Below are 288,358 nucleotides of genomic sequence, written 5' to 3'. Positions count from 1 at the left end.
TAGTGATTAGGACAAGATGGACAGTGCACTGACCTATCCAGAGTATTTATCCCTTTAAATTTGTATGCTAAAATTCCATATGAAATATTCAGTTAAATAACTCTCAGTGCTTCTACACAGACCCATTTTAAAATAAATTAATTTGTACTACCATTGCTAAGACTTCCATTTTTTCCCATCACAATACAGAGGAAGAATGGTGAGTGTTGGCAGTATGGCGATCTGGGTTCTTTTCCCCATCTCTGCAACAAACTTGCTGTGTGACCTTGGACAAGTCACTTAATGCCTGTCCATGCTTTAGTTTCCCCACCTGTAAAATACGTGGATGTTGTGAGTCTAAATTCATTGTTTGTAAAGTGCTTTGAAATTTTCCAGTGGAAGCAAAAGGTGCTACGGAAGTGCGCATTTGTATTTTGAAATTTAAGGCTAAATTATTCTTTTTCTGATTTATTTAAAAAAAGGATTTTATTACGTTTTTACAAAATATGGAAAGCTCACTCCTAGAAGAAGCTGTTGAGTGCTGCGTGGCACCCCTTCCTCATCTTAGGCCTGGTCTACACTACACCTTTAATTCGGATTTAGTGGCTTTAATTCGAATTAACTCTGGAACCGTCCACACAACGAAGCCATTTAATTCGAATTAAAGGGCCCTTTAATTCGATTTCTGTACTCCACCCCGACGAGCGGAGTAGCGCCAAAATCGAATTTGTCAATTCGAATTAGCGTTAGTGTGGCCGCAATTCGATGTTATTGGCCTCCAGGAGCTATCCCACAGTGCACCATTGTGACCGCTCTGGCCAGCAATCTGAACTCGCATGCACTGGCCAGGTGGACAGGAAAAGCCCCGGGAACATTTGAATTTCATTTCCTGTTTGCACAGCGTGGAGAGCACAGGTGACCACAGAGAGCTCATCAGCACAGGTAACCATGCAGGCTGATAATCGAAAAAGAGCACCAGCATGGACCGTACAGGAGGTACTGGATTTGATCTCTATATGGGGAGAGGATTCAGTGCTAGCTGAACTGCGTTCGAAAAGACGAAATGCCAAAACTTATGAAAAAATTTCCAAGGGCATGATGGAGAGAGGCCACAATAGGGACACAGATCAGTGCCGCGTGAAAGTCAAGGAGCTCAGACAAGCCTATCAAAAAGCAAAGGAGGCAAACGGTCGCTCCGGGTCAGAGCCGCGGACATGCCGCTTCTACGCTGAGCTAAATGCATTTCTAGGGGGGGCCGCCACCACTACCCCACCTCTGACTGTGGATTCCGAGCTGGGGATAATCTCATCAGGGACACCTGATGATTCCGCGGAAGGGGAAGAGGAGGAGGAGGAGGAGGACGAGCTGGCAGAGAGCACCCAGCTCTCCGTTCTCCCCAACAGCCAGGAACTGTTTCTCACCCTGACTGAAGTACCCTCCCAAGCCTCCCAAGCCAGCACCCAAGACCATGACCCCATGGAAGGGACCTCAGGTGAGTTTACCTTTTAAAATATAAAACATGGTTTAAAAGCAAGCATTTTTAATGATTAATTTGCCCTGAGCACTTGGGATGCATTCGCAGCCAGTACAGCTACTGGAAAAGTCTGTTAACATGTCTGGGGATGGAGCGGAAATCCTCCAGGGACATCTCCATGAAGCTCTCCTGGAGGTACTCCAAAAGCCTTGCCACAAGGTTTCTGGGCAGTGCAGCCTTATTCCGTCCTCCATGGTAGGACACTTGACCACGCCATGCTAGTAGCAAGTAATCTGGTATCATTGCCTGACAGAGCCTGGCAGCGTATGGTCCCGGTGTTTGCTGGCATTCAAGCAACATCCGTTCTTTATCTTGCTGTGTAATCCTCAGGAGAGTGATATCGCTTAGGGTAACCTGGTTGAAATAAGGGAATTTAATTAAGGGGACTGAGGTGGCCGTTCCTACTGGGCTGTTTGCCTGTGGCTGAAAAGAAATCCTTCCCTGCATTTAGCCAAGTGCAAGGGGGGGGGGAGGATTGGCCCAGAGCTTTTCGCGTTTTGCTAGCAGGGATCTTCCCTGATACCAGCCAGGCGGTGGGGGGAGGGATAAAGCACTCATCCCAGAGAATTCATGGCGGGTGGGGGGGGGGTGTTAGTTTGGTTCCTGCAGGGATCTTCCCTGATACCAGCCACGCGGTGGGGGGAGGGATAAAGCACTCATCCCAGAGAATTCATGGCGGGTGGGGTGGTGGTGTTAGTTTGGTTCCTGCAGGGATCTTCCCTGATACCAGCCACGCGGTGGGGGGAGGGATAAAGCACTCATCCCAGAGAATTCATGGCGGGTGGGGGGGGGGTGTTAACCTTCAGCAGCAGAAAACAAGCTAACAGGAAAACTGCAGCACAACGGGCTTTGCTTGGTATGTGGGAAAGCAGGGCGCAGAAGCCTAAAGACAGTGGCTTACCATGGCAGCATGCAAGGTGAATTCTGTTTCCCCGACCTGCGTCTGTGATCTCTAGCAGCAAAGCCACAGGCACTCAATATTAAGAGGCAAAATGCGACCTTGCACAGAAATCACATGTGCTATGTAATGTGAATAGTATACACCGTGAAAGAGTATAAGCATTGTTCTGAAAAATGTATCTTTTAAAAAAATTCTCTCCTTTTTTCACTCCCTCCAGCAGGTGCAAATGTTTCAAGCCTCCCTCCTCCTTCCCGAAGGCTATCCCAGATAAGGCGTCGTAAAAAAAAAACGAGAGAAGAGATGTTTTCCGAAATCATGCAATCCACCAGGAATGAAAGAGCTCATCTGAATGAGTGGAAGGAGACGGTTTGCAAGTATAGGAAAGAAGCCAGTGACCGTGAGGACAGGAGGGACCAACGTGAGGACATGAGGGACCAACGTGAGGACAGGAGGGACCAACGTGAGGAGAGGAGAGACGCTCGAGATGAGAGGTGGCGGCAGGAAGATCAGAGGAGTCGGGAAGCAACGCTGGGGCTGCTGCGTGAGCAAACAGACATGCTCCGGCGTCTGGTGGAGCTTCAGGAACGGCTGCTGGAGAACCGAGTGCCGCTACAGCCCCTGTATAACCCCCCTACCTCCTCACCATGTTCCATAGCCTCCACACCCAGACGTGTAAGAACACGGGGGGGGAGGCTCCGTACACCCTCCCATTCCACCCCAGTGGACAGCCCAAGCAAAAGGCTGCCATTTTTTTAACCTTTTTTTACTGGGCTTTTCCTTCCCGCAGATCCTCCTCCCAAACCCCACTCAGGTTCTGTGCCGCTACAGCCCCTGTATAACCCCCCTACCTCCTCACCATTTTCCATAGCCTCCACACCCAGATGTGTAAGAACACGGGGGGGGGGAGGCTCCGTACACCCTCCCATTCCACCCCAGTGGACAGCCCAAGCAAAAGGCTGCCATTTTCTTAACCTTTTTTTACTGGGCTTTTCCTTCCCGCTGATCCTCCTCCCAAACCCCACTCAGGTTCTCTCCCTCTTTTTATAATCAATTCATAAAGAATAAATGATTTTTAAACAATGGTGACTTTATTTCCTTTGAAAGCAAGCTGGGGGAAGGGGGAGGGTGGGTTCCTTACAGAGAATGAGTCAATAAAGGGGGCGGGTTTTCAGGAAGGATAAACAAACATAAATTTCACACTGTAGCCTGGCCAGTCATGAAACTGGTTTTCAAAGCTTCCCTAATGCGCAGCGCTTCATCGTGTGCTCTTCTAATCGCCCTGGTGTCTGGCTGCGAGTAATCAGCAGCCAGGCGATTTGCCTCAGCCTCCCACCCTGCCATAAAGGTCTCCCCCTTGCTCTCACAGAGATTGTGAAGCACACAGCAAGCAGTAATAACAATGGGGATATTGGTTTGGCTGAGGTCTGAGCGAGTCAATAAGGATCGCCAGCGACCTTTTAAACGGCCAAATGCACATTCTACCACCATTCTGCACTTGCTCAGCCTGTAGTTGAACAACTCCTGACTCCTGTCCAGGCTGCCTGTGTATGGCTTCATGAGCCATGGCATTAAGGGGTAGGCTGGGTCCCCAAGAATAACAATTGGCATTTCAACATCCCCCACGGTTATTTTCTGGTCCGGAAAGTAAGTCCCTTGCTGCAGCCGTTTAAACAGATTGGTGTTCCTGAAGACGCGAGCGTCATGAACCCTTCCCGGCCAGCCCACATGGATGTTGGTGAAACGTCCCTTGTGATCCACAAGTGCTTGCAGCACCATTGAGAAGTACCCCTTGCGGTTTATGTACTGGGTACCCTGGTGCTCCGGTGCCAAGATAGGAATATGGGTTCCATCTATTGCCCCACCACAGTTAGGGAATCCCATTGCAGCAAAGCCATCCACTATGACCTGCACATTTCCCAGAGTCACTACCTTTCGTAGCAGCACCTCCGTGATTGCTTTGGCTACTTGCATCACAGCAGCCCCCACAGTAGATTTGCCCACTCCAAATTGATTCCCGACTGACCGGTAGCTGTCTGGCGTTGCAAGCTTCCACAGGGCTATCGCCACTCGCTTCTCAACTGTGAGGGCTGCTCTCATCTTGGTATTCTGGCGCTTCAGGGCAGGGGAAAGCAAGTCACAAAGTTCCATGAAAGTGCCCTTACGCATGCGAAAGTTTCTCAGCCACTGGGAATCGTCCCACACCTGCAACACTATGCGGTCCCACCAGTCTGTGCTTGTTTCCCGGGCCCAGAATCGGCGTTCAAAGCCTATAACCTGGCCCATTAACATCATAATCTCCAAAGCACCGGGGCCCGCGGTCTCAGAGAATTCTGTGTCCGTGTCCATGTCCTCATCACGCTGGTCGCTGCGCTGCAATCGCCGCCTCCTCCTCCTCCTCGCCTCTTGTTTCTGGTCCTGTGTAAGCATAAACTCCACGAGAAAGCGCGAGGTGTTTATAATGTTCAAGACTGCGTTCTGGAGCACAACGGGATCCATGCTTGATGCAGAATGGAGTCTGCAGAGTTCACTCAGGAAAAAAGGCGCGAAATGGTTGTCTGCCGTTGCTTTCAGGGAGGGAGGGGGAGGCTGTACCCAGAACTACCTGCGACAATGTTTTTTGCCCCATCATGCACTGGGGTCTCAACCCAGAATTCCAAGGGGGGTGGAGACTGCGGGAACTATGGGATAGCTATGTAAAAGCTACCCACAATGCAACGCTCTGGAAATCGATGCTACTATGGTAGCTTGGACGCAAACCACCGAATTAATGGTGCCTAGTGTGGCCGAATACATTCGAATTTACAAAATCGGTTTCCTAAATTCGAATTATATAAATTCGAATTAATCCTGTAGTGTAGACATACCCCAAGTATGCAGTCTGTGCAATAGTCTTAACTCCTGTTGGCTGTGAGAATAATAGAATGGGATCAAGAATTGAACTGGATCTACCATGTGTCAGTATACTCTATGGGGCACCAAGCCAGTCCTGGAGTTATTTTAATGCAAGTTTATAAATCTTGTTAAATAAGGTGTTTAACAGTAATGCTGAAAGACCCTTAATTTATAAATCATTAAAAAAGATAAACATATATTTTGAAATGAGGGTAAAACTGATGTCTCAGATTTCTGGGCTTAAACTTCCACTCCTATAAATAAATTATCTGTGAATACAAACTACTCATTAGACTCTGATAGCATTCTCTTATAAGGCTGCTTCACCTGAGTACACTGCTTCCAACAGTACATCATATTCTGGCAGTCCTTGCTGTAACAATAATTCTTTAACACATTCAAAATGTTTAGCTCTCCAGCATAGTGTTCAGGGGTAAACTATATAAAGCAAAGCTCAGATCAAACTAAGTGCCAGATGATTGATAATTGAATACCAAAAAATGAATCTATCTACTGATCCATGCTAATTGCTCTTAGTTTTTTCATCCAGTATTTTGGATTCCTCATAATTCAGACAGATGTTTTATAGGATATTCCGATAGTGCTTAAATGCATTTCTCTTTTTCTTTCAGACCCCTTAAGATTTGGATATGTCCTTCATATTTGATTGGATTTACAGTGGTTTCAGTAGTGTACTGCAGTTTTTAGGTAAGTTTTTATGCTGCTCTGTTATAGTGTTTTTCATTTACATTTGCATCCTTAAAACATAGTACTAGTTAAACAGCAGCATTTATTTTGGTGTAAATGAAATGACATTCAGATTAAAGATGTAAAATATTAAGCAGAGTTATTCTCTTAACAGCACTGAGTCCTTACTGTACTCTTCATCCATCCCTCTGTTTATCTCATTCACTTCCTTTAAGTCTAGAGAAAATACGTTTTTTTTTGTTTTTCTGAGAGTGGGGCCTGCATAGGCTTAGAGGGGAGTGGTTGTGCTGCCTTTGGCTGGTGGAGTCAGGGAGCTGACCCCTGGCAGGCACAGACATGGCTTCCTCACACTAAGTGCAGGTGCCTCACAACCCTGTGTACCTCGGGAAGCATTACTGTAGTATGAACACAATGGGCTTGATTTTCCACTCACACTAGATTTATACTGGTGTAGCTCCATTCACTTCTGTGGAGTTACTCCTGATTCTCACTAGTGCAAGAGGGGAGAACGGGGCCCAGTGACTTGACTTTATACCTCAATTATCACTTATTTGTATTATGGTATTACCTGGAGGCCTCTTTCAGGATCAAAGAGCTCAATTGTGGCCCTGTATAATGACAGAGAGCTGGATTCTGACACCCTTACTCATGTTGAACAGTACTTTACTTTACTCCATGAGCAGTACCAGTGAAGTCAGTGGTACCATACTAAGTTAGGTGTTACTAAAATCAGATGAAGGGCATTGGAAGGGCCCGTAATATGAAAACAGTGCCTACCCAAAAGTGTTTCAAGCCAGGTTGATACAGGATGCAATATGTGAGCTTAACTCTCAACAGATAGGGCAAGGAAAGGGATATGAGGATAACAGTAAGGGGACACAGGGTTACATAGACCAGTAATGTGTATGATTTACATGTTTTATGTATTTTATGAAATAAATAATAGAAGATTAATGAATCACGCCAAGTCACCCGCCTAGCCATTATCAGTTAGATGTTTAAACTTCCTCACTGTATGTTAGACCCTTGGCCAGCTATCTGAGTGTTAGCCAGTGAAATGTCAACTAAGTGGAATAACCTCTTATCGCTCCTACTTTATTTAATCAAGCAGTGATTGCTGCACTTTTGAAAACTTCGCCACTTCCACCCCACCCCCACATTCCTCCAAGGATATTTCTAGTGAGAAAGATACTATAGACCAAAGTGCCAGGGAAAATGTTTCTTGACGTGTCCTTATATGTACCCTAAGAGCAACTTGCTTCCTCTATTCCTACTCTTGCTCAAAGATTTTTTTCTAAATTAAAAAATGGGACTATATTGTTATGATTAAACAGACTTACCTAATAAATTAGGAGCCCTTGATTTTACTGTTGCTGATATATTATTATCCTGAAGGGATTATAACATTTTGTAAATCATAAAAGAAAAATGCCCATGAAGAGATTTCTGGGAAGGAATTTTTTCTGTATATTGTGATTTTGCTGTACTTTATAGTTGCAGTATTACCAATTGAGCACTTTGTATTCTTATGAAAAACCCAACAAAAATTGTATTATAGTACTGAGAAGCAGGGGCAACATTTGCTGTTTCATTCTGTCCATAATGTACCTATCTATACTTAGAAATGTATAGCTCTGCGGTACAAATGTGCTCTTGTTTGGAATAGGTAAATAATGTCTTGGCCCAGGAATGAGGTATTATTTGTTCTTCTCAGAAAATTTGAAGGGAATACATTTAGCTATTTTTCCAGAGAAAGAGATGCCAAAAAAACTAGAGCCATCCTATGCAGTTATCTTCCACATAATGAATTCACTTGTTCCCAAACTTCCTGAAGGGAGGACATGCACCTCTTCTGTGGTGTATATTGAACAATGTAAGAACTTGTTAGATGACCTTTTCTTGTTTTGTAGATGGTGATGTCTTGCTACTTTACTCAGTAACTTACAAATTATCCTGGTTATCCGTTATGTTCCAAGAGCTGAATTTGAGAAGTCAGATGTGCTGTATCTGAAGAAGAAACCAATGTTTTTTAAATGGTCTTTATATACACATTATGTTTTTAACTCACATACTACTAGTATTTATGATCTTGGCACAAGAGAACACACATTCAGGCATCAGATAACAAATAACATACCTGTAGTATTAGAAGAGTACCAGATTCATTCTCCTCATCTGATTCTGTTAGAGAATTACAGCCTTCTCTGCCAAGGTTATAAATGTTCCCTGTTCGAATGTGATCCTAGAGATTACAGTTTAAAAGCAGAGAAGGTAAGTAAATAATACCAGGATAAAGGTTAACAGGGTAGATGTTTGTATGTATGTGGAATGCTGCAGTGTCTCAGAAGTTGTCTAATTCAGAATCCAAATGAAAGATTCATTTTAAAAAGTCTTCACTAAACAAAAACAAAGATCAGAAAAAGTCTGATCACCAATTCAGCCTTCATCAGGTATGGTGTGAGCAGGATCTCTTCTTTATCAAAAGCCTTCATCAGTAACCTAAGACACAAGCAGTGCTCTGTCTGGCCCATTTTTAGAAGAATTGTGACCACAAATACATAGACTTTTTTTCTCTTTTCTCGAACCTAGCAATTGGAAATATAAATAATACACAACTTTTGACAGTTGCATTATAATACACAGTTAAGCATAATGAATGCAGAGAAACTAAGCTGGTGAACTTTAATAGCACAATATTAATTGTATAATCCAATAATTTACTACATTAGCTATTTCTATATCTTCATAAAGTTTGTAAAATAAATATTTCCTTAATTGTATATCACATTGCCAAGTACGATGGCATCATATAATGAAAGACCCAGTCATACAGTGGGCACCATTAGATAACCAAACATTTACTTCACTACAGTAGTTGCCTTGCTTATTCCTTATACACAGAATAAGTAATAGAAATGCAGTGGTAAATTTAGCTATCGCAAGTAATGCTGATTTGTTTTTCTTAATGGCACCCACTTTAACACTGAATTTTCGGTACTTGTGTGTGATTTTCAAACTTTAGGAACATGTAACAGCCTAATTTTATCTTTTTTTTAAAAAAGGTTTCTCTTGCTGAAATTAATACTTCACTCTTCCTTCTTATACCATTTTTATTATCATTAAACCTTGTTCTACACTAACGGAAAACTAACAGCTGTGTGGCTGGCAGTGGCAATTAACAGAATGTATTGAACACACTGGCCAGGTCACATTTCTTTGAAGGGGGTAAGGGGACTCCCTTAAAGCAGATTCTATGTTCTACAGGTCTTCAAAGCAGGCGGTGACTTTCAACCTGACATTAGTTTTAAGATTACTGCATTCTTAGCATTGAACAGTTTGCAGAAGCAGAGAATAGCTCTGATCCAGGATACAGTGTTGAGGGAGGTAGTGTTATAAATTAAGAGAATCACCCTTTGATGATCTCAATTTAAAAATTATTAGTTTAAAATGTCTTACTTTTTAACCCTTCCCTCCTCCCCTCAAGTTATTGTTTATACTGGAGGCATAAACACGGTGAAATTAAAAGGGAAGTTTTGTTCTTATAAAGATTAATGAAATGTAAAACTTCTAATCCATATTATTAGAGCGTTATCACATGACAGGAAACATTTCATCTATGCATTATACACTGTTGATGGCACAAGCTTGTAACTCTCCTGAGGCATCGATGCGTGTCTTAGTCAGGCAAGGCTTGTCATGTCTTCAAGCTCTATTGATCAAACTACTAAATGCATCTTAGTATGTGTAAGATCACCAAACAGTAATAGAATATGTGTAGAATTAAAAACAGCAAATTATATTTAAAACCAGTTTTCCCCTTTACTTATCTGCCAAGACAATTTCCTTTGCAACAGTTATAGACAGAGAAGAAAATGGAGGAAAACATCCCCTGTTCAGTCTGAGGGTGATATCTTGGGCTTCCAGCATAGGCGAGGTCCCACAGGATATGGAAGAGTCCTCTGCTTAAGAATAGCTGAAAATACTATTGTTAATCTTCTGTTACATGTCATAATTTAAATTTATAGTCCTTTGGTCGTACTGCATTTTATCGTTATAATATTACACTATAAAATCAATGTATTCAGTAAACACTTTTTTTTTTTTTTTTTTAAACAGGACTGTATAAGAAATCTGGTAAACTAGTATTTCTTGGATTGGACAATGCTGGAAAAACTACACTGCTGCACATGCTCAAAGATGACAGACTGGGACAACATGTCCCTACATTACATCCCAGTAAGACATCACCACCAGTTCTTTAACACTAGAAACAGTGCCTTAAATCTCTCATATGTGCCACATCCTGCGTAGTGTGTTCACTAATATTACAAAAACTACATTTGTTGTAATATAGTTCAATATGGGCTACTTAAAAATCTTAGACATGGAGTAAGCACGTTAGCAGGGGCTGAGAGTGCAGATCATGAGAGATGGAGTGCCTTGCTTTGTTCAACAGCTGCCTCTCCAGCTAGTTGCAAACATGGCATTAACAGCCTCTACAGGAATGCTGTTTGGTTCTCTTTGGCTGAAAGGATGTTGACTATGACTTACCAGGGTGGCTTTGTAAGAGGGGACTTCAACCCCAGATGAAAAATGGACTAATAGGTCCATGAGGACCCAAAGGACTCCTGGGAGGAAGAGGGGAAGGAGACAGAGTGAACAATATTTTAGATATTTTGCTTATGTGGGCTACATAGTGTTACACACTCAAGATCCCTGCAATGTGTTATTAGTGAAGTAAGAAAACTGATTATTGGGCCTAGCCCCGTACCACTTATTCAGGAAATATTCCCATTGAAGACAGTAAGAGAACATACCATTTTTGTGTATTTTTAGCCTCAGAAGAGCTGACAATTGCTGGTATGACTTTTACCACTTTTGATCTGGGTGGACATACTCAAGGTAAGATAGTGGCTCAACTGGCTCATTTTGTTCTTGTAACTATATTGACTTCAGTGCCAATAATTGTAACCTTTATTTGTTTCATATCAAACAAATGATCATGCTACAAATATTATTCTTTCAGGCTTTTTTTTGCCAATATAGAAAACATTTCCTGATCTGCTTTCTCTTTCTACCGTTCGTTGCACCCTAATATAAAATTGGGTGGGAGCAACATAGAGCTGAAGTAGAGGGTAAAGCCATTGATTGATGTGACCATTAGAAAAACCAAATAAAAAAGATCAAAACAAAAACCCCTACCCTGATATTTACCATCAGCCTTTATGGTTTAAACTTACATTTGCTGATGTAAGTTTATAGAAAAGGTAAACTGCAGTATATCTATGCACATGTGGAATTGATCTATCGGGGCACTAATAACACTTCCACCTCTTCTACTGCTAACTTGGACTGAAAGTCCAATACAGTTTATCAAAAATTTCAAATTCTTCAGATCGTCATAAGCCATTTGACTGCTAAATAATACACTAAGTCACAGACTTTTAGAGCTGTACTTATGGATATGAACAGTTTTTCTCCTGGTTCAAATAGTAACGGGTTCCTTTTTTGCTTCTTTATTTCAAGCTATGTCAAGCAGGGTAGGTTGTCCTAAAGATTTTAAACTTTTTAAAATAGAACTGGCTGCCCTTTTAAAGATTCTGCTATTTAATGAAATCCTGTGCATTACTCTGAATTTTGCTGTTAATTTATAACATTCTTTGTTAGCTCGCAGAGTGTGGAAAAATTATCTGCCTGCCATCAATGGCATTGTGTTTCTGGTGGACTGTGCTGATCATGAAAGATTGACTGAATCAAAAGAAGAACTTGATGTAAGTAAATAAATTGGATTTTTTTTTAAAAATTGAACGAATGTTCTCAGTACCTGAAAATGGACACGTCTGCCACCCAACCAGGGGGTTCAGCAATGTGTTCTTTTTCCTCCCTCCGCTCTCTCCATCCCTCACCCCAAGTACTGTTTGCTGCTGGTTCCCTCTCCTTGCATACAAGGATACATATTCTCACTGAACTCCTCTTCCTTTTTTCTCCCCGTCATAGTCGCTAATGACAGATGAAACTGTTGCAAATGTGCCTATCCTAATTCTTGGTAACAAGATTGACAGACCTGAAGCCATCAGTGAAGAGAGGTTACGAGAGATGTTTGGTTTGTATGGCCAAACAACAGGAAAGGTAATGCTTGTTTTCTTGTTAGAATTTGCTTTCCCTGTACTCCAGAGCGAGCATTCGTTTGCATCACTTCTTTCCAGCTACACACACAAACTGTCTACTTTAGTATTCATAGATTAAAAAATGTAATATCTACAAAATAAAGTCTAAAACTTCTGGATTAGATATAGTTCTACTAATAATTTATTAATTGTTTTCAGGGTCATCTTTGTTCAGAGAAAGAGAATCACACTTAAACTATCCTGGTACAGTGCTTATAGCTTCCTGTAAAATACTTTGAGTGAGCAAGTCTTTAAACGTAGTTCTTCAGATTAGAACTCTGTTAGGAGATTTGATAAAGTTTGGTAGGCACTGATCTTTCTGATTTATAGTGCAGGTTCATAGAGCGATACAATATGAAAATATTAGTCCAAGGATTAGAAATGAGATACTAAACTCCACTACACTACTGTGGAAATCTTGACTGGTAGTTTATAAAAAAAGTTCTTACTAATACCTGTAGCAATAAAGTAGGTTTTACATCTGAATCATTGTGCTATTTGAACTCTCTACTTTTAATAGCACACTCAGTGTGTAACAGATATTCAGTTGTAGGGGATTAAAAACAAGTTTCTCCAATATTCCTCATGCTTGTAATGTAGATTTTTCTAGACCAGCCATGTGAAATTCAATATATTTTTCTGGAGAAGAACAAGACCCACCTTTGGCTCGTAACACAGCATTTGGGTTATAATGGCCATTATCAAGTATGTGGGGAAAAAAGGTGGAGAGAGTTACAATTATACAGCTGTATTTGCAACTTCTCAACAGTGTGTATCATGAGGTTATGTTTTAGTGCCAGTGTAGCCTATGCATGGGCACAGGTAGGGTTAAGTGCTAGACAGATTTCTCCACACTGAGCAGTAGTAAATATCAAGTCCCTTGTGCATTCAATCCCTCATTCAGAAGTGCACAGGGTAAAAGAGTGTGTCTGTGATGGGGGATCCTTATTGTAGAATCATGGAAATGTAGAACTGGAAGGGACCTTGAGAGGTCATCAAGTCCAGTTCCCTCCGCTTAGGCCGGACCAAGTAAACCTAGACCATCCCTGACAGGTGTTTGTCCAACCTTTCTTAAAAAACCTCCAACCATGGGGATTCCACCTTCCTTTGGAAGCCTATTCCAGAGCTTAATTACTCTTCTTGTTAAAAAGTTTTCCCTAATATCTAACCTAAATCTCCTTTGCTGCAGATAAAGCCCATTACTTCTTGTTCTACTGTCAGTGGACATGGAGAACAGTGGTGGTTGGATTCTCCCGTTTTCTCTGCCCTCCTCCTTATCACCTTTTTATCTTGCTCTTATTTTCATAACACTCGCACCTATGTTGTGCAAGTTCAAACCCAAAATGCAGTACAGGCAAAAGTGTCTTCAAATTAGTAGTAACGGTTTTTGTTATTGCTATTCCTTGGCCTTGGACTACAGTCAGCATGACTGAGGTCAGTCTTACCATTAGTGGCAAATGCCCTTCTTATCTAATTGCAAAATGAATAATGCCCATCCATAGAGAAACTCCTAATGTGAGTTTTCAAAAATCATCTTGGTTTAAAAACCGCCTTTTTGACCATGCTTGCTCTTGCATTCCTGTTGCATGTACTTCATCTCCTCTGAATATAACAGATAGAAATGATAGAATGCACAGTATATTTCAGAAAGGGACTTTATTCTTGGTAACTTCAGGTTAATTTTTCAAATTTCTAGTATTTAAAACAAATTAGGTAATAACATTACATTAAAAAATGTTTGTTTTTGTAGAAAGAACCCATTTTTTCATACTATTGAGATTTGATATACTTTTGATCTCTTACTTCCAGGGCAATGTATCTCTGAAAGAATTGAATGCCAGACCACTGGAAGTCTTTATGTGCAGCGTGCTAAAGAGACAAGGCTATGGAGAAGGATTCCGTTGGATGGCACAATACATTGATTAACACCAAATTCACATCAGTACATTCTGTCCTATGTCTGAATATGAAGTCTGCTCATTATTTGATCACTCAGTGTACATAACTTAAACTCAGTAGACTTTGTTTGGTTACAAAAGCAAATGTTTTTTAGATTATTAAATCAACTATGCTAAACTGCAAGTGTGAGGATTGAAAACTGATTTTAAGCAAGTTTGTAAGACTGAATATCACCACATGTTAGCTTTCAAATCCCATAACACAACATTCTTTTGAAATTTATAACTTGACAATAGTCTCCTGCACCATTTTTTGACAGAGTGACTTTCCAGGACAGTACGTTTGAACGCACTTTTTAACAGCTAAAAACTAGAGCCATGTGAACGACATTTAATGCTCATCATGTTAAATATTTTATGTACTTTTTTGAAACTGGTTTTATAAATTTAGATTATATAACCACCTCTCAAGGAACAATAAATAATTAGCTTATTGATAATTGCATGATGCCTTACAGCTTTCAATAATACACTTTCTTATGCAACGTCATGCAATAAAACTAAATCCAGTTTTTGGCATCTTTGATGGGAAATGTTTCATTTTAATGTGTCTTAACTAGTGAAGATGTCTGAAGATCTGAATATGTGGAATATCTTCCTGAAACATAGGAGGCCACAAGGTAGTTTCAGTGAACTTTAGATTATTCCGCTGTTAATGCAAAATCCTAACAAATGCAATCAGGTAGTTTTGAAAAGCTTATAATTCTCTAATCAGATGCCCCATAACCACTAATCTGTAATTAAAAAAAAAAAAAAGAATCGCATTAAATTAATCAATTAGTGCCTACACAATTCTTGCACTAAAAGCAAAAGTTAGCCTATTTTATTGGTCTCGTGACTTAAAATGAACTTGTAAACTGGCACAGGAAGTTCAGATTTCCTTGAAGAAATGAAAAAAAAAATTGCATGAAATAATATACTCCCAGTTAAATTGACTTTAGTTGTGCCAGAGGAGTTGATTCTGAATAACTGTTAATTCCCAGAAAGGCGTTTGCCCATGTTACCTTTGGAAACTCATGCTATCCCTCGCCCAACTGGATGTGAGTTTAGCCTCTATTTCTTTTTTTCAAGGATTCTTTGGACAGTTTTGCCATGTTGGAAAACTGTATGTTATGTCTTGGAATCTGAGGTGGCTTATTACTGGGATAAAGTTTTAATATCACAAAGACTTGTGTGCTGACATTTGACTGTTCCTTTTCCCATTCCTCTGCATGCATTACTTCTTTGGGAAGGAATGAAGATTATCTTCTAAGATGGAAAGTGTTGGAGCACATGTCAACTTGTTGTTGTTAGTTGGTACTTACTTTTGAATTGTGGTTTGTGTGGTGTAGGATGTCACATTCTGTAGCCTTTATCTGAGCCTATTTACAGCAGGTGGGCTGTTGTTTTACATATATCTGAAAAAAGGGATGGAAGTTGAATAATAGATTTCAAACTGGGAGTCCTCTTTTTGTGATGTTGTTCAGTGGAGGTTTTGCCTAAGAGACGAAGGACAGATATATACAGTTCTTAGTGTTTAAGGTTGATTTCAAGGAAAGGTTGGGCCTGCTTCCCTCCTGGCTATATAAGCTCTGTCTTCGGGAATATATGTAGATCCTGGTGTCTAATATTCATGGTATATTGATAATGTATGTCTGGAATTGATTGTTTTCTTCTTGTCTCATTGGGTTTGACTTCCAGATGCAGGGTATACAAGATCACAGTGGGTAGATGTGAGCTACCCTTTTCCCTGATCTGAACTTGAATGACAGAGTATTGATAAACATATCTCCACAGTCCTGAATTGTGCATCTGAATAAGAGGAATAATTCAGAACCTTGAAGTTAATGTTTATAACTCACGTTTGCTATTCTGCAGATCCTGTCTTCATATTAAGCCTTTTTCTAAGTCAAAGTCGTTTGTGGGTGGTGAGGTCTTAGCAGTAAGTGAAGGCAACAGATAGCTTAAATGCAACCTAAAAGTGACTCAGATGTTGGTGATCCCCCCAAAAATTATCTTTCTACTATAGAATACTGTGTCTGGGTTGCATAAACCAAACTTTTTAGGTAAGAAATGGCATCATGCAGGTCCTACCATGGATATTTTTTGAAGACATGCTTTTCTTCAGTTATTTCTGACGATCATTATAATGCTGAGAATAACTAAATCAACTGATAGTGTAAATATTTAAAATAATTCTTGCAGCTAGGTGGCACAATGCTGATATGGGAGACTTGGGATTCTTGTTGCCTGTGCTTATGGAGATGACCCATTTACCCCTCTTCGGAATAGGCCATGCTTGCAGTTCACTTCTGCTGGCTAATCCATTATGGTGGGCATTGAAACAGATGTTGTGTGCTCTTCAGCTGATATTTCAAGCAACCTGTGACAGTGGCAGCAAGGAAAGTGGTGGTAGTGTTGAGAATAAAAATGGAGATGATAATCTTTAAAAGTGTATATTAAGAGTAATTTTTAGTGTTTTGGAAATTTGCAGATTTCATGCTTGATACTGTAAGATGCTGGTTTAAAATGTGGTCATAACAAGGGCATGCAAGAAATTGTATCTATACATCTTGGTACTTTCATGGCCCCTATCATGGTAGTATCTGAGCATCTCTCAAGTATTTAAATAAAGAAATAACAATTTCTCTCTCACTTCCTTTCCAGCCTGTAAGAGAAATACCTTGATTAATTTATAGGGTTTATTTGGTTGTGTATGTGAATGGGTATATTGTGTGTCTGTGTGAAGAAATTATTGAGGGAAAGTTAAGTTACTGAAATGAGTTTGGCATTTCTGGAGGTGACTAGTTTCTAAAGTGGTTCGTCTGTGGTCATTTGTATTTTTGTGGGAGTGGGTTTCATTGTCTAGGTCCAGCTCCTGTGAAAGTTTTTTGCTCTCCTGAGTATCCAGCTACACAGCCTTCAGTTTAAACATTACAGTGACTTAAAGAATATGTGCTGAAAAAACAAAGCTCGTCATTAGTAAAGGTGTATTTATGAAGTGTCTCCAACCTATTTTTATACCACAACAGTTTCTTAGGGTATGTGGACACAGACTCCATATATTTCAGTAACTGCTGCTGAGATTGTGACCTGTGCATTGCAGTCACTTAATATTTCCTCTTGTGAATTGTTTGACATTGATTTTGCCTGGGTAGCGCTTACGCTTTCATTCTAGGATACACTGTATAACCTCAAGATTTGAGGTGTAATCGTATCTCTATCCTGGCCTGCTAAATTATTTTTTAGCACAAATAAATAATAGAATCATAAAAGTTAGAGATGGCAAAAGTCTATTAAGTCATCTAGTTCATTCTCCTTCCAGTGCAGGATTGTTCCCTAAAATATATTGTCTAGTGCTATACTCAGTGTTCAGGTATTGTCCGTGATGTGCCAAAGATGACATATGGCATCCATTGGAATAGAATACCTGCATGTTTGTGAGTTTTAATAATATATATTTGCCATATTGTATTTTAATAATCAGAGAGTAACATAAGATATTTTACACTTACTTATTTATGTCTTGAGCCAGGTCAGCAAAACATAAGGTGCTGCGTATCTTTAACCCAAGTGAATTTGCAGATCTGCATGTAGTGGGAAATACTCCAACCTCTTCTCTTGTTACTGTACATTCACAAAGGATTCGGTTGGTACTCTCTAAAGTCCAATATTTCCACACAGTACTACTTCCTTAGATTTAGTGTAAATATAAGTCCCCAATTATGGGCTTATAGAGCTGCATAAAAATGAGAAGTCCAGTGGCTCACTGTGGGAAGACTTAACTTCTTACTAACTTATTTGCACTTAGATAAACCACTTTTTGCACTAGTATCTCAGTGTGGAATTAACCTTTTCTGTTATGGAATGTGAGTGCTGTAAATGTTTAAAAATATAATTTATATAATGAACTTTCAGTTTATGTATTTCTGCAGAAGGATAGTTATAGATTAAAATGTTCTTAAATGGTTAATGTGCTGTTTTTTTAATCACTGTTATGTTATCCCATCACGTGCTTTAAATTTAAATGTCAGGATAGCAAAATAAAATTCTGACCTGAACTTTGAAGAAATGTAGTTTTAAAATGTCACATTTCTTGTTGAATGATTACGTAATCAAAGAATGAAAAAATAACCTGCTCGCTTTATAAACATTCTGGTAATGAGTTTGGATCTCTTCATTAAGTGTAGAAGATACTGATTACGCTAAAATTCAGCTACCCTGTGGAATTTAAGGTATATAAAATGCCAGACTTAGAGAACTTTCAAGTACTTACAAATTGTCTTTATCCCTACCCTCCTATTCTCGAAATTTCAAAATGTTCACATGAATCTTAGGCATTGCCAAAGTGGGGAAATGTTAACTGGATGTTTGCATCATGCAAGCAGACACTTATCAGTACTTTTTTTCATATAGTTTTGCTGATTCACTGCAGCTGACTTTTGTCACACTGATATTGTGTCTATATTGAGTCAGGACTGCCAGCAATTCAGAATTCTGTGTTTTAAATGCAGACAAACTTATAGACTGAGAGCATTGAACTCATTTCACTTATGGACATAAATTCTCTCCTGGTGAAAGTAGCTTAACCCACTGTGCCATGTAACAACTTGCAAACCTTGACTATGTTCTCAGATTAAAATTACCAATTTAATTCTTAACTCTCAATCTTTTCTCAGGAGTTCCACTGGTTGTCAATGAATGAATCGAAATAGCCAACGTGAAGAATTTATACATGGGCTTATTTAAGACACCACTTATTATGGTTGGTGTCCTCTTATATTAAGTGTGTCATTTATTACAATAATACTTTGCGCCCCTTAATGCTTTTCATTCCAGGATCTCAAAACACTCTGCAGTTTAATAAATTAAGCGCTCAACATCCCGGTGAGTCAGAGAGGTATTATTGTCCCTATTTTACACATGCAGAACCTGAGGCCCAGAGAGATTGTCTTGCTCAAAGTTACTCAACAAATCAGTGACAGAAAGAGTAGAACCCAGAACTCCTTAAACTCTGACTCTTGCATCTTTTCTGTGCACTAGCCATTAGTCCCATTTATCAGAGTTTTGGGAAGAACTTTGCAGCATGTACAAGCTGCAAAATGTATTTGACAAGTTTTAAAGGAACTATTTCTGAGCTGCTTCCTATCTCTAAGGCACCTATCACCATACCATCCCTAGCACTCTAAACTTGCATGCCCACTTGCAACTGTTATGACAAATGAACTATGACAAAACGTAAGGGATAGAAAACAGGCCAAAAGCATACCACAAAAATTGGCCAGGGGAGTTTGGGATAGGTGTAACTATCTGAAACTTCTACTGAATTTTTTAAAACACTAGATTTCAAGTTAATGGTATCAATTTACAGTCAGAACTTTACTTGCAGTCGCTTTAAACAAAACAAAAAGTGAAGGGATATTGTCAGGGCTCTTGGATGCAAATACCTGTTGTTGATACAGTCTGATGCCTATCATCCTGTTTGTAGTTAAGTAGGATTTTTTTTCCCCAAAAGTCTTCATTTAATTGCAGAATGATTTAATGAAATAATAGGAGCAGTACTTATGCTAGTCAAAGAGTAAATAAACCTTTGTCAATAGTTTGGAACACGTGTGCACATGTGAACTATCAGGAACTTCAGAGCCACTTCGGGTTTACAGTTTCTCTTCATTAAGACTTAATCTTACCATTCTCACGTAATCACCATATTAACAAAACCAGCACAGTGACACGCAACTGGTTTGGGAAAGGAACAGATGGGAGCTTGCCAAGGATTTTCAGACCAAACAGGGAAGGGATGTGGTTGGGGGGAACCTAATCTTAAAAACAAAAACCCACCATCACACTCTTTGAATGTGAAATCATGTCAATAGGATGGGAAATAGTTTACATTCTGTAGCATGGAGGGTTACCCTTGCAAATGAGGTCACACTTCAGCAAGATTATGGGATGCATGAGGAGACTCGGACTGGGCTCCTAATTATGTTTTAAAATTGGGGCTTGTTAAAACCTTCACAAGAAAGAATAGATCAGTCAGTGCCCTTTCAAGGTGGCATAGTCCTCAAGTAGTGAATAGGCTAGATGGGAGGTCATGCCTCAGTAACTTGGATTCCTTTCAAATATTACTCCCTGGGCTGACAAAGGAGAGGCACTTGATTGTTATATGATCTTCAGAAAGCATTCAGCAAAGTTGCACATCAGAAGTTAAGTGGCTGGGAGCGTTATAGAATAAAAGTAGGGGGGGGAATTGGTTGGATTGAAAAATGCCTTATTGTCAATGGAGAAGGGAATAGTACCTGTGAATAGAACTCCTCAAGGTGCGCTGACCCAGTCTGCTTGTAGGATATTCGCAGAGTCAGTGTTCTGAAATGTCGGTGCTTATGAAACAAAAAGGGGGATAGAATTGGCTAGAGACAGTAACTGAGCAACAAACCACCACATGCATGCACACACACAGGGGTGCCCAATGTGTTTTCAGCATTACATTGAAATTCTAGGAATAACCTTCTTAGTAAGGCTAAAATACTGAATTTTGCTAATTTTGCAGTGTTTTGGTTATGGGGGCCAGTGTTCTCCAAGGACAAAACTGAGGACACAAATCAACTGGTGGGTCATTAGACATGAGCATGGACTGCAAAATTTAAAATCGGATTTTGATCCCTCAGAAGTCTGTGGTTGTTCAGATGTGGGTTTACCCCACTATGCATGTAAACATCAGCCACAGAATTTGGATCTGGATTTGGATTCTGAACATCCTCTCCCCATCAGTTTTAGTTGTTGGGCCCACACTGGATTTGAACCTGAATGATACCTGCACTAACTATGTTCTACTTATCTCCCCAACTCTTCTAATTAAAATGACACTGATCTATTTGAAAAAGATTTTTAGAGGAGAATAAATACTGAGAAGTAATGTTATCAAAGTACAGAGGCTGTCCCCTAGTGAAAGCCCTGGGCTCATGGTGAAGTAAGGGCCTTGAGGCTAAAAATCAGGGAATTTGCCGTACAGAAAATACAGAGTTTTGGTCTGGCCAATAAATAACTGTGGAAGTTATCGTAGGAAAAACTCTCATATGCAGTTACAGCAAAGAATGCAACTTGAGACTAAGGTGCTGGTAGGGAAACACCAATTAGGCAGAACAGCAGCAAATGTGCAAATAATTCGGTTTGTTTTCTCACAAGCACTTTTTTTGTTATCAGCATCAGATATAAGCTCGTCATTAGAGCTGGTCAAAAACATTCCAAATATTTCTATAAAAATGGATAAATTATGCAAGAAAAAAATGGCAAAAATATGTCCTTTTATCATCTCCCCTCGTCATCCCCTACCTAAGGTCCTACATGGCCCTAACTTTGTAGCTGCTGGTCCTCTGACAACGAGGCCTGAGAGGCTTCAAATTGGACACCCCAAAATGGAGGCACACAGAATCAGTGGCCAAATCTGAAAATTTGCTTGTAGAGGAAATTTCCTCTTTGAGTTATGTTCAGTTTTTGTTTTCCTCTCAACCCAATCCTACACATCTTTCTGTCTAGCCTTCATTTCCTAAACCTTAGCTGGAGGGCACTTGGGTCACTTAATTCCCAGTCCTCCAGTGATGTGATTATGAGGCTATTTCGGCGAGATTTTTTCTTCATAATGAGTCTAACATTTAAAGTCATGGTGGCGAAGTACTTGTGACAGGTAGTTTTGTCAAACCGAATGCCCTGCCTAGGCTTTGACAGAATCAATACAGGATAAAGCAAAGGGTTTACACATGCTGATTGCTACTACTTTGGGGAAAAATAACGTATAGTCAACTTGGTCAATTAAAGTTCCCTGGGCTGCCATAAGTTGTTTGGCTACTTCTATTATGCTAAGAATGTGTAACAGATCCTTATCCATGTGACCACAGCACCATTTCTATTTATGTCACGGTAAACATGAAATCATGAGATAAGCTCCATGGAGATGTTATTGAAGTCCTTGCATGACCTGTGTCATCTACTAGATTGTCTTACAAATCTCAATGGGTAAAAGGAGTTCATTTGAATGTGTTATTGGCCTCTACAGCTGTTGAAAACAGTTGTTTACTGGGAAGGAAATAGACTCACAATGTTCGCCAAAATTTAGGATAAAGCAATTGAGCATCTCACCACATAAGAGGGCAATTGAGTTCCTTTATGTAGTTCTTAATGCTTGGATTTAAATATTGCATCTTTTGTATGAATTACTATATTGAACCTTGGAAAAATAATTTTGAAACAATGGTTTTTATTATACCATTTACCAATTAAGAGTGAGTGTGTGTAAAATTCACTAGCTGTTTTGACTAGAGATGCTCGTTTTTACGGATGAAAAATGATGCTAAAAGAGAAACATAAGCACTGTCCACTATACACAATGGCCAGGTCTGGCCATTGTTAGGGCCTCTCACTTTCAGCACTAAATTCACTCTCACTTTATAATAAAAAGAAAAAAATGCACTAATGACCCATTCTAAAACCACATCCATATTTACACCCATCAGCCCTCACAGTGCATCCTTCTAAAATGGCTGTAAAAGAAATTTCCCTAGAACCCATAATGGCAAGAAATGTATTTCAATGTACTTAATAAAAGACCATTTGAGTGACCGTAAAGGTTTGTGTCTTGGAAGTAGATCTTGACACAGACATGGTTAAGTACACGACTACAGTATTTCCTACAAGAACAATGTCTTGGAGTACTGATTAGACATTTATTTTTTCAGGTGATTTTAACAACTGGATTGTCTTTGTATCATTAAAATTAATCACAATAACGCTCTGCCTCTGACACCTTGGAGCCTTTTGCAAAACAACCTGCAAAACAACTTTCCCGCATCATGGGAATTTTGGTTTGTTTTTTAATTTGGAAGAAATAAAAACTAGTGCCATGAATGTGGCTCTCTTTTTTAATTAATTAGACCAAATTCACCACTGACTTAAGCGAAGCCAACTCTGTTGACTTCAGGGCAGTTATGCGCACTTTCACCATCCGTGAAACACTTTTGCCAGGGCACGTCAAGGCAGAATCTCTGACATACAGATCCTGTTGCCAAAGGGTGCCTGTAAGTAGCTGCAAGTGAGAGTCAAAGAAATAGGCTGTGGTGTAGCATGGAGCTGAACTGTACCAGCCAGCAGCCTGCTGGGGCAAGCAGACAGTCTGGCTTCACTTGGCAAGAAGATCAAGGACTTCAGGGTAGGAGGAATACAGAAGACTATCATGGGAACAGGGAGGGAAGTTCGCCCAAGAAGAGAGGCAGAGGGGAAAAATCTGAAGGGAAAGTTTGGGAGTTCCTGGACCATCTCAAGCATTAATTAATCATTAACTGCCTGTCTGAAATGAGAACTAGGCATAAATCATGATCCAGCTCAGTCTCATAGCTGAAAACTAGTAAATACAAAATTATTTTACAAGCTTTGTCATGAAGCAGGTAGTGTTGCTACATACACAGCACACCTGACACAAACCCACAAAAGTGAGGCAATGAAAAGTTCAGCCATCTACCAGTACACACCTTCTACTCCTCCATGCACCAGCCTATCCCTAACCATTACACCATGGCTATAACCCACAGACCATGCACTGCAACCTTAACTCTCTCCCCTTCTGCATCCCTCTCGTTCCCAAACTACCCATGCCAAACACTATTACCTGTGGATATTTGGTGTCATAGTGTGTTGTGTTGGGAAGAAGTAGTTTGATAAAAGGGGTGTCCTCATATGGGCAGAGTTAAGGTTATGGTGTGCGATCTGTGAGTTATGGTCTTTGTAGTAATGGTAAATAATGTGTCTGTGTGGAGAAGAGGGCATGCAGTATTAGGTGGCTTAACTTATCATTTCCTCACTTTTGTGGGTTTGCATCAGGTAGGTTGTGTGTAGCAAACCCCCTAACTACTTTTACAATGGGTTATTTTGTGTATATTTTCTATTTTTCTTTAAGTTCAAGAGTGGAGGTGAAAAGTTAGGTTGGGAGCAGCTGTACATAAAACTTCTACAGTGTAGTATACAATTGGACAAACTGTAGCTGATGATGAGACGATTGTATTCATCGGCAACTGTTGGCACATCAACTTTCAGCCAAGAATAACAACAGCTAAAAAAATGACCCAAAATCCAGTCTGATTTTTTTAAAGGATAAGTTGCACAAGAGCTATTCAGGATTGCTCCTGTCTACCAAATACTGTGTAAATAGACAAATATCAATGAACAATGAAATGTTGGAGCCTGCCAAGGACAAATTTCAGCCAGAGCATAATTTCAAAGGCTTTCCTATTAATTTTATAAAGAGAAACCAAATAAAAAGTACATAGAAAAGTCAAAAGGCACAAAAGTTATCCCTGTGTGACATTTTACCCCAATAGGCTGCCTACTGTTAGAGAAAATCTAAACGTTATGCCCCACTTTAAGCCCATGTTTGAATACAGCCCAGCTTATGGCATAGCTATCAAGAGCCACCATAATTAATAATATTTCTAATGTCTCTTCTTCCCCCACCACCTCCATTTCCATGTACTGTCTTCCTCAGACATAGTAACTATGTTAAGGGCTCAAGTGGTTCACAGGGCCTCTTGTGGTCTCTCTGCACAAGGGTTGAATCTCAAAGTAACTGAATATTGGAAAGCATGTGTCAGTTATTTGCGGTCCCAGGTACATTGCCTGATCTTGCAGCAAGCTCTGTGCCTGCAGAGCTCCCATTGACTTCATCAGGTGTTCTGCAAAAGGAGGACTTGAGGACTGGGCTTGTAGTTTAGTCTGTACCAATGGGAAACTGCAGAATTGTGTGTTATGCGTTTACGGAGTGATCTTGCGCATCCCAGGGACATTGAGGGAGTTGGGGGTGCTCAGCGTCTCGCAATTTAGGCCCTTAATTCTGCAGAATCACTCCTTTGATAGCTTTGTTGGTCATATTAATGTTCGTTCAATAATACAGGTGTGCAAGGCAATTTACTGAGTTTTGGGCACACAAGGGCTGCAGGACAAGGCCTTTCATTTTCATCCTGGAACTCTGAGACATTTATCTAATATGTGATAAAGGCATTGAAGTCCCAGGACAGTAGGTGATATATCCCTGGTTCCTTTCCTTAGCACCTTTCATCCACGTTGCGGAGGGAAGCCCAGCTGCAAAAGGGAGTCCAGATCAAAGAGCTTCTAGAGCATTTGATGTCAATGAGGATCTGAAATATAAGATGGTCTAAATAAGCTAGACAGTTTTACTTGAAAAAACATAAATGCCAAGAAATTGGGCATTTTTATCATTTTGATTCTTGTGCCCAGCAGAAGCCTCATATCTGGTAATTGGATAATTCCAGATATTTCAGTGGTAATAGTTTGCTACCTGTCTCTCCCTATAGATGCTGTGTTCATAGTTAAAAGAGAGATTTTCATTCATATCGTTTTCATGTGAATGCCATTTGTAAAAGGAAGATTTTTGTGTAAACAGAGTGATCAATACAGGTCAATCACTGTGGAATTTGAATGAAAAGAAGCTTAAATGTCATATGAAGTAATATTAGTAACAAGTCATACAAAGTAATAAAGTGCACACATATTGGCAAGTAACGGTTGGCCACTGCTGGCTACTTCTGAGCCTACATTCAGCCAAAGGGCTTAGAAACTGTCGATACAAACTGACTGACTATTAGCATTTTAGAACAATATAGTTTCTTCCTGGGAAATGACTCAGGGTAAAAGATAAACAGGTTTTTCAATAAGCCAAAGCCTGTGAAATAACAGGATGAGAGAAAATAAAATCATCGCCTGAAATTTTGTGTCTCCCCCCCCCCAAACCTTTTCCTTTATTGCAGCAGCATTCACATCAAGCCACTTGATCAGACCATACATGCCCCCAACTAATTTTGAGCCTTCAGATTCTCTGTGGGTGTGTGTAATATATTAACATACTAGACTGTACCCATGTCTAGAACTCACATGATGCATGTAGCAAAGTGTCTCTCATGATCTCGGATTATTGTAGTGCTTTATCCTTCCCAGATAGCCCACCCCCTTTTGTTTGTCCTCCCTGTGTCATAGCTAATGTAAAAACTTACAATTCTGAACACCCTCAATTCCCCCAGGAGGTTCTTGACACCTCGTAGGCTCCGTGGAGCAGGGAGCTGGCTCTTTGTCTATAGGGCACCCTGCATGCCTGGGCACTAGCATGATAAATGTGTGATGAGTTGCACTGTGGTTCCACAGTAAATACTACCTGACTTCTTCTTTTTCTCTGTTACATTCAGAAATACCCAGGGGCCCTAATAGCCCCAACCATAAACCAACCCCCTTACTAATAGGATATTGTAAAAAATGAGGTAGCCTGTCAATGATGTAGGCCTGTTCTATCCTGCTCCAAGGTCCATACGGAGCCAGAGCCTATGCCAGCTTAGTGGCACTTGTAGCCCGTATGGACCTGTGGGTATAGTCCACTGAATTTTACAGCACATTGATCACCCTTGTGGCATCCTGACTGCAAACCAGGAGCTAGCTCTCAAGAGGTTAATAAAATCAAAAATAGCTAGTTAAGGAGAGGGAGCAGCTATGACTTGTCAATAAGAATTAGTGGCCCAAAAGAGCCTGCAGATTAGGCAATCAAATTAATCCAAAAGTCTCAACCATTCCAAAGAAAAATGTGTTTTGGCAACAGATGGCCTATGACCAGGCTGCACTGTGATGCTGTTTCTTTTTCAAAGTATTTTTTTTCTCTTTGACTTCTTCTTTCATAAATGTTGACATTTTAACCATCACAAACCTCAACCGCATTGCGTGTGCAGGATATTCTAAAAGGACTATAGAAATAAAGAGAAACAGGAGGCCTCTAAAGCAAGACACCTTATATCCCAGTAAGTGTCAACAGTCCTTCAGGCTGGAAGCTCAGATCTAATGTCAGAAATTTACTTAACGTTCAACTTCCAAGACCCCAAATGGTCAGGTCTCTAGAACCTAAAAGGTGCAGTAGCAAATATCCCTCCTGTGGCAGTCTAGGGTTTTCTCCAGGAATAGGACCAAACCTAGAAGAGAGTCATTAAGCATTAATCAAAGAAAATACAGAAAAGGTTTAATTTCAGCCTTTTGGAATATGCCCACGCTTTAAAAAAAAAAATCCACCTATTATAGTATACTGAAATAGACGCATTGTTAGAAGACAGGTCAGAACCAGCGTAGGTTTTGAAAACAAACCCAACAACAATAGGCTTTATCGTAATAGAATCTCCCCCGCACTTCCCCCCCAGTGCTCCAGGAAAGAGAGAGAATTGAAACCATGTTCCACAGTAAGAAAAGCTACACAAACAGCCTTGCGAGACCATGCAGGTTTTCTTCCCTGGAATCTCAGCTGAATGAAGGCTTTTCGCCTGATTCTGTCTCAGACTTGCCCTGTCCTGTGCAAAAAGTTTGGACAACATCTGTCTTGACAGAATCCCAGAAAAGAAATATCTTTCCATTGTATCTGAGAGAATCAAGTTCTATGAGTCCTCACTGAACTCTCTCTTTATAATGGGCTGAACCAAAATCCCAGCTTCAAATTGCCCTGAAGCAATGGAAAATTTGGATGTGAACTCTGCAGCTCGGGCATTTCTTCATAGGATTTTTTAAGGCAGAAGGTCTTACATTTAAATCTCTGGTACCTCACCTACCTACCTAGAGTGTTCTATGGGGTATTCCTATTACTTCTCATCTCTAGATGGCAGCAGTCTTTAAAAACTAACACGCTCCTCATGTTTTTCGCTAAGTGCTGATCTAATGAGGTACTTTCCCCTGACTCTGGCTGACCTTTACTTCAGCTAACAATCAAAGCACTGAAAATAATTTTAAATGGTTTTCAAGGGTATTTTTTGTGAACAAAACCCTTGCTGCTCATGTACACAACCCTTTTCACAAGACATTAACGAAAAGTCAGAGCACATGGATTAAAAGGCAAGAGATCAACACCCCTTTAGATCCAAGGCTGCCTTTAGAAACGCTAAGAGCTTGTTTTGCAAAAATCATCCAAGCAAACTTGCTCATCCGGAACATTTTTTTGGATTATTATGACTTTAATGTTTCCTCAGCAAAAGCATTTGGACACAAAAGCTCATGTTAATTATGCAAATTTTAGTTGCTATACTCAAATCTTCTTTGCATTTTGTCTGTGTCCCTGGCAGACTTTGGGGAGCCCCCTCTTTCCCTCCGTATTAATCTCCATCTCCTATCCAGGGTTGACTCAGATGGTGCTGTCAAACCTACAGCTGCAGGAGACTTCAGAGTCATGGGGACAGGTTGAAATACCAGTGTGATGTTGCCTGCTTATATTGCAGCACCATGTGGAGTATGAACTGCTTCATGCTGACAGAGCTTTGTTGAGATAAATACTTGAGCCTTTTGGGGAAGCAGGATGTCTCTCCTGCCTCCTCTGCCTCTAGCAGGGGCACATTACAGCTTCCCTCCCTGTCCTGTGTTATAGGAAGCTTTGGTTTACTGCTCTCCGCAGTCCAAGCTCTCTCCATAAAAGCACACACCAGCTCTGCCCTGGCAGAGAAGTTTGGAGCAAGCTTGGGGCAAAAGGTCGCACACTGAACCTTTTGAGGGGAACCCTAGTGAATAGCCTCAGAAAAGCCCCTATCTTTGCTTCACCCAGGCCTTCCTTGACCCATGCCTGTCAATCTTGTTCTTTAACATGTCAGAAAGTCATCATGGAATAGTCCTGCAGAGATGCTAGGCTCCGGGGTGAGAAATCAAGTCTAGGAAACCGGAGCTCAACCCAAGGCTGCAGTCCAGCAAAGCAGAGTTTCACCGCTAGGCCATTCAGCCATCAGCCTGACTCGACCTCGGTCCTGACGTGGTTGGCACGCTATAAGCACCAAACACTGGACTGAAAGACAGGAGGTCATATCAAGCTGTATTTTATTGACAACCGAGCTAGTTGCAATGTTATTCTTTTTCTGTGGCTGGAGGCGAGGAGGAGTCTAAGGCTTCGTCTACACTACGAGGCTTTTAGCGACACAGCTGTGCCGCCACAGCCGTGCCGCTAAAAGGTGCGCAGTGTGGCTGCTGTTTGTCGGCAGGAGAGAGCTCTCCTGCGGACAAAAAACTTCCACCCCCCAGAAGTGGCCGCTCCTGAGAGCGCTCCTCCCAACAAAGCGCTGTTCACACTGATGCTTTTCGTTGGTAAAACTTTTGTCATTCTGTGGTGTGGGTTTTTTAACACCCCTGAACGACAAAAGTTTTGCTGACAAAGTGCCAGTGTAGACAAAGCCTAAGCCTCTTTACTTCACTGCCCGCTCAAGGATTCCATGTTGTGCTGCTGACAAGCTTTCTAGCTGAGGGTGCCAGATCACCCCCTCCCGTGGAAGCAGCCACAAGAGGGGACGAGGAGAAAGAAAACAGGGAGGTTCACCTTATGGATCTTATCCCAGATTTTCCCATTAAGGAGTGGGCTTTGAGCCCTCTGGAATGGCCAGGGAATTTTCTCTCTAGAACACGCATATCCCCAAGATCAGCTGGAGGTGCAGGACCATCTGCTTAGAGGCCTTGTGCCTCCCACACCTGCTCCCAGGCCCCTGGTAGTGCAGTTCCAGTGATGCCACGTGGCTGTAGCTTCTGCTGTCTGCTGGTACCCACAAAACCCCTGAGGAATCAGCCTCAGGCTGTGGTAGTTTTTTTGTAGATTCCCCCGGTGTTGGTGGGGGCACAACAAACATCTGGTCCTACACCCAGCCTTCTCCTTCCCTATACGCTGATCCCCAGACTCCCCAAGGGCTTTTTGCAGTTCAGGAGATGGGGGATAGTACCATTAAAGTGGCTGACCATCCCCCCACCCAACCTCTACTTCTACTGGAGTCCTTCAAGGCTGATCATGAGCTGGCCAGAGTAGACCTTGCATGGTGATGTACAGTGCTCCCCACCCCAGCACCAAGAGAGCTGACAGCAAGATTCTAGTTCTTGGGGCTGCTGCTGCTGCTGTATGTGTGGCGGGGAGGGTTTATCAGAATCACCCAAACAATTTGGACTGTGTTGACATGAAACAGCTAAAAGCTCTGTAAGCTGCAGATGAGCCTGAAAGGACAACATCACTCCTTGCAACAAACCCAGATGAAATTGTCTAAGGAGAGAAACAGCCCTTTGTCCTGAGACTGAAATAAGTCACTGGATGACTCAGAGTGACTGAATCAGAAACGTGTTAAAGAATTGCTGAGCCATTAGTAAGGAAAGCTCTTTAAAATGTGGAGACTCAGGTTAATGGATCACGCCATTGCTGGCTGCCCAGAGGTCACCTATAGCACCAGAAAAGAGAGAGAAAAGACCCTTTAAAAGCCATCAGCTGTCAGTGCATTTACACACTGCCTAGAATTCTCTTTGTTTTTACTCATGTGATGAATGTGCCCTTTCCCACCATTCTCAATCAGGCAGCTTTATAGTAAGATTCTTTCCTTATATTTTATTAGCTGTCATAAGCTCAGAAGGTTTGGACTTGGTTATCACCAGCAGAAGTGACCTCCAAGAAGTAACCCACATTACTGCAGAAAGTGGAGTTGGAGGGAGCACTTTATACTGGACCAGTGTCTCATCATGGGTTACAGGCACTTTGCTATTGTCAGTGCCATGTCTAAGGCATAATATAGTGAATCATAAAGGTCCTGACCACTTTGGGTCATTAAAGATCCCACAGCACTTTTCACAAGTGCCTTGGCCAAATTCCCACATGGCTGATGACATTTCACCTGCTTCGAGAAAAAGAAGAAGATATTTGCCCATCACTTTAATTGGATAAAGTATTCTTCACTTCCTGGCAATAAACTGGCGTAGTGTTGCTGGGGCCGTTATAATGGTATCCGCATTTTACCACAGAGGTGGCTGGATTTCAGTAGTGAGTGAAATGAACCCTAAATGGATAGAACCTCTGTAAAGTGCTTAGAGGTTTGTGAAAGGTGATAAATAAAGCAACAATAATAATAATAATAATTAATAAATAATTAATAATAAATCACCGTAATGTATATATGGATGATGAGTGTCATCCCTATAAGAATCAGGCATGATGATGGAGCCAAACAGGAAAAAGAAAGCTTTGATTTATTATAGACAAGGCTAGTAGCACTGTCTATTATTAAGGTAACCTGACATTTTCCATTGTAAGAACCAGTTTTCAGTTGCTTATAACTTTGCCAGATTTTAACCATTTGGGCTCAAATTTTCCATGCTGGTGTCTGTTTCTGCCTGAAATTTTTTTGTAAAGTTTTAGTGGTTCAGCCATTTCTCAGAATGAGTCTAGGGAAAATGTTATTTTACAGTTTAAAAAAATCTGGCAACCTTTTAAAAAAATGCTCTAGCACCCACATGCTTTGGCATAGGGACTTGAAATTGGGCATCTCGGTAGTCTTTTGTGTCAAAGATTAGCCTTTTGCGGTGCCTGTAAAAATCCACCCATATTTGGCTAAGTTGTAAGTATTTGACAAATTGCAACATTCTTAGATTTTAGCAGCTAGATTTTGGCCCACTAGACAACATGCTCCTCCAGCTAGGAACAGAACTCAGGTTTCCTGAGTCTCATCATTCCTCTGCTGTCAGCAAGTATCTCTGAAACCCACTGGTGAAGTGTATGTTACCTCCCCCTATAGTGTTGGTCCACATAGAGGACATTAGCCTACTACCGCTATCAGTTACTCTATAGATGAAGTGGCAGAGGGTTGTGTGGTGGATCTAAAGGTTCCAACACTGCTGCTGACACATGTAGGTGCAAAATGATGCCACATGATGGAATTTATGGTTTTTCAGTTTGCTTTTTTAAAATCTTCGGAAATTATACACAACAAACTCTGTTAAAATAACATTATTAATGTTGCGAAGTCAGGCGCTCAAATATTCGGAGATGCTGGAATTAAGGTTGCTGTTGATTTCAGTGGGAGTTAGGCACCTAAATAACTTTGAGGACCTGGGTGTTAGGAACCTACATCTCTAGGATTTGGGTTCCTAAGTGCCTAAGGCTACATCTACACTACAGGGAGGGGTCGATTTAAGATACGCAAATTCAGCTACGCGAATAGCGTAGCTGAATTCGACGTATCAGATCCGACTTACCCTCTTGTGAGGACGGCGGCAAAATCGACTGCCGCGGCTCCCAGTCGACGGCGCTTACTCCCACCTCCGCTGGTGGAGTAAGCGCGTCGATTCGGGGATCGATTGTCGCGTCCTGACGAGACGCGATAAGTCGATCCCCAAGAGATCGATTTCTACCCGCCGATTCAGGCGGGTAGTGTAGACCAGGCCTAAGTCACTTTTGAAAATGGGACTTAGCTGCCTAAGTTACTTAGGCAGGAAATATTAAGTGGACCAATGCCTAAATGCCTTTAAAAATCTGGGCCTTATATACTATAATGATAAGCACCATAGAAAAGGCAGTGAGGAAATTAATCATTCTGTATTTAGAGTGGGGTTTGAATAGTGACTGGTAAGAAAAGCCGAGGATCACACATTTAACAATGAGGAGAAAACAAAGTACTGAATAGCTGCTTATTAACTTATCATTGACCAGTCTATGCAGTGAGTGAGGCAGGGATCCATGGGGAAAAAACAGTCTGTGTACAAGAAACCTTCATTCTGGCATGTCTTACTTTTCAGTGCTTGACTTTGTAATCTTTGTGTTTCTTTAATGTAGTTATTTTGTGTGTAATACACAAATATACTCTGGTAATCAGCAATGCTGGAAAATGGGCTACAGCACAACACATTCAGTACAGCTGAGCCAAGATATCTGAAACTCAGGTGTTCCATGAGATGGAGAACACTGGAAGTCAGTATTAATGAAAGTTACCCTAGGGCTGAGAGGAGGACATCAAAGTCAGGCATCAGTTTGGAGTGTGATATGGTGGCAAAAGAAGAGCAAATGCAATACTGGGCAGCATACACCAACTCATTGCATTATGAAGTAGCTGGGGTACTCTCACTCTGTATGACTGTGGGGAGTGGAAAACTACTCCCCTGTTTCTTCCCCCTCCCCCCCCAGTTCTAGTTATCTCACTACCAAAAGATTTAACAAACTGCAAGATTTGGAGAAGAGCAACAAAGGTTATCAAGGAGCCAGGAAATAGGGTTAAAAATTATGTGCTTGATCTTGCGCCAGAGAAGTGAGGGAGAGTTAAACCATTTACTTCAAAATGGGAGTTGAATTAGATTCTGCTTTCAATTATATGCGTTTACATTTGGTGTAAATCAATTGACAGCAGTGTAATAGAGAGCAGATCTGAACCAATAGTTACAGCCTGGCTAAGTGATGACTAAGGGGAGACAAGGCAACAATTTCCTAAGAGGAGGATGAAAAATGTCATGGTGCAGTGATCTCCCGAGACAAGAGATGGATGCTCCAGCTATTGGGACATTTAAAGCTAGACAGGCTAAAGCACTTTCAAATATACTTTAGGAACTATCCTCCTCTGGCCAAAGGGTGGCTTAAATGCAACCAAATATGTTTATTTTCCCAGCTTTAATTTCTATGATTCTGTGAGGAAAGTACATGACATTTTGGAGTATTAGAATTTTTAAAGTAACAATCTTAAAATATATATGTAGTAAAGTTGGTTGAGTGACACCGTGATGCGATATCTTCATGTCATATAGAGGTAAGATAAGCATAATTGTGTGACTGTGAATGAACGGGAACCTTGAATTCACCAAGCCCACCATAGACTTATGAATTCTAGGCTTTTCCTGTTATTTTAGTCTTCGGTAAGTATTTAAACATATTTTATTGAGAAGTTAGTTACATGCAGGCTTCTATACAAGGAGTTGTTCCATGGTAGTGCTCTAAAGTAATATGCATGTTAACAGTGGTTAGCGTTACAGTCAGAACTGCCCATATTTTGACCCATGTGAGACTAGCAGTGATCTCACCTGGCTGTGCTGGGCCTGTAACAGCAGCGAAATCACAGCACACAAGGTTGTATGGCTACATTTTTGCTCTATACCATGGTCATTTTATTCAGTCAGCTGAGGAAAATCTTTTCTTTAATAAACTGGTCTACTCCTTACCCTTTCATACATGCATAACCCCCATTTGCACAGTAGGACTAATGCCCATGCATCGAGGCTAGGTAACAGGTACCGTACCCCAATAATTGTGCAATGCTTCTGTTTACAGCGTATCAGAAAAGTTTATAAATTTCAAACTTTCGATGAAAAGCAAGACATTGTTCACTTTTTGGTTTCCATTTTCCAGCCAGCTTTACTCATACTGTATACGTGCCTATATACGTTCAGCCCTAGCTAGTCATTGAGGGCTTGCCCCGCGCCCTTGGAAGACAATAGAAATATTCTTTTTTATTTCAATGGGGTCAGACCGTGATAAAGCAGTTTGATTTCTGGTTCATTAGTTCAAGGTAAGTCAGTCCCTGATACCACCCTACGGAAACCTAATATTGTGTGGAATATACACAGGATTCTCATATACAGTTAACCATTATTTTACTGTTCTTCTGTTTACGTCCCACCTGTTTACATGGGGGCATGCTACTAATAATGCAGGGCTCTACTGATGTTGGGCAGACCCTCAGCTAGATGGTGTCAATCAATGGAGCTGATCGAATCGATTTATATCAAATGAGGACCTAGCCCAATGTCTACAAGGACTCTGTGAATTCTGTGGTATATGTACTATGTAAAGTGATATGCTGTCTGGATTTTCTTTCCCTTTCAATAGCATGAAGTTAAAAATCCCATTAACTTAGTCTTCCTACCCAGCAGGCAGATCCTGTAGTGTAATCTGTCTCTGTAAAAGATACCACTTTATATTTGTTTGCATGATTTCACTTCATAAATCACATTTTATAAGTAACTCCCATGCAGCCAAATTGCATTTGCAAGCAACAAGAACCCACAAATTTAAATGACACCCTTCTCAAATGGCTTGGTGCACAGCTTGTTGCAATAATGGTTAATGGCAGTGTGCATAAAAACCTGGGTGAAATGTGGCCATCAATAAAATTCACAAAGTCTAAAATTGTCACAAAGTGGCACCTCCACATACCTATTATAAACAGTACATGGGTGGCTAGGGCTGTATTATATTTCAGTGCTCTGATGATGTGAAGGAAAGAAAAGTGTTTTTGACAAAGAAACGACTATTAAGGGGGATTTCATTGAGATGCTGTATCAACAAAACTGAAATGCAAAAGGTGACATATAAATTAAAACTAAGCCAGCTGTTGATTTTTCAGTCATGTTACAAAAAGGTAAGGTTGGGAAATATGAACATGATAAGGAATAGTTTTATACCCTGTGTCCTGTAAAATGCATGATCAGAGAGACGAATGCATTTCAAGAGGAGACATACTACCTATCTTAGGGTTTTGTACTGCCACGTATCACCATAGCACCTGAGATCCTCCCATGTTAATTAGATTGCAGTAGGAAAATTCTTAGTAGCCTTCAAGAAGTCTGTTGTTCTCCTTTTCTGGGTTATAGAAATGCCAGTTTGCAGGCATTTTGGGGTGATGGAGGGGAGGTGGATGTTGTGATGCCATTCTGGCTATGGTGGGAAAGTTGTATCAAAGTGGAAGGCTTTGCAGTATTTCCTGAAGGTGGTCACAGACTCCAGACTGGTCCAATTTCCTCTGTAAGTTTGTTTCCGTAGTCAGATCATCTCGATTATATCCAGTTTGCAGATTTTTTGTTCATCCTCCTGTGGTGAGATCGTAGCTGAGACTAGTTATTCATTTGCAACTGTCAGCTTCCAGAAGATGGCATCTTAGTACACAAGTTGTACACTGCAGTCAAAGTGGAGTGAAACATTGCATGGATTAAAAGATACATCCCCCTGGCTTCCAGGGTGAATTCAAAGTTCCTGGTTCAAGAACAACAATGACAAGACATGTAGAAGAGCTAAGTCACATGAGACCAATGACTTGACAAGCATTCCCTACTCCTTAGTTGATCTAGAAGAAAGGCCAAAATGATATTTCTTTAGATACTCAGCTAACCACATGGTTAATGTAATAAATGGGAGGAAGCTGGTCAACAGGGTACTCAGTACTTAAATTCCCATAACGCCAAGAAAACAGCTCAGTAAGTATTACACTGAAGTATTAAAAACAGCTCTGAAATCTGTACTTACAGGGCTAAGGCGTCACAGTATTGTCCTTGCATAGCACTGTGCCCTGACCTGGACATCAATGATCATTGATCCTCCCTAGCTGCTTTCTTTCATTTCCTTGAGATTATTATAATTTTTTTAATAGACGCTGACTAAGGAGTCTATAAATGATGAATGTTTAACTTGTACAAATTCTGCTCTTTGTAGATTAAGGTGGGAAAGTTACAATGTACGGCTGTGCTGTCAGTCTTCAAAGTAACAATCGATAACGTTAGTATGTCTTTATCCTCCCACACTCTCAGGTGCGTAGGCCATCCACTAGTTTCCACCGGTTTTTTTGGTCTTGTTCTGGTCTGTTCAGACTTTTGAGTGTCATGCTGATGGATTTTGCTTCTTTCTCTATTGTTCTGTGTAGTTTCTCTAGGTCATCCTCTTTTTCTCTTCCCAAATAATGTACGTATTATCACTTGACATGGAAGACGAGTTGGTGACATCCTTAAAGCATATCCTAAATATGTCCATAAGAACATAAGAATGGCCATATTCAGTCAGACCAATGGTCCATCTAGCCCATCTCTTCCAACAGTGCCCAGTGCCAGATATTTCAGAGGGAATGAACAGAACAGGGCAACTTATCAAGTGATCCAATATTGTCCAGCCCCAGGTTCTAGCAGTCAGAGGTTTAGGGGTGGTGTCCCTGGCCATCTTGATTAATAACCATCGATGGATCTATCCTCCATGAATTTGTCTAATTCTTTTTTGAACCAAGTTCTACTTTTGGACTTCACAACATCCCCTGGCAACAAATTCCACAAGTTGAATGTGCATTGCGTGCAGTAGTACTTTCTTATGTTTGTTTTAAATTTGCTGACTATTAATTTCATTGGGTGACCCCTAGTTAGTGTGTTATGTGACTGGGTAAATAACTACTATGATTCTGCTCCATAAAGGAGGACCGACATGATGCTAGTGCTAAAAATTCATATTATTGTATCAGTGCCATTCATACTACTTTTCCAGATCTTTTCAAGGTTATGAAAGTTGTTTGCTGCTTTTGATAGTCATTGCTTGACATCTAGCATGGTGTCAAGATCACTTCACATCTTACTCCTTAGATAAATTCATAGATTCACAGATTCCAAGGCCAGATGCAACCATTGTGATCATCTAGCCTGAACTTCTGCATAACACAGGCCATAGAACTTCCCCAAAATAATTCCTAGAGCAGATCCGGGTAAAATGACTTACTTCTAGAGTTTCTCCATCTACTCTGATACTTGCTTTTGGGAAATCGATTGCCATATATTTTTATCTTCTCCTTGTTGTTGATAAACAAACCAATTTGTTTTGCTGTATCTGACAGAGACTGTGACTTCTATTATGCAATGTGTTGAACTAAATAGGACAATGTCATCAGCAAAAATTAGGTCATCCAATTGTGCTATATCATTTGTCCATAAAATTCCTGGTTGCCTTCTGCTGTTACTTTCCTCACGACATAGTCAATAACCAGTGCAAACAACAGTGGGAACATAATTCACCCTTGCCTTACTCAAGCTGTCACTGCAAACCATTGGCTGATGTTATCACCATCTTTGACTGCCCATTCAGCATTATCATATAGATCCTGGACTACTCTAATTATTTTTGCTGGTATTCCATAATATGCCATAATTTTCCAAAGAATGTCTCTATGTGCACTATCAAAAGCCTTCTGGAAATCTATAAAATTTATCACAAGAGGTGCTTGCCGCTCCACATTTGTTCTATAATATGTCTGAAAACAACAATTAGGTCTCACCACGTGATCTTAATGGTCTAAAACCTGCTGTACCTCTCTAAATTAGAGATTTATTTGTTTTTTGATCTGTTCCAGGATGATGTTGTATATGATTTTCCCAGGCACTGAAAGTAATGTAATTCCTTTCCACTTATTGTAGTTGGTAAGGTCACTTTTCCTTGGCAATTGTATTATAAGCCCTCTCTTCCACTGAGTTGGGTTCTTGTCTTCATTCCATATTTTATCCAAAAACACCAGGAAAGTCTGGAGAGCTGTTTCATCACTTGCTTGAAGCATTTTTCCAGTAATGTTATCTTCTCCAGCTGCTTTCCCATTTTTGAGTTTACCAATGGCTTTTCTAACTTCTTCCATTGTGATATCTCCTAAATCAATATCAAGCTATGGTGGTAGATCTTAATCACATATTTCAAGTCGTTTGCCTGGGCTTGATCTATTTAAACACAAATTTTTCTGCCCATCTTTTCCTTTGTGGTTCTCCTGTATTAAGAGTCTTTCCATTTGAGTCTTTAATAGGGCCCCTAGTACTGCTAAAGGTTCCAGTTAACTGTTTGATTGTCTGATACAAGGTTGTAAGGTCACCTCTTTGGCTAGCATCTTCAGCCCCCTCAATATTTGTTATCAATCTGTGCCCTTCTAGCATGTCTTTTTACCTCTCTACCTAGAACTCTGTATTTTTCTTGCCACTTCCTTGCCTCTTCACCTCTTAGCATTCAGGTGGTTTTGCTTTTCCACTGCTGCCCAAGTAGCATCACTAATCCATTCTTCCTGTCTAGATGTTGTTATTAGGATTGTGTTTGCACTTTCTAGATAGCACTCTCTGAGGTTCCCCACAGAATATCATTGACCTGATTTTCTTTAGTTGACTGCATTGGAACACCAAACCTGTTTTTCAGTTCAAGATTAAAAGCATTTTTTGTGTCTGGATGTTTTAATCATGGGTTGCTGATGTGTTGTCTTCTTTCAACCTTCTTCATCCACTTTAACTTGATCTTCAATTTAGCAATACAAAGACTATGGGCACTACTCACATCTGCTCCCCTGTAGGCACATACATCAATCAATGAGCTGCAAACTTCTGTGAAATGCAGAAGTCATTTCTCTGATTCTTTGTGGTACCATCTGAGGAATTCCATGACACTTTATGGATTTCTTGATGAGGAAATATTGTTCCACCTATCACGATTCACGCTGCAGATTTCTACTAATCATTCATGATTTTGGTTTATATCCAAACCCCTGTCACACTTGCTCATAACTTTATCCAGCCCATCATTGTTGCTTCCAACCTTTGCATTAAAATCAAGCATAGTCACTATGATACCATGTTTTGGGACCTTGGTTAACACATCTGTAACAAATCACAAAAAGCACCTTTTTCCGCATCTGGCTTTTCCTTGGTTGGTGAATATCATTGTATGACTGTTTAAGAATCTACTCTGAAAACTAGCTCTAATAATTCTTTCATTGAATGATTCCCACTCAGTGCGTGTTCTGGTTCATTTGACATTAGAATTGCTACACCAGCATCATGTCTATCATCCACTTTCCCAGAGTAGATGATGGTCTTATTTGTTTCTCTAAAGTGTAGTTTCTTCAAACTTGTCCATCTACTTTCACTGATTCCAAGGACATCAAGTTGGTATCTATCAATTTCTTTAATTATTTGAGCAGTTTTAATAGTTCTCACATTCCAAAATCCAGTTTTCATGACTGATCTGGCCTTGAGCAAGGGACTTTTCAGGAAATGGCTTCCTTATGAGTGTAACCAGTGCCTGTCATACTATTCACATAAAGCTGATCTCTTGTTTGAGCCTGCTACATACTGATACAGCACCTGGTGTTCATTATCCAAGCAGTCCAAAGTGCTTTAAAAAAGGAGGGTAAGCAGAGACGCCAACTCTGTAGGTGCTCCAAGGTTCAAGCACCCATGGAAAAAAATAGGGGGTGCTCAGCACCCACTGGCCACCACTGTTTGGCGGGGCCACCAATCAGCTGTTCGGCAGAGCCCCATAGCAGTTATTTGGCGGCTGGCTGGAGGCACTCGGGAGGGGTTGGAGAGCAGAGACTGGTGGGCAGGCAGGGGCTTCGGAGGAGGGGGGCAGAGTAGAGGGGTGGGAAGAGGCGGAGAGAGGACATGGCCTGGGGGGAAGGGGCAGAGTCGGGGAGGGGCCTTGGGGGGCAGAGCGGGGGTGGAGCACCCATGGGAAAAATATAAGTCAGCGTCTGTGAGGATATCATAATTCCTAATTGCTGATGGAGAAACTGAAGCTCGGAGAGATTAAATGACTTGCCCAAAGCCACATGGTGAGTCAATGGTAGAACAATTCATGATTGTGACTCAAGTGCTTTATCCCATGGACCAGACTGCCCCTAATTCTGAGCTGTATCACCACAAGCAGAGGGGCTGTAGCCACTGTCTCCCTCTTAAGGGATATGGAAGAGGTGGTCCGAGCCCACCAAACTCTTTTTTGCAACTAGCCATCTGTATTAGCCTGTGCTGGATTTGAACTGGTGCCATAAAGGTTTATGTGGGTGGGGTGGGGTAGGGTGGGGGGGTCAAAGCCCATTTTCTGTGGCTTCCTTTGATGAATGCCCAGCTATCTGTGGATCTTGATAGACAGTTACCAGAATGTATGTTTGGAAGCTCCACTTGTAAATCGGCACATGCTTTTCCTTTTAAAAACTGGACTCTGGTGTAACATTGTATTTACTGTGTCATGCGCAACAGCAATTTCACACATTTCCCAATTACATTATCTGAAAATTCCACGTATGTGCTTTGTAAGTTTCCTAGAAATTAAGCTCATGTGAAGCAATTGCTCCAGTCACCCAGTGCTGCTATCCAAGCGGATTGCCTATGCTTCTAGTGTTTCCTCTAGAGCCAATTGAAATGATCATTAAAAAAATAAAGGATCTTCCACTGGGTATTAAATAGACCTCTGTGCACCTGGCGTCCCAGCAAATGATCTACAACGATGTGATACTAAGGTATAATAAGGCTGAGGCTAATCACCTAAAGCCTCCACTGATCTCAGGGGAGCTTCGCTGGAAGCTGGATCAGGACCTAACATTTTAAAGGAGGGAGCTATTCTCAAGAGTTACTGCAGTGAAAACAGCTCTCCGATGAACAGCATGAATGACTTTTTGTTGTTACTAATTGAAGTGTCTATAGTACAGCCCATGTGAGGTCACATGCTCCCTGGAGAGAGGGCATGGATGGCAGGTGTTCCCTGTGATACCTGGTGGTGGTGGTGGTGTCTTCTTCTGTGATAACTGGAGAGAGGGGGAGAGGGAGTGGAGTTCCCTCTTTGATAGTTGGGCAGGGGTGGCCTTCCTCTAGGATAGCTGGGGAGAAGAGGTGGAGCTTGTAGCTTTCCCATGTAATGCCTGGGAAGAGGAGGCAGGAGCGCCACCATGTGGTGGCTGGGGAGAGGGGGCAGGAGTTTTGCCATGTGATGGCTGAAGAGAGCAGGCAGGGTCTCTCCATGTGATGGCTGGGGAGAGGGGGCAGAGTCTCCCCCATATGGTGGCTGGGGAAGAGGGGGTGGGGTCTGCCCATGTGAGAGGTGGCATACCCACTCTGAGTTTTGAGATGTCAGGCTGGTTGTTCTGGGAGAAGCGGCACTCTGTGCATAGACGGGTTACCATGACATTATCAGGGACGGTGGCTCCCATGGCACTAAGTGTGAGACGGAGCTTAGGGTGGGTTAAACATATTTTGCTAAACTGCTTAAAACAAAATAGAGATGAACTTGTAATGCTTCACGTACCTGGCCAAGAGCAAACAGATGTGTGTGAATGTGTGTACACGACATAGCTTACTGTTATAGAGCATCTTTTATACGTACTGCAGCATGTCACCAAATGAGTCTCAAGGAGCCATAAATCATTTCAGAGTAACATGGTATTGCAATATTTGCAATCGTACAACACACGATCATCACACGTTGGTGCAAGGCCAGCACTCAAAAGTTGCAGGTTCTTGTGTTACAATGATTTTGTAGGTCTCCGAGATATCATTACATTCTTTGTCCAGCTCTCCTTCTCTGTCCTGGCTGTCTGGGGGAGGGAGGGGATCCGATAGTTCCACACTTTTAGCTCAGAGCATGCATCAGGCAGCATGGGGAGTGTTTCTGTGATCACAGCACCTCTCAGACGAGGCAGTGCTGGGAACTCCAGTCATACCCAACGCGGCCTCCCATAAGGGCCACTTGGAAGACCAGATGAATATCACCGTTTTGTAGCATCCAATAGTAACCAGTAGCAGAGAGGAGAGACTTTCAGAGGAACCCAGAAGCGAGAGCAGAGAGATTTTCAGATGAGGTATAAAAAAGAACAGTTAGCCAAGGCCACGATGCATAGAAAGCTGCACAGAACATGGATCTCTCACCAACAGCAGCCAGGATCACATAGAGGGACAAGAAGGAGGTGGTTCTATATGGACACACAGAACTTTCTCGCTCCACTCCTGAGTAAGCTCACCCTGCAAAGTGCTGAAAAGTGTGAGGTTACACTGCTCTACAGCCAAAATGCTTCTGAAATAAATCTAGTCAAACTTTACTAATTTTGGGTCACTGAGAACGAAAATGATGCTTAAAATTGTTGATTGGCTCTAGTTTTCAAGATATGCTATTGGGTCAGTATATACGACCCTTGACTTGGGAATGGCGGAGGAAAAGTGAGTTATAAAGGGAAGGGATCTCAATTTAAACCAGAAATTACTAAAATACATCTTTGACTGGATCTATGAATAAATCTATGACTGGGTTTGGACAGTACTTGCTTTTTAGGCAAAACAATGAATGAAGCTGGTATTGTGTCATACATGATATGAATTGCATCATGTTATTCCTAGAAGTCATGGATGATGCAATCATAACAAAGCTTACATCACTCTGCTGAACAAATTGCGCTATATCATCTCTAGAAATCATACAGTGTCGTGCTCTCTTATTTGTCAGTGTTTGATTTTGCAAAGGGACACATTTCTGTTTAGCCAAAGTGAGCAGAGATGCCTCGTACTTGTGTGAACAATGCAGATAACTTCTGCTATGTTTGTGGTGAAGTGACTTTTGCATCACAAAAGCGCAGTATAACCACTATGGTTAAGAAAGCCTATCACCTTTCTTTTGGCTGCAAAATTGGAGATCAGGACAAGAGGTGGGCCCCACACATATGCTGCAACACTTGTGCAACAAATCTTCGCCAGTAGTTGAACAGGAAAAGGAAATCTATGCCTTTTGCAGTGCCAATGATTTGGAGAGAGCCAACAGATCATTACAGAATTGTTACTTCTGCATGGTGCCTCCAGTTGGGAAAGGTGTGTCAAAGAAGAAAAAGTGGACTGTGCATTATCCAAACATTCCATCAGCTATACGCCCAGTACCCCACGGAGAAGGACTGCCGGTTCCTGATGCACCAGAATCATTCTCACTTGAGTCAGACGAGGAAGAGGAAGAGGATGAAACTTCTGGTCCTGAACCATCAATGTCACAAGACCCACATTTTCTCCCATCCTCCTCCTCTGAACCACACCTCATAACACAAGGTGAACTGAATGACCTTGTCAGGGATTTGGAACTACCCAAGAGTAAGGCAGAGCTGTTGGGCTCCAGTCTACAGCAGTGGAATCTCCTGGCAGGTGATGTTAGGGTTTCCATGTTCCGTGACCGTCAAAAGGATCTTGTCCCATTCTTCTTCATGGAAGGTGATCTTGTAGCCTGCAACAACATCGATGGTGTGATGGCAGCCCTCAACATCGTTCACGATCCAGATGAGTGGAGACTGTTCATTGATTCATCGAAGACGAGTCTTAAAGCTGTTTTACTGCATAATGGCAATGTTTTGCCATCAATTCCAGTTGGTCATGCAGTCCATAGGAAGGAAACCTATGACAACATGAAACAACTTTTGAGGTGCATAAACTATGACCAACATCAGTGGCAGCTTTGTGGCGATTTGAAGGTTGTTGCTCTCTTGCTTGGTCTGCAGACTGGATACACAAAGTACTGCTGTTTTCTCTGCAAATGGAATAGTCGTGCAAGAGATTCCCACTACATCAAGAAAGATTGGCCACTCCGACAGCCATTGGAGCCTGGGAGGAAAAGTGTTCAGCATCCACCACTTGTTGAATCAAGGAAGATTTTGTTACCACCCTTACACATCAAGCTGGGTCTGATGAAGAACTTTGTCAAGGCCATTGACAAAACACAAGCAGCTTTCAAGTACCTCCGTGGAAAATTTCCAAGGTTAAGTGAAGCTAAGATAAAGGAAGGTGTCTTTGTTGGTCCTCAGATTCGTGAACTTCTTCGAGATGATGCATTTGACCATGCACTGCGTGGCAAGGAAAAGACAGCATGGAAAGCCTTCCAGTTAGTGGCAATAAATTTTCTCGGAAACAACAAGGCAGACAACTACAGGTTGTTGGTGGAAAACCTCCTCAAGGCATACAAAAGCCTTGGTTGCAACATGTCACTAAAGTTACATTTTTTGCACTCTCATCTAGATTTTTTTCCACCGAACTGCGGAGCAGTGAGCGACGAGCACGGTGAGCGATTTCACCAGGACATTGCAACAATGGAGAAACGCTATCAGGGCAAATGGAGCCCATCAATGCTTGCAGACTATTGCTGGACAGTGACAAGAGATGCTCCATTTAATGAATACAAGAGACAAGCCAAGAAGCGCCGAGTAGACACTGAATAGGACTAAACTATGTACATAATAGTTTTTTGCCTTTTGTTTCATAATACATTTTATTTATATAACCCTTTTGCTGATTTTTAAAGTGTTACATAAACAGGACAGGTGAAATATTATCATGTAAAGCAACCATAAACACATGAAAAGACCTAGGTTTACAATTTATGATTAAAACTCTACTATCTACACAATATACATAGACATAAAATGTAAAAACTTAAATATCTTAGAAACAATAGCCAATCAGTTGTTTCAATTGTCATATTTGAATTCAGTACATCAAAATACATAATAAATAGCACATTTTATCTCTGAAGCAGACGACTTCTCAAAAATTGTAGACCAGTGTTATCATCAGCTCCTCATTAAACATGGCATTTCCTGTTTGGGTCTGAACAGTCTGCCCGATGTTGCCTCCCACAGGGGAATCAGCCCTGTGTGCGCCCGTTTATGGGTGGTTTGCTGTACTGCCTCCCACTGCAAGTGTCATGTTGGTGCAGGAAGTGACAAGCCACAGCTGCTGGTGCTGCCTGGCATAGGCTGGAGTGGCCGATTTGGCCCTTTTGGGGCCAGCCATCATTTGGTGACTTATTTTCTGGCTCAGCCACGTGGGGCCAGCTTGAACGTCTCATGCCAAGGCAAATGCTTTCAGCTTGACTCTCCTGCCTGGCAGTGCAAAAATTAGCAACTGTCCATTGCCCCTGGCTTTGCAGACTTCACCAGCTGCTCAATGAAAACTGTCGTTGAGACAGTTCTATTTCCCTTTAGCATGCTGCTGACTCATCCTCCCAGGTCTGCCTGCGTGTGGGTGACTGAATGCAGGGGTGGGGTGGGGTGTTTCACTGGAAAATGATTCACGTCCCCGCGCTTCAGGAACATAATATCCTTTAGCCCCATCTTTGCAAAGCAGTCAATACAGCACAAAGATTGGTGCATATGCAGTAAACACTTCGGTGTGTCCCCCTCCGCTCCAACCTCCCTCCCCCTTTTGTGTTACAAAACAAGCCAGGGTTTGTCCTGTGTGTTGTCCTTTCTGGTAGATGACTGGTGCAGTGGCGGCAACTCACAGTCACAAAATGCACAGGCGAACTCGTCTCAAACCAGCCAGCCCAGAGCAAATGCCAAAGTGTTATGCAAAATCCTATGTTTGCAAGCAAAGCTGCTGGTCACAAAAATAAGTGTTAGAAGGCAGGGTGGGAGGGATAGGCCATGCTGGGGAGTGGACTGTAAATTAAACATGCCCATTTTGGCTGGCTCCTGTAGGCACAGAAATGGGATCCTGTGTTTCATGCTGACATCGGCTGAGCGCAGAGATGAGTCATTCTGTTCACAGGGAAGATGATGCTATCTGCTCCGGGGAGAGATAAGCTCCCCCTCCTTCTCCTCCTCCTTTCCCCCTCCCCTCCCCCAGGTGAACTTGCCATAAGCACTGCCTGCAGCAGGAGTGAGCAGAGAGAGAGAGAGAGAGAGAGGGTGGGGGTTGGAGGAAGAGTACTGAGCACATGGTTAAAGCAGGGAGCTCTAATTGCTGTTAATCTTGGTTAAGAAGGAAATGTAGTGCTCTCTGTGTTGCTAATTCAGAGGGCTGGGTTTGGAAAATTACTTGGGCTTCTGGGCCCTGGGCCAACGTGAGTAGAATGCGTGTCAAAGAGGTAATGAGCTAAGAGTAGGGACGTGTGCCAGTATAACCCCACTCTACCTGCTTCTCCAACAGATTTAGCAAGAAGCTATCCGCCTGCAGCGCCAGTGATTCTGAGCTTCCTCCAAAACTGTGCCTGATGCACCAGCCGGACTAAAACGTTCCCCTTTTAAAATGCAGCTCTCAAAAACCTCTGCCCTCTACTGATCGTTTTGCTGCAGGTCCCCCTGAGAATTGCGAGGCTAGAGGAGTTAGAATCTATCCCCAGACCGGGCTGCATTGCTCTGATGTAGGTTGCATTATCAGGGATGGTGAGTGCACCTTGCTGAGTGCTTATCATGGAGAGCCGTCAAGTTCAGAAGGGTGTCCCTCCCCTCTCTCCTCTGACCCCTGCTGAAATCCAGAGCTGTACCATGATTACCATGGTACCATGTACCAGGATTAAAGGAGAGATCGGCCCAAGTCCATACCTGCATGGTAATATATAGGGGAGCCCCAAATCAAGAGGCTATGAGAGAGGGGATCAGAGGCTTTGGGACCAGCTTATTATAGAAGTGGGGCCACCTGTGAAATTTGGAGATGGATTCAAGTTCAGATTCTGGACCAACCCCAAATTTGGGTCTGTTTCAATCTTGGGTTTTCCTTTAGTTTAAACTCAGCTGAGTCACAGAAAGTTGCTGACCAGGCCAAAAATCAGAGACCTCTGAGGTGGATCTAAGGCCATCAGTCCTGTTACTGCAGCTCAGGTCAGCGCACACATTACCAGAGAGATGTTGACATTTGCACTCGCACTTGGAGAGAGGGCCTGTAAACATCACAAAATCATAGGATTAGGAGATGCAAATTCCTAATTAATCTGCAGGAAAGTGGGTCACAGTCAGAGCCATGCAGTGCTCAGTGGCTTCCATCTCCAAAGGGCTTGGGCAAAACTTCCCCCCAGGTTTCCCTGTGCCTGGGGTTTGCGCCCTCTGAGTTTCAGTTTGGAATAACCCAAAATCTCAAAGCAAAGCTCAGCTAAAACCATGGCATTGCACGGTTTCTGCTAGAGATGGGTCAGATATCACCTTCCAGAGCTGAGTGCCTACAATTTGCATCTTTATTAATATTTATTATTTGTTTATGTAGTGACAGCCATGTACTAGGCTGTGCACAAACACATAGGAAGACATGGTCCCTGCCCCGAGAGCTTAGGCCTGGATCCACAAAGGGACCTCCAGGATGGATGTACGAATCTTTTAGTCCTCTGGAGGGATCTCCCAGCTGTCTCTCAGTCTAAAGCGATGTACTGAAACACTACGTGGGAAGGTGGGGAAGAAGTTGGATCTCTAGCCCAGCAGGGGCCCTTTTTAAAGGTCTGAGCCTAACTAGGCTCAGTTGTGTCTGATTATTTTCTAGCTGGGGGTGCCTCCCTGAGCTGGGGTTTAGGTGCCTCAGTCCCTTTGTGGCTAAAGTGGTCAAGGGGTTGGTTGGCCACATCTTGATAATACAGTTGCTTTTACACTACATTGGATATATAACCTAGCCCCCAAAGTCCCTCCTTCTTGCCTTTATTAGCCATTTAATTTTGTGTAGGCATCAGAGTAGGTATCTTCAATAGTGATTTCAATATGAAGAGGGTAGGAACCTGTATGCAAACTTCATGTCTCTCTATGGGTTCAGACAGCACTCCACAACCAAACACTGCCAGAGGTTTGGGGAAGTTCAGATGCTGATCCGCACTTAGCCAGTATCTCCAAATCCCTAGATCCCAACCAAAACTCCAGATCAAAACACATCCAAGCTTTAGGCCCTGCTCTCGTGGACTTTGTCCATTGGTTTCCACTTGAAATCAATTGCTTTCATAATGAAAGTTGGCCGAGGTGTCTTGAAAGATTTGCACACCTCAGGGAACCCAAAGTAGCCTATTGACTACCTAGCTCACCGACAGAGAGACTGATGACACCAATCTGAATAGCACGACTGTTGGAAATACAGTCATTTCCCAAACAGTGTTTTCAGCCATAGAATCCAATCTTAAATCCTTATGAGAGCAAAAGCCCCTATTCACTGCAGTGGGAGTTTGGCTTGTGCCAAGCCTGCCAGAGGCAGTACTGTTGAGTGTGACAAAATCTAATTTCTGTTGGGTATCTAACGGTCATATCCAGGGAGGGAATGTGGTCTAGTGGTTAGCGCTGGGAGCTTTGGATTTGGCTCACTATGCAACCTTGGGCAATTATCGTAATGGGACCAATAATCCATAACCACCTTTCGCAGGGCTGTTGCAAGACTCAATTTATGAGTGTTTGTAAAGGGCTCGAAGGTCTTCAGATGAAAGGTGTGACATACATAGTAGTTTATGTATTAATACTCATAGAGGGCAGCTCAAGAAGCAGACAGAGGATTCGATAACCAGTCACTTTTTATATTATTCACCCCGGGGACCTGGTGGTCAAACTTGGGACACCAAGACTATGGCTTCCATCCTTACTTGGGGGCTCAGAGCACCACCTACGCACTCAGAAACCTTCCAGGGCACCACCTAACCAAACACAAATTTTAAAACAGCTTTGGGCATGAAAGAGAAAGAGGGAGCCCTGTGTGGGGAGCTATAAACCTCTGGGAAAGAGGGTGTGGAGGTGACTCAGCCTCGGGCTCTGCAGCAGCGGTTCCCACTCCCTGGGTGAGCCAGCAACCAGGGGCTGATTGAATGTTGTTTCTGTTGTTGGTGTCCAACGTGGGCTCGTGCGTCTGTTACAAAAACAAACTGTTGATTAGCTCCCGTCTGTCAGGCAGACTGCACAGCCTTCAGAACTCCCGGGGATGAGACTCTGCGGGCGGAAGGAAAGACAGCTGATATTGGCCCAGCACTATTGTCAATAAACTAACAGGAGAGGAAACAAATAGTCACGGCAGTGTGAACAGGACGCTGAGTACTACACTGAATGTTGCAGCTCTTCCTTATTCTGAAGACTCTTGGCTGCACTGGGGATGGGCTCGACTGGTGCTCTAGTAACATTTTCTTCAAAGAAACGACATTTAAAAAAAAAACCCACCCCAGCAGAGGAGGCGGTATTACCCCATGATCTACGCAAACCTGAGCCCTGATCCAGCCTGTCTGTGCAGTAGCCTGGCACAAAGTAGCCCTAAATCTGCTGGATTTGGCCCTTGGAAGATCTCCCCTGTGTAGGGGGATCTGCGGGTGGGCAGAGGCTCCTTTGCCAATATGGCCTAGGCACAGGAGAGAAGAGGATGTGACTTCATGTGCCTGTGTCCCAGGGATGCTCAGGCCTTTAGCTACAAGCACAGATTTGAGCTGCCTTTAGCTTATAGTCTGCAGCTGTCTGCAAGGAGCAGAGATGGGCCTGCAAGGCTATATTCACACCCTAATATGTATCTAATTTCCCAACCATTCTAGAGAAGGGTTCAGACAGGGGTATTAGCTTGGCTCATTGCAGATGTAAGCAGCTGCAGTGTTCACCTCTAGCACGAGATTCAGATCCAAAGTTCCCCAAGTTCAGATCTCGGGTGTTGGTTCATGCCCTTAGCTGATGAGTAAAATGTCTACATTTATATTCCGAGTAATTGTACTGCAATTCTAATGCTAGGCCTGAATCACTAGTCCTACACGTGGAGCAGACAGATGGGCTGATGCCCACATTTGCAAGAGTGCACATATTTCTGATTCAGTCAGCTGGACAAAGGGACGCTTTTTCAGGTTCTACTTGAGACTGGGCAGAAAGGATTTCAGAAGCCAAAGGACGGTGACTCACCTGACCAATGCTATGACTCCTTTGTGCTGCCCTAATGGCAGGGAGAGAGACTGTACAGTAACCCCAGCTAGGCAGCTGAAGATTCTCCTAGCACGGGGGAAATCCCTGGCTAGCGTAAAGCTGGCTAGACTGGCTTTATGCCACCACCTTATAGCCCCTGGTACAGGGGCATGTGAGAGGTATGCCTGGGGGGGGGTGCAGCATAGCTGAACTCCCGTGATTCCTGGCTGGTACAATAATCCTTTGGGGGCCATTACTAGCTGGTACAACTTAGAGCAGTATATATAGGGACTCATTTCAGAGAATGGTTTCTCAGAGGGTGTCTTGTGTCCATCTATGGTTGCATGACTCTGTTGCTTGCCAGAATATTTCATAGATGAAATACCAGCCAGAAGTTTTCCGAGGCTGTAAGGAGGCCAATTCTTTGCCTTCTCCTAAATGAGGTCTGTTGTACACTTACTGTCCAGTTGTATTTGATTAAAGACAAGTAATTGACCGTCTTTCACCAATAAAGTCATCTCATTACACTCGCTAAGCCCTAGACAATGCAATGCACTGTTGCCAACACTCAGTGTAGTTGCACCAGTGCAGAAAAGTACTTATGAAATTTCCCTGGGTAGAGGCTCCCCAAGAGTAGGGTTGCCAGATGTCCAGTTTTCAACTGGAACGGCGGATGAAAAGGGACCCTGATGGCTCCGGTTAGCAGTGGTAACCGGGCCATTAAAAGTCCAGTCAGTGGCACGACAGGGCTAAGGCAGGCTCCCTGCCTGCCATGGCTCCATGCGGCTCCTGGAAGCAGCGGCATGTCCCCCCTCTGGCTCCTAGGCATAGGACATGGAGCTGCTTGAGGTAAGCGCCTCCCAGAGCCTGCACCCCTGACCCCCTCCTGCACCCCAACCGCTTAGCCCCAGCCCTGATCCGCCTCCTGCCCTCTGAACCCCTCGATCCCAGCCCAGAGCACCCTCTTGCACCCCAAAACCCTCATCCCCAGCCCCACCCCAGAGCTCACACCCCCAGCCGGAGCCCTCACCCTCTCCTGCACCCCAACCCCCTGACCCAGACTTGATCCCCCTCCCACCTCCAAGCACCTTGGTCACAGCCCGGACCACCCTCCTACATCCCAAACCTCTCATCTCCAGTCCCACCCCAGAGTCTGCACCCCCAGCCAGAACCCTCACACACACCCCGCATGCCAACCCCCTGCCTTAGCCCAGAGCCCCCTCCTATACTCAGAAACCCTTGGTTCCACCCCCACACCCGGCGCCTCCTCCTGCACCCCAAACCCCTCATCCCTGGCCCCACTCCAGAGCCCACCTCCCTACCCCCTGAGCCACCTTGGTGAAAATGAGCGTGTGAGTGAGGGTGTGGAGAGTGAGCGATGGGGAGGGAGGGGAGGGAGAATGGAGTGAGTGGGGGGTGGGGCCTTGGAGAAAGGGCTGATCGGGGTGGGGCAGGAGGCGGGGCAAGGGTGTTCCTTCAGTTTTGTCAAGGAGAAAGTTGGCAACCCTAAAGTTCTGTTCCTTTGGCAGTTTGCTGAGACAGGGCGTAATTCTGCCATGCAGCCCATTTGCACAGATGCATTCAGCAAGAATGGGAAGTATCTTGGACAGGAAATAGATACCATCCTCACTGCATTTCAAGGAATTATTCTCTCACTGTGACAGAACCGAGGGCAAGGAAGATGTAGATGGGAATGGGGGAGGGGAACACCAGGGCATTTTTTCCATACTCTGATTAACTAAAGATTTTAGCTCACAGGCACTTTAGTTGTTATTAGCCATAGACCAGGGCTACTCACAGCAACTGCACTAGTTTAATTAAAATCAACTTAAAACACGGAAAATTAAGCTAGTTCAAACCCCAGTGTGGACATGTTTATATCAGTTGACAACCAGCTAATATTGGTTTTGCTTGCATCAGTTTACTGGCTGCAACTTGTGTATAAGAACCAGCCCTTTCATTGTGGTAGCACCCAGTTGCCAACCAGGCGGGGGGAGGGGGCGGAGAGACACTGTTGTAGGGCAATAGAGGTAAATAGCAGATGATAAGAACTGTGTTGGGACTGGGAATTGGGCAGATCAATCAGTTCCAAGTGAGAATGTAACATTACTGGGGCAGACCTATTCTGTGGGAAGGATACTTCAGCATCTGCTGCTCGTCCTTCTGTCCTTGTTCGGAATGCAGTTAGCTTAAACCTCCTGGAGACTGGGAGTGGCTGGTTTTGGTCTCACACCATGACAAGGTGAATGAGACCACACCTTTCCCTTTTCTCTGAGGTGATGACACTCCCTAAAATGAGATGCAATGAAGTAATTGCTGGGGTTAGCATTCTGAAACTAATGGGCAAAGGCAGGAATTCTGCTGCCGATTTTCAAGTGTTGCTGTTAACACAGTCTGTAAGCTACACCATAGCTCCATGTTATCAAGTTACAGGTTTTAACAGTAGCCACTGGAGTCACTGGATACTGGCCCCTGCCAAGGGAAGAATCTTTGTAATACTGACACATGCCATGTGACTGGGGCCAGGAAACAAAAAGGTGTCTCTTAGCAGCACTCCTGTGTGTCACACCCTTATTACACAGGTCCTGCACTGCGTAGGAACATCTCATACACAAGAACATAAGAATGGCCGTATTGGGTCAGACCAAAGGTCCATCTAGCCCACTATCCTCAAATCTCAAATAACTAAAGCTGTGTTGTGTTCAGAAGGATCATAAAGCACCCACTCGGAGTTCCTTAACAAAATATTGACCCTTATTTATTAAATGCACAAAAGGTTTTCAAGGAGAGACCCTGGTCAACGCAGTAGTTTCAATCCAGATAAAACATCTTTCATTTTAGAGAATGACAGACTTTGACTAATTGGAGACAAGTGCAATCTAGAAAATTAGGTGCAAGAACATATAATAGAATATCAGGGTTAGAAGGGACCTCAGGAGATCACCTAGTCCAACCCTCTGCTCAAAGCAGGACAAATCCCCAGACAGTTTTTTTTTAAACCCTAGTTCCCTAAATGGTCCCCTTAAGCATTGAACTCACAACCCTGGGTTTAGCAGGCCAATGCTCAAACCACTGAGCTATTAATATATGAATGTTCTTTAGCATCTCTAGCCATTGGGGATGCAGCAGACAGCTCATGTGTATACACGAAGGATAACAATTAAGGATTTAAACTCTCATGCTTCAGGGCATAACCAACCAATAACTGATGAGGGTTAGGAAGAAACATCCCCTTTCAGGAAGTTATTTCATAATTGTCTGCTATTGGGTTTCTTGTGCCTGTCTTTGAAGTAGCTGGCACTAGCTACTTTCAGAGAAGGGATAATAGACCAGATATGATCCAAATGGCAATTTCTATCTATAGTCGTACTCAGCTCAGAACCAAACTCTGAAAACATGAACAGGACACTGGGAACTTGTGTGTGGAACTGAACCCGATAGCAGTCCACTGTGCAAGGGTATCAATTTGTTTCCCTGGCAAAAAATGTTTTGCATTTAAACCTGAGCTCTTACAGTCTGTAACAAAACCACCAAGCACCTGGAGCTAGTGGAGAGAGAAATCCAAGACTGAGCATGTGGATGTGGACGTGTTTGATGAGACTTTGTTTTTCAGCAATAAAATCAGAACAAGAAAGTATGACCATATGGTCACTGAAGGCTTGTTTTTACATCCCATTAACAGTGCCTTGAAAGGATCCAAAGGACTCTTGAAAAACTGCCCTTGGGGCCTTTTTGGGTTCTTTATAAGTACAAAGAAGGATTTTCTGTTTGTTTAAACAAGTGTTTTTTTCTGCCTGTTTTTCACCTTAGAGAATCAGGGACCATGATTCTGATCTTCCCTGGTTTTGCTGGAGAATCTATCAGATGTTATTGTGCGCTCCAACACCTTCGTCAAACAGGAGGGGCTCTTTAATCATCAGCAAACACATGATTTCTTCAGAATGTTCATTAATCATAGAAGTCAAATGGGTTTTTACCAAAACCAAACACAATCTTTTAAACAGCCTGACTAAAAGTCTCTTCCCTGCTCTAAAAGTCCTTTCTCAGCTCTCATTCTCCTAGCTTCTGTGGTGTAATAGTTTCACCCATTCTCCAGCCACCATGGAATTTTGTGGGCTAGACAGGTCCTAAATTTCTAATGTAAAAACAAGTGGGAAAATATATTTTTGAAAGAAAAGTTTAGGCCTTCCTAATTCATCATAAAGAAATCCAAAAGGGCATTAACCCATTATTTACCCCCATTGCAGGTCATCTTTAAAACTTGAACATCCCAGTGGAAAGACATCAGTAATGCCCTGTCACTTCTTCCTCTGCATCTTTAAGTTCTAACTCATAGGATTTCCATTGTTTAGTTAGAAAAATAGTATCTCGACAGTTTAACACAGTCTGAGGAAAATCAGCCTTACACAAAATGCCTTTTAATTTGAGGGGAAGCCCATTTGCTGGTGCTACCACTTGGATTTGATAGTGGCTACCTACCTTCCTAGTGCTAGACGACTTGGGGCAAGTTAGGCAGAAGAGGAGACTGTCCCAGGTTTGCTGAATGACAATGTTTTGTTGCTGCCCAGGAATCGTGTCTGTGCATTAGCCTTCTTGGCAGTGGTGAGGAGCGCCTGGAGCTGCCAGGGAGAAAGAGTATTAGAGAAGTAGCACTGTTTATACAGCCATTTGCTGCTGACTCATGGACAGGAACTGACAGACAGCAGCTGTGAGAAACTTGTTTTCAAGTCCAATTTTCTCTCAGCAGGTTACTTATAAAATTTTAGCTTTTAAGGTAGCAGCGTCAAAAGATTGAAGGGCCCAGAGGAAAAGCAAGAGGGAAATTGGTAAAAATATGTTCCATAGCAACCTAATTCCATTTAAACTTAGATAAATATAAACATCTAGATGGACTGTCCCCCCACAATCTACAGTTCTATGTTGTGTACTAATAGAGATGCATCAATGCCACTAGGCTTCTCTCAGGGTAATTCAATTTCCTAGGAAACTATGAAGAAAAATGTAAGTGAAATATGAGGGCCCATTTTAAAAGGACAGTCATGGCTGTTAATTATAATTTAGGTCAAGATGGCAAATTGGAAAGGAAGTGCTGTGCACGATCATGATATTAAATTGTTTGTGCTTTCAGTGTGGTTATTAGTTTAACATATATTAGGACACTTAGTTATCAATGTTAATATTACTACTGAGCTATGAAACAGTTCATTCTCACTTATGTGCACAGTGACAACTTTATGTCAGTGGGATGTTTTAACAATGACTAAGAATTTTTCCTCAGTTCCCTTCTTTCTTCCTTCCTTCCTTCTTAGTCTTAGTAAAATAAGGCCCTGAATCCCTATTCACTTACCCCAATTTTACACCCATTTAAATCCATTGATTTCAATGAAGTTATTCCTGCTTTAAACCTGTTTAAGTGATCTCAAAATCAGGTGACAAGTACTACTTTCCCCATGCATGGGTTCTCTGATTTCTAAGGATCCTCTTTGTATTGCCATAGACAGAAGATTGGCATGGATGGTGTGTATACACAGACCACTTAAAGAAAGTATATAGCCAGAGACTGTATAGCGCATAGACAGCATACCCCACCTAAGTACAGATGATGAACAGAGATTCCCAGCATTGATACAAAAGGCTCTGGACCAGGTTCTGATCTCAGCTCTACTGGTGAAAATCTGGAATATCTCTACTGAAATCACTGCAATTATTCTGGTCTAGAACACTGTAAATTAAAACAGAATCTGTGTCCCAGCTGCTCTCCCTGCAACAGAAAAGGGCTGAAGGTATCTCCAATGTATGTCTACATTGCAAGTGCTACCGCAATATAGCTGCAGCTACCCTGCTGTAGCGCTGTAGTGTAGATACTTGCCACAGCAGTGGAAGAAGTTTTCCATCGCTGTAATAAATCCAGCCCCTCGAGAAGCGGTAGGTAGGTTGACGGAATAATTTTTCTATCGATCTAGCTAGGTCTATACCGGGGCTTATATCAGCTTACCCACATCTCTCAGGAGTGTGAATTTTTCACACCTCTGAACAGCATAGCTAGGCTGAGCAAAGTTTTAGGTATAGGCCCAAACCATTAAACCACGGTGACCATTAGAGGAAACAATATCTCAGACCTCCTCTCTCCAGGGGCTGGCCTCAGGCCTGCTCTGCTCTCAGTCGCGGTTGGCCTAGGAGTGCAGTACCCAGCATAGGGCTAGAGCACACCAAATTGTCACTAGATCGCCACATAGCCCAGCACAAATCTTTTCTTTCTAAAATGGAAGTGACACCTGAAGCTGGAGAAGCCTGGATCTTATGCTGAGATGGTTTTTCAAATCCCATACATGTAAATGCTGCCACTATCCTCCTGAAAGCCTTCCCCATGCACTTTCATTGGCTGAAGTGACATTTCTCCTAGAAGATTGTCATGGCCCATTTGGCTGTTCTGCTGAAGCCTTCTGCTTTAGGACCGAGCACACATCTGCTCATCTCTGTTTAGTATGTTAACATTGTCTTGGTCGCCTTTTACTATATTCAGAACCTGCGGACATCCCTTCTTGATGCTTCCAATAGCCAGTGGTTTAGCAAGTCTGATATCACTCACAGCCAACGGAGATTTGCCTTTAGCTCTAAGTGGTTGTTGCGGTGACAGTTCTGGGTGGGAGGGATCCCGGTGCCAAGCCCAGCAGTGAGCAGGTCAGATATTTCAGTACCTAGCAACGTCTACATGAAACCAAGTTTGAATTGCAGTCACTCTCCAGTCCAGGGCTAAACTCAGCCTGGCGGCAGGTAAAACTTTGTAGACTCAGTGGAGTTCAGCCCGGACTGACTTACAGGTGCTGTAAGAACTAATCTTCTGCACTGCGAGTACTTTTAAACTCCAACCCAGCCTGTATTTCCTTTTGGTCCAAGTAAGGAAAAGAGGATTTTTTCCTGCACTCTGCAGTAAAACTTAAACCCGACGTTAAAAGAGTCAATAAAGGACAGTGAATAGCATTAAAACAAGCAATGAATGGCAGAATAGGGCCTACTGGGTTAATTGTCTGGGACATTACAGCTTAGATTACGTGCCTGTAGCAATCCAATGGATACGTGAAAATGAAAAGGCAATGAAGAGACAACACCATGGGCTGTTCCGTAACTAGCCAAGTTATAGTGTAAGAAATGAGTGTCGAATGACACAATGGCATTGTACAAGGCAAAGCAGTACCAAGAAGGAAAGAAATGACCCTCCACCAAAGCCCACAGCCTCTGTATTGAAAGGATAAAGTGGCAGAAAGAAAGGTCAGGTTTCGAGACTGGGAAGACATGATGGGCACTGAGTTAAAGTGCTTCTGTCACAGCTCACATGCTGTGCATGGGAGCAGCATACACGGCTGGGAGGAATCAATAGCTTGGTTTGTTCACACACAGAAAGCTGGGGGAGTTGTTTTTAATTTTTCATGTGAATTTAGTGCTGGTGAAAGGAGCTGACTCACAGCCCTCGAGGCTGGAGCCCTCTGTTTATCTACAGAACAGGGGTCATCAGCAGGGCCAGTGGCAGTGTCTGCTGCCCACAGTGCCCTGAGCTCTGACTTGCAGAGAGTACCCATAGGGAAAGCAGCCCTGCCCGCCTGCACTGTAGTTTGGCTGTTGGCAAACAGCTATGCATTGATCTGTCTCTGCCTCTTACTTTACACCTCTCCCTCTGCCTCATGATCTCTTCAAGGTCCCCACTGAGTGTGAGGCTCCTGCTTTAATCAGCCCTTGTTGTGAGGGAGAACAGGAGTGCACTTGCCAGGAGCGAAAAGCTACTTTGCCTAGCTCAGCTATAGGCTTTTCCCCATTCCCAGATTCCATTGTTGGAGACAAGACTTGGGGTCAAATCCTTGGCTGGTGTAAATTGGTGTAGCTCCATTGCTGCACCAAGTTATGCTAACTGACGGTCAGGCCCTCCATCTTTGTTGATAAAAATTACACATGGTTTTGGAGAAAACAAATTGGATTTATACAGAGATTGAACTGTAGATTGTCGGCCTGGCTTCCCTTGGACAACAAAGTCTTCACTGTCTTTCCATCACACACTGCCTATACTGCCTTGGGGGATGGAAAGGAGGAAAACGAGGTCATTCCTGAGCTCTGGTCAGCCAGAGCAGGCGAAACTAAACAACGCAAAAGGCTGACTCAGTTTCCCTTTGTATTGGGCATCTTCATTCTACATTCAGAAATAAAACAACAGCTTTGCTTACAAATGCCCCAGAAACAGAGATCTGTTAGCTCAGTCACTCCATCTTCCTGTAAATGCAGAATGGTGCCATTTTAAGTTTTTTGTCCAGTCCTCTTTTTAAATAAGCCAAATAATCGATCATTTGCCACTCCCCTTGAGAGACAGTTCCACAGGTGGCTGTCCTGGCATTGGGACGTTTTCCCACTACTCCATGTACTGTACCACTGTAAAGAATTCCTCTTCATCATGGTGTTTACGCCTTTCAACTCTCTGCATGCTCATATCATGCTTCCCTCAGTCATCTCTTAGCCAAACTGTATATTTAGCTCTTTTCATATTTTGTCCTGAGTCTGCCCCGATCTTTCATGCTGTTTTTCTCTGAAACTCTTTCCAATTTGCCAATAACTTTCTTGTAATACCCAGAACCAAATGCAGCCTTCCAGGTGCAGGTGTACTAGAAACATGTAGAGAGGGACCTTGCTCCTAATTTTATGCCTTTGTGTATACAGGCCAATATTTAATTGGGCTTTTTTTTAGCTATATTGCAAATTCACAGTTTTTTGCTGCCTACTGTCACCTCTAGGTCTCATTCAGCATTTCTCCTTCCCAGTAATATACATGTATTTCAATCCCGAGGTATATTAATATACGGTGTTTTCCAAGTTGAATTTCACTGTGTTATTTTCTGCCTATGGTTCTAACCCCTACAGGTGTGTTTGTGTTATTTCTCTATCCTACAGAGGCCAACCTACATGAACCCCAGAGCAATAAAAAACAGAGACAACCTTTTTTCTCCTTGCAGAGATTAGATATGCTCTTCAGATGGGAGTCAACCCATTATCTTTCTTCTTTTCTTAAAACAATGCTGAGTACTCAGTGCATATTTGCCTTGGGTGAATCCCATTCTCATGTTGACATCTTTCATCCTTCTGTTACAGATGCTTCAAAGGCAGTAATCCTGCCATGTCACATCTGTAGAGTTGTATCACAAAGATAAGCTAGTGTGATTAAATAAGGAATTATTCAACATATAAATATTCGGTAAGAGACGATAAAATGTGCAAGCAGAAATGTGTCTCCTACTTAAAACACAGAAGAGAAAATTTGCATGTCACATCTCCATTAGCTTTGCACAACTTTAAACTACGTGAACTACATAAAAAAATTGTAAGCTTATTTTAAACAAAAAATGTATCGTGTTTAATCTTATCAAATTATAAAAGCACATTTGAGCCACAGCCCCATGTGAAAGGTTTAAAGGCCAGCTAGAAAGTACAAAAAGGAAACTGCCCTGTAGAAAGTTTGAAACTGAAACCTCTTTCCTCCCCAATCTGTTTTCATCAGAGATGGAAAGTGGTTTGTTATTATAGAGTTAGAATAATAGAATATCAGGGTTAGAAAGGACCTCAGGAGGTCATCTAGTCCAAACCCCTGTTCAAAGCAGGACCAATCCCGAGACAGATTTTTGCCCTAAATGCACCCCTCAAAGATTGAACTCACAACCATAAGTTTAGCTGGCCAATACTCAAACCACTGAGCTATCCCCCCACATAGCCTGGACCATGCAATGTAGTTAATTGTCAGATTACTCATGAAATTTAGGCCATGCACATTGGTTTGTTATTGTAGAGCTGACCATTAGGATTATTTGTGCACAAAGGTTAATAGTTGTTGGGCTTTGCATAGTATGTGTGTGAGGGGGATTTTCAAAAGCCCTCAGAGCTGCCCTAACTCTGCTGCCATTGAAGTCAATGGTGAAACTCCCATGGGAGCAGAATGGCCAGCACAGCACCTCACTGTTCAGCTGTGGTCACTGATTTGTTATTGCAGGGTTGATCATAAGAGTGAGTGTGCGCACATTTGGTTAGAAGTTACAGGGCTGCTCATCAATATTTAGCTGTGCACATTGGGTTGATCAATTAATGAGCTCTGCTCACTGGTTTGCTATTGTAGGGTTGCACACCGTATAATGATTTTATCTCACTCCCCTATCACTTAGGGATATATATTTTTGGAGAGCTTTATATGATTGTAATGACACCAAGTCCTACAGTCCTCACTCACGGAAATCCCTTTTTCCAGGGCTCAATTGGAAGTGCAACTGAAATACAGCTGTAGCATTGAATACAGTTGAAGCTGCAAGGAAAATTTGTATTAGGGAGAAAATAAATAACGGCATAGGAATTTTGTTAGAACATTGAGGCTAACAACTCTACTCTTAAGAAAAGTGCCATCTAATGCATCTTTAATAACCACAATTGGGCAGGATCTCAGTTTAGTGTGGGAGATTTCTACATAGATGCTTCATCATATAAACTAATACACATCATCTTTGGAAACCTCCAACAAAATAGCAGATATTGTTCCTTGAGGTTCATTTGTGTTCCAAGAAAAAAGGACCTATTTGTAGTTTTGTTCTGGTTTTCATTTATTGCCAAAGAGCTGGCAGAGCTATAATTAATCTTCCAAGGGGAAGAGAAGATTTGTGTTAGGAAGAGGCCAGTGGAGTTCAGCAGGAATGGAGACTGTCATGCTGAATTCCAAGTATCACAAATAATGCGTGCAGGACATCAGCCAAACTGAAACAAATGCTGGTTTAGTCCCCAAGGTAGGAAGAAGAATAACACTATCATCACTCATCCAGGTGAAAACAGCATGTCACCAGAGGTATTTTCTGCTTCAAAACTTTTAGCATAGACACCAGGTGCTCTCCTTAGCTTACTTTCAATATGAGATGCCTTAAATCACAATTGTATTAGAATTCTAAAATTAGTGGCAAGATGGGGCCAAGCTGCCATGTTTGGATCTAGAATTGTATGTGGGTTGTTTAGACGGGGGGGAGACACCTTCATTCAGCCCATTATAGGAATGAGCTATGAAGGTTGGATCTGCACTTTCCTAAGGACTGGCAATGTTCTGATCAGAAGTTTCAGTTTGGCCCATTACAGAGATTGTTGAGAAATTCTGTTCTGGATTTGGATACAAACTTCCCCAAAGTTTGGGAGTATTCAGATCAGAGGTTTTGGTTTTGGCCCAACTGTATAAATGACCAATAAAACACCACAAATCTGTAATAAACTAAAATAATCCTGGATGCCATTCTGCCCTGTAACGATGGGATTTTACAATTCTTGTCCAGATTTGGTGAGCAAGTATTATTAATGAGACATTAAACAATGACCCAGTATTAAAGATACAGATCAGAAGCATTCTACACTGTGGTGAACTGAAGCCAAGAAGGGACAACAGTGACTAACACATGCATGTTGCCATGTGAGTAAATGTGATCTCAGTATGACAAAAACAAACAGGCAGACACAAAAGGATACACTACATCACAGAGAAGTCCAGCTTCATTCTGCATTCTCAGAGGAACCACAGATAAAAGATACAAGAGAGAGCCCCACCCCTAATCTAGTAATTGTTTGGAGTCTGGCATTAGTCAGTCTATAGAAAATATTAATCAAGCGTTAACTAGCCTCCTGGAAAGCATGCAGAGTAGGATTATGATATTCTTTAATCATGAGTGGCCAAACTTTTTTGGCATGTGGGTTGCACACTCATTCCAGACTGAGGCTGTGGGATACAAGTGACCCAGGACTGCTGCTCTCTATCGCAAACACATCATGCTGCCTAGAGTCATGGGCTAACTCTTTGCATGCCTTCCCCCTGCAGTTCAGATCCAACGCGCCTTACAAAAAGCTATTTGTTATTATCTACTTCATCCCACCCTGCCTCTGTTCCTCCTGACTCATGGCAGCAGGGAAAGGAATGGAAACAAGTGACTGCTGGATCAGCTGCTGCGGAGTTGAATAGCTGCCATGCACAGACGCCTCTGTGGGACTGGGATGCTGAGCATTGTGCTGGGGCAGATTAGGAGGGCAGGAGCCAGAGCACAATTTTGTCACCTCTTGTTTCAAATGATTAATTTTATTCCATTCTCAGGTGGATTACAAGAGGGGCTTGAATGTGCAAATTTAAAACCCAGCCATTCTGTGTTTGGTATAACGGGTATGTGTGTATGTGGGAGAGAGAGAAATTTGTACATGCATTGAATGACTCAGTCTGTATATTCTGCTTTGATGTATTGTAAATAAAGTGAAGCTTAACCAGTACTTTTGAAACTGCTGCTAGTGCTTGAGAATATTATATAAATAGACTTGCAGGGCCAATTTTTCAGACAGCCTTAAACCACTCCCCACTTTGTATGTGCAACTGACTGCTTGAATAGGTGCTGCTGCTGGAAAAGAGTTTAGCTTCAAATGGAAGTTCATTTTTAGACTAGCTGAACGCATTGCCCAAGATTTTCAAAGGTGACTAGTGAATCTGGCTGCCCAACGTACTACACCATAAAGATGCCTGCAGATTTTCCACACTTTCTGAAAGTCAGGCCCATTCAAGTTGGGCTTCCAAAAATCACTAGTCATCTTTGAAAATCTTGGCTTCTGTCTGTTATTCACGGTATTTCAAATTTCTGTTAAGGATGGGAGAACTGATTTTGCCAAATTTTAAAACCAAAATTGCGTGTTCTAGATTTAGAAAATAACTCTGTAAAATTGGCATAATAATATTTCCCCACTTCATAGGGAGCAGGGGATGTTAATTAATGTTTGTAAAGCATTTTCAGACGTTTGGGTGAAAGACTTTACATATTCATGTAAGGTCTGATGTTATTATGGTTTACTGTATGCTGATGCTGACAAGGCATTTACTGTTTATCTGGGTGTACACGTGCCCCTGCTTTCTGTCATTCTCTGCTTCATTTATAATAGTTCCCTCCACTGCCTGAGCTAGTCATGGAGTTCCTTTCTCTTATTTGTTATAGGCTTGTGTTTTTTGAGCTCATCTATTCCCAGTGCTACCCCTTGATGGTGTATTTATATAAGCAGGGTTCACAGTTGTAGTCAAACAAACGGACACACAGAGGGTTGGTAAAAGCCATATTAGATCAAACTCAGAGGAGTAACAGAACTCTTTAAAGCTCAGCAAATTTCAGCTACTTCCTTGCTGCGCTGATAAACACAGACACAAGGATACAAGAAAATTCCACTGACCCTTATTTGACCTCCTTACCTCAGCATCCCAGGGTCTTAAAGGAACACCATCAGCTCACAGATCATTACTGTTTGTTGGTGGTGAAATGTAAGTGTGTAGCGGGTATGAGGCACTCCCTCAGATCCATGCCCGTAAAGAACTAGATGCTAAACTGAAGGCATTAAAACCAAAGTGACAGACAATACAAACTAAACTTCTCTTTCATCCATACCTCTGCTCTAGTACTCTTGAGGGAGTAGGTTAGTGTACATGGCCCATTCAGCCATCTGCATTCCTGCTCAGACTCTCCGCGAGGGCACTAGTTAGCACTGCACCAGTTCTGATGGTGTTTTCTGCCAAGTGAAGCCCTAGCAAGAGGACTGAGATCACCAACTCCTTTCACATAGGCCACAAGACACCTTCTGGGGGAGTAACAACCAGGGACCGCTCTAGCTGTAGGAGAAGGGGGCAGATGCCTAGGGCGGCAGACATTTGAGTGGTGTTGTCACTCCTTGCCCCAGGTTGCAACGCCACTGTGACGCTTTTTTGGGTCACCCAGAACTATGGGTGACTTTGTTAACCCTTTGCCTTAGCAAAAGAGAGACTTGTTGGAGCTAAGCTGGGTGACAGCTCCCTGTCTGTTAGCCAACCAATCTCCTCTAAAGCTCTGCCAGGCTTTTACTTTGCCTTGCAGGTAACATTTGATGTACCCAAGTCCTTGAGCCCCCAGACGAGCATTCCTGTGCAGTATCCAGCCCCCGTCACTGGACACTCTCAAAAATGACCAAGGCCGCTGTCTCCAAATAGACAGTATGCATTCCAGCCTGCTACCTTGGTGAGGACTTGCACTTTAATATTACAACACGGGGAAGAAATTATAGCAAAACCAAGAATACGTTTATTAATAAAGAACAGAGATTTAAGGGATACTAAGCAAAGACAATAGCAACAGAAAATGATTACAAACACAGAAAGATACCACGTTTCTACAAGGCTAGAACTTAACTCTGGAAAGTTAATCTTATCTAAAATAGTCTCTTACCTAAAACGTTTCCTGTAGATCTCGCTGGTATTTAGTCATACTGGGTCCTGATTTTCATGATTCCCCTATGCCCTGCAAGGGGTTTCCTCAATGAATGGATACCAAAATGTCTTTTTTCTTCACCTTATATTTCCCTAAAACTCATTGTTTTGACCCCAGAGACAAGACAACCCCTGAGGCCTTGGTCTCTCATGCTGATTTCACATCCCCCAGTCAATCTGGCTTTTCCTGTTGACTTACATGCAAATGGGGCTTCCTTTGTGTTGATTTCAAACACGTAATTTACATTAGAGGCATGAAGCTAACTACCTTCCCTTTTGTCTGGCAGAAAACCTGTTTCTCCCTTTGTTTGGAGATAGATTTTAAAGCATAATATCAGTAAATATCCATAATTCCTCATATAGTGCCAATAGCTACATTTCAGAATGATATTAATGACCAGCTTCTCGGCTCTCTGTGAGCTGAGGGGTGAAAACATTACCAACTTTCATTTGATACCTTGCATGATTTTCTCTATAGATAAACATTATGACAACAATGTGTTAAGAGTCTGCCAGGCCTGACAAGAGTTGCTGACACAGAGGCCTGGTCCACACTACCCCCCCACTTCGGACTAAGGTACGCAAATTCAGCTACGTTAATAACGTAGCTGAATTCGAAGTACCTTAGTCCGAACTTACCGCGGGTCCAGACGCTGCAGGCAGGCTCCCCCGTCGATGCCGCGTACTCCTCTCGCTGAGCTGGAGTACCGGCGTCGACGGCGAGCACTTCCGGGGTCGATCCGGGATCGATTTATCGCGTCTAGACAAGACGCGATAAATCGATCCCAGAACATCGATTGCCTGCCGTCGGACCCGGAGGTAAGTGTAGACGTACCCAGAGTAGTGAATCCCCAATAGGCCTCTGTGTCACAGCCTCTCACTCAAATTTGGCCTGGCTGCCCCTCCTTTATGACAGAGGGGCCGCTGGGCCAAATCTGCTGCCTCAGGCCTATGTGAAGAGGGGCAGCACTGAAGTTTTGCCTAGGGCAGCAGATTATCATGGATGGCCTCTGGTAACAACCATTAATCTCCACTGAACTGGACTGGATTTGAATCACTGAGCGCTATGTGTACTGGATGGCTCATTTGTTCAGTCATAGCTTCCAGACCATTACCTGGATTGAAATGAGCTGCAGGCAACTTTTAGTGGAAAGGATTTGTATCTCTGCTGTTCCGTTTTATCCTCTGAACTTTGCTGTGTTCCCTCAGGTATAGAGGCTAGGAGCTGCAAAAATTACGGATTTCTGTCCTTTGGAATTGCATTATTAGTCCTGCTGGGTTCATAAGGTTAGGTATTTATACCCTTCTCTGCCATTCCCTTTGTGCAGTAGCTAGCATTATTTGTGGTATCTGAGAAAGCAAATGCCTTTTTAAGGACTTTTTTGGACATTTTTAATGCACTGTTTGCAACTTCGTAAGCTTCTTGCCTTGCAGGTAGCCCTGAGCCATTGGTGCCCCCTTCCACATAAGTGCATGAAGACGGGTTCAGCCTTCAGAATGTGAACACTTATGTGGATCCAGAGTTTGAGCAGATTCTGTTGCTTTCCAGGTGTGGCGTTTTGGTTTGACCCCATCTCTAACTCCAAAGCTTCACATCCAACCATCTTCTTGGCCGTCACATGCTCCTCAGCCTCTACTGAGCAGAAAGGCGCATGCAGTATATCGCAATGAAGAGGAGAAGTGGAAAGCTATGGAGTCAGAAGTTGAGAACACCAGGAAATGGAGGAGAATAAAGGAGAGGAAAAATAAATAAATACAGAGGAGACTGAAAAGTGAATTGGAAACATGAACAAGGTTTACACATAGTAGCATGGAAAAGCCTTAAACTCTTCCTATGGCAGCATCAGCTTCTTCTAGGAGTTTTAGAGGCTGCGCTTTCAGTTTAACTAAGACTGGCAGTAGAAAATACCTGTGTAATTAGCCAGAGGGTCAGCCTCTTTTGTCAAGCTATTGCCCATTTATCTGCATCCTCTGCCTGTCCTGTGTCTGATCTCAGCAGGGGGAGAAGCGGAGCAGCTGCAGAACCCACATGCGAGGACACCACTGTCCTCAATGTGTTGTTGCTACTCAGTGCAGTCCTAGTTGTTCCAAAGATTAATAGAAAACGGTAGATTAGTTAAGCACATTTCACGTCTAAATTACCCTGTCTCAAAGCCCTTGTAGGTAAACATTTTCTAATCACAAATTGAGGTGCAGGGATGGGTACCATGCCAAATTTCTTGAAGGAACCATGTACAATAAGCCTCACCATTTTTAGCACACCACATTCAGTGACGCATCCCAAAATTCTGTGTAGATGGGTGAGAAAATTTTGCTACATGCACAGTGGAATGCTATCAGTTACCATGTGGCATGTCAGGATACTTAATGGTATCTGATTTGAAAGCCTACTTTTATCACCACTGTAACAGTTTTTGAGACACCACAAGAATTTGGTAGAAACATAAAACCTATACTACACTGGGCAAACGAATCGGATGCATCTGACCATGGTTCCTGGCTCTACATCCTGCTCTAAGACAGCTGATCACTGCATGTGTTGCACTAGCCACTGCAAGCACTGCAAGCACTGCAAGGTGGATAATCCTTAATGAGTAGTAACGAATTGCTTGGGTACTCTTGGCTCAACCTCTCACTTGTTTCCAGTTGGATTTCCTCAAGGAGGCTTTGAGAGCAGTTATCTTGTATATCATCTTTTGGCAAAAGTCACAACTGTATGAATATGTGCTATTTTTTTACTTGACTTGCAAGGAAAATTCCATCTTATTGATCAGACAACTTCAATCTAGTGGCAAGGCTGCTAATGGCTGATTCACAACAGCAATATTTTAACCGTCGCCCTTTTTATAATGTCTGTTTCCTCTGTAGTTGGTAATAGTATTATAATTTATTGCTGAAAAGACAAGCACATCTGGTTAATGATTACATCTTCATTAAATCTAAATATTTATCACTCATTGCCCTTTTAAAAAAAGTGTGCATTTTGTATTAAGCAGAGATGGTCCTAGGGTGACCAGGCGTCCCGATAAAATCGGGACCGTCCCGATATTTAGATGTTTGTCCCGATATTTCGCTCCGCCGGCAGCACTCAGTTTTTGTTTTTGTTTTTTGTTGCTCTGCCAGCAGATCCCCCCCCCCCCCATGTGTCCCAATATTTTCTTCCTCTCATCTGGTCACCCTAGATGGTCCTGAGTTGAAATACCCACCAGGGGCCCAACCTTACAGCCCTTATTCACATACTTAGACCTTATTTATGCAAATAGTTCCCCTAGACAGGATGATTCACATGAGCAAGAGCTGCAGCCTAAGGTTCTATATCCTGACTGCTAGTGGGTAATTATATGGCACATGCTTCCATATACAAACCTGTTCTTTCAGTCTAAACTGATTTACATTTCTTCTTGTTGGTTTCCTTTTTTTTAATTTTAGACCAAGGAAATTAACAAGAACGAACAAAGGTAAAGTCTCCATGAGAGAGCATAGTGTGTGTGTCTTCTATGTAAAAAGTGAGAAGCAACCTTGAGAATTAAATGGCTCCTGAACTCTGCACTCAGAGACTTCTTCAAAATATAAAGGAAGAGGAATAAGTATCAATTTCATAGCTATATACTGCACCACAGTGACCTAGTCCCCAAATATGGAGGTTAACTGTTTGGTACCTGAAAGAATATTTCTCCTCCATTGAAAAAGCGGTTGGGTGCAGTTGGCTTGTGTGTGTTTGGTCTAGGGGAACCAGTCATCTGGTCCAGCTACCCATTTACACACCAGACATCACTGCAGAGAGCATGCCACTGCTATGATATCTGCCAGAGAGTAGGCTAAGAATCCAGAAGTGCTTTGATCTATGTGTTTGGAAGTGAAAGTCAGAGAGAGTTGTTCCTTGTTATTTGCTCAGGACTGTGCATGAGGAAATATGGTATAGCATTTTTGCTTTTTAATTTGAGCAACCGTTTCGTAGTAGCATTTCTTTCCCAAGTACTCATCCAAGATACTGTTACCCCAGCATCATTTTATGTTGTGAAGTCAGCGGAGTTACTCCTGAATTGCATCAGTGTAACTGAGACCAGAATCCGCCTCTATGTGTCTCTTTCTGATGATGCTCCCTATTTCTCTACAATATTTGGGCCATACACGACTGTTAATTCATCCAACAAGGCAAAGGTGGTGTGAGGCTGCTAAATGTACTGGGCCCATTCTATGACCTCCTTTTCCTCCTGATTGGATGGCAATCATAGAACCCAGCTGCCAAGGTAGAGAAGTTATTTTTCCAATAGAGGCATCTGGAGCCTTGGCACTTTCAACAGTCAGTTGTGTTGGCTTCTTTGCAAATGCCTCTAGCTCTGTCAAGTAATTAAACTGTTGATGGGATGTCTTGTACTCCTGGATGCCATTTTCTTTTAATCCATCTTTAATTGTTTGCCATTTACATGTTTCCTCTCGCCACTTTATGAATAAAGTCCAAGGCTAATTCCTCCTGAGAGATCGCTGCAGGCCTTCTTGCAGGTGATCAGCACAACTGACAAGAGTGAATTTGCTGAATCGCTTTGCACAAATAGCAGTGAAAAGCAAAGGGTGCTGTTTTCCAGCTGAAGATGATTACATTTCCAAACATAGGCACTGGCAGGTTTCCCTGACACACAGGTCTCCAGGTCTGTGGATAACCCATGTTATAAGGAGGTGTTGGTATGGAGTGAAAGGCATTGCCTGCAAAGAATGTGAGCTGCTTCCAAAATTCATTCCTGTGTCCTCCTTATTTTTTCCTAGTAAACTCCCGATGTGTGTAATTTAAATTGTCCCCATCCGACACTGAGTTCTATATTTAACCTCTGCATTCCAGTGATAGAGAACAAGTTTGGTGAGAGGAGATGAAAAGCCTTGGCAAGAGGTTACATTCAGAGGTACCATTAAACCCTACTATGTATTCATAACAATATTTCTTCCAGTAGCTACTGGCAGAATTGAAACACATCTGCTTCAGTCAGGGTCTTCTCTTTGGCTGGAAAGGGATTTTTCCCTTGTTTGGAGGTTTGTTTGTTTGTTTGTTTTACATTTATCTGTTGCAATCACAGCAGATGCATACATAATTTCACAACCCTACATGGAAATCTGGAGGAAGAAACTATTTTTAGTAGACAAAATAGCTCCTCTAAATGTATTATCCTTGGACGACTAAATATTAAATACATGCTCATCAAATTAGAGGCATTTATGCAGAAGTACTGTACCAACGGTTTTTAATAGAGAAAATTAAGTTATGCCATTAGTATTTAATCAAACACAACAGAAAGAGATCTTACTGCACTTCTTCAAGATAAGTCAAGGCTAAATTAATTCATCTTCATATCCTTCACTGATGATTTACTGACACACGGCCGTATTTGCTCCATTAGTATTTATGCCAGCACTAACAATTCTTATGTAAAACATATAGGGACAGTCTAACATTTATTTTACAATTGCGTTGAAGTACTGAACTAAAATGACTCTTTCCTGTTCACTCCTGATTAGAGGAATCAGCACAGTGTTTTACAAAACCTACTGGGCTACTATCCACAGACGAATTCCCAGGTATCGAACAATGTGGCAATGCTATCTGCTTTGTGTTTTGGGTTTTTTTGCAGAAGAATAGCGTCTCCATAACATTACTTGACAAGTAAAACATTTTTAATTATAATGGTATGCATTAGGAAACCCTCATCCAAACTCTAGAGATGATGACATGAATGATGTTGGGGCGACAAGGGTGGAGAATGATCTTCCAGAATGGCCGCCTGGCCTTTGTCTTTTAAGTGAGTCATCATCATGCGTTTGTCCTTCAAACCACTGTGAAAGCCTCTTTTCATGTGTTTGTCCCCTGACTCTCACTTCCTTTGTCACGAACTGTCAGTAGACTGGCCTTCCTGGGGGGGATGAGGAGTAAAATGGCCGCTCTCACTGAGCTGTGTCAGCCTGATTTGCCATTATGAAATGAGTGAAAACAGGACAGGCTTTGAAGATTTTTGAGGATACAGTCATGTTTGTCTTTGATTCTTCCTCAGTAAATATATTAAACAGCAATTGGAGTGGCCATTTGGTTTACTGAAGGTGCATTAAGGCTGGCTGTGTTTCTACAGACATAACTATCTAAATCACTGGGGTTTCCTTGAGCTATTTTTAATGGGGCGCTGACCTTATGTGAGCTGAGGATAATGGCAAGTGGGATTTTTTCCTAGATAACCACAGGCCTCACACTCCGCTAATCTTCCTGAGATCTGATTGAACACTATATAGTAAATGGACGGGCTGGCTGATTAGCTTTTGCATGTGTGAGGTTGGCTTCTTGCTGCTAGTGGCACCATATAACTGCTGCTAGATGGTCATTTATCACTTAACAAAAAACAACGTTCAAGTAGCATGGCAGTTGTCCTATGACCATTATTCATGTTTACAGCAGGAATGCCCAATATTTCATCCCAGTCTGGCAAAATGCAGTTTTATTGTTATTTCCTTTGGCCCCTGACCAACTCAAATTATGTTGATAGACTCTTCAGCTGTTTGATTTGCATGTGAATATTAAAAACAGCAGAACGTTTATTTTAGAAGGTGTCTTTTTCTTTGTTTACTGGTATATGGCTTTAGTGAAGGGATCCAGAAATAAAGAGCAGAGCCATTTCTGCTTGGTTATGCTTTCTGTTGCCTCAGGTATAGGCTCTCTCTCAAATGTTCTCACTGAATTGGGGTGTAGTCTGATTATCCACCCTTTATTCCCTCCCTTCCTCATTTACTGTTGAACAGCCACACCATGGTGCCCACCCCACATATCTCTTCCTAAAAAAACGTTCATGACATTCCATCTCTCATTCAAGGTTTTAATAGAATATCAGGTTGACAAGTAACTAGGATAAATCCTAAATCCTCCCATACATTTTGGATGGGCTTTCCTTCAAAAGGGCTTTCACAAGACTTTAAGAGTTGGGAATCAAGAGCCCTGCCAACTTGAAAAAGCCTTGGCAAGAGGTTACACATGCTTCAATATCAGATCTTGTTTCACCTGACTTTGAGGGCAGGATGTAATGTGCATATTCAGCATTGTCCTTCGATAAATGGACTCAGACCTGCTCAAATGTTTTGATGCTATTACCCTCTGATCTAGTGGCTAAGAAGATATATAAGTCCTATTATTTACCCCAAAGGACAACTTTCTCTAATCAAAATGCTAGAACCCTGTATTTTTAGAGGTGAAAGTCAGGAGTTCCCTTCTTCAGTACTTATGAGGCTAATGTAAAGACTATGAGCAGAGAGTGTGAGCAATATTTCTGTCTCATATTTAATGCATTTGTATACAACTGATTATTGATTCTATTGGCTGTTGCGTGTGAAAGGGGGCAGTGGAAGAGGTTTTTGAGTTGCAATCTTACATTCATGATTTTTCTGATTTACATATCATTCTTTTCTTTGTGTTGATCTCGCCTGTGAATGTTTAACCTAACTGTGCTTTGCCATCTCATTTTAGTTTGTTTCCCTTTCCAGTGTGATTGGGATGGTATCTCATGAAGCAAACTGGTTTCCTTGTATTCTTATTTAGTGACTTCCACAAAGGGAGGCTGGAATTTTACTATTTTCCACCATAAGGAAGACAATTCCTAGGGCTAAAACCAAAGACATGCCTTCTCAATGTCTCTACAAATGGAAATATTTTTGGCTGAGACTTGTCTACAAGCACTGGACCTTATCTAAAAGATGACACGTCTAGCATTGTGTATGTTGATACATCCCAACATCATTATTCACTCTTCCGTGTCTTGTCAAAAGTTAACCGTTGAATGGAAGAAGATATGGCTATATCGGATTGTAGTACCAAATCCAATCAGCACAGCACTCATGCAGGAAAGTAAAGATCATACAGGTGTATGAGTTTTCTGGATATTTTTCTCAATGTTCAGTTTTCTAAATATAATAATATTAATTGGTAATGAATATTTTCAAAGTGCCATTAAAAACATGAACTGAGTACCACAGTCCCCTGTGAAGTAGGTGAGAAATGCTATCTCTATTTCAGTGATGAGACATTTAGTATGGTGTGCCCCAGCACTGAAAAACTGGTAACAATTAAAGTTATTTTAAGGAAAGGAAAACATGAGTGATTTTAGTAAAGCATTTGACACAGTCCCAAATGATATTCTCATAAACACACTAAGGAAATGTGGTTGAGTTGAAATTACATGAAGCTGAGAACAAAACTGGTTGAAAGACCACACAAAGAGTAGCTATCAATAGTTTGCTGTCAAACTGGGGGGACATAGATAGTGGGTTCCTGCAGGGTTCTGTCCTGGGTCCAGCTCTATTCAATATTTTCATCAAGGACTTAGACAATGGAGTGGAGGGAATGCTTATACTGGCACTTTGGAGGAGAAGATTAGAATTCAAAATGATCTTGACAAATTGATGACTTAGTCAGAATTCAACAAGATGACATTCAATAAAGACAAGTGAAAAGTACTTCACTTAGGAAGGAAAAAGAACAGTTACCTACCTTTTTGTAACTGTTGTTCTTCGAGATGTGTTGCTCACGTCCATTCCATTCTAGGTGTGTGAGCGCCCACGTGAGTGGTTGTTGGAGATTTTTGCCTTAGCGGTATCCGTAGGGTCGGCTGTAGCACCCCCTTGAGTGCCGCGCTCGTGCGTTGGTATATTCGGCATTGCCGGCCCTAGGCCCTCTCAGTTCCTTCTGGACGGCAATTGCGACATGAATGACATAAATTGTCCATTCCATTACACATCTCGAAGAACAACAGTTACAAACGAACTGCAGGGCTTGTTGAGGCTATTACTTCGAGCACCCAAAGGTTCGAGGTCAGCTGAGACCAGGCCAACTGGAAGGGGCGGAGGCGGTCGAGGAAAGAGTGGGAGGGTGGATTCTGGGAGGTGACTGGGGCGTCGTCCTTGAGCGCAACCTCAAAATGACTGCTTCTGGCCTCCTTGGAAGGGCCAAGCCGAGCAGATGAATGGGAAGGTGATGGATGTTGCTTAGACCCCCTTGTCTCTATCTTTTCTTCTGTAGGTGCCCAGATGGGGAGTCCCCCAGAACCTAGACTGTGGAGATGGAGGGCGGAATGGCTTCCTGGCCTGCTGAGGAGGATGGAGGCCCAAGGAGTGGGTGGTGGCCTGGGAGTCTTTAAGGCTATGGAGTCTTGAGTACGTGAGCTTGGAGAAGAGCCCTGCCCCCTCAAATGGGAGGTCCTGTATAGTGGCCTGCATTTCCTGGCATAGCCTGGATAAGACCGCAGCCAGGAGTTGCGCCTCATGGCCACCATGGAGGTGACCACCTGGCCACTGAGTCAGTAGTGTCCAAGACCATTTGAAGGGCCCCCCTGTGCCTTCGTCCACTAAAGCAGTGAACTCCTGGGCTCGGTCCTGCGGGAGGGCCTCCTTGAATTTGTTAAGGGAGACCCACGGATTAAAATTGTACCTGCCTAACAGGTCCTGGGGGTTAGATACCCAAAATTGCAGGCTTGCCGTCGAATACATCTTTCTGCCAAATAAGTCCAGTCTCTTGGACTCTTTGTTTTTCGGCGTGCCACTGACTTGGCCCTGCCTGTCCCTTTCATTAACAGCGGACACTACCAGTGACGGTGCTGGCGGGTGTGTGTACAGACATTCAAACCCTTTGCCGGGACGTGATACTTCTCTTCCGCCTTCTTAGAAGTAGGCAGAATGGAAGAGGGGGTCTGCCACAGCAATTTGACAATCTTAAGGACCCCATGGTGGACAAGCAGCACGGCTACGGGCCGGGGTGAAGGAGGGTATAACATTAGGTTGTCGGACTCCTCTGTGACCTCCTCAATTTTTAAGTTCAAGTTGGTAGCCAGCCCCTTAAGGAGGGCCTGGTGCTCCTTGAAGTTGTCGGGGGAAGAGGGGGCTGTCCGTTTGGGAGGGACCCGTCACCACTTTGTCCGGAGACCACGATGACAAGTGCACCGCCGGGGGAGGGGCGGGTTCCCCTTCCTTCTGTGGGGACGGCTCCTTAGGTGCTGGAGTCCGATGCACTGCCCTGGTGTCGGATTCGGTACTGTGTTCCCACTCCAGCGCTGGCAGTGCCGGGGCAGTTTGTCTGAGGCAGCCAGGGAGGACTGGTGGGAATATGGGACCAGCATCACGGGCATGCCCCATGGGTTCCAGTATTGAGCAGGTCCCTGTCCTTGCTGCCATGTCATCACTGCAGGTCCTGCCCCGGCTTCATGGGTTGGCAGTGAATCACCTCTCCTTGGTGAGGGACTGAACTCCCGGTCTGACTCTGCCCTTCCAGCGTCCAGAGCGGAGCCTGTCACGGAGTGTGGGGGAGACCAGGCCCTGCACCCCCGGCTTCCTGCGATTCACCATGACTCTCAGCCAGCCAGTAAAACAGAAGGTTTATTTAGACGACAGGAACACAGTCCAAAGCCGGTCTTGCCGGTACAGACAACAGGACCCCCTTTAGTTAGGTCCATCTGGGGGCCCCAGGGAGGCCACAGCCCCGTTGGGAAGCCCAAGCCCCATCAGGGCACCCCTCTCCATTTTCCAGCCTGCTCCAAACTGAAACTCCCTCCAGCCGTCTCCTTTCTGGCCTTCCCCCAGCTCCTCCCCCAGCCTTTGTGTCCTTTGTCCAGTTTCCCAGGCAGAGGTGTTACCTGGCCTCCAACCCCCCTCCTGAATTCTCATGTTACATGCTCAGGTATCCTCCCTTCCCCAATGCAGGTAGTCCCAGCAAAACTCCCCTGCAACCTTCCCCGGTCAATACTCCCCCCTCAGTATTCAAATAACACATCAAGAACATTCCCACTTCGTCACAGAGCTGTCGAGGCCTGAGTCTGCCGACTGACCCTGGCGTGTGCACACCCCTAGAATGGACTCAACATGAGCAAGCACTCGAAGAAGAATCAAATGCACAGCTACAAAATGGGGAATAACTGGCTAGGTGGTGGTACTGCTGAAAAGGTGCTGGGGGTAATAGTGGATCTCAAATTGAATATGAGTCAAAAGTGTGATGCTGTTGCAAAAAAGGCTAATATTAACAGGAGTATCATATGTAAGACATCAGAGGTAATTGTCCCACTCTATTCAGAATGGGACTACTGTGCCCATTTATGGGCACCACATTTTAGGAAAGATGTGGACAAATTGGAGAGCCTCCAGAGAAGAGCAACAAAAATGCTAGAAGGCTTAGAAAAGCTGAGTAAGCAGTGATAGGCGGGATGAGATGGGTAGTGAGCTGACTGTGCACTTTGCACTTAATAGACTCGTCCCCTGGTGCTTTTGCGTTCAGAAATGTTCTTGCAATTGCATCAGTTGAGACTGCAGGGTTTCGATGTTTCATTCGGCTTTCAGCCCCAAGCTGACGCAATAATACCTAAGCTTTATGGCTACAGTGAATAAAGTCCAAAGCTTCAACTGTCTTGATCCATCTTTGATGGCATGCTAAACTCAATGACTCTAGTAGAGTGGTTGCAGTGTTTGGGTCAATCGCCTGTAATCGTCTTTCTGTTTCTTTCCAGTGTGGTGGGGTGTATCCTTTTCAGTAGCCACCAGAGATGGTTTTTCTTGTGGCCATTTAGATGAGGCAGGTGAAACTATCAAAATGTTCAGTGGAATCACATCAGTGATGGCCTTAGTTGTCACAGTGAATCCTGGCAAAGCTATTTCCAGTTCCCAGGAAATGGGTTAGAACCAGCAGATGATTTGGATCCATTTATTGGCAGCTGGTAGCGATTTTTGCAGTTGGAGGATAGTGTAGATAGGGAAACCTGCACTGTACATTTAGGAGCAAGATATAGTTTATCTGGCCAAATTGAATTCTTCTGGACAGTGGGAAGATTATCTCCACTGAATTTTTCCAGAATGTGATTTGAACAAACAATTGATTTGCACGTACTGGTGCCAGGTGAGAGGCTTCTCCATACAACTGGCAATATTTCCTTACATGCTTTCAGGGACAATGATCAGCAAACACTGCTGCTGCCCAAACCAGAACATCAATTCCAAGGAATTATTGTGTCATTATTCAGAGTCTTGCTAGCAGAAAGAAAGAAAGCAGTTAAAATTGGCTACCCAGCATTTGGAACTTTATGGTCTATCCTTGAACTTTTTGTTATGAAATCTAATTCTTTAATATTCCCCTGTATAGGACAGGTGACGAACTTATTAAAGAAAAATAATTCTAAAAGGATTCTAGACAAAGGGGTTGGTGCTAGATGCTAACAGAGTGTATCACAATGGCACGCCAAGTGGCTTGTTGTAAAGTCAATTGAGTTTGAAAGTTCATAACAGAGCTGCCTCAGGCAATGGTGAGCAATAAAATAGTAAAGTAATAAAATCCTTAGTTTGCAATAACCTGATCTTTTGCTTTTAACAAAAAAACAATAATGTGATATTTTAGAGTCGGACTCCTGTCTCCCACGCTTTACCCTCCCCTACATTTTCATAACAAACAAAAAAGGCCCAAATTTGGGTCTACAATTTCATGCATTAGAGCCTTCTTCTGTCTTCGTGATCAAATATATTAGCTAAAGACAGCACAGGAAAAAAACATACTGGCATTTGCTTAACTAATCACTTTAACAATAAATTGAGCAAAACAAATCTATTAACTCGGCTTTAAGGTCTTTCTGGTAACACAGAGACAGTTCCTTTTTCAAATGCAGAAAGGTAAACAAAATTAACACAGGGTGAAAAAAAAGCTGTGATGAATAATTGACAGATAATATTCAATGGGCAGAAGAAAACAGAGTCTAGACTTCTCCCAGGGAGGGTCCTGGCACCTAGCCGCATCAACTTACAATATTTAGATCCTTTACTCAGACACAAATAAAGCCATTATCCCAGTTCAAAACCCACCATTTCTTCCCAGTGACATATTTTCAGTTAAGTGGTAAAGTTAATTTTTAAAATGTTTAAGTAAATACTGCCTCCTCCTACAAGAAATAGCTTGTTAAATACAATGTAGAATAAAAAGGTAGTGGTTTATACATGGTGTGCATTCAACATGTGACAAAGTTACCAGTTACCCATGCACTAATAGAGTGCACTCCCATTGGGTTGGAACAAACTCCCAAAGGATCATACAAATCAGGGATGGAGAAGACCTACTAAATGAAGTGTCCTTCCTATGCTCAGTGCATGACTGTGCCCTACAGGATATTCTTGAAGGTTATGTTGAATTTAATTTTCAGTGGCCCAAGTGACAGAGCTTCCATCACTTCCCTTGGAAGACTATTTGGCAATTGAACAGCTCTTACCGTTCGGACATTTTGCTCACAATCAGTCTATATTTTGCTTTGCTGCACTTGTGTCTTCTGTTCTTTACACTACATAGGGTAATATGAAAGAACCACACAAGCGCAGAAGGGTGCAAATAACTGTAGTGTTTACTAAACATCTATAACATGCAAGGCCTAGCTACATGTATACACTGCTGCTCTGGCAGGATTCAGGTGGCTTATGAAACAGAACTCGTGAGGGGCCACAAGAGGGCTCACAAACTATTTAGTAGGATGCTAGTCAAATTCCTATACACCACACAGCTTTGTCCTATTACTGCTTATGGCCTCTCCCACCTCCACCTCCCCTTTTCCATCTGGTACAATTCTTTGCGGCTCGTTGATGTTTACACCTTTCAAATCAGTGTCTCAGAACTGAACTCTTGCATCCCAGTGGTATGTAGAAACACATGCAGGCATTTTTCAAGTCCATGCTGGGATGCAAATTTTTATGCTGACTAATGGCCACTTTGTAATACTGTTATATCATAACTGCATTTATATCACTCTGTAATCCCAGTTGAGTAATATGAATCCATGCTGGTGCTCTATGGGACCACTGTACAAAGCTGTTTGTCTGTTTTTTAAAATTGCTTTTGCCTATGAGAGCTGACGTGTTCCTCACCTCTGACTGGCGCAGTGCGTCGAAGAACTTTCTTGAAACAAATGAAACTGGTTCTATGTCATTAGTCTGACCAGGTTGAGTTCAGACTTGTCTATAGGATAGTGGTTTACAGCCAGTGGGTCTCTCCAATGCTGGCTGGCAGAACATTACAATCATTTTTTGTCCTCAGTATGGTAGTTTCTAAATATCATCTCCCTAAACAACAGCCTTACAAGCCATCACTGTGAGCTGAGTCTGACCGGCAGCGGTGTCTGCCTCTCTGCTGATGGAGATTTGCCCATCCGAGGGTCAATATTTTGCACTATGGAGATACTCCTAGGTCCCAGGTGTTGGCAAGGCGTGTCTTTATCCACCTGTATTTGATGGGTAGGTTATATTTCCTCTTAGAGAATGCCATCAGGTCAGTTATCCATGTCTTCGTGGGCTGTAGACTAGATGATTGCAATTCCATGTGGAAGCTATAGCTGGCCAGAGCATGGCTGTGCACACACATAGCATTAATAGATATATGGAGTATATTGCACCTGTTCTTCATAGCTTACCTGGGTGTCCAGTTACAGGTCTTGATTTTGCTCAAAGCCATACCTGGTTTGGGGGGGGTCTAGATTTCTGAGACCGCTTTGCGTAGGTACTATACTGATAATTGAGATCAGCTGGAATGTGGTAAGATTTGAACTCACTAGGGGCATGGTGAGGCTTTTAGCTCTAGACTACTGGTCTCCCAGAACTCAAACCTGTTGCCGTCATGGCAGCACATCCATTTGGAATGACCAACATTTTAAGCGTTCACTAATTTTGGATGCCTCAGTTTGGGAATGCCCAGCAGAAGACAGGTGGGGCCTAATTTTTAGAGGTGCTCAGCTACCACAGCCCAGCAGAAGCCAATGGGCATTGTGAGTGTTCGCGCGTTTACTCACTGTGCTGAGAAGCACGGCTCATATAATAGCATGAGCTGAGTGCGGGCCATGATTAACGGAGATCCATTTTAGACATTAGTCAATTTGTTTCCAATGATTGTTTGTATGTGCCTCATGATAGATGCAGGTTTTTTTTAGAAATGAAAAAAATATATTTTAAAAATATATGTAAAATAATTCTTGCACTAGTCACTTTCCTCACCCTCACTAAAGCAATTTCTTTATAAGCTCAATTGAGGCTCATTTGTTTGAAGATGAATACGTCCCATAAATCCAAATCCTATATGTAATTTTAGCATTTTTTTCTTGTTGGAAATTGTCATATTACTATTATTTGAAACCCAAATAGAATGCAAGGGAAAATCATCATTTTATAAATTTAGTTTTATGCCTTGGTTTCTATAGCTATAGCTATAAATAGCAAATGGAGGATTATATTGTTCCATGAGAGTGACATTATCCTTGGTTTGAGAACCTTCTTCTCTGCAACTCCTGTTGGTCAGAACTATTTACTCATATACCCCCATCTCACTATTCTCTGTCTCTTCTCAAATCTCATCTGACATCTCTTTTCCACTGCCTCTTAAATACTGTCTCCTGCTTCTGTTACTATAATATCCCAAAATGCTTTGCAGACGTTTGTATGCAAGACACTATAGTAAATAAAGTATTTTACTGTTGTCAATCGGAAAAAAAATCACAAAAGGGGATAGAATGTCAGCACTCAGAATGTAACCTCCCCCCCCCCCCCCCCCGGAAAAGCAGCGACCTTGAATACCCTTGTAACGAGGCGGTGGGATACCCCACAACCCCGCTGAGGGCCGAACCTCCCCTAACACCAACGTGGGCGGAGCCACTGGGTCCGGCGCCCGCCCCTCAGAGGGCACGGTGCCGACCCGGAAGTATAAAAGCCCGCCTACAGAGCTCAGTGGAGAACAAGCCGCCGGAGAGAGCAGACGTCTGTGGACGAGCTCCCGCTTGGGAGACAGCAGCAGACTGCGACCGGCCTGAGGACTCACCAGGCCAGCCGAGCCTACCCCTCGCCCGTTACCCCGAGGACTGGCCGAGCTTGCCCCTTCCCAGCTACCCAGAGGAGGAGCCGAGCCTGCCCCTTTCCAGCTATCCCGAGGAGGAGCCAAACATACCCTTCGCTACCTACCCGGAGGAACTGATGCTGGTGGAGACCACCGAGGGCACTAGTACGGCCCAGGTACCATACAAGGGGGGGTGTGGAAGTAGCCCGGGGGCAGCCAACCCCAGTCTGGCTGCTGCACTGCCAGAGCCTATGTCAGTGTGTTGCGGCCAGGATCCCCACTGACAGCAGCGAGTTTCCGCCACTGCTAGGGCCCCAGGCTGGGATGCAGTGGAGTGGGAGGGCCTGCGTCCCCCCTGCCACCCACCCCTTGGGTGGCAGACTCCCCCTTTCCCTGGCCAAGAGAGGCTGGGACCTCTCGCCCATTGACTCAGCCCCTGCTTAAGGGCCTGGGTCCCTGACTATTTGATTGCTGCCCCGCCCTGACCTAGGGCCTGGGCTGCTACAACCCCATTGACTCAGCCCCTGCTTAAGGGCCTGGGTTCCTGACTATTTGATTGCTGCCCCGCCCTGACCCAGGGCCTGGGCTGCTACAAACTCACTGACTCAGCCCCTGCTTAAGGGTCTGGGATCCTGAACTATTGGCTCAGCCCCTGCTTCAGGGCCTGAGCCCCTAACTGTGTGTTTGCTGCCCCACACTACCGCCGGACTGGGACTGACGGCAGACCAGAGCGAGGCAGTGGGATACCCCACAGCCCCGCTGAGGGCCGAACCTCGGCCGAGACTTCTACAACCCTGTTCATTCACAATGAATACAAACAGATCCCACACTACCTTAAAACATTGATAAAGCCTTTTTCAACTCCTCCCCCAGAGCAATAAATCACAGAGCTGACAAGTAAGCCATTCCTGTTGAGCTCTGTAATGGTTAACTTATGTTGGGTGATGGAAATCTATTGCTCATTGAAAGTGACGGGCAGTTACATAGTTCCCTAATAGTATATTAACAGTTTACTAACCTTAACAGAAACAAATGAATGTCACAAATGTAGTACAAATCAAATCCTTCTCTTTACTAAGGTAGGGGGACACTTGGAAGACATGAGTCCTTCGATACCAAGGTGAATTTGCTACACTGGAACCTGTTGACTACATAATACTCAAACAAAAATGTACACATAAAACACTGCTTTATTGACTGCATTTGCCAACACATTGAGGAATGCAAAGTTTTGTCCATAAGCAATGGGCCATGGTCCCAATGTGTATTAAAGCATACACTAAATCTAAACGTGATGAAAAGAATGGCAGACAGAGCTATTGCAAGGCAACACAAACAGCATGCATAATACAGTCTCACACGGAACAAGTTTGATACATTATATTGCTTTAAGGATTAACTAACATGGAAAATGTACAAAAAGGAGAAATAGGTTTTTGCATTAATGAAAAATACATTTTTTTCTCTACAAAGGAATTTCTAATACAAGAAAATAAATATTGCAACATAAGCCAAAAATAATTTAAAATTGCTCTTTTCAATATATTTCAATATTTCTCTTTTATATTAACAAATGGCACATCACGTTCTTTGAAACAAAGAAAACAGAAGGATTTCTCCTCCTGTGACATTCATATAGTTTCCTGTAACTGATGTGAAGCGGGTCTGTTTCGTGTGTGGAATGGAGCAAAGTACACGGGAATTTCCTTAAAGAACAACCAAAATTAACACACTGCCCTGGCAATAGACAGAGAAGTTCCTTTATGACGAGTTGCTAGTCCTTAGGCTGATGTGGATAACACAAGGATGGGTTCATGAACTATAGTATAGTATACTACTATACTAACAATACAAAAAGTGAGAGAAATCTTCTGTTCTCTCTCCCTTGTGTTGAAATGGCTAATTCTCTATTGTGCTTTGAGGGAAAGTGTGATCCAAATATTAGACATTTAAAAATAAAAATAAATAAAGGTGCAAAATATCCCAAATACAGCTTATCCAGAAGAGCAAAATTATGTGGGGCGAAAAATGAATGTGTGAACTCAGAACTGTCTTCAGGAAACTCCACTGGGCACCAATGCTTTAACACTAATTTGGGTTGTTCTCTATGAATTAGAAATGAGCGTTGATCAGAGCCTACGTGCATCATCACATTAACCCACAAGTATGGTGGTGCTTTTCAAAGGAAACAGGTCCCTTTTACAGTGCAAATATCAACTCCTGCAGTTATATATCATCTTAAAGACATCTGTTTAATAAAATAAACCATTATACTTTTTTCTTTCTAATCATTTCAAAATACATTTACAATACATCAAAAATATTTTCCTTGTACATTTTTCTTTCCTTAATTATTAACATTTCTGTTATGAAATAAGTAGGTGGCATAGGAACAAAAGGCATGTGGAGTGTTTCTTAGGAACCAGGTGTCTAATGACTGAATATAGTAGCTAAGTTTCCAGGGCTTTGGTGGGGCCACTGGAATGGCTGTGAAATGGCCTTGGTCCTGATTGGAGGTGGGGTTAGATCTGGCCTCCTGCCCACAGTGAATGCCTCTGTCCTACCTTTCCCCTGCTGGAAGCCACCACCTCTTCCCTGATAACCTCTTTCGTTGTTAGCCAGCAAGCCTGCTGTCAATTCTCACGCCTTTGGAAGCAATAGCAGGTGGCCAGTGGAGGTCTGGAGATTTCCTAGACATCTTGAGCAAAACAGCCTCTGTAAGTCTATTTTAGTGTGGCCCCCACTAAATGTATGGAGTAGAATACTGTATGGGCACCTGTACATGGACATCAATGGTGCAGTATGGGTGCCGCTGGGAACATGTCTTAGCCCTCAAATTATCTCTAGAGCTCTTCTGTTAAACCAGGACACTCAAGGGATTATTATTACTGGTTCTAATAAATCAAATAATCCACTCAAATGAATCTCACAGCAATTATACAAAATGTCATTAGTGAACTCAAGCCAAAAGACAATGGATTCAGCATCTACATACAGTACTGAACGCTCTCATAGAGTGTGTATACCAGATACATGTTCTGCCACTGCCTGGTAATACTCTTCTGGATTCTTCTCTCCCAGTAATTCTGATAAGCTCTTCTCTGTTAGTTTCCTCTCATTCTCTTGTTCTTATTTTACATACAAACAGGCCAAATTTGGCCCCTCTGTGTGCAATTTTATTCCCTGATCACAAATCACAATGCCTTAAGTCTTGTTGTGGCTGTTTTGAACTGTTGTTGTTTTTTTTGGTTTTGAATTACTTCCTGATCACAGTAACAATGGAGTGTATCACAGTGCTGCATCGGAATCAACAGAAATATGGTGCCACTTTCGTTTGGTTGTTCTTTAAAGTCTATCCCCTTTTGCTCTCCTGTACTGAGCAAGCAAGGAATGCAGAAGCTAATGAGTGAAGCTGTGTACAGTGAGATTTGTGTCTGTTTTTTTTTTACCATAGTTGAAGTGAAGCACACGGAAGCAAGATTCATTAAAAGGCAGCATATTGATTATTGTTATGACTCTTATACTAGGATACTGTAGCTAAAGCTAGCAAGCCTGATAAGATAAACTAAGTCCTATTTACTGTATTTAACATTATCTGAACATACTGAGCCTTAATTAATGAGCAGACTTTAGTTTCCAACCTCAGCGGATTATGCTAATTTATAACAACGTTTTTAGGTAGTTCCTTTTTCTTCTTTTTTGACAATAATTTGTATAAAATTTATCAAATGAGGAAAACACCCAGGTACGTTTGGTTTTAGAGTTGATTTTTTGGAATTAGCCAATCTTATTAATTTCACTGCAATCTGATAATAATTTGATAATAATTGATAAGAAGGACTTTTGAAGATTTAAAAACGCTACGATAGTCAATTTTCGGAGTCACAGAATTTAAAGAAAGCTCAGAGTCAAATGAGTAAAAAGCATCAGAAATCAAAACAGCAGGATGCAGCTTCAGTGACAGAAGCATCCCCGTCAGCAAGCTTGGAAACTAACACCTCAGTTTTGTGTCATGAACGTGTCTCTAGTCCTTTGTTGCTAAATAACTTCCAATTTTTCCAAATGACAAGTTTCCGGTTTCTGGCTGTGCTGCTTTATTGTCAAAATATTCTTTGGCATACACAAAATTATCTGACTGATTCATCTGTTTTTTTGTTTAAAGTGATGGGTTTTACCAGTTGCAGAAGTGTCCCAGGTTTTTTTTTTTATTTTTAAAAAACAACAGAAAAAAGTTTCAGTGAATTCCTTTTTTTGTTTGTTTGTTTTTTGTTCCCTGAGCTCACACTGGGGTCACTCCAATAAAACATGCAGTACGATTTAACTGTGACCTTTGAAGCCAAAACTGAAATAATGGTGCAATTAAGTGCAAACATGGAAATTCGCCTGACTCATAGGTAACATGGGCTTTTAAACGACATTTAAGGCTTATAGGGGACATTTTATGCATTAAATTATTATAATATTTATAATGTCAGCTTTTGTGAATCACCCTCCTACATCAAGTCAACAGCTTGTAACTAGGATTCAAAGAATAAAAAAAAAAGGATGGGGAGGGATAAATTTATTGTTTTAGTTACGGTATTTAGTAGAACAAAATGATAAAGGCAAATCATTTAATTTCCTCTAAATGACATTGCATTTAGACTGAGGGCCAATTGTCCACTGTCGTGCATGGTGAGTTTACATGTACAATAGAGCCCTGCGTGGGACTAGTATAGAACCCTGCAGTGGGACTGGGATCTTGTGGGTCCCACTGCCATAATAGCGGAAGCAAGAGGGAGTGGGTGTTGCAGGGCAGGACGGAACCAGGATTAAAAATAGTCCCACAGGGCTCGAATGTACAGCTCCCACCACAGCTGAATGTAATTTCAATCATTAAAGATGAAGTGCTGGCATCGGCTCTTTTGCCAAACTGATTTGATATTTTACAACCCTCCTGTTTTTGAAGACATTTTTCCCCTCTCCATCCCGCTCCATTTTGGCCCAAATGTTTTGGTAAAGGCTAATCAATTAACCTGAGTAAATCACTTAAAATTTTCAAATAACCTTAAAGGGTTCAAAGGACCTCCGAGGTTTACATAACATCAATAAATACCCAGAGCTACTCAGGAGGAATATTTGTAGATAGCGTTGCAGCTCTAACACAGATATGTGTCTCTTCTATCTACTGAAAGCCTTTGATGACTGTTTACAGTGCTGCTGGCTATCTCTGACAGATGTAGTGGCAGGGCTAAATCTTGGTTCTTGGCCCCTGGACGGATTCTGATCAAACTGGAAGGTGAGAAAAAACACAGGATTTAATAAAATATAAATAGAATGTTGTTTTCCTCCACCCATAAGTGCTTTCTTCAAATAAGCTTTTTGTGCTTTTTAAAAAAAAATATGTTAGTATCGCTTATTTTACTTCCTTGTGCGTGCGCACACACACGGACAGATAGTGACTTTTTCAGTAAGTTCTGTGTGTGTAGGTGGTTCTCATAGTACCCCAATACCCTGACATACAGGGGCAATAATCCCAGGCAGAGCATGAAATCTGTCTGTCTTTAAATAATGCCCATAAAACTGTCATCCCTGCAGAAACAACGGATACTGGCAAAATTAAACCTCTTTATTAAGAATCTAGGATGTCTTGCTCATTGCCTGCAAGCACAAGTCCCTTAATGCGCATGCTTGCATTTCTTTTAACTGGGATATGCAAGTTAACTAAGAAGGGACAACTACTGTTACAGTAATCTATGTTGGTGATGGTTAAGCTGTATCTCAGGCATATAGAGAAGAGAAAGACAACAGTGCTGAATTTTAAACTATATATACATATTAAAAAAACCCTTTGTTATGATACCAGGCAAAAATTGAACATGGCAGTTGTAACTGGGTTTAGGCTTCATAGAACTGTCACAGTTGGTAAATCTGGTGGAGTTACGATGCCAAAATACTCATTCTGACAATATCCTCATTTCCTGAATCTAATTGGTTATGTTGCACTCTGCCACTACCGGATTCCATGTCAGAGTCGCTCATCTCTGCATCAGAAAAGTAGCCATCAGTCTCATTGTCAAAATGATGCAAGATGACCTTTGACTTTTCACTGACTGGAGGCCCGTTAACGGTGTCAGGCTTCTGGATCTGTGACCTCTTAGTCCCTCTGCTCTCCTTTGGTAATTTGAACCTCACTACCGTTTTCAGACTACCTACTGAGTCAGGCACTTTAGTCAGAGAACTGGACTCACACTGAGTACAATTCACTGTCTCCTCCTCATTGCTTAAGGAGCTTCTCAGACACAATGAGGCATGAGAATCATTTGCTTTTGGAACAGGATGTGAAGATCCCTTCTTAGCTGTCTTTTTTATTTCACTGGCCCCTTTGCGGTCCATGTGAAGTTTCACCGTTCCTTTCTCTGATTTGCTAGGTCTTGCATCATGGGCGAAGGGCTCTGTGGTATCATTTGATAAGTTATTCGTGTTGTTAGTCCACTGATTTGAATCCTCCTCTTGGTGACTCTTGAAGATTGTGTTCAAGTCATTTCTTGAGAGTTTTTTCTTAGTGTTCATTCTCATTTTGTTTTTAACTTTCTTTGTTGCATCACTATGCTTGAATGGTGACTTCAAGGAATGATCCATCATAAAACTTAACAAGGTCTCTTCATCTTGTAAAAGCTCCTCTGAAAGGCCTGGAGTGTTGTCTTCATGGTGGCCATTGTTCAAGGACCACTCACTCATTGGCATGTTCTCAGTGGTAATCTGAACTGACTGGGCCAACCAGCTATTGAAGAAGGTCCCATCTATGGGAAAGGAAGTTGACAAACCTGTAAAAATAAGAAGGACAACTGTCTTAGAAGTCAGAATCATTCAGTTTGTGCTTTGATTGTAAGAGGCACCAATGCAGTGTCAAAACTATAAACTGCAGTAAGGAACCTGGAACAATACTTTGGTATTCGGCAAACATGGAGGGGCTCCAGTGTCTATTGTAATGCACCATACAGCATGTAATGTGTGAGTAAATGGCAAGCATACTTTACTTCAGGTAATAATGGTTAATTTGGGGTATTCTTATACCTTACATGATAGCGACCTACACCGTCCACCACTTATAACATTGCCCCCAGATTGGACATCTATGAGGACTGAACCTGGGATGTTTGGATCGAAAAGCATGAGCTTTGACTGCATAAATTAAAGGACTAGGCCCAAGAGCCAAATCATATTCCTCTATGTGTGGTCTAGCTACTAGAAGGGGGACAAAGACCTACAGTGTGTTAGGGCAGATTATATGGTGTTCAAGACGAACTACGCACAGAACTTTAACTAGCAAGGCTGAGAAGATTGTGAAGGCTGGGTGATTGGGGAGAACAGGACTGAAACACCCTGGTATCTGGCCACACAGGATTATTACAGTTCCTTCAGCTATAGTGCTAACCCATGCAGGAAACCCTGAAGAATGGGCAGGAGACGAAGGGCTGGATGAATTCAGCTATGAGAACTCTGCTTCTACAGGCCGCTGCTTTGGATTGATGAGAGCCCTAGGACAGAACACTTACATGGGGGCTGGGGTAGAAACACCCTCCTGGCATAATCTTTATATGGGTAGTTAGGTAAGGAAGGTCTTTGGCTGGATTCTTGCCTTCCCCTTTGCTGGGAAAACACAAACAACATCACTGGTTCTACATACTATGTTTTAGCTGCTTAAACAGTTATTCTAATTTTCTTCTTCAACTATATGGGCACTGATAGCTGGTTAGGATCACACCAGTGTGAATGTAATATTATCAGAACCGGAATAAGTGAAAACTGATGATCATGCTTATGATTAATAATTCTAGAGAGCCCCAAAAGTATGTTTCACAGCACAGACACAAAGACATGGGCCTCGCCCCAAAGAGTATACCACCTACCCGAGATATATAATAGCATGAGTAGGATTTGCCACACAGCTCAGATCAACTGGCCTCTGTCACTAGCTAGCATCCAATGCTTCAGAAGTCAAACCCCATCCCCCATGAGATGTCTCATCATTTGTGGAAATGATGGACAGAGTGGGGAAAAAACTCCTGCCTGACCCTTCAATGCTCCATGAGTACCCTGAAGCATGTGTACGATAGTCCTCACCAGAGCTGCATAACTATAAAAGTTATTAATGGTCATAAAAATGAGAACCCTTTTCATATATTATCCGACTCCCCCATCTGTGGCAGCGCATTTTGAAGGTTGATTATATATTGCATGAAGCAAAGTTTCCTTTAAGTGCTGCAGATGTATTCAGTATTCATTTACTGGAGTGGCCCCTTAGTTCTCTTGTTATGGGGCAGAGTATAAAGGAGAGACCAACTGGTCATGCTGGTAAGCAATCCATTAAGCCATAAGGTAAGACCCGAGGTTTAATGTGCAGTATATGTCAATCGCTCTATATTAGATACAGTGTTAGCTTCCTCAAATAAATATCTGCCTTGGATCATTCATTTTGACTGCCTGTGACTCCGATGCTTTCGCAGAAGTACCTCTGAGCTTGGACCAAGCAAATATTAGTACAGAAACCTTCCTCAAATTTAAAAAGGCTGATTGACTTTAACATGCAGTTGTACAGCCATTGCACACACATCAAAACAGGAACAGTGCTGACAGCATTTCATACTGGCTTTGAGGTTTCAAATGTTGGGCTGAAGTCCTCACTTAGGCTAAACTCTCATTGAAGTCAGTGGAAGCTTGGGCTAAGGACTGCGTAAGAACCTCAGGATTTGGTCTGAGTATTTACTTATGATTTAGCCAAATTTCTAAAGACAGGCAGTAATAAAAGTGTCTATATCATATGATGTCATTAAACAGAAAGCGGTTTTAATCTATTCCCAGCAGCTCTGAAATAACACTGTAGACACTCCTATTCTTAAGCTGTTACTTTTCATGTTCATATTACTGTAACAGACTGGACTAATTTTATCTGATCCTAAGAATTTGGTAAATCCTTACAGAGAAGAGGATTTGCACCTGGAGACAATTATTGGATTACGCTATTTAATTTCTTAGAGAAAAGTGAAAGTGTGATAACAGTCTGTGCTGTAAAAAATCAGGTCTGTGCAACATGGACCTACTGATCTTCAAAATCACGCCTAGTAAAGTCCATGCTACAGAGTTCTTTTGCCTTGAGTCATATCCTGCCATTGGTGCTGTAGATGGATTTTCCCACTGGCACCTGGTAGACTGCATTCATTAGGTACAAAAGAGACTGGCTAAAGTGGAGTGGGTTGGAGGGATTGACTGATGAGGAAAGTTTAAAGCAGCTACATGTGTATGATTCAGTGATGACAGAAGGGCACAGGCATTAGAGCCATCTATACATACTTGAAAGGAGTGAATACCGGAGAGGAATTATTTGGAGTAGCACAAAGAGGACTAACTAGAAGTAAAAGAGGGAAGAATTTGGTTGAAAAACTTCCTAGTATTGAGGTTTGCCTGCGTGTGGAATAGCTCTCAAGAGAAGTGGTGGAGGTCACCACTACTTAGAACTTTTAAAAGTAGATAGATAAGTGCCTTTAAAATGTATGGGAGGGAACACTTCTGCACTGGCAGAGGGAAGAAAACAAAGAGATCCTAATAGCACAGGTGTGTCCCTGTTCTAATTGCTATGACTGAAACCCACTGGAATTGTACATTAAGAACTGGTCTCATTCATGTGAGCAGTTGTAACGATGCTCACTGTGTACTACGGGAACACCCTGTTAAATAGAGAGATCTGATGACTACATTCCTCCAAAATGTCTCTAAAGAAAAGCTCCCTGTTGTAATGATTGTCTGGTTTCTGATATTTACATGGCAAGGATTTGTAAACCTGTTAATACTCTCTCAATAAATTGTAAAAAAATAATATAAACATTGGTCTTATTTATAAAATGGATGAGAAAAGGGCAGATTTTTGGAGTATTTTTTTCTCTTTTTTAAAAGGAAACTACAGATGGGTTAGGGGAGAGGTCACTGGGACTGTGTTGTGGAGGAAGCGATTCATGTCTATAGTTGTTATTCTTGTGAGGAGGTTTGTATCATTCATTGTTTTAAAGATTTCAACACTTTCTTTTTCAAAATGATGGCAGGACATGTGGCCCAGTATCTCCATTTCACAAGGAATAAGAAAACATTTCTGCCAAGTATCAGCACAGAATTAACTATTTGATTTAAATCAGTTGCTGCTGTAGGTGTAGGATATGCCTAAGGGGGAAAAAAATGTGTTCCAGACAATAACTAAAATTTACAGGGGGCTTTTCACAACATGTCAAGGCATCATGGGAGCTGTCTCAAGGGAAGGACTTTTGGGTCATTCTAAGCTAGCGGAACGGGACAGCTGATCTAAATAGTAACAGAGAATGTCCTTCATTAAGTAAAATTCTTCCTCTAAGGCTTCAGTTTCAGAGTTAGCAAATGGTAAGAAAAAACAAACAGGATTTTATATTAACAGAAAAGGGAAGAGAAAGCCAGGTATAAGCCCCTGCCCCTGCCCCAAACCCAATCCCCTCCCCCAGAAGTTCTTTCCCTTTCCAGGGCCAGGGAGTTATTTTTATAGTGTTCCCTGGCTTTCCTCTGAATTGCTGATTGGGCTGTCAGTTCCAGTGCTAGCCCATTACACCTGTGGGAGAGCTGAACATAGAATTAACCCCTTGCTTGCTGGTGATCAAGTCAAGCTTCTGCACCTGGCCACAGTAATCTGACACAAGGCGGGAGTGGAATTAAAAATGTCACTTAATCAACATCAGAAAGTAGGAAAGAGATCAAATTCTACAAGAAATCATTTGTGGTTGCTAAGGGAATTGTTGAAAAAGCCCTTTTTCTTTAGGTCTTTTCCCCTGCCATGTAGCAGAGGGTTATTTTTGATGGTGGGCTGGGTGGTGTGTTATATATCAACATAATGCACAGAATGACAGTAATGGGGGCAGAATCAGGCCCTTTATGACATGGAAAAAGACTGGAAATAGTGCTGAGAAAGCAGCGTCACTTTGCATCCATCTCCTGGCTGGTCTGGGACTGCCAGCAGCAGCCACTTGGCCGAACGAATTCCTGTGATGGAGGGTGCATAGAGGAACAGAGCAGCATGCATTGAACTAAAACACATGGCCCATGCAGTTTACTCACAAGCAGCAGCAGGACGCATGGTGCAGACTATTCAGAGAATGAACACTACACTAGAGTGGAGAAGTCAGATTACATTGCCAGAAAGTAAAATCACTATTTCTCATTGCAATATTCTAATGCATTCTTCCAGCTGGAGTTCAACCCTTCAGCCTGATAGCTGAATACTTCATAAGTTTTTGTGCCACTAGCTGACAGCCTACAGACAAAGGACCCCATCTACAGTGTCAGGGTGGGGGTTAGTGTACTCTGGGCCCTCCAGTACAGGGCAGAAGCAGTGTAAGGAAGCTCACACAGCCAATGTCTGTGATGAACTCCATTGTGGATAAGCAAGAGAGCCTAGTCCAGGGGTCTCAAACACGCGGCCCGCGGGGTTCTTTCGTGCGGCCCGCCAAGCTCCCCACGCTCTTCCCCCCCACCTACCCCGTGTCACCGCAAGCCCCGCGCTGCTCCCTGAAGCAGCTGAACTACTGTATGTCCCTGCAGCCCTGAGCAGGGGGGTGGGAGGCAAGTAGAGGGCTCCGTGCTCTTGCAGCTCCCATTGGCCGGGAACTGGGAACCGCGGTCAATGGGAGCTTCGGAGGAGGTACCTGGAGGAGCAGCAAGAGCAGCACATGGCGCCGTTCCCCCCCCCCCCCCGCCCACCAGGGACTCCGGCTGCTTCCTGGAGCGGAGCGGGGACAGGGCAGGCAGGCAGGGAGCCTGCCCTGGCCATGGGGCGCGACGCTGCCACCCCGCTCTAGGTAAGCGGCGCCGGGCGGGAGCCTGTACCCCGCACTCCTTCTGCACCCCAACCCCCTGCCCAGAGACCCTGCCACATCCCACACCCCTCCTGCACCCCAGCTCCCTCCCCTGACCCCCCTGCCACACCCTGCACCCCTCACCCCTCCTGCACCCCAACCCCCTGCCTGGAGCCCCCTGCCACACCCTGCACCCCTCCTGCACCCCAATCCCCTGCCTGGAGCCCCCTGCCACACACTGCACCCCAACCCCCTGCTGCACCCCTCACCCCTCCCGCACCTCAACTCCCTGCCCTGACCCCCCTGCCACACCCTGCACCCCTCACCCCTCCTGCACCCCAACCCCCTGCCTGGAGCCCCCTGCCACACATTGCACCCCAACCCCCTGCTGCACCCCTCACCCCTCCTGCACCCCAACTCCCTGCCCTGAGCCCCCTGCCACACCCTGCACACCTCCTGCACTCCCTGCCCTGAGCCCCCGCTGCACCCGACCCCTCCTGCACCCCACACCCCAATTCCCTGCCGTACCCTGCACACCTCCTGCACCTCAACTCCCTGCCCTGAGCCCCCTCCTGCACTCCCTGGGGTGAGGACTTCGGGGAAGGTAGGGTTACCATACGTCCGGTTTTTCCCGGACATGTCCGGCTTTTTGGTAATCAAACCCCCGTCCGGGGGGAATTGCCAAAAAGCCGAACATGTCCGGGAAAATGCCGGCCGGGCACTTCCCCTCCCGCGGCTGCTCTGCTCCTCCCCTGACTCTTTGGCTCTGTTTAAGAGCCGAGAGCTACGGGCTTCGGGCAGCCCCCATGCCTCCGGACCGTGCGCCGCCGGAGCCCGGGAAGGGAAGTGCCCGGCCGGGGGCACAGGGTCCGGAGGCATGGGAGCTGCCCGAAGCCCGAGCGCTACCAGCTTCACGGTTTGCCGGGCAGCCTCCAGACCCTGCGCCCCCGGCTGGGCGCTTCCCCTCCCGGGCTCCAGCTGCGCTGGGGAAGCACCGGCCGGGGGCGCAGGGTCTGGGGGCTGCCCGGCAAACCGTGAAGCCGGTAGCGCTCGGGCAGCCCTTTTCGCGTGGCTGGGAGTGGGAGGGAGGGGGGGACAGGGAAGGGGCGGAGTTGGGGCGGGGCTGGGAAATGGGCGGGGCCAGGGCCCCGTGGAGGGTCCTCTTTTTTTATTTGTTAAATATGGTAACCCTAGGGAAGGGGTTGGAATGGGGGCAGGGAAGGGGCGAGAAGAGGTGAGGCGGGGCAGGGGTGGGGCCTCATGGAAGGGGTGAAGTGGAGGCGGGGCCGGGGGCAACGAGCGGGGGTGTCAGTGATGCGGCCCTCGGGCCAATGCACTAGTCCTCATGCGGCCCTCGAGGTCATCTGAGTTTGAGACCCCTGGCCTAGTCTCTAGGGCTATCTGTGGCATTAAGCACTACATTTAACATCCCCCCCCAATAAGGGAAGCCTTTGGAATTCCTTTAACTTTATGACTTTGGCGTCTGCACTCAGTATATTTCAGTGCTGTGTTCTCACAGTCAGACTTACCCAGCTGTCCCAAGACTGAGTCGTTCCCTGGTTTCCTTTTTTCTTTCTTCTCAGGGCTACTTTTTCTACCATCTCTTCCTTTTCTTTTGGGGTCACTTTTCTTTCCCTTTGTTCTCTTCCCAGTTTGTTCTGTTTTTTTTTCAAATAAAAAGAAATGTGAGCTCACGTAACCAGGGAACATGATGATGAACACTTTGGAGCATTCAGGAGCATTGAGATAAGGATGAAATTAAGAACTGGAAGAATCCTTGCTAATCACCTTCTGTGAAACAATAGCAGGCTCTAGTGCAAATCTGGGTCAAGAGTTGCAAAGGAGATAGGTGTACCGCCATTTTGGGCAAGTGGACACTACAGAGCTCTAGATTAAGGAAAGGTTTTCAGTCCCAGAGACTGTATAAAGAAGAAATTTGGGCTTTGATCCAGCAAAGCACTTAAGCACAAACTGAACTTTAAACACAAGTGGTTCCACTAAAATCACTGGACTGCTCATTTGCTTAAAATTAAGCACTTGCTTAAGTGCTTTGCTGGATCAAGGCCTTTGGGCACCAAGATTTCAGTTCTGAGAATGCAGTGCTTATAAACCAAACCCCTACATAGGGACACTCCAAAAGACTGAGGCAGTTCCAGACTTTACAGCTTGTTGTATAATGCAAATTTGCAATGTAAACTACAGGCAAATGCAAAGTGCTTATCAACCTACTCTTCCATTGCTGGTATAAGGTCGCAAAACAAGTTTGACAAAGATCTTATTGGCAGCATTTTTAAGCAGACCTGTCTTGATTTGATCTTTTGGATATAATAACTACCCTTGCTTACACTGTATAACAATGAAAAAACAAAACTCTAACACCTAAACACTGCATAAAATCCAACTAAACCGAGTGGGAGAGACTTGGCTATTGAAAACTGCCTATTGAAAACCAGGAATATAAATCACAGCTATTTGGACATTCAACTAAAAATCAATATATACTAAATGGTTTTGCATATGTACTGGATTTATTCTTCTTGGGGGAACAGGATTAAGATGTACCCTCTGAAAAGAACAATTTGTATTACTAGGTGAAATACTCAAAGCTTTTTATATATTAAGGGCCCAAATCTTCACCTGCAGAAGCTCATGCTAAATCTCCTACTACCTTCAGTAGGGAAAGAACAGGGCCCTAAAAGCAAAAGTAGGAGCCTGGATGGCTGAAGGAATTGGAAATATGATTTCTAGCTTTCCGTAATCTGATCATTAGCTTGAAGCTGACCCAAGTTGGCACTGACCAAAAGTTATTACTATGTGATGGCTGTAAAATGACAACTGAGCAATAATTCTAAGAGATCTATGCAGTGATCGGTGGAAGGTATCAGCTTCATATAAACCACCATCAGATTTGTTAGCAGTCTTAGCAGAGAGGCCATGGAGGCTGAAGTCTCCTCTCTCTCTAGAGGTAGTCTCTCTAGGTTGAAATGTAGTGGTGGAATTTGCATTACAGCTGCCTGAGAATATCTGTGGGTCTGGATTAAGAGAGGATTTACATTTCCAGGATTGCCAATCCAGGATCTTTCATGAGCAATGGACTCACTGAAAGAAAGAAAGAAAATAAACATTGATATATACTACATTCCTGCCAAATAACTCCAGAAGACTGGGGAAGTTCCAAACAGACACATTTTTCACCTGACTTACAAATAAAAAGATGACTTTGTTTAGACATCACAATGGTTCTAAACAGAAATATGAATGTTACCTTTTCAAAAGGAGCCTGTCAAAATAACAGCCACATTTCACAGTCAGGAGTCAACTTGACATTTCATGCAAGACATATATGTGAGATAGAAGAGGGGTAGTTTTACGTGGGCAATTCCCAACAGCTTTAATAAGAACCTCCTGCCTAAATGATCACTCATCAATGGGAAAATAAACCTCCAAGGTAGGAGTTTTAGGAGGAGACTCTTCCAAAAACACAGTGTGCCAAACGTGCCTATGGGGTAACTCCACCAGGTTGTGTTGACTAATTGCCATGCCCCATAATAATCAGCAACTGCACTCAATCGGGAAGAGTGATACAGATTTCTTGCTTTCCCCCCAAAAGTTATTGATATGTCGGCCAATGAAATCAAGTGTCAGAGGGGAGGAAATACTGGTGAGGAAATATTAGGAGACAAATTTTCTCCACCACTTGCAAATCATTTCGTGTAGTAAAACTGAACAACAAATTTTCCAAGAGCCTGGTCCTGCCAGGGGCTGGTCATTCTCCACTGCCATTGAGGTTGACAGCAGCTCAGCAATTTATGGAGGCCAACAGCATTTTATAGGATTGGACCTTAAAACCGTGCCTCTCTTGTACCATAATGAAATGGAGAGTAGTTACTGCCACATGAAGCAACTCTACTGATTTGGCTCATAACACTACAAAAGGCTGTCCTACTGTCAGAAACAAAGCTGAGCTCGGGGGGTCTCAGGGAAGCATACAGATGTCCGAGCTACCGTGTGCTAACTTGTGTAGTAGGAGCCAATGCAGTAGAAGAATATGCAAATAATCAAACGGTCTCAGAAACTGACAACTCTGCACCCCAATCCTCTCTGTACTACGAGCCATCCTATCTACATGGGGAAGCACTTGACTTCTCTTGAGGGAAGCTATTATCACTGATTTATTCAACTCACTTATTAGAGCTTCATTTTGGTACTATCCTTCATTCTCCTTAGCTGAACAAAGCTGTGGAGATCTGCATCTCATGGCTTACTGTTCAGATTGGCTTAATTTCCCCCGTGGAAATAAAATCATGATGAAGTGTCCATTTGAAAGTCATTCCCATTTATTTTAAGCAAACAATAAATACTGCTCAGATACAAGCTTGAACACTTACAATTTTACAGCAGTAAAATTCCTCATTCCTTCAAGTCATTCAGAGCAGTTCTTATTTCTGGACTTCAAATGCTGTCCCATGGAAATCTTGTTACTTTCAAAGTACGTAAAGGTTCAAAGCAACCCTTCTGATCAGAATACCCTGAACTTTGTAGATGCGCACCTAACTTTAGAGGAATGCTTACGACCCACAACTCAAAATAAAGTCAACAAGCTGGATTAAATCTCTAGAAAAACTTCCTAACTGTAAGAACAGTAGGACAACGGAACAGACTACCTAGGGAGGTTGGGGAAGCTCCTTCGCTGGAGCTTTTCAAAAGGAGGCTGGAGAGCCATCTCTCTTGGATGGTTTAGACATGACAAATCCTGCATCTTGGCATAGGGTTAGACTAGATCAGTGGTTCTCCGACTACTGTACCCCTTTCAGGAGTCTGATTTGTCTTGCATACCCCCAAGTTTCACCTCACTTAAAAATTACTTGCTTACAAAATCAGACATAAAAATACTAAAGTGTCACAGCACACTATTACTGAAAAACTGCTTATGTTCTCATTTTTACTATATAATAATAAAATAAACTGGAATATAAATAGTGTACTTATATTTCAGTGAATAGTATATAGAGCAGTATAAACAAGTCATTGTGTGTATGAAATGTTAGTTTGTACTGACTTCGCTGATGCTTTTTATGTAGCCTGTTGTAAAACTAGGCAAATATCTAGATGAGTTGATGTACCCCCTGGAAGACCTCTGGGTACCCTGAGGGGTACGTTTACCCCTGGTTGAGAACCACTGGACTAGATGACCTTTGTGGTCCCTTCTAACCCTATGATTCTTCTACTCTTATTCACGATGTCAACAAGTAGCTTCACTAATTGCCATGTGATCACTTATGGAGTAAGGTATCTTTCAATAAAGGTTATCAGAGTTAGTCCCAGTGGGATCAGCAAGTGCTCAACACTCAGTACCTCTACTAATCAGGCCCTCTATGTAAAATAGGCCCCACTCAAAGACTCAGGGCATAACTTCCCCACAACTTTGGGATAGTTTTGATCTGGATCCAAAAGGTAGGTCCTATTCTGAGAAGTGCAGAACACCTGAAATGTCCACTGAAGATAATCAGTGTCATGGCTGGTCAGCCGCACCCAGTATCAGACTTTTTGTGGCTTTGGCCCATCTCTGACTAGGCCATACTTTATATGATTATTGGATCTTCCTCTCTGCACTATAGAGCAGTCCGGGTCAGGCTACCAAGAAAAATTTGCACGGAATCAAAGTCACAAACTTTTCAACACCACCTTTCTCAGACTCAAAACTTGAATCAAAGGAAACTTTGGTAAGGGAAAGTGCAGTCCAGACAGTTCCTAAGAAACCCCAAACACGTGATGGCTTCAGAAGCAACTCCAAAGCCACAAACACAACAACTGGCGGAGGAGTCTGCCAAAGAGCCAGATGCTGTTTCTGGAAAAACTGTTATGCAGCCTTGGTTTTTGAGTCTTGTACTGCCATTGAAAAAAGGAAGAGGAATTTATGAGATGTGGGCTCAACCACTGCATGTTTAAAAAAAAATAATCAAAGAAAAAAAGAAAGAAATTAATTCTATATTCGCTATTTAATAAAATGCTGCCAAGTGCTTCCCGTACTGTGTGCATGATGTTCTCCGCTAATAGATACGTATAGCCGAGTGAATTACAGACAATCAGTGTTAAAATGAGATGGCATCTAGGAGCAAAAGACATTCCATCAGCAGCTTAACCTTTGATTCTTAACAGAGCCAGAGGCAACTGAAAAGAAGCCAATGCAACTGCTACTAAAACACACCAACGAGCCAGATGCCACAACTAAAAACACCAACCTCTCTAGCCTTGCACCCAGCATTTGTAATCACCATCCAAACAGGATGAGGAGGAGTTGGAACGGAACAATGTGCTCCAGTCACAGCATCTCACTGCAGGCCAGACTGATGTCTTAATTTAACTATCCAGCAAAATGATTAGCGTTTACTACCCAGAGGTGATACAGATCTACTTTGTATAGGGTCAGTGAAAACTACCATCTCAGCCTCTCAGCAGAGTCAGGGTAGGAAATGTACTCTTCCCTGTTCTTAATAAAACAGTAATAATCAGAATACTCAAAATGCACAGTGCTTGATCACCTGTCGATTTCAAAGCAAGTGAGGAAGGAGGAGGAGGGATCATTCTCTTCCTCCCTCCCCGCATTTTGCAGTTGGGGAAACTGAGGGTGTGTATACACTGGAGATGTAAGGTGTAAATTCCAGCTTGAGCAGATATCAAGCTAGTGTGCTAAAAACAGGAGTGTAGTAGTGGCAGTGAGAGCGCCAGGAGGGGCTAGCCGCCCTGAGCACATACCTATCGTCTCAGATGGGATCAGACTCGGGGTGGGTAGCCCCCTCACGCTGCCACGGTTACACTTTGTTCTTAGCACATAGCTCGATCAGAGCTAGCCTGGGTATGTCTTCTTGAGCTGGAACGTACCCCTCCAACTCTAGCGCAGACATTCCCTGAGACTCAGAGAAGATAAGGTCCCGATTCTGCCCTCACTTAAAGGGTGAAACTCTTACTGACTTTTATGAGAGGGCAGAACTGAGGCCTAAATGACTTGTCCACGGTGGCACAGTGAATCTGTGGTGGAACAGAGGCTTGAACCCAGGTCCTGACCCCCAGTTCTGTGCTCTACCACAAGCCTACCCTGGGCAGGGCATAAGCTCCCAAGTATCTATAATTTGCTATATTTTCCACAAGATAGCTCAACCACAAGTTTATCAACATAAAAAAAGGAAGGAAAGACCTAATCTGGTGATGCTTTTGCTTCCACGTGCCCAGGTTTGGATATGAGTGTTTCATATTATATGATGGAACTGGAAGCATCTGTGATTACAAGTACTCTCAAGCCATTAGCAGAAGTATCTACCTGGATAAAGATCCTTCTTGATCAGTTGCATCTGGAGATGGAAGATCTGCTCCTGAAGTTTGCAAATGGAGTGTTTCATTTTCTCCCGCCTCGTCACCATGTAGCAGAGATTTCTAACCTGCAGAAACACAAGAAAGAGTTTCCACTTTCTGAGTGGACTCTGAGAAAAGCCCCAGCTGCTCGGCAGTGCTACTGAAGAGTCAGCTGACCGAAGGTGGCTCTCTAGATGCTGTCCCTTCTCTGTTGCTCAGAGAAATCCCAAGTATTATGATTATGTTCTACCGTAGTGCCTAGGAACCCTTAACCAGGCCCCAGGACCCCACCATGTTAGGCGCTGTACAAAGACACTCTTCTTTTTATCCTCATTTGTCTGTTCACCTTATGCTCGGATGCGTGATGCTGTGATTCTGGTATGCCCAAGTGATTTTGAGTAGGTCAGGCCTGCAGGATAGGAGCCATCAACAGGCTCCTGGTCTAGCAAAAAAGACATTCAGAGAACAGGGACAGAGGCAAAAGGCTTCAGTTCTGGCTCTGGGAGCCCGAGCCTTGCAGGAGGGAGAGGGCCAGGAGCACTGTGTAAGTGGCAGTAGCTGGAGTTATTATGCGTGCAGAGGCCAGAAGGCACAATGCATCCAGGGACACAGGGACAGCCTGCTCACCAGTGGCAGATCCTACACCCACAGAACGTGTAGCATGTGTTCTCCCAGTACAGCCCTCCAGACACTAGCCAGCGTGCAAGAGGGAAAGAGGCCATGGCTATCTCCACACCCAATCCCTATTTGTCCCCGTTGAGGTCTGGAACACTTCTGGCAGCATTAGCTGCTCCGCTTGTGAACAGGCAGCCATATCACAGCTGCCCCCCGCATGGAGAATGTTAGGGGGAAGGGACTTTCCTGGGATTTCTTCCTCCCACCCATGCTCTGGGGCAGTGGACTGTCTGCTCCTATTAGGCTGTGCCTCCAGCATCCATGGAGAGGTTGCTCTGCAGGCCTTCTCTGATGGGAACCATGGACGTTCAGAGGGCACGGCCAACATATGGACCCAGTAATGGCTCCTATGCACAGATCCCCACACCGATTGCTGCTGATGGCCAGGAAAGAGACACACATCGCTGCTCCTTTTGTACCCAAGCTGTGGGGCAGTTATGGCACTATCCACAATTGGATTCCTCCCTCCACTCCTGGGCAAGTGAAGACCCCAAACAGAAAGGTGTGCACAGTGAACAGACATGCTGGTCACTGAAAGCTTGCCAGACCCTTTGCTTTAATCTACAACACATTGACAGACTCTATTTTATCCACATTTTGCGCACAATGTTTCAGGCTTCGGTTTATTTGAGGTTTTATTTGCCACCTTCTGCAGAACATAAAATATCAGGAAGTTTGATCTTTACCTTTACCATTGAAGTCAAAGTTCAGTAACTTGAATTCAGGAGAAAGGTCTGGACTTCAGCATTAGAGCTTCCCCGTGCTTCAGTCCAGAGGGTCCAAGAGATGTAGGAACTAGGAAGTTACACTTGACCATCTGGACCCAAATCCTGGTACAATTACTCAAGATTAACTTTCAGTACTTGTTGTGGCATAATCTTTAAGCCATGCTGCTGATCTGAATGAAAGGATTCAGTAACTAACATCCATGGAGGTGGGAGCAGGGCGAGGCGGGGCAGGGTAACTTGCTTTACCAATTTACCCAGTTTTGGTTTTGGGAATTAGCTTTACAACCACTGGGGTCGACAGATTTGCTTAATTTAACTCGATGGCTATTGTGACAGACATAATGAAAGAGTTAATGTCTGTAAAGTGCTCTGTGATCCGTGGATGAAAAAATGCAATAGAAGTGCAAAAGATTTTATTATATGCGGATATTTAAGGACCACAGTAAAGGCTTGGCAGGCAAAAAGCGAGGAGCACATCCAACTATCAAGCCAGGTTGTCAGCTAGTGCAAATCAGTGTAGCTCCACTGACTGTAGTAGGGCTATGCCTATTTACACCAGCTGAGGATCTGGACCATACGTGCCTTAAAAATTGTACAAATCCAAAGATTATCTGGTATGTTTTCCCCTGGGTTCACTCCTGCAGTTCTGATTCATATGTTCTATTTAGGGTGACCATACGTCCTGTTTTGGCTGGGACAGTCCCTTTTTGAAGCCCTGTCCTGGCCATCCCGACTTTTTTGGCAAAAGTGGGCATTTGTCCTGTTTGTTCTTGCCAACTTCATCAGCTGGCAACAGCAAGTGGTACAAATGTCCACTTTTGTCAAAAAGTGGGGTGTGGAGGACCTGGGGGGAGTGGGGAGCGGTAAGGCCAGCCCCCGGGGGAGGTAGGGCTCAGGCTGCGGGCAGGCAGGGCTCGAGCGAGCAGCGCCGCCAGCCCCGTGCAGGCTGGGGGGTTGCCCTGGGCGTGCGCCTCGGGCCAGCCCCGTGCAGGGGAGGAGGGAGGGCTCAGGCTAGCCCCAGGGGGTGTCCTATTTTCCCTTTGGGAAATATGGTCACCCTAGTTCTATTGAAATCAAGAGGAGTTTTGCATGCGTTTGGGCTGCAGGATTAGGCAGTGAGGAAGTTATCCGCCATTACAATAATAGGAGCAAAATATGCATTTATTTGAGAACTGTGCATGTAAAACTATTTGCACACCCTAGCATAACAAGCTACTGAAATCAGGGACTCCTCATAAAATTGACTGTTACAGCAGTACAGCGTAAAGGGAGCCCAGGTTGGTGGGTCAGGCGGGCTCAGTCATACCCCAGTTCCAGGTGGCATCCCAGGGGGAACCCGTCACAAAACTTATGCCAATATACTCTAGAATCTTGCTCACTGCACCATCCTATATGTTGTTTATTCATAGAAGTCAAATATTTGCCTTTAGTTGCTGTGTATTTTGTCCAACATGGAGAACTTTGTTCAAAACAAGAGAAACTTTCTGTGTGCAAATGACAAAGCTTCAGAAATAAGTCTAGTCATCAAGAGGTCGAAACTGTCCCAAACCTTCTAGGACTGTCACTCTCCTGAAGTCCCAATACTTGTAACCTCCCCATCCCTCTCCAGAGAAACGCTAAGTACTGTACACTTCAGGAATTTCAACGGGGAAGTAAAAACCTGCACAAGCAAAGGCAGCCATAGACTGAGGGGAGAGGGAGGAAAAAGTAGCCCAAGTGTTACGTTACTTCCTTACAGTCATTGTGCTGGTGCATGTCCAGGACTCCAGCGCTCAGGACTGACATCTGAATTCAGGATCAGTCCTCAAGCTGAAGAACTGCAGCCCTCCTCTGTTTGCTCTTCCAGTCCAGTGCAGGGTAAAAAATAACTGCTCTCCTCCAACAAGACTTTGTTTATGGTTCAAGCCTTTTGTCACGCACTGTCAGTGACACTGAGTAAGGTAAACAGAGGCGCAGCTCTGATTCCGTCCTGAGCCCACCTGATTTCCTGGTTCTTCCAGTCACTGATGAGCCAAGCTCTGCTCTCATTAATATTTTGTCTCAGCCCACTCAAGACCTATCCATTTACAATGGATGAACTCAATGGACGTGCATGTGGGGAACTCAAAGTTGAATTTGCTCTGATATCTTTACCAGTGCCAGGTTCAATCCTGCCCTCTAATGAGAGACACAGAAAGCTGGCCACACCTAAAACACAGCCCCACAGCTCAGGTCCCCACAAGGGCTGGGTCTGTGAGTCAGGTGGCATGCTCACCCCCATACAAGTTGCCATCAGCTGCAAACCACTAACTAGCAAACAATGGGTGCACATGTTGCTCCTGCTCAGCAAAGGACACCTCTCAGCCAGCCCTGACCGGCAGCATCCCTGGAGCAAAAAATGCAGCAGGCATCCTCTCTGTTTTCCATTGCTCCACTGGTGAGGGCAGGATTTGGTCCCTAATGTGTAAGCTGCTCATCTGAACTTCTGTGCCGCTGGTTAAATGTCAGATGCACATGCAGAGGTTACTGATCAAAATTCCCTCGGCAGCCTGCAAAGATGGTGCAGTTGCCAAGTGATACCAGCTAACATTTGTCTTGTGCTGAATGTAAGCACTGCAGTTTTTGTCAGCCTGAAGTATCTGTGGTTGGAGTGACAATCTGACGCTGTCTCCATGGCTGTGTCTTTTGGGGGGGGGTGGCGGAAGAGGGTCAATATTTTTTAGAGGAAATGTATTGTCTCTGCTGTAAAACAGAAAATTCTAATGGAATCTAATCTGACTTGACAGTGAGTGTTTACTCAGCCTCCTGACTTTCCAAAAGCCACAGCTAGATGGGGGCTCAAGAGGAAGGCAATAAACTAGGAGACAAAAGTTAGTTCCTAGGAACTGACATTGAAGTGAATTGGCCACAAGGAAATTTTCAATAACTTGTATTGACACACCAATAAATTCTTTCTTTCTTTCTCCCAATCTGCTCTATCCAAATCACTTAGCAGACCTTGTGTATGACTCACAGATTACCTAGACTGAAAGTGTTCAGGAGCCTTTGTGTCTCTAATAGTGACACATCAAACCTGACCTTTCTCCGCCCGCCCCCCCCACCTTCTCTAATGTGGCTACCAAAATTATAAACAGCAGTCCTGTGTGTCACGGGCTGTTTCTGAAAGCTTCATTGCCCGTGGTAATGGGGAGACATCATGTATTTACATTTGCCCCATGCTCTGCATTTGCTCGCTCTTTACCAATGAATTAATGTCCATGAATTTTCACACTGACAGTGAGCTTCCAGGATCTGAATTGTAAATAACAGCCTAGACAAACAAAACAACTGCTTGTAAGTGAGGTAATTAAAGACGGAGAGCCCCTGTGCTCAAACAATTATTATGCTTTTCAAAGGCTCTGAATGCAGGAGGACAATCATGGCCATTTGCTAATGGCATGATGTTTTTTTCAATATTAAAAATAAATTGTTAAATAGGGATAGAGGGAGATAACAGAACCACAGAAATGGAGAAGACCTATTAAATTATCTAGTCCATCCCCTTGCAAGTGCATGATTGCTACCCGCAGTTCATTTTCTAGCAGTTTGTCCCAGTCAGTGAGGCATCCATTATTTCTCTTGGGAAAACTATTCCTCAGTGTAATTGATCTCACTGCCAGGAAATTTTCCCAATATTCAGCCTATTTCCTTTCTAAATTTGATTCTGTTATTTCTAGTGATATCCCCTTGCAGCCCCCAAAATAGTTATTCCCTCCCTTGGCACGTTTGTGTCCTTCCCAGATTGTAGGTGGTCCTCCAGTCCTCTTTCTTTCACTGCTTAGCCATGCTATACATATTTAGCTCTTTAATCAGCCGTTTCATCAATTCTGTGGCTCTTATCTGAACTCCCTCCAATATGACTGCATCTTTCTGGTATTGAGATGAGATGGGCTTTACTGCCAATCCCTTCCTTTGTAAGCTACAAAGTCATACATGATTATCTAAACATCTAGGGGTGTTGGAATTACCTCAGGACAACTGGGAAGCACTTACTTTGTAGGAGGGAAAGCTGGTCTTTTTTTTTTTATAATATAAAGAAGTGATTTATATATTTTATATTTTAATATGTGCCCTTCTTTTTGTTCTCGATTGAAGCAAACATCAAACTGAAATTTCTTTATGAGGAAAACAACTGCCTCTGGCAACCTGTGTATCAAAATGTTTGGCAGTATCTTTCCTCTATGATTTTGTAGTTTTGAAAGAAAACATTATTTGCCTCTGTTTAGAGATTGCTATTTACACTACTAAACAACACCCCTCCTGCCTCCCCCGGCCAATCTCTGATGCCGACCTGATCCCCTTGGAAGTGTAGAGCTTTTTGTTGAAGCTGATTTAAACAGACCAATACTTGGAGTAGGTTAAAAACAAAATCCTGTTAGAGTTCTGGGAACAGAGAAGTGGACATTTCAGTAGAGGAAATTTGCTGAAAAGGAAATTTAAAAGTGCTAGAATCATAGCTGTTAAGTGATGGCAAATATCTATTAGGTCATGTAGTCTACACCCCAAGGTTCTCTAGCCCACTCTCCCTAGTCTTGTCTATCTCTCTATTCTTCTGTATGGATCTCCACTACAAAAAGGACATGGTCTAACAACCTCACCCATAAGAACATCTCTACCTGATGTCATCTGAGATCAGGCATGCCCGTGCACACCTTTGCTCACCACGGCACCAGTCTCATGGCACATGCAGAGTCTGTAGCACACTGCCCAAGGCTCGAGCCACTTAGCAAAACTAACTTGGACCCCTAGTAGCTCTTTAAATCTTAATTCTCTGAAGCAGCAGTGGGTGTTGGGCATCAGCGAAGACTGAACCCGACTGGGTGATATCAGTTTGGGGCAGATCAGTGCACTAGTTTGAGCCACAGGTGTGTGCAAAAAACATTACAAGAAGTAGAAAATGTTATTCTCAGGTCCTTTCTTTAGGACCTCTGTCTCTCAGAAACTCCAAGGCCAAATGACTCCAAATTTGCACCACTAAAGCTACCCCAGATCCTGAGAGGCACAACAGTTTTCAAGACAATCTGCATATGTATGTGGAGTTTACAGCATGCAGACAAACAAGCTGTTAAACAGAAATCTCATCTCAAACTCAACTCCATTAGTGCTACTGCCCTGCTATGATATTAAGGACTCTGACTGGCACCTAAAGTTGTCCTGCCTCATGCCAGTGTGAACCTCAGCAGCAGGATTTTGTACCAGCCACATCCCATTCATGGAGTGTACGGGGAGCCCAGCAGAAAGTGTGTTACACTGATCTAAACATCATGGCAGTTCAGGCATGAACAACGGAGGGAGGAACGGAGAGTGTAGGTGAAGATGTACTTGGACAATATTCGTAAGGAGACAGAAGAATTGATATTTCTGTAGAAAAGACACAGGATTCAAATGACAGCTCAGCATCCAGCAGAGCTTCCAACTGGAGAAGGGTCTGTAAGTGAGTCACATAAAGGCAGAGAGAAAGACCAGGGTGATCAAAGCTGGCGTCTAAATTCCACAAGCAAGTAGCTCAGTTTAGGCTGCGTTAAACTGTAATATGTTTCTGGATGATCGGGCTTTCACATCAGTTAGGCAAAGATTTATCTGTAGTCCCAATGTTCCTGGAAAGCAATAGCATCCGGAAAGCAATAGCATCCAGAGAGTATTTCTGAGTGTGCCTGATTTAAAATCCCATTCTTAGTAATGGAGCTACACTTGATGCACCAAGCCAGAATGGACACGACAGGAGCGAGGTTAGCTCAAGGCTAACACATTCCCTGTCCTAAAAATAATAATAATTAATAATCTTCTCTTCTATTGGGTCTTTCTTCTGAGGAGCTCAAAGTACTAAACAAACACTAACTAAGTCTCACAACAGCCTTGTGAGGTAGATAAAGGGATGTACAAGGAAGACATCACTCCCAACCATGGCCCACTCCAAGAAGCATCACCTACCAAATAAGCAGCACCACCTTCTGCTGCACCCTGGAATTTCCTTGGAGGTCTTCCATCCAAGGACTGACCAGCTCCCTCCCTATTTAGCTTGAGAAAGATGGCAATATCAAAGCACAAGCTAAAATACGCTTTTTCCTGCTTCCCTCCTATCCCACCTGCTCCCCTTAAGTGCTCAGGACAAACTGTGCCACTCTGCCAACCTGCTCCTTTCTCTCTCTCACTCCTGAAAGACCAGGCCAAACTGCAGCTGAGGGCTGGCCTGCAAGTGTTCTGTGCTCTCTGTTTAATCCCCAGCTGAACTCAGCTGTTTCCTCTGCTGAGTGATTCAGGCAGATTGGATAGCACTGATGGTTGCACTGACTGAAGGAGAAGAGGGGATGGCACTTTGTAGATGGGCAGTCCTTCCACACACCAGCAAGGAGAAGTGTGGAATATAGGGAGGAAGGAAGGTTCGTAGCAGAAGAAACAAAGTCCTAGTTTCCCTCTAGCTCTGTCCAGCTTCCCTTCAGTACCATATAAGCCTCCCATAACCCATGCCTTAAATTTGGCACAGCCGTGTAAGCCGCATTGCATCTAAGATGTCCTCCATGAAGGCCTATATTCTCTACTTTCAGGGCATGGACTCCATGCTCTAATAGGCCTTTCCCATAAATCTATGACCCTATTTCCTGGGCACTATTCCTTCCTGCTACAGTGGTTTTCAATAGCCATTCAGTGCTTTGGCATCCCTCTCTCTCCCCACTGCCAATTTTGTGTCATTTCACTACACATTTTGTACTGCTTCTTCCCCTTCCTATTTTTGTCTCTCCCGGCACCTTGCCCCCCTGCTCATACTGTCTCTGCTGACCCTACTATTTCTGTCAGCTCCGTGCCTGTATGCAGTCATTAAAATGAAATTTACAAGAATTTATTGTTATTGTAACTTAGCTGACATTGACTCTTCCTTAAAAAGCCAACAGGCAGAAGCCCTCAGGGTTTTCCTTCCTCTCCACAAACTCACGTCAGATACAGAACACTCAGGTCAAACAATGGGCCCACCAGCCTGTGAAGGGGACCTGGGATGGTCTGACGTGCAGTGAACCTGCCTCAACGGAGTTTAGTGTGATACACCCCAGGTGGCATGTGTCATAAGGTTCTGTCCATTCAGAGATCTCCCAGAGGAGGTGGCCCATTTCACGCTATGGAGACAGCTGGACCAAGCCATGAAACACTCAGTCCCGCCAGCCCTGCAATTCACTTCTACCATTTTATCTGTCCATATTGTTTTGTTTTTAGACAATATGTAAATTACATTTCTGTTTTTAATGTGAATGTCATGCTGGTGGAAGGTGCCGAATTGCCAACACTGGACAACCTCTATTTTGGGTCCAATCCTGCGCCCCTGGAGATCAAAGAGCAGGATTGGGACTTTCAGCCCCAAAATGGGTAGCTGCAGTGTTGGTTTTCGGCTGCACTGCACTGCCAACATGCCTCTCCTCTGTTCTGGGGGGACCCCATCTGGAGGAGCGAGGAGAGTCCGGACTCCAGGCACATTCAGTCTTTGACCTCTCTGCTGAGACTGCCAAGAACTGTCTCAATTGCGCTCGTGGTTTTGTGATGAATGCATATGTCCACTAGGAAATGGACTGGACCGAAAAGCCTATACAACTTTTGTTCGTATTTTAAAAGGAACACCTACACTTAAAGATAGGGAACGTAAGAAGTGGGATGACTGAAGGGTTGCTAATGAGCTGCATTATGCAGAATTCTAGTCACTGATAACAAACAGGCAGATCAGAGCAGAAGTGTAAGTGAGGCCTTTTTCGTGGCCATAAACTATGGAAGGGAAGTGACTGTCAAGGAAGTCTAACTAGGTCAACAGACATGAAGACAGCTTCTTCCAGCAGACACTGGCCCATATTAAAGAAGCCCTGGCAGAACAACAGAGTAGGTCCTTAAACCAGAAGTTGTACTCACCCTCTCTAAGTCTTGCCTGAGATGTGTGAAGAGCTTTAAGCGTCGGTACAACACATCCTGCTCTTGCTGAGCCAAGTTGTCCACTTCATCTGTTTTTGGTGTCAGCAGTGGCTTGTTGCAATTCGCTTTCCTCTTCAGCTTCCAGTACTGATAAACGAAATCCACCAGCGACTCAGTTAGGTCGAGGTTCTCGGCTACCTCGGAGGGCTTTACAAGTTCATAGAAATCCTCTTCCAACTGCTGGAGCTTCTGTTTTCGCAGCGTGACCTTTTCCAAGTCCAGCTGGGCTTGGTCTGCCTCTGCTCGTGCCTCGTCTGGAGGTTTGGTGGCCCCACTGCTGTGCTCAAGGCAGAAGGATTTGAACTTCACTTCATCGTTCTCTGCTAAAATAGTCCGCATGTCCAGATTGTGGTCAAAAGCGCAAGTGACGTGGAATGCAGTGATGCAGGCGGGCATGGAACACTGGAGGAAAGACAAAGCAGGGAACCCAGGTTATTTCACTCACCGCCCATCATTGCACACTGAGGAAACGTGCTTACTCCTGTTAAATCACTGTACACAAGACATCACTAACTACAGCGGCACTTGGCCATTGCAACAGGACGACGAGATGTGTGAGCCTGGCCTGACTATAAAAGGGATCACCCTACTGTATGTAATGCAATAAGTGACTTTGCACGTTACTCCAGGCACCCAGCTGCTTGACAGAGAAAAGCAATAAGAACTTGACACTGTACAAAGAGCAGACACCCATACTGAGAAATGAGTATATTTCCCAAATCTCATGTGTGTACGGCTGGTCACCATAATTTCAAGCACAAGAATCTTCATTAAACTGCTACCTCCACTTGGTTCCTTTCAGTCTCATCCCTATGGCCCTTCTGATGCCCCCCACATAAACCAGGCCTTTCTGTTGGTTATTATAAAAATAAGCTTCATCCAATAAAATAGGCAATACTGTTCTTGTCAACACTATAGTCCAATACTATGGACAAATGACTGTAGCTGGGTAAATGAGCCTCTCCCGACAGAGAATTAATTTATTTCTTATTGTAATTTCTCTCTCTAAATTACCTTAGTTTTCTTTTTGTTAACTCTAAAAACGGTCTTGCTAATTTTATCTGAAGTCTAGAGAGGGGGGTCACAGTGCATGAGTAAAACAGGAATCTAGGGAGCTTCTAACGCTCCTGGAGCACAGGGCCTTCATTAATAAGTAAGCAGCTCCTATTGAAATTCCACTCCCTCTAGTTAGCTTTAGAAAAAAGAAGGGGAAAAAAAGAAGAAAAGAAAATGGAACCCTAGCTTATTTAGAACAGACAATGTGAAAATGAACATTAAAATCGGTACAGGGATTAACTTGCCGTCCAAAGTTATTTTAAATTAGAATTTTAAACAATTTTGCTAAATTCCCTCATAGTTAAATTATTCTGTCTGGATTCTACAGGCAGCAAAACCTAAATTATGAGTTTCCATTGAAGCCAACCCATTTCCCAGCTAACATGTGGGCTGTACGCACTTCAGCACATTCTCCTCCCCAGCCCTCCTCTATTCATTAACTATTTTTTAATGGCTCAGAGTGTCAGGTAATTATTTAAGCCATAATCCATGCAAAATCAGTCTATTTCAGCTGCTAATGACCAGTTAAACAGCAATAACGAGCCATTCTGAGGGGCTTATTACTGTAGACACCACATTTAGCAGTTTATATAACATTATTCTGGGGGTGGGGGGAGCGGAGTGAGCAGTTCCAACAAGAATGACCACATTAAAACGTCTGATATTTCCTGAAGGCTGATGACAAAAATACAGGATGTTGCACATTTTTGGTGAGGTTTCGGGTAAGTTTTAATTTTCAAAAATATAAATTCCAGTTGTATTTAAACTGCAAAAACGTTATTGTTTTTTCTCTTTGTCCCATCGGTCTTGGCTTCCTGCCCTGTTATTAAGTTACAGAGCACATGAGCTTTCAACCTTGCTGTTTTTAGATATTTCCCCTTGACTTTGTTTATAAATTTGCCGGTGCTTATGAAAGCAAGAGACTAACTAGACCCAGGCATAGAGCAGGCAAGTGGTGTCCAAGTTAACCTCTCACACAGCTCTCCCAAAGCCCATTAAAATCAATGGAAAGATTTGCAGTGACTTCGGTCAGCTTTGGATCACCTCCATCCTGATCTTTCGCACGCCTGCTATTAATTCTATGCAGACATCTCTGATGAAGAGGGGCTGCCAGTTGTGCCACAGTACCCAACAGGGGTCACATTCAGGGTGGAAAGAGACCACGGAACTTATCTAGCTCTGAGTTTGGACATCATGGGATGTGGACAAATGCCCACTAGGCATTAGATTGAGATTACTGGGCCCATTTGAACCACAATCCAAATCATGTTTGAATGCATGTCTCCCCCTCTTAACAGATTTAAATATGTGGATACCTGATTTCTAATTGTGTTAATGTGTATCAAAAAAAGCAAATTCCACTAAAAAGTGAGTATTTACCTATAGTTACCACATAGCACTGCTAACTAAGACACCATGTTATTTCCCTATACCAACACTGAGAAACAACACCAGTACACCAGATAACACTGTGTGGTAGCCATTGGTAAATGGTGAGGTTTTGATGGCTACCACTGTTGCTACTGCAGAGCGAGCGGGAGTCTTTTTGCCTAATACACTGACAGAAGTGCTAGCAAAGTTCTGAATACAGAATCTTTATTTCTGCTGATGCTATGAGGAGCAGAGATACCAGCTTGATCATCAGACGCCAGATTTTTTTGGTAGAGCCAGCATATCTTCCTTTGGTTCTTAAGCTGTGTACACTTGCTGTGAAAGTCACTGGGACAGAATATATTCAACAAAGTGATACAATGTCATTCGATGGAGTCACTTTCCTGACTCTAATGGAACTTTAAGGTTGGACACCTTTGCCAGCTGTAAGTTACCTTGATTGAGTTTTCTTGTCTGGTTGCAAAATGGTTATTTTACTACATTGCGCTATCTAGCTACTGATGTAGTCAATCGTATCTTTATTGGAGTAACATCTGGGGGCACTTTAAACCAAATCATTGAGAAGATCCTTTGTGCTGTTATGTGCATCATTAGCTACTGTACCATAACAAAAGTGGACACTCAGAACTGGCTCTAGTGAACCAAACTAAAAAAAAATGGATGCATCAGTGTTGCCTTCCTCCCTGACTATTTACGTCACAAACAGTATTAATATCATTATTCAAGTGCCTGTGGCTTTTGCCAAAACAACAGCCTACAGAGCGCCCTTTACACAGGAAAGATTATCTGCACTACCTTAGAAATAAAACAAATCGAATGACACTCGTCCTGGATTTCTCCTTTGACAGATGGCAAGCAGCAGTTGTCAGAGACTGTGCCCCAAATGCAAATAGAAAATAATTAGCAAGCTCAGCTGACAGGGCAACAATGAAAGGTACCTGTTCCACAGCAGCTACCAAAGGACCTTGCATAAACTGACAATAAAAAACATATTGATCCATCAAATCATTCATGAGCACAGAATGCCAATGGAATGAGGCAGCAGTCTGACAAGCTGAATGAGCTGAGGTATTGCAGGCTAGGGTAGCACACTGGATTTCACAATACTTATGACAGTAACAGAACACAGTGATAATGTTACTGTATAGCACAGGGGTGATCAAACTGCAGTTAAAGTGCGGCTCGCGGAGCCCCCCCACCCCACTCTCCACCTATCAGACTGGAAGGTCAGGGGACTCGGGGCTTCTGCCCTGCAGTGGGATGGTGAGGCCGGGGGATTCTGCCCAACAGGAAAGGGGGTCTAGGGGCTTCAGCCCCGCTCTTGCTGAAGGCCAAGCCCAGGCCGGCGCTTCCCACAGGGCTGAAGCCTCTAGCTGCACCACCCTGCCACAGGGCAGAAGCCCCAAGCCCTGGCAGGTACGCCTGGCTCTCGAGCCTCTGAAGATTATCGTATGCGGCTCAGAGGGTCAGTAAGTTTGGCCACCCCTGGTATAGCACCTTTCATCCAAGTATCTCCAAGTACTTTGGAGGCGATGGGCCAAGTCCATCCCTAGATGTAAGTCCAGAGAAGCCAATGGAGTTGCACCAGAGATGATTTTGACCTGTTAATATGTCTTCAGACCACTCTTATGGAGTAGAGAGATAGGGAATATTTCTTCACCAATGAACTCCAGCCACCTCTAGCTGCGGAATGCTACAGCTGCTTAACAGCTCACAGCAATGCTACACAACAGAGTTAGGGCAGAAGGTGATGAAAATGCAGTATCCAGCAGAACCTGAGGGGGGCATTTAGGGAGAGAGAATGTAATTACCAAAGTTGAAATACAGTCAGGGCAACAGTTTTGACATGGCTGTATTCTTACAAAACGCTCCATGGGATCTTCAGTGACCACAAGTGGTCTGGACCTCAGCTTTAGGTCTCATCTGGAAGAGGGGATCTCCAGCATCACAACTGCCCTAGCATGATGCTGGGGCATTGGTTCAGTACTGACGCAGAGGGAAGAACATCACAGGTAGGATCTTGGACAGTACACATTGGACTCATTTACATTTCCCCCAAAAATGTTTTTTAAGTTTTCAACACTGAATGGTTCCCTATTTGAACAGAACAGGACTAACTGACGTATCTACTGCAGACTTTGGGAAATACATTTTCACAAATTGCTGTGGTTCTTCAGTAAATGGATGTTAATCTTTAGTGATCAAATGGTCTTCATTTCTCCCTAGCATTCTGAGTTTGGCTTGATGCAGACACTGGCCTCTTATCCATGCAGCAGGTCTGTCTCTTGGCACCTGATCTTTGTCCACTGCCAGCAACTACGACTTACTAATGAAATCAGTGAGGTTTTTATTCTATACCCAAACCAAAACCAAACTGAAAAGGGTTAAGGAACTACCTAAATGGCAGATGACACCACAGCTGCTTGCCTGTAACCTTCAAAATCACTTTCCCAAAGAAGGAAGGTTAAAGGACAGTAGTATCAAGAGATGTTGTCTTCAGAAGGCCGAACTGCTGCCAATCTATGGAGAACTGGCAACAGGCCCTCTCACAGAGGAGCACTGACAATCTCTGCCAATAAGGGTCCAATGCTTCACCAGTCCCTGTTTTGACCTGCCGTGGGGGCTTGAATCCGTCTTGCAAGTTGGAGTGCACAGCATTCTCAGGAATTGCAGTACCTTCGGGATATGTAATCAGTATGTTTCCTTATACTTTGTTCTTTGGTTCAGCAACATAAACAAGAAAATGCCAAGAGGATACAGCACTCTTTTTGGCACATTCTCATGTCTAGCCACAAGAACCACTATGAAGTCATGATTTCCCCTGAACAGAAAGTTGGAAAACTGCTCAGACAGGACTGTATCCTCAGCTAGTGTGAACTGGCATTGGCTTTATGGAGCTATGCTGATTTGATTTGGCCCACGATTTTTTAAAAGGAAAAACAAGGAGAAGATAGTGATGTGCCTGAAGCAATATCAGCCAGGGGGAAACAAGTTCCTCCCAAACCATCCCCTTTGTTACCTAACATTAGGCTGATGATTCAACTGCCAGCTTGTGTGGGGCAAATTCTCTAGAAGTATGGAGCCTGGGGGCACATGCAAATTCCACAGACGGGGTGCACATGTCTAGTTAGGTGACTAGCTTACAATCTGCATGAACGTTTGCTCCATTTGCACATGCAACTGCAGTAACTATGTACACATTTGTGGACAAGAAGTCTCCATTTATTAAAATGTGATCCTGTTTCCACACATCAGGAGAGAAGAGCAATGAAACTGAGAAGGCCTCCTCCCCCCACCCCCCGGCTTGTTCGAGACAAAGGAGTTCTTCTGCAGGCACTATTCATCTTCCAGTGTCTTACTCTGCCAGGTCAGTGAAACCCAGTCAAACTGGCCACTAAGAAAAGCTAACACCGGAAGCCTCTGAAATGAGCTTCTTCTAATGCTGCAGCTGTAACTGACTTGCGCACACCTTAACTATCTCATTCCTATCCTCAGGAGCTAGCGCTAAGGTCCAGATCTTCATTTCAATCAATGGGAGCTAGGCACCTTAGAAGACCTGGGCCTAAGTACTATAACAAAAAGATTTTCTCTCTGTAAAGCTGTCACAAAATTATAGTGGTGACAAAGATGGTTAGATTTCACCTGTATAAACAGGTACTGATCAAAAATACGTTACATAAACATAAGGGCTTTGCAAACACAGGCCTTTGTTCCTCTGATGAGAGCAGAGGATACAACGCTTATTTACCTCTACGTGTGAATCTGCTGCTTATTCATCCCTTAAATCCTTCAATAAAGGCACCGTCTGCACATTCCTTTTCCTTTCCGCAGAGCTGTTCTGCAAGAGCTATGGCGGCACTGACAAACACTCCAGTGGAAATCTTATGGAGACTTATAAACTGTGAGTTGTCAGCACACGAGACAATAAAACTCTGTGTTCCATTTCAGGTGACCTTTAATTCAAATCCGTTCAATCCAAAGGTTCTCACAGCTAACGTGTGATGCCTGTGCTAAGAGGATGAAGTCTCAGAGAATCTGAATTCTTTTTGATGCTGCCAAGTCTATTTGACTCCTTTCGCTGCCCTTCCGTTCTTTGAAAGCAGTTGCCATTATGACACAATATCTCCATCTGGCAGGGTGAATAAGCAGATCCACCCAGTGCCATCAAAAAAGAAGTGAGTCAATGCTGGAGATTTAAAGAAATATGGTGAGATCTCATTTCAAGCTAAAAGGATTGCTTTTAAATAGCTCCCTTTAAAGTATTAAAACCATTGCAGTTGCATAAACACCACGGAGGCTTGCAGCTCTTTCTATTCATAAGACATATCACTGTTCCTCAACCGGCTAGTTACTCTCTGTCACTTATATATTGTTGCTAGTCTGATGTTTAAGGGCCAAATCCCACCTCAGCACTGGGGGAAGCAATAGCTAATGACGCGGTGCAGCAGCAAATCCACCAGCCCTTCTGCTCTTCCCCTGGCTCACCCTCCCCCCACCAAACCACGGGGAAGCGGAGGGAGCCATGTGGGACTGGGCTCTGAGGACTGCAGTGGTGCAGTCCCCTTGGCAAGGTTCCACAAACCCTGGTCCCCCACCATGCACAGAAGAACCACATCTGTTCTGCTGCAGTCAGAGCCCTCTGCACCTGCTGAGGAGGGATTCACCACTACAGGCAGAGCAGGATCTCCTGGGGTCAGTGCCCTGACCTAGCAGAACTTTCTGTAACAGCGGTGTTTTTCCACAGGACAAAATGAAAGCATGTAGCATTGTTGTGGGAAGGGTAGGGAATAGGATATTTGCTGTGATCCACCGTGTTATAGAATAGGTACAAAACAGGGGTGTGTAAATTCTAAGTATTCTATTTCGTGAGCTGGTAGGGCTCAAATCAAGTGCAGTTCTTTGTAACAATGGAGAGCTAAGCTTTCTGGCTTTCCAATGGTAGGAAGGTTTCATTCCTAGCACCACTGGCATGTGAAATATTAATACAGCTGGCTTCTGACTTTAGAGCAGTGTCATTGTCAGTCCTTGTAACTACAGAGTCACTATGGCATCGGCATCATGGTGAACGAACAAGGTTTATTTAGATTTGCAGCATTTCAGGTATTAAAACATTACAAACAACAATAACTGGTGGCAACTGATTGGCTCTTGTGCTCCCAGCTGTTACTTTTATTCCCTGTCAGTGACTAAGAAAACTTGTTCCCAAACTAACAGACAAATCCTGCCCTCCAGTGCATGCGCAGGGCTCTCAAGAGCAAAACCTGGCCCTGGGCGTCATTAAGCAGCGTTACGTACCTGAATACACGTTCCAGTGCACTCCTTGCAGAGACTGCAGGACAAAGCCCATCTGCTTGCTGGGATATGCGAGATCTTTGTAATGGGTTCCATTTTTTCTGGGCATCCGATGCTAACCTAGTCACGACACAGAGTACATGTGTTTATACCAGTTACCATCATGCATCTTCCCTGGGATAATGCAAAGCTCGATTCCCTGAGGGGGCTAGAATGAGAGGATGTTCTAAAAGCCGGCTCTACCATCACCCATCATGTGAAAAAACTCAGCTATGAAGCTGAATGAAATGGCAGGAACATGGAGGGTAAGGCCAAATGCCACCTCTGAGCTGAATCCTCTCTGGTGTGTTGTTATCGATGGTGAACTGGCGTGTGCGCTTAGTGTGACCGAACCCAGCTAGAGGCTGGGCATGTCTGCTCTCCCTGGCAGAGCGCAACAGGGCTGAATTGTCCCCTAACAATCCAGCCTGCATGAGGGGCAGCATGTACCTGAGCTGCCGCAGGAGCGGGGCAGGCACACGACTGTGATCCTGAGGGTCACAATCTGTTGCTGTTCCCTTTCTCCAGGGGGGAAGTAACTGAAGCAGCCTTTGTGCTGGTGCAGCTAACTTCCCCCTGCACTGGCTCTTGGGCCTCAGCTGACGTGTTGGGGGTATGTGGGTCTGAAGTGCCATCTATTCCCCGCCCCTGACCACCCACTCCTCACACACCTGTGCAGTAGGTGGCATGGCAGCTCTCCTTCCCACATAGGCTCTGACATGTGGGTGAGCCACGCAGAAGAATAAGGGAGCTCTTTATGCACCCTCGTGCCCCAGACGGCCATGTAACAGGGCTTACGGTTGAGCCCAAAGCGATTTAGCCTGAATTCTTCTTTAAAGAATTCCACATACCCATTGCTGTATTGTTCTTTATGTATCCACTTACATTGTATTCTTACTCCACGTTACTCTTTATTTCTCTACTAAATGCGGATGCTGGTACATGTGTGCCTCCATGTTGTTCTATTGGCACACCATGCCGAAGGACTAGGAAATACCACTAAACCATTGCTCGAAAACACACCCTCCCAATCACTTCCCTTGCAGGAACACATGTGCTGCATGCAGTCAGAGGGCAGAGTGCCATGCATGCATGCATTGTACGTGCACCTAAGTCATTTATCAGTTCACTGTAATAAAAAAAACCCTACATAGTCCTCCTGGTAAAGGATTGCTCAGTAATGTGGAGAGATTAACACTGCAGCTGTGATATAAACAAGAATGACATTCCCCAGGGGATACAAGCAGAAAGGGTAGGTACAGACAGCAGGATGGTAGGTACCTGCTGTTGGTTCACTCCCCTGCCTTGGCATCTTGCTCTTATATTGCCCAGACTTTATGAGCACAGCTTGGAACTGCCGCACAGAACACGAGTGAAAGTTCTAAGATCAGTGCTGGAAATCACCAGAGCTCTGATTTCCAAAGGTTTATGTATAAGTAGGTTTAGGTAGTTTCAAAGGAATTTGGGTGCCTAACTCCATTGGCTCCTTTGAAAATGCCAGCCCAAGTTACCTGCCCCTTACCACTGAACACTTGAAACAAGTGATAATAGTACAGGGTTGTTGACTGTACTGGGCACGCTAAGACGAACTACAATCCACACCCACCCACATCTGGAGAACATGTTGAATCAAGTCTTACTTCTGGGATCCATAAGGCACAGCTAACGTGGACCCATTTTGTCCCGCTCCGGGTGGGTTTCAAAGCTCCCCCTCTCTTCGGGCAAAGTAGACACTTTGGCTGAACTCCAAGGGCACAGGTTCGACAAAGCCAGTTCCCAATGGGAACTTTTAGGATTCCATAGCAAGCCTACGCAAACACAAGAAACGTTGCATTAGCTATACCACACATTCCTCTGGAAGGGCACCCCACCAATACCCTCCTGTATTTATTCATTTACTTGCATATTTTTACGAGTGGCTTAATGCCATGGCATCTGGATATTGTCATAACAATTAAAAGCAGACATGAATCAATCAGCGACAACTGGTTTAAATCTATCTATCTGTCTATCTATCTATCTATCGGATTTGTATTGATGCTCCACCCCTAGAGATATGCCATGTAGTTTAATTAAAGGCCTGAATACCCAAGCGTGTTTGCATCTTGCTGCATAGTAGAGCAGCAGTAGTGCAGGCTTCCCAGTGCTGCTCTACTAACAGGCCTTCCACATGTTCTTGAGAGACTTGTTCTCTCACAGGCCTTGATTTCTCTGATGAGATCATCAATGGAGGGAGCAAGTGAAGACAGCAGACTCTGAAATTGGACATCTGTCCAGCAGGCACTAGACTGAGACCATAGGCTCACGTCACACAGGCTACTGAACAGCTACCGGAATAGCAATAGCTTTCAGTCCTTCCAAGTCTGGGTCCTATTCAGATCAGTGACCTAGAGGTGGAAGGTGCTCTATCTCATTAGCAGTCCCCTGAATAAGACATTTTAAAGTTTAAAGGTAATATAAAACCAACTATGCTAGGACTGGCAGCATTCATTTCACTGATCTCCCACATGACAGTAGGTGATGCTGTGCTAAGACAACCTGCCCCCCCTCAGATAAGCTAGAACATGGCTGCTGCAGGTTCTCCACCGGATCCTCTGCCATTCAGTGAGTTGCATATACTTAACAGAAAGATATAGCCAAGCTCTAATCCAAGCAGCATCAGAATTCACAAGGTGTCCTAGATACTGTGCTTTCCCTTCTGGTGGGTTGAGAGGTGTAGTTGGCTTGTAGGTTAGTATGTCAATCATTCCAATTACTTCAGTGCCTTTTAAGAAAATCCAACACCCTCTTTCTATCTTCCATGCTCATTCATCCTGGAAGCACAGTGTTTGAAGAGCATGGATTTCACTGGCCAGAGGTACAGTTAGAAGAACAAACTCTTAAAGAGATGAATTCCCCACTCAACTGCCTTTAATGTTCATCTTCCTGACATTCCCGTTTCTGCAAATGGCACAGAAGCAACATCACAGCACGGTGTGTTCTTACACAGAATAGCCATTTATGAGCTGCACACCATCTCTTGCTTGGAGGTATGAAAAGGAGCTAACTGCAAAATCTTCAAATGAAAATATATTTTCCTTGCAAAGTGGACATCAGCACTTCTTCGAGATCTCCACCTGAGATCAGCCTGAGTGGGAAATGTACAAAAGCGCTCCAAGGTGCACAGACCAAGATCAGCTCATTCCATTTTCCCATCTTATCAAAGTCTCTGTCTCTCATTTTTAGAGGGTTCATAAAATCTGACGGCGCACAGAAAATGATGGTGACCCGCTTTGCGGGCAGGATCAACACTTGGTAGGTAAGATACACAGGGGCGAGACCGGCTATTGGCTCAGCCTGCCTGCCTGATGTGACGGGCCATGCAGCAGGAACCAGATGCCGCTCTTTCCAGAGGAAACACAGCCCACCCGACATGACAACTCCTTCGTTACTGGGGGGTGTAACCATGTTCTCTCGTGGGAGTAGGGAAATCATGGCCCATTAGCACTGTGTGAGAATTCAAATAGAGGTTAGAAATGTGTGATGGGGGATGCAGAGGGACAGGGGATTAGGTAAGGAATAGACTCACAGGTCCCGCTACCCTGATGTACACACTGTGTAACCTTGTTGCCTGCAGTGTGAGTCAGGCCAGAAATGAGCTTAGAGTTAGTGTAGAGGTCTGGCAGGAGACTTAGCTGATAATTTAAGACCTGATTTAAAGGCCACTGAAGTCTATGGAAAGGCTCAACTTGTCTTCAGTGGCATGGGATCAGGCCACTAGTGTCTAATTCTGCAGCCCCTACCCGTGGAAGAAGCTCCCGCCCCTGTGAGTAGACCCACTGGACCCTACGAAGCCCCTATGGCTACTCGCATGAGTAAATGCTACTTAGCTGCCACATTCTGCTTTCAGGTGGCCGTGGCACATACACTGAAGAGCAAAATCCTCCCTGATGTTGGCTTCCATGCCTCTGTTATATGGGGAAGGCGCACTGCCTCCACGCCTCTGTTATATGGGGAAGGCGCACTGCCTCCACGCCTGTGTTATATGGGGAAGGCGCACTGCCTCCACGCCTGTGTTGCGTGGGGAAGTCGTGCTGCCTCCACGCCTGCATTGCACGGGGACGATATGCCGCCTCCATGCCTGCGTTGCATGGGAAAGGTACGCTGTATACACACTTGTGTTATATGGGGAAGGTGCACAGCCTCCACACCTGTGTTGCACAGGGAAGTCGTGCTGCCGCCACGCCTGTGTTATATGGGGAAGGTGCGCTGTCTCCCTGCCTGTGTTAAACAAGGAAGGTGCGCTGTCTCCATGCCTGTGTTGCACAGGGAAGGCGTGCTGTCTCCATGCCTGGGTTGCACGGGGAAGGAGTGCTGTCTCCATGCCTGTGTTGCACAAAGAAGGCATGCTGTCTCCATTCCTGTGTTGCACGGGAAAGGCAAGCTGTTTCCATGCCTGTGTTGCACCGGGAAGGTGTGCTGTCTCCATGCCTGTGTTTCACGGGGAAGGTGTGCTGTCTCCATGCCTGTGTTGCATGGGGAAGGCGTGCTGTCTCCATGCCTGTATTGCATGGGGAAGGCGTGCTGTCTCCATGCCTTTGTTGCACAAGGAAGTCGTGCTGTCTCCATGCCTGTGTTGCACAAGGAAGGCATGCTGTCTCCATGCCTGTGTTGCACAAGGAAGTCATGCTGTCTCTATGACTGTGTTGCACAAAGAAGGCATGCTGTCTCCATGCCTGTGTTGCACGGGAAAGGTGTGCTGTTTCCATGCCTGTGTTGCACGGGAAAGGTGTGCTCCATACCTGTGTTGTACGGGGAAGGTGCGCTATCTCCATGCCTGGATTTTCCACCATAGGTTTGTAATGAAAATTCTGAATCATCTTGATATTCTGCAGAATCTGATTCACTGATGAAAACCATCCAAAACATCCTCCTACATTGACAACAAGTATCTTGAAAGCTCCCCCACTTCCTGGAAGCTCTGATACAAATACTGCCAGTGAAGTTCAACACCAGACCCATTTAAAGAGAGACACCTTCAAATACTGTATGTAATCGAATCTAAAGAGGTATCTTTTGTTTATGCCTCAAACTCAGCTAATCAATATCTATATCTGATGGCTGACCTGATCTCTGTGACCTAACTAATTTTCTTTCCCTTGAAGTGACAGTGGGTAAAATTTTCAAAAGCACCGATGTGATTTCAGTCATTTAGGTGCTTCTGAAAATTTTACTCAATTTGGCTTTTTTTTTTTAGTAGGAAAATTGGCTTCTCTAGAGCATGTGAGCATACACACACCCACTCACACACACACCCTCCTGCACAAAATGGCATGCACACAGACATACAAATGAGTGCACAAGATACTATCATATTTCTTCCTTCCTTGCAGCAAGTACTTGGAGCGTTATCACTCAATTCTACAAAACAAATATTCAGGCAAAAAAAAAAATCCAATCCTGCATTCCGACAACAGGCTGGGCTATAAACCCTGTCATGTGAGAGAATGTTACTGAATCTGGGTGGTTGCTTATACACACAGTGCAATGCTATAAGATCAGCGCCATAGAAGAGAAATGTGAGGAGAAACCTATTGGTCCATCCTTCTGGCCAATGCAGGAGTGTTGCCTGCAATGCACAGACTAATGCTCTGTCCAGTTCTGCAATAAGCATACCTCAAGTGATGCATAAAAGAGACCCTCTGTAGCCAAATCTATATTCTGGGCACTCATGGTCATTAAAGCTCCCATGGGAGCAGTTTAATGGGGAGAGAGAAAGAGAGCTGGCACATTAAATGGAAAGGGTGGGGTGAAAAAATAGCAAAGAATCGGAGGTAGCAGACAAAACACGAAGACAAGAGACTGCAGAATAAAGTTAGGGAAAGGCACAGCCTACGATAAATAGCAATGGGTACAGACAAACACAGGGCAGGGAAAGGTAAGAAGATAGACAAATATTACATGAGCAGAGAGTCTACGAACCCCTCTTTTGCTCTCTGGATGTGCCAGGCATGGTGTCATGAGGCAAAGCGTGTCCCACTATGAACCTAGGGATGTGCACTGTGCACCATGCACTTGTGAGGTTTGCTGCATCACAACCAAATCATGACATCTTTACTCGTGTTTTCCTCCGTCTTTACTCAGACAAAGCCCTGCAGGATTCCAAGGGAGACTTACTAAGTCAAAGCTGAGAGCCAGCTGCTGTTTGGCCCATAGGCAACGTGTGGGGCAGTGGGTGCAAGGAACCTTTCCTCCTAATGCATGACCCAGGGAAGGACTAGGCAGAACTACAGTCCCTCTGATCCCTCCCTACTCTCTGGAGAAGAGCAGAGAGAGTGCCAGAGCACTTGTAAATGGGCAGGGAGGTGAGGAGGAGAATGCGCAATGATCTGCCCCTTCCATAGCAGCCTGGTTTGCATTCCATAAGGCAGTGGTTCTCAGTCTCTCCAGACTACTGTACCCCTTTCAGGAGTCTGATTTCAGCCCCGGGCAGCAGGGCTTGGCCTTCAGCATGTATCTTAGCTCCGCGGGGCCCCTGCCTGCCACTCCTAATGCCAGCCTGCACTTGCAACCTCCCTAAACCCATCCCGCAGCCCCTCTGGGGATCACCACCCCCAGGGCGAGAAACTCTAATGTAGTATATAGAGCAGTATAAACAAGTCACTGTCTGTGTGAAATTTTAGTTTGCACTGACTTCGCTAGTGCTTTCTATGTAGCCTGTTGTAAAACTAGGCAAATATCTAGATGAGTTGACATCCTCCTGAAAGATCTCTGCGTACCCCAAGGGGTACCCGTACCCCTGCTTGAGAACCACTGACATAAGGGGAGCAATACCGGCTGTGCCCACTCCTTCGTGTTGCTTTGTGCTCTGCATTCCCGTTAAGGCACAATGCCTCTCGGGTGTGTGCTCTGGGCTGGTGCAGCTCTGTTCTGCCCCGATGCAGGGCTGTACACCCTAACCCCGAGTAAGGACCAAAGAATTCCGCCCTGTGCACAATCCTTTAAGAGAACGTAGCAAATCTCCAGGGGACCCCAGAACGTTTATCTGAGGTGCAGAGGTGGGGTGAAGCACTCTGGTCACAGCAGGAATGGCAGAGGGTGCCCAAGCCAGTACCATGCTTTGCTATTTCAGACTTTCAATGTCAAGCCTGTGTTTGTTCTAGCTAATCAAAGGCCAGATACATGCATCTGGCTGAAAGGCGCTGATAGCGCCGGCCCACGTACGACGAGACGTCGTTCACCTGGTGCACGCAGACGTTGCACTTGTCACAGAAAACCATCTCGTTGCCATCCTCTCCCTCCGGGGACCGGCACACATCGCACACCACGTCCTCGTCGTACTCAATGCCCAGGCCCTCCTCCGTCTCAATGGCACTGTTCATGTTCTCGTAGCACATCGTCTCCAACTCCTCCAGCACTCTCTCCAAGGTGATCTCATCCAGCGGTGGCTTTTCTGAAAGGCAAGAGGTAGAGTAATGACACTGATGCTTCACAATTCAACCAATCTCGCTTCTTAAAAACAAAGAGCCACCAGCCCTGCTGTCCCTAGGACATTTTGCCCGCTGGGGTGAAGCAGGCAGAGCCCTCCCTTTGGAGAGTCTTTGCACAAAGCCGTATTTCACAAAGGAGACACTTTGGGCTTTAACTTAAGAGGCGAATTCATGACGATGATAAGATCTGTGATTCAGAAAACTGCTGCTTCTAACTGTGGATACAGTTTATGTTTCAAAATATTGCTGCTGGCAGAGGGGAAAAATCTCCATTCAGCTGAACCAAGGCGGATAATTAGGTCTGACAGTTTAAATGTTCAAGGAGACAAGTCTTGCAAAGATGCTTGCTGCAGGAAGGGCTCAGACAAGCGTTGGCATTGCAAAGTCAATGCTTTATTTGTTAAGACTGTGAAAATTGACCCTTTAGAGCAGATGTGGGCAAACTACGGCCCGCGGGCCACATCCGGCCCGCGGGACCGTCCTGCCCGGCCCCTGAGCTTCTGGCCGGGGAGCCTAGTCCCTGGCCCCTCCCCTGGCGTTCCCCCTCCCCCGCAGCCACGCCGTCGCACGGGCCACGCTCTGGGCAGCGTGGGGAGCGCAGCTGGCTCTGGCCGGGTATCGCGGCTGTGAGCTCCTGCTGCTGGTAAGGGGGCGGGGAGCGGGGGTAGGGAGGGTTGGGTAAGGGAGCGGGAGTCCTGGGGGGGGGGTTGGGTAAGGGAGCGGGGATCCTGGGGGGCAGCAGTCAGGGAGGAGGGGGCGGTTGGATGGGGCAGAGGTTCTGGGGGGATGGTCAGGGGATGGGGAACAGGGAGGGTTGGGAGTGGGAGTCCCGGGGGGGCTGTTAGGGTGCGGGGGTGTGGATAGGGGTTGGGGCAGTCAGGGGACAGGGAGCAGGGGGGTTGGATAGGGGGTGGGGGTCCTGGGAGGGGGTGGTCAGGGGACAAGGAGCAGGGGGGGTTGGATGGATGAGGGGGGCAGTCAGGGAGCGGGAAGTGGGAGGGGGCCGATAGGGGGCGGGGGCCAAGCTGTTTGGGGAGGCACAGCCTTCCCTACCCGGCCCTCCATACAGTTGCACAACCCCGATGTGGCCCTTGGGCCAAAAAGTTTGCCCACCCCTGCTTTAGAGGATAGTTAAATAGAACTGTACATTTGGAGACAAAGGCTGAAATTGAGGGTAACGTCATTCTTTGTTTCTGGTCAGTACAAATACAGTCACAAGGTCAGTTACAGGGGGAGGTTTGGGCTTGTATTTGTTGTCTCACTTTTTATTCTCATTGTACTAGCACCTCTAGTGACAACTAGTGGAGAGGATGCTTCCACCAGAGGCTTATCCTCAGTGACAACCCCTAATATGGGGATGATACCACTTTTCCATAGTGGCTGTGACATATCCATAATCACTGCTACCATGGCGATGCTACCCCAGTAGCTTGTTGACAGTGAAATGTTGCCATTGCTGAACAGCGTTCCAATGAATTCAGTCTCTCACCATCTTCCACTTCAGGTGCTTCTTTCTAAGCCAGTTCCTACCATTGCACGGAAGTCAATAAGAGTTCAGCTCACTGATCAATGGCAGGACACAGTCCTTGATCTTCATGGAAAGTCTAACTACACAGTAACTGTGGTTCACCTCCCCCTATTTGCAAACAATCCTGCTGCTCCCCCATAGAATGCTAAGGATATTTTCATGAAATGAAAATCTTTTTTTGCTTAGGAATTCATCTTCTCCTGTTGTTTCTCCCCTCACCTGTTTGTAAGATTATAGCTGTCTGCACAACAACTAGGATGTTACAAACAGCATTTGGTCACTTCAGGTAATGAAGGAAAGAAGAAAAAGCAAAATTAAAAAAAAACATCCACAGAGTCTATGTGCTGTTTTCCATGAGGTGCGAGAACGCAGAATTTTAACAAAACCAACACACACAGGTCAGGAATATTTGTTAGTGGTAGGGAGAAGGTGATTTCCAACTAAACATTGAAGGTCTACAGTAGCAATTTAAGCTTTGAACTTTAGTGGGCTAGATTATTTAATATATAATAATGATCAGATGGGGCACCTGTCATATGTACAAAGGCAACAGAGGAACTTGACTTGTGATGCTTCAGTATACCAGGATTCCTTTATTTAAAAACACAAAGCAAAACACTGCAATTTTCAACAATTATAGTAATGAGCCACTTCGGTTTACAACAGAGTAGCTACAGTGGTTGGGACCATTACTGTAGATTACTGCAGAGTACTCGTTATAGAGGTTTTCTACCTTCCCTGCTGCTGGGCAGCAGGGGAACAATTCTTGATTTTTAAACAGTGAAGGGAAAAAGATGAAGATAAATTCATGTTAAAAAGTTAAGTGGCTATATGGTGCACAGTTTTTGTATGCTGAACTAACAAGGAGCCAAATCGTGAAGTTCTCACCCAGGGCTAAATTTTGAGCACACTGTGGCAAAGCTTCCAGGAATATCAACAGGACCAGGATTCAGTCCCATGTCTTCAGGCAAAACTCCCAATGGCTTCCAGGGGAGTTCTGCTGATAAGGCCTGCAGGATGTGTTCCTTTTGCACCAACTCCTAATGACCCAATAACATGCTGGGAAAAAAAAAACCCTCAGGTATGGAGGGCACATGTAGGGAGAAGTGGGCAAACAAACAGGCCATTGTCTGGCTTTTTAAGTTCTTCTCCCACGCTCTTCCATTGGCACGGTTTACTTTGGCTTGACAAGTCTATGCAAACTTCTGGATTGGCATTTTACAAGTCTCTGTCAATCTGAGCTACAATCTAAGCCAGTCAACCCCATTCCCTATCAGGGCCCTTTCAAGCACTTGAGTTGTTATGCCACAACATGCAAAGAAGCCTGACGTTACCTGTTTTATTGCGAGCAAGCCCATTGGATGGATGCATGATCCTTTCAGAGCCCAAATCTGGCACATGGTGCCTCATAGGCATTTGGAGAGCTGCAATCATGTAACCATTTCAAGCACCCTTCATTGGCAATCAGGTTCAAGACGCCTCATGCTTCAGAGCTTAGATGTAGCCAATGCCTTGGGTTGGGAGTTGCACCACCACAGGGGATCGCCAAAAGGGAATTGCCATCCTTAGGGACGGTGCAGCCTACTCCTCCAGTGCAGGGAGAGTGGGTTGTGTAAAAACCTGGCCCATTAATTTTACTTTGGCAGGATCCCTTTAGGAACAGACCATTTCAACAACTTTGTTATTGGAGCAAATATTTCAGCCTCTGTTTTTCACTCTTTCGGAAACAAAAGTCACTATTAAAATCCCTTGGGGACAGACGCAGAAGAGTTTTCTGCATATCACACCTAACAGAGCCGGCTTGCTGCGGCATCTAGAGCAGCCTCCGAGCAGCTAAGAAATGACTATGAAGGGTGTGGTTAAGTGTTTGCTATTCATGAAGCAGGAGAAAGAGGGAAGGTGGTTTCCATAGGAAACCTAAAACTGACCCAAACTCCGGAGTCAGGATCACATTGGCACCTGGAGAGTACCCATTACACTCCAAGTGGAAACAAACTTCTCATAACTGCAACTCTATATTCCTCCCCCATCTGTTACAGCCCATTTTCCTACGCAAGGTTGTACATTTTTAATTGACAGTGATACCCTGTCACTGCCAGCCTAATCCACAGGAAAGGTCGTGTCGATGTCAAACCTCTCCCACCTCACTGCTTAAAAACCAAATGTCCTACTTAGCTTTGAAAGCGAGTCTGACTTCAGTGGAGCTTTGGACATGCACTCAGGAGCCGAATTCAGCCTTTGAATGGCATGTGGAATTTACAAGCAACACCTGTAATGAATCAGCACTCGCTCATCACTTTTTAAAATGTTTCATTTTTAGACGGCATATCTATGAATCATGCATAAACAAACATACATTTTGGTACTCCTGAGGGCATTCTGTGCCAAAAAATTCTGTACACAATATTTTAAAATTCTGCAAGTTTTATTTGTCAATAAATAAATGCAGAGACTCCAGCATGGCAGTGGGGAGCACTGGCCACTGGCTACATGAAGGTGGGAGATCACCCTGCAGCTCCCCCACCACTCACCCCTGGGACACGGACTCAGCGGTGAGGCTGCACCCGACCCTGACACAACACAAGGCCTGGACCTGCCCCAGAAACACCCTGGGGCCCTGCCTCTCTGCGCCAGGTGCACCAGGTGTGGGGCAGGCAGGCTCAACCAGGCAGGATCCAGTATGAAGGGGCTCAGTGTGGGGGAATCCAGGTGTGAGGTAAGAGGGTTATGTGTGGGACAATCTGGGTGCAGGCAGCTCGGGGGGGGGGGTCTAGGTGTGGGGGGATCTGGATGCACAGAGGTTTGTTGGGGGGGGGGGGTTCCCAGGTGCAGGTGCAATGGGACTCTGCAGGGGCTTCCAGGTGAAAATTGTTGGGGCTAAGTGGAGGGGTCTGGGTGTGGGGGTCTGGGGCTTGGTGGGGTGGGAGTCTGGGTGCAGCCAGCTGGGGGTCAGTGGCATGGGGTCTGGATGTGGGGGCTCAGGGCGGGCTCATTAGTGTGGGGGTTTGAGTGCAGGGAGCTCAGTGGGGGGTGGTCTGGGTGCAGGGGTGGGGGCCTGGAGGCAGGGAGTCTGGGTGCAGGGGGGCTCCAGATGCAGGGATTGAGGTTCAATGGGGTGGGGTTTGGGTATGGAGGGTTAGGGGGGTTCTGGATGTACGGGGTGAGGCTTGGCAGGGGTGTCTGGGTATGGGAGGTCCGGATGCACGGAGGTTGGGTGAATGGAGGAGCAGCTCCCCATACAGTGACCCCTCCCCCTGCAGCTGAGGAGCGATGGGGGGGAGGAAGCAGGGGAGGCTGATGACCTTCCTGCAGCTGGGGAGGTTTCTGGGGATGGGTCTGATACAGCCCCAGCCATTCCTTGCAGGGGAAGAGGAAGTCCCATCCTCTCCTGCCTCCAGCCCAACTGGGACTAGCAGCTGATCCTGGCTCAGGTTAGGAGCCATTGGCTGGGATGTCCCCAGCCCCATGGTGATTTACCTCTCCTCTGGCTGTTCTGGGTGCCTGAAACGATGTACCTGCGCTGCTAGGAAGTGGTGTGTGACTGCTCTTGCAGCTTCCCTTTGCTTCCCTGTCAGAAAGTCATTTTTTCTGCGGGGAAGGAAAGAAATCTGCGGGAGACATGAATTCTGCGCACATGCAGTGGCGCAGAATTCCCCCAGGAGTAATTCAATATAGATGTAATTACATGTGGAATTAGTTTGCCAAGCTCTATTCAGAATACCATGGAGTCTACTGAAGTGACAATTGTACTTGATGGGTACAAAGCAATTAATGGCTTATGAATCACTAAACAATGGGGCTTGAGGGTGAAGTTCTTTTTCATTTATACCCTGTTTATCTTCTTCTGCATCATATAAAGTTGTCACTATTAAGCTCCATTCATAAAATTGTCTTTTTGGCAGAGAAAGTTATCTGTATTGAGTGTCCAGCAAAATACAAAAAATACGCAACCAAAATATCCCATGCTGTATACAATACTGATACTGTTATTTTCAACATGGCATGATGAAAAAGGAAAAAGTTTCTGATCTTGGTGACACTAAATAAGTCCAATGAAGTCCATGGAGTTATTCCATATGTACGCACATAATTACTGAGATCAGAATCGGGTTTATGGATTCCAAACGTAGCTCAAGAGAAATAGGTTTTTATTCAGTTAAGACCTATCGGCAGAACCTACACTGTTCTGACAATGGGCCTTGACCCTGACCTAAAGGGACCATGTCTGGAAGTGAGAGTTTAATATTCATGCCCCTCTAAACACTGCCAGACTGGGGTCCTATTCAAAACACTAGCCAAGAAGTAAAAGGCTCCATGTCTATTACCCTTTCCGTGAGGCCATCCAGATTTTAACGCTGGGTATGCTGGGGATGGCCATTTCTGACAAGTGTCCTCATGGAATTTCTAACTAGGCCCATTTATACACCACGTAAGTTCAGCACTTTTCATATGAGCAAACTAGAACTTCTGGGTGTTGATATGAACTGAAATGAACCTGCAAAGCTTGTCAGGGTCACCCATTCCTAGTCATTAGCTGACTGTCTGAGTGTAAGAGATACAGGGGCAAGTCATCCTATTAAAATACACCTATGGATGGGAGGGAGCCTGCATAAATGGCCAGAATTCACTGCATGTGTGGAAGTGACAGGAGACGAGGGTAAGCACCACCTTTCCCTTTACAGGAACTTCCTGGATTTGGGGCTCTGAGGATTCAGTGAGGGACAGCGAGGCACCATCTTCCCCCTCCAAATCCGCAGGAATGGCCCTATCAGCATTATCTTACATGAGGCCTCCAGTGCTGCCCTAATCTCATGCTCCCAGCAAATACAGGCCCTTACCATGCTTACACGGTCCCATCGCCAGTAGGACATTTCAACTGCCAGCTTACTGTAGGAACTGGCAAGACATTCTGCCCTCCCCTCCTCTGGTATATGTGTGGATTAACTTGTGGAAAGATCCCCAGAAACTTGGGAAATGTTCGGTGCTTCTATTAGATGGAGAACGTCCCTTAGAGGCCATACTCCTTCCCTCTCTGTGGTGACAGGAACCTCATCCTCCTGATGGGATGATGCTGTAGAACCTATGCAAGTTGAAAAGTACAGTTTCCATGACCTCCTCTGGCAGTCACACAATCAAAGGTAAAGCTGATAGTCTCTTCCTTCCCAGATTGGCACAGGGAGGAGGAGAAAGCGGGCATCATGTATCCTACCAAACTAAGCATCCCATAGAGGGGAAGGAAGGAAGCGGAAGAGGTGGAGGAGTTGTCAGACTATAACTCACTCCAGGAGGTCTCCAGATATGACTTAGGAAAGGACAACACATACCTGTTATTTGGACCTGGCTCCTAACAGGAGGCTATTCCTTGTATATGTGCTTTTTGGGCGTGTGACAGGGAACTATTCTACAAAAACTCATTTTCTCCCTACCCACATAACTGTGGGGTCATCTACGCCACTGACAGATTCCTAAGGATCCCATCATGTTCCTCTACTAGAATTAACCTTTTGCCTCATCCCCGTCAAATCCTGGAGGCCCCAATGCTGTGGGTTACCACACTTCTGACTCAGATGACACAGCCCATTTCTGTGGAGAGACTAGAGACCCAGTTCTCATACAAATCCCTACAGGCCAACCCACAAGTAGCACTGACTCTACCTCTTCACTGTGAGGTCAGCCATAGACTCCTTGTCGGATTCTGAAGGAAGTGGGAGAAAGGTACTAATGGCTCATGGCTAATGGGATGAGAGCCCCTTGAAGTGACGACTAACAACAGCCACCGCAAACCCTGGAATAACAATACTTTGACTTACAGGGATGTAGCACCTTTCAGCTGAAGTTCTCAAAGTGTTTTACACACACTAATTAAGGGTGTGTAAATAGGGTAGGTAAATATTATTTGCTCAATTATACAGGTAGGGGAACTGAGTCTAAGAGGTAAAGTAACTTGTCCAAGTCACACAGGAAGTCAGTAGCATAGGCTGGACTAATACTCAGAACTTCAGGCTTCCCAGACACCGATGTACTACTACTAGACGCATTCCCTTATACACGCCATGTGAAACAGTGACATTCTTTTGCTAAAATACATTCTCTACCTTTCTATATTCTGGTTTGAATTTACTTGGTATGCTGGGGCAAAAATATTTAGGAGGAGCCACCTTTTGCAAAACTGAGACTTATTTCCAACAAAACTGCACTCTACTAAAATCAATTTACTGAAACAATAAATCCTTTTACCCTATGGAGTATATTTGGAGATAAAACAGCTATGAACAAACAAGCAGTCAAAAAGCTAACAGAATGTTTGGAACTATTAGGAAAGGGATAGATAATAAGACAGAAAATATCATAATGTCACTATATAAATCCACGGTACATCCACACCTTGAATACTGCGTGCAGGTCTGGTCACCCCATCTCAGAAAAGATATATTAGAATTTGAAAAAGTACAGAGAAGGGCATCAAAAATTATTAGGGATATGGAACAGCTATTAAGCTTCCATATGAGGAGAGACTGAAAAGACTTGGACTGTTCAGTTTTCAAAAGAGACAATTAAGGAGGGATATAATAAGAGATCTATAAAATCATGAATGGTGTGGAGAAAGTGAATAAGGAAGGGTTATTTATCCCTTCACATAACACATGAATCAGGGATCACCCAATGAAATTAATAGGGAGCACATTTAAAACTAACATAAGGAAGCACTTCTTTACGCAACGCACAACCTGTGGAACTTGTTGCCAAGGGATGCTGTAAAGGCCAAAACTATAACTGGGTTCAAAAAAGCATTAGATAAGTTCATGGAAGACAGGCCCATGAATGAATATTAGCCAAGATGGTCAGCGACACAACACCATACTCTGGGTGTCCCTAAACCTCTAACTGCCAGAAGCTGGGACTGGACGACAGGGAATGGATCACTCGATAAATTGCTCTGTTCTGTTCACTCGTTCTGAAGCATCTGACACTGGTCACTGTTGGAAGACAGGATTCTAGGCTAGATGGACCATTGGTCTGACCCAGTATGGCCATTCTTATGTTCTTAATCTTCAAGACAACAGGCTGTGCCATTAGTTGATTCACAAACAATAAACCTTAGCATCTCTCTCTCTCTCTCTCTCTCTCTCTCTAAATAAACAGATCACTGTCCCACCCCAGTTTTTCTTCAAACGTGTTTTGAGAAACAGTCTAAAGTCGATCGTTGCTCCTGGGTCTATTATAATCTTTGACAAATTAGAAATGGAAGAGCATACACTCCTTTATGAGCCAGCAAGGGGAGTGTTCACGCACAGGACTGGAAGCCAGGGATTCATGAGATCAAATCCCAGTTTTAACACTGTTTCCTTCTATAGCCTTGGGCAAGTCACTCAGAAAACTGTCTGCTTTGGTGTGTCCATTTGTAAAGCTGGGATAATGATCCTTAGTTACCCCACAGCGATGTTCTGAGAATTAAAGCAATCTGAAGATGAAAACTGCTGTCTAAGTGCTATGGATTCGTAGGGTTATTTTCTTATCAAAATACATTTCTGTAGATGTTTGGTGAAGAGAATTCTAGTTACTAAGTGATCTGACTGCACAATGGTGATGATGCAGACTGAGATTTTCGAAGCACTTGAGGGGATTTAGATACATAGCTCCTATTAATTACAATGGGAGCTGTGCATCTAAATCCCCCAGGCAGCTTTGAAAACTCAGCCCAGTGTCCATGTGCTCGTCACTCACTGGCGTGGGTTCTGTTCCTGGCTCTGCCACAAAATTAACATGTGACTGTAGGAAGGTTACATAAGCTCTATGTGCCTCAGCTCCCTGTTTGTAAAAAGGGGAGTAACAATACTTTCTTCCCTCCCAGGGATGCTCAGATACTGCTGAGATGCATGGCACAGACACATTAACAAATAAAGTGCTCACATTTTATATTAAGGTATCATTTTAGGGTTAATTATTAATAAATGTTTTAATAACTGATTAATCAATTGTTATAGACTGTTATAGACTCCACCAGGTGAACAGATTGCTTATAACTATGGCTTGCAACAGTCAATAAGATCTTCTACTTACATGTTTATAACTATCTACAACCCAAACTACCTGTGTTCTACAACATGCTTATGATATCTCATCATCATATGTTAACCATGTATAAACGGAACTTTAATATACAATGTGACCAATAAAATAAATAATAAGCATACAATCTGCATATGAGCTAAACACGTGCAGCAAAACTTCTAGGTATTTTGTTATAATCAGATCCTGCTAATGCACTTAAAAGATTTACAGGAACCAATTATCACCCTTTATGCCACCCACTGACATCAATTATTGCTCAAATTTCAGATGATGACAAAGTGTTTTAGAAGCCACTTAATAATCTGCTGTCTTTCTGTAATAATGCTTTTCACTCGCAGAGCTGTCCTGGGGCACTTCTGATTAAAGCTACTTCATCCCTTCCACCAGCAAGACTCTGAATATTGTTTGAAACTGATGCAATTATTTTAGAGTTTAAACAACTACACAGAAAAACTGATCGTGCTGAAAACGAATAAAATCAAGAGAGCTAAAACCTACATTTCCACTGTTGACCACAGATCCTACTAACCTACTTGTAAGGCAACAGTAGAGGGGTGCTCCTGCAATCTGTCTCTGTAAGGAGTTAAATCATCTAATGCTTTCATTTTCTGGGGGTCACTATGTTTCACCTCTGCAAATGGTTATGGAACAGCTACCAGCGAATACTTCTAGATTCCCCAGCAGGCTTTGGCGAGATAAGCTTAAAGGCCAAGGCTATTTTCACACAAAATTTAATTTGGATTATCATTTTAAGTATCTTTCTTTTCTTTTTTTCCCCCTTCTTCCCTTGAGACACACTGCCTAACTTTTGCCATTTCTGGGACAGATTCTGATACCCTCCCTCACATGCAATTGTACATTACTCCCTGAGTAATCTGGCTGTAGCTAATGAGACTACTCATGGAGTAAAATGTTCCTGAACTGGAATAAGAGTATCGGAATCTGACTCTCTGATTCCTCCTTCTAACTTTTTTCATGGGCAGCCTGGAAATAAAACAATCAGTCCAATAAAGGTCTATGGGCCCATTTCTGTTCTCAGATAAGCTCACTGATTGGATCTGGGTGGAACGGTGTAAGTGGATACTGTATTGACTAGTGGATAGGGCACTGGAGTGAGGCCACCTGGACTCTAATCCTGGTTCTGCCATTCTCCAGCAAGTCATTTATTTACCACACCTCTCCGTGTGTTTGTTTCCCCTTCCACATTTTGCCTGCCTTCTTTATTTAGGCTGCAAGCTCTTTAGGGCAGTGACAGTCTCTTACTATGTGTTTGTACAGTGCCTAGCACAATGGGGCCACAAACTCAGTCAGGGGCCTTTAGGTGCCTAGCATCATCATCATCGTCATTAATAATCCATCCCAATGATTGAAATAAAAAAAGAAGTCAAATCCATTTTCAAAATGGCATTTGCTCTGCTGGCCGTGAACAGTAAACAACGAAAAGCCACATTTTGTTCTCATTTACACCAACGGAGTTAATCCAGACTGACACTGCTGTAACTGAGACAAGCATCTGGCCCTAAATCTGTTCTCAAGATACTTCCACACTGTAGATATGCATCTACTCTGTGTACTAAATGTCCTTCACTTGTAAATTGTTAATACAATGAGAAGTGGTGGATTTTCTGGTTTTTCTATTAGCATCAAACAAGTCCACCCTTAAAATGATTGTGCAATGAGCTTATGTTCTCATTCAAGCACACAGTACCCATTAATGTTTTTTGTGGGCTGCCGTACAGATATGTTATAAAACAGCCCCAAACTGGCAAGATCTCTCTAAAACAAAAATCCAAACAAACGGAGCCTGAATTATTAATGGAGATAAGCTTTCTCAACTGATTAACAATAACTACCACAAGCCTGGATTCAGCTGCAGAGCTGAACATCTTTGTGAAACCACACAATGTGGGAGCTCTACATATGGATTACACAGGGGTAAATAGTCCATTATGGTCATTAACAGTAGATGACTAGCAGAAGATTCCAGTCAAAGCCTTTGTACATTAACAATCCCTTATGGCAGCAGGATGGTGGGAAGGCAATTAAAAGGGGGAAGTCAGTCTGTAATTTAAAGGAAATGGAACCCACTACAAAAAGGACAGGGCTCCACACATCCCACTGGGAGCAGCGTATGTGAAACATACTGCATTGTGGGGACAGAAGGCCCCTTGGTATCTTCATCCTACAGATGCAGAAGAATCCCACTCCCAAATGCTATGAGCAAAAAAAATAAAGAGGTCTTAATACTACTCTCACTCACCCTAGTGTAAATCAGGATTAAGACCAGAGAAGTCAATGGAGTAACACCAGTGTAGAACCAGGGTAAGCGAGATCTGAAAAAGACCCAGGAGACAGCCAATGACGGAAGCACTGGGATGCGATTAGTGAAGGGAACTGTATGTCAGGAGACCAGGGTTTTATTTCTGACTCCACCACTATCCCAGAGTGTAACCCCTTCCCCCCTAAAGGAGGATAATAAATCATAGCTATTTCACAGGGCTGTCCTGAGACCCACTGGGGTTAATTCTCCACTCCCTCACACCAGTGTAAATCAGGAGTAGCTCCACTGAAGTCAATGGAAGTACTTTAGTGTAAAACTTGTGTGAGTGGAGACTCAGACCTAAGGCTTCTGAAAGGCTGTGAGATCCTCAGATGAAAGGCCTGATGTGAATGAGAATTAACCACTGGCCTGCTGGCTGCTGTTGCACCCTGTGTAAGACAGTGGTGTTCCCTGGGACAATGGCACTTTCATGAGATATAGCACATAGCTAACGCCTCACAAACTGCAACTCTTACATAGAGCAGTGGCTTAGTAGTCTAAGCATCAAGTATATAACGCTTAAACTCCCTAGAGACATAAGTTTAAACCCTCAAGTCAGTTTTCTTCCTTCTGAGGTGGTTAACTTGATTTCCATACTGTTTAGGGTTCAGAAAGAGAACAATATAGCTATATCTTAGTTAGGAGTGTAAGACTGGCTACAGTATATTCCTTTCTGGATCTACAAGAATCAGATTTAGATCCAAAAAGACAATAATATCCCTTAAAAATACTGATGATTAAAAGCATATCTAGTGAAGCATAAAAATGAGGAAGCAGGCTCACTACCCAGTGCAGCAGTGAAAGCTCAGTGAATAGACTGACCGATCAACTGTTTTGTTCTATGCCCCCACTTTGAATGCATATCTGGGAACCTTTCTCTAAAGCCTTACGCTCCGTTCCATCTGCCGTGCAATGGTTCTATTTCCAAGGGAAAAGGTGTTTGCCTAATGTGAGGAAGTTATTGGTAGTACCTCTAATCAGCTGTTACCGTTAGTACAAGTGCAGTGATCAGGGGAATCAGACCACCTGTAGGCAGAGCTGTGGCTCAGTAAACGCCCGCTCAATTTAATCTCTGCTGCCCCTCCCAAAGGGATAAATAATGGTTAATTAATCCATACTGGAGATTGTGCAACAGATTGGAAATCTGCTGAGAGAAGTTATGAGCTGAGTTTGGGCTCTGCACCAGCTGACTGAGGTGTGTCAGAGTCATTACACTCAGACAAAGGCTGGCTGAGTAAACCAAGGTGACCCATGAAAGCCAACGGTAATACAGGTATGCATATTATGTTGATAACAGAAGGCTCATAAGGGACTGGATGGCTTAATGGAGTGGTAATTGGCTACAGTGCCTTTCACTGCCAGGTCACTAGTTTGACTGCAGCTCACGTTTGGAAGTGACTGAAAATCATTAGCCTTTTCATAACAAAAGGCTCTAGCTGTAATGCCAGGTATTGCTGCTGACCTGTGTGACTCCTGAAGGAACACCCCACACTTCAAGAACTGGTCACAGGAAGGAGAGTGAGTTCTAACATCAAGTTCTCTTCAAAGAGAATGTCTTGCCATCAGTCCCTCCCATATATACCAACAGGGCTCCTGCTCTCACATGGGGAGAGTGGCGGCGGCTCTCAGGCCTCGGGGCTTACACGGGCTGCATGCTTTCCAGGTTCTGGTATTAGAATGAATCAGTGGAGGGTGGGTTCTTGGTTGTCATCTGAACCTCCAGCAAAGAGCCCTTTTTGATCCCCCAGGTATAAATTTTGTACAATCAATGGGAGATGCACATTCTCATACTGAACGGCTGAATTTGGCCAGCTGGGCAGACTTCACCCCAGTGTAACTCCACCGACCTCAGTTTGTTCCAGCAATGTCCACTTAAGATGGACTTCACCTCCCTTGACTTGAGATGTTCTAATCATCACACAGACATATCTTACACATATTACAATGAATTCCTACCCCATCCCCGCTACACCAGGAGTAAATCTGACCCAGGTGGTTCTTGCTATCCCTATAAACAACAAGAACACCTCAAGTGCCTATGGTAGAGCCCTGAGTGTATAGAGCCCACAGTGAATTTATATAAGCAGCATATACTGTATGGATTAAGTCGAGGAATACTTAGAAATGTTCATTCTGCCTTCAGCAAGACTGATTCAAGCATCAACATTTTTAGCAATTTCTCTAGGATTTTGTGTGTGTGAAGTGCCTATCACAGCAAAGGGACTTTTCAGTCTGAGGCTTTGATGTCTCTCTAGCCACAATCCTACAATAGGTTTGAATTTAATGGAGATCACATGTGGCGTGAAATCTTAATAAAAACCAAAGACTTACGGCATGGCTTCTCCCTAAAAGGAAAGGTCTTGTGCTGTCTATAATGTCCTATACTCATAAATCTGGTCAATGTCTGATCCAAATTACTTTAGATCCACTTTCTTTATTATCTCACACTGCAGCAGTAACAAATAAATTGTTCGGGCACACTTAAATGTTGAGCTCATCTTTATCAGCTAGGAGCTTTTTAAACAGTATATTTCTACAGGATATAATAGCTGGTTATTGGCATGTGCTCATGACAAAGGAAGGTTTTTTTAACTGACTTAAAGCTTTTTATGTGATCAATTACTAGACTTTACATTTAAACTGATAATCTTTTGTTTCTCAGGAAAGCTGCTTACTTGTCTCAGAAAGTGCCCAGGTAACTACATACAGCTGTTTGCTATTGGGAAGATTTATTTGATCTCAGTGATCAAATCTCATCTCTTGGGGGTCATCTAAAACAGGACTGGAAAAGGCATTAGGGAATACACTATATGGAACAATATTGCACCGGCAGAGGAACGGACCTGATGATCTAATAGGTATTTTCCATCTCTACCTTCTGTGATTCCTTAAAAGTCAGTCTTGGATCATGCTGCCTTTTTCTTTCTCATTAAATTCTTTGTATGTGACAGATCCTGTGCACAGCCTAATATCATTTCTGGTGACAGAAATTTGTCTGCAAGTCTAGATGCAGTTTTAAACTTTTGCAAACCTCCTTATGCTGAGGGACATCTTCTGACTTTGGCCACGCTCTCGGAATCTGAGGACAGGCTACGATTCTCCAGTAAGAGTGAGTTGGCAATTCGGAAGTATAACAAAGCTTGTTTGGAAATCACAGTATATTATGAATCACTGGGACTACTAACACTGCAGATCTCAAAGACAGATTGTCTCCTGGCCAGCCTATGCACATTGCTATCTACTGGATTAGGCGTTCAACTAGGAGGCAAAGGGACCTGGGTTCTAATTCTACTCTGCCATTGACTTGCTGAGTGACCTGACCCATCTGTAAAATGGAGATAAAATTGCTTACCCTCCTTCGATACACCTCTCCCTACTTTGAGACCTACTGATGAAAAAAATGCTGTACACGTGCCAAGTGTTACTGTTGTTCAGATTCTGGAAATTTGTTACAGAAGCTTGGAGTCCTGCTTATTTCAATGGTTTAGCTTTGTTTTATTCCATGAGCATATAAAACCCATCACTTTAGTCTGATAATAATAATATTTTGCACCTCTATAGTGTCCTCAAGCTGAGGATCACAAAGCACTAATATATTTCATTGGAACACTTTTGCGAGTAGGTAAGCATTACCGCCCCCACTTTACAGATTGGGAAACTCAAGCACAGGGAGATTAAGTGATTTGGCCATGGTCACACAGTAAGTCAGTAGAAGATGGCAGAACTTGTGAATTGCCATCCTGAGCATTAACCTCAAGACAACACTCTTCACCTGCCAGACTTTTATGCCCACACAGTGTTGGAGGCTGTATTATTAATCTATGCCACGTTTCTCTTTCAAGTCACTGGAAAAAATGTCCTAGGTTTAGTTCTAATGCAGACCTGGGGCAGAGGGGAGAGACAGCAGAATCCTTATACCAGAGCTACATTCTCAGTGGATCTCGTGGAAATCACTGGATACTATTTTCAAATCCCTGCCCCTCCCCAGAATATTAAAGGATAAGACAGTAGTTACTGGGCTCTTTTTAAAAACAAAACAGATTGCTGATTCGGCCTGATGGGCTACTGGTTTCTTTGCACTACTGTGATTGGAAATCCACGGATTCAATACTATTGTTTATCATTGGTACTACAGCAGCACTTAGAGGCCCCATGTGAGATCAGGGCCACACTGTGCTAGGTGTTGTGCGAACACACAGTAGGAGACAGTCTTTGCCCCAAAGAGCTTATTCTCTGAATAAACAAGACAGACAAAGGGTCAGAGAGGGCACAAAGATGCACAGAAGCCAAGTGAAGCAGCTTGCCCAAGCTCACAGAGAAGGTCAGTGGCAGTGTCAATCTCCTGATTCCCAGATCAGTGCCCCACTGGATCACCCTTCATCTCCATGCAAGCAAGTCCAATTCTCCCATTGTCTGGTTCATCAAGGATTGGAGGTGTGGCAGAGGCAGCAGGCTCACTCCTTAGGGATGTGAGGAGTATATTTCATCATCTCTACAGAAACTCCTACAATGATGAAGGTTTGGGTTGTGATCTCCAAAGGGCTCCACTCCAGGCCTCTTTGGCAATATAAAAATAAGATACTATAGTAATAGCTACACTGTGTACTATTGCAACAAGCAGCTCCCTTTCCTAATCTCTGTCTTTTAAATTCAACATATATCTTATTGCATTTCTGTTGGTAAAACAATCTATCTAATCCAAAATATTAAAATTTGGAAGATGCAAGATTAAAGATAACAAGCAACTTCTGGTTAAGCAAGAGACCCAGTTTGCTTGTGGTGCCATGCTAGCACCTCAGTCTCCGTTCCTCCCGAAGCTGTGAAACCAGTCTTCTCATCTCAGTCTTGCAAGTTAACAATGAATGTGGCAACTTCACAACTGACAATCCTTTAAGACACTGTATTTGTAACCTGATGCTTTAAAGAAATAATAAAGCAAGTCAGATTTAACTCAACCAAACTGATTCTTGGAGCAGCCAAATCTCTGGCCGTTGACCTTCTATGAGCCCTTGAAACACAAGACTGAGCCATTACAAACATTGAATAATCTATCTCCCCATGTAAGTCTTCTCACACTTCTTATCAAACTGTCTGTACTGGGCTATCTCGATTATCACTTCAAAAGTTTTTTCTCTTACTTAATTGGCCTCTCAGAGTTGGTAAGACAACTCCCACCTTTTCATGCTCTCTGTATGTGTATATATATCTCAATATATGTTCCATTCTATGCATCCGAGGAAGTGGGCTGTAGCCCACGAAAGCTTATGCTCAAATAAATTTGTTAGTCTCTAAGGTGCCACAAGTCCTCCTGTTCCACTTACAAGAAGGAATCGGAAGTGGAAATACAACTATTTCATTAAATAAAATAAAATAAAATAAATAAATAAACAGAGATATCCTATCTCCTAGAACTGGAAGGGACCTTGAAAAATCATCGAGTCCAGCCCTCTGCCTTCACTAGCAGGACCAAGTACTGATTTTGCCCCAGATCCCTAAATGCCCTCCTCAAGGATTGAACTCACAACCCTGGATTTAGCAGGCCCATGCTCAAACCACTGAGCTATCCCACCCCCCATGCTAAATATCAGGGTTGGAAGGGACCTCAGGAGGTCATCTAGTCCAACCCACTGCTCAAAGCAGGACCAATTCCCAGACAGGTTTTTGCCCCAGATCCCTAAATGGTCCCCTCAAGGATTGAACTCACAACCTTGGGTTTAATCAGGCCAGCGCTCAAACCACTGAACTATACTTTGTACAGCAACCAAATTCAAAAGAGGGTGTAAAGAGCGACGACACTAACAATCCCGCAGAGTCAGAAAGGATGCACAGTGTGATTTCTCAGAAACAGAAGTTTCATCTGTGGAGTGATAGGAAGTTTGGTTCCTTTGAAGACAGACAGCAACGTTTCAAACTAGTGCTGGTTGGTATGATTCCTATGGCTGGGTTGTTTACTTGGTGCAAAGACCTGGCCAAAATCACTGACGTTTCAAAACCTGTGGCAAAAACAGGGTGTGATCCCTATAAGGCTGAAGCTGCTAACATGGGCTAGGCTGTCTGTGATTCACTAATGAGGCTGTGGGAGAGGCAATGAATGTTTAACATAGTTAACCAGGCTCCAAAAAGACCTCTAGAATTGTCTTATATGCGTGGTGATAATGATAGCAAAATCTGGCTAACACTACATTAGTCAGTGAAAGGAGCAGAGATTCACTGAAAACAAGAATGCAGAAGGCCAGCAAATATATGGGGCCAAATTCTGCGCTAATTTACACTCTATGTGATTCCACTGCAATAAAGAGGTTCTCACAGGGTATAGATCAATGCAGAATTTAGCTCATGAACTGTACATTTGAACATGTCTTTCCTAATAAGCAATGTGTGATTCTGTTTATTAAGGTGTTTTATATCACATCTAGTCCCTCCCTTGTAGACCACTGTCTCTGGGAGTAGCACTTTATGTCAGTAAATTCCAACCACTGTTGTGAAAAGCTGAATGTTTATACTTAAATTACTAGTAGTCTGCTATTCTTAGCTTAGTGGTTGTAATCACAACACAGTAACCCTTACCCAGCCACGGTTGGAAAGTTCCTCCAGAGTGACTCCGCCAGTCCTGACGACTGTACCACCGTTTCAGTGCTAACAAGTTTGCCCAGCTGAACATCATAAACACTAATGGGCTAACTCCCAATCCCACTTACTTCTGTTTAACTGAAATGGATTAAAATGTGCAGTGATATAAAGCTACAGTTATGCTAGCAATACCACGCTGTGCCATGCACAGACAACTGGAAAATGAGAGGCACCCCATGACCGGTATTCCTCAGCTGTACATATTTTGACCGAAATAATGCCGTTTCTTTCCTCTGACTCCATTTGTCAGTTTGGCAAAAAGACAGTTGAGCAGGGCCTTTGTGATTTTGGAGAGAATCAAGGGAAGAGGAGTAGATGTCGGTGTGGTACCTTTCCTTTTCCTCTCCTGGCCATGGGGCACTTCCTGCAGTACAGTGCTTTGGGGAGCAGTAATGGAGATGAAGCTAGAGGTGGGAATGGAGTTAAAGTGCAGCAGTGGGAGTCAGGAGTCTGGATTCTGTTATCTGTTCTGTAAATCAACCTCCTTGCTCTACTGCAGCGGTTCTCAAACTTTTTGTATGGGCAATCCCGGGGGCTGACAGCTCACAACCCCCACGTAACCATCTTGTGACCCTTTGAGGCTAATAAACCATGACCCCCAATTTGAGAACCCCTACTCTACTGGATGAAAGCAGCACTGAAGGCCTCAACCTTTTTTGTTTTCATAATTAATAAGGCATAATACCAACTCTGTGTGCTCCCCAGCAAGCAGAGAAGTAACAGCAACACCTACCCATCTCCCTGAACTCCATGTTCACAAGCTCCAGCCAGCAAGCGTCAATCTCATCCAGGTCATAGCGGATCACTCCCTGTGAGCACGTCCTGTGGACCTCCGAAATCTCAGAGACAGACAGACTGCTTGGGGAAACCTGTGGAGACTCCTCTAGCAGGGGCGTAATCCTAGGAGAAGAAAAGGAGAGCGTAAGAAGGAGCTGCAGTAGGTAAAGAATTTATCATTAGAAACCTGACTACAAACTATTTATCCCTAACACCCTGATCCTGCCAACACTTATGTATGTGCTTAACTTTAAGCAGTCCCATCACGAGCAGTCCCATCAAAGTCAACGGGGCTACTCACATGCTTAACGTTAAGCATGTGCATAAGTGTTGGCAGGATCAGGGCTCTTACACACATGCCTAAATTTACAAAAGTGACTGGTGATTTTGGGTGCTTCAGATTTGGAGGCCTGACTTGAGCCATGCAGAAGGCATGATGCTCAGACAGTGCTGAGCAACCACCCTGTGAAAATCTGGTGTCTCAAGTTGGGCCCTCAAAATTGAGGCTCCCAAATCACAAGTCGTTTATGAAATCTCCATGATTTTTTGGACACTAACAAAATACATTGAAAAAGATGAAGATCCAGCCTACACACAAACGTTGTACCGCTTTAACGGCACCCATCAAGTTAGGGTGAACCCTACCTAGCATGGCCACAGTTATACCGGTATAAAAGTCCATATACTGGTATAGGTTATTCCTGCATGAGAAGGGGAGTAAGCGCCACTGGCGTAAGCACTTTTATATTGTTATAACTGCAACCACACTAGGGGTTATATTGTTATAACTGCAACCACACTGGTAGAACTATTTTGATAAAAAGGTAAAAAGTCACCCGTCTAACTGACACAGTTATACTGTAACACAATCTGTGCAGACTAGGCCTAATTTACAGGAGGAAAAATGCTCATGTGCTGACACTAGATGTAGTCTTTGTAAACACCAGGGTCCCTATTCATGTAGCAACGGCTTCACAAATGAGAAGGACAGTGAACGTTCAGCACAAAGGCGAAACCCCGTGTGTTTCACCCCTGACCTCGCAGCAAATCTCAACGTTCAAGTGACCCACATTGCAGACACTCTCGGGACAGAATGCACCTTTGCAGCAAAAGCTTGTAGTGTGTGGGCACCATGGGAAGTGCAATCTCTTTTTCTACCCTTTAATGGACTTATATTCAGTGGTGTAGGCAGTGGTTTATCATTGCATCAGGAGCTGCAGTTGCACTCCCCTAAAAGGTACATGTGGTATCGTGGGAGACCCTGAGAGATGCTGGCTATTTCGACAGGATACTAAACCTTCTTGGTTATCTATCAACCCATAAGGATCGTTGCCATAGCAGGTGTTGTTTTTAATTGATATATTCGCATAAGCAGTGATTAATGCAGAAGGATGTGTGCCCTGCATCTTTTTAAGCGTGTCCCAGGAGCTGTAACAGCACGAAAAGGGCATAGATTGACTTCCCCTCCATATACCTTGGCATTGCTTCTAACTGAGAAGCAGATGGTAGACAAGACAGCCCAAACAGAGGTAAAGAAACCACCAGTGAGCAATTACATATCACTAATTTTCATTTCCTTAACATAAACAGGAATAAAGAACCTCCAGGATAACAACTCAGCTGCTTAAAGCGGTGGGTCAAGGAAGGTGTTTAAAGAGTCAGATGCGCTGCTGCTGTAAAAAAATACTTTGCGCTGCTTGCAATCCGGGTGGGGTGACTGCCTTCAGATGAGAAAGAGAAGGATGTGCCAGGGTAAACAGGACACTGCACCAAAACAAACCATTTGAGCTTAGTTGGGGGGGAGGGGTTTTTTTTATGTCTTTCAAAAGAAAAATAATGTGAAAACCGAAGAATATCCACATTCGACTTTGCTAAGTATTTGGCTTTTAGGTACTGGAGAGGCTATGCTTTTCAAAATGTACAGTAAAGCACTCTCCACAAGCATGGTGCTTTGCCTAGTGGTTAGAGCAAGGCACTAGGATTCAGGAGGTCTGGGCTGTATTTCTGGTTCTGCTGCTAACTTGCTGCACGAGCTTGGGCATGTCTCTTACCCTCTCTGTCTTTTGTTTCCCAATCAGTAAATAGGGATAACAATGCTTACTTGCTTCATGGGGGTGAAGGCATCTGAAATTGATCTATGAGCGGAAGGATGGTCTGGTCTGGTGGTTAAGGCACTGAGTTGGAACTCTTGAAGCAAGGTGCAGATCCCAGCTCTGCCACAGACTCCTTGGGCAAGTCACTTAGGGCTTGTCTAGACAAAAATTTAGTTTGCGGCAAGGTGGGGTGTGAATCTACCCAGCACTAGCCTGCCATGAGCTAACTGTCCACACAGACCCTGCTGACGCTCATTAACAATGTGTTAATGCACTTTGATCTAATCCTCTTTGAAACTGTTGGTGTGCGCCAGCAGGGTCCACAGAGACAGTTAGTGCGCGGCAGGCAAGTGCGGGATAGAGTTACTCCCCAGCTTGCCATAAACTCATTGTTTGTGTAGACAAACCCTTATTCTCTCTGCTTCCCATTTGTAAAGTAGGAATAATAATCCTTCCCTTCTCTCACCCTTTGCCTTATCTATTTATACTTTAAAATGTTTGGGGTAGGAGCTCTCTCTTACAATGTGTATATGGAGCACATAATACAATGGGGATCCAGTCTTGGTTGTCCCCCCATAGGCACCAGCTTAATGCAAGATCAGCCCCACTGGTCTTCTCCAGCGGATGGTGATCGACAGCGGAAGTGAAAAACGTTACTGCATAAGGTATCAGAACATGAATCCCACGGATTAGCAATAGAGTCCAATGCACACTCTTGGCTGAGACAGCATGAATATTTGTAAATGAGTTTTAAAACTTGTATAAAGACTGAAGTACCTCGAAGCAGAGCCCTACAGTCAGGGGTTTATTTGTTCAGGTCCAGGACTGCACACTGAAAGAATGAAGATAAACTAAGCTTATAGTCAAAGCACAGGTGAAACCATGTGTCTGTTGTTTGTGTTTGCTGGGCTACTCAACCCGAGGGAGTGAATTTGAGCTTGGGGGATACTCACAAGGAGTTTGGAATTTAGCGAGGAGTTTTCCAAACTCCCTCTACATTGCTATAACCACTGAAAGTGCACAAAGATCCCAAGTTTTATCTAGAAACTAGGCAAAGAGGTTTAGGCCCAGTTCAGTAAGATCATTAAGTAAATTCACTCTGCGTACTTGGCTTTGTAGCTGTCAGGCTTTCTGAGACTGAAACCGGATTCCAGCCACAGCATGCAAGCCAGCTGTGCAGTGGACTCACCTGGGTGCTTAGAATGCTGCTGGTTAAGCATTCACAGCAACCATTGAAAATGCTGCGGTCATCTGGGAACTTTCCTTTTCTCAACAGCACTTTCCTTTCCAAGAAAGCCTGCCAACTGAGGACTGAGGTCCTGCCTTCTTGTGCCCGCTACACTTTCCGGAGTCCAGCTCTGTGAATGCCTTATTGTACCATTATGCTCCCTAAATCCTGGCCTTAGGATGTAGAAAACTGTTAAACAAGCATCTTACCAAACAACAACAGTTTGCAGCTCTGTAGAGCCTTTCATCTAGGGAGCCCCAAGTGTTTTACAACCATGGATGAACAGAGCCTCACAATATCCCCAGTTTACAGATCATGGAACAGACTGGTCGGTCCAAACTTGTCCACACAATGAGACAGTGGAAGACCTGTGAATAGAATCCAGGAGTCCTGATTCCCAATGCCTGCTTTAACCTCTAGTCCACACTACTCTAAATTTAGTCTACCTTCCCTCTCTCTTTTTAATGATGCTCCCAATCACCTAGTTCTGCACAGGAAAGCTGCCCACCCTGTGATGCCATTACTTGCCCGACATATCCCTGCACACAGCTATGTCCAGGAAGGACTTAACAGCCATTCCAGACATTCCTTTTCTCCCAGAAATCACTCTCCCTCACTTTAGTCTGAGCAGAACTTATCGCAGACTTGTGCAGAGCCCCGAACCTGCAACATTTTTATTTGCAAGTTTGATCATGAAATGATTTGAATTAACACAAATGTGCATGGGACTCGGGTTAGCGCTCTCCTTACTCCTCCAGCCCAGCTCGGGCAGGTCTGCGTTACACTGGAACCTACTAGGCACGCTACCAAGTCTGACGCTGCCTCTGGCACAAGAAAAACCACACAGTGCACTGAGCTGTGTTAGGCTCTCTACAACAAGGCTTTTCCTTAACGCTAAAAGGGGGGTGGCCCCATCAGTCTTTCATTTATTTTTACTGCTCCCTTAAGGTAATCCTTTAGTCAGCCCTAGGCAATATGACAATGATACAAGAGAGAGCAGCTGTCAGTTCTTTGGGACACTCAATCATTGAATGCGTTTTCCCCACACAGCCTGAGAGTTTGCTGGCTTACCTCCCTCTGCCACCCTGTCCTACAGCCTTAGGAGCCGCCCATACAACAGGCTGTTCTCCTGCACCTCAGGAGCTTCCACACCAGTCTCACTAGATGTAAACATGGAGCTGCTGATTTTGTTTTATAAAGCAGCTCAGTGGTCTGAACACAAGCCCAGGAGCCAGGAACTCCTGAGTGCCAAGCCTCCCTCTCCTGCTGTCTCTGCGGCCTCAGGCCCTTTCTGCCCACGTTTCCCCTTCTGCTAAATTGGCTTCATAATATTACTGACTTCAGGAGTAATAAACATGACATCACATGCAATTTTTAATGGCGTATCTTATTCTTTTTAAAAACAGATGATTGTTATCCATAAGAATTCATCTGTTCTTCACACACTCCATTCTTGCCTCTTTTACCCTGCATTCAGCAGAATCCCAGATTTCAAGAGAGCCATCAGGAATGACCAATACGAAAGCTTTGGGCCTAGGTCTCTGTGGGAACAATCTATCTTTCGAGGAATTAAATACTTTCCTCTCACACCATGAAGAATTAAGCCATTTTTTCTCTTTATGTGGTGCTTTTATTTCTTTCTGTCTTGCGAGCATTACTACACATCTGTTGGCAGCAACCTCCCACATGTTTTGATTCCGAAGTCAAACAAATAACCCTACCTCCAGCTAAATCTGTCTGCATCAATCTCCTCACATTGGTCCCTGTGATATCAGAGGGTGTTTTCCCCCTCAGAGCTCACTGAAGGGATCACTGAGAATAATCATGTGGACGAAGTGCCACTTCAGGAAAGAAATAGCCAGCCTGGATTTTTATATATACTGCTCTGTACAGAGCTGGGAAATCTAATGTGAAAAAGCACAAGTGAAAAGTAGGCTACTCCAGCCTCCGCTGAGATGTGGTAAGCCAAGCTATGACAGCTATTACAGTCATTTACTTTGAGGGCTATCAGATGGGGACGAGAAGCCAATGAAACTCTTGTTATTCTTAGACTGTGAAGCTAGAAGCAGAAGAATGTGGTTGTTAAGGATAATGCTGCTTTTTCAAGGAGCTCAGGAATCCTGCCTCTCTCTCAGTGAGGTACTGTTTCCATAATAATGAGCCGATGCTGACCTACCCCAGACAGAAAGGAGAGACTCTGTGCCTAGGTAGTCAAGTATCAGGGGGTAGCTGTGTTAGTCTGTATCCACAAAAACAACAATCTGTTAGTCTTTAAGGTGCCACCGGACTCCTTGTTGTTTTTGTGCCTAGGTAGGTTAGCAGCTTACACAGATGGACAGGCAGACATGGGGCTTTAAGCCTGATAGGGCTCTCTGCACATTCCCAATCACACACACCCTACCCCACCAGCCACAGTACCACCAACAGGCAGGGGCGGCTCCAGGCACCAGCGCACCAAGTGTGTGCCTGGGGCGGCAAGCCACGGAGGGCGGCCTGCCGGTCGCTGTGAGGGCGGCAGTCAGGCTGCCTTCGGCGGCATGCCTGCAGGAGGTCCACCGGTCCCGCGGCTTCAGCGGTAATTCGGCGGCGGGTACGCCGAAGGCACAGGACTGGCAGACCTCCTGCAGGCATGCCGCCAAATCCGCATTACCAGTGGACCTCCCGCAACATGCCGCCGAAGGCTGCCTCACTGCCGTGCTTGGGGCGGCAAAATACATAGAGCCACCCCTGCCAACAGGCCAGGAAGTATGTGTGTGGGGGGGGTAATCAAAGGAGGTGATGGGGCCATGCCTATCTTATTTTGTATAGGGGGTCCTCTGCAAAAACCAGGCCATCCCTTAAGGTACGTCTTCACTTACATCCGGGTCCGGATGTAAGCAATCGGTTTTCTGAGTTTGATTTATCGCGTCTGGTTAAGACGCGATAAATCGATCCCGGATCGATCCCGGATCCCGGAAGTGCTCGCCTTCGACGCTGGTACTCCAGCTCGGCGAGCGGAGTACGCAGCATCGACGGGGGAGCCTTCCTGCCGCGTCTGGACCGCGGTAACTTCGGACTAAGGTACTTCGAATTCAGCTACGTTATTAACGTAGCTGAATTTGCGTACCTTAGTCCGAAGTGGGGGGGTTAGTGTAGACCAGCCCTTAGTTTTGTACAATGATCATTTGTGATCAAATGCTCACCCCTCCCACACAGTGCTCAGTAAGGAGTGTGTGCAGTTCAACAACTGCCCTTGCAAGTCGCGTAAGTGCATCCCAGGGATCCAATACTATCTCGCAGAAGGCACTGAACTGACAAGTCTTTTCTGGAGCTTTGCCATGCAGCAATATTTGATCAACTGTAATTGTGGGTGAGCAATCTGAGTTCAAACTGGATGATATGGGATGATACATTAAAATCCCCAATTAGGAAATACCGACAGCCAGATACCAATCTCTTTTACACTGAGTGACCCCTTTCGCCCTGCAATACAGCAGATCAGGATCTGCCTGCAAGTCCTCGTTCTACATTTTGAAGCTGTTCCTCCCTTGTCGAGAATTAAAGGGTGGAGCTCTTTTTTCACCCTCTGAATGAATGTGAGGTTAATGCTTTGTCTTAGGTGAGATGAGTTGGAAACATCAGCTCAGCCATCAGACACTGAGCTCCCATTTCCCAAACACAGTGTCCCAGAATTGCCCATCACATGAGAAAGCCTCTTCTCAAGTCTATTATCTACCAGGCCTCAGAGATGTCAAGGTGGCCCCACTCTCTGCCAGTGGAGGAAGGGCTACGGGTTCAGTGCTTCCACTCTCTAGACACACTGAGTAGTACCCTACTCCACAAGCAGTCCCACTGAACTGACACAAGCCCTACATAGGAATGTACAACATTACAGCTACATACTCCTGAGAAACCTCAGGATGAACTGTTTCATAATATGATGGGCTACCACGCAGAAACTCACTGGAATTCCTCCTTGCCCACCCTCCCACACAAATGGAGATTGTCTTGGGGAGGCATTGCGATTCAGGGCCCAGTCTAATTCACAGAAAAGTTAATGGAAAGGCTCCTACAGACTTTGATGGGTCTTGGACTGAGTTCTTGAGCATCTGACTGGAAACATTAATGGTCAGAAGATGGGCTACATCTTGCATTGATTTAAATCAGCATAGGCCGATTTCCACCAGCAAGGCATCCTGCCCTGCATCTCAATATACCTCAGCTACTGCAGTGAGTTAGTCCGGTGTTCCTGGAGTCACTAAGATCAAAATCTGAGCCTGAGACTCTTTGAAGCTATAGAATCACGTTGTAAAAGGGTCATTTCACTTCTTCATCCTTCCCAGCTAGATAAATTGTGCCCAGCTCTCCCCTAAATACAGCAGAATTCTTTTTACTTCAGTGAAGTTAACTCTTGAATTACATCAGCGTAAATGAGACGAGAATCAGGCCCGTTGAGTATTATAGTCTTTACTGGGGGCCAGATTCTGACTGTGATTGTAACGCCACTAGCATCAGAGAGAGTTACTTCTAATTTACAGCAGTGCAAAAAATATCAGATTTTGCTCCTGGATAAGACAAACCGAGGTCCTGTCTGCTCTGTGTAGACGTTCAAGCTCCCAGAACATCATTTGTAAGAGCAGGGATGTCCTGACCAAATGCGATTACACTGCTGTATAATGTGCTGTGAGCAAGCTGTCTACTACCCTGATGGCACAGGAATCCTTGTAGATGATACCGCAGAAGGTGGCTGCCCTCCTGTATGTATATAATGAGTGGGGCACTTTGGGATGCTTTGGAATGAAAGGAATCACATATCACACTTATGGATTGGTTCTGGACACTGTGTAATAAGAACCAGGATGAAGAGAAGCGAAGCGAAGCTGCCTCATCTGCCATTAACTTCCTGGATGGGAAATGAGCAGGCACTCGCTGTCAATTCTCCCGCATTCTTCAGCAACTTTATAGCATCACGTGTCACACTTGCCATGAGCATGACAACAGTGTCACACATAATGACATGCAATCACAGGAAGAGCTAGAACTGAAAAGCAAAGCACGGTGCCAGCTCTGACAGCTCTCTGCAAACTCAGGAGCTGAAGCTTGCAGCAATATTTGCACAGATCACATTTCCTCCTTGAAATATCACATCGTGACACAAATGTCAATATACAAACATGCTGCAAGGAAACAAACAAGCACAAAGCAACAAACTTTATTGTATTACAGCCTTCAAAAAAACGTCTGTGGCGGGGATATTTCGGATCATGCCAAACCTGAGGGCCTGATTCTCCCCTCACTTACACCGCTGTGAACTGGGAACAGCTTCAAAGAAGTCAGAGAGTTACACTGGTGTAAATGAGAGGACAATCAAACCTGCTATCTGTGCTTACAACTGATTTTAAAATGGGGCTGTCAAAGAATTTATCACAGGAGATGCACACTTCTTAGACATGTTCCCGGCACTGCTCATAAAGGGGGGCACAGCTGCAGGGGTGGGGTTGATGGAACAAGGGACCAGCATGGCCATCTCCACTCTGTATGCCAGTTCACTGACAGTGAGGAGTTAACATGGGCAGACAGGGGTTCTCTCTGAGAGGGTGTGAGTGGAGGAAGGGGGCAGTGAAACAGGAAATGACAAACTGCTTTATATTAAAGATGGGCTGTAGCTGAGAAGTCTTAGAGATAAATTCTGTACTGACTACACTCAGTACAACACTACTGAAGCCCATAACTGGCTTCCATCTATCTTAGGTAATATGTCCTCTGTTACCATAGTATGTGAGCGCCTCACAGCCTTTAATGTATTTACCCTCACTGCACCCCTGTGCGGCAGTGCTATTATCCCCATTATACAGATGAGTCACAGAGAGACGAAGTGACTTGCCCAAGTCACACAGAAAGTCTGTGGCAGAGCAAGGAACTGAACCTAGGTCTCTCAAGTCCCAGGCTAGTGTCCTAACCACTGCCTGCTCATTAGCCACACTGGCCACTGCCATCAGAACACCACACTTCAGCTGCAGGAGCAAAAGATGAGAATATGTGGCTCAGCGAACAGAGCAACAGCATGAAAATCAGGACACCTGGGTTCTTTGTCTTGTCCACTGACTTACTGCATCACCTTGTGCAAGCCACCTAATCTCTCTGTGCCTTGGTTTCCCCATCTGTGAACTGAGAATACAGACCTGTAAGCCCCTATGTAAAGCGCTTTGAGAGCTATGGATGAGGAGTGCTATGCAATTGCGAAGTATTATTATGTGCTACAGGAGCAAAATGCAAGCTAAGTTCCAAGAAAGATCCAAGGGGTGACTTCAAGGAGCAATGCACGAGGAAATACAACCACTGTCAGTCAGCCAGTGAAAGATGCCACTGTAATAACCTGGGGATAGCACCTCCAGATTTCTGGCCAGGATTTTGGAAACTAAACAAAGACTAGCCCTCAGAGATTCCCTCCCAGGTTTTACACTGAGCCCAGTGCAATCTAGGATAGGGCTTTGGGTCTCTAGTAAATTCTGTATGAGTATTCATACAATGCAGGCATAAGCAATAAAACTTAGACTTATGAAAATCACTAGCAAGTGTCAGTGCTTTGAGTTAAGGAGCACCCAGTCACCTGGAACATAGGAGTCACCAGGAACATAGGAGTCACCAATGCATCTTGCTCGGGACCAGCCAGAACTGACATTAACTTATCCATTAACCTAGCTTTCTGGTTACAATGCAAAGCAGCAAGTCTATAGTAAGTCACCAGGAAAGCTCAGCACAGTGGCTCTTAAAGGAAAGCCTAATGCTCTTTTGGAAAAAATATCCAACCGCAATGAATATTTCTGTTTCACTGGTGCAAAGAGATGATTGAACAGATACAAGGAACTATACAGCACAATCAGGCTGTAAGCCTTTATTAATCCTAGTTATGTAACTTGCTTACTGAACAGCCAGCTGCAACAGGTGATCCTTTGAAACATGTCCAGTTGGTGATGCGCAAAATGTTGATCTTTGAACCTCAGCAGAACGAAGAGTTTATTTTTAGCCCGGCATAAAAGTGCAAAGATTAATGTTCTGCGTGAATATCAAAGGGACAGCATACCTAGGCAATTTACTATATTGACAGTCATTAGAACTTACTAAGTCTGATAGAGATGCAAGTGCAGACTGATGGTGGCTGGGGGATCCTTTATGCATTATCAGTAAATATGATACTGCCCTGTTAATGGAGCACTGATATGCATAGGTCCCGTATATCATTATCCCTCTGCAGAAAGGAATTTAAAATACAACATTGCTGAACCCAATGTTGAGAAACTGGAAAGAAGTAAAGGCTTGTCTACATTACCCGCTGGATCGACGGGCAGTGATCAATCCAGCGGGAGTTGATTTATCGCGTCTAGTTTAGATGCGATAAATCGACCACCGAGCGCTCTCCTGTCGACTCTGGTACTCCACCAGGGCGAGAGGCGCAGGCGGAGTCGATGGGAGAGCGTCAGCTGTCGACTTACCACAGTGAAGACACTGCGGTAAGTAGATCTAAGTACGTCGACTTCAGCTATGCTATTCATGTAGCTGAAGTTGCGTAACTTAGATCGATTCCCCCCTCACCCTAGTGTAGATCAGGCCTAAGCCTTCACCCAGTCTTCCAATCATCTGGCTAACGCTGGTAATTGCTGTGTTAGCTATATACTGAGAACCTGAAAATGCAAGACTGTATTTAATTCATGGCTTTGAGATCCCCAGAATACCAAAGGTGCGGATTGAAGTCTATAGTTGCTAATGCCACTATCAATGGTAGAGCCCTAAATTAAGGTTTCTCCAACATTTCAACATAAACATTACAGTTAATTTTCTTAATTTCAAAATGAACTGGATTTTATGGAACAGCCACTGTTTGCTTGCTCCTTACATGCTAACTGATTATTAAAAACATATTTATTAATATGGAAAGATGTAACCGATACAGTGCATGATGCATTGTTATTGATCCTCAATAAATATCTTTAAAACAAGCCACTGATATTATGGAAAGTGTCTTATGATGTCTAACTCAAATTCATATTGGGGAAAATAACTAAAGCATTACTGTATTTGTTTATTACAGTATGATATTGTTTCCATGGTTCCTGTTCAACTGCAATTTACTCACCACTACTAAGAGTATTGTAAGGAATATATATTAATACAAAGTGTCTCTTGTAAACAGAACCACTAAACTTCATGTGATTTTGGAATTTCCCTTTATTTGGCAGGACTCCAGCACCCTAATAAAAGTGATTCTTTGCACCTACTATAGATAGCACTTATATAGATCCCAAAAGGCTTTACAAATGTTTAATAATTAAGCTTCACAACACCTTTTTGAAATAGGTAAGCAATATCCTACCCATTTTATAGATGGGCAAATTGAGGCCCTGAGAAGTCAAATAACTGAACCAAGGTCACACAAGTGGCAAAGTCAGGAATAAGAATTGCTAATGCCCAAAGCCTTGCTCTATAAATGCAAAGTATTCCACTTAGGAAGGAACAATCAACTGCACACATACAAAATGGGAAATGATTGCCTAGGCAGAAGTATTGTGGAAAGGGATCTAGAAGTTATAGTGGATCACAAGCTAAATACCAGTCAACAGTGTAGCACCGTTGCAAAAAAAGCAAATATCATTCTGGGATGTAGTAGCAGGAGTATTGCAAGTAAGACACAAGAAGTAATCCTTCCGCTCTACTCCGCGCTGATACGGCCTCATCGGGAGTGTCCGGTTCTGGGTGTCACACTTCAGGAAAGATGTGGACAAACTGGCAAAAGTCCAGAGAAGAGCAACAAAAATCATTAAAAGTCTGGAAAACATGACCTACGCGGAAAGATTGAAAAACTGGGTTTGTTTAGTTTGGAGAAGAGAAGACTGAGGGGACATAACAGTTTTCAAGTATACAAAAGGTACTCAAGGAGGAGGGTGAAAAATTGTTCTCGTTAACCTCTGAGGATAGGACAAGAAGCAATGGGATTAAATTGGAACAAGGGCAGTTTAGGTTGGACATTAGGAAAAACTTCCTAATTATCAGGGTTGTTAAGTCCTGGAATAAATTGCCTAGGGAGGTTGTGGAATCTCCATCATTGGAGATTTTTAAGAACAAACACCTGTGGGGATGGTCTAGAGATAATACTTAGTCCTGAGTATACTGAGTGATAATACTGAATGCAGGGGACTGAACTAGATGATCAATTCAGGTCCCTTCCAGTCCTACCCTTCTATGATTCTAAAACTGACATTCTGCACAGTAAGGCCAGGGTTTTCAAAAGTGTTCAGGACCCATCAGCTCCCACTGAGGACAATAAGAGCTGTTAGATGTTGAGCTTTTTAAAAACCTGGCTGTCAATGCAGTAAATCGACTCTGAGACTGGCATAGCTATGCAAAAGGAAAGCCTATTTCATTCCCAATGAAGTCTCCTGAAGTGTGTAGAATTTGGCAGTGCCCAGGTAATTGTTGTGAAGCTGTTCCTATTAGTCTCATGAAGACAAACTCTACTACCAAGGTCTTACAGTGAGATTAAACGGATCCAGTAACTGGTAGCTGAGCTCACCCTGGACTCAACAGTGACTTTAGCAGTGTAGTTAGTTCCTGCTCTATGATATGTACAGAGACAGGGTAAAAACTGGGGGCCTGAATATAATTTCACGTACGCTGGTTTTATGCCAGTCTAACTCTTCTGACGTCCATGGCGTTACAACAGATTTGCACTGGTGTGCGATTAGAACCCACCCCTGCGCCTAGATCTTCTGAAGTCCAACACTGCACCTGTGCTTCTCAGCCTTGGGAAGCAAAAAGCCCTTACTCTGGATTATCGGCATGGGGACACACTCAGTGCTGCCACTTGAATTATGATCTGTATTGCTTGATATGAGACGATGCACAAAAGGATGCTGCACATTTTCCAATCAGTTGTAATAATAGCATTTCTGTGAGACTTTAGTGGAAATCTACCCCTCCAGTCTGGTACCAAACAAGAACAGCTACAGTTACAGATGGCTGAATGCTTGGTTCACATTTACTGAAGGTAAGTTTTAGATTCTCTGAGACAGCAATGCACTAGAGGCCAGATGCTCCACTGTCCAGGATCTTCTGCAGTAGTTTACACCTGTGCAGAATGATTAAAAAATGCTGCTAAATCAGTGCTTTGCACTCATGTAAATGAGAGCACAAGGTGGTGAATCAAACACTTTCCCCTGTTATGCTGCATTTTGGGAAGGAAATGCTGCATTGTTTCCCAGTGCAACCATCCTTACCCTTTGTATATGTCCTGCACCAACAGCTACTTACAATGACACTGATGCAGCTGACAGAACTGGATGCTGAAACGCCTGTGTCTTGAGGTCAAGTAACAATCCAGGTGCCCACTGTGTCACACCAATCACAACACCCTGATCACTGATCACACTTGCTAGCAGCAACAGGCAGTTATGACTACATGTGGACTTAGTCCTAGGCTTCTCCTAAATGGAGGCTGTCAAATATGTTGAATTAAGTCATGGATTTTCGAGATAATGTTTCTTGAGTATAATGTGCTGAGGGATCAAAACTCATTTCACTCAGGCCTTGTCTGCACTGGGAGAGCTGACTTTAATAAACCCAGTTTAAACAGAGTGCCCGTTCACACAGTTTATATGCAGCTTGCCTGGCTCATCTGTATTCAGAATTGCCCTTTGAAAATCACGTGCAGAAGTTTGATCTAAATCAGGTCCTTCACTAATCTAGAACACTTGTTCAAACATGGCTCAGTAATGGCCAGGGAAACTGTATTTGCACCTTCAAAACTGTGTCTGCTAATATAATTGTATCTGCTGTTTACGAAGGGGCTTAGTGCACACAGGCAAGGTGGCTGGGACAGATTGTCAGACTTGGGACTGGAGAGGAACAAAGAGAGGGTTTTGGAAGAATGTTCCAGGGTAGGCTGAACAGGAGGGTCCCAAGCCATGTCATAGGCTGCATTCACTTGCACTGGTGTAAAATAGTATTCCTAAAAGTCAACACATCCCCCTCTGCCATATGTAAACACACACACACACACGGGATCAGGTACTTCAGAGACATTGCTTGGGGCGAGGCGGTGCAATGAAAGCAAGGAAGTCTACAATTTAATAATGTGACCGTTTAAAAAAACCTGCACCCTTGATTTATAACAATATGAAAAAAATGGCCATTCAGGCCCCGCTTCCACTATAAACTAAAGGGAAATTGGTGACCTGAAAGCCATACATCTAAAGAACAAGGCAAATGTGCTCAGAGAATAAGCAAATGAAGAGTTAATTTAAGTTGCCAAAGTTTGCCTAGCAAAGTGATGGAACATCCTCCTTATCAGGATCACAGAGCAAATCCTCCAGCCACAGGCAGGAGGGACAAGCCTTAGTGTATAACAATAAACATTTAATTTTAAAAAAAACCTTGCTCCGAGTGCTTAAATTCCTGAAAGCAGCCAGCAGAGCTTTCCTTTTAAGTCCTGCCTGGTCTTTCACAAACAACATTTCTTTGTACTCCGCAAACTATCTTCCTTTTGAAAAATCCCTCCTCGTGCGCTGTCCCTGCTGCGGTTCTGATGCTTGTTTCTTGAATGAGAGAAGGAACAGAACGCAAGAGAAAAACAGCTTCCTAAAAATATGTGCGGACTTTTACCAAGCAGCCATTTTGTCTTATACTTCTCTGATTCAGATGCCCAAGCTGCCTGCACATAAATGCCAGACACGTTGCCATGGTTATCTCTGTTGTGTTAATGTGTCCATTTGGGGACCGATCCCAAAGCTAATCAACTTCCCTTGCCGATGGCCCTAATAGTACTTTGCAGTGCAATTAATCAGGCAAACGCAAATGATTACACTGCTGCCACTCGGCTTCATTCACATTTCCACTAACTTACTTATAAACCTAGAAGATCTACATAGGCAGGCGGAGGTTTTGCTGGCATCGGGCCATAACCTTGTTTCACTTGGGAAGTGATTTTATGTTGCTCAAACACACTGCAGTGGAAATGCATCTCTGTTTTCTAGAAAGAGGAAAAAACACAGAGGCCATTCTTATTAGCCTGGAGTATTTTGTACTGCTCCAAAGTCAGCTCCTGCCAAGTCTGGTTTTACAAATCCATTAGCAAATTAAGCAACCCTGAGTTACAGCAGGTGTGTGAATGTGGGGAGGAGAGAAGTAGTATGAAAGACCCCTCAATGTATTTAATAATAGCCCCTTGTTATATCTCCACAATTATCATTGGGAAGAGACATTCTGCTTCATACACCTTAGATTAAGGCTTTACTTTCAGATACCAGAAAGGGTTAAATACACAGTGCAATCCTGATGGTACTTGAGGTTAAAAAAATGAGGATATCTGCAGCAAGTGTGACCAATGTCATGATTTTATTGTGAGCTCCACAACATTTGGTGTTTTTCTTCAAGCCCCAGCTCCTGGAATCCAGTGATTAGTAAAAATCTCAGCTTTAGTTTTAAAAGCCAAAAATAAACTTTCTAGGTCTTGTGGCTGCAGAGAAGATATTGAAAATGCAAACCCTAATGGCTCAGAAACCAGAAGGAAATGCAAAAGAACCTCAAAAGTAATTCTTGGGTTCTGACTCAAGACTCTTGAATGCTTGGGGTTGGCACTACCATAATTATGTCAATAGGGCCCCAAAAGAGGGACACATATGGTCTGTTAATGCACTACCATTTGGCAGGAGGTGTCTTTGAGGAGGGAGGACTGATTTACAGCTGGCGTTAGGGGTAGATGATACCTAGGGAGCTTGCTTTCCACAGGTTGGCAAAATATCCATTCATCTTCCCAAGGAGCATGAGCCAGTGGACAAAGGCAAGAGGGCTGCTATTCTGTGCCCTTACACCTATCCTGGCTTGGGAAGAGCCCCACACCAGCTGTCTACGTAGGGGACACACAGCGCTAGCTCTGGCCCTGCATTGATTTTGTTTTGAGATAGAAAGTGAAGGCCATGCTCTTAATTACTTTAATTGCCTGTGTTGCTGTTTCCTTTTATCTGTATTGAAGGGTTTCTATTGGGTTGCTTAGAGAGTTTAACCTTTTCTGTTTAAACAGTAGTCAGGTAAACAGCAAACTCCAGGCTACGAGTTCATTACTGTGCCATTTATGGAGCAGGCAGCTAATAGACTCAGATCGTTGGCACTGTCTTACAACTCTGATAGGTTTCTTTAAGCCAAACAGCAGAAGAGTTGGATGGTAAAAAAGCAACTTTCCAAAACCCTTGTTCTGCAGCACAGCAGGAATTTCATGCATTGTCTGGAGTTTTCCTGCCCCACAGAGTTTTTAGTGGGTTTCCTATTTTGGTCCCTAGCCTCCCTCGGGGTTTTAACATAGCAGGTTCAGAGATCCTATGAAGGGGTGAGCCATTATTTAGTTCCAGGCTACACTAACCCTGGTTACCCTGGACTGAATGGACCACTGTGACAAACCACTGTGCCTGACAGCTTTAGTAAGGACCTATTACCTCTGTAACAGAAAACAAAGAACTACTGCTTCCCAACAAAGCCGATGATGGAAGTCCAATCTGCTCCTATGCAAACCCCCATTGGTATCAATGGAAATCCATGCATGTCACTGAATTTATCCCACACACTACAGTGAGAAAACAGCCTCCCTCTCGCATTGTGTCCTCTGTGCGGGGACTAGGCAGTCCCAGCCCAGGGAGCACCAGGACTCACCAGGCCAGGTGCTGCTGCTGGCACCAGCCTCTTCAAATGGGGTGGAGCCATGGCCCTATCCCCAGTTTACACTGGCTGGAGATACTGTCCTTTCCTCTTCAAGGATGGCAGGAAGGTTGTGTTCCCCCACAGTTCCTGGAGGCGGTGACCGCACCCACACAGAGGCACAGTGCCCAGGAATTCTCACTACACTGGTGCACCTTTACACTGTCACTAAAAGAAGGCTTAATTTGGGAGGGAGAGAGGGATAGCTCAGTGGTTGGAGCATTAGCCTCCTAAACCCAGGGTTGTGAGTTCAATCCTTGAAGGGAGCATTTAGGGTTCTGGGGCAAAATCAGTACTTGGTCCTGCTAGTGAAGGCAGGAGGCTGGACTCAATGACCTTTCAGGGTCCCTTCCAGTTCTATGAGATAGGTATTTTCTTTTTAATGACTAAGCAAATGAGGAGGACATCAGCAGGATGCAGCAATAATATGCTCTGAAAAGTCCAGAAATGAGCTTCCTGAAGTTTAACATAGGGAACAATGGGAGATGAAAGCAATGTTACGTAGCAATGAACCTGCTATGTGGAGATGAGATGCATGAACAACATAACATTTTGGAGCATTTAAGGCTCTGTGTGATGGGCATGGGATAATAAGAGAACAGAAAGGATCAATCATAACCCTTGGGAAGGGGTGGAAAATGTCACAAGGACTGGGTGATCCATACCTCCAGGGGGGAATCATTTAAAAATGGGCCAAAAAAGGAGGATGGGCAGAGGATAAATAATGCCACAAAGGAAAACAAAAACAATAAAGAAATAAATGCGAAGGCCTAAAAGTGACTAAGTAAAATACAGATGCATTAAAGAAAATCATTACTCCATTAAAACAACGTGATTGTTTTATTTATCTCAGACATGGATCCTTTAGAGAGAGAGAGAGAGAGGGAGAGAGTTGAAACCTAGATCTTGCAGTCCGTACTCCAGTAAAAACCCACTCACTTCCATGGAAGGTTTTTCCTTCCTTTCCAGTAAGGAGGGAAGGATCTCCTGAAAAAGCAGTACTACCATCTAAACTAAGAGATTCAGAAATGTGAATGCAAAAATATGTGTGCATATTTTGCATGCCCAATTGCAGTGATTGTTTGAACAGGAACTGCCAAGTAGGTGAATGTCTGGCAAAATGTCAGGGCTCAGATGTCTAACTGGTCATTTGCATGCACAATTTCTCCACCTCCATGTTTAATTGTGATACTGGCTGGTGAAAATTATGCACACAAACAATCCAGAAAATACAAACCCTAGGGTCAAGATTTGTGCCAAAGCACTTTGCACTTGTGTAAAGGCAAAGTTTCCAACACGGCATGATGGGAACTGGATGCCTCTGATTACACCTTGTGGGTTACAGCGCTTTTTAGTTCTAGGTCCCTGGTTCAAATCCAGCCCAGGTCAGTTGCAACCAGACAAACTCTGATGGCTACTTATGTGAAATGAGATGGTGGTGGGGGTCTCATGTCCACATCACAAAACCTCCCCCACACTTGGCACTGCTATTAGTGGTCTCCAGGAGAGATGCTAAGGGCTGAACATCGCATAGATGCTGAAATACTCTCTCACCCCTGAAGGTGAACTCCCAGGACTAGGGTTCAGGCATGAGTGGAGCGGACTTTGATCCCCAGGGATGTCCATTTGGCACCTTCACAGAGCACAAGAACATTTAAAATTGGCATTCTTTCCTAAGAGAACATCACCTCTTCCAATCCAGAGGAGGGCTCAGGAGGTCCTATTGGGATCTAGGAAGTGGGCGGGCTTACTGCTAAAGGATCCCCCCCCAGCCTAAGGGGGGGGGGTCCACAGGACCTGGAGACCAAAAAATTACGGGGGACAACTAATAAAAGAACAGGGACAGGAGTGAGGTCAAAGGGTCCAACAAAGCGGTAAGGGGCAGGCTATCAGAAGGGGTCATCTAATGGAGCTCCAAAGTAGAGCATCCACCCTGAGGGCGTCAGTTCATGGAGAGATTCAGGAACACAGACCTGACATTTGGCTCACCAGGCTTGGAACTGAGCCAGCCCCTTCACCTGAACAAAGCTCCTGCAGCCAGCTCCCACCTGCCTCCTTTCAAGAAGCCCTGCTCCCACACACATCCTTAGCATGCTGAGGGGCAGGAAGAAAGATGGTTGTTGGGGGAGAACAAGGGAGAGAAGTTTCCCAGCTTCCATATAGTTGAACAACCTCAGCCCTGAACCAATGAACTTTTGTGAACGTAGGCTGATGCACTGAACTTAGAGCAGCTCTTATGCTATGAGCTCCCAGTTCTAGTGTCACCCTGGAAAGGAAGACATAGTTAGTCGCTGGCTCTGCAAGTCCACATATATATTGTGTCTGCTCAGGGTAATCACATGGCCAGCAGATCACACACTACATTACTGTTGCTGCCTGATATGCTTCGGTGTGGGCTGATACATTTTTTCCATTTAAAGCAGGGAGTTTGTGCCTCCAGTTGTAGTGACATGACGGATGACAGACAGAGATGACTCATCTCAGGGAGATGTTAATAAGTGATGTTAGAACAGGAAACCTCTGAGGGTTCTGCTCAGGGTGTGGTGCAAGTGGTCTGTTATAGCTTCCCTTTTAACCTGGGAAAACTCCCTGAAATAACCAGAGCTACCGGTCCCTAAATTCCTACCTCTTATACACACGGATCGGTGGATCTCTGGATGACATCTTTAAAATGGTATTTTTATCATGTGAATAACCCTGTGTGGAAAGAGGGGAGAAACCTGCCTCTTCCAACAGGGGGACTAAGAGGAGGACAAAGGAAACAGGTGAGAAAGTGACGGCTTGATGGTTCAATGGATGAGACTCAAGCTGCTCAACTCCAGTCACAGTTCAAAGTTGAACTTTTTCTCTCTCTCTTTCTCTCATCTGTGGTTATATTTATCGGCTCTTTATCTCAAATCACACAGAAAAGTCCAACCTGTTAGATGCAATACTGGAGCCAACAGAGATGGCAGGTGATGGTAATAATTATAATTCGCCCTTATATAATTCTTTGTCACCCATAACTCATTACAAATGTGGGGGAGAATCATTGTTGCTGCTTTATACTTGGAACAAGAGATGCACAGAGAGGTGAAGTGACTTGCCCACACAGTGAACCAGCGGCAGAGCTCAGAACAGAACCCACATCTCTTGGCCCGGTGCTCCAACATTTAGGTCACAGATGCTCCTACTTGATGACTGACCAATACTCTTTATATCCAGAGGCCAATCTGATTTGTTACATGTCCTGACACGCTACTGTGATCATTCCTGATCACATACAAAGATCAGAAAACTCTTTTGGTGGTAGGAGGGAGAAGTCAGCAAGATGCAGCAATGACCATGACATGAGGTTAAATAATTGAGACCTGAAATATCCCTTTTAGCTAAGGACCTTTTTCTTTTACCTTTTGTTTCCATCTACACTCCCCCCCCTTAGATATTTTGCCACCTCATCCTGTTTTACAGGGACGTATTAGGAGCTTTCTGCAGTTCTTTTCTCCTTCACAGAACTCTGTTTCTCCTTGAGCTGTGTTTATTCCTTTATTTACCCAGCTATTAGATGCAAGCACCAAATCTCAGAAGTCTGGTATCAACCAAGGAGCCCAGTTCAACAAAGAGCTGAGAATTGTGATCAATCCAAGCAGCACAGGTCCATTAGTCATAAGGTAGGCCTCAGAGGCACTTCTGAAGAAGCGCTAAGTGGGCTCCATCACTCTTGAGGACCAGGGGTGCACCAGGAGGGTACTACATGTTAATAAAAAATACTGAGTGAGTTCCCCTGGCTAATCATCTCCAAAAACCAAACGCTTCATCCAGCTGAAGAGCCTATGCATTTTATTTTATTTTTTATATCCAGAATGTTTCCCTTTAATGTGCTAGATAGAAATGATAAATTATCCTGCATAGTGCTTCTCTTATGTAAATACTTAATTTTATTACAGCAAAGGCTTTAGTCAGTCATCGTCTCTTTACCTACATTCCAGACTAAATTAGTCTTGTCCAGTGCCCATAAATAAATCAGCTTAGGAAAGTCAGTGGAAAGATAATTCTGCCAGCAGCCTTCAGTAGATGCTGATATTGTTATTACTGCCAGCTTTATTCACGGGGGAATTCTTTTGCAGCACACTAGAACTTAAAAAAAGCATTCTGCAATTTGAAGAGATGATTTTCATTTTCTGAGGGCTGTATCTGTTTACTAAAATAGAATCTAGTAGGCCATTCAGAGCAGATGCCCAATCTTCTCATGAATTTAGGATAATAGATTTATTACACTTTATTGCTTTTGTGTCCTATGGCAGATTTTAACATGTTAGAATAGAGGCCAGGTGACATAAGGGAAAGTGATGGAATCACAGGCAATGATGAAATGGTATCAATGCCAACAACTGCAGTGGCACTCAGAGACTACATGACCCTTAGTCTGTTCATGTCTATATACTATGGTGATTGGAGTCAGACTTTCAGACTTGGATATGCCATTATCTGTAGCTGCTATTCAGGACTATAAAACCATCAGTCACACAACTATACTCCCAAGGCTACAGATTCAGTCAGAGCTCAAATAAGGAAATATATACCAAGAAGATATTTTAAAATGGCTGATAGTGGTTTGATTTTAAAATGGGACTTAAGTCACCTGGGCTAGCTGCATCAGTAGCCAGTAAGCGTCTTCAGCAGCCAGGTCTCAGATTAATAATGGATTCTATACATTAATATTTTTGTCTATAGTCAACCAAAGATGCTTTGCACTGGGCTAGTTCAACAGTCTATGATGTATGTTTGGCACCCTAGAGGCTCTGGTTTAACTTCCAGCACAAGCAATTGGTAGGAGAATTGTAACTGGAGTGACTACCAGGAAAACCTGGGCTAGTCTGTTTTTAAAAGGTGCAAGTAGCATTCTTTGAGGGAAGGGAAAGATTGGAAGAATACTCGGTGTTTTTAGCCAAAGTACATTTTTGATGCACCAGCAAAGCTCTTGGTGATGCTGGTTCCAAGGAGGAAAATAATGGTGCAGTATGCCCTGGCACACTTTTGGCAAGAAAACTGTTTATTTTCAAAGAAAATCAGTTAAAACAACATATTCAACTGGCATCCCTAGGACTGTTTCGTTCAGAAAAATAAGAATTTGTAGTATTTCCTGATTGGCTGTTTGAGCCAAAAAATACTCAAGTTCTGGCAAGTGTCTTAGTACATCCACAGAACTTCATACGCACACAGTCCCCAGCTAATGGCAACAGCTCAGGCTAGGGGATCAAAGGTGAAGTATTATGAAAGCTAACCTGCAGATTCACCAGTTTCAGTCTGATAACTAGTCTGAACTGCTGGTTCTTGTGGTGTATATTCATTTCAGAGACTGCACCAAACATGTTTCTAGAAGGCAAGGGCTAGGTAGATAGTTTTCTGGCACAATGGAAGGCCCCAGACCAGCCAACCCTCATTCACATGAGTAATCCTTACTCACCCAAGCAGTTCTAATGAAGCCAATGGCACTATTAATTATTATTATTACTCATGGGAGTGAGGGTTTGCATGCGCTGGGCCTAATTTGCCCCTGACCAGTAAGACAGCTTTCTTCTGGTAGTTTAACCAATAGCTCTATACAAGAAAAGGTTAGAAACACCTTCACTGAGCTTTGCAGCAAGCACCTTTGACTCAAATTCCATGATCCTTACTTGAGCACAACTCCCACTGACTTTATTAAGGACCACAAAATGCGTCCCTCTGCTTGCAGCCCATGTTTTCACCCTTCAGTGGTTTCTTCATTTCATTCTGGATTTGTGACACTATCAAGGGTCTTGCAATTTGGGTTTGCAAATCCCAGCAAGAAAATGCCTGTATTTCTTTACCTGGCATTAAAGACTGGAGTTGGGGACTTCCTCAGATACTGGCACAGGCTGCTGATTGATGTGCATTCTAAAACTGTTCCCTTTATGGAAATGGAGCTGAATCTCCGAATCCCAATTAACAGGTACAATAAGAAAATGCTCCCTTTTCCCCTTCTGCCTCTACAATATCTTCCAGTAACAATCTGTAACCGGCATGGGTCCTTCCAGGCCTTTTGAACAATCTAATCCTCTAAGCGGAAACTGATTCACTCTTCTCTGATGTATTAAAAAAAGAAAAACAAGTGAACAGGAGGCACTAAACAGCCACCTTGTTAAACCCAGACAGCTTTTCCAATTTAGTTTCTGAGCTGTTTATCACCATATAAAAAAGCCTGATACTCAGCAGACTAGATAAAGTCCAGAGTGTTGATGTTCATGTCTTTCTCACATTTATATTTCAGGCTAAATTTGAGTAAGACTAGCTGGACAAATGAATTATTTAAGTCTCAACTCTTATTCAGTGCCTGGAAAATAACTTCCATGTAGATCAGAAAAGAGACCTGGAGAACAAGCACTCAGGTCTGATACCAACCAGTCCCAGGGAAAATAGTTACTGTGTGAACAAGCAAAGATTATCAAGGACTTGCTTGAACAATAAATAGGGCCTTACCAAATTCACGGCTATGAAAAATGTGTTACGGACCATGAAATCTGGTCTTTTGTGTGCTTTTACCCTATACTATACAGATTTCACGGAGGAGACCAGCGTTTTCTCAGATTGGGGGTGCTGGCCCAAAAGGGAGTTGCAGGGGGGTTGCAAGGTTATTTTAGGGGGATTGTGGTATTGCCACCCTTACTTCTGTGCTGCCTTCAGAGCTGGGCGGCCAGAGAGTAGCAGCTGCTGACTGAAGGCCCAGCTCTGCAGGCAGCAGCGCAGAAGTAAGGGTGGTAATATCATACCATGCCATCCTTCTGTGCTGCTGCTGCTGGCAGCGGCTCTGCCTTCAGAGCTAGGATCCCGGCCAGCAACCACCGCTCTCCAGCTGCCCAGTTCTGAAGGCAGCGCTGCCGCCAGGAGCAGCGCAGAAGTAAGGGTAGCAGTACCGCAAACTTCCTATAATAACCTTGCGATCCCTCCACAACTCCTTTTTGGGTCAGGACCCCTACAATTACAACACAGTGAAATTTTATATTTAAATAACTGAAATTATGAAATTTATTATTTTAAAAATCTTATGACCGTGAAATTGACCAAAATGGACCATGAAATTGAAAAGCCCTAACAATAGAACATGGATTTTCCTGGACAAAGGTAGTGTTTGTTGAGACCTAAATATCTAATATGCAATAGCCTGAGGCTGTGTGAAAGGACCTCTCACAGCCAGTTTGCAACATTCCACCACAATAAACTCACACTAACTTAATGGAAGGTGCTCTGAATATAAGAACGGCCATACTGGGTCAGACCAAAGGTCCATCTAGCCCAGTTTCCTGTCTTCTGACAGTAGCCAATGCCAGGTGCTTCAGAGGGAATGAACAGAACAGGTAATCATCAAGTGATCCATCCCCTGTCGCCCATTCCCAGTTTCTGATGCCACGTAGATGGGTGCAGGATGCACGGATAGGTAGATCCTTCATATGTAGGGGCTTAAAACCTCTTCTCATTTTTAATCTCATACAATGCAAACCTCGATCTCCCGAGCTGCAATAAATATGGAGGAGTTGCAGCGTTGTAGTTGCACAGAACAGGTGGAAAGGATGGAGATGGCTTTTCTGATTTGCAGAAAAACGGAGACCCCTGTAGGTAACCATTAAAATCCATCCAGCGTGTGCTGTAATGTTCATGCCTGGAGAACAGGAAAGCCAATGAACTGGCTTCATTGTGGTGAAATCAAACCATGCAACAGACTAGATCTTTGGTGAACGTCCAATTCCATGTATCCTTGTGAACAATTAGATAAGAAGGGCTGTACAGCAGAGTCCTCATTTCTCTTCTTCCTTGCCCTCTAAGATAACAGGAGCCAAAAGCTACCTTAATTTGTTGAGCTCATACTACCCTATATAGAGAACCTTTTGTCTCAAGGAACTGAATTAAGGCCTCAGTGCCTTGGCACACAGCCCGCCATCCAAAAATCCAGAAGATAGCAAGGGCTTTTGGTGCTGATCTAGGCCAGACTTAAACCAGTAACCTAGAGCTGAAAGGCTCGAAATACCATTACTAAGCCTTTGAGCCAATCTGTTCCCCAAGTCCTTTAAAAATACCAGTATCCCAACAAGAACTTCCGCAGTGAGTTAATAAGAGAAAGACCCATAAAGTGACATGGCAAAGTTTGTGATTTACTGTAACTGCTGATTATATGGAGGATAAATACAAAAAATACCGGTATATAAAATAGTCTCCTTGGAGCAGTTCTCTCTTCTGCTGCCTAATCATATCCACTACATTTTAGCAGATTTCATAAAATGTGGGACCTAGGAAATATAAGAGCTGTGATTCTGGGGAGATGATTCTGTCCCTGTGATTCTGGGGAGATGAGCTTTTTGACCCACTCATTGTTAGTTATTCTTCAAACTGTCTTCCCTTTCCTATGTGTGTCAATTACATATTTAAGTCATTTGTTTTAGCAGGTGCTGGTAGTGGGTGTACAAACTCTCCCTTGCACACCTCATTGTAAACAAGTGTCTCATTACCCTAAAGTGCTTTCTAGGTCTCCCTGTTTTGGTTTGGGGGGGTAGAACAAAATCCCATGTCGTTCGGTTGGTCCAAGTGGGAATTTGCTCAAAGAGCTTCTATTTCTCAATCCTCCAAAAAAGTGAGACCCTTCTAACAGCTGCATTCAGAACACTCTGCCCTGGGAGCTAGCCAAGCCCTGCCCTACTTAGATTAAACATGTCACCTCCATATCCTACCAGCATTCAGCGCTAACCAACAGGCCATCTGTAAAAAAACATTCTGTTTTCTTTTAAAAAGTAGAGAGAGAAATCCTCGAAGCCCCAGCTGAGATAGGAGCCCTACACCCTGTACAAACACACAACATGATACAGTCCCTGCCCTAGAGTTTACCATCTACAGAAACAAGACAGACAAAGGGAGGAAGGGCATACAAACGCACAGAGAAGTGAAGTCACACAGCAGGTCAGTGGCAGAGAATGCAGGTCTCCTGCCTCTTCTGATGAGTGCCCTATCTGCTATACCACATTACCTCTACATTGGGCTCCCCTGAAAGTGCTGTCAGGCTGCCAGGTAGCTGTCTGGAGAGTGAAACTGTATGCCAATCCTCTTAAAACAGAGGAGGCAGGTTGCTAACATTTTGCTGATTTCAATTTAATGAAGCAATTTATATTTTGGAATTGCTACTAGTAAAACCAAAGAAGTTAGAGCGTATGTTTTCTCTATACAAAAGGTTGCCTCTCTATATAGTTGGAGCCAAGCTACTAACATTAAAGCATCTGGAATTAATTATCTAAGCCAGATAATGTTTCCAGAATTATTTCAATAACGCAAACAGATATACACTCATTTTCATCCGTCTATTAAAGGACAATAGAGAAAGGTTTTGCAACTGACGAGCAGTAGGCACACATCTGCCGATACTATGGGCTTCAGAGCATGTGACTGTGATCCTGCAGCTGCTCAGAAATTAGCCAAATATCATCTATAAAACTGTTAATGAAGCCGCATAGGCAGAGCTGCAAAAACCTCAACCTCGGTATGAATTTTATATTACCATCATTATGATCAAATATGATCCAGATCGTGTAGCTCTCCACTGTAGTATGGATGGATGGGTACAAAATATTGGAACCAAATAAAACCAACCTTTTTGTGGGGATATGTGAGGTCACACAAAACCACGCCTGTTTTAAGAACACCCTTTCTTAATTAAATTCATGACCCATTGCATTTATCCTGAACCCTGAAATCAGGGAGGAAGGTTTTGATTCTATAAAAAGACAGTGCCTGGGAGTTCTCAGCAGAATCACTTCAGGACAGCTCACAGTCAATCCAGAGAAAACACGCTTAACCAGCCTGCCTTTCACTAATTTCAGTATGCTTCTCTGAAGCAGCATAGGCTTCTGTGAGTTTCTCAGATGTTCTTCAGTGTGATGTGCAAAGGCAAAGCTCTGCCAGCCCTAACACAATTCAACAAGATCTATGCAAGATCTTATGTACGCCCCACTTCCAGAGTACTAAGCACCCCCCCTATACTAGTTAATTTATCCTCACAGCAATCCTGTGAGGAAGGGAAGTATTATAGAATCACAGAATCATAGGACTGGAAGGGACCTCGAGAGGTCTTTTAGTCCAGTCCCCTGCACTCAAGGCAAGACTAAATATTATCTAGACCATCCCCAACAGGTGTTTGTATAACTTGTTCTTTAAAATCTCCAGTGATGGAGATTCCACAACCTTCCTAGGCAATTTATTCCAGTGCTTAACCACCTTGATAATTCGGAAGTTTTTCCTAATCTCCAACCTAAACTGCTCTTGCTGCAATTTAAGACCATTACTGCTTGTCCTATCCTCAGAGGTTAACAAGAACAATTTTTCACCCTCCTCCTGGTAACAACCTTTTATGTACTTGAAAACTGTTATCATGTCGCCTCTCAGTCTCCTCTTCTCCAAACTAAACAAACCCATTTTTTTCAATCTTCCCTCATAGGTCATGTTTTCTAGACCTTTAATCATTTTTGTTGCTCTTCTTTGGACTTTCTCTAATTTGTCCACATCTTTCCTGGAATGTGGTGCCCAGAACTGGACACAATACTCCAGTTGAGGCTGTGTCAGCGCGGAGTAGAGTGGAAGAATTACTTCTTGTATCTTACTTTCAACCCTCCTGCTAATAAATTCCAGAATGATGTTTGCTATTTTTGCAACGGTGTTACCATATTGACTCATATTTAGCTTGTGATCCACTATGACCCCCAGATCCCTTTCCGCAGTACTCCTTCCTAGGCAGTCATTCCCCATTTTGCATGTGTGCAATGTAACTGATTGTTCCTTCCTAAGTGAAGTACTTTGCATTTGTCCTTATTGAATTTCATCCTATTTACTTCAGACCATTTCTCCAGTTTGTCCAGATCATTTTGAATTTTAATCCTATCCTCCAAAGCATTTGCAACCCCTCCCAGCTTGGTATTGTCCGCAAACTTTATAAGTGCACTCTCTATGCCATTTTCTAAACCATTGTTGAAGATATTGAACAGAACCGGACCCAGAACTGATCTCTGCAGGATTCCACTTGATATGCCCTTCCAGATTGACTGTGAACCACTGATAACTATTCTCTAGGAACGGTTTTCCAACCTGTTATGCATCTACCTTATAGTAGCTCCATCTAGGTTGTATTTCCCTAGTTTGTTTATGAGAAGGTCATGCAAGACAGTATCAAAAGCCTTACTAAAGTCAAGATTTACTACATCTACCACTTCCCCCCATCCACAAGGCTTGTTATTCTGTCAAAGAAAGCTATTAGACGGGTTTGACATGATTTGTTCTTGACAAATCCATGGCGACTGTTACTTATCACCTTATTATCTTCTAGGTGTCTGCGAACTGATTGCTTAATTATTTGCTACATTATCTTTCCAGGTACTGAAGTTAAGCTAACTCGTCTGAAATTCCCTAGGTTGTCCTTATTCCCCTTTTTATAGATGGGCACTATATTTTCCCTTTTCCAGTATCTGGAATCTTTATCTACTCAATCAGCTCCTTGAGTATTCTAAGATGTATTTCATCAGGTCCTGGTGACTTGAAAACATCTAACTTGTCTAAGTAATGTTTAACTTGTTCTTTCCCTATTTTAGCCTCTGATCCTACCTCATTTTCACTGGCATTCATCAAGTTAGATGTCCAATTGCTACTAAATTTTTTGGTGAAACTGACACAAAAAAGTCATTTAGCACTTCTGCTATTTCCATATTTTATGTTATTGTCGTCCTCCCTCCCCCCCGCCCCACCACTGAGTAACGGGCCTACCCTGTCCTGGGTCTTCCTCTTGCTTCTAATATATTTGTAGAATGGTTTCATGTCTCTAGCTAGTTTAATCTCGTTTCGTGCCTTAGTCTTTCTAATTCTTTCCCTACATACTTGTGTTATTTGTTTATATTCATCCTTTGTAATTTGATCTATGTTTCCACTTTTTGGAGGATTCTATTTTGCATTCCAGATCATTAAGGATCTCCTGGTTAAGCCAGGGTGGTCTCTTGCCATGTTTCCTATCTTTCCTACACAGTGAGATAGTTTGCTCTTGTGCCCTTAATAATGTCTCTTTGAAAAACTGCCAACTCACTTGAACTGACTTGCTTCCCAAGAGATCTTACCTACCAACTCCCTGAGTTTGCTAAAGTCTGCCTTCTTGAAATCCATTGTCTTTATTGTGTTGTTTTACCTCCTACCATTCCTTAGAATCATGAACTCTATCATTTCATGATCACTTTCACCCAAGCTGCCTTCCACTTTCAAATTTTCAACCAGTTCTCCCCTGATTTTGTTAGTTGTTTATAAAAAGCCTCATCCACCTCCTCTTCCTGGGTAGGTGGTCTGTAGTAGACCCCTACCCTGACATTACCCTTATTTTTTACTCCGTTTATCCTTATCTAGAGACTTTCAACAAGTCTGTCTCCTATTTTTTCCATCTCAACCTCAGTCCAAGTGTATACATTTTTGATATATAAAGCAACTTCTCCTCCCTTTTTTCTCGGCCTGTCCTTCCTGAGCAAGCTGTACCCTTCTATACCAATATTCCAGTCGTGTATTATCCCACCAAGTCTGTGATGCCCACTATGTCATGGTTGTGTTTAAAGACTAGCATTTCTAGTTCTTCCTGCTTATTACCCATACTTCTCGCATTATTATACAAATTTTGTATGCACATTTTAGAGATGGCGAAACTGCAGTGCGCAGAGCTTGCCTTAGGTTACTCAGAAAAACTGAAACCAATTACACCAGCTCAGGATCTGGCCCCAGAGGTATGATAAAGCATGATGTCACACCAGAAGTCAACGATGCCTGATATACCACTCCCCAATGGTCTGACACCCATCCACATTCCTAATACAATACTTGCACTAATCAAGTCGTGCTCAGCCATTACACTCACAAGACTGGAGACTGCAAACAAAGAGAATAGTGTGAGACAAGGCATATCCAATGGAAGTTTTGTCTGAGTGCGTGAAGTGCGTAAGGACTTCACGACTGACCGTTGATACCAACTCTTGGTGTAGACTCACCTAACAGGGTGCTATGATTTTTAAATTTCTATTTCGGATCCTGCTACTCGGTTTTACTTAGTCCTCACGGAGGCAAAACAGCCACTGGGCCACAAGGGCTGCACAGGAACTTTTGTCCCGCAAAGAGGAGCTGCATACCATCCGGACTGATTCTTCGGAAGGTCAGGCCATCACAGCCAGAACAGGAAGTGGCTGCAGTGGGACCCTGCAGAGGCCCAGCATGCTCATGCAAACAGGAAGCTTTATTTTTCCCCTAGCTCATTTTTTCAAAGGTTTCTGCCCTCTTCAGCAGACACAGGCCACTTCAGTTTGGATTTTTTTATCTTTTGATCAGCTAGAAGCCTCAGGATTTAATCCTGATTTTCAGAGGAATCTATGTATATTTGATAGTGTAACAGAATCAGGGCAAATTTAAGGCCAGTGCATCCAGATACCAAGAAAATTGGCACAAAAGTATCCCCTGGTGAAAATACTATATCTATATCATGTCTGTCCCTTTACAGAATGAGTCCCCGTAACTCCAATCCCAGACTTACTGAGAGGAAGCACATCTTCATTAGACTCCAAAAGAGGAACCAAAATTGGATCGTATTAAAAAAAATCCAACACCACTGCTACAAGGACACACAAGCTGCTGCAGAATCCTCCACTGCCCCTTCTGCAGCTGAGCCTCAAGGGAAGCTGCTGCTAAGTCAAAAGTCAGCCAGCATCTCAAACTGAGAAAAGTAAGTGTAGCCTACACTGCCGGTGATAGGCCCACATGCCTGTAGGCGTGGTATATCTTGATTTTAGTAAAGCTTTTGATACTGTCCCGCATGACCTTCTCATAAATAAACTAGGGAAATGCAAGCTAGATGGAGCTACTATAAGGTGGATGCAAAACTGGTTGGAAGACCGTTCCCAGAGAGTAGTTATTAGTGGTTCACAGTCATGCTGGAAGGGCTTAACGAGCGGGGGGTCCCGCAGGGATCAGTTCTGGGTCCGGTTCTGTTCAATATCTTCATCAATGATTTAGATAATGGCATATAGAGAGTACACTTATAAAGTTTGCGGACAATACCAAGCTGGGAGGGGTTGCAAATGCTTTGGAGGATACGAGTAAAATTCAGAATGATCTGGACAAACTGGAGAAATGGTCTGAAGTAAATAGGATGAAATTCAATGAGGACAAATGCAAAGTACTCCATTTAGGAAGGACCAATCAGTTGCACACATACAAAATGGGAAATGACTGGGTTTGTTTAATCTGGAAAAGAGAAGACTGAGAGGGCACATGATAACAATTTTCAAGTATGTAAAAGGTTCTTACAAGGAGGAGGAAGAAAAATTGTTTTTCTTAACTCTGAGGATAGGACAAGAAGCAATGGGCTTAAATTGCAGCAAGGGAGGTTTAGGTTGGACATTAAGAAAAACTTCCTGTCAGGGTGGTTAAGCACTGGAATAAATTGCCTAGGGAGGTTGTGGAATCTCCATCATTGGAGATTTTTAAGAGCAGGTTAGACAAAAACCTGTCAGGGATGGTCTAGATAATTAGTCCTGCCACATGTGTAGGGGACTGGACAAGATGACCTCTCGAGGTCCCTCGCAGTTCTATGAGTCTATGTCGGCAGGTGTGGGTGGGTTGCATCTCTTTCCAAATCCACAGGGACAAAACACACTGGTCAGTTCTCTATCCTCGTTGTTCAGATAGGAGGGGGCTTCACAGGGTCATAGGCACATACGAGGGTGAGATGGTGTTTTCTAGTATTTAGGGCATAGGACTGGGAGTCAGGACTTGTGGCTCTGTTCCCAGTTCTGCCACTGTGTGATCGTGGGCAATTCCCATTAACTTTGCTGCTCCTCCATTTATTCTGTTATTTTACCTTGCTCAGTGCTTACATTCAAACCCTGTCGATATGGTCGAAGATTGTGTTCACTGATCAAGAACAAACTCTATCTGCCTACCAACAGAATGACAGCCTGTGTTCAAGGGAGCCAGGTCCTGAAAACTCACTGGATCAGCTACATAGAGGAGGCAGTGCCTCTCACACCACAGGGCACTGTGAGCTGGAGCTCCTGAAATGTATTCCTGGCTCTGCCACTGACTCATTGTGCAAGTCACTTAGTCTCTGTGCCTCAGTTTACCCACCAGTGAAATGAACCCTTACATCACACAGGTGTGGCAAGGTTTAATTCTAGATCTGTAAAGCGTTGTGAGACCCTCAGATTATAGGCTCCATAGAAAGGCAAAGTATTGGCATTACTACCTGATTCTTGTAGGTGTACACCTGTGGGTTAATGCTAGCATGAGCTGAGTAAGCAAAGCATGTCAACCTGTCATTCCAGTGCCTACCAGCTAGGAAACTTGCTTTTAACTGCTCATTTGCCCCGGTTTTCATCAGCTTCAAATGGCATTATATATCTGTGCTGGGCCCCGTTAAACTCTGGCCAATTCTCAGGCACACATCTGTACAAAATAAAACCCTATCAGGTACTGGTCAACTAGAAGCGGCTAGCTAGAGGAAACAGCCCTGCTAAGTACCGCCTGCCAGGTGATCTCATGGACAGTCAGACGCGGTGGATGTATTGATGGACACTGATGACATTCAAACATTCAATGGAATTAAGCAGGTTTCAGCACTGGATAATGCAGGGGAAGGTTGTGAGGGCCAAGCCAACATTACCCAGGGCCAAAAGATGAGTCTCTGCACCTCTCAAAAGTGGTGCTAAACTCAGTGCCTGGATCCCCTCCATCACCTGCTACTCAACAGTGCTCACCTTCAGCAACCCATTTGTTTTAAGGTGGCTCTTGGTTTCAGTCATTTCAGACGGTTGTTTTCTGGGGAAAGTGCTCCTTAAAACAAATCCTTTCCTCTCCGCCTCACCCACAGCTTTGACATTTCAGAGCTCCAGAAAATAAAATGTTTCCAAATCTAATTTTCAGCTTTGGATCTGCAAGACCTAGAGGCAACGCACAAGTAGGAAGAGTTCATTTCTCAAATCCCAGCTGAAAGATGAAAAGAATGGCAGAAGCTGGGTATAAAATCCCTTTCAGAGCCAGAGATTGACTTGCTGGGTAGGAAGTGACCCCCGCCCCCTTGCACAAAATATCTATCTGCTCACGGCCTAAATGCTCCCTCGCTCCCCAGAGATGGAATCTGTTTTCCTGTGGGCTGCAGTATCATTTGCTAAATATATTATGACGCACCAGTACACAGCTCCCAGATCTCTGTGTGGCTTCTCCTCCCCTCTAGGAATTTCACATACAAATCACTGTCAAAGTGACAGCATTAGCACAAGTGAGTTAACACAGAGCATTCATCAACCTACGGCCCTAATTCTCCTTTATACAATGGCCACTTTACCCCTCTCTGACAGTGTAAAGGGTTGTGCTGTACCTGTTTTAAGGTCCCTTTACACTGCTACAGTAGTTGCAATGACCTTATTATAAATGAGAATTAGGCACTCTATGTTGCTTACTTGAGCACAGGGTTTTCAAAAAGCCAGAAGGGTGTCAATTAGGCTCTATATATCACTTACTGTAACCAGATTTGGACTTTTTTTTCCTTAACAGGTTTGACTTCCTGATTCCCTGTGTTCCCTGAGATATTGTCGTTATTTCTTTTTAAATCATTCATTAAATGGAAAAAAATATTCAAGAAACAAAGCAAAAAATTTACTGTAGGACCTAACATAAATAAAACTGTGGATTCATGCCATGACAAATGCACACAGTGTTCCTATGCTCAGAACTGAAATAAGATTGGCACTATAAAAATATTTGGGAGGAAGAGCTGATGCAATTTCAATTTTAAATTAACGACCCCTGAAGGGGATGGACAGGGAAAAAGTTAAGCCCTCGTACTGGGGGAAAATAAGTTTTCAGACAAGTAAAACTGTGGGTCCTGAAAGTATTTTTCTTTTCAATGCTCTAAAATGCAGTTAGCAATATGAAGAGTTAGCAATGGCCCCCAGAGAAGACAAATGTTAAGGCGGGTCACGTTCTTTCCTGTGCTACTCTAAACCAGGAGATGCCAGGGGTTCCAGTTCAGATCCATGCTTAGCAGTTCAAACCCATGTCTCATCACTGTGACTATCCCATCCGCACCAAAAAACGGAAAACATCTGGACCAATGACTGTATCAAGCGGGGAGCTCTGGGGAGGAAGGGCATACACATACATCTGCTGTGCTTCCTGTTTAGTGTGATGAAAGACGCTTGTGGGATTTAAAAGCGAAAATCTGACAGTGCCACCGTTTATTCTCTGTGGGCCTGATTCACCACAACCCTGTACCTGGGCACAGTCGCTTACTCAGGGTCAATGGAGTGCAAAGTGGGCATGCGGTGCTACCACATCCGAAGGAAGGCACTTTATTTCACTCACTTTGCACTGGTGAAAATGACAGCAGGGAAACGGTGGATTAGGCCCTGTAGAAGTGAACTCTCTTGGGGAGTTTTCGATTTGAAGAATTTGAGGAGAGGGAGAGCGAGAGCGAGAGGGAGATGGAAAGAGAGAGAGAGAGAGACTGTTTCTATTTGCTCCCTCAGGACCGAAGATGAAGGTTGTTGCAAGCTAATCTGCTGAAATACCATGTGCTGCATGGGACAGCATGGCCACACCTGCTTTAGTGATACAGGAAACTGTGGTTTCTGCTTCCACTTAGTAACTCAAGGTAAAATCCTGGTCCCTGTGCACAGCTGGATCAGGTTATCTGTGCGCAGGGGAACTATATGGGGAAATGGGTCATTGGGATCCTACCCATGACACAGGGACACTGTGTGAGTGCTCCTACTGCTCCAGGAGGCAGGATTAGATTTGTGGATATGGGTGGTCATGGGCACGATGGCCATGCTTGGCAACACACCTGCCCCAACCCAATCCCCTGGCCCACTGTAGAGCCATGATGGAACTGTCCTCCCCTGGGCCTCTGTGCAGTCTCACCATCCGTGCAGCACACCTGGACAGGTTCTACTGCAATCCAGGCTTTCCCTGTCCCCTGGCAGGGGTAGGAAGATTTAGCTCACAAAGCTATGAAACAAAACAAGGTCCAACAAAATGCCTAGAAACGAAAGCTTTTTGCAAAAATGTGAATTCCCAGTGTAACAGCTCAGGCTGGTTTTAGATGGGCGTTAACTGCAGCAGCAGTGCCAAGCTATCACTTTTCATCTTGAAATAAACCCCAAACTAGCCTTCAGTCCAAGAGCTGGACATTTCCGAGTTCAGACTGTGGTTAGCTATCAAAGATGACTAAAAAAAGATATTCCACACACAGGTGTTTTTCAAGGAGTAAGTCACCTCAACAGTCCCTTTTACAACTTCCCTTTTGATGTGTTCAGACTTCTCATTCAAGTTTCATTTCTTTCTATATTTTCTCTTGGGAAGGGGGGGGTATGTGTGTACAAAAGTTTACTTCATAACTTTTGGCCGGCAGCTGCAATAGCAGCTGTCACCGAGGGACAAACTGTGCTTCAGACGAGGTTATTGACTTTACTGAAATTCCTCCATCATTTGAGGAGCAAAACAGAATTTCCTGCATATACTCTGAAGTCATCTCCCCCTGCTGAGTTCCTGAAAGCATTTTTTAAATTGATTTTTAAAGATTAACAACATACAGGGTCTCCACGGTGACCTGTACCATTTTAAAGGCATGGAATCCATAGATCTTTGATATTCTTATCCAAATGATTCATATAAGTTAAAAAGGAAGAAAAAGAGAAAAGGAAAACAGCTCAGGGGGTGGACACACTGCTGGCAGCAGCCCACTGGAATAGAGCATATAACTTGCCCTAAGTTCTGGTGGAGTTACCTGGACAGCTGGGTGTCATCATATGGCAAAGGGAAGAATTGAAATACATTTTAATAGAAAAAATAGAGCTTAGTCTTCAGTAATGGAGCTGGGGGATTGTGGGCACAGTGGCCATGTCCTGATCCAGCCCCAAATCCTTAATACAATTTGCTTAGCTTTGTCTGAACTGTAGGCATAGACCATGAAAGACCTCATGCCAGATACTTTTTCTTGATGGTGTCTGTTAGCCCCCTATTACTAATATTTCTCTTACCTTTGCTAGCCAGAGGGAAACACTGGATGGTTCCCCCTGCTTGCATCATGCTGCAACAGTACCTTCGGCCATATTTACTACACTTCGCAGGATACAACATGTGCCAAGGGAATCCCAAGGGAGTAGTTGTGTGACGCACTGAGAGACTTGTGACCCAAATTCTGGGACTTTTGGACACTCCCAGCAGCTAGGAGTCACGATCCCCTTGTCCTGCAGTTCAACAAGTATTATGTAATCTCATCACAGGCGTTAAGTCTCTGGCTTTAAAAAAGTGTCCTTGAATTTCAGTGCAGACAGCAGAGGATGTTGCTGCCCTTTGCCTATGCCTAGTGCTCAGCTTCTGTATCGATGACAGCAGTAACTCCACATCCCTTTTCTACCTGAGCAGCTACTGATCTTTTATTGTTGCCTATTTTTAAATATTTATTGAAATTATAGTTATCTAGACTGATACATTTGTTATAGCTTGCCTCTGGTGGCTGTCTGTCTATTTAGCAGCCAGCGTTCTTCTTTCCTCTCCTGTGCGCAAGGTGTTAAAATGGACTGCACTAAAAGATAGCAGGTTAAAGTTATCGGGCCAAGTCTTGCAGCCCTTACCAAGTCTCCACTCCCACTGACTTCAGTGGGACTCCAGCACAGACACTGCGTTTCCCAGTGGACCCTGCACGCCCATAAATCACCGAAGAGGTTAACGTGTGTGTGGATTTTTATGTTTATTTTACCCTCTCCAAACCCCTGGGTCATTTCAAAATGCCACCAACCTGGGCAAATGCAGAGCTGGTGTCCCCTGAGAGTCCTTCTCTCACTCATGCCCAGCCATCCAAGAAAGAGAGAGGACTTTCTTCAAGGGAGAGCACTCACATCTCTGTCATAACATCTGGCGGGAGGAGCCTGAGTTCATATCCCATCCCAAAGCTCCATGTTAACCTCTGTCGGCACATTCCCAGGCCACACTGAAGGATTCGTTTTAAGCAATAAATTGACCGTAAATGCTGCAATGCTGGGTCACGTAGCCTAAAATCTATCACCCATCCCAGACCTGATTTCTACACCAACCCAAACGAAGTCACTCGCGTGTATGGCCGCTGGGGCACTGCTAAGCTTGTACAGCCCAGAGTGTGCCCTTCCAGGACCATGATGGTAGGTATGGACAGCCTATAAAACCACATTTCTGTCTGCCCAGACAGATATGTTCTCGCATACATATTACTTGCTTACTAAGGGATTTGCCCTTCACTTGTCCCCTCTTGCACATTTCCACTGTGTCTTGGCTGTCCTCACAGAAGTACAGGCCACTGCTGCAGTTGGAAGCGTCACCTGGTTCTACTGCATTTGATCATTTGCCCCCTCCCCCTGGATCTGAATCCTGGGACTGATGGTTTTTTACCAGCTTAAGGCTCGCTTCCACCTAGCTCAAGTTCCAGGCCTGCCTGCTTTATTTACTCTACATTGCAGTTTAGACAGCACTATAAACCCAAATTATTTTGGAAGCTCCTCAAATAAACAGATGGGCAGAACAATGCCAAGTAAATAAGTATCCCGTCCAAGGACAGGAAAAGAGACAGCAGGCATCTAGCAGCACAATCAGTATTGTGCTCACTTACCTAATCACTGGTTCAGGTATCGCCTCTGCTCCCGCTGGAACTTGGACTCCTTTCTCCCACTCCTGTCTCCAGGGATCGGCAAGTATGTAGTACTCATCTGGACTCAACTGATGTGAGTCAGGGATTTTCATGGCTGTTATCAGATCGGTACGAAAAACCTACAGCAAAAAAGCAACGAGACGGTCTTAAATGACTCAGCAGAGATGAGACATTACATTGGGGCATTGGCATTCCCCTTGCAAGCTGGTATTCTGCTGCCTTTAGGGATTTCCCAATGGGACAGTCATGCCAGGCCTGAGAAAAGAGAGGGACCTGCCTGGAGTAGTGGAAGTAAATGTGGAGAACAGGTAAACTCCTGTTCACACACTAGAGTATATCATCAGGCCTTCTGTTTTCATTCATATTATAACGCAAGGGCTTTCAAGAAAATTTCCTGTCTTCAGCTCAGCTTCCCCTCCCCTTTCATGGGGGTCAAGGGGACAGGCTACTGGAGTGGCTGCTCACAGAACTGGACTGAACCCCAGAGCCCATGCAGAGTATCTCTTTACTTCCTGAGTCTCTCACATTATTTTACTTTCCTGTTATTCATGCTCCCAGTGAGGGGAAGACCTGGCTGATTGCAACTGATTGCTGAGTCATCCCTCCTTAAAGACACTGAGACAAAACTGCTCCAGGGAATTCTGGTCTTTCCACTGGGAGACCTCAATGTCTGGGAGCAGGTTGAGATCCTGGAACTTGGTGGCCTGGGTGAACTTGGGCCACTATTCTTATTATTCCAACAAGCAGAAGAGAATGCAGGCTTCTCTTCCCATGACTTTAGGGGAGAGAGGGAACAAACCACAGAATGCTCTCCGTGTGTTCCCCAGGAGAGGGAGCAGATTGTCAGCATGGGAGGTGCAGGTAACTAAGAGATGGGACTGCGTGCAATTAGAATATCAAACCCTTATGACTAGCACCTCTGGCCTTTATGACTGGGGAATCTCACTGTGGGATTCACTCTCTTCTCTTCTCCTCCTGCCACTTAATAGGCATATTAGCCATTTGTCAAATTACAACTAGATGAAAAGACAAGCAGCAAATATCTTGATATATAAACATAATGGGCCTGACTCTCATCTCACTTACACTGGTGTAAATCAAGCGTAACTCCACTTTACATCAGTGTAGGATGTGTGTATGTGAGATTCGGGCTTTATATTTCAATCAATGCTGGGAGAGAGATAGCCAACATTAAAGAAGGGTAAAATAAAGGGTGCACTATTTTCCTCCAGGCAATAAATGGATTAAACATATTCACACAAACATCTACTTTGAACTCATCAGAAAATACAATGACTCCATGTTTTCACTGCATTCAGTTTTCTTGGGGCATGTTGATGTTTTCTTTCTTCTTGAATGGCTGATACAGATAAGCCTGTAGTGAATGTAGACAGTCACCTGATTCCCATGCATGTTTTAGTTTTTATTATCTGCTACAAATGCAGGGAAATCAGCAAAACCCTTCTATGATCTGCCTTCAGAAACTGCTCCTTTCAGGTTACAACACAATTCTCATACAAAATGCTCTGGGTCTTTTTTCTAAAACTCATCATTCTTAAAACATAGTCAGAGCAGCCCTGGCAAATGCAGAGGCACTTAAAAACAGCCAGATTCTTTGACACTGACCTTGCCCCCGTTTCAGAAGTAAACATAGCATTGCCAGTGAACTCCCTGTCTCTGCAACGCAGTGATTCAGGGACATGCCGGAAAACCCTGGGTTGAGCTACATTCAGCATCCTTAAAGGAAAACTCCTGAGAAATTATAAATCTTAATGGGCAAAACAAATATTGTCTAAGGGGTAGAATAGCTGGCCCTCAGTATGGGTACCTGTGGGTGGGGAGGAAAGGTATAAGGAACCATTCAGAAGCTATCTATAATTTTAGTCCCAGACGGCAACACCTGGGGTGCAAGCTACCCCCAAAGAAACATCTGGGGGCAGGCAAAGGGTGGGGGAATTTTCTACCTTCAGCCACTCCAGCCCTACAGCTTTTTTCAAAAACATGGTATGCATTTTTTTAAAATGAGGGGAAATATTTTTTTCTGCATTGCCTTGGTACTAAAAAGCTTTGTGACCCTTTTTCCTCAAGCTTCCAAGAAATATTACCTCTCTTTGGAGAGAGACTAAGCCTGGGAAATTCCATCCCATAACGTGAATGTTTCAGAAAGCTGCAAATGGCTGAGAACAGGCAGTTCAAATGACAAGACTTCGGTATCCATAACGATGGCAGTCACTGCCCCCGCCCCCCATTACATATAGGGATAGATCAATGGACACTTGAATCCAAACACCTAAGAAATCTTCCCAGACCAGAATGAGTATTGAAACCTGCTCCTGGAGCTCTGGTTCCAGGTTGGCTCCGTAAGTACAAAGGGTTCTCGCTTGGCAGCTGAAAAGATTTTGTCCCCTGGTGGAAACCTTGTGAGATTCCTGCTATTTGGGGGTGAGATTTCGAAAGAGCCACTCATAAGATTTGATATCAAGAAGGGGACAAGACACATTTGAGGTGGCTAGTGTCCTCATGTTCTTCAGGGGGGAAGATACTGGTCTTCCTGTCCCCAACGTCCCCCCGACCGAAGAAGCCAGGACTGCTGGGGGAAGACCGCCAACTGGCTGAACCCCTTTCTGAAAATGACATGATTGTGGACAGAGGCTGCTGGCAGCTCACTCTCTCCTCCACAGACAGCAGGATCCCTCCACCTAACAACCCTCTTTATCCTTCTCAACTCTCAGTCTGCGTAATGCTAGGAAGTATGGCTACTTTCCTTTTAGTTTGGAGGGACTACTTTTTTATTTTACAGCAAATGAAAGGATATCAAGAGAGAAAGATATCCATTGGTGAGTCACAGGGCCAAATCTGTTTTCACCTGCACCACAATAAATCTAGAGCGCCAACAGAGGTATTCTGGATTTACACTGGTATAACTAAGACCAGGATCTGCCTCACAAATATAGAAGCTCTAGTCAGGGTATCACAAATGCTCTGTGGCGTTATTGTTCAGAGATCCCAAAGGAGTAGATGAAGATGGGCCAGATATTCAGCTGATGTAAATCACTGTAGCTTGAACAGAGGTATGCCGATTTACACCAGCTAGGGCTCTGGCCATCTGTTTTCAGTATCGCTGGTAATAAAAAGTGAAGGAAGAGAACGGAAAATTGTTTGCAGAATCATTTCTGAATGGAGGCCAGATTCTACTCCGTTCCACTAGCATAAATCTGGGGTGACTCTTCTGCAGAGAATGAACTTACTCCCGATTTAGACCAGAATTTGGCCCAGAATGCCTCTTAAGGTTTTCTTTGAGGTGTCAGCAACACTTCCGAAATTCACAAGGTTGTAATTGTTGGTCTTAATTGCTAATGGTTATTGAATGACTCAGATGTTGAGACCAATACCTGGCACGTTTTGGGGCTCACTAACAGCATGCCAGTTTGCTGGAAACACAAAGGAATGACTAGGTTATAAAGCTATTTCACACTTTAATATTCTCTCTGGCTTCCCAAAGGGATGGATATTGTTTACAGTCTTGGGGAAAAAATAGCTTGTTTAGTGAACAGGAAAAAAATCAAACTAAATGGTGGTATACATGCCTGCCTACATGGCCAGAGCCTGCAGCCGAACACACTCTGATTCTCACTGACCCATTAAACTGCTCAACTGGGCCCCACCTCTCGGAGAATTCTCCAGCCCTGGGATAGTGATTTTGCTCATCTTCCCTTCCCATTTTGCTTCTGGACCTACTGAGGTTTCCCTGATGTACACTGTGGGGGGGGGAAATAATTCCATAAAACAGATCATGGTAAATAAGGTTTTTCGTCCAGGGGATTGCCTGACAGCAACGATTTGATTAGAGCTACCCTGTCTCTTGGAGAATAAAGAACCATTTGTAAATGAAAATGGATGATTTCTCCTTTTCTCCGCATCTGTTATTATCTGAAATAATAACCCACAATGCCAGCAATAATATCCAGACACCAGCTATCCCTAATCAGTCTGTCTCAGGCTACTTCTGCATTACCTTATGTGAGGCTGGGATGGATCAGGTGTTTTCTTCAGATGCTGTTTAATCTGTTCTCAGTGCTTATTCTCAAACTAACTATTGCTTGGCATGAACTGTAATGAATGATTCCAGGATGGCTTCACACTTTCAATACAAAGATCAAATGCCCTGGAGGGTATTTTGGAAACCAAATTTGATACTATATAGGAAAATAGACATTAACCCCTAACTGAGACCCGGTATTTAGGTCAGTTCATTTAATCCTCAGAGCCTCAGCTGATAACCCAATTACAGCTAAGTACAAATACATAAACAACCTTTTCTATATTGCTACCTCTTTGAACAGCAGTAGCACCTTTTTCCTGCTGCATTTGTTTGGAGACATTTTTGACCACATCTATAAAGAGCTAAATTAAACTGCCCAGACACAGTCTGGCTGCATCTTCCAATAAAAACATAATTAACAGCCTACATGTTATAGTCAGAGCTAGGCTGGGTTTGAGAAAGGTCAAGTTCCTTGAAGTCTCCATGTGCCAATATAATTTAATTGTTAAGAACACCACAGTAACATTTTATTATGCTACTAGTCTGAAAAATTAAAATAAGATTAAGATAAATGCTAAATAAACATAAGAAGTAATGTGAAAAAGACATCACGGTCCTTACAGTTTTGCATCTCTGAATATCAAGCAATACGAAAACTATAAATAAATATAAATAAAAAATAAATAAACCCAATGCAGCTCTAATACATTTCTAAAACATAATGTATGTATGTGCCCTTTTAGTGATAGATCTACAGTCCCCAATGTCACCATTCAGACCTAAAGGCTGTTTAAGTTACTCAGTATCACCAAGTGACTATCTCCAAAGGATATAAAACAAACAATATTCAGCATCAACCTGAACCTTTTACCTTGCTCTGAGTTTCCACCAGCTGGCTAGCCCATTAGGACAAGGGATAATTCTGTTTCAGTGACTATGAAGATCTCCCTCTCTGAATTGTACATGTTTTAATGACAGGACATGAGATCCATTTAAAATCCTAGTATTTGTCTACTTGCAAATTCAATGGGGCTAAAATGTTATAGCATTTCTAATGTGTCCAACTCAAGGCACCTTTCCCAGCCAACATTTTCAGTAAGGGCTTACTGATTTTGGGGTCTCTCAATTTTTTATGCCCAACCTGAGACCTTCAGGGATTTATTCTCAAAGGTGCTCAGCACAGCACCCATAACTCTAGCTGAAGTGAGGGAAAGTTGCAGGTTCTCAGTACCTCTGAGAAGCCCAATGTTGGGCAACGAAATATCGAGGTACCCAAAACAAGTAAACACTTCTGAAAATTTAAGGTGTGATCAATCTGTGCTTTAGCTTCCCCATCTATAAAATGGGGATAATGACTCTGACTCACAGGGGTAACAGGCATAACCTACTGATGGGTAAAACTTACCCTTCTGCATGAGGTCCAAACACCATGTCCCACTTCGATTCCATTGAAAAGGCTTAAGTGGGACTCATGATCTTGTGCTGGCACTCAGCAATTTCTCCCTTTGGGAGTCTCAGGTGAAGTGCAAAGTGCTATTTGACAACAAGCAGGATAACAGCAAGAGACATGCAAAGCCAAGTTTCTCTCTTTGAAACAGTTGCTAAGTTTGTCAGAAGTCTCAGTCTCAGAGACACTGCCCGCCTTTGAGATTGCTGTAGGATCCCTGAAGTGTGCATTCAGCTACCTGACCTTGTTGTCAACTCAGTACTTTCAGCCTCTTCCTCCTGGTGCTTCATCACCCACCCACATCAGCTACCTGGTGATGATACTGACTTCAAAGCCTTAGTTGTATAAGTAATTACAAATATGACATCACTCCTTCATGATATGCAAATAACGAGAATTCGTCTAGGAATTTTCTGGCTCGGGAGTCTGAAACTGGCACAGCAGACAAAACGCTGCTGAGAAAAACACAGCTCGTGCAGAAATTCAAGAATGTTTTCTTCCTCCCAATTACTTTTTTATTGCAGTATGATTGTGCAATTACACTAACCTGTCAGGAAAGCACAACTACCAGGCCCCCAGCTCCAACGTCTGCAGCATCACGCATGGCTTTTAGTCTTCTCTTGGGAGACCGTCCCTACTTTTTTCTGTCCATAACTGACAAGCGCAGCATCAGAACTCAGAGTTATGGGATTCATTGAGGATTGGTGGGGGAAGGGAAGCTGAGATTGCCAACTGTGATAGTTACAATAGCATATGGACAGCTGTCTATCAATAACTAGACTAACTCCACCAACTCCCAGCACAGAGGCCAGTAAACAGCTGCCTGATGGCAATTTTGGTCACTCCCAATCTGACCTTGATTTAAACTGGTGACCTAAAAGCAAAAGGTTCCACACCTCATCGTCATCTCCCTTGAGAATTTAACCCTACAGAGAAACAGAAACTTTTCCAAATAATTACCTCCGACCTCACTAAAGAAGTTACCTATCATCGGATATTTAGTGTTGCAAGAGATCATGGGTTTAACTGTGCTGTGTTGATTATTCTCTTAATTATCAGCAAGATTTTAAAAAACTAGGCTAAGTTATAAGAAATATTTACTGTTTTAAAAATAAAAGATTCGATTAAAAAAATAAAAATAAAAGTATGATCGCAGAGAGTGAAGACTAAGGGGCTGATTGTCTCACACTGGTTTTCCCCCGAGCTGTTAACTCCATTGACATCAGAGAATTACTTTGGATTTACACTGTATAACGGAAAGCAGGATGACTTGACTAGTGGTTCTCTGGGCTCCTAACTTTACTCTCCACCACGAAAAGGATCATTCTGCTGTCTCTTGAAAAGAGGACTTTGGCAGCTACAGAGCCCTGGTTTTAGAAGAGTAACCTAGCTAGGGATCTTAATTCTTATTTGCAATGCCGCGATCACATGACTGCAGTATGTTAAAGACAGTGGGTTGGATGCTCCAGTCTCGGCACAGGACCAGAGAGAGGTATGCAAAGGTGATTTACACCAGCCTGGAATCTGGTCCATTATCTTCATTCTACAAATTGAAGGAACAGAGGTACAGAGATGCGAAGTGGCTTGCTCAAAGTCACACAAGTCTGTAGCAGAGATGGGAAGAGCATCCAGGTCATGTGCCTTATCTGATGGATGTGTATAACCGTGCAGGACAGAGAACTAAATGCTGGATTGTTCATTGTCTCTGTAGGTCATGTTAAGTCTTAGAAACTGCAGAAGCTTTGGAGCCCACATAAAAAAATCAGTGATGGAGCCTCCAATTGTATGTATCACCCTAATGGCTGTAGTAAGGGTTCAGAAAATAAAGCTGGCTTGAGCTATCTAATCTGTTTGTTTCTCTACTTGTATAGTCATATCACCACCATATCCAGCACCCGTCAAATACACTCCCCCAAAGGCGAGCTATCATTCATGGACCAAACGCCATCAGAGTCGAGTTTGGCTATGTAATCTGTCATCGTTGCAATAAAGAACACCCCACCCCTGGCATCTGGAGGCTTTCTGCAGACAGTGGACTGAAAAGAGGCTCTGAATGGAGAAAAGAAAGTCCTAAAACTGGTGATCAGTGTCGCTTGCCGCTAGGCAGTGCTGCTTTGCTCCAGTACTTTCTGTCTGCAGGATGACTTCTTTGGCACAGGCGCACAAGGGCAACTATAAAAAGCATTAAAAATCCTTGTTCCTCTTGCAGCAGAAAGTGGACTCATTTTATCTTGATGTGTGCTGTGTGGACTGGATCTTTGTTCTGTGGGCGCTCAGTTCCTCACCATACAGACTAAGATCAACACATTTTGCTTTGTTTACAGCTGTTACCTGGGGTTATTTATTTAATTCTTTCTTAGTCTGCATGGTTGCTTGAAGGGGTCACAGCTCTTTCACTGCCTGGGTGCCTTCAGCACCCCCGGTAGCATCTCCATTGAAAGCCTATGCTGTGCAACCTACCTGACTTTGATCACTAGTCTGAGTAAAGCAGGACCAGCTCTACAAATGGTTCACAAGATCCTCAGGGGTTGAAGTGAAGCATAGTGTTGTGAGTGCAAGACCTCCCTGAATGCTACAGAACACAGCCTGCAGTCCTTACAACTGAAAAGGGGGAGCGAATCAGTGTTCTGCACAATTTCTCATCAGTGTATTGCACAAATCACAGGCTTGTGTTTTCCTGCACTAAGACTTTCCCCAAACTTGTCCCTTCAGGCTTGTCAACTCACGTTGGGATAGAAGATTAGTTCTAATTTTAAACCAAATAAGTATGATTGTATCTATTTCCCCAAAGATGATAAGGCACATTGCAGGCTGGATTTGTAATATTACCGCTTCGCTTATTTAGTCCTTCTTCGAAGACAGATAAGCCTCCACTTTCAAAGGCAGCAAGTGTGCCAAAACTCTATCATGATGATGCCTCTGTTTTTCCATGAAGAACTGGAAATGCATAAATTACTAACTATCAAAGCAGAACGCTTTAGAAATGATAGAATGCCACAGAAATTCTAAAGGAAAGCAGATCAGTTGTCTGGAAATCTACCAGCAGCTAATATGCTCAAATTGTAATCTAAATGTCTTTTTGTTTTGAATTGTCTGGGATTAGGGTTGGGAAAAGACTCAATTATTCTACTCAAACTCTTCTGAATTATTTATGAAAACTAAATAAAGGATAAATTGGGCACTGATGAACTGAGGACCTGGTGGTGGAGGGAAAGTTATGTACTAGAAAACAAGCAATTTTCTCTCAATAGGACTGTTTACTATTTCCTCCCTTCTGCAGAAATTGACAAATAGTCTTTAAAGGCCTGCTGCTTAGCAACACTGGTTCCGCTGATCTGCTTGGAAGATGTTAATTGCTTCTTCAAACAATGTGAACAACGGTTTAAAGAGCTACAACTCTAATTTAATAACCAACGTGAGCCACGAGACCAACTATGGCGACTGTGACAGCGGCGTAGTGACTTCAGTAATGGACCGGCCATGGTAGCTCTCTCTCTCTCACTGAACTGTGAAGTAGCACAATCAGGATCTCAATGTATGGAGAACTCTGACCCATGCCACAATTTCAAAGGTATTCAGGTGTCTAACGATGCAGATAGATGCCTAGTGGGATTTTCAAAAGCACCCCAGCAGGTTAGACGTCTGTCATTGATTTCAATGGGACTTACCACACTTAACCTGCGGAAGTGCTTTTGAAAATCCCACTAGGTGCCTATCTGCACATTTAGGCACATAAATGTGTTTAAAAATTTGACCCCAGGGGCCCATATTTAGGGCTAGCCTCAAACACAAGCAAACCATGAATCTACTTGAGGCCAAACACTTTTGGTGGCCCCAGGTCCCCTGCAAGCTCGGCAACTCCTAGGCTGACCCCCCCTCCATCTCCATCAGCGCATCTGGAGAAGCAGGAAACACCTCCTTGCCAGTTCTTCTAACTCCCTATAACAAAAGGAGCAGAGGAGGAGGTAACTCGTGACCTGATTTCCCCTAGTCCTGACTTTCTGTTCTTTGATACCTACATTCAATGTCTGGTGGGCACACCTGGACCACAGCAGGTGCTGAAAGGCATGTGCCCCTCCGCCTAGCTGCTCCCTTGTAACCAGCTCTAAATGCTAGACCTCTCCCAGAAAAGAGCCCAAGGTGCCTCCCTCCTCTAGCATAAAGCTTATATACCTGGACCAACGTTATTGCTCCAAAAGAAGCTGTGCCAAGAGATGCACAGGCTCCACCGCCTCTGGGAGCTCGGGCTGGGAAGCTTCAGCAGTGCTACAGCGGGCAGGCATCTTTCTTTTTCCCATTGGCTTTTTCCCCCCCTGCATTATTGGCCCTGCCTAGACACTTGCTTTAACATGATAAATACCATCATTAAATATCAGCCCAATGAAAATGTATGGCATTGCCATGGCTCTGTGATCCTGAGAGGCACAGACAGAATCAAATCAGCGTGTGCTTTCAATATGCCATTTGCAATGCTCTTATTTGCCGCCTATTCAGGAAAGTGGTAGAGAACGCTTTAAACATACCTGAAGAATAAACATAGAATCAAAAGGAAGTCAGGGGGATGCACATTAGTGACAGGCATTACAACACCACATCAGCAAAACTGGCACATTTTGTTATGGCTCCTGATACCCAATAAATCAATCACACTTCCATGCTAAAGGAAAATGACTAATCAGATGGAAAAGAAAAGAAAACAACAAGAAAATGGCAACAAATGGACCAAGCAAAGCAGGTGAAATTCACCTTTGTGCTGAGTGCTAGACATGGGGCTTAGCCGGTGCATAGTCCTGGTGTTCACCTTCTGCACTGGAGTGAATTGCATCCTGCCTGTCCAGTCTATTCCTACATTCAGGCTCCACTCCAGTTGTAACGAACATCTCACAGATCTTAAAGGCCCAGGAGCCAGATAACATCATGACTGTTTTCTTAAAACTACATGAACCAAACTCTTCTTGGCAACCGCCACAGAAAGGCTCGGGACTGAATGGGCCCTGGGGACTGACTCTCCTCTCATCCCTGAGAGGTGGTCCCTGCAGGTCAGGATTGGGGCAGCACAGGGAAACTGTCACTGCCTTTGCCCACACTCATAGACTCATATATAGACTTTAACGCCAGAAGGGACCATCGTGATCATCTAATCGGCCCTCCAGCACATCACAGGCCACAGAACCTCGCCCACCCACTCCTGTTTTAGACTCTTAAACTCTGGCTGAGTTACTGAAGTCCTCAAATTTTGATTTAAAGATTTCAAGTTACAGAAGACCCACCATTTAATTCAAACCAGCAAGTGACCCATGCCCCAAGCTGCAGATTAAGGTGAAAACTCCCCAGGGTCTCTGCCAGTCTGACCCATCACCTTCCCTCTTCCAAGGATTTCAGTCTCCAGAGCTACCAGCCCAGCAACTATTGACCAGCACTAAATTCACTTTAAAAAAAGATGCAAAACAGGAAAACATTAGTCATCAGGTCACACTATTTTCTACTCCTCTCCCCACCACCCATGGGCTGCGACTCAATCCCCAAAGCATCTTGATCTCTCTTCAGGCTCTGCACGCCGATTTTAAAAACACAGTGGGGTAAAATTCACCTCTTTACAGAGGGCCAGCACAAGTCCTGGAAGTCTTCAAAACAGAGCTTATGTGGTGCATATATAATGCAATGATTGGTGTATTACAGGGTTCCCGCTCTGCGCCCACTCCTAAAGGCTATGAGTCTGTTACAGCCCCAACTTGGGAGCCTTGACTATTTAGCTCAAGTTGTAGCAGCAGGTGCTTTTAGCCCTGGAGATCCCTGCTTCACTCCCTGGTGTGCTGGCATCACACATGTAGACGAGGTGCTGGCCCTTTGATATATATATCTCAGTCACTTGGTGTTTTCCCACCATATATGGTTTCAGTCAATCGCTGTTGTCTTGCTACATCGAGAAACATTCTATTGGCCTCTCTGCCACATTTCCAGTGCAGTGTAGGCCTTGAGATCTATAATGTATGCTCTGGGTCCAGTAGTTCTTCTTTAGCTGATTAAAGGTTATTCCCCCACGTTTCAGAACAATAATGCTAAAAAGCTGATCATGTATTGCTCTTCTAGTGTTAAACATGTTGAACAGTCAAAAATGAAGCATTCACATTTTAACTCAACTTACTCAAGTATCTTAGAAGTGTTCCACCAGAGCACGAAGAGCAAAAAGGAAAAGGAAGCACAAATGTGGTTCACGTTTCAAAACAACTTCTCTGAGGTGCCTGACTCTGTCCACAGCTCAGGTGTAGGAGGACAGAGCAGCATCAAGTGATCCATCCTCAGTCAGATAAATATCTAGTGGGACAGCCTTTGGTGTACTCCTGCACCACCATTAAAGAGGGAGAAAGAATTAATAAATCCCCCAACGTCTCTCCAGTCACTTTGCCCCCTCTTTACTTCTGAGCTGGAGGGAATAAAAGTTAGGAATCTATGTCTGTGAGACTTCAAAGCACCGGAGAACGCACTGCTCAGAAAAGAAAAGCACACACACAAAAACACCCCCAACACCAATTTCAAACAGTTTGCTAACCCTGGCGCCTTTGGAGGTTTGCAGAGCAAGAGATGAAGAGTGTCTCATAGTAGGGCGCAAGGGAAAGGAAAAATAAAAGGGCATTTAAAATGTTGCCATGGGAAATATAAAAAGGGAGATAAATCTGTCAGCAGTCTGAAAAATATACTTCTTTTAACTCCTTCCTTGCTGACCTGGAACATGGTTCCAGTAGCGTTCCTCTGAACGGTTGGTGCTGAGTATTGTCAACTCAATGGTGATGCATTGCCAAGAGTGAGGTAGTCTTGGAGAGGCATTTTGCCGGGTGCAGGAAAACATTTGTGAACAGCATGATTGTTTAATGTCACCTGCTGGTTTCACACATTCCTTTTCTCATGTCATGTCTTCCTATGACTGAGAGATTTCTTATTGTGTTGATTTCAGAGCTGGATCCCATTTCCCAACCTTCATACACTTACTGGAGCACCTGACTCGGACCCCAAGCTCTGCTTGAAAGAGTAAAGCACCCTCATTTTCCTGCTTCTCAACTCTTTGTTTCAACAAGAGTGCTAATTTTCTTCAAGCCTGTTTGCCTGGATTTGAATCACAAAAGATAAAGAGTCAGATGGGATTGTCTAGTAAAAGATACCTCTTGGTTTCCTCACAGCAGTTAATATCTCTCCTTATTTCTTACACCTGTGAATTAAAGCTATGGATACTAGCAAGCTCAAGGCTTGGAGCCTTTCAGCTCTAAATTCAAATCTAGTCCCAGGCCTCTAATGACCACTTTAAAGAGATGTCCCATTGGCTCCACCTTAGAGCAGGTTAAATGCTGAAAAAGACAACAATCCTCAAATTTGGCATGCATGGGAAGTTTTTTGGCTTGAATGAGCATCTAAAAAATTAACCACTCTACAATGACGAGCAAAGAGAGAGCTCTGCAGACACATGCTCACAGACTCTCCCCACTCTTGTCCCTGTCCAGCCATTTCAAAAGGGCAAACAGCAAGCTCAATTGCATTCCAGAACTGTTACTGCACCTGCTCAACGGGCATTTCCTTGAAAACATTCTCTCAGCTGTTAGATGGGTGAATCCCCAGTGGAAATGCACTGACATCACAGATGGATTTGGCCCATCAGGGCTATTTACTGACTAGTCCTAACAACTTCTATCCAGAGAAGAACACTGACTTTGTCAAACCAGACCAGACTATTGACCCATCGAGTCGGGGATCCTGCCTCCTGCAGTTGCCCTGCCAGGAACTTACGGAAGGTGTTTGATCATAACTGCAATACCACTTAACTCTACATGGGAAATTACTTCATCATGGCATCACAAACTGAAATGACTTATCACGAGATGCACAATCAGATTAGCTTTCTCGGGTTCTCTTCTTCCAGATATTTCGACAATATCGGACACTATCAACCACAGACTTCTCATATGAAGGGACACTCTCACAGGTTCAGTTCTTACCATGGGAGGGACTCATGAGTAGCAGCAGCACACATGCCCCATTCAGTTTGTGCTGTGTTTCCTGGCTCCACTGCAAATCCTCTTCTCTCTAGTGTCTACAAGTTGTCTTTGCGATCCACTTTTCATTAGCACGGCCAGGGTTTTCTGCCAGATCTATCATACTCAGCTATGCCCTCAACCTGTCACAGCCCAAACTGATTGCATTCATGATGGCCAGTCTTGGGGTCTATGAATGCGGAAAGCACCTAGCACGCCACTAGTGTCACCATAAACAAATCATAAATAACAAGTGTTATTATTTGAGGAACTCACTTGTCAGAGTAGCTGGCCCTCTGAAGGCGTCAGGAAGGCTCAGCATACCTCTGACAGGCGTCACAAGGGGCAATGAGGCAACTCAAGTTCGCTGGGACTAATTAACTTACTGAATAACTGGGAGACAATTAGGTAGGCAGGGAAGCATCCAGACACGATAAAAGGAAGCTATTCGCAGTGGGGTGGGGCTACAGAACAGAGGTGCCTGAGGAGAGGAACAGCCCCCAGAACACAGAAAGCAAAGGCTCCTAAGGGGAGGGGACTCACCAGGAAAGGAAATCAAGGAAGTGTGCTCCTAGGTGGCAGAGGCTCCAAAAGGAAGGAGCTATGAATGCCAAGTCTCAGCAGAACCTGGCCCCCACGGAAGGACTTCACCAGGTAGCAGCAGAAGCCCCAGATCAGAGGAATTATATGTTGTTTCGAGGAAGGGTGGTCGTGGTTTGACCTTTGTGGGGACCTTGACCCAAGAGGAGAGACCCTTCCCCATCTGATGACGAGAGGCCGACTCCAGAAAAGGGTTGCAGGCCAAGAGGGCCTAGCTGGTTAGTAACCTGAACATAGGTAGGGCCGATGGACTAAGGTTAACTCAACCCCCTCCAGCTAGAGATGCTGGGTTGAGGCCTATTTGTATTATGTTCCACCTTTGGGTTAAATAAACCCAAGACCCCCTGAAAGGGCACTGTTCAATATACATGATCCTCACTGTCCTTATTGAAGCCCACCAGGGGAAACTAAGGCAGAAACATAATTGTGATGCCGTACTAGGCCGCCAAGGGGCACTCCAGGATTGATGGCCCCCCACCACCTGCCTCCAGGTAAAACTGAGGTCTTACTGATTTAGCCCTCAAGCATGTACCAGTAACACTCCCTCTTCAGCAAATTAACACCACCTCTTACAAGGAAATATTTTTCCACTTCACTCCAACGTAGACTGGTCAAGGCCATCTCAGGTTCCATTCCTGACTCTGCCACAGGCTTCCAGTGCATTTTAGGATGAGTCACTTAATCTCTCAGTGCCTCGGTTTCCTCCTCTGTCATAAGGAGATAACAATGCTTCCTTATGTCATAGCCTACGTTCACTGTGCCAGATGTTAAGCTGGTATAGATCAGCAAAGCACTGTGGACGTTAATGGAACACGTGCTGAGAATCTGGACCAATACGGGTAAAGCACTTGGACAGCCTGTGATGGGTGCAAACAATTATTACTGTAAGCACAGATTCACTACAAGTGGAACTGCAGTGTGTGCACTGTGATGCATTGTAATGATCTGGGCCTTTTGTTCCATTTCACTACAAATGGAGTTTCTTTACATCTGAGTTCACTGGAAGCAAGTTCCACTGAGATCTTACAACACCCATTTCAAACACAGAGTGATTCAGTGTCACACTGGCCTCTGATTATCCTTTGACAAGCCACTGTCTCACTGCCTCTGGGACTTCCTTTTATCACCTTTGAAACACGGAGAAACAAGAAAGACCTGGGGATGATGGTCAATGGTTTTGTCACATCTACACTTGACTGGTCCAATTCAATACTTGTAGGATTCCCAGAACGTGCTGCCTTTCATAGGGTTCAGTTAGTACAAAACACTTCTGCTCCATTTCTTACCACTTCACATTTTTCTCTGCCTAACAGCCCCATTTTCAAGTCTCTTCACTAGCTTTCTGCAAAATTTCTGTATCGATTTCAAGGATCTTTTCTCACTTACAAAACTCTTTAATAGAGTGGCCTAACCAGTCTCGCTGACATTCAGCTCCTGCTTTAAATTCTTAGTCAAGGGCCATGCTTTTAAAACAACTGCATGGTAGGGCTGAAGCTGCCAATTATCTGCTTAGTCCCAAATATCAATTTAAAATATTGGATCCAGATCCTTTTATTAACTAGTCTCCACTTGTGTGAAATCAGTTTCTGGCTGAAATCCAAGGGGCTGAATCTGTTTTGGTCTTTAAATCTAAACTAAAGAAACACACGTCTGGCACGGGTTTTAATTAGATTTTAAAACGGCAGTGATTCCAGGGACTATTGTGTAAGAACTCTGCGCTGTGTGAATGCACACTGCCTTATGCTGTGCTGTGTGAGACCAGAGCGTGTCTAATCAAACACATCCTAGAAGGATGCATGATATCAGTAGGTCTTTTCCATCTCTAATGTCTACCATCCTACAATGTTTATTATTTAATAGCCCCAAAGGTATGTGATATCTGTTTCCCCCCACTGTTACTGGTAATCAGCAAGTGCAAATAGAGCACTTCTTTCCTCAGCTCTAGTCTCTTAGAAAGAGACTTGTACCCGATTAGGATTGTAGCAGCAGAAACTCCATGGGGAAGTAAAACGCACAGTTATATGGAGATGCAGCACTATGGGCCACATTCTGAGAGCCTTTCTCTGTAAAAACTATGCATTGAGTGACCTCAGGAAGTTCTCAGGATCTCAAAGGACTGGGCCCTCTAGTACAGAAAGAGATCCTGGAATTCCAGTCACCTGAACCACCAATACCAGTATATGGATTCCCAGCATTTGGGAATCACTTTCAACAATCTCTGCAAACTCTTGGCTTTCAATGTGCCTCTCCAAGTAATAATCTGTGTCTAATGCCTCTGGGAGTGATCCTGCACCTGCTGTAGTCAATGGCAAGACTTCCACTGGGTTCAGGATTGGGCTCACATTGAAATACATTTAGCGTTTCCTTTCTTTGCCAGCTCTCATTCTAATTCAGAGATCCAGCCTTGTGACAAATGTCCTGTCCATAAATCAGCCAGGGTGAGAGCGGAACACACAAGAAACGTGCAATTCACTCAATAAAACACGAAGTGACTCCCACCAGGCCAAATCCTGAAGTCCTGCTCAGCAGGAGTTTTGCTTGAGTGGGGATTGTATTCCAAATCCTCCCGTCGGTTACATCACGTGACCCCACTGCCTTCAGTTCCCATAGCCAAGGGCAGAATGATGATCCCTAAGAGAAATCTTTAGGATACTGTAAGTCACTGCTCCAGAACTCACAGTAAAAAGCAATAGCGCCCAACACTCATACCTGGTTTATAAAGAGAAACTTTTTTTGTCATAAAAAGTTTTAGCAAAAATAAATCAAAGCCACTCCAACGTCCTTTGTGCTGCAAAGCACTGCCAGGAAACACAAGGGAAATTATAACCATCATTCAAAATCAAGTGCATGCAACAAACCATAATACAGCAGCTAGTGAGACAGGGTATAGTACAGGTGGAAATTTAAGGGCTATTATCTACTTTTGAAATCTCACATTTGAATCTCTTCCCCTTTGTAGACCTAATAATTTGGAACTTTTCACTGATGTCTTTCTATCCACCACAGCAACAAAGATTTACTGTGCAGTTTCTCTACAGTTCACATATTCCATTTGGCTGTATGTACCTCACTATGAATGATGGCCATAATTTCTTCTGTGGTTGTGGAGCAATGGTTCACAGCATGAAGGACAGGGGGATGCTTTTTGGTTTTGGAAACTAATCTATCAGGTTTTCTTTTGGGTGTTAGGTACAACATTCTGTTCTGTCTGCCATCTTGACTGATGTTACATAGGACACAGCAACAGCCAATGCACCGAGAGCAATGGCTTCCCAAATGCAAAGTTTACTGACAATCTTCTTCTAATTTAGTGACAAATCCATCATCCTCTGGAAGTCTGATTCATCTCACTTAAGGGCAGGCATGTATGCATGTGTGTATAAGTGCTACCCAATCCATCCATGGGCAGATACAAGAGGTCATTTAACAGTGTGTTGTAGGTTAGAACTGAGGCACACTGGCAGAGCTGTGAGGGGCCCAGCCCTGGAAAAACAGCATGTTGCAGGTGAGGGATGAAGTCCATCAGCAGAGATAAATGGGGAGCTCAGGATGAAAAAACACGATTGCAGCATGTCACAATGGCATGTGAGGACCAAGGAATAGACTAGTGAGGGCATCACAGGAAGGGACTGACGGAGTTGCATGGGGAGGTTTTCATACACAGTAAAACCAAACATGACCCGTTAAGTCATCCAGTCTGACCTATTGTGTTTTGCAGAATTTTATACTGGACTCTAGCCAGTGCTATTGGCTCCTCACTTTCACAAGCACATAATTCACAAATGCTTTTGGAAAAAGAGAAAACAACGTTGTGATTTCACACGTTCCATTGTACACGTTCTCCTTGCATCAGCATCCAGCCAGCACCCAGATAGTTAATGCCCTTACTTGTCCATTTCAACTTCACTTCTACCTTCACTGCTCTAGCCAGCGCCCTTCTTATCCAATTGTATTATGTCACATTTTTCTAGTTCACTCCGAATTGAGATGAGGCAGCACTAAGAAAGGTAGCAATGCCTGTTGTGTATCTGTAAGCACTAATATTATCTGTCTGTTGGTAAAAAAAGAGACTTAATCTGTTCGTCTGGAAGCCAATCTGGTATCCCTTAATCTATCCTCATTTCTTTTCAAACTGTTGGATGCCAGTGGTTCAGTGAACAACAGAAATTAAAGTGGGAACAGGAGGCATCTTTGTTTCGCCCTTCTCAGCAAATCAAAAGACAATGGCATTAATTTGTTGTAACCACACTGGTTTGGGAAGATTGACAAAGACGTTGGATTCAATTTACAAACTTCTCAGTGAGGCCTCTGCAGTTCTTAACGAGGCTCAGCAAATATGACCATTCTTGTTTGGCTGGGTAGATTTCGTAGAAGCCTCTCTTACAGTATGGCATTCCCAGTAACTAAACCCACCTCACAACGGCCCACAGACCCATCAGCTGAAGGCAACACGGGCTAAGGCTTCATGCACAGATAGCAAATGCAGCTGCTTGAAGACAAGCGGTCCAGGCCCATTTCAGCTCCCACTCCAGAGTGAGAGAGAACTTTCTACTACATTCAATAGGCATCCCCTGCACACCCAGTTCCTGCAGCAGCAAGAGCAGAGGGATAAATCTCCACATTCTCTAGTGGGCCCCAGCTTTTGGGGGCTCTCTACTGGCTTGGGGACCCACAAATCATACTCAGGACTGGACAGGACAACTTGGCTTTAACTCAAGCTGGTGTTGGGTTCAAGGAAGTCCGAGCTCTAATCAAGGTAATAAAAATCTTAATAGAGCAAGGCAAGAGGATGCTAATGACACTGTGAATGCAAGGTTCTGCAGACAGATGAACCCAGGTGCCTCTGCTGTCTAAGTGCAAGGGCTGGATATGGGTGGGGTGCTCACCCACAGCATGAAATCCAGCTTACACAGCAGCTCACACATAGCAGCAAGCAGTGGGAGGGACATGAGCAGGCCAAGGGAGGGGCTGCCCCATGGATCTGCTCAATCTTACCCTTACCAGAGTGCAGGGCTACTTCAGGTCACTGGGAGTGGCTGCTGAGCTGCCCTGCAGAGGAGGGTGGCTCTTACCTTTGCCCTTGTGTAAATGGCTCTACAAGGTGCAGGGGGATGGAGAATCAGGCCCAGGGTCTGTATCACGTCAAAGAAGAGCCCTGTCAGGACTCTGCAATGTGCACTGATAAATACGAGTGTGCTCCCTGGCAATAGCCTGCACCACGGATGTTTACAAACAGCTCAGTACTTTTCCATGCTAAGAAGCTTGTTTTTCCAGTTGCCTTGCGTTGGGTTTATGATGTGTATGGCTAATCCCTTGTCACAGAGTCTTTCATAATAAACATCACCCTGACCTAGCTAATAACTATGCAACACTAATGCCTTTGTTGTCACAGGGAATGCAGATGGCACCTCAGCCCCCAACCTAGTCACAGCGAAGCAGGAACACAGCTTCCAGAGGGATGTTGAAAGAGGTTTGAGATTAGCCAGGTACATGAAATCACTGGTTTCCAGGATCTCTTCACAGTAGTTTGCCCGACAGCAGGGGCTCCCCCCAAAGCCGTAAAGGTTAACAGCAAGAGATGGGCTCACTATCCACGGCCAGACTGCAAACACCATAGTTCAGAGCTGTCAGTGACTGAGGTTTTGGTTCAGTTCATTATAAAGGTAAGAGCCATTTATTAAATCTGGATCTGGGATTGGATTGGGAAATGGCTACACCTGCCTCCCCACAATGGACTGGACTGCTCAGGGGTGGGGGTCTGCAGGTTTAGTAACAGCCTCATCACACGGCTACCCCTCTGATACTTAGCCTCATCACACTTTTTCTATCTCCCTTTTGTGCTTCCCTTTCCCTGAAAACCTCTCCTACATTTAACGCAGTCTTAGAGAATACAGCACCTCTGTGCACTGTGTGAGATGGTTTTGGGTTGTTGATTTTTTTACATTTCCAAACCCCTCACATACACAGGGCACATACTGTACTAGATCATACGATGGCTGGTCCCAGCCTGTGCCTAAAATCCTGGAAACAAGCACTCAGCACATAGACCTCCACAAACACTACCCTGCACTGTGATCATGATAGATCTGCCAAGCTATTCAGATTAATGCTGGGTCAGAATCCATATAGAATCAGTGCCCCAGGTGGGTGTAGACTGGGCTACCGGAGATGCTGGATGAGAAATGTAAGCTGAGATCTTGACCACTAAAGGCTGTTAAAGTTCCCATGACACTTTTTGTAAAAGATGGGTTGTTAGCTAAAGTGTCAAGTGGCCAACTTCCAACTTGGGTAATTACACTCTGCCTCCCAAAATCCCCCCTGCAGTTTCAGTTTAGATATGACATCTTCCTTCACTTTCTGTCTGAATAGTTGGGTAGTGCTGCAAAGCAGTTAAACATTTGCTCCAGTCCAGAGCTGACTACATTTCCCTGGTTTGAGAACGGACCCCGGTGTATGGCAGTTCACGAAGCAGCATGGGATCTTCTGGGATGAAAGCTGCCACAATACATCTGTATTAACCCATGAGCCTGAGCTGCAGAGTTGGATATGGGTCCAGCTCTGAATTTTCCCAAAGTGCAGTGGTGCTCAGAGCTGGGTTTGATTCCAGCTGCTCTGAACTTCCTCAGGGGTGCTTGAACCTGGGGTTTTGGTTCAGGCCCACCTCCGGTTAATTCATTTGTAACTGGTTTATTTTCCTTCCTGCTCAGCATGAATAACCATATTCTTTCTAGCTGGCCACTAAATGTAGCCTTTTCAACTTATATTAAAGAGCAGCAACAATAAATGTGTCTTTCCTACTAGTGCAAAGGGAGAATTCCTGACACGTGCCACTTCAGAAGGGAACTGTATTTGGCAGGGCAGTGGAATATGGTACTTGTGGCATGAAAACGATACAGCTTTCCAGCCTTGCAGTGTCATGCTAAAAGGCCAAGTGTTTCCCCTTTGGTTTGTGATGAGTGATTTCAATCATTGTTATGGTTGCGGGTTCCAATGTTGACTGTGGATCTTAGACCTTCTAGAAGCTGGAAATTCACAAATATCTAATCTGATGCCTTTTAAAATGTGTCACACATAGGCAGAAGCAGCTACTCTACAGGATGCGGCCACTGTGCCCACAGAGGAGGCAATGCTGCAAGTTTCCTCTTTTTTGTTTTTGGTTTGTTTGGGGTTTTTTTTGTCCCCAGTCACCTATGTTTCAAGGGCCAGATACAGAACAGAAAACCTATTTTACCAGCCTGCTCTGCCAGCCAAGAAAGCCTAAGTGAGATGAGACAGGTCTTGCAATGGGTTTAAAAGATCAACCAACTCAGGCACTGTCAGGAACATGAATCACAGAGAGACGAGCCCTCCTCTCAGACTGCCCTGCCAGCAGCCCCCAGATGTTTAAATCTAGGATTATCTGAAGGGTCCCTGCACTGACCTCAACAGCCATAGCAATTCTTAGGGAGACAGCCTGTCTCTCAGATAGCCAGGGCCTAAAGCACTCAGGCTATAGAGACTTGTGTCAACTGATTTGTTTAGATCTGTCCCAGTGAGGAGGGGGCAGTGCATCTGGTCTGGGGAGTGAATGAAGAACCTTGAGAACCACCCCCAAATATCTATCAGTCTGATGCAAATTGAGGATGTTACGGAGGGTCAAGCACATACTGGGTCAAATTTAGAGATGCTGTGCAAGGCTGGGGGCTGTAAGACACATGGTGCTTAAGCAGGTCTAAAGGAATCTAGAGAGAGTCTAAGTTGGAGTAGCATATACAAGGGGGAAATTGCAAGACGGTGTCAGTCACACGAACTCCCCCTAGACTCTGACTCAACTCTGGATCTGGACCTGTGTCCAAAGGAAAGGGAGACTGGTACCGCTTTTAAGTTCTGTTCATACTACAGAGGAAACCAAGATAGCAATGACTAGCTTTAAACACTGCTGTTGCTACAACACAGCTGTTGCTAGTATAGTTTCCATGCCCATGGGAATTATGTCTGAGGCCCATGCTAGGCAAAACATGACACAGCTTCACTCCATGCTACAGGATGGTATTATAGCACAATCACAGCATGGTTCTCAGAAAAAAAACCCTAGCTCCTCTCCAACCAACTCAGAGAAACTGTGCTGAAAGCCTGCCAGAAGCATGTGTTACAGCTAGCACCATTTCAGCCACAACATGGACAGTGCCTTTTATCCCCTGCTAGTAGAGCAAGGGACTGGCACTGCAAAAGGCCATATGCCAACTGCCTCAGCCTAATGCACGGGTGCCCCGCAGCGGAACTCAAAGGAAAATAATGAAACTTTATTTCCCCCTCTGGGTTAAATACTGTATTGGCTCCTATTTAACAGTCCCCAGTACACCCTAATTATCCAGAAGAGAGGAGTCGCCATGTTAAACTGAGGATACCTCCCTCTGACCTCAGAGACTTCTAATATATATGACCCATGTGACCAATTAATTCAAACTTTACTCCATCAAATTCTACGGTCTACAGGGGCAGCTAATTATATGACAGGAATATAAATACTTGATGGATATGCCTCCCTCTGCAAGATATGCCTCTTTTTGCAAGGGATCAGGCTAATTGGCCAGGCAGCTCATCACTGGGAATCCTCAGCCATCAGGCAAATTCAAATACTGTAAAACCCAATCCCACTCACAGTGAAATCAGGGGGAGACTCTCCCAGCAGAGCAGGCTCATGACGCACTGGAGATGCTTGCAGGCCATTATCAGGATAGCTTTCTGGCTGATACACTCAAGGCCAGCTCTACTTTTATGGGTCCCTGAGGGAAGTAATATACAGGGTCCTATCCAGCTTCTTCTCCATCCTGCTACCTCCCGACTACCCACGACCCACCCCATAATTCCATGCCATTATGAAAGATTCTCAACAGACATGCGCAGGGAGAGATCCATGGAGAGTGACACCTCTAGAGGGCCAATGGGGAGGTGGAAGAGCACAATGCGCCTCTGTTGCTGAGTGCATACTGACAGAGGTATGGAGCTTCTTAGAGGGACAGATGGCTCTAGCACCTCTGCCTACTGTCAGCCTTGGCTATGCTGGTTTCCATTACACCTGGACAAGCACTAAAATTACCGAAGCACGGGCTGATTAGAAACAAGAAAAGCAACCAACCTCAGAGGGCTTCTTCTCCTTCTGTCTTGACCAGTTGGATTTTGTATTTGGAATTTTTGAGCATCTTGACCCTGATGTCGTATGACCTTAAATGAAACACAAGATAAGAGTTATCTGCAGAAGAAACTGACCACAGCTTTTTTGTCATCTGTGTCACAAGACCCACCATCACAACAGTTCCCCCCCCCACCCCCTCCTTGCTGGACCCTCAGCTGGGAGGCCAAAGAGTGAATGGGCCATGGTGAATGAACTCCCTTCTCATCCTCTCCAGTGATCCCTTGGTAGAGGGAGGAGGCATGGGAGTGGGGAGCACTACTGCTGTCTGTGCTGCCTCTGCTCTGTAGATACTCAGAGATCTCCAGGCTCCAGGGCTGTCAATCTCCTGCTGATGAGAACTCAAAGTCCACTTTAAACCACAAAAGACCAAAAATAATAAACCGAAAAAAACTAGTAGAGCAAGATTAAGAAGCTAGAAATGACCTGCGGTTAACTTCACGTCAGTCCAGTCTCAGTTCCATTATTTGGCATTTCTGAAGCCAATAGCTGACACTGAGAAGAGCATCAGGTTTGTGTGGAGTAGGAGTGAATTTGGACTGACACTGAAACAAAACATAATACTTATCTAGCACTTTTCATTTGTAGATCCCAAAGTGCTTTACTAAGGTGGGTAAGCATTATTATCCCCCCTTTGAGACAGGGAAACAGAGGCACACAGCAGTTCAGACCAGTATTTTGAAACTCGGGAGCCTAAAGTTAGACACTCAAACACCTATTTATGCATCTAAATAAGAGGGGCTTGATTTTCAGCAGGGCTGAACACTGTAGCTCCCTTGGCTCAGCACCTCCGAAATCGGACAACTTTTTAGGGGACAAAATAAGAATTTAGGGCTAAAATTTTCAAACATGGGTGCCTAAGGGTATGTCTACACTACAGGATTAATCCGAATTTATATAATTCGAATTTAGGAAACCGATTTTATAAATTCGAATGTATTCGGCCACACTAGGCACCATTAATTCGGTGGTGTGCGTCCAAGCTACCGTAGTAGCATCGATTTCCAGAGCGTTGCATTGTGGGTAGCCAATAACATCTAATTGCCAATAATATCGAATTGCAGCCACACTAACCTTAATTCGGATTAACAATACCGATTTTGACGCTACTCCTCTCGTCGAGGAGGAGTACAGAAATCGAATTAAAGGGCTCTTTAATTCGAATTAAATGGCTTCGTTGTGTGGACGGGTCAAGCGTTAATTCGAATTAAAGCAGCTAAATCCGAATTAAAGTCGTAGTGTAGACCAGGCCTAAAGTTACACCTAAATCCATACTTAGACTTCAGCTGCCAAGGCTGAAAGTATTGACAAAACTGATGTCCAGATAATCCTGTCATGAAAGAGCCAAGATTAGAACCCATGTCTTTTAATGGTTAAGCCTAGAGGTACTCCACCAGCCCACAGCTGCACCTAGTGAAAAGTTACACTACACATTGTATTGAGGAAATAAACACAACATTCCCATCACATTCCAGTGGTAAAACTGTCTTTACATTATTATTAAAGGACTCTCTTTATTTTGAGTCTTGTGCAGCACCAAGCATAAGAAAAGTAATAATAAATCTTGTCCATATTGGGTAATAAATAATAACACAAATATTTAAACATTATAATAAATAAATAAATAAATAATAATTATTATTATTATTACAACTCAATCTTAGCTACAGCAGCACCCCTCCACGTACCACTATAAATACATCTTTTATATCTGGGTCCAGAGTAACCGTCAGTTATGTTTACTAAGAATTAAATGCCGTTGACAGGTTAAGCCAATGGCTGAATGGGCACATGCAGGGACAACTCTACGTTGTATATCAACAAAACCAAACCATGCAAGAAGCTGGCAGAAACATCGCCTAACACAAAGCTTTCAAAAAAGCTTAAAGATCTAAGGCTGGTGTCAATCAGTCAATTCAATCCCTCAGTGTAAGTCAGTGAAGTCAATGGAGCGACGCTGATTTACACCAGCAGACGATTTAGCCCTTAGTTCAAAGGTCACAATCATTTGTATCCTGTAGGGTCTAGAGTTCCATCAAAGTGTGCAAGAACAATGGGAAAGCAAGACCCTGCTGTGCTAAATAATTCAAGGAATATCTGTCCTAAATCTCCACAGAATAACATGTCACTTGTTAAGAATGTAATAAAATACGAGCTGTATCAATAGTAAATTTTTGTCCTTGGCACTTGCAAATGATCACTATCCTGTCTCAGGGAAGCCTTCACCTACATACCTCCCTGTGGCAGCTGCTATCAGCGGGTGCCCCTGCTGTCTCTTCCCAGGGCATCCTTGGTGGGGAACCCTGGCTTTGAAGTCAACTCCCCCACATGACTGGCTAAATCTCAGATTGTTGATTTTTAGGACACAAGAAAAGAGATGTTAGCAGTCATTACTCACACCAGTAGACCCTACTCAATGAGTAGGGGTTACAAGATCAGGCCCATAGTTTGCACTAAGAGATCAAATCAATAATTCCCACTTTACCTGCCTCAAAGCAAACTACAATGTGGTATTAAAACCATGTGAACCAAGATAATACACCAGGCTACCATCTCTTTCTGGCAAAGGCATAAAAAAGGTCATAGTTTTGTTTACAATTACGCTGCGGGAGAGCATTTGTTAACAGCTGAGATATTACCTGCTGCATAAATACCAAAGTCCAATAGAGATAAGTCCGTGTCGTTTAATACCATGATTAAATATATGCCTTACCCCAAGAAGCCCATGGAAACTAGTTAACGCTACTGGGTTTAGTAAGCTCACTGTATAGTAACCCCAGTGTCAATACAAAATATTGACTACAAAAAGAGGGACCCTACTGCCACCCTGGTGTATAGCCCTAATTATTCCTTTTAACATTGCAATCTCCCCCACTGGTACTGCCTCCTGGGATTCCCACCATGGTCAGGGAGGGCCTTACTCTGGCTACAGATGTGGGAACTGCAACCACCATCTATCTCATCTAACCTGCATTATAAGGACAAAATACTGCTGGAAAAAGAACCATCAGGCCATGACTTTAATGTCAGTGGCTGAGAGTCTCCCAGTCTTCAACATTCTAATGGCCTGATCCTGCAAGGTGCCTCGCTCTCAATAAATCCCAGGCCTACTTATATGTTCCTGTGTCTGAAACCAACAGAAATCTGTAGAGACCAGCTGAGGGTTACAATAGAGCAGGGGTCGGCAACGTTTGTCACGCGGCTCGCCAGGGTAAGCACCCTGGCGGGCCGGGCCAGTCTATTTACCTGCTGACGCGGCAGGTTCGGCCGATCGCGGCCCCCACTGGCCGCGGTTCGCCGTCCCGGGCCAATGGGGGCGGCGGGAAGCCGCAGCCAGCACATCACTCGCCCGCGCCACTTCTCGCCGCCCCCATTGGCCCGGGACGGCGAACCGCGGCCAGTGGGGGCCGCGATCGGCCGAACCTGCCGCGTCAGCAGGTAAATAGACTGGCCCGGCCCGCCAGGGTGCTTACCCTGGCGAGCTGCGTGACAAACGTTGCCGACCCCTGCAATAGAGTCTCTGGGACACTATACTTCTCCAGCAGCGGGCAATGGCACTGAAGCCAGTAGGAGTGAAGGGCATCCTGCAATTCACAAGGCTGTGCCCTAAGGCCCCAATTCAGCAAAGCACTTACCCACATGCTTATACTTAAGCATGTGCTTTAATGAGGTGCTGAATAGGGAATGAAGTGAAACACATGCTTATAATTAAGTATAATCTTACATGCCTTGCTGAATTGAGGCCTTAATGCCTTTCCCCCAATCTAATCCGCCTCTCATGATGAGAAATCAAGGGGTTTCATCTTCACAGAGACCACAGGGAGTGCTCAATACATAGTTTCCCAATAGGAACTTTACTCTCCATCAACATGATTCCATCTGAAGCTAAATGCACACTGAGTGTAATAAAGGTGAGAAGACAGTCTGCAGTGTCCTGTCTAATAAAGGCTTTGTTTTATTTGAAGTTCTGCAATCAATGCTGCTTTGTAGCTCTTGCTCTCTCACCCAAACTGCTCACCGGAGGAGGACACTTTTATCAGACAAGAGTCGCCCACAGCCAGACATTTAAATTGATATCAACTCGTTGTACATCAATAATGTATTTTTGAAAATAGATCCCAGTGCACAATTTATTGTACTGAGACTACCCAGTAAACGCAGCTTTCCCAACTCCTTGCAAAGTAATTATTCAAATGCTTTCCCTGCTGGAGGTGAATCGCTTAGTTATCTTGTTCAAAGCCTTGAATTAAAGGTCTTACTGTCAGTGGTGTCTGAGTTATCACTGCTGATTGAGTACTTTCGTCGTTTCTCTTCCATCTGTAACAAAAGAAATTGAATGTTACACTTACTGTTCAGGAAACTCATCACCGTACCAAATCACTGTTATCTCTGAATATCCACGCATCACATTAACCCAGTCACACTAGCAAATACTTACCCTAATGACAGAGAAGTATGGGGGGAGGGGGAAAGAATGTAAAACAGCACTGAGTCCCTACTTCACAAAACTTTAAGGATGGCAAAATTTCTCTCCTGAGTTTCTCCGCTGGTAGGATGTAAGGATGTGATCGCATTTTTGTCACTCTGCTCTGTACAGCAATTTGCCTAATGCCCATTCAAGTCTGGCACCCAAATGCACTAGTGAAAAATGCTCACCACTACAGCACAGAGAACCCATGGAAAGATGCCTTAAAGACTGGAATACAGAGCTACTGAATCAAGCAGCAGTCACTTGTCGAATATGGCAATAGATGGCCAGTGAACTACAGGATTGAGCGATAATGTTAAGAAGGGAATAGATGTAAGAAATGGATCTATGCACTTTTAATAGGGGCTCTGGGTGAAATCTGGGCTCCACTGAAGTCAATAGGAGTTTTGCCTTTGACTTCAGAGGAGCCAGGATGTCACCCTCTGACTTATCTTCCCACTTGCCCACTCAGCCAATATCTGTTTAACTTAGACTTTACATGTGCCTGTCAAATCCTAGTTGCATTCCATACAAACCTGAAATATACTTCCCGTAACACAGACCTCCTACCAACCTTTCCATAACACCGGTGTAACCTTCATCAAGGCCTCCACCTCAACCCTAGACCCATCCCGGCAAAGCCTGCGAGAACAAGTGAGTCTTGCATCATGTCTCAAAGGTCACAAAATCCAGTCTCTAGCAAATCAAGGTGGGAAGCCTGCTCGGGAGACCTGAACCCCTCACCAAGAACACCCTGCCACCAGTCCCCTCCCAGGTCTGTTAATCATCCTACATCACCACTGCTGAGGAATCACATGATGTGACAGGTCTGTAGGAGACACGAGCCAAGCCAATAAACTTCACGTGGAAATCAAATGAAAGCAGGGGTAGATCGCAGAGCACAGGTGTAATGTGATCTCTGCCTGAAAAACAATGCCTAAAAAGCCATGGTTCCATCTACTCCTCACCCTCCCACCCCTCTCCACCTACCAGTTTGTGGGGGATGGGGGAGAACTGAGTGCTCAGCCTTGGCTGAGCTGCCGCACTCTGCACTAACTGCAATTTCCCCAGAAAAAAGAACAGGAGTACTTGTGGCACCTTAGAGACTAACAAACTTATTAGAGCATAAGCTTTCGTGGGCTACAGCCCACTTCTTTGGATGCATATAGAATGGAACATATATTGAGGAGATATATATACACACATACAGAGAGCATGAACAGGTGGAAGTTGTCTTACCAACTCTGAGAGGCCAATTAAGTAAGAGAAAAAAAACTTTTGAAGTGATAATCAAGATAGCCCAGTACAGACATTTTTTTCTCAGGCATTGGCACCCTAACATCAGGCTCGTCTGGTTATGTGGACTCTCTCCTCAGGCCCTACGCTACCAGCACTCCCAGCTATCTTCGAGACACCACTGACTTCCTGAGGAAACTACAATCCATCGGTGATCTTCCAGAAAACACCATCCTGGCCACTATGGACGTAGAAGCCCTCTACACCAATATTCCACACAAAGATGGACTACAAGCTATCAGGAACAGTATCCCCGATAATGTCACAGCTAACCTGGTGGCTGAACTTTGTGACTTTGTCCTCACCCACAACTATTTCACATTTGGGGACAATATATACCTTCAAGTCAGCGGCACTGCTATGGGTACCCGCATGGCCCCACAGTATGCCAACATTTTTAAGGCTGACTTAGAACAATGCTTCCTTAGCTCTCGTCCCCTAACGCCCCTACTCTACTTGCGCTACATTGATGACATCTTCATCATCTGGACCCATGGAAAAGAAGCCCTTGAGGAATTCCACCATGATTTCAATAATTTCCATCCCACCATCAACCTCAGCCTAGATCAATCCACACAAGCGGTCCATTTCCTGGACACTACTGTGCTAATAAGCGATGGTCACATAAATACCACCCTATACCGGAAACCTACTGACCGCTATACTTACCTACATGCCTCCAGCTTCCATCCAGGACACACCACACGATCCATTGTCTACAGACAAGCTCTAAGATATAACCGCATTTGCTCCAATCCCTCAGACAGAGACAAGCACCTACAAGATCTCTATCAAGCATTCTTAAAACTACAATACCCACCTGCTGAAGTGAAAAAATTGACAGAGCCAGACAAGTACCCAGAAGTCACCTCCTACAAGACAGGCCCAACAAAGAAGATAACAGAACACCACTAGCTGTCACCTTCAGCCCCCAACTAAAACCTCTCCAGCTCATCATCAAAGATCTACAACCTATCCTGAAAGATGATCCCTCACTCTCACAGATCTTGGGAGACAGACCTGTCCTCGCTTACAGACAACCCCCCAACCTAAAGCAAATACTCACTAGCAACCACACATCACTGAACAAAAACACTGACCCAGGAACCTATCCTTGTAACAAAGCCCGATGCCAACTCTGTCCACATATCTATTCAAGTGATATCATCATAGGACCTAATCACATCAGCCATACCATCAGGGGCTCGTTCACCTGCACATCTACCAATGTGATATATGCCATCATGTGCCAGCAATGCCCCTCTGCCATGTACATTGGCCAAACCGGACAGTCTCTACGCAAAAGAATTAATGGACACAAATCTGACATCAGGAATCATAATACTCAAAAACCAGTGGGAGAACACTTTAACCTGTCTGGTCATTCAATGACAGACCTGCGGGTGGCTCTTTTACAACAGAAAAACTTCAAAAACAGACTCCAACGAGAGACTGCTGAGCTGGAATTGATATGCAAACTAGATACAATCAATTTAGGATTGAATAAGGACTGGGAATGGCTGAGCCATTACAAACATTGAATCTATCTCCCCTTGTAAGTATTCTCACACTTCTTATCAAACTGTCTGTACTGGGCTATCTTGATTATCACTTCAAAAGCTTTTTTCTCTTACTTAATTGGCCTCTCAGAGTTGGTAAGACAACTCCCACCTGTTCATGCTCTCTGTATGTGTGTATATATATCTCCTCAATATATGTTCCATTCTATATGCATCTGAAGTGGGCTGTAGCCCATGAAAGCTTATGCTCTAATAAATTTGTTAGTCTCTAAGGTGCCACAAGTACTCCTGTTCTTTTTGCGGATACAGACTAACATGGCTGCTACTCTGAAATTTCCCCAGAGGATTTGAAGGGGTGGCCTCCTCTACAGCCCAGTTCAGCAATCCAACATCTGGGTGCTATCAGCATGGTACAAGGGATATTCCCTCTTCTGCTGCTGACTCGCTTTGTGACTTCAGACAAGTCACAGAATTGACTGAAGTCAATGGGAGTGGTGAGTGCTTAGTAGTCCTGACAATCAGATCCTAGGAGTCTAATATTGGACACACACAAACTGAAGCATCCAGACTAAGAAACACTTTAAAATAATTAGCCTCTCCGTGCCTCAGTTTCCCACTCTGTAAAATGTGGATAACGGTACTTCCCCACCTCTGAACAGAGGTTTGAGAGCTACAGAAGAAAAGTGATATCTTATTAACTAATCTAAATTATTATATTATGGGATGTGGGCAGACATTTCATATGTTATTTACACACACACACGCACGCACATTCTCATGGCATTCCTCCCAGTAATTTATTTTTCCTAAGAAGGCTAAGGGGGACTTAGATTGCATTTTCCCCCCTTTTTCCTAAAATCTTAGGAGGAAAAGGAGAATAAAACATTTGTATGTATTTTGTGTGTGATTTAATCAGAGTAGCTATTAACAACAAACCACACTTGATAGCACGCCATAGCATGCCATTTTCCCTCGGAGAATATGAGAATACCCACCAATACCTCAACATATAAAATCCTAGCAATGTCTTTATTTCTCAGTACATGTGCAATGTTTTATCTCAGCATTATAAGGGATAATACTACAAAGTAACATAAACATTTAACTATCAGTGTTGTGGTAAAACATTGCGCTGTCAAAACATGATTAAAAATGTTCCTTGAGAATATGGCAATATCAATACTTGGAGTGATTCAAGAGGAAACAGATGTTATTAAACCAGCCTTGTACTTACTAGCCATTAGATTTTGCTTGGGGAAAAAGATATTGAAGATGGATTTAACAGCAGTTTACTTATCCTTAGTGGAAATTCCAGTTGGACATTTTCAACTGGTTCCTATTGGTTCCAACTGGCACACAGGATTTTGGAGCACAATGATTGGGCTTCTGATTGACTGAATCCTGGGGCTAATTCTTCATACAACTGAAACAAATATAGGCTAGTAGAATGAAACAGAGAGCCATGGAAACCAAAGGATTCTAGTAATGCCCAATGGAATTTCCAGTAGAGCACCAAGGCATGTGTCATCCATCTAAGGTTCTCCTGGAAGATATGATAGTATTATTGACTCCTAAGGCCTTCACCCAAAGGAAGAAGGATGGTTATGTGACCAAGGCACAGGTCTGGGAGTCAGCTGACTAGGACTGATTTCTGCCCTGGCATACTCTGCTGAAACTCCACTGAATTCACCCAGACTGAATTTGGCCCCTCAGTCCTGTTCCCAGCTGTTCTACAGACTTCCTGAGTGACCTTAGACAAGTCACTTAACTTTTCTATAACTCGTTTTCCTCACCTGCAAATAAGGTCCTGCCCCCAGGAGTGAGAAGGCTAACTTTAATTTATGTTTGTAAAGTGCTTTGAGATCCTTGGATGGAAGCCATTATAGAAGGGCAAACATTATTCTGATAAGGCAATAATACAGACATTCCACACACATCTCTCCCATCAAACTCCATGTGAATTCTAAATACAGAAAGACTACAGGATCAGTATATAATACTGTTTTACATTTACACGGCATCTTTCATTCCGAAGTGATTTACACAGCATGGGTAAACTCTGGTTCTATATAAATCAATTGTTTTGCCACTGACTTGAGTGAAGCCAGGATTGCACCCTCTAAGACAAATTCTGCTCTACCTAATTCTGCTTTAAATCTGGATTAACTCCATTGATTTGAACAGAATCTGGCCATACAGCACTATTGAAATGCCTCCAGATCTTGGGTGGATGAAGACAGCCAGCTGATGCACAGTGCACTGCACAAGTGAAGGGAGAGGATGTTTTTGCCCAGGGCACTGGACCAGTCACAGCTCTTAGGAAAAATGTTGCAGGGTCCTTAATTTCCATGCAGAACAGAAAGGACACTGCTTTCTTAATGTCTTGTCTGAAAGCCCCTAGGCAGTGAAGTAGATGGCACTCAATTCATTAATCTTGGAGGAATAAATAGCTGAGTCAACTCGAACGGAATTTGAACATGTGATTCCAAAGACTCTCAATTGCCCCAACCTGCTGATTAGATCACTAAGCCACCCCTCAGGCATCCTACGTAACAATGCATGAAGCTACATTCCTTGCATTCCTTTAGTTATGTCATCATCTCTAGCAGAGAAAACACAGACCTATAAGAGCCTGGACTCAAGCCTTGCCTGGTCTGTGAAAGAAGTTTTCACAGCCAATTTGGTTTGAAAACATACTACTCGGTAATTTTTTAAGTCCACACACATATTTGACACTTTAAAAATAATCTTGATTCATGTTTTCATTTCATTTCTCCTTTAATTGACCTTTTCCACATAGAGGATCTTTATCAAAGTTATAAACAAATGGGGGGAAAAAATAATGCTCTTAAAGGTCACTGTCAGGTCATATTTAGCCCAAAAATTAGGTTTTAAAGAAGCAAAGACCATTAGAAAGGCTTTTACCAGGCTTTGGGGGGCATTCGCAAATGAAATACTTTTTGACTGACCCTTCACCCTTCATATGCTCTGGGAAATCCACTGGTACATCTTAGCTCACTGGGCAGAGATTCCGCTCTGGCACAGCAAATGCATCTATTGGCCAAAATGCACTATCTCACTCTGTGGCATCACAGGTACCTGGGGTTGCAATGAAACATTTGGTATCTGTGATGTGCTAGAATAAAGCATTCTGGGATATTGTAGGTGAAGCGGAAATGCTAGAAGACTTCACATATGTCTGTGATGAGTGGTTCCACGGACCATGGGGGCCACAGCACAAAAATCTGCCTGAACTCCCCTCTGGTTTCAGCTTTACAGTTCAGACTCAAGCACAGAACCATGGCCTAACAATGCCCCAGTACAAAATACAGTTACTTTCCCAAAAAATGCATTCCAAGCAGGCAATTTCTGAGACCACCTCTACAGCAGGTCACTAAGGAGCATGAATAAAATAAGATGCTAATATAATTTTGACTGGAAAGGTCTCTCCTATAGAGGCACTCTTTAACATGAAAGACAGAATTATACAGCAAACTCTATTCGCAAATTCCTAAACCACTTTAACATGTGATTGGAGCCCCCATATTAAACTCTAATTAATCTACATATGTTCTCTGGAGAGGAAATTACAGTAAAAAATTATTTGGTCACCATATATTTCTGATTTGTTTTGGTGGGGAGGTATGCCTATCCTAAGACCTTCCCTTGTGCTCCTAGCTTCCCCTCTCCAACGACTTCTTATTTTGTGTGATGGTTGTGAAAAATACATTGAATTCTGTGTTTTCTTCCTAAATTGCAATGGGAGCTGTGAGAAACCACTTCCCTGTTTGATACTAACATAAGGAAACAAAAATACAAATAGAGAGCAGTGGCCCCAGTAGTAACTTAGGAAACTTTTTTCCAAATCAGTCACTTTCTTGTAACAACCCATGGTACTTCCATTCCATTTTTGTAATTAGAAGAATGGGGCAGCTCATTGTGTTTTCGCTTTTGTGTTAACTGTTTATTTGCCTTATCTTGAGGTCTGTATGACAGGCAATTAGACAGGTATAACATACAGAGAAGAGGATAGATGTTATACTGTCACAGGCTCATTCATCTTCATCGGACTGTGACATAAATTTTACCTTTACACTTTTGGAGCCAAATCCTACAGGACTCAATCATTATTCAGACAAAACTCCCATGAACTCCAATGTGGTTTTTGCATTTGGTATATTCAGATTGCTTTGTGATAACAAGAGAACAAACTTTTCAGTTAAGGGGCAGAATTTGCTGTGCAAAAACGCCACAGGTCAAATTCAACCCTGACACGACTAAGAGCAGCTTCTAAGGTTTCAATGGATGTTACAATGCTTCCCACTTACACCAGGGCTGAATTAGCTTCACATGGTTAACAAATCTCTACAGAGCATTATTAAAGCCTGGCAAGGAAATACACACACTGGGCCCAATCCCCCTGATTCCCTGGTAAATCATCGAGGCACGTGTGATGCAAAGCGGCCTCACTCCAGGACAGAGGGGATTAACCCACCTTGCAAGCTCAGCTAACCAAGCTCCCCCCAGCACAGGACATAGGGGGGTGCGACAGAAAGTACAAGAGCAGGGCCCTGCCCTTGCTCAGTCAGGGCTAGGCCAGGGAAGGAGCCAGATATCCTTCCAAGGGCACCAAAGTGCCAGCAGAACCCTCAACCAGCTGTGGCAGACGATGGTCCCCCTGAGCCGGCCTGGGAGAAGACCAGCCGTTGCCCTGTGAGACGGAGACCCAGAGAGGAAGCGGAGAGTGAGCCGCTCGACGTGGAGAGGAGGAACCAGGTCTCAACAGCCGTGGAGCAGCCTCACCAGCCGCCGGTAGGAAGTAGCCCAGGGAAGTGAGACATTGACTCGGCTGTGCTGCTGGGAGACAAGGTAGCTACCCTACGCTTCCCTGCCAACCCTGTGGTGGGACCACCCATCGCTTCTAGGGCCCTGGGCTGGGACCCGGTGGAGAAGGGCAGGCCCAGATCCTCCTACTCCCAGCCCTTCACTCGGGGCTGGATGAGCCCTTGGCTGTTTATCTGTTTAGCCCTTGGGCAGGAAGCCTGAGCCACGGTCTGCTTACGGGCTTAGCCCCAGGCAAGAGGCCTGAGCTACCACTTGCCCAGTGACCCGGCTGCAAACAAGGATGCCTGATTGACCCACCCGGCATTAGCACCAATACCCTGTTGCCCTGGCCCTGAAACCCTTGGTCTTGGTCAATTTCCTACTTTTTAGGTCCTGGTGGTAAAGTCTGGCCGGGGAGGCAGGTCCTCATGAGGTAGGAGGTGCTTGAAAAGGGTCAGGGCAGAGAAGCAGAGACTTGAGACAGCTGGAGGTTATTCCTAGGAGACAGGAAAGGGAAGGCTGATGCACACAGCTTTGAGAAGGGGACGGAAAGGCAGAGGGGATCTTCCATTATCATTAGGGACAAGAAGAGGGCTGGGAGAGAAGGAGGCAGAGGAAGAGAGAGATCAGGGTCTTGGGCAGCTGGGTGCTGAGGAACAAGAGAGGGACAGCCAGGGTCTACGGGATGTGAATGCAGGGAGGGCTGGTCAGTGGAAAGGAGAGGGAAGTTAAGAGCCAGGGGAGCCATGGATCAGCTCCATTGACTATCCCTGCTAACATCCCAGTAGTTCACTGCACCTATTTTAGATGCTGTGGTTCATTACATATATTTTAAGCTAGGATTTGTCCCCCATGTGCTGCCTTCTGGCCTGCTTTCACTTCAATTAAGACACTTCGCTATGTTAATTAGGGAAAAAATATTGCCCTCTGGTCCCCTCTTGCACGGCCTTCCCCAGACCTTTCCACCTCTGCCCAGCGCTGCAAACCACCCACAACCCTTGCTCTGATGGGAAGCCTGGAGCTTGCCAGCATAGTCGCGAAGTGTCTGTAGCTGGCCTGAGACAGGATGGGTCCCAGCTTGCTGGCTCTCCTGGGCAGGCTTCAAATAAGAAGCCTCAATTGGATTTTAATGCTGCCCTTTTCTGGGGATGAACGCACCATCTGCAGCAGCGTCCCCACAGGCATGGGTGGTGTCATACAGCACCCCACTGCATCCGGAGTGGTGAATCTGATCTGACCCATTAATTTCTGTGTGGGTTGCAGTCAATTTCAATGTGTTAGAGCAAAGGGCATCTAAAGTGTCTCAGTAAAAGACAAGCGTCCTTGTTCTTCTCTGCACTAAGCACTGCTTGCTGTCTTGGTTCCTGGAGCAAATTTTAATCTCATTTAAATTTAAAACAAAACAAGTCCCGCTCACTTCCTCTGCTTTGCATTTTTTCCATATCTAGTAGGGGATTTTTTTTTCTTTATTACTCATATTTATGACTTTCCTTTCCTTTTCTGACTTTTATTTTCATCCTCTCATTAACCAGCTCTCTCCACAAGTTTAAACCCATCACAGACATCAGAGAGGTTACTCTGGGCACGAAGAGGTTGCCACACACTGAAAATTCGTTATGCACTGTAGCGGGGTGGTCACCCGCTCCTGCCCTGAAAGGGCTTGAAGCCAGCCCTGGGAGAGGGCTGGGGCTGCAAGCTAAAGGCTCCCTGATTGCGGAAGCAGCCGCAGCTGGGCCACGCCCCAATCAGACTGCAGCTGGCCCTATAAAAGCCAGTGAAGCCAGGAGCTGAGAGGACTCTAGCTCTTGAGGGAGAAGGGCCTGGCTGCCTGGGAGAAAGAGTACCTAAAGTGGAGCAGGGCTGGTGGAAGGCTAGAGGAGCTGGGGGAGCTCCAGCCTGGAAACCCCCCAGGCTGCAGGCCTTGTTAAAGGCTGGAAAGGATACTGGGGTTGCAGAGGGGCAGCCCAAGGGTAGGCAGAGGCAGCAGGTGCAAACCCCCTTTGCCGGTGATGAGTGGCATTTACACTGCAGTCTGCCCCAATGAACGGGGCTAGATCGAGACTGGCAGTAGCCATAGTCTGAGGTGGGGATAGAGGGTGGGGGTTCCCTGGGGAGGAGAGACCCAGATCTGTGGGGGTACTGCCAGGGGGCAGCACCCTGGCCTGAAAGGGGCACCGGGGTCCAGGAGGGACTTGGGCCCAGTGGCAAGCGGAACACTGGCCTGCAGAGAGCGTTCTGGAGGCTGGAAACGCTAATTCCCTGGACGACCAGCAGGAGGCACCGCAGGGGTGAGTCCCACCCTGTGACATGCACAAATACAGAGAGAAAAGTAAATGAGGATGGGCACTGCATACTGTGCACAGAATCAATGGCTCCGTCCTGCACGTTACTGAGCCCCCTTAACTCCAACTGAAGTCCAGGAGAGTTCAGGGCACACCTTGCAGAACATGCACAAAATCCCACAGGATCAAATCCTTATTGAACTGGCAGTTTGAGGACCAGAGCTCGGTGCCAAATGCTCTATTAGCAGAATCACGATTGAATTAAATTAATTTCACCTCCCTGCCTATAACCCTTAACTCAGTCTCTGGACATAGCCTTGATTTTCAGAAACCCACCTGATCTTTCCTACCAAAAAACAAACCTAACCTTTTTGCAAACTATTTTTACTTCTAGCTCACAATTACTTTAACCTCAATGGCTAATAAATGCTTAAAGGTCAAACACCGTTCCTCAGACCAAGGCTCTTTACCCCAAGGGAGTAAAATCCTCATTTCCAAAGATCTCATTGGTAAGGGGGATCCAGATTTAAAACAATAATTGTATTATTTGTAAATGATAGCTGGTGTGGGGGAAGGGAAGAAAACAAATTGGTTTGGTATTTGGAAAGAGCATCTTACCAGGCAGTTTGAGATTTGCACTTGCTGTTCAAAAGATTAATGGGACTTAGGGACACACAGGGGGCTTTCCACAATCGCACCTGAGCCTGAAAATCCAGTAGCTTTTGAACCCTGCAGAAGCAGTTCACAACTTCCCACACTATTTCACTCTGAAAGCACCTTTCAAGGAGGGGAGTTGACAGATGGAGTCACTGTCATTTGAAAAGGTAATTAGCTCCAAATTAAATGTAAACCCAGTTCCTAAAATTAAAATCCTATTAGATGCTCCACCAAAGAGACACACCAAATTGTAAAAAAATGTGGTCAAGATTGTGCAAGTAGGAGGCAAGTGCTGATCATTAAATGATTCCCCAGAGACATTGGTGGGCCCCCAGCAGTTTGTCCAGTCATTCAAGAGGGAAATAAACCTAGAGCTCACTCCTATTTCTGTAAACTATGTGCACATGCGATACAAGGGAGCAGGGTACTTGCTTTGCAAAATAAACATTGCAGAAGATGCTATCTTGGATGCATTTTGCTTCCCCCTAGAGGAAGGGAAAGAGGAGAACAAGTCGGCAAAACCTAGCATGAAACGGATGGGGGAGTAGACAAACCAGTGAAACAGAAAGAGGAAGATAGGAGATCAGTAAAAGAATGAAACCAGGTAAACACCAGGGGGCCAGTGAGATGCTGGCAGGAACAGAAAGCGTGAGCATCATGAGGCCAGTGGGAGACTATGGGTCTCTCTCTAGCAGTGAAGGGTAGAGATGGAGTGCAGCCCTGAGAAGGGCTATAAGAGACTGGGTGTGAGAATTAGGGAGAGCCAGTGGGAGCATGTATGTGTAGAAGGGATTGGAGCATGGAAGAGGGAAGATGAGAGTGAGATAATGAGATACAGAGAAGGGTGGGGGCAGGGGGGACTGTATCAGAGCAGGAGGGGAAGGGCTGTATTCATGTGCCCAGATCTGGAAAAAAAAAAACCCACCAAAGTGAGAAGGACATTTTGGAGGATGTCTATGTCTCTCCTGCAGCAAAGGGAGAGAGAAGAGGGGTTGTATGAGAAAGAGAGCAGAGGGGATGAGAGGGAATATTTGTTGCTCAATGTCAGGACTTCTTGTCCCCATCTTCGCTTAAAGAGATTCCCTCAAATGCTGCTGAATGAATCTCCTGGAAGAAAGATGTGACCCTTGCAGAAAACGAACAGGAGGGCTGCTGGCAAGGGAGACTGTGCATGAGAGATGGGCACCTGCCAGAAGGAGAGGGGCAGTGACAGACAGAGAAGGGGATGGGTGGATGTGAGCCAGCAAGAGACAGCTGCAGGCAAGAGGGATGAAGGTGGTGTACAGGAGAAAAGGAAAGAGAATGGATACAAATCCAGAAAGAGAGGGAAAGGGATGCAAGAGAGGCAGCCAGGGGAGGATGGAATACATTGCACGGAGCGGAGGGGCTGGACGGGGGAGTCTCCCTGAGGAGACAGGAATGGAATGGGGGGGATGAGAAAACCAGGGATGAAAGCGAGAGGAAGGACAGACCGCAGGAGCGAGCAGAGCGGAGGGGTGTGAGGGAATGCACGGGAGCAGGAAGGAAGGAGGGATGAGCGAGGGAGCGGAGACTGGCTCGGGGGTGGGCAGGCAGAGATGGAGGAGAGGATGAGACGCCCCCAGAGGAGTCCGCCGGGAGCCGGGAGAGTTTGAGAAGGTAAACAACAGCCATGCCCCCCCTACAGTCCTGTCCCCAACGTGCAGCCGGACTGCCGCGGCCGCTGCCTGTACATTTCCATTCCCAAACCTCGCCGTGCCCCCAGCAGCGTGCGTCTCTCGCTCGCTGGCCCTCCCCCACCACCCGCTACAGCAGGGCTGCAAACCCGGAGCGCCCAGGGAGGCCAGCCCCGGGCTCCGCCACCCCCGCCAGCGGGGCGAACGCTGCCCGCCTCTCCGCTCCCCGGTGCATTGTTTGGGTCCGTGCACGATTTGGCAGGGACCTGGCAGCCCCAGCACGTGAGAGGAGCGGATCATGTGCACCAGCTCCAAGAATTGCAAGGCTCCAAAACGTGCTGCGTATCAACAAAATGAAACTCGTGTCTCTCCCTTGCTGGGCTGCCCTCGCTGCCTCCTGTGGCACATTTCACACACCCCTCCCGACCCAAACCATCCGGATTGGACCCTGATGCCTGGCTGCTTTGCCCGTTGCAAAAATAAACGGTGCTGTTTCCCCCTCCCCAACCCAGAGGCGGTTTGGGGTGAGCTCTGCCGCAGTCATTAATTTGGAAAATAAAAAAACCCGTCTGCGCCGACCCTTTAAAAGTTCTTGTTTACATTCCTGCTGCTTCCCTTTTACTCTTTAAAACATGAGTGACCAACATGCGCAATCGATCTGGGTAAAATGCTGCACATTTCCCCCCTTCCTTCCTAGCAGTCAGCCCAGCGAAATGGAAAGAGGGGAAAAAAAGCCAGAGAGATGCAAAATAAAGATCAGCTGCAAATTAAAGCAATCCAAAATTGCAATCCTCCTTCATCCTTTACCTTTGCCGGGAGAGTGTCCTCAAAGAGTTGAGACTGTCCCTCAGGTTACAAAAGAGGAGTGTGGAGAGGGGGCGGGGGGATGGTCCAGCGATTGAAACGATCAGGAAAGCCCCTTTGCACGATCAATCTGGTATCATTGCGAAGAGGGGGGGAAATAACCCCCCTGCTGGATCCGAAGATGACACCCTCCTCTTAGGAGTGGATACAAAGTAACTCCATGGATGCGAACCCAAAAGAATTGCTTCCAGCCGAGATGGCCGCTCTGTGCACGATCCAGCCCTATATGCGTGTTTCTGTTTCTTTTTTAACCCAGACTTCCTTAGGATCTCTTTGCAACAACGACCAATTCTTCTGTTGACCTTTTTATTTGGGGAGGGGGGCAGGTGGGAGGACCGGAGAAGTGACTTTTTAAATTATTAGTATGATCAAGAATGATTTTCACTTCCCCCCAAATCTTTCTTCAATTTCTTTTTTTCTTGTTTGTTGTTTCTTCCTGGGCAGCAGCAGGTCCAGGTGCAGCAGGCATAGGTCCCATCTCTGGTTGTGTTTGTGCATGTGTTGTCTTGTTCCCCCCCGCCACCCCCCTTTGCTGTTCACCTCCCCCCGATGCGTTGGGTCCCCATCTCTCTTTTGCTCTGGGTAGAGGCAAGCAGCGGGGTCGGGTTGCTCACACACACTGTACAAGTCTGATCAGGTCGCTTTCGCAATGATCCCCAGCCGCGTACACGCACACACACATACACACACTACAACACCCTCAGCAGCAGCCGTGGAACGCACACACTTCTTTACCTCCTCTCCCCCCTCTGCTTCACTCCCCCTCTCTTCTCCGAGCTATGGGCACAGGCGTACGCTGGGCTGCTGCTGCAACCTTAAAAAATAAGCTTATACTTAAAAAAAATCTTTTGGCGCCATATTAATGACGTACTTAAAATTTGCCATTTCTCCTGCGTCAAAAAGACGTTTCTTGCAAATAACAGATTCTGGGCAAGGCGGAAAGAGGGACTCAAAAAATCCTGCAGGAGACCCTCGTGAGGGGCAAAAAGGGGCTTGCATTGCCCAGAAGTGCCTGAAAGTGCCAGCTGGGTGGGGGTGGGGGTGGGCGGTAAGATCAGGATAAAAATGCAATCGAAGGCTATTCCTCTAGGCAAACAAACTTCGTTGGGCAGCTGGGAGGGTGACGATGAGGGTATTTGAAATACCACCGCTTTAGGAAACGGGATTTTCCCCCTTGTTATTATTTTGATCACTTCTGGAGAAGGCTGCGGGGGAGGGGCCGTTAAATGCTGGATTTGTTTTTTTTAGCAGTCGCAACGGGGGAAAGGGGTTAAAAAGAAAACACTCTATTCAGATGCTGTCCTAGGAGCTATTCGGTGTGGTTTCTTAGGGCTGTTTCTCCCACACACCCACATCCTCCGCCCCCCAGCCGCAAAAATATAAAGGGTTAAAAACACAAAAAACTTTGCAGTTTTCCAAGAAAGGAGGGCAGACAGCTCTCCCTTCTTGTTCTCAGTGTGACCTTGTCATGCACAAAAAATGCACTTTAATCGGTTACTGATTTCTCGAAGGGTTTGTTGCTTGGTATTGCTTTTGCTCTGCCTTTCTATTTTCTGCGGTGGTGGCAGCAGCAGGAGCTTGATCCAGTATCTAGCTGGCCACACCCACCGCTGGCTGCTTGAACTAGACACCTACTCTGTGGGAAGAACAGTTATTTCTATGCAGTGAGGGATCTTGGGTGGAGGGGAGGAAGTGGGGGGAGGAGGTGCCCAACCTTCCTAAACTGTCTGGTTGTTTAAGGCAGTTTATGCTGATTTTTCCCCTCTAATGGAGACCTTTCTTCAAAATATACACTGCAGTTTGGTTAGGCTTTTCATATACAGTGGCTGCTCCCTCATTATTTCATCTTGTCTGTAATTGCTCATAGATCCTGTCAAATAGTTTAGAGATGCTTTACAATTCCAAAAGGGAAGGATGAGCATTCAAATTAAGGTATTTTTTGAAAAACTGCTATTAAAATATGGAGCTGATAGTTTTAAACTAAAAAGTTTCACTAACTGAATTAGATTTACTAGGCTATAAAATGTACCTTACCCTTCAAATATGTTGTAGTGTTCTACAGGAACAGTCAAAAACCACTACAGTAACTCTGTTGTAAGCTGCAGCGCGTCATTGTAATTCTGCAGCACCATTGCTGCAGAATACTGTAGTATATTTAACAAAAGAGTCCACTTTCCCCTTTCAAAAATAATCTGTTAGGAAGAGTTCTGTTGAATTTATTAGACCTAAAACTGCCTATTAGTTAGTGATTGGTAACGTCATCAATAATTTGATGTATATAGTTACACACTGGGCTGGCAACATCTCCTATAATAAAGGTTCCCATTATAAGACCCTGTTTTCAGTTTCTAATTTTGTCAAACTGTAACCATTTGCAGTGCAATTCTCCATGCTGAGTGTCTGCTTTATTTCTATTGTTTTGTTCAGCCAATACAGTTCAGCCACATCCAAGAACAAAGTTAGGGGAAAATACACTGTTTTGCCCATATTAAAAATATCTTGAGACCTTTTCTTTGAATGCCCCCATTCTTTGGCGCAGGGACCTGAAATCTGGTGGGGGCAGGGATAGCCTTTGTGTCTAGGATGTGCTTTTTACCATCTCTGTGAAAATCCACCCACATTTGGCCATATTATAAACCTTGTAAAATTGCAGTTTGCACATGCTCAGTAGAGACTTCTTCGATTTTAACAGCTAAAGTCTCCTAAGATTCTATCCTCACTGAGCATGCTCCATGCCCTCACAGCTCCTAGTGCTGCTGACCAATCATGTGGCCAAGCCACAGAGAGACTGAGCATGGTCCAGCCTAAGGCAATATAGTGGCTCAGGAGAGCTTTCTTTGTCATGACTGTTTCCAGCTACTCCAGGCTGGAGTTGAGCCAGACATTGGAACTAGGAGCAGGGAGCTGTCTCCCCTGTGTTTTCAACAACCCCCTCCTGCTCACACCCAAGGCATTGTAGAGGAAGAAGTAATCTGATTCAAATGCACAGGAGACAAAAGCCAAAACAGATAGAAGGAAAAGGAGTAACTCAAACAAGGAGTCCAGTGAGACTGGAACTGAAGTTTGCTTGTGCAACCTCAGTTTGCTCCCCTTGTGTGTATGCGTTTGATACAGTCTATAATTACATGATAACATACTATTTTTTTCCACAACCCCTGCCTCATTCAGTGCACAGGATGCACCTGCTCCGGGGATGGAGCAGGGTTGTGCAGTGAAGAAGGCTGTTTTCTGTAGGACCCCTGCTTCATTTGTAGCAGGAGTTGGAAAGTATGTAGTGAATGAGGCAGGGAATTGTAGGAAGAGAAAGGAGGGATCTCATCGTTAAGGAAATTGAATGCCACTCTGGAGAACTGAATTCAATCCCTGCTTCTGCCACGGAGTTCCTGGGTGATGTTAAGCAAGTCACTTAAACCAAACTTTTCACAGGTAGTACCTGACTGTGTGTTTTTCCTTTTCTAGGTGCCAAACTTGAGAACCTGGGAGAGGATTTGCAGAAGTGGTGACCACTCAGAGTTGTCAGTGGAAGCTTTCCTTTGAACATATAAAGTGCCATATAATGCTAAGTGTTCTGTGCTAAGTGCCTAGGCATCTCAAATTGGGCACCCAAAATTAGTGGATACATAGATTCATAGATTCTAGGACTGGAAGGGACCTCGAGAGGTCATCGAGTCCAGTCCCCTGCCCTCATGGCAGGACCAAATACTGTCTAGACCATCCCTGATAGACATTTATCTAACCTACTCTTAAATATCTCCAGAGTTGGAGATTCCACAACCTCCCTAGGCAGTTTATTCCAGTGTTTAACCACCCTGACAGTTAGGAACTTTTTCCTAATGTCCAACCTAAACCTCCCTTGCTGCAGTTTAAGCCCATTGCTTCTTGTTCTATCCTTAGAGGCTAAGGTGAACAAGTTTTCTCCCTCCTCCTTATGACATCCTTTTAGATACCTTTTACCTTAATTGCCTCCGCTCCCCATCCGTACAATGGGGATATACTACCCCCTCACCGCACAGGGGGTCTTACATTAATTAATGTTTGTGAAGCACTTGGATACTAAAGTGATGAGTGCCATAGAAAAGCCCATGAGGAAATTAATAATTCTGTTTTCAGAGCAGGATTTGAATAGTGTGCCGTATATAAGGTCTCAAGCTACACAATGTACAATGAGGATAAAAAAATATCGAAAAGCTGCTTATTAATTGATCATTGTCTATCCTGTGCACTGAATGAGGCAGATGTCATATGGAAAAACTAATATGTGACTATGTAATTAAAACCTGTATCATAATCTGTATCATAGTGCATATATCAAAAAGAGTTCAGGAGAATTAGCAGTTTTTTTAGGGAGACATTATTAAGGGCACAAAAGCAACCTATCTCAGTGCATAGGAAAGATAAGAAGTATGGTAAGAGATCACCCTAACTTAACCAGGAGATCTTCAAGGATCTGGAACTCAAAAAAGAATCATACCAAAGGTGGAAATGAAGTCAAATTACGAAGGATGAATATAAAAAAAACAACACAAGCATGTAATGACAAAATTAAAAAGGCCAAGGCACAAAATGAGATTAAACTAGCTGGATACCTAAAGCCTAACAAACATGAGAGGCAAGAGGAAAACCAAGGACAAGGTAGGACCATTACTCAATGAGGAGGGAAAGACAATAAACAGAAAATGCAGCAATGGCTGAAGTGTTAAATGCCTTTTTTGTTTCAGTTTCACAGAAAAAGTTAGCAGTGATTGGACAACTAACATAGTGAACATCAGTGTAAATGAGGTAAGAGCTGAGGGTAAAAATGGAAAATAAGTTAAGAATTACTTAGACAAGTTAGATGTTTTCAAGTCGGCAGGGCCTGATGAAATACATTCTAGAATACTTAAGGAACTGGCTGAAGAGACCTCTGAGCCATTTGTGATTATCCTTGAGAACTTGTGGAGGACAGGAGAGATCCCAGAGGACCAAAAAAGGGCAAATATATTACCTATCTATAAAAAGGGGAATAAGGACAACCTGGGAATTACAGACCAGTCAGTTTATTTGCAATACCCAGAAAGATAATGGAGCAAGTAATCAAACAATCCATTGCAAGCCCCTAGAAGAAAATAAGGTGGTAAATAACAGTCCATATGGGCTTGTCAAGAACATTTGTCAAATCAACCTAATATCCTCCTTTGACAGTTAACAAAACTTGTGGATGGGGGGAAGCAGTAGATGTGATATATCTTGACTTTAATAAGGTTTTTGTTACTGTCTCACATGACATTCTCACAAACAAACTACAGAAATATTGGCAAGATGAACCTGCTATAGGGTGGGTGCACAACTGGTTGGAAAAGCGTTCTCAGAGAGTAGTTATCAATGGTTCACAAGCTGGAAGGGCATATTGAGTGGTGTCCTACAGGGATCTGTCCTGAGTCCGATTCTGTTCAAAAAAGATTTGGATAATGGCATAGAGAGTACACTTACAAAGTTTGTGGACAATACCAATGTGGGAGGGTTGCAAGCACCTTGGAAGGCAGGATTAGAATTCAAAATTATTTTGACAAACTGGAGAAATGATCTCAAATAAATAGGATGAAATTCAATAAGGACAAATGCAAAGGACTACACTTAGGAAGGAATAATCAATTTCACAAATATAAAATTGGAAATGACTGCCTAGAAAGGAGTACTGCAGAAAATGATCTGGGGGTTACAGTGGATCACAAAATACTGTTGCAAAAAAAGCAAACGTCATTCTGTGATGTATAAACAGGAGTGTTGTAAGCAAGACATGAGAAGTAATTCTTCCACTCTACTCAGCATAGATAAGGCCTCAACTGGAGTAATGTATTCTGATCTGGGCACCACACTTCAGAAAAGATGTGGACAAATTGGAGAAAGTCCAGAGGAGAGCAACAAAAATGATTAAAGGTCTAGAAAACATGATGTACAAGGAAAGATTGAAAAAATTGGGTTTGTTTAGTTTGGAGAAGAGATGACTGAGGTGGGACATGATAACAGTCTTCAAGTACATAAAAAGTTGTTAAACAGAGAAGACTTGTGAATTGTTCTCCTTAACTACTGAGGAGAGGACAAGAAGTTAAAGACTTAAATTGCAGCAAGGGAGATTTAGGTTAAACATTATGAAAAATTTCCTGACTGCAAGGGTAGTTAAGCACTGGAACAAAGTACCTAGGGTGGTTATGGAATCTCTGTCACTGGAGGTTTTTAAGAACAGGTTAGACAAACACCTGTCAGTGATGGCCTAGATAATACTTAGTCCTGCCTCAGTGCAGGGGACTGGTCTAGACTCTAGATGATCTATCGAGGTCCCTTCCATTTCTATGATTCTGTGTGCACAAGGAGGCTGAATTAAGGTTGCACAAGCAACTTGAATTCTGGCATTTCCTAACTTGTGAATTTTTGAATCTTAATAAAGTTCTTTTAACATAGTTTTTGTGTGTAATACATAATTCTTATATATGTCATGTTATGTGATCTGAATATCATATATATGTGACATGACATTTATGTGACAATTGTGAAGATCTTTATCAGAATGTTGTCAGTTGGTCTTTGCTTATAGGAGAAATAAATCTAATAGTAAAAAAAGAAAAACACTGTAGAAGAAATAACAGTACAAATCCTCTAAAAAAACAGAGTTGTCTATACAGCACAGGCTAAGATGATTGATGCTTAAATAAGAACCTTTGCAACAAGTAAGAAATATGATCTCTGGGGAAGAAACCAGCAACATTTTTCTTTCATCTTCATTCACCAAAACAGTGTGAGTACTTATTTTTGCATAACTAAACAAAAAACAAAAAGCCCCCTACAGACTTTCCTTGTGTTTTGGATAGAATATGGAACCAAGAAAAGAACCCAACCCAGTGGAAGAGAAGCATCATAGTAAAATTGCCAAAGAAGGGTGACCTTACCAACTACAAGAACTGGAGAGGAATCATGTTACTCTCAGTGCCTGGGAAAACCATGTGCAACATCATTCTGGAATGTATCAAGAAACACAGAGTGTGGACCTTCAACATTGGCCAATGGTTGGCAGTGACAACTTGAGTAAGGCAAGGGTGTCTTATTATGTCCCCACTACTGTTTGCACTGGTCATTAACTGTATCTTGAAGAAAGTAACCACCAAAGGCAACTGAGGAATTTTATAAACAATTGATAAAGTACAATTGGATGACCTCATTTTTGCTGATGACCTTGTCCTGCTTAGTTCAACACATTGTTTAATGGAAGAAAAAAAACCAGCTTTTGGCAGGAAAAAAGTTGGTTTGTTCATCAACCCGAAGACAAAATATATGGCTATCAATGTCCCAAACGCAACCATTAGAGTGGATGAAGAAACACTAGAAGAAAAAAGTCATTTCATCTATCTAGGGAGTGAGATGTGCAATGATGGTGACATTATGCAACAACTATCAAAAGCAGCAAACAACTTTCATAAACTTGAAAAGATTTGGAAAAATAACATGATTGATACTGACAAAAAATATGAATTTTTAACACCGGCAGTATGTCTGTCCTCCTTTATGGAGCAGAGTCATAGAAACTTACAACAAAAATTGACAAGAAGATCAACTCATCTCAAAATAAATGCCTTCAGAATACCTTCAGAGTCCATTGGAAAGTGTTTCTTGCAACATCAGAAATCATAAGTAGAGCAAACCAATCTAAATAATAAAAAATGGTAAGAAGATGACAATGGACAGATTTAGGACATGCTTTAGGGATCCACCAATACAACTTCCAATGCACGTGATAATGTGGACATCACTTGGATAGAGAAAAAGACAGCAGAACAATAGAGAAAGAAGCTAAATCCATCAACATGACACCCAGAAGTCTGAACAGACCAACACAACACTGAAATAAATGGCATAAAATTCTGAATACCCTATACATTTGAAGATATAACATGTTAAAGAAAGAAAAGGGGAAAAAAGATAATCTTTGGATGATGAGCACATACTTAGTATTAACAGGATATTTTTACATTAAGAGCTTAGCTTTATGAGGTTTTATATGATTTGCATTAAAAGTTAAATTCAGTAACTAAAGATGGGTCCCTAAAAGCACCATGAGATTGTTATCTACATTATTTGTGTGTGGTGCCCATTAATACACTTTGGAACAAATTAACTGCATTCATAAGCAGGTGCAACTCCATTGACTTCAGTGGTGGATTTGGCTATTTATATCTAATAAAAATGTATTTATGATTTCAGAAATTATTATAACAGCATCAAAGACAAAATACATAAAATACTTCATCTAAATTATCACACGACAATTACATATGCTAATCCTTGTCACCACGAGTAAGACCACTATACATCTTGAGGCAGACAGATCTCGCAGAAGAGAAACGAGAAACAAACTCTGTCTGTGGATCAGATTTAAAATCTGCAGTGTCTATTAACACCAGACTCAACAGCTTGTATTCTCCACAGAATATGAAATTGCAATATAGCATCTGAAATCTCTTTCAGATCACTTTAAGACTTTCAGAAACAACCTCTTTACTACCCTTTGAGAGTTCCCAAACTCCTGACAGTCATTGCAATGAACAAATAAGTTTCAGATCCTGAGCTGCAGTGTGTCCGCTTTTCTCCACATTATCAGCACAAAGGGCTGGTCTACACTGGGGGGGGGATCGATCCAAGATACGCAACTTAACTTCAGCTACGCGAATAGCGTAGCTGAAGTCGAAGTATCTTGGATTGAATTACCTGGGGTCCAGACGGCGCGGGATCGATGGCCGCGGCTCCCCCGTCGACTGCGCTACCGCCGCTCGCTCTGGTGGAGTTCCGGAGTCGACGGTGAGTGTGTTGGGGGATCGATATATCGCGTCTTAACGAGACGCGATATATCGATCCCGGATAAATCAATTGCCGATACGGCGGGTAGTGAAGACGTACCCAAAGTGGCCTAAAGCCAGGGTTGCTGGTGATTGGAGGATCATCAAAATGTAGAGATCCTCGATGACACAGAGCTGGCATAGCAACGTCTCTGCCACTCCACAACTTGCAGTTTGGTGTAGGCAATATGATCCTGCTGATTCCTGCCTGCTGTACCTGCCTCATGAGGCCTTTGGCAGCCAGCAGAAGTTAGAGCCACCTAATAACTGCTCTAATTTACATCAGGAAACTGGATTGGCACTTAGCAAGCTGGATTGGGAAGCAAAACGGTGGCTTAAAGCCACTTGTGCATCCCTCTCCCAATTTGTAATGCCCACTTTTTGGCTACAGCTAAGGATTTTTGCCTATGTGTTTTTTATTTTTTTAAGACAGGTGTAAGTTTGCAGGGTAATAAATAGATACAGAAAAACAGAAAGCAAGAATCATAGAATTGTAGGACTGGAGGGGACCTCAGTAGGTCATCGAGTCCAGTCCACTGTACAGAGGAAGGACTAAGTATTATGTAGACCATCCCTGACAGGTGTTTGTCTAACCTGTTCTTTAAAAACTCCAATGATACAGATTCCACCACCTCCCTAGGTAATTTGTTCCAGTGCTTAACTACCTGTGCAGTTAAGAAGTTTTTCCTAATGTTTAACCTAAATCTCCTTTGCTGCAATTTAAGCCCATTACTCCTTGTCCTGTCCTCAGTGGATAAAGCGAACAATTTATCACCATCCTCTTTATAACAAGATCTGTTATGTTATAATAATAATTTCCATCTTCTAGCATGAGTTGTCATAGAAAGATCTGGGGAGAGATGGATCCTATGGTCATTATATAAAAGAATCCTTTTTCCTTCCCATTCTTGTTGCATAATTCTTTCTCTGTCTGAAACGGAGGTACTAGAATTACAGTAGAGGAAAACTTAAATCTGGCAGATTAGAGGATAGTGAGATTTTATTTGCAATCCCAAATACCTTTAGTTACCAGAAAGCTGGGTCAAAATAAGATATAAAATAAGAAAAAAGCAGATATTCAATAAGAAATTTCCTCCCCACCACAGGTAGTTCAAGACTATCCTAGCATTGGTTGTTTAATATCATGTTCAGAAATGTCAGTCTTCCTGTATCTGAAGGAATAATCTTTCATTCACGCATCAATAAGGGATTTTGTGTAAAGTTGTTCACATTCCAATGCATTGAATTTCTTCTGCAATTTTTCAAAATTCTTTTCATTGACATCTCTGTTTTCTACCTGTGCAGTTCTATTAGAAAGCTGATCTAATTTGGAGTCAAATACAGCAACCCTTTCCTTCAATCCCTGCATTGCAAGAGTTACAGTTTTCAAAGAAACCGCAGGTGTAAAAGTAGTTTTAGGGAAATCAGAAGCATTGTCAGAGAGCTGAACACCTTTAAGTGCTGTGGCTGTGATTGGAGACCTGTTATATCTCCTTTCGCTTTGTATGGATACTTTAGGCATCACAGTAGATTCCGCTGTAATGTACTTTCTCCTTGTAACCCCATTTTTATTCCTCTGTTCCTGGAGACATTTTAAACTTTTACAATTAAAATACAATGATGGGGAAACATAGCCCTGAGTGCAGCACTTAAGACGTTTCACTAATAAAGGAAAAATTTGTAGACTCCAAAATGAGCAGTGCTAGGAGCAGTTGAGCAGTTCACACAGTCATAGTAACAGTTATAAGAGGTCCTGTTAATTATAAGAAATTAAAATTAAAAATAAGGATTTATTTTATAAAGCATCCCAACTCTTTGTAAAAAGATGATTTGAAACATAAATAAAAAAGAAACAAGACAAAAAATAAAGGTATTTGAGCCTAATAGCATGGACAAAAGGGAAAGTAAGCAGCCCCTTCACCCCCCCTGGGCATATGCCTAAATTCACTCTGATAGGGCCATTTATTTGCAAAGGCAGCTCCTGCCTCCTGGGCCACTGCAACTTCCAAGGAGGCCAGCAGAGTTTTATTCCCCTCCCCCGTCCATTAGGGTAACCAGACAGCAAATGTGAAAAATCAGGACGGGGGTGGGGGGGTAATAGGAGCCTATATAAGAAAAAGACCCAAAAATCAGGACTGTCCCTATAAAATCGTGACATCTGGTCACCTTACCCGTCCATTGCTGTCACTTCCTACGGGGGTGGGGGGAGCAATACATGAGGCTCCCTCTTTCTCTCCGGCATCAAAAGCAGCATGTGAGGAAAAAGTGGAGCTTTATCCTTCCCCCCTCTGTGATATCACTTCCTGTGGAAGTGAGGGATGGGATGCCAGTGGCAGATGTTCTTTCCCACTGTTGGATGAGTAAACACCAGTTTTGTCCAGTATTTTTATAGAATGCAGTTACTCTCCCACTTTTGTCAAAGACTAAGGATCTGAGCCACCATCAATGCACCATTTGAGTGTAAGATACATAAACAATACAGGTTTCAGAGGGGTAGCCATGTTAGTCTGTACCAGTAAAAACAACGAGGAGTCCTTGTGGCACCTTAGAGACTAACAAATTTATTTGGGCATAAGCTTTCATGGGATATATCCCACTTCATCAGATGCATGGAATGGAAAATTCAGTAAGCAGGTATAAATATACAGCACGTGAAAAGATGGGAGTTGCCTTTCCAAGTGGGGGGGGGGTCAGTGCTAACGAGGCCAATTCAGTTAGGCTAGATGTGGCCCATTCCCAACAGTTGACAAGAAAGGGTGAATATCAACAGAGGGAAAATTACTTTTTGTAGTGACCCAGCCACTCCCAGTCTTTATTCAGGCCTAATTTGATGGTGTCCAGTTTGCAAATTAATTCCAGTTCTGCTGTTTCTCGTTGAAGTCTGTTTTTGAAGTTTTTTTGTTGAAGAATGACCACATTTAAGTCTGTTATTGAGTGTCCAGGGAGATTGAAGTGTTCTCCTACTGGTTTTTGAATGTTATAATTCTTGATGTCTGATTTGTGTCCATTTATTCTTTTGCGTAGAGACTTTCCGATTAGGCCATGTACATGGCAGAGGGGCACTGCTGGCACATGATGGCATATATCAAATTGCTATGTGTACCTGCATGGCCCCACAGTATGCCAACATTTTTATGACTGACTTAGAACAATGCTTCCTCAGCTCTCGTCCCCTAGCCCCCTACTCTACTTGCGCTACATTGATGACATCTTCATCATCTGGACACATGGGAAGGAGGCCCTTGAGGAATTCCACCTGGATTTCAACAATTTCCACACGACCATCAACCTCAGCCTGGACCAGTCCATACAAGAGATCCACTTCCTGGACACTACAGTACAAATAAGCGATGGTCACATAAACACCACCCTATACCGGAAACCTACTGACCACTATACTTACCTATATGCCTCCAGCTTTCATCCAGACCACATCACATGATCCATTGTCAACAACCAAGCCGTCAGATACAACCGCATTTGCTCCAATCCCTCAGACAGAGACAAACATCTACAGGATCTCTATCAGGCGTTCTTAAAACTACAATACTCACTTGGGGAAGTGAAGAAACAGATTGACAGAGCCAGAAGGGTTCCTAGAAGTCACCTACTACAGGACAGGCCCTACAAAGAAAGTAACAGAACGCCACTAGCCATCACCTACAGCCCCCAACTAAAACCTCTCCAGCATATCATCAAGGATCTACAACCTATCCTGAAGGACGATCCCTCACCCTCACAGACCTTGGGAGACAGGCCAGTCCTCGCTTACAGACAGTCCCCCAACCTGAAGCAAATACTCACCAGCAACTACTCACCACACAACAGAAACAATAACCCAGGAACCAACCCCTGCAACAAACCCCGTTGCCAACTCTGTCCATTATCTATTCAAGGGACACCATCATAGGACCCAACCACATCAGCCACACCATCAAGGGCTCATACACCTGCACATCTACCAATGTGATATATGCCATCATGTGCCAGCAGTGCCCCTCTGCCATGTACATTGGCCAAACTGGACAGTCTCTACACAAAAGAATAAATGGACACAAATCAGACATCAAGAATTTTAACATTAAAAAACCAGTAGGAGAGCACTTAAATCTCGCTGAACACTCAATAACAGACTTAAAAGTGGCCATTCTTCAACAAAAAAACTTCAAAAACAGACTTCAACGAGAAACAGCAGAACTGGAATTAATTTGCAAACTGGACACCATCAAATTAGGCCTGAATAAAGACTGGGAGTGGCTGGGTCACTACAAAAAATAATTTTCCCTCTGTTGATACTCACACCTTCTTGTCAACTGTTGGGAATGGGCCACATCTAGCCTAACTGAATTGGCCTCGTTAGCACTGACCCCCCGACTTGGTAAGGCAACTCCCATCTTTTCACGTGCTGTATATTTATACCTGCTTACTGTATTTTCCACTCCATGCATCTGATGAAGTGGGTTATATCCCACGAAAGCTTATGCCCAAATAAATTTGTTAGTCTCTAAGGTGCCACAAGGACTCCTCGTTGTATAAACAATACAGGCATTAAGACTGTCCAAATTCCATATTCTATATGGATTTCCTCTAGATGCTCAGTATATAACTTACGTTAGCCAATTTCATTCTATTTCTCTGGAGGCATGAAGATGTAAAGAAGACATTTCCATTTCAGTGAATAAGTTCCCAAGGGGAAAGTTTATAAAAGTGCAAGTGCATAATTTACTGTATGACAGGATAAAGACGTTATCTGTTTTAAAAAAAATAGTGTACCCTGAACAACAAAATTGCTAGAACACACATTTGTTTTCCATAAATACCATATTTTAGGAGCATTTAATTTAGGTTAGAAGCACCATTAAAAATATATGCATTGTAAATTGCAGCTGTCTAATGTGATATTTATCAGATAATGTCACTTGAATCTTCTCCTGTTGCAATATAAATGCTGAGGCATTTATAGAATATAAATGGTGAAGTAGAAACTTTTATTTTCAATGTGAAAAACCATTATCCTGTCTGAAAGTGTCTCTGTAGTTACATTATTTCCATTATAACAAATGTTTGGACATAAATAAAATGAGATAGGCTGGTCCAAGAGTTTAGTTATAACCAGTGGGAGTTAATACTGATCCTTCATTCCCCATATTTAGTCATGTAAATGCATGACCTGACTTTCAAAGTACTGTGTACCTTGCAGCTCCCATTGATTTAATTGGGGATTGGATCAGGCCATTAGTGTTCAGCCTTATTTATGTTTATGCGGCGCAAAGTGCCCTTTGAGGATTGGAGACTCAGCTAACAACTAACATTTTATATTAGAAATTGACAATAAACAAAATGCTGGGTCCAAAACCTCCATTCCTTACTCCTCTGAATCCTGAAGAAGTTCTGATCCAGACCTGGTTCCAAACTTCGTATCTCCTATTGAAGTCAGTGGGAGCAGAAATAGGCCCATACTGCCATTCTTTCAAAGGGACCACAAAATGCCTCGCAAAATGAGTTACAGACCATGTATACATCACCATCTGATTTACACTGGATCTCTTTCCTGCACTGTAGTTTCATATTATGCACGTATAATTCCCAGTGATATCAATGAAAGTTTGCCAATTGGTTCAATGTAGAGCATGCGGGAAATGCTGCCTTATGTATAGGGATCATTTCATTCACCATAGAAATGCAGTCACACCAGTGTGAAATTCAACAGCTGTTTAATAGTGCACAACAGCACTGCACAATACTTCAGGATAGGGCTAATGAAGAATATAAGCTAATTTCATTTACATAGTGTGAATTTGGAATAACTCCACTCGCTTTATTTCTATTACTCTGGATTTACAGTGGTATAGCTGGGAACAAAATTTGGCTCTGTAAAGGAAAATTGTAAGTGTAACACTTTAACACGGCTGCTACTCTGAAAACTTTCAGGATGTGTGTCTAAAGGAATTAAATTCTTACACATTCTGTCTCACTTGCACTAGTGCCGGTGAACAGAAAAGAACAGGTCCCATTTCTTTGTTTCGAATTAATCTCCTGAACATGTTCTGTAGAATACACCCACAATTTAAGATAATTTTCTTAAGTTCTGTTTATGAGATTAGTGTTTAGCACAGTGGCTCTCAAACTTTTTTACCGGTGACCCCTTTCACATAGCAAGCCTCTGAGTGCGACCCCCCCTTATAAATTAAAAACACTTTTTATATATTTAACACCATTATAAATGCTGGAGGCAAAGCGGGGTTTGGGGTGGAGGTTGACAGTTCGCAACCCCCCCATGTAATAACCTTGCAACCCCCGAGGGGTCCTGACCCCCAGTTTGAGAACCCCTGGTTTAGCAGAACATGGTTACATACGGAATGGGAAGAAAAGATGCTTCTAAGAGAGTCTCTCTTATAGTTGAACTTTGCTCCTACACAATAACATCCATTATTAAATGTACCACTTTGGGGCCTGATCCTGAGAGGTACTGAGCACCTGAAGGCAGAGGGGATAGTGTTGGGGAGTTAAGAGACCTGAGTTCTATTTCTAGCTCTGCCGCTAACTCGGTGCATCATCTTGGGCAACACTTCATCTCTCTGTCTCGGCTTCTTCATCTGTACAATAGGGATAATGACACCCATCTCTGGAAAATATTTTGAGACCTATTCCATTCCCTCCCACCTCCTGACCTCCTTAGCCCCCTGTCTTACCTTCCTCCTTAATGTCTCACTTTCTCCTGGTGCCTTCTCCTCACAGTATGAGCATGCTGACTCTTCCTCCTCAAAAACCCACCCAGGACCTCACCTACCACAACTACTGTCCCATTTCTCTTTCCCCTTCCCCTCTGAGCTTACTGAATATACTGTCTACAGCTTGAGCTGTCTACAGGTATCCTGTAACTCCATCTTGCATCCCCTCCAGTTGGGCTTCCATCTTCTCCCCTCCACTGCAACTGCTCTCCTCAAGGACAACCTCTTTATGAACAAATCTCAGGGTCCCAGCTCCATCCTCATCCTCCTTGACATCTCTGCTGCTTCTGACAGTCAGTTAAGCTCTTTTTCTCAAAGTCTTGCACTCCCTTGGTTTTGATGCTGCTGTCCTCTCCTGGCTCTTTGGCCACTCCTTTAGCATCTCTTTTAGTGCGTACATCTTCTCCCCCTCCCCTACTCACTCCACCCCCTTTTTTGGGCAGTCTCATCCCTTGACACAGCTTCAACTACATCTTTACACTGATGTCTCATAAATCTGTATATCCATCTTTTCATTCTCGACTCATCTCCCTCTATCCAAACTCACATTTCAGTCTGCGCCTCTGACAATTCCTCCTGGATGTCATGTCAGCAGCTTAATCTAAACATGACCAAAACTGAACTCCTTATCTTTTCTCCCAAACCTTCCCTCTTCTCCAGACACGCTGTCTCTATTGCAGTGAACATATTACACTATCAAAACCAGCAAAAAGTTGCTATTCTGCTGAATTTCTGTATAGATAGCACAATGGTGGTTATTCTGCTGAATTGGCACCTAGATAGTATGATGATGGTTTACATACATAGACACTCTGCTAGTGAGGTATAGCATAACCTCAAGAGTTAATATATCTGGGCCAAATTCTAAAGACCTTACTTAGCTATCACAAACTCCATAAGGTGACAAAACCCTCAATGAAGGCAAAATGAAGTCAATGGGTGCTTGCCCGAGTCAGGCCTGCATGAAAACTATGAGGACTTCTAGCTTGTGCCCCATATTTGTAAAATATCACAGTAGTGGGAAATGGCAAGGGCCTATTAGATCATCAAGTCCATTTCCCTGCCAGGGCAGGACAGAGGCCCTGAGAGAGGACACATCAGATATTAAACTGAGACTACTTTTAGGAAATAGACCACAGTAACAGCATTCATGCTGCTCAACTCTGCCATCGAAGGAATACCTGAAGTAGGGGTGCATACATTTTGGAAATCTTGTCGTACAATAGACCAACAATCATCAACGAGGCAATTCTTACATGTCAGACTTCTAACACATTGGATATGCAGTACATACACGTTTTATGGAGATTATAATTTTCAAATCAATTGTACCTGGTAGCTAAAGTTTAATGTTAATGACTTTCTTATTATGGAGAGAAAAAACCTTTCAGACCTAATGACCAGAAAAAAAGAGAGTTTAGCTGTTACCTTGGGAGGTGAGTCCAGGGTCACCATCAGTTAGAGCAGAACTGTAGCTATGGTGCCTTCACTATAACAACTCATGGGATCTCAGCCTGATGGCCTAACAGTAAGCGCTGTGTGCTGTCATATGTGAAATCAGGGTTCAGAAGGGACTTTGGGACTCTCCCCTCCTTGGATCACATAAGGCTGAGTTTGTTACAGTTTGTGGGGAGGAGTGGTGGGTTATCCACCCTAGTTTAGTGTCATTTGACTAGCACTTCCCCCCACCCAATCCATGCCCCGAAAGCTAGATTCACCCCCCCAGCAAAGGCCATACACCCCAGCCTCAGGGCACTGACGGTGGCAGCTGCTAAGATGTGGGAGGAAGATTTGACTTTACTTTTCTCTCTATAATCAGGAGAAAATAAGATCCCATGAGTTACACATTTCATTTCCAAGAGAAAAGGTGACCTAAAAGAAGGGATGGGAACCCTGACCAATGTATTTATATCATCCGGCACTGTCTCCGCATCTGCCTTGGCGTAAGGTCCCCCGGGGAGGGTTGAGTGCCTGAAGCCAAACTGCTGAGGGGAAAAAACAAACAAATACACAAAGGAAACATGGCATGTGATAGTGACGGGTACTTATGCAAATAGACTGTTAACACCCAGACAGACAGAGCAGATAAGCCTCCTAGTCCAGCTGGAGGCTTCTTCATCCTGGGGGAGGAGGGGAAGGAGAAGCCTTAGGATAACAATAGAGAACCTAAGGGTAGGAGCAAAACCAGGCCATGACGGGCTGCACCGAACTGTCTTGCTACATTACAAATTCACAGCAAGCTGAACAGGCTGGTATGCTGTACAGCCCTGGACAAGCGCTGTACTGGAGAGAATAGAGCTCTATGCTTTTTTCAGTCTGATGCTTCCAGGAGCATCCTCATCTGCTTGCGTGGGGTTAGTGTGCACTAGGATGCCAGTTACTGATGTGTCCTGTTGGATGGCAAACTTTTGCCATTGCAGATCTCTCCATATCCTGGTTGGTTACAGCAGCTAGATATTCACGCAGTCAGGGTAGAAAAGTTTTTCTGGGGCTGCAGCAGTGGAGAGTAGAGGCTGCCTCCCGCCCAGTACTGCTTTGTCATTTCCATAATGCTCGCTCGCTCTCTCCTCCCCCTCCATGCATACTTGCATTAAGGTCAGAAAAGTTATCCCGCTGTGATTCATAGATTCATAGATTCTAGGACTGGAAGGGACCTCGAGAGGTCATCGAGTCCAGTCCCCTGCCCTCATGGCAGGACCAAATACTGTCTAGACTATCCCTGATAGACATTTATCTAACCTACTCTTAAATATCTCCAGAGATGGAGATTCCACAACCTCCCTAGGCAGTTTATTCCAGTGTTTAACCACCCTGACAGTTAGGAACTTTTTCCTAATGTCCAACCTAAACCTCCCTTGCTGCAGGGGATCCTCAAGGATGCTTTGTATCTGGTCTGGCTGGGCTGCTAATAATCAGATATCTATGGGATTTACAATAATCAAGTCTAAGCAGCAGAAATCCAAACTGGAATAGGTAATAGAGTCAGAATACAAATGCACTGGCATTATGATCTGCAGAGCCCTTGGCAAAAGTGGGGGGCTCAAGCACCCATGTGCAAGTGTAAAATCAGACTCTCTGGTCATGCCTGCAGAATGGGGGAAGGAGGTCTGCCTGGGTGTTGTTTCCTCTCTTTCTAGTCCTGCTGGAGGAGAGGGAGACCAGGATGGCCCGTGAGTTGCAAAATTTCCTTGGGATGTGGGTCCACCTTGCTGCCCCAAAGATGAAGGCCAAAGAGTGGTCACCTGTTTTGTTGTGATTAGGGCCAGGACTGTCACTGGCTAATTAAAAACCTGTTTGAAAAATACCGCCTATGAAATACTAAAAGAAATGCTAGGAAGGGGGCTAGCTGGAGAAAATATGACAGATAAATAGGATAGCACCTTATGACTTCAGTTACCCCAGATGCTATTTAACTTGACAGCTAGCTAGTCGCCCATCACCACAGAATCTACATCTTACATTTAATGAGTTTGCTGCCTCTTGGCTGCATGCATTGAAGGGACTGTTCTTAGCAATGACACAGTCTGCTGCTGAGGAGAGCAAAGTCTGGCCTCTCTGTGCTATTCCCAACAGGGAAAACACCGTTTGTGACTGCTAAGAATTGAAACAGTTGGGGGATTCTTAGTGACGGTTTTGAAAGCAATCTACTTTCTCTTCATTTGGAGCTGTTTGCTACAGTGAGGGAGAGATGAGCTTGGTGATCCAAAATAAGAATGGTTAAAGCCTTTAATTCATCACTGGAGCCCAACTAGGCCCCTTTCTCTACGCATGAACTAGAGAACTCCTCCTTTTTGTGGTGAGATATCAGCCCTCTATTACTGCTGCAGCTCTTTTCTGGGGGTTCTCCAGTACCGACAGCAAACAGTAGCACACTTAGGAAGACGCAAATCTCATGCTTCCTAGGCTCTTTCTGAAAGGGTGTAACTGCCAGGGAAGGCCCATTGCAGGCTGCAGGCATTAAGGGAGAAAGCACATAGCGTCCCTGGAAAGACTCCTGCAGACATCTACCTGGCCTATGAAAACTTTCCTAAGTTCAAAGTCAGGTTTGTTTGTCTTCCACCTTGACACATACAGAATGTTACACAACATTCAGGAAGTCCCTTTTAGCCGTCTCATTTCAGTTTATAAGATTAAGAGCATGGAAAAACAAATAATGCTACTGGATGGTAATAGCTGGCACTAACCAGGCCAATGCTTTGTTTGTACAAGGCCTGCTAATAGGGTCTCTCTTATTTCCTCTGGCAGATAGGGGCGGGTTGCAACTTGGGTTGTTTTTAACAGGGAACCAGTTAACCCTTCCTTTGGCAATGAGAGAGCAGACAATACTGGAGCCAAGTCTCTCTCTCTTAGTTTATTAAGAAATTGACAAGAAAAAAAATTATGAACCAAGTCATCTCTCTGATCCTAACTGCAAGACATAAGAATTTACAGCTGGATCATCCCCACTTACAGAGAGACCCACAACAATGGGCAAAGGGCCTAGGGAACTCCCTCCAGAAGATGCACTGTATAGCCATTTGTTCCCTCAGGTGGGAGGGATTTTGGAGTACATCCTCTGAACACTGTGGATCCTCACCTTCTTTCTCATGGCCCCTGTGGGGAATGGAAACCCTATAATTATGGAGACAAGAGTGCAAATGGAGGGTTGGCCCCTCTGTGCTGCCCCACTGGTCCCTGTCCCTGACAGCAGGCTCCTGGGTTCCTTGCATGGTTGAGGAATAGCAGCTGTGGATGGGACAGAATAGAGTTCATGCTACTTCAAGCATTATCTGTCGGATAGCTGCAGGGTCAGCAGGGGATGATTGTAGAATCATAGACTTTAAGGTCAGAAGGGACCATTATGATCGTCTAGTCTGACCTCCTGTACAACGCAGGCCACAGAATCTCACCCACCCACTCCTGTAATAAACCCCTAACCAATGTCTGAGCTATTGAAGTCCTCATGCTGGTCCACTAATCAACTCCCTCCTGGCCTTTGCCTTAAAACTACCAAGTTCTGACCCTAAGGAGCTCCAGCAGACAAGCATCCAAGAAAAAGAGAACAATGTCACATGACACAGACCCCATTAGCCAAGATCTACAAGCTCTGTTTGCCTTCTTGTGGAAGGAGACCATTTAGCCTTTTGTCACTTCTTTCTCCAAGGCCACCGGTAAAAGCTTAAATCATCAGGGACAATTTGGACCAGTTCAGACAAATGCTTTCTGCCGATATTGGAAAAACAGGAATTCAGTTTCCAACAGTGCAAGCTCCTTTTAATTCAATACCACACATGTTGAGATTGAAATTATAGACAGAGCAAAGTTAAAACATAGTGACAAGACACTGTGAAGTTTGATAATAGCTAAGGAAAAATCTGAGCTTTGAAAGAAAATTGTTAGTATTAGAAGACTTGCAAGTTCAGCTATGGGAAGGACCACAACATTTGAGTGTATGCTGTATATCTTCTTTTTTATTGACTGCTTTGCAGAGAGTGACATTTCTTGTTGAAGCTGAGAGCTACAGCTTTCTCCACATTTTAGTTCTGATTACAGAGTAGTGGTAATTAAATCCCTGGGGCATTAAGTTACCAGTTTACCCAAACGCCTGGATTTTAATATTAGGTGATGTGAAAATGAGTGTGATGTTCAGATTCTCACACAGTAAATAAAGAAGCTATATTAACTCAGTGTTTTGTTGGTAACCCACTTCCTCAGATTACATCTGAAAGACCTACAAATGTACAGTTATATATATATATTTGCAAATGCATGTAGTTTTGGTGGAAGCCCAGAACACATACAGCACAAGCAGGAGCTCTGTGAGCTTCTACACATTGTCCAATCAATGTATCCTAACCCTGAGCTGGAGGTCCTACCTGCAGAGGGGTGTTCAATGTCCATACTAGTCCATCCTTGGCCTCACTGTTGAGATGACAATCATAGCCTCAGTTTAGTGCCGCTTGTCATGTTTTTGTAATGTGCACTCCTGTCCACTAGGAATTGGGCCAACACCCCCAACTCCATTCACATTGTCATTGAACAGCCATCTGATGGCAATTACTGTTGATCACTACCAACTTGGGTTGGATTCAAATCAGCAACTTGAAGGTGAAAGTCTCCTTAACCCATTACTAATCTCCTGAAAATTTCTCTGTAACTCACAGTTATAATTTGATGGAGATGAGCTTAAGACCTGGGATAATCATACAAAGAGGGTTTAAGACTCCAGTTGGGTTGGCGCAGTTTTTTTCTAAGCTATGGTGTTAATTGCTTTTGAAAGATCACTCAGCCTGATAGCAGAACAGTTGCTTGTGCAGATGATTCGGCTTTATCATTTTCAAAGAACAGATGTTACCACAAAAGCTTTCATTGTTAGCTTTCTGAGGAAGGTGTATCTTCCCTGCCCAGGATCAGCAGCAGGTTGACCACAAAATACTTCTAGCACTTGATGTCTCTGCAGAAGCAGGTATTGCTCACTCAGTTGGCTTCTTATACAAATACAGTATTTCTGGGTTAGGAGTGTGAAAAGTTTTGAATCGAAGGCTGTTTGAGATACCTCTCCTGGTATAAATATGTCACCTCATGAGTGCAAACTGAAGCTCAGTGATCTGGCCACTCTCATTGTGCAGCAGACAACTCTTTTACAGAACTCTCAGTTGACTTGCAGTATTATAACATTGGAGGCTGTATATTTCAATGGACAGGACACTGATCTAAGGTTCCAGGCTCTGCCACTGAGTCACTGTATGACCTTGGGCAAGTCATTTCACCTCTATACCGCAATTGCATCATCTGTAAAATGGGGATAATAACCATGACTACCAGTGGCACTAAACTGGTAGGTACTTACCATTGCAAAACACTTTGAAATCTAGGCATGAAAAGAATTATACAATTGCCAAGTATTCTTACTAATACACAGTGTCATGTCTAATGGACTTATTTGATCGCACAGGCCTTTTTAGCCCAAATATTGGCCTCAGTTGAAATCGCTCTAACAATGCTTTTAGATCTCCCAGTGGCAACAGACATTAGGCATTAATCTCACACTTACTGGTGCTAGCCAGAAACTCCATTAAATGATTGGGGAGGAAGAGAACCTCCTTCTCTGAGTTTATGGGTCTCCAGAAGTATTGACAATGGACAACCTCACTGATTAGAGGACACCAGATTCAAGAGATCGTTTGGCCACACAGCTTCCTTCCATAGAACTTGCAGCAGAAGACAGCTCTCCAGTGGGCAGAGCCATTCCCTTCCCGCGGTTCTTTATGCATTAACAGTCTGCCAGATTGCCCCAGAGGGTCCACATGTGGAAGGCACACCCCACAAGCAGATTTCCTGCTGTCCACAGGAATTGGGGAGTATTGCCTTTGCAACCACTGTCTTCCCTTCTTTGTCCCCTTGTGGTTGCTCCTCCATTGGTTGGAGCTTTGAAGAGTTGAGGGGGCAGGCCTCGGGAAGCAGGGGGTGGAGGGTAACATTGGCAGTGCCTCTCTGCAGCACCATTCCCTGCAGAGCTCAGCAATTCCCACATGGAAGTGCATGCAGGAGGTCATACAGCTTGGAGCTGAGATTTTGATTCAGGATCCTCTCCAGACAGAAAGCCACAGCTGGTATAAATGTGTCTGAGTAGTAAAATGAAATACATTTGTTGGCAGTTTTGGAGAAGATCACAAGGCAACGATGTATTTTTGATGGGAGTCAGTCTTTGCTCTTGGAGGTATATGATGAGTGCAATAGTAATTTAAACATTCTGACTGAAATCCTGGCCCCACTAAAGTCAATGGGAGTTTTGCCATTCATTTCAATGAAGTCAGGATTTCACCTTCTCTCCATGTTGTACCATACCAAAGTTACAAGGTGCCCTGGTGTAACTGGAGCAGAGTTTCACCCACTGAGTTTTGGTTTATAAATACAACGTGCCTATATATCTACATCTCCCATTTCCTCACCATAGCTACACACATCTCTTCTCCACCATCTCCTTGGACTAGAAACAAACAAAAAATCTAAACAGAAAAAAAAACAACAATAAATTAATCAAGGGAAATAAATTAACTTTGTGCCATTTCTAGATGTAAAGATTTGGAGGAGAGCAAACAGCTGATTATCTTTTACAGTTGACAGGACAGATATGAAGAACCATATCTGAATTCTGAATCTACTCATCATTCTGTATCCTGGGAAGATATTATTAGATTGCGTATTTTGTAAAGAATGGGCAAAGCAGTTTGAAAATAAGAACCAGACTTTCTGCAAAATTCAAGATCAATGGAACCTTTTTCAGTGGTTTGGTAACATTTTACTGCACATCTATTTTTAATTATTATTTTTTTCTGCACACCCCAGCAATTCATGGTTTGAGTGCTGACCAGAATCGGAAGGGATAAAACACCACAAGAAAAACTTTTCTCACAGTATTTCTTCCATAACTGTAGCACTTGAAATCTCAAGAGAAAGCTTGTTTGTGTGAGATTTCTGCACACGTTTACAGGCTGTAAAGGACTGGATCAACTGGAAAGTTTGGGTTCTTTTTCTGACCCTGAATGCCACCCACTTTTGTTAACCAGAGAAGGTATGAGAAAAACAATGATAAAAAATGAATATTCTTTCATCAAAAAGGAATCAGGAAAAAAAAACAGTCAAACAGAAATGTCAAACACAATGGAAATAAAAGGGAATTGAAAACACCCGAATGTACCTCCTAAAGAATTATAATCTGTGTATGCTGGATTCCCCTAATCAAACCCACAGACACAGTTCCCCCTCTGTGCCATGGAAAACCACCTTCCTTCCCAGATTGGGATTCTGGGAGCAGCAGTGGCCAGAGGAGTCCCTAAAAGCACAGCTCCTGCAGGGGTTGGGAACATGAGCAGCAGAACAAAGATAAGGGATCTCCGTGTGGATGGTCTTTTCCTCTGAGGCATCCCTGAGAACTAAATAGATCAATGGGGATCTATGGATTTAGGAGATAGAAAATTGGCCTACTCCAAAGGGGTCAACCCCCCACCCCCAAAGCATGAATTCTAGAGGCACTCCAGGTGACTCCCATATACAGAAGAGGAAACTCAGAGATTCACCTTGTAGTTCTTCTCTCATGGGTTGGCATGGTTTGACCCCACAAAGCAGGGGCTGAGAGGTTTGACCCCCTTCACGCCTGCAGACTGTTTGGACGCAAGGGGCATTGTGCCAGGGACCCTTGCCTTTGTATTTCCACTCCATGTGGCTCGTCAGGTCCTTGCATGAACTGAACATGGCCAAAACTGAGCTCTTGATCTTTCCCTGCAAATCCTCCTCTTCCCCACTTTTCTCTGTCATGGTGGACAACACCACCATCCTCCCAGTCTCTCAGGCCCATAATCTGGTGCCATCTTTGACTCAGCCCTCTCACTGGATCAACATGTTCAGGACATTTCTAAATCTTGCAACTCTTTCTTACACAACATCCCTAAAATCCAGACTTTCGTCTCTGTATACACAGCCAGAACTCTCATCACAACTGGACTACTACAGCGTCCTCTTTTCAGGCCTTGACTACTGCAAACCTGCTACCCTCAAGTACCTCATCAGCCCACTCTGAGAGTCCCTCCACTGGTTCTCTCTTCACCTCTGCATCAAACACAAGCTTCCCCCTACGTAATTGATCCACTAATGTACCATGCCATCAACCACAGCCTTGGTTCCGCCAGCATTACCAGCCTTTACTGCCACAGCTTCTTCCTTAAACATCTCCCTATTTTCCCCCCACACTGCCCCATATGTGGGAAGAACTCCTAATAAAATCCCAGCAGCCACTGCTTTATCCTCCTTTAAATCCTTCCTTAACATTCCCCTCTGCTGGGATGCCTACAAAACCCAGGATGGAGCATGGCTGGGATGGTGAGCTGTGACCGTCCCTGTTCACATTCTTTCCTTTTCTTACATTCTACCTCTGCCCTCAATTAAAAAAAAACAAACTACCATCCATGTAACTAACAAAGCTATGTCAATTTCTCACTGCTTGTATATTGTATCCCCATCTCCTACCCCTTGACTGTGTGCATCTTTAGACTGCAAGCCCTTCCGAGCAGGCAGTGCGCATTTGTACAGTGCCCAACACAGTGGGGGCTCCCAAGTAGGGCCTTTTGGAGCTACCATTATATAAATATTTACTAATAATGATGATGAGTAAAGACTGAAAAGGGATGGTAGGATTGGGCCCAATAACACTTCCCAAAATGTAGCATTTTTTTATTATGAGGATTTTGAAGCACTTTTCACATAGTAAGACAAATTCTTTTCTCAGTTCAGGTCTGAAACCCCACTGGGCTCAAGGATGTACTCAAACTGGGTAACACATATGTCCCATTAACTAATTAAGCCTCACAACACGCTTGTGAGGTGGAAAAGGAGCAGCCAGGGGCCCACAATTGGAATGCAGTCACCACTGGTGCAAAGCACATGGGCTGCTTAACACTGCACAGAAACAGTAACAAGAATTAAATATGAGATCACAGGCAATATGCATGGTTGATATTTTGTGGAGAAGTGAGTGACACGTAGATCCCATAGCTCAAAAATCTTTGTAATCTTGGCTCTAGCCCTGTATGATAGAAGTTTCTACCAATCTGAAAACTCTGTTTTCATTAATTTAAATCAACCTTTGTTTTCAGAAGAGACTGGCTTTTTAAGTCCTTTATTCTAAAACAAGCCTATAACATGAAGGCTGAAATGTCAGAACTCATTAAGAAAAAAGAGCTGTGCATAAAACACCAAAGAAGTGCATCTGCCATGGAAGAGAAAGCAGCAATTTTGCTACAATCCTTTCCAAAAGCCAGAGTGTACAGCAAGTATTCCCCCTAAACAGATCGCTAGCTGGCAATTTGATCAACCCTGAATTAGATGCTGGAGTATTAACTTCCCTTGTGGTTGTGAGAAATAAAGGTTTACAAACCATGATTTTAAATGTGCCCAAGGGTATATTTACAGAATAGCTAGCCAAATTCCACATTGACTTACACACTGTTGCAACTCCATTGGCTTCAGTGGGGTAGCATGGCATATAAGTGAGCACAGAGTTTGGCCCAGTAACTAGCCATTATTTTATATATATATATATATATATATATATATATATACACACATATACATATACATACATACACACACTTTTCCCTCTGCCATTCTGACTGAAACTAAATTGATTTATTAATCTGATGCTGAATATTGGTGCCAGACCACTACTTAATTCATCAGCTGCCTAAAATGAACTTTAACATGTAATTTCCAAAGCAATTTGACTGATCAGCAATAACATAATTGGTTGCAAATGTCCTTCCTTCTATTTGTTTTAAGTGGCTTTTTCATCAAAGCAATGCAGCCAAGTAAATAAATATGATTTTACTAAGACCTAAGGCAGGCAACAGCTGAGAAATGGATGAGATTCGGGAGGGGGCTGTGTAACACTGCTAAGCCAGCGTTCATTCTCCAGATACTCTCTGTTGCATTGTCCAGTGGCAATGTTTGCTATGAGAGAAACTTCCTCATAGTGAGAGGCTCACTAGAACATAAGAACATAAGAACGGCCGTACCGGGTCAGACCAAAGGTCCATCTAGCCCAGTATCCTGTCTACCGACAGTGGCCAATGCCAGGTGCCCCAGAGGGAGTGAACCAACAGGCAATGATCAAGTGATCTCTCTCCTGCCATCCATCACCACCCTCTGACGAACAGAGGCTAGGGACACCATTCCTCACCCATCCTGGCTAATAGCCATTAATGGACTTAACCACCATGAATTTATCCAGTTCTCTTTTAAACGCTGTTATAGTCCTAGCCTTCACAACCTCCTCAGGTAAGGAGTTCCACAAGTTGACTGTGCGCTGCGTGAAGAAGAACTTCCTTGTATTTGTTTTAAGCCTGCTACTCATTAATTTCATTTGGTGACCCCTAGTTCTTGTATTATGGGAATAAGTAAATAACTTTTCCTTATCCACTTTCTCCACATCACTCATGCTTTTATATACCTCTATAATATCCCCCCTTAGTCTCCTCTTTTCCTAGCTGAAGAGTCCTAGCCTCTTTAATCTCTCCTCATATGGGACCCGTTCCAAACCCCTAATCATTTTAGTTGCCCTTTTCTGAACCTTTTCTAGTGCCAGTATATCTGTTTTTAGATGAGGAGACCACATCTGTACGCAGTATTCGAGATGTGGGCGTACCATCGATTTATATAAGGGCAATAATATATTCTCAGTCTTATTCTCTATCCCCTTTTTAATGATCCCTAACATCCTGTTTGCTTTTTTGACCGCCTCTGCACTCTGCGCGGACATCTTCAGAGAACTATCCACGATGACTCCAAGATCTTTTTCCTGACTTGTTGTAGCTAAATTAGCCCCCATCATATTGTATGTATAGTTGGGGTTATTTTTTCCAATGTGCATTACTTTACATTTATCCACATTAAATTTCATTTGCCATTTTGTTGCCCAATCACTTAGTTTTGTGAGATCTTTTTGAAGTTCATCACAGTCTGCTTTGGTCTTAACTATCTTGAGCCGTTCAGTATCATCTGCAAACTTTGCCACCTCACTGTTTACCCCTTTCTCCAGATCATTTATAAATAAGTTGAATAGGATCGGTCCGAGGACTGACCCTTGGGGAACACCACTAGTTACCCCTTTCCATTCTGAGAATTTACCATTAATTCCGACCCTTTGTTCCCGGTCTTTTAACCAGTTCTCAATCCATGAAAGGACCTTCCTTTTTATCCCATGACAACTTACTTTACTTAAGAGCCTTTGGTGAGGGACCTTGTCAAAGGCTTTCTGGAAATCTAAGTACACTATGTCCACTGGATCCCCCTTGTCCACATGTTTGTTGACCCCTTCAAAGAACTCTAATAGATTAGTAAGACACGATTTCCCTTTACAGAAACCATGCTGACTATTGCTCAACAGTTTATGTTTTTCTATGTGTCCGACAATTTTATTCTTAACTATTGTTTCGACTAATTTGCCCGGTACCGACGTTAGATTTACCAGTCTGTAATTGCCGGGATCACCTCTAGAGCCTTTTTTAAATATTGGCATTACATTAGCTAACTTCCAGTCATTGGGTACAGAAGCCGATTTAAAGGACAGGTTACAAACCTTAGTTAATAGTTCCGCAACTTCACATTTGAGTTCTTTCAGAACTCTTGGGTGAATGCCATCTGGTCCCGGTGACTTGTTAATGTTAAGTTTATCAATTAATTACAAAACCTCCTCTAGTGACACTTCAATCTGTGACAGTTCCTCAGATTTGTCACCTACAAAAGCCGGCTCAGGTTTGGGAATCTCCCTAACATCCTCAGCCGTGAAGACGGCATTAGTTAGAATGCCAATTCTAATTAAAAACCTGGAATCAAATTTTGACCAAAGTCACTGGGGTTATTGTTGGGTCAAATCCCAAATTCCTTACTCAGAACTTAGTCTTGTGGGATGTCCCTATAATGAGTAAAGACTGAGAAAAGCCCTCAGGATTGGACTCATTATTATTGGGCAGCATCCAACATCTCATGTCAGGTAACCTAAATGAACTGCCAGATTTTCAAAAGTGCTCTGTGCTCAAAAGCTCTCATTGAGACAACAGAACCTGATAAGTACTTTGGAAAATTGGGGCCACAACTATTAAAAATCATTTCTGTAGCACTGTAAATCTACATCCCCTTACAAACATAGATAAACCATATTATTTTACAATATATACAAGACAAAAAAGAGATGTCAGAAAGGCAGTTTGTGATGCTAAATGGAGGGTGAAAAGTCACTGCGAATCATAGCACAGGCCTGCACAGATGTAACTGAGGGCAAACTGTGAGGATCTGAACTGGAGGAAGAAGAAAATAATCTATTTTAATGACAACTATCACATGACATAGTATGTCACTGAATTTTCAAAAAGAACAGGAGTACTTGTGGCACCTTAGAGACTAACAAATTTATTAGAGCATAAGTTTTTGTGGGCTACAGCCCACTTCTTTGGATGCATATAGAATTTTCACATACCCTTTGTGATGTATTACAATACATTCTAACATCGTACGCAGGATGTATATAAGCCCTTGGTACGTGCTTCGTTATGCTCTTCTGTTGCTCATTTTATTTGATTCAGATTCTGTCACACATAATTCTACTGATTCTAGCTCACTGCTGGTCATATTCTAAAATATCTGTAACCGTGATAGACTGGACAATGAATAGTGGTTATAGAGTGACTTCATAGCAATGAAACATTATTGCAGACCTTTCACTATGAGTCACCAATATGTATTGTAGGAGCAAAGGTCATAAAAAAAATGTCAAAATAAACAAAGGAGTTGCGTCAGAAAAGAAATAAAAACCCAACCTTTATTTTCAAATCCTTTTGGTAGTTTAGGACTTTTTACTCTTCATACTTTTTAGACTGTGTCAAACAATCATTGCTTTCCTTCCATGAGCCTCCTGAAAATATCTGAAAGTGTTGCAGTCTAAAGTGAATAAAATTAAAGACTACACTACTTAACCAACATAGCTTTTAGAGCTTCAAGGATACCAATAGGGTAGCCACAAAAAGTGGCATTTCCTTAATTGATTCTTAAACCCAACTATAACCCAGATTATTGTTAAACAAGTGGGATTGAAAATGTTTATACCACATTTCTCAGTCTGTTGTGCATCAGTAAGAAAAATGGATTGCAGGTTGCAGCTATGCAAGAATCAGGGATTGTATGTACAGCACAGTTTGCAATGGTAACACAGTAGGGTTAGTGTACAGAAAGATGGCGGACAACATGTAACTCTAACTATTACATTAATATAGAATGGAAGCCCCTAAGGGTAGGGACAGCGACTTTTCCTATGTTTGGACAGAGTCTAGCACAGTCACTGCTCAGTAAATAATAATAATACGGAGCAGGTTTGTAATTGGCCTGTTCCGATAATATCAGACTGATAAACCTTGCTTTGCATTGCTGCATATAAAATGTAGCTGAAGCCACCTTGCTTATAAATGGCAAGACTACAACCTTTACTCAGAGTAGCATGTGAGTAATTCCATTGCAGCAAGCAATATTCCTCATATGCGGTAAGCAGAATTGAGTCCAAAATAACAATTCACACAGCTGTAGTATTTTGTGGGAATCAAAAGAAAATATTCCAAGAGCAGAATTCTAGTTTCAGACAAGTGGCACATATTGGTGCATCTCTTGAATGATCCACTACCAGGCATGTATGCGCAAAATGCAACAGGAGATTTTTCTTAGACACACTGTAATGTGCTACCCCAACTCACTTCAGATTTAGAATCTGCTCCACAGTGTGCTTGTTTCCATGCCTTTCATTACTTCCATCAGTTAATGAGACTGCTTCTCCTCAAACCTGAATCTCAACTTCACAGGAGTATGAGCCCCCTAAAACTAGGACATTTCTCATGAAAGGAACATTGAATCAAAAGGTTGCTTTCTATGTGAAAGTAAATCTGACCCAACTAATTGAAGGGGATTTTTCCCCCCCCATCAATTGGGCCTCTGAAATTATTCACCTATATCTTTTGCAGGGGGCTTTAGATTTTATTTGCAGCAGTATCAGAAGTTATATTGTAATAGATGTAATATTCCTCAGTAGGGAGCTTTCATCAGCTTTCAATGATCTGTCAAGGGCAATGGCTGTTTCTTGGCATTAGAAAGCTTCTGTTAAAAACACCAAAGGAGCATCTCTTTTACTAACAATACAACATTAATGCCAATGAGTGAGCAATACCTATGAATCAAGCTTCAGCAGCATTTGGAAGCCTAATAAAAATCTCCAAATATAAAATAAATAATAAATAATAATAATAATGTAGTGGTTTTAATGTTAAAAAGGTCATAGATAAAGTATAATGGGCTGATACTTGTAGCTTAATTTCAAAGGACTTTAACATTCTATTCAATGTCTACACTTAGAGCATTAGAAACCAATCAATATGATAAAAACTCCTGTGGCTGGTAGTCTGATTTTTTTTCTACTTCCATCCTTGCTGCTTCATCTCTCCTGCAGATCTTCTGCCTCCGGGGTGTTGGAAACACCTGAAATGGTGGTTCTCTGCCTTTTCAGACACCTTTACCAGTTTTCGAGACTAAGACCCCAGCTCTATGAGCCAATCCCACCAACCTTCTATTCAGTTGTGTGCTATCTAGACTACCAGGGAGCCCGAGGGGCTCCAAGCCCTCATCACACAACAGCAAGACTAGGGATTGAAGCAGCCCAAGTTCTATGCCAGGTTAGAATGTGCATAGTTTAATGGAATGCAGGAAGTGGAATGCACTTGGGCCAGAACAGTTGTCCATCAACAAAGGCCCAATCCTCAAAGGTGCTGGACATTTCTGTGGGAGCTGCTGGGGGACAAACATTTGATAATGAGCTCTTCAAGCTAGCAGACAAAGGTATAACAAGATTCAAGGGCTGGAAGTTGAAGCTAGACAAGTTCAGACTGGAAATAAGGTGTAGATTTTTAACAGTGAAGGTAATTAACCATTTACCAAGGGTTGTATAGATTCTTCATCACTGGCAAATTTTAAATAAAGACTGGATTTCTTTTAAAAGATATGCTGGGAAGATTTGCACTGTTGTTGCCTGTGCTGTGTCTGTTGTTTGGACAGATGGGGACTTGGTCTCCAGAGCTTTTTTCAGTCTGGCACCTAAGTGAACACTGTGACGCTGCCCAAGGGCACTCAGGGTTGGAAGGCACCTCACTACCACCTGCCCGTAGCGTAAGAGAGTCTGGTCTGTGCCTGCTGTGGATCAGTTCCCTGAAACCACCTGCCTCTGGCAGCACAAGCACTGCCTTCCAGGCCTCCGCAAGCCTCATTCTCTCTGTACGGGATCGTGACAGGCATACAGGAACCTCCAAATCTTCCAAGTGATCCTCTGGGGTGCTCAGCCCCTGTTCCAGTGAACACTCCCAGAACTCTTAGATCCGCTATTCCCAAAGGAATACTGTACTACTCACCAGCTTGTCAGACTTAACTCAGGATCGCCACTTTGCTTAACACACAGCATAGATAGATAGATAGATAGATAGATAGATAGATAGATAGATAGATAGATAGATAGATAGATAGTGAAAACAAGAATAAGTTTACCATCAAAGAACAGAGATTCAAGTAATATTGAAGAATATTGGAAATAAAAGGCTACATATAAAACAAAATTATAGCACGCTTTCTAAAGCCTAAAATTAACTAATGAGACAATCCCCTCTCTCCCACTAGACAGCTTACCCCAACTAGATAAAAACTAGTTGGAACTAGATGGAAACTAGAATCCATCGGTGATCTTCCAGAAAACACCATCCTGGCCACTATGGACGTAGAAGCCCTCTACACCAATATTCCACACACAGATGGACTACAAGCTATCAGGAACAGTATCCCCGATAATGTCACAGCTAACCTGGTGGCTGAACTCTGTGACTTTGTCCTCACCCACAACTATTTCACATTTGGGGACAATATATACCTTCAAGTCAGCGGCACTGCTATGGGTACCCGCATGGCCCCGCAGTATGCCAACATTTTTATGGCTGACTTAGAACAACGCTTCCTTAGCTCTCGTCCCCTAACGCCCCTACTCTACTTGCGCTACATTGATGACATCTTCATCATCTGGACCCATGGAAAAGAAGCCCTTGAGGAATTCCACCATGATTTCAATAATTTCCATCCCACCATCAACCTCAGCCTAGATCAATCCACACAAGCGGTCCATTTCCTGGACACTACTGTGCTAATAAGCGATGGTCACATAAATACCACCCTGTACCGGAAACCTACTGACCGCTACACTTACCTACATGCCTCCAGCTTCCATCCAGGACACACCACACGATCCATTGTCTACAGCCAAGCTCTAAGATATAACCGCATTTGCTCCAATCCCTCAGATAGAGACAAGCACCTACAAGATCTCTATCAAGCATTCTTAAAACTACAATACCCACCTGCTGAAGTGAAAAAACAGATTGACAGAGCCAGACGAGTACCCAGAAGTCACCTCCTACAAGACAGGGCCAACAAAGAAAATAACAGAACACCACTAGCTGTCACCTTCAGCCCCCAACTAAAACCTCTCCAGCGCATCATCAGAGATCTACAACCTATCCTGAAAGATGATCCTTTACTCTCACAGATCTTGGGAGACAGACCTGTCCTCGCTTACAGACAACCCCCCAACCTAAAGCAAATACTCACCAGCAACCACACATCACTGAACAAAAACACTGACCCAGGAACCTATCCTTGTAACAAAGCCCGATGCCAACTCTGTCCACATATCTATTCAAGTGACACCATCATAGGGCCTAATCACATCAGCCATACCATCGGTGGCTCGTTCACCTGCACATCTACCAATGTGATATATGCCATCATGTGCCAGCAATGCCCCTCTGCCATGTACATTGGCCAAACCGGACAGTCTCTACGCAAAAGAATTAATGGACACAAATCTGACATCAGGAATCATAATACTCAAAAACCAGTGGGAGAACACTTTAACCTGTCTGGCCATTCTTTGGCAGACCTGCGGGTGGCTATCTTAAAACAGAAAAACTTCAAAAACAGACTCCAACGAGAGACTGCTGAGCTGGAATTGATATGCAAACTAGACACAATCAACTCAGGGCTAAATAGGGATTGGGAATGGCTGAGCCATTACAAACATTGAATCTATCTCCCCTTGTAAGTATTTTCACACTTGCTTCTTATCAAACTGTCTGTACTGAGCCATCTTGATTATCACTTCAAAAGTTTTTTTTCTCTTACTTAATTGGCCTCTCAGAGTTGGTAAGACAACTCCCACCTGTTCATGCTCTCTGTATGTGTGTGTATATATATCTCCTCAATATATGGTTCACTCTATATGCATCCGAAGAAGTGGGTTGTAGCCCACGAAAGCTTATGCTCTAATAAATTTGTTAGTCTCTAAGGTGCCACAAGTACTCCTGTTATTTTTGCGGATACAGACTAACACGGCTGCTACTCTGAAGCTTACCCCAAGTTCTTTCCCCAGCATTTACAACCAGTTTGGTTGAGACCCCTTCTCATAAGATCAAGCCCATTGGCAGCTTGTCCTCACAGACTGAAGGAATACCTGGGGGAGTTCATCTGTACTTTCTAAAGTTCATTCTCTTACCCCTAAACAGGATACCTCCTGCTGTTTTCTGTTTTTTCCTCCAGCCCCCACAATCTATTGATTAGCCTTTTCCTCAGACTGTAAACAGATGTCCCCTGTGAGTGATACAATACTCAGTTTGCATATGATCAGCCAGAGTGAGATAAGCATCTCTTCCCCACACCTGCCAGGAGTATGTGCATTACCTGTTGGTGACCTGTTTTAACTCAGACCTAGAGAACATACTTCTCAATTGATATACATAACTTCTCACATATTTTCCATACAAACATCTCTCAATGATTATCATGACCAGTGTGACTCAGGCTTTCGTTAGAAACTTTACATGACTTTTTTAGTGAACGCAGGGGATCTCTGTACCCCTATGCCCTCTGCCAGTTGGTATCAAGAGTTCCTTGGGTCTCAAGCAGTAAAAAAATATGGCTCTCATTCCACCTGCATTGGGAGGATGCTTAGCTGCCCGCACAGCACCTTCCTGAGATTTCTCCCTCCTTCCTGAGATTTAGGGAGGCCTCTCTGCAAGGTCCAGAATATGCATATGTGGACAGGGCAGAGAGGGGTGATCCTGAGGGGGTGGGGAGGAAGAGAGGTACACACATCATCCCCTAGCCTGGTGCTGCACTGGTGAACCTCCCTTCCCATCTGGGGGAAGGAGTCCAGGGGCAGCTGAAGCTGGAGATTCCCTGCCAACCTGGCTCCAATGCCAGGGAGACAAAGGGAAGGGGCTGGAGGCCAGGAGGTAGAGCAGAAGGACAGGACCTTCCCAAAGCTGGATCTGTGCGTCTGGAGGATTCCCAAGATCCATGTAGATCTCAGGGAATCAGCTGCATTTGGGGGGCTGAACCCCTTTTTCTTCCAGGGCATCCCCTCATCCCAAGTGGAACAACTCAGAGCAATCTCAGTGAGGAGAACCTTGTGGTGAGAGGGGGCAATCAGGGCTACTTTACTATTAATTATTATTATCACCACCCCACTCCTATCAACTATGTGAAGAGGCGAGTCTAGGGCAGCAAAAGGGGGAAGCCGTAGGCCCCAAAGTACCCTGGAAAGTAGGTTGCTAACCCTGACCTTGTCAAACAATATTTGTTTTTGTTGAGAAATGTCCTCTCTCTAATTCAGCTGTTTTCTGGGGAAATGGAATGAAAGCCCTCTTGCTAGGTACTCGTGCAGGTTAAAATGTATTGAGTGAATGCATTGATTTTCAGAGCCTCCATCGCTCTAGCAGCTTTATCAAAATCTGGATCAAAAGCATTTATTGAGCCCTAAGTGTGAGATAGTCAGAGGGACTAAATGAATTGTGCAGCTGTACAGTTTATTGTGGAAGAAGCTGCCTTACTGTCTGGTGTGGAGTTTTACATGCTCTGTCAATCAGTTAAGCTAGAGGGCAGAGTGTAGCTAGAGAGCAGAGCAGGGCCCCCTGTACTAGCGCAAGTGTGTTAGAGATGCTCTCACTTACACCAGGGTGAGTCCGGAAGAACACTGCTTATTCCAGATTTACACCAGTGTATGTGACAGCAGAACCTGGTCCAAGGTTTAATTTTAGCAAAAGGCAGCTCTGTGCTACCTGCTTTGCCCAATTCCCATAGAAGGCAGTGTTTGAAAGAGAAGAGTTGTATCATTCTGTGAACTGAGCTGTGATGTTACTTCAGGAGAAAGAAGGGCCAAAGCCTGGTCGATACTAAAAAGTTAGGTCTACCCAGCTACATTGTTCAGGGGTGTGAAAAATCCATACCCTTGAGTGAACAAGGGGGAGGGATGATAGCTCAGTGGTTTGAGCATTAGCCTGCTTTTACCAGGGTTGTGAGTTCAATCCTTGAGGGGGCCGATTTGGGGATTTAGTTGGGGATTGGTCCTGCTTTGAGCAGGGGGTTGGACTAGATGACCTCTTGAGGTCCCTTCCAACACTGATATTCTATGATTAACAGTTAAGTCAACCTAACCCCGATGTAGACAGTGCTGGGTCAGTGGAAGAATTCTTCCGTCAACCTAGCTACCGCCTCTCGGGGAGGTGGACTACCTACGCCAACAGGAGAACCCCTCCTGCTGGGGTACACAGTGTCTACACTGAAATGCTACAGTGAAGCAGCTCTAGCACTGCAGCTGTGCCACTAGTGTTTCAGTGTAGACAAGTCCTCAGTCTCTCCTCTCAGATACATTGCCGCAGCCCTATGCATGTACAAAGTGGGTGTGAAAGGATATCGGATCAGAAGGGTACCTTTCACACCCACTGTGCCCAGCAGTGAAGAATTATAACATAAGAACGGCCAACTGGGTCAGACCAAAGGTCCATCTAACCCAGTATCCTGTCTTCCGACAGTGGCCAATGCCAGGTGCCCCAGAGGGAATGAACAGAGCAGGGACCTGGTGAAATTGGGAGGGCCTTGGTCCTCCTATCCTGGCTGCCACCCACCCCGGGTGGTGGCTTACTCTCCTCTGGCCCGTAGGCCCTGCGGCCTCCCCAAGGAGGGCAGCCTTATTGACTCTGGCAATTAGGCCATACTGCTCTGAGGCTAAGGGCAGTTATTTGGACTCGGCCACAGGGCTATAACGCCCCTTCCCAAAGGGTGACTGAGTATACTTGCCCTGTGACAGTTCCCTTAATTTTTTTCTTTTAAGACTGGGTTATAACGTTGTTTCTCATTGATCTTCTCTGTGCCATTTGTTATTTATAGCCAGTAAAACTGAAATTATTTTCAGTGAAATGTCATAGATTTTGCCCACTTTTAAAAAATCAGTATAAACTAATTTACACTGAACATTAGGACCACATTTTTAAAGGTATTTAGATGTCTAAAGATGAAGATAGACACCTAGTGAGATTTTCAAAAGCGCCATTGAAATCAATGAAGGTTAGACCTCTAGGAGCTTCTGAAAATCCTATAGAGTACTTAAATACCTTTACAAATCTGGCCCTTAGTTACGTGTAATTGCCTGGGATGCTCCATGGAAAAATTATTATGCATAAATCAAATTAACTTGTTAATTACTAAAATTCTTGTGTTACAGTAACATACCATACAGACTCAAGCTTTAAGGCTAGAAGGGACCATCTAGTCTGACCTGCACAGAACCTCATCCACCCACTCCTGTAATAGACCCATAACGTCTGGCTGAGTTCCTGAAGTCCTCAAATCTTGATTTAAAGGCATCATGTTACAGAGAATCCACCTTTTACTCTTGTTCAAACCAGCAAGTGACCTGTGCCGCCTGCTGCAGAGGAAGGTGAAAAACCCCCAGGGTCTCTGCCAATCTGACCTGGGGGAAAATTCCATCCAAACCCCAATATGGCAATCACTTAGATCCTGAACATGTGGGTGAGACCCATCTCTGCTTTTACTCTGCATCTTTCCATAATAATTATCCCTAATGTTTTACTTAGTAGTTTTTATTGTTTTTTAAAATCAGAAGTTCCTTTGTAACCAAAATTGTGGTATAGGAATGATCGCTGGAGAACAACCTTAGTGGTCAGGCTGTTGGCCTGGTGGGGGCTATACTGCTTGGTTCTATTTCCCAATTCTTCTGCTTACCTGCTTTGTGATATTAAGTAAATCACATAACCTCTGTATTTTATTCTGATTTCATTTACACCAGTTTAATCCAGTGATTTGAATGGAGTTATTTTTTATTGATACTGATGGAAGTAAGATCAGAATCATAGACTCATAGACTTTAAGGTCAGAAGGGACCATTATGATCTTCTAGTCCGACCTCCTGCACAACGTGGGCCACAGAATCTCACCCACCCACTCTTGTCACAAACCCCTGACCTACATCTGAGCTACTGAAGTCCTCAACTTGTGGTTTAAAGACTTCAAGGTGCAGAGAATCCTCCAGCAAGTGACCCGTGCCCCACACTGCAGAGGAAGGCGAAAACCCCCCAGGGTCTCTGCCAATCTGCCCTGGAGGAAAATTCCTTCCCGACCCCAAATATGGCGATCAGCTAAACCCTGAGCATGTGGGCAAGACTCACCAGCCAGACACCCAGGAAAGAATTCTCTGTAGTAACTCAGATCCCACCCTATCTAGTGTCCCATCACAGGCCATTGGGCATATTTACCGCTAATAGTCAAAGATCAATTAATTGCCAAAATTAGGCTATCCCATCATACCATCCTTCCCATAAACTTATCAAGCTTAGTCTTGAAGCCAGATATGTCTTTTGCCTCCACTGCTCCCATTGGAAGGCTATTCCAGAACTTCCTGATGGCCAGTTTATATCCATTTGTTCTTGTGTCCACATTGGTACAGAGCTTAAATAATTCCTCTCCCTCCCTGTTATTTATCCCTCTGATATATTTATAGAGGGCAATCATATCTCCCCTCAGCCTTCTTTTGGTCTAAACAAGCCAAACTCTTTGAGTCTCCTTTCATAAGACAGGTTTTCCATTCCTCGGATCATCCTAGTAGCCCTTCTCTGTACCTGTTCCAGTTTGAATTCATCCTTCTTAAACACGGGAGACCAGAACTACACACAATATTCCAGATGAGGTCTCACCAGTGCCTTGTATGATGGTACTAACACCTCCTTATCTCTACTGGAAATACCTCGCCTGATGCATCCCAAGACTGCATTAGCTTTTTTCACAGCCATATCACATTGGCAGCTCATAGTCATCCTGTGATCAACGAATACTCCGAGGTCCTTCTCCTCCTCTGTTACTTCCAAGTGATGCGTCCCCAGTTTATAACAAAAATTCTTGTTATTAATCCCTAAATGCATGACCTTGCACTTTTCACTATTAAATTTCATCCTGTTACTATTACTCCAGTTTACAAGGTCATCCAGATCTTCCGGTAGGATATCCCGGTCCCTCTCTGTATTGGCAATACCTCCTAGCTTCTTGTCATCCGCAAACTTTATTAGCACATTCCCACGTTTTGTACCAAAGTCAGTAATAAAAAGATTAAATAAAATTGGTCCCAAAACCGATCCCTGAGGAACTCCACTAGTAACCTCCTTCCAGCCTGACAGTTCACCTTTCAGTATGACCCGTTGTAGTCTCCCGTTTAACCAGTTCCTTATCCACCTTTCAATTTTCAGATTGATCCCCATCTTTTCCAATTTAGCTAATAATTCCCCATGTGGAACCGTATCAAATGCCTTACTGAAATCAAGGTAAATTAGATCCACTGCATTTTCTTTGTCTAAAAAATCTGTTACCTTCTCAAAGAAGGAGATCAGGTTGGTTTGGCACGATCTACCTTTTGTAAAACCAAGTTGTATTTTGTCCCAATTACCATTGACCTCAATGTCCTTAACTACTTTCTCCTTCAAAAATTTTCCCTTGCATAATAGACCTTGCATAATACAGATGTCAAACTAACAGGCCGGATCACCTTTTTCCCTTCCTTAAAAATAGGAACTATGTTAGCAATTCTCCAGTCATACGGTACAACCCCTGAGTTTACAGATTCATTAAAAATTCTTGCTAATGGGCTTGCAATTTCATGTGCCAGTTCCTTTAATATTCTTGGATGAAGATTATCTGGGCCCCCCAATTTAGTCCCATTAAACTGTTGGAGTTTGGCTTCTCCCTCAGATGTGGTAATATCTACCTCCATATCCTCATTCCCATTTGTCATCCTACCATTATCCCTAAACTCCTCATTAGCCTCATTAAAGACTGAGGCAAAGGATTTGTTTGGATATTGGGCCATGCCTAAATTATCCTTAACCTCCACTCCATCCTCAGTGTTTAGCGGTCCCACTTCTTCTTTCTTTGTTTTCTTCTTATTTATATGGCTATAGAACCTTTTACTATTGGTTTTAATTCCCTTTGCAAGGTCCAACTCTACATGGCTTTTGGCCTTTCTCACTTTATCCCTACATGTTCTGACCTCAATAAGGTAGCTTTCCTTGCTGATCCCTCCCGTCTTCCACTCCTTGTAGACTTTCTGCTTTTTCTTAATCACCTCTCTGAAATGCTTGCTCATCCAGCTTGGTCTACAACTCCTGCCTATGATTTTTTTCCCTTTCTTGGGATGCAGACTTCTGATAGTTTCTGCAACCTTGACTTGAAGTAAATCCAGGTCTCCTCCACCTTTAGATCCACAAGTTCTTCAGTCCAAACCACTTCCCTAACTAATTTCCTTAATTTTTTTAAGTTAGCCCTTTTGAAATCAAAAACCCTAGTCACAGATCTATTTTTGTTTATCCTTCCATTTAGTTTGAACTGAATTAACTCATGATCGCTCGAACCAAGGTTGTCCCCTACAACCATTTCTTCTATGAGGTCCTCACTACTGACCAAAACCAAATCTAAAATGGCATCCCCTCTTGTTGGTTCAGCAACTACTTGGTGAAGGAATCCATCAGCTATCGCATCCAGGAAAATCTGAGCCCTATTATTACTACTAGCACTTGTCCTCCAGTCTATATCTGGGAAGTTAAAGTCTCCCATGATCACACAATTCCAATTAGTATTTAATTCATTAAAAACATTAAAGAGGTCTCTATCCATATCCAAATCGGATCCCACGGGTTTTTTGCACACCCCAAGCACTATCCCAGGCTCTAGTAGCTTTTTTCCCCAATCAGATCCCTTGTGTCTCAGTTCCCCTATCTGTAAAACGGGAATAATACTTTCTTGTCAACATTCCAGCCATGTTGTAAAGATCAATCTGCACTTGAAGACTTTGAAAATGTAAAGCATTGTATGAATGCTAAGCATTAGTATTCTCATTCAACAACTTAATGAAGGCCTCTCCTGTCAAATCATATCTACTCTCCAGTCCTCCAGCTGAAATATTTTGTTTCCCCATCTGGTATTTTGTCTACAACTATGGCACTTTCCAGTCTTTGGCATCTATTCCAATTCTCTTGTTTCTTTATTTAGCTATCATCAGTCCTTCTAGGAACACGTCCTGCCTTTTCCCATTTATTTTGTTTGCTCTGATCAAATTGTGATGACACAAAAGGGACACATACATAATCTAGCTCCATTTTGTGCATATGTAACTTTTGGTGTGTAGTCACCCACATGGGCAGTCTATAAGCACAAGCCCCATTTCTGTACAGAAAGTGTAAAAAATGGCATTTTGTCAGTGCAAATTCTATCCCATGCACGTGAAAAAATGTGTGCCCAAGTGATTTCCCATACAAAGCTGCATGCATACAAGTACAGATTGGCCCAAAACGTAGAATCATGATTCCATGACCTAATTCATCTCATTGCCCCTTTTTTACATGTACTTCATTGGGTATTTTCCTAGCTATGCTGCATTTCTTTGAGGTATCATGTATATGAACCATTGATAAGGTGCATTATAAACCTCCATCTTTAATTTAGATTATATCTACACTGCAATCCAATGTGTTATGAATCTTGGGTAGACATACCTGCGCCAGCTTTAGACATGCTAGCATGGCTAAAAATAGCAGTGTAGATCTGGCAGCATGGGCTTCAGCACAGGCTGTACAAGCCTGCCCAGAACCTAGGTACCTACTCACATTATTGAAGTCCATGATGCCACATCTACACTGCTATTTTCAGCCATGCTAGAATGGGAAAAGCTACTGTGGGTATATCCACCCAAGCTTCAAATACACCTTGACTTGCAGTGTAGACATACCCTTAGACTAACCAAGACATAATTTCTGTTAACGTGGATAATGTGTTCAAATGAAGAATGATAATGTAATTAGTGTACTAGAATTAAGTGGCAAATTCAAAATTGATAGGAGGAAATAGATTTTTCACACATTGTTATTAGAATGTGAAACTCACTGCTACAGGATATCACTGAAGCCCTGAACTTAGCATGATTCAAAGAGAATTAGACATTTATACAGATAAATAGAATATCTAGAACTATACTTTTTGCTAAAAAAACCCTGGAAGGGATATAAAATTTCAGGTTCAGGTTTAAAGCCAATCTCTAACTATTTGGGATTAACATGAGACCTTCATGGGGGACACATTATTGTGCATCTGTCTACCGCGGATTTCTTGCATCTTCTTCTGAAGCATCTGAGGCTGGCCACTGTCAGAGACAGGTTACTGGACTAGATAGACCATGAGCCTGATCCAATCTGGCAGTTCCTGTTTACTACACAGAAGCAGATCTTTCAACCTCTTAGCTGTGTTTTGGGACCCACGCTCTTTCATATGTCCTGATTCCAAAGAGACATTTATTTACGGCAGTACTCAAAAGGAACCAAAGCTCCAGATCAAAACATTTCTAAACTTTGGGGAAATCTGATCTTGATCCAAACTCCAAGGCTGGCCCCTGACTCCATAATGGACTGAATGAAAAGCCTGGGCCTGAACAGCCTCACACTTTGGAAGAGTTTTGATCCAAATCTGGAACCAAACTTTGCATTTTGGGGCTATTTATGATGGCTCAGTGCAGTTGGTAACACTCTCACTTTTGGGCAAAATGCAAAGCTGTGGGAAACTCAATGGTATCAGTTAAATGGGGCTTGTGCAAACCTTTTTGGAGATTCTGAGCAGAGGGGTTTGCAGGCCCAGAATTTCACTTTGAGTTTCAGGTTCAAATTAACCCCCCAAAATCAAAGCTAAACGCAGATGAATCCCTCAAATGTTCTTGCTTTCAACATGTATTATTAAAGGTCACAGTGCTCTAATCCCAAGGTCATGTGTTCAAGTCTCACCCTGTACCTACTGCTGACACCACAGTGCGGTATTGGAAGGTGGAGTGCTGTCTGAAGTGCCATCCTTCTGATGAAACATTCACTTATGACCATCTCTGGCATCTGCCCCAGGTAGATGTTAAAAAAGTCAATGGCACTTACAAAAAAGACTGGCTAAAACCCCAGTGTTCTGGCTAGCATCCCACTCAAAGGGGGCTATGTGGGAGCCACTCTCAAGCATGTAGGGGCTGCTGCATCAGCCTATGCCAGAAGGACACTCTCCCATAATTGTCTAACCCATCACTTTGTCAAATACCTTGAGATACCCTGAGCATGAAGGGATCTACGTAAAATGAAATTCTGTTCTATTTACATACATTTTTAAACTCTCAGCTTTCGCTTGTTTCCTTTTATTTAATCAAAGAGCTGAACTTCTTTTTGGTGACATAATTTGTCAGCAGGTTCAGTTTATACCAAAAAATGTTGATCAAAGGACAAGCGGTAACTGTTTGATATGCTGTGTGATAGCAAACTAAACAGGCAGTACAGCTTTGCATCAGCAGCTGTGCATTTAAAGCTTTTATCGGCATTTCCATTGCAACCCATTATTCCACTCAAGATAGATGCTTCAATGGCAGAAAACAGATTTTTCCCAGACACATTACATTCAATAGCTCCCTGCCCAGGTTATGACACAGCGAATTGTTGCTCAGAGTTCAAGATAGGGCCAAAGACACAACACTGGATTTATAGCTGATCTTACCTAAAGTTTGCGGTGTGATGCACATGGCTATGTAACTGAAACAATGTTATAATTTTAGTTTATGTGTATTACCCCCTTTAAACCAGCTGTCTCTGCACCAGGCTCCTGGGAGGGCAGTGTGCTTGGAGGTAATTTTAGATGGAGGGTCTTCTAGTGTGAGAGAGACACACTTTGCTTTGTATATGATGGAGATTTTACATTTGTTCTTTCTGCTTAAACTGAAAAGCACATTTTTTCACTTTGCAAATAAAATGAGGTGGTTGGTACTGGCTCAATATGACATTGCAGGGTGCAGTCTAGACCAGTGAGGGGCTATATGTCACCACCGCACTAGAAACTCGAGTACCTCACGATGCCTTGATGCTGTAGCTCCCTCCTGGGCCACTCCCAAACAGCCTTCCAGCCTGCAGGTAACACTCTGCGCGTCTGTGTACAGTTGCAGCCCGCTAGCCACACACCAGTCACACTCTGGCTTCCACCAGCCTGGGTTACCACTTGCAGGGTGATCCTAACACACTCCCAGTCCCGGATTTCCCCCCAAAACATGTGTTCTGGACAATCCAGATATAATAGGTCTGTTGCCCCTTACAGGGATCAATATACAACAGTCTGCTACCCTAAATGGAGTTACCCACACATTTCACAATATTGGATTAGTTTTTATTAAAGAATAAAACAAGTTTGTTTAATTACAAAGAGAGAAATTTTAAGTGAGTACAAATATAAGGCATTAAAGTCAGAAATGGTTAAAAGAGAAATAAAGATAAAACACTTTCTAGTAACTAAAACTTAAACTAGACTTGGTTCAAGGTGAAGTCCCTTACCACATGTTCCCAATAACACTACTGACAAAATTTTCAGGCCAGGATCTGCTCCCAAAGTCAAATAGGCTAGTTTCTTTTGGCTTCTAAGGAGGTAAGTTCCAGCTACAACATTTGGATCTAAATTTCAACCCCCACCCCCAAAGTGCGTAGGTGCTTGGAACTAGCTTTTGTTTCAGCCAGTCTCCAATAAAATCAGCATGAAACACCTGCAAAGATTCTTTCCCAGAAAAACATCCCCCACAACAGCCTTTGCATATTTAAAGTACAATTAATGATTATTATTACTTTACAGCATTGAAAAGTGTGTTAAACATTTCTCAGAAGTCACAGAAAGATACTGTCCCTACCCCAAACCTAAATTTTATATGGAATGAAATGAGTGTGACTAACAGTAGGAAGAGGATGGAGCGAGGAAAGATGGGGGTTATAGCAATATGACCTTGTGGTTAGTCAGTTTAGGAACACGCACAGGAGATGGTACAGTTACAAAATGTAAGAAGTATAAAAAAATAAAGCTTTAAGATAGTGAATATCACTGACTGTTATTTTTATTATTATTATTATCTATATTAATTTAGTTCCTAGGCACTCTAAACATGGACCAGGAGAGCTAGGTGCTGTACAAACACAGAACCAAAATATAGCCGCTGCCCCAGAGAGCTACAATAAGCTTATATATTCACCAAATGCAAATTTCAAAGTGTACAACAAACCTGTAGGTGCTACCACAATAGAGACATTAAAATAGCAATAGCAACAACAGGGTTTTACACTCACCTATACAATTTGTAATTCGCCTTGTATTGGCTAGTAACATAACTGCATCCAGATGAGGAACAAAGCGAAAACAACAGCCAACTTTGGTCTATTTTTTAAAAACTTTTCCTTTTGAATCTAAGAAAATGCATCACCACACTGAAGGCTGTCAAACAGTACAGCCACCCAACAGTAACTAAGCCAGTGCAACCAATGGCAACTGTACATATGATGTGAGCATGTGCAGGTCATCCTGCCCCTCCCTAGACTCTGTCAGCCCAATCCTTTCTAAGTAGGCAGAGGAGTGAATGGTGCAAGCAATGCATTCTCCTCTCAAAGGGAAGGATCCTTATACTTTGGCCAGCTCACTAAAGGTTGCAGAGAGGCAGAGGGAAGGGACGGGCAGTGAGTATAGGCACACACCCGTGAGCTACAACACAGCTGAAGGGGCTAATTTTAAGCTGTCCAGCCTTGACAAATGTCCCTTTTAAACAAATACTTGACAAGACAAAGGTTCTGTAGCTTCAGTGAAATACAGGAAGATTTGGTAATGTTCTCACTACCCAGGTGCCTTAATCAAGGGTCAGCTAATTATTCCAAGTGCCTTCAGCTAGAGGGCGGTATATAAGTTTCCCCAATGCAGCCACTGCGGTGTTCTGATCCAAGATTTTGGTTCAGCCCATTATAAAAAGGGTTGAGCTGGCCTGGAATTGAATGTTTGCCAAGGAGGAGAAGTTTAGGGAGAGTTAAATGTATTTGTTTGGCAAAACTGAATTGGAGAAACCACTGTCAGCCCTCTGAAAGTCACAGACAGGGTAAACATGAATAGCATAGCCTCTGAATGACATTCCTCTTAATGAGGCTTATATGTTCCATGAAGAAGGCAAACAAATCCAGTGATTGCCACTTGGGCGTTAGCCCCCTCCTTCATGCATGAATATTTTTGGCTGCCTTTAACATTGGGCAGGAGTTATCCATATTCCACAAACAGTTGCATAGCTGTTAAATCTCTTTAAAGTCTAAATCAGGAGATCTCTGTTTAGGGAGAAATTGTCCTCCACCATCCAGAGGGCAGTCTTTTGAAACTGATTCTCTCTCTCTACTCATGCAGAACTCTCTGTTTACATTAAGATGCACACACTGTATTCAGAAATTTGTAGAAAGGAAAGAATGATTCAGAGGATGATATGTTGAGTCCTTCATTTCTGGTCTACACTACTGCAGTAAATCGATCTAACTTACGCAACTTCAGTTACGTGAATAATGTTACTGAAGTCAACGTAGTTAGATCCACTTACCGCGGTGGCTACACTGCGCTGTGTCGACGGGAGAGCATCTCCCTCTCTTCCCCAAAAGTTCCTAGTCCCTGCAAAAGATCCATTTTTATTAAAGCCTTGAATCCCTATCATGACTCATCTCACAAAGCTCCCCTTTAAAGCAAATGGATTTAAGACTTAAAAGTTCTTCTATCGAGTAAGACGAAAAGGTTTCCTTACTTTAAGCAGGAGCAAAATGTATGAATGAGAGTATACATACTGTACTATAAATTATAATCAATTCTGCCTGATCAGGATTAGCAATGTATGGCAAGGCTCTGCCCCCAGTCTCCTAGACAAACTATAAATAACATCCTACAGTCGAGGTATTTGTGAAAGAAATACAGTTATATTACTGTCATGACACTAAGCCCCTTCTTTGCTTATAGATCAAAGACAGTGTCACTGTCTTCAAAGGCTGGCGGAAGATGCCTTTAGTAAGGAAATCCACACACATCCCCATGCCCAAACATATGTCAAAGGGAGAGTGTTTCAACTTGTTACCTAAATGACTTGAAACAAATCAGATGTGAAACCATATGGGCCTGCGGCTTTTTGAGACTGTAAACTTTTTTATTACAGATAAAGCTAATGGCCTGTGCCATGACTCAGCCTTCTGCTCAGGAGCTGCATAAGGTTAACCAAAGAAATTTGAAGTTGATATGGGAGAGTGCAACAGGGAATGTTAACATTAGACTATATGAGCTTATTATATTGTTCTAAGAACCTACTGTATTTAACGCATCTGACGGATACCACATCAGCAGCAGGAATACTACAATGGGGGTGCCCAAACTTTGCCCTATTGAGGGCCATACTGTCAACTGGCCAGGAGCCTAAGGCAATACCTAATCTGCATAAAATCTAATACACTGCAGCCACTCATCTCTAATGCAGACTACAGATCTCAGAATGCATGTTATATCTTGAGCCAAGCACCCCATCCATTCAATTTAAGATGGATCATTGCACATTTCCAAGGCTGTTCCTACATATTAAAGAGTAAAATCACTAGCCACTTGGCAGAACACCAAGGGATGTATTTTGGCTAAAGTGCCACATACTGGACACAGTGCTAATATAGTGCCCATCATTGCAGTATCTAATTGCTGTTATCTCTAATGGCAGGCTCCCCTATCTTTTTGCCTCAATTCTGTTCTGAAGGTACCACATTCAAGGTGAGAGGGTCACTCAGTTTCCACAATCCATTCAGTCTTTGCCATCAGCTGTGGTGCCACTTAAGGCATTTTTGTGATGTGATGTAGGCACTCTGCAATTGATTTTTTTATTATTAGTAGTAGTATTTTTAAGACCGGGCCAGATCCTTAGTGGATGTAAATTAACATAGATCCATTGATTTCAGTGGAGCTACAATGATTTATAGCAGCTAAGGTTCCGGCCCTTTACCTTTAACTTAGAATTTTTTGCTTTCAAACATTTTTCTAAAGTAACTACAACATTCTATGATAATATAGAGCTTTTTCTGATCTGCCTTTTATCTCTGATTAATCTGTAATTATAAATTTAGCTCTATCGTAACAAAGTTTTCTCTGGAAATTATACTTGCAACATTGCCTAGCTAGGTGTGTTTACTATAATCATTCTCATTGTTCATCTTTTGTTTCCCAAAATACACTCTAGGGAGAAGCATTAGTTTTGGAGTGGAGTTGCAATATATATTCCTGAAGCTGCAATTCACTGCTGGATGCAGAACAGGGGAGGGCAAGAAGGGCAATGTTTGCTGGAGTTTCTCATTGCTTTCCACTGCAAAAATGTTATTTCTAACAACAAAGCTACATGCCTGATACTTGTTACTTTAATCTGTTCTTAGAAACAACCCTTTTTCTTTTTAAAGTTTACTTTTTACTGACTTTTTTAAATGACACGGTTTTGGTCACTATAGCTTTCCATCCTTGTAGCTGTTCTGAAGGTCCAAAAAGAACAACAGCAGCGGAAATGCAATGTAAGGAAACAAAAGAAACACTAGTTAATCTGTAGAAACTGAAACTTCCCCTGCTGGACCCTGTCGTTCACGCTCAGATGATGTAGATCCCAAGTGACTTTGTATGTGTGCCACTGTATCACAGTTTTGAACAGCTTTATTGTCTCATATTTTGGGTTCAGCAAATTCAATATGATTCAGTCCCTAGGTGTTTTGGCATGGCTGAAGTGATTATAAAAACACGGGAAACTTGAAATTTTCAACACAGGGAACTTTATATTTTGTATTTTACAATAGCCTCAGTAAGAGTGATGGTGCCAAACTGAAGAAATTTACTGTAGAGGGAAGTCATCTCAATATGGAACCAAACTGTGATCTATACGAGGAACTTGAAACAAACTTGGTGAGGCTGAGATTTAGTGCCCTACAACTTTCATGGTACAGTAGCTTGAATACAGACAGAAAAAGAATGAAAAATGTATTTCCACTAGGAAAGGATATTCATATTTTTAATAGGAATTACCTGGCCCACTGTGTAAAATGATATTTAGGACTGTAGAAAAATATTTGCAGTATCAAATGATCATAAAACAGAATGGAAGGCCCTAGGTGGAGCTAATGTGGAGTTCAACATGGCTCAGGAGTTTGCCAATTCTGTTTTAAAAAATAAAATTATTTGTCCACTGTCATATGGTATTGCTGAGATGCATATTTGTTGAAGCAGAAGTTGTTAGGCTCAGAATAATTTAATTGAGAGTGGTGAAGGTGTGTAATATGACAGCCCAACTCCCCAGTTCTCATGGCTAAAACCGCACCTACATTACAGCAAAGATAATACATCGAACAGGATGTCTTGGTCAAAATATCAGGTCCCCTGGCTTTCCAAAGATTACTATAAGGTCATATTAAATCTGTGCAAATTATATGTAAAATTCAAACAAATTCCATGAGGAATTGTTTGAGGGGCAATAAAAGCAAATAAAAATGAACAGCAACCTATGTGCTGCGTATTGCAACAGGGAGCAGAGTGGAAATCTTCACTTCATGCCAATGGCTCTGGAAGTCTCTCTGAGCTAGATTTAATGTCTAAGTTGTGTGTAGGGTGACCAGATAGCAAGTGTGAAAAATCGGGACGGGGGTGGGGGGTAATAGGAGCCCATATAAAAATAAGCCCCAAATATTGGGACTGTCCCTATAAAATAGGGACATCTGGTCACCCTAGCTGTGTGTCACATTGGAACCACACTCCAATACATTCACCATGGAAGTTATACATAAGAAAATAAGCACTGTAAATATCTGAGGAAGCACAAAATGCATGTCTTGGTAGCAAACTATATACGTCGCTTGGGGAAGTAGCACCCTGCAACCTATCTTGTTCTGGCAACTGAACAATGTTTCATAAAATGCAATAAGTAAACTTATGGATTTGACTGTGTGACGGGTTGGATCACAGAAACCCCCTTGGGAGCTGCCACCCAATGTGCCAAGACTACTCCTGCTTCTGTTTTCCCTGCCAGCTCAGGACTCCAGCACCCCGTCTCGCTGAGCCAGACACTCCTGTCTGCTCTAACAAAGACTCAGGGTCTGAATCACTTGTCCCAAAGCTGCAAGTTTACCTGAAAACCAGCTCACAGGAGTGTGCTTGTCTTTAGCACTCAGATGCCCAACTCCCAATGGGGTCTAAACCCAGATAAATCCGTTTTATCCTGCATAAAGCTTATGCAGAGTAAACTCATAAACTGTTCGCCCTCTATAACACTGATAGAGAGATATGCACAGTTGTTTGCTCCCCCAGGTATTAATACATACTCTGAGTAAGTTACTAAATAAAAAGTGATTTTATTAAATACAGACAGTAGGATTTAAGTAGTTCCAAGTAGTAGCAGACAGAACAAAGTAAGTCACAAGCAAAATAAAATAAAATGCGCAAATCTATGCCTAATCAAACTAAATACAGATAAGTTCCTCACCAGTTCCAGAATGCTCCCTTTTACAGGCTACTCTCCCTTTAGCCTGGGTCCAGCAATCTCTCACAACCCCTGTAGTCTGTCTTTTGTTTCAGTTTCTTTCAAGTATCCTGGGGGGGTGGAGAGGCTCCTTCTTTAGCCAGCTGAAGACAAAATGGAGGGGTCTCCCCCAGGTATAAATAGTCTCTCTCTTGTGGGAGGAGACCCCCCTCCTCCCTCCTATGCAAAGTCCAGCTCCAAGATGGAGTTTTGGAGACACCTGGGCAAGTCACATGCCCCTGCATGACTCAGTCTTTACAGGCCGACGCCATTGTCCACATGGTATCTTGCATGTCTCCAGGAAGACTTCTTATGTGGATTGGAGCATTCCAAGATGCATTGTTCCCCAAGTGTTTCCTGATCAGGTACTTAACCTGGCGAATTCCTTCCTAAGGAAGCTGACCAAATGCCTCCCGAAGCTTACTTAGAAACCAAGCAAGCATACAGCCCATATTCTTAACCTCAAGTAGAAAATGATATATATATGTACAAATAGGATGAATAGATATAGTAGACCATAACCTTTACGGAGATATGTTACCTGGCACAGGCAGCACAAAACATATTCCAGTTATGTCATACATACATTTATAAGCACCCCCTCCCCATAAAGCCTTATGGGGTACGCCGTCACACCCTCCCCCTGAACTTACTGCCAGAGACTTGGACACTGTCCATGGCGGAGGCAGTACCTGGAAAATTTCTGTTTGTTTTTGGTCACACTCCCTTTCAGTACCTTGAAACCATATGATGTCACTTCTAGGGGTCCTAGCCCGCTTTGGGGTTCCTGGTCCCCAGATGCTTGCAAACAGGTAGGGATGTAGTATTGCTAACAGAATGCAGGCAGCAATATCCGTTAAAGTGGAGGTGTCTTGGCATCTAGCCACCAATACCATGAGGCGGTGTGCCTCAGTTTCCCCTTCTACACAGCAGCATGGGCCTGTTAGGCTTTTGCTGCTTTTTACAGGTATGGGCTGTAAAGTAACATGCTGGTGGGGCTGTCTTGTTACCATCCCCAGCATGTATAACAGCTTCTTCCACAAATTAGGTATGTTCCACATCTTTAAAGGGTTTACCACTAGTGTGAATTCTTTTATTTTATCCCATAGGTGAATTAGCCAAAGACACAAGGTTAACAGCAAATCTACGGTGGACAGGCTTCGTTCACTCAATTTGACTTGTTTAGCCCCTATTGCATTTTCCCAGTTCTCTGTGCCCTCTGGTAGACACTCTGATGCCGATTCTTCTGCCTCTTTGGGGAAGACTTCTAGTTCGGGCATGTGCTTGGGTCTTTGGCCCGGAAAGGGTGTACTACGACCATGCTTGCCCTCGGCCCCTCCCTCTGGAGTTTCTCTGGGCTGGGCCCCACTCCCTTGTGAAGTTCCTCCCATGCAGAGATTTCCCCCCCCCTGTCTTGGAGAGAGAGTTTTATCTCTTGCAAGTGTAGCAAGAACAACATCTTTCCCTGGGGTGCTCTGGACCCCTTTGGGCACCCCACTTTCTGTTTCCAAGGGGTCAGCTGAATGGACCCCCTCATCCCGGAGACCTGACCCCCAGGTTTCCCTTGAAACCTGATCCACAGGAGAGGGGACTGGCCTTTCGAATGCGGGCTTTTCACCCTCCTCCTGGGAAAGCCCCTCCCTACCAAAGGTAGGTGGACTCTCTGGCCCCCCCTGACCTTCCATTTGGGCTTCCCTCTTTGGGCTCCCCTCTGGGTCCGACACTCTTGTGTCCCCCAAAAGGGAAGGTGATCCTGCCCCAGCTGTGGACTCGCAGCTACCAGCCACGACCCACCTCTTACTGGCCAGCAAAATCCCCCCCCTTTCACTCGGGTTGGGCTGGCACCCAGCTACAGAGTCCTTGGGGCCTGTTCCCACCGCAGCGGTCCCCAGGACCCCAACTTCCACCTGTGGGACACACGCCTCTGTGCACCCCAGGGCAGGCCCGGCCCCCTGCTGACCTGCAACTTTCTGGCAGTCAGCAGCTGTGGTGGCCTCCTTGCTACAAGGTGGTACATCCCCCTCCCCCGGGGAGATGATTACGGGACAGGAGCTAGCTTTATCCAGCTCCTCCCTCTTGAACTTCCCGGGAGCCCCAGGGCTATAGGAACTGGCTACAACCAGCCCTGCCCCCGAAGCTGCATCCTTTACTGCTGCAGAGGAATCTAAGAGACGCTTTCCTATTCCCCCAGCAGTTCCTGTGCCTTCACCCCCCCCTCTGGGGCTTTTAGCACAAGATTCCTTCTCACTGCTAACCAACCCTGGGACAGATTCTGCCACACTAAAGAAATCATTCCCCAGTAGAAATGGTGCAAAATTGTGTGCCACCGTTGCAACAGTCAGCTCAGCCTGCAAATCCTGAGTTTGCATGTGTACTTTAGCTAAAGGTGCAAGGACTTTGTAACCCCCTACCAGCTCTAATTCTGCCATTTTACCTGGCAACAAATCCTTTTCCTGGATCAGGTCCCTCCTGACCACAGAAATCTCAGCACCCGTGTCCCTTAATCCAAGAAGCATTTGACCATTTAATTTAACAGCATGCATATGTTCATTGCTTGGTTGTGTGGAAGCAAGCTTTACAAATCCTGTGTGGAAAGAGGCCACAGCCTGGCTCTGAGAAGCCACAGCTTCATGTGTTACTTGTTGCCTGTTTCCACTTAGCAAGGGACACTTATTCCTCAGGTGCTCAGTGGACTTACAATGATAGCACCTCTTGGGCTCCTCTCCTTGCACAGGAAATTTGGGACGAGTACCAGGGGAATGGGGAGGTGACCGCCCAGCCTCCTTTTTCCCAGACCCGGGGGTAAAACGGTGATTCTGCTTTCCCCCAACCTTATACCCCTCCACCAGTGGTTTATGTTTGATTGCAGCTTGTGCTTGTTCATAAGAGTCAGCATACTCAGCTAATTCACCCACTGCATTTACCTTTTTGTCCCACAAATACTGTTTTACCTCATCACTGCACATATTCAGGAAGTGTTCCTGAGTAACCAGATCACACATCCCTTCAAAGCTGGTAATGCCTCTCCCCCGCACCCATTTATCTACCAAATCTCTCATTTCATTGGCATAAGCCACATTGCTTAATCCAGATCCCCTCTTAAGGCTCCTGAATTTAACCCTGTAGGTTTCAGGTGTAACCTGAAACTGTTTCAAAACCAGTTCCTTAAATTTACCATAGTTTGAAGCATCATCAATGGGCATCTTATTGAATATGTCCAGAGCTCTGCCAGACAATTTTGCTATCAATGTGGTCATCTTCTGATCTTCAGGGATGGCATGGAGGGTGCACAGTCTCTCAAAGGTGATGAAATATTCGGCGATATCGCTGGACTCGTCATACTGTGGACATAGTCGCTCCCATTTGTGGATTTTTGGGGAAGCGGAGCCAGCCGGGGGAGGGTTTTGTCTCCTCGACTCCATAACAGTCAGTTCATGTTTCTGGGCCTCCCTCTGGGCCTCCATAGCCCTCTCCTGGGCAGCTGCCTCTGCCTCCGCCCTCGCTGCCGCCGCTCGCTCCCTCGCTGCCTCCGCTCGCTCCCTCGCTGCCTCCACCTCCATAGCCCTCTCGTGGGCAGCTGTCTCTGCCTCTATAGCTCTCTTGTGGGTGGCTGTTTCTGCCTCCGCTCTCGCTGCCTCCGCCTCCATAGCTCTCTTGTGGGCAGCCTCTTCCCTTGCATGTTCTGCCTCCGCTCTCGCTGCTGCCCTCGCTGCCTCCGCCTCCATAGCTCTCTTGTGGGCAGCCTCTTCCCTTGCATGTTCTGCCTCCCTGGCACTAATTTCTAATTGTCTTAGTTCCAACTGTCTCTTATGTTCATTTTCTTTCTCTTTTGCTACCAGCCTGGCCAGCTTTAGTTTATTAGCAGCGTCACTAGTACTCATTGTCCTGCTTTCTTGTGCTGGGCTACAATCCCTCTGCAGTTCACTGAAACTGAGATCACTAGTACTCATTTTCCTGCTTTCTTGGGCTGGGCCACAACCCCTCTGCAGTTCACTGAAACTGAGATGCACTTAGCTCAGGGGATTCTTAGTTAACCAAGACTTTCACAGTGCCCAGCGTTCAGCTTTTCTGGGCAATTTGTACCCTGTGCAGTTTTAGTTTCTTCTGATCTTCCGTCTTACTTATTTTGCTTCCTTTTCTGTCCCTACTTCCCTTTCCCGAAATAAGCAAACAGAAAATAACAAACCAGTAACCACTTTGTCTGTTCTCCAGCCACCACACTTAAAACTCACTTAAAATCACTACCAGTATCTCAAAGCAATCAGCTGTGCACAGATCCTGCTCGACTACGCCACTGTGACGGGTTGGATCACAGAAACCCCCTTGGGAGCTGCCACCCAATGTGCCAAGACTACTCCTGCTTCTGTTTTCCCTGCCAGCTCAGGACTCCAGCACCCCGTCTCGCTGAGCCAGACACTCCTGTCTGCTCTAACAAAGACTCAGGGTCTGAATCACTTGTCCCAAAGCTGCAAGTTTACCTGAAAACCAGCTCACAGGAGTGTGCTTGTCTTTAGCACTCAGATGCCCAACTCCCAATGGGGTCTAAACCCAGATAAATCCGTTTTATCCTGCATAAAGCTTATGCAGAGTAAACTCATAAACTGTTCGCCCTCTATAACACTGATAGAGAGATATGCACAGTTGTTTGCTCCCCCAGGTATTAATACATACTCTGAGTAAGTTACTAAATAAAAAGTGATTTTATTAAATACAGACAGTAGGATTTAAGTAGTTCCAAGTAGTAGCAGACAGAACAAAGTAAGTCACAAGCAAAATAAAATAAAATGCGCAAATCTATGCCTAATCAAACTAAATACAGATAAGTTCCTCACCAGTTCCAGAATGCTCCCTTTTACAGGCTACTCTCCCTTTAGCCTGGGTCCAGCAATCTCTCACAACCCCTGTAGTCTGTCTTTTGTTTCAGTTTCTTTCAAGTATCCTGGGGGGGTGGAGAGGCTCCTTCTTTAGCCAGCTGAAGACAAAATGGAGGGGTCTCCCCCAGGTATAAATAGTCTCTCTCTTGTGGGAGGAGACCCCCCTCCTCCCTCCTATGCAAAGTCCAGCTCCAAGATGGAGTTTTGGAGACACCTGGGCAAGTCACATGCCCCTGCATGACTCAGTCTTTACAGGCCGACGCCATTGTCCACATGGTATCTTGCATGTCTCCAGGAAGACTTCTTATGTGGATTGGAGCATTCCAAGATGCATTGTTCCCCAAGTGTTTCCTGATCAGGTACTTAACCTGGCGAATTCCTTCCTAAGGAAGCTGACCAAATGCCTCCCGAAGCTTACTTAGAAACCAAGCAAGCATACAGCCCATATTCTTAACCTCAAGTAGAAAATGATATATATATGTACAAATAGGATGAATAGATATAGTAGACCATAACCTTTACGGAGATATGTTACCTGGCACAGGCAGCACAAAACATATTCCAGTTATGTCATACATACATTTATAAGCACCCCCTCCCCATAAAGCCTTATGGGGTACGCCGTCACAGACTGTACCTCTAAATACAGATGGGTCTGAACACTACCAAATTGGGGTGTCTGAAAAACCAGCTCCTAACTTTCCCAAAGGTCAGGATGTTTGGATTCAAACCATTAGAGAGAGGATCTCAACTGCATCTAGATGCAGGGCTTTGATTTGGGCCTATCATCTCAATGTAGTTTGTTAGTATTATTTTATAACTGAAGAAGCCTTGTGAACAAATTCTCTTTTTCTTAATGTTATGACCTAAAGTGGGTGGGGAATGGCTTAATGGAGAAATCATCTAATTTAACATATCTTGTTTCCATAGAGCCATCCACAGTCTTAAATCCCAGAATCATTGCCACAGCCCATCATCCCACCAGAGCAGATAAACTGCGCTCCGTGTTGCTTACTGCGTGTGGGGTCTTCCTGAGGAGACCTTAAAAACCAAGGTCCTGTCAGCTCTGTGCTGATAAGGACCCTGTAGCACTTTTTATGTAAGTCGAGCATTTCCCCTTTTGCTGTGCAGTGCATTGTGCATCAATTGGCTACTGGTGCTGCCCTCCACCAGAGTTGGCTGTATTTCAGGGGTGCTGTCTGTATATACTGTGTGGAGCTGCTCTATCATACGCCCAGCTGCCTATCACCTCCATAAGGCATTACAGTAGCCAGGATCGGCCAGAATTTGCAGCTCTCTGTCTTTTCTTGACTTCTTCCTCAGGGCTGTGAGGAGACTGGTACAGAGTTGCTGATGCTGGCCCTATGATACCCTGAAGATTTCACCACAGGAAGCCAGCTTTGTCTGCTTTACACTGCTAGAACAATAGAAACAGCCTTATCGGTTGCCAGAATCTGGTTTGCCCATGGTGACATTCTCTGCCAGTTCTATGAAGCGAGGAGGATATTCATGTGTTGAAAATCATCCGTTAGCTAGAACATAAAATCAATGTATTTAAATGTGTTTAATGTGTTTTTTAAGAGGAAGTTTCTTGGAAGATTGCTATTTATATACACCAGTAGGGACCTAATGATGTATTTATACTTCTTGGAGTTTTTTTCTTATATTTTTGCTGTCTCTGTATCAAGGTTCTGAATGGTCACTTGCTCTCTGATGTGTAATTTTCTAGGGCCTTATGTCATCAGCAAGTTTCAGCCAGGCTAAAGATCAAAGGCTTTGATTTCCATTCATCTTACTTAACTGAAATGAAGCCACATCTGGAGAACGTATCTGATTCTGCAAGCCCTAAATATATATGTTTTTGATACTGGATAATTAATCAAAGACTTAATCAGTATGCATGTTTTAACCTGCATAGATGTTAGATCGCAAGCCACAGGCATTGATGAAATACCTTCTCATGCATATTTTCCCAAATGGTCCTGGTGTATAGCACTCTTTGTTTAAAGGGCATTCAACACTGGGGATAGGTGCCATTTTGACAGTCCCTGAGAGTGAAGTCAGTTGTTTGTCTACAGAATTAGTACAGCACGAATGGTAACAATACAAGCTTCTCCACACTATGCCAACAGCATGCCTTCACTTTCAGAATTTTGGTTCAGTTCAGCCCAGTCTGAAGACAGAGGTTTCACTGTGAAATTTACATCCAGATCCAGCTTTGAATCCTGAGTTCTCCCTTCCCAAGGTCTGGGGGTGTCTGGATTCTCAAAGCACTCGTTTGGGCACCTCTCGTTATAGGAGAAGGTTCTGGTTGGCTCTTGTTTGTCCATATACCATTTTATTCATTTCTTAATGTCTGATCCCATCAGAATCTCCTGGCTGAAATGCAGCCTTATGTAGAAATGGCCTAATACACCTGAAAGGGGCTTAAAAAAAGGATTCAGCAGCCAGGAGGAGTCTGACTCCTGAGATATTTTATAGGTGCCTGTATTATCTGGTTCTCCTAGTTAGAGGCCAGGCAAAAGATCATCTCTCTTTTTATGAAGGTTCACTCAAATACTAGCCATAAAGGGTACAAACTTTATCCAGGATCCAGGACAAAATGTCTGCTCTATTTTCAGTTTTATTTACAATGGATGGTTAAGGTTTTGTGGCTTGTTACACTCACCAGTCACCAGTGATCACGTATAACTGAGTATCACATGCAGTTAGAATAAATAGAAGACATAATAATACACCATGAATCCAAAACTAAGAAATTCTTACAATAGGCAACAATCCCGTTTCACTTTAAAGTGTCTCCAGGTTTCTAGGGCAATTTTGGTCAAGCAGTAGTTAAAGACCAATTTAGAAGGCGACTGACTTTTTCTGGTGTCTTAGGAGGTCACTTAAAGGCTTAATTGCAATTCCAAGCCGAATGCCATCCCTGCTATAAACTTTGAACACATACATCTCCGTCTGCCAACTCAACGTCACACCCAGCACTAGCACACATTCCTCTACCAAGAGGAAAAGGCTTTCCTTATTAGAAGACCTGCCTCTTCCTGGGAAAATGGCAGGTTCATTCTCTGCACACAATTAAAACAGAACATCATGAAATCTAGTTGGTATTCTGTTGACTCAGTACCTTTCCTCCGTGCCCACACCCATCTCTGGGTAATGGGAAGGTGATTACTGACTGTTTTCACCCTGGGGAAATTAATTTAATGCGTTTCCAAATGGCATACTTACATGCAGTCTGTGCACTCCACCTTTTTTCGTGATCTGGGTTGAATTATTAATTTCCCACCATACTACGGGACCCTGGGTGTTGAATTTGGATACAGACTTTGACATGGGACACAGAATTCCGAGCAACACGGGCCACATTTTCAGCTTAAGCCTCCACATTTTGTGCCCCCACTTTTCCATGCCTAACTTATTAAGCCTGCAAAAGCTGTGTGAAAACCTGGAAGCTGGTGAAAGTTCGGCCCTACACTTATTAAAAACAAAAAACAAAGTGAAACCAAGCTTGTGACCCTACATTTTGCACACTGAGAGTACAAAGAAAAAACAAAAATGGACGTTAAGTCACAAAAAATAAATCACTTTTACATACAAGCAAATATAACAGAGACTGGGACTCCTCTGCAGAACTCAAACTTTAAAATAAAAAAGTACTTAATTTGCATTAGCCATTTGGTAATTAGTAATAAATAACCATTATAGGGTCACCTCAGCCAAGAGAGTCCTGAGTCTCCTCTACAGCTGAACAGCCTCCTGAACATTTTCTGTTTTCATATTACAAAATGGAAAGTGTAAATATGCTGAAATGTCAGCTTCTAGGTACTGCAGTAAATACATTCTCTTTGCAGTATAGACTTTCCTAGACTGAAGGTTATATGGAAGCCAAGAACAGAGGAGCTGAAAGAAAACAGTCCCATCTACATTATTGTGTTAAGGGATCCAGTTCACAACCCAGTAGTTCTCCAACATAATTAAAACATGGTTCAGTCTTACTGAGTAGACATGGTATGACTTACACTATAGACCCCAAAGTACCATGGAAAATCTATTCTTATACTGAATAATAATTGGAACTTAGTCTAGTATGCCTAAGCATTCATAGAACATTCACCTCTGTGATATCTAACACCCTACAGAATTACATCGATTTACCACATAGTTTAATCACAGCTACACTTTGGCCTCTTCCCCTGGAAGGGAGGGAAAGGTTTACCTTTTCTTTAATGTCATTTTGTGGGAATGCTATAGCAGAGACAAGACTCTCGTTCTGTCCAGAAGATGCCAAAATTCATGGTCAATCTACTCCTCCCTTGTGGGAGCCCAAAAGCTACTGAAAAAAAGAACAGGAGTACTTGTGGCACCTTAGAGACTAACAAATTTATTTGAGCATAAGCTTTCGTGGGCTACAGCCTACTTCATTGGATGCATGTAGTGGAAAATACAGTAGGAAGAGATATATATACACACAGAGAACACGGAACAATGGGTGTTACTATACACACTATAAAGAGAGTGATCAGTTAAGTTTCAGAGTAGCAGCCGTGTTAGTCTGTATCCGCAAAAAGAACAGGAGTACTTGTGGCACCTTAGAGACTAACAAATTTATTAGAGCATAAGCTTTCGTGGGCATCCGAAGAAGTGAGCTGTAGCCCACGAAAGCTTATGCTCTAATAAATGTGTTAGTCTCTAAGGTGCCACAAGTACTCCTGTTCTTTTGATCAGTTAAGGTGAGCTTAAGGAAATTCAGTTAAGGAAATTCGCACGTCCCACCTCCCCCAGTTCCTCATATCTCCTTGTCAATTGCTGTAAATGGGCCATTTTCATTACCACTACTAACAGTTTTTTTTTCTCCCCTGCTCATAAAAGCTCACCTTAACTGATCACTCTCCTTATAGTGTGTATAGTAACACCCATTGTTTCATGTTCTCTGTGTATATATATATCTTCCTACCATATTTTCCACTACATGCATCCGATGAAGTGGGCTGTAGCCCACGAAAGCTTATGCTCAAATAAATTTGTTAGTCTCTAAGGTGCCACAAGTACTCCTGTTCTTTTTGCGGATACAGACCAACACGGCTGCTACTCTAAAAGCTACTGAGAAAGCATAGTGTCCTGTTTTCCTGAGTCTCACACAAAGTCTGTGAGACTTATCTCATCAGGAACAAGAGTCTCAAAATAGCTAAGGCAGATGACTTGGGACTGTGGCAGCTTGTCCCTCATTAAGTCAAGGAAAAGTGTTGATGAGGCAAAGAAGAGTCTGAAAGATATGGAGCTATTGCCACCTGTCCTATTCCCTGCAAAGCTCAGCACAATTTGGGTTGGGGAGGAACAGATTTTTAAATCACTTGATTCTAACACCTTCATTGCAGTCAAGTAGACAGTGGGAGGGACTTACATTCCTTGAGAAAACCTGATACTTGGAATGTCTGCTTTGCTTGGCATACCTCACTGATGTGACTCTTCAGCTAGCTATGGATTACATCCTCCTTTAGAACTCTCTTTACAAACAGTAAATAGAGCATGGGCAATCCTTGAGGGGGCCACTTAGGGATCTGGGGCAAAATCAGTACTTGGTCCTGCTAGAGAAGGCAGGGGGCTGGACTCGATGACCTTTCAGGGTCTCTTCCAGCTCTATGAGATAGGTATATCTCCATATATAGTGTAACTTCATACATTGCTAACGTCACACTCTGCCTGGGTGGTTCTCTTAGAGTTGGACAGGTATGGACACTTCTGGTGGTGTTGATTATTGCTGTTAATTATTCATCATCATCATTCTTATCCTGAAGTCTTTAGACAACCTTTATTCAGGTAAAACTGCCACTTAGGTCAAGGTTTTAAGTGAAGACTTCAACAAATGTCTATTCAGATTCTTATACTGCCCCAGATACTTGATGCCAAGCACAGTTATTGAGTTTTAAATACAATGTTAAAAAAAGTTGGAGGAAGCCACAGGAATCATCTCTCCTAGGGCAGCTCATCCTTGTTTTCATATGGTGGTTTTCTAACCTCTTCACCATGAGCTTTGTATTTTTAACATTATGTTTTAGTTTTGTATGCACATCCCTAGGAAGGGACATAAATATTGCCCAAACAGTTCATATGATATATCAATGTAAGTCATACTGGTCTTCATATCTTACAGTACTTCCAAATTCCATACATTCTGCCCATAGAAGGAGAAAAGGCATGCACTCACCATATATTGCTCCTGGGTGAATTCTTCACAGTACATAAAGACAAATAAGCATTTTATACAGGTTCAGAGCCCTCATAAACCTTCCAGGCAAGAGATAAGGGGTAATGACCAACACTGAAAAGAAGGAGCTAGAGAGGTCAGAACATGCTGTGGAGTAAAAGAAAGGCTCAATCCCATTCTCCCCAGAGTTTGCAAAGTGCTTTGGAATCATCAGACAGAACCTACCACAGAAATATAAAGTATCTTCACCATTAAGGGTGTGTAAGTCAATATATGTTAGTTTCCACTTACCAATTGAGTAACCAGCTGGTAAAGTTTCAACAGTGATGCAACCAACATAAAGCCAGGAATAAGGAGTCACTACAGCTTGAAAGGGTACCTCATAAAGGGGCTGTCACCTGATTTTGCACCTGCAGTGAAGATGTTTACACTAAGCAGAGGAATTCTGAGACTGGCTCTATCAAGGTGACTCAGCAGGAAGCCCTTCCCCTAGGGAAACTTGAGAGACAGAGAAAGCGAGAGAGCACAAAATAATTATACTGGAAAGTAAGTAACTGTAAAATTACTGTTACAAGGACTGTTTTAGCCATAAACTAGTAAAGAGATGAAAAACTGCCACTGAAACGAAAGTGCTGGTTACAACTGAATTGCATGCAACACAAAGGTTAGCAACTGCGTGGAAGAGAGAAGGAAAAATGATTCAGAATTTTCAGTCTCAGCAACATTTTGGGAAAAAACCCCAAAACAGATTCTGTCTTTTAATAAAATCATTTCCAGTGATTTTTTTCCCTCCCAGGTTATAGCCGGCATGTTCTCATTCCAGCTGAATAGGGTAATCTTTTTGCTGATTCAGAACACGGCTTATTAGTTCATTTTCAGTACAATGCACAGAGAATGAGGTGCACAATTCCTGTTAACAAGAACGGAGATTGCACCCGTCTCCTTCCTTCCTGCACATCATGGAACAAATAACTGTAAGCATGCAGCACAGAATGTTAGACACATAACTCTCACTTTGGTTAATAGGAGCTGGACAGTGTGCTTAAAATCGATCCTATAAACAGGGCCAATATTTCTCAATGTGGCAGTTCTTCCCATCTGCCATTTACAAGACTGGTGACTGGTCTCATTATGCAGAAGATGAATACAGTTCAGCTTGCTAGCTTCATGCTGTGCAAAAACACCTGAAAAAATGTCTGAATTTTACACTGCCAGGAAATAACTTCTTGTAAGCTGCATACACATCCATTAAGTCCAATGTAATATCACTGAGGGCCCAATCCAGCTCCGATGGGCTTCAATGGGAGCTGGATCAGGCCCTTATAAGGATGCAACTCACATTGACTTCAATGAGAGCAGAATAAGAGTGCAACCCTGAAAGGTGTAGAGCACCTTCTATACCCATTGAAGTCAGGGTTCTCATTATCTGCAGGGTTAGGCCCTAAGGGCCTGATCTTGCATCCCTGAAGTTAATGGGATTTTGGTCTTTGACTCTGATAGAAGCAGGATTAGGGCCTCAGTAGAGGCAGAATTGGATCCATTGACTTCAGAGATACAAATTTGCTTCCTATTATGATTTAAAGAAAGACAGGAAATATTTGGTGACAAAGGTTCAAAACTGGCCATAGAATAACAATGTCTGATATTTTGTGTTTTTTTAAAAACTGGGGTTTCCCCTCTATGATACTCACAAAAGGTGGCAAACTAACTGCTTGGAAAAACAGACAACCTCAATGCAAGCTTCCCCATGCAAGTAGGCAATATGGATCTACATTGCCCTAGAAGGCCCACCTCCAGGGGTTAATGAGTTGTATGTTTTCTGTGGCTAATGAATCCCTGATCTCCATGCTACTTTTGTGGCAATTATGTTTGGTATGTTTGGGTTATGGCCATCTTTCCACTAACAACAAGACTGAGACCACTGACTCATTTTACATAGGCCACCAAACAACAAGTAGAAGGCTTCTATCTAGCAACCAAGAAGTGAAACCTGACCTGAGCCCTGGAGTCCCCTGTTGTACTGGATTCAAGCTATAGTATGTGTTAATTTTATTAAACAACTGAAACAAACACAATCTCTTTCTCTTTATTTGAGCTGATGGAGGGTAGTGAGCTGCAATTAGATTCTGTAAAAATTAAAGCCTCATAAACTTTAGGGCCAGAAGGGACCATCATGATCATCTAGTCTGACCTACTGCACATTGCAGGCCACAGAACCTCACCCACCCCCTCCTGTAACCTCTGGTTGAGTTACTGAAGTCCTCAAATCATGAGTTAAAGACTTTAAGTTACAGACAGTCCACCATTTACTCTAGTTTAAACCTGCAAGTGACCCATGCTGCAGAGGAAAGTGAAAAAAAACCCAGGATCTCTGCCAATCTGACCTGGGGGAAAATCCTTCATGACCCCAAATATGGTGATCAGTTAGACCGTGAGCATGTGGACAAGACCCAACAGTCAGACACCTAGGAAAGAATTCTCTGTAGTAACTCAGAGCCCTCCCCTTCTAGCATCCCATCACCAGCTGTTGGGGATATTAGCTGCTTGCAGCAGCAGATTAGCTATATGCCATTGTAGGCAGTCTCATCATACCACCCCCTCCATAAACTTATACTCCTGGGGGAATTCTGCATCCCTGCGCAATGCAGAATTTTGCAGAAGTTAATATTGTGAGTGCAGAATTTCCTTTTCCCCCACAGAAATGGGTTGCAGAGATGGTGGCTGCCACTAGGGGCTGCTGGACCCAGCAGAGCCCAGCTCGCAAATAAAAGACAAGGCCAGGGGGAGGAAGAAGGAACTGGAGGGTTCCCAGCAGTTGCAGTTCCCAGCATGCCCTGAAGGAAGGAGGCAGCATCAGGCTGTTTCTCCCTCTGGATTCCTGGGCTCTAGGAGGTCAGGGTCTGTGAGTATCTGGGCAGGGTGGGGCTCTGGGGGGGATGTGTCTGTACTGGGAGGGACATGGCTGGGATCTGAGGGAAAGGGAGTGTGAGTGCCTGACCCCCTGGCTGGACTCTGGGGGAAGAAGGAGGCAGAGAAGCAGGAACTGGATTGTCATAGGGGTTTCTTTAACTCTCTACTCCTGGGGGCATTTTTGTATGTGTCTGTATTGTTACAGACATACTTCCTGACAGGTATTTTGAAATAAATTACCAAAATAATTGAAACTGGTGTGATAGTGTTATTTTGACAAAATTTGCAGAATTTTAAAATATTGTTTGCAAAAATTTTAATTTTTTGGTGCAGAATTCCCCCAGGAGTAAACTTACCAAGCTCAGTCTTGAAGCCAGTTAGGTTAGAAACCTTCATCTAATTTCAAGCCTAAACTTGTTGATGGCCAGTTTATATCCATTTGTTCTTGTGTCCACATTGGTGCTTAACTTAAATAACTCCTCTCCCTCCCTGGTATTTACCCCTCTGATATAGTTATAGAGAGCAATCATATCTCCCCTCAGCCTTCTTTTGGTTAGTCTAAACAAACCAAGCTCTTTCAGTTTCCTCTCATAAGGTAGGTTTTCCATTCCTCAGATCATCCTAGTAGCCCTTCTCTGCACCTGTTCATGTTTGAATTCATCTTTCTTAAACATGGAAGACCAGAATTGCACACAGTACTCCAGATGAGGTGCCACCAATGCCTTGTATAACAGTACTAACACTTCCCTGTCTCTACTAGAAATACCTTGCCTGACGCATTTAAGGCTGCATTAGCCTTTTTCACGGTCGCTTCACACTGGTGGCTCATAGTCATCCTGTGATCAACCAGTACACCCCGGGCTTTCTCTTCCTCTGGTAAGTCCCCAGCTTGTAGCAAAAATTCTTGTTGTTAATCCCTAAATGCACACCCTTGCACTTTGCACTATTCAATTTCATCCCATTTTTATTACTCGTTTTCAAGGTTGTCCAGTTCTTCTTGTGTGATATTTGGGTCCTTCTCCATATTTGCAATACCTCCCAACTTTGTCATCCACAAATTTTATTAGCACATTCCCACTTTTTGTGCCAAGGTCATTAATAAAAATGTTAATGAAGACTGGTCACACAACCAATCCCTGAGGAACTCCACCAGTACACTCCCTCCAGCCTGATAGTTCACCTTCCAGTATGACCCGTTTTGTACTCTCCCATTTAACCAGTTCCTTATTCACCTTTCAATTCTCATATTAATCCCAATCTTCTCCAATTTAACTAATAATTTCCCATGTGGAACTGTATGAAATGTCTTACTGAAATTGAGGTAGATTAGATCTGCTGCATTTCCTTTGTCTAAAAAAATCAGTTATCTCAAAGGAGATCAGGTTCGTCCGGCACAATCTACCTTTTGTAAAACCATGTTGTATTTTATCCCAATTAC

The 288,358-nt window shown here is 43.7% G+C and overlaps 2 protein-coding genes across 2 annotated transcripts in view; one reads left to right on the top strand and one right to left on the bottom strand.

Annotated features, from left to right (window-relative positions):
* Positions 1 to 14,262, top strand: part of SAR1B (secretion associated Ras related GTPase 1B) — a 24,148-nt gene extending 9,886 nt beyond the window's left edge. The window contains exons 2-7 of the mRNA XM_065409242.1: positions 5,939 to 6,014; positions 10,131 to 10,250; positions 10,851 to 10,916; positions 11,682 to 11,785; positions 12,012 to 12,143; positions 13,991 to 14,262. Of these exons, the coding sequence (XP_065265314.1) occupies positions 5,957 to 6,014; positions 10,131 to 10,250; positions 10,851 to 10,916; positions 11,682 to 11,785; positions 12,012 to 12,143; positions 13,991 to 14,107 (597 nt within the window). The 5' untranslated portion in view covers positions 5,939 to 5,956 and the 3' untranslated portion in view covers positions 14,108 to 14,262. The remainder of the gene's footprint in view (positions 1 to 5,938; positions 6,015 to 10,130; positions 10,251 to 10,850; positions 10,917 to 11,681; positions 11,786 to 12,011; positions 12,144 to 13,990) is intronic.
* A 71,878-nt stretch (positions 14,263 to 86,140) lies between these two features.
* Positions 86,141 to 222,722, bottom strand: JADE2 (jade family PHD finger 2). The gene is made up of 12 exons (XM_065409261.1): positions 221,921 to 222,722; positions 208,671 to 208,728; positions 204,358 to 204,443; positions 181,091 to 181,248; positions 143,321 to 143,487; positions 123,788 to 123,999; positions 118,208 to 118,375; positions 116,532 to 116,648; positions 108,729 to 109,190; positions 99,389 to 99,506; positions 93,600 to 93,728; positions 86,141 to 87,027 (listed from the first exon to the last, which is right to left on the bottom strand). The coding sequence occupies exons 2-12, from the start codon at positions 208,726 to 208,728 to the stop codon at positions 86,141 to 86,143; spliced, it is 2,562 nt and encodes an 853-aa protein (XP_065265333.1). The 5' UTR covers positions 221,921 to 222,722.
* Between the last annotated feature and the right edge of the window lie 65,636 nt (positions 222,723 to 288,358).

The sequence above is a fragment of the Emys orbicularis genome, chromosome 8 (genome assembly GCF_028017835.1).
Source record: "Emys orbicularis isolate rEmyOrb1 chromosome 8, rEmyOrb1.hap1, whole genome shotgun sequence".
NCBI lineage: Eukaryota > Metazoa > Chordata > Testudines > Emydidae > Emys > Emys orbicularis.
Note: the sequence above shows the minus strand (reverse complement) of the source record. Positions and strands in the feature narration are given on the sequence as shown.

Excerpts from the sequence above, each read along its gene's own strand:
- JADE2 (XM_065409261.1), bottom strand. The coding sequence starts at position 208,728 with ATGGAAGAGAAACGACGAAAGTACTCAATCAGCAGTGATAACTCAGAC. Across the intron at positions 93,729-99,388 it reads CAAGAAGGATCTTTATCCAG|AACAAACTGGGAAGAGAACA; the intron begins GTAGATACTTCT and ends AAAAAAAAACAG. Across the intron at positions 87,028-93,599 it reads CTCAGTCTTGGGACAGCTGG|GTTTGTCAACTTCCTTTCCC; the intron begins GTAAGTCTGACT and ends TTATTTTTACAG.